The sequence below is a fragment of the Periplaneta americana genome, chromosome 4 (genome assembly GCF_040183065.1).
Source record: "Periplaneta americana isolate PAMFEO1 chromosome 4, P.americana_PAMFEO1_priV1, whole genome shotgun sequence".
In the NCBI taxonomy this organism is placed as follows: domain Eukaryota; kingdom Metazoa; phylum Arthropoda; class Insecta; order Blattodea; family Blattidae; genus Periplaneta; species Periplaneta americana.
The window spans coordinates 72221006-72473677 of NC_091120.1; the positions used below are offsets into that span (position 1 = coordinate 72221006).

Below are 252672 nucleotides of genomic sequence, written 5' to 3' on the forward strand. Positions count from 1 at the left end.
TCCCACGAAAAGCAGAAACTTTCCGCAAATCCGCAAAATACGAGGCGCATTTACAAGCGTAACACCACAGTCTAGTAAGCTTATATACAGTCACGAAGCTTGAGTTGATGAGGTTGCTAGGAGCAATAAACTGTGCAGGTACTATTTCGCATTGTCTGTAATGAGGCGATAGTAGCGATCCTAGTGGTTAGCAACTATCTATGGATGCATAGGCCTATTTACTACATATTAAGCTTCGTGACTGTATATACTAGACTGTGGTAACACTTCAAATGACAAATGATAAACAGTCTCGTAACATTGCTGTGTTGTGATGAACAAAAACGCTACGACTTTATAAATCAAGCTAATAATGAAATTAGAAAAGGAAAAGAAAAATCATTACTCGGTATGCTTCTGAATCTTGGATGCAGGATTGTGTTTTCAAATATGAGTCTTTTCTTCTAATCTTGCCTTTTAAACAACAATATTAAAATTAAACATTAATAACAATTATTATTAGTATCATTTCGTTTAAAGCTGTTTTCAAATGCAGAGGTTATTCAGAATCAAAATTTAACATACGTGAGAAATGGCAACTTTGTCTGGAACCCTCTATACGGGACAGTGTTCTTTTACGAGCTGTGTATCTGTGACACTGAACTTCCAGCTTTTGTTTCTCTCTCGGAAGAAGCCATGTTAAGATTTCATCGCCCTAACCAGGTATTAAAATCGCGAACCATGAGTCCAACGGCCAGCATGGTAACCGCAAGACGACAGAAGACGACAATAACATTTTACGAAACACTATCTGTCCATCTCATATTACAAGGACATAAACACAATTACAAACATCCTATATAGAGATTAATTAAATTAATGACATCTGTGTGTATTTAACCTCAGTCATAGGATTACACATTAAACGAATTATTTAAATTATCACAGAAATAGGACGAATGTCTCATTTCTAAGGTTGTAGTCAAAGTATACAGTAGAAAACGACGTATATTCCCCTGCTTTTCCTCTTTATTTACTTTATGCACTCTATTTATTCTGCAAATGTTCGCTTTCTGAAAGAGAGTTTTACTCTTGTCCATTCTTACAGCAAATTTAAACCAACACAGAAAGACTGAAGTTACACGGCACAAAACTTTAATTAAATCGTGACTGTCGTGGTAGAGAAAGTAACTTCTTATATAGGACCTATCTCCATTTCAACTTTTATTTATACAGTTTTAGTCCGTTGTTTAACGATCCTGTATCAACTACTAGGTTATTTAGCGTTGTTCGAATGCTCGCCACATGATTATCCGACATTCATCTTACAATTGGGTAAAACCACGAGAAACAACAAAATCAGGGAAAAAACCCAAACTGGAAACGAACCCAGGTCCGAGTGCAGCTCCGGATCAGCAAGCATTACATTACAGTATCTCATTTAATTAAAATACAAGGCGAGCCATAAAAAGCAGACAAATTTCAAAAGACATCATTGTACATATTATTAAATTAACATTACTGCAATTAAATATACAGTACATACATAATCTGTAAACTAAAGTAATTGCTGAATGCTTATTGCTGTTCACTTCTTAAACATTCTATGCTTGACATGAACGCCATCATAAATTATGCACTCGTCCACTCTGTCTAGCACTGCATTTATCAATCTGCGTAGCATGACTTGAGGAATTGCTTCAATTTCAGCTTCAATTAGTTCCTTTAGTGCAACGATACTGTTGGGACTGGTTTTAAACACTTTACTTTTGAGGTAACCCCAAAGAAAAAAATCGCATGCAATTAGATCAGGTGACTTTGCTGGCCATGGAATATTGTCATGTCGGAAAATGACTAGGTTTGGAAACATCTATCGAAGGATCCCTATACATCCCCGAGCAGAGCCGTATCTCCGTTCTGTTGCCACCACAACCCTTCAAAGTTACGTCCAATGTTGTTAATCCAGGGAATCATAAAAATCTGCAGCATGTGAATGTAGCGATTTGAGTTATTATTCGACCAAGGCCAGTGGAGTCCTGCAGCCCGGAGCCGTGGCGCTACTGCTCCTGCGTTCGTAATACCGCATCGCGATAGTTCACATTTCGCCCGCGGTTCCACTCGCCTTAGTGAAGTAATAACAGTAACTGCAACACCGTCCTGGTTCCCAAAGAAATACGGCCCAATGATCCCAAATGAACTTATTGCACATCACACAGTAACCTTTGCACTGTGCACAGGACGGTGATGTATTAACTTAGGGTTCTCAGGAGTCCACCCCGATAAATGAAAGTTGGCTTCATCTGTCATGATAAGATTGTTTAGTAAGTTGTCATCTTCCAGCTTTTCCGTAAATTACTCACAAAAACGTAGACGATTCTCAATATCACGGCTGTTATTTCGTGAACAATCTGGTCTTTTACGGCTAAAAGCTAAGGTCCTTATGCGAAATGCGACGAACAGTGGTATTTGTCACTTACAGAGCCGTCGAATGACGTCGAGCAGATCGCTTAGGACTTCGAAGAACTGCTTCGCGAACTCTGTCTATATTTTCTGGAGTGCGAACATTGTACCATAATCCCCAACATAGTCCAAGAAGGTCCATAAGGTGGCGGGATGCTAAGGCTCTCACCTGTACAGACAATTGGCATTAATGGCAGTAGGGATGTCAGTCCTACGTGCCTGCTACCTTAACCTGCAAGGAAATACCACTAATACTATTCCTTTCAGTTCAGGCTGAGTAAACTCCAGGGCTGCAACGTCTGTGGTTCAAAAACTAGAGCGCAGGTCTTCCATCCAGATGGCCCTGATTCGATTCGAGGCCAGATCGTAATGGAATTTTAGTGAACAAAGCAGAAGTTGCAGGGGGTTTTCTGGGGTACTCCTCATTCCTCTATCGTTCCACTAACACCCTCAGCCTCATTTTCTCTATCATCTGGAATTGCAAAAATAAGCCAGGGCGAATTAAGTCTTGCGGGTAGTAGATGTACAGGTTTCCGATGCTTATATACTCGTAGAACGACTTGGTACTCCCGGTCCCTGAGACTTATTAGACTACTCGTGTGCGAATGGCATCTGGCTTAGGATGAACCACCTTCCAGCTGACGATGACAGGAAAGACTTGGAGCTTCTGGACCCTGGGCTTATCAGGCTACTCGCCGGTGGAACGGGACCTGGGTCTATCAGGAATTTTGGCAGGATCGAATGGCAGGAACATAGGACTCACGAATGCCACCCAGACCACCTATCGAACGTGGACAATCACCGCATATATAGGGTGCACAAGGAGTCACAAAGTTTCTAAGTGTATCATTCGTCCCTGGGCCAGTCCTCGTAATGTCAAGCCAAGCGAAATCCCAGGTCTATAGCGCGGCCAGAAGGATTAGATCAGCGGTCATCAGCACACTGCACCCTCGGCCTAGCGTTTCTTACCCGCAGAGAAGAGACTGCACTATGATGCATCCGTGGCTACTGGCGGGTATGCTTTCTCCCTCTTCCTGCTGCACGACGGGTCATATCACGTTGCTCCGCTTACCCTTTATCCATTTCAGCAAGTGCTGACGACCACTGTATTATTTCATTTGTGCCCCATTTGTGCACATTGTCTTTTAAAATATCATTAATGTCAGCTTAAGATCGTCGAAATCTTACTAAATCCCGTAGGCCTACTTCAGCATGATACATTGGTTAAGGGTGATTTACACTGTACTGGTTTTATTCGCTGTGAACAAGTGTCTTTAGTCTCTAGCAAATTCACTGCCAAAAACTTCGAAAAGACGCTGCTTATTTTGTTAGCTAGCGACTAATTTTCAATTCGCAGTGTATAAAAGACGCAGCTGAAAAGTGAACATGTCCAACTTTAATGCTCCCTCAAAGCGGTAAGAGAGCGACTGGAGATTAGATCTGCCTTCTGCGCATGCGCGAGACGACCTGATGACTACATAGAGTATGCTTCTTCTGTATGATTGATTGGATGTATCTTCTTCAAAAGCTGTTCAAATTTTTCACTCGTCAATCTTAACACTTTGCTATAGGCTACGTGACTGGGTCCTCCAATGCTAGTTAACCTCCGACCTATCCATTTTTTGTATCCACACTCTTCTTTTTGTTTTCTGCTTGTTTACACAATCGCGCATTTGGGCTTGAATAACTAGTGCACAAAGCGTAACAGTGACTCGAATAACATCTTCCTCTACACCATGACACTTAACGCTGGCAACTTACTACTTTTTACTAACACAGTGAAAACGTTAACAGCTAGCGAATTTTGTAGCCAGATATTCGCTCCGGGAAATCGTCAAAGTGGCGGCAGAAGAAGATAGCGATTAGCGTCAAAACCAGCATCGTGTAAATCAACCTTTGAAATATGAAAGCGACAGAAAATATACAAACAAAAACTACAAATTTAATAAATGCTGGTAATATTGTTTTGGTCCCGCGTCATAGTCACGTGATCTAAAGCATCATACCTTTGAAAATTCTAAATTATGGTTTATGTAACGACGCTCGCAACTGCCGAGGTTATATCTGAATCGCCGATGTGCCGGAATTTTGTCCTGCAGGAGTTCTTTTACATGCCAGTAAATCTACTGGCATGAGTCTGTCGCATTTAAGCACACTACCCAGGCCGACACCATACCTTGAACAAATGTTACCGCATGAGTACTGATTCGAGTCCTCATGAGAAACAACACATTTTCTCATTAAATTTCGCCCGGTGCCCACCCAGTATCGTGATGAATTTTAAAACTAAAATGAGGAGCGAAATCCGATTTCGAAAGTCAGCTCTAAGGGCTGAGGTTATCATCGTGCTCATCACGCGGTACTCTTGTACTCACTGGATGAAGCATGTGAACGTGAAGCCAGTAGCCGGCTGGTTTGCCTTGGCCATCTGTGGACTGCGGCGCCAAAGATTTTTTAAAAATGTTGTTTTTGATTTTCTTTAGTCACATATGGATCTCTATTTAGCCCGCATAAGAGAGTTATAGAACATACAATATAGAAATATTATTGTAATTATATCTGCATATGACTGGTAGAGCATACCCTCTGAAAGTTTTACGTATACTGCACAGTCCAAGACTTTTTACGAATATTAAGTCGTCTTATAGTAGGGTGACCAGATTCACATCGATAAAAAAAGAGAACATTGTTCGAAAAAAGAGTGCAGAAAATATGTACTTAGATTTAGGCTTAGGCCCATATTAAACTTTAAATTACGTCAATATCTATTTATTACAAAATATTTACGGTACAGATTTAGGCTTGTATCATATTAAAAGTATGTTAATATCTATTTTATAACAAAATAACTATGAAAAAACTTAATAATAATGATTTTACAGTTAGCTATATATGAAAGTCTTGGGAACTATAATAAAATTATTAAAGAGATCAGAAAATATCTGTTTATATCCTAAAAAGGACATGTCCGGATAAAAGAGGGTGTCTGGTCACCCTACTCATAGATAATGTTTGTTTTTAAGTTTGGTATTTTGTAAAACTTTAAGGATTTTCTTTAGTTAGCAAACGCAATTTACAGGACGCTATGGTTATTATTGCGTACTGAGAGCGTGTAACAGTCGTCAATTTTATTAATACAAATAATATAAGATGGAGGTGATAAAATTTGAGATCACAGTCCTTCCAAAACACAACCGAAACAAGATTATAAAGCTGCTATCGTAGCTCGAAAAATATATGAAATCGAAGGTCAAGGTGTTGTTATTGAACGTGTAGCACAACGATGGTTCTGGCGTTTCAATAATGGAGGAGAAGACATTAAAGAGTAACAACGTCCTAGAAAACCTAAGGTATGGAATACTGAGAATACACGCAGAGTAATGGAAGACAATCCAGAAAACTATACTTGTAGATTGGCAGAAGAACTTGGTGCTCTAAAAGATTCGATACATCTCCAAATTAAGACGCTTAGCAAATCATACGGAAGTTGCAGTTCTCTACTCCATGAATTGATTCCTGAATAAGCTTAAAGCAGAATGGATAACAACTATCGTCAGCTCATAGATAATCCCATGGATGATAGATTTATCACATGTGATGAGAAATGGGCTTATTACCACAGCCTTCACACTTCAAAACAGTAGATCGAGCACCTACCAAAGTTGTCGTTCAAATCATTTCGGCACCAAAGTTGTCGTTCAAATCATTTCGGCCCCAAAGTAATGTTACTTTCCTAGTGAATTTTTGAAGGCGTTAGTCACTGTGGGTGCTATTCATAGACATTTCGCAGCACGCGCTACGAGCGTACTAAGCTAGCCCCGGCTATCCACTGGTTACTTGTACAGAATTCAAATCATATCCTATCGCTAACACTGGTTTATGAATACGAAAAACGCTGATCATCCACCGGAAGCCCGCGCTAAAAATGTTTATGAATACGGCCCTGTAAGTTTGTTCCAAATGGACGTACAGTCGCTAAGAACTTTATTCTCAACAGCCAGAACGAGTTCATGAAGGTTTCAGAAAAAGTTCCCGGCATTAGATAAGCGAAATGGAATGCTGTTGCAACAGGACAGTGCGAGACTCAGAACCGCTCTAACTACCATGGCAAAGATCGTGGAATTGGGAGGAATAGAACTGTTACCACACCCAGCATACAACCCTGATCTTGCGCCTTCACATCATAATTTGTTTTGATCCATGGCCCATTTCCTGCTTGCAAAACTTTCCAAAAGTTGGAAGCCGTTGTAATGCATATCACCGAATTCTTCTCATTAAAAACCATAAAATGGTACTAACGTAGAAAAACACATCTCGGTGAAAGGTGGCTCACGACAATAGAATGTAATGGCATTTTGGGTACTATTAATATTATATTAATTCCTTTTCACAACATACCCCAACTAAAATTTTGCTCTAAGAATGATATTACTTCCGAGCAGACAGGGTATTTTCGGTCCCGATACTGAACATTAGGTGTTTTTCAGTTGCAGAGAGGTGACTGAAATCATTGCTACGCTGCTTCCGTACGCTAAGTCTTGTCGCTTTGTAAGACCGAAAATCCGCTGTCTGCTTATGAGACAGTAGGCCTTTCTGTATGAAGTGATATAGGTCAACTTACTTACAACTTACAAATGGCTTTTAAGGAACCGGGAGATTCATTGTCGCTCTCACATAAGCCCGCCACTGGTCCCTACCCTGTGCAAGATTAATCCACTCTCTACCACCATATCCCACCTCCCTCAAATCCATTTTAATATTATCCTCCCATCTACGTCTCGGCCTCCTCAAAAGTCTTTTTCCCTCCGGACTCCGAACTAACACTCTATATGCATTTCTGGATTCGCCCATACGTGCTACATGCCCTGCCCATCTCAAACGTCTAGATTTAATGTTCCTAATTATATCAGATGAAGAATACAATGCATGCAGTACTGCGTTGTCTAACTTTCTCTAGTAACTTCATCCCTTTTAGCCCCAAATATTTTCCTAAGAACCTTATTCTCAAACACCCTTAATCTCTGTTCCTCTCTCAAAGTGAGAGTCCAAGTTTAACAACCAGTATGTGTGGAGAACAACCGGTAATATAACTGTTTTATAAATTATAATTTTCAGATTTTTTGACACCAGACTAGATGACAAAAGCTTCTCAACCGAATAATAACAGGCATTTCCCATATTTATCCTACGCTTAATTTCCTCCCGAGTGTCAATTATATTTGTTACTGTTGCTCCAAGATATTTGAATTGTTCCACCTCTTCGAAAGATAAATCTCCAATTTTTATATTTCCATTTCGTGGAATATTCTGGTCACGAGACATAATCATATACCTCGTCTTTTCGGGGTTTACTTTCAAACCTATCACTTTACTTGCTTCAAGTAAAATTTTCGTGTTTTCCCTAATCGTTTGTGGATTTTCTCCTAACATATTCACGTCATCTGCATAGACAAGAAGCTGATGTAACCCGTTCAATTCTAAACCCTCTGTGTTATCCTGAACTTTCCTAATGGCATATTCTAGAGCGAAGTTAAAAAGTAAAGGTGATAGAACATCTCCTTGCTTCAACCCGCAGTGAATTGGAAAAGAATCAGACAGAACCTGGCCTATAGGTCAACATCAAGAAGAAATATAGATAAATAGACGGTAGCAAGAATACTAGGGTCCATACCTGTGGAGTAATGGTTAGCGCGTCTGATTGCAAACCAGGTGGCCCGGGTTCGAATCCCGGTCGGGGCAAGTTACCTGGTTGAGGTTTTTTCGGGGTTGTTCGTCAATCCAAAACGAGCAAATGCTGTGTAACCTTCGGTGCTGGACCCCGACATTACATTATTACCTATTAATTGACCCTATTGGGCCTGCTGTGTAGTGCTGTATATTGAATTTATTAACATGGTGTTGTATTTGCTCTGCAATTTGCCAATTATAGCTATGCCTACATTTTGCATTTTTGGGTGTGATGTCTGTACTTGGCTCTTTTTAATTTGTTTTTATTTGGTGTTTTTCATTTATATCTGTATCTGTCTTTTTTATTTAGTTGGTATTTATTTGTTTTTTTTCCTTCCCTTTTCCCTTTTCCATTTTTAATTTGTAATTACACTTGTATCTGTTTTACCTCTTTTTTCGTGTTGTATGCAATATTTTTTTTATCTGTACTGTGTATTGTAATTGGGGCTTTGCCCTGTTGTGGACATAAATAGATAAATAAATAAATATTTCTTTCATTTCATTCAGACGGTAAATAACCTGAGATGTTAATACAGCGTCGTAAAATAACCCACTATAAAAAAGAATACCAGGAACATGAAGTCACACTGCCTAGGTAATAATAAAAAAAATTAATATAGGCCTATTTAATTAAAAAATAATCAAACGAAAAAAAATTCACGAATCTAAACTTAAACGTAATGTAGGAAACTGAAATAGTGAAAGAAATAATTTTATTGCCGCTATGGATTTTATTATAAACACGAAGTGTTACAACTAATAAACATGTTCGGTTGCTGTGCGCCTGGCGAGCACGTTGAGTAACCCGGGTCCAGCCTGGCGTCGCGGCGCGGCGGGCGAACTGGAGCGCAGTTTGCTTGCGTCTCTGGGGGAGATGGGACCCGCTCCATTGACAGGTAGGCCACCATTCTGGCGTTCTGTTGCTATTTATGAGACTTACAACACTACTGTTTTGTTATTTGTTCAGAATTAAAGTCAGTCTGACTATTACAAAAATATTGGGAGGAAAGATAGTAAATAAGTGTATTAATTTAATGAATGTTAAAATTAAATGTTACTTACTACAAGGGGGACAAGGAAACAGAGGAGGTGAGTGAGTAGCTGAGTGCTCTGACCGCTTTATACTGCGGTTTTGATTTTATAGGAAGCTAAATAAGTGTCAGAGACGATACAAAAAATCTCCACCTACATATCTGCCAGAATTTCTTCTTTGACGCTTTCGCTTCAGAAATTTAACTTTTCTGTCAACGAGGAAAGAGAACTCTTACAAAATTTTGCTATAGTCATTTAAGTGATAATAAGGTTTTTGTTAACACAGTGACGTATGTGATGATATAATCAAAGTCACATTTTTTCCTTTCAATTACAATACTAGTGTCGTTACTATTATTATCACCAAATAAGTCTACATTGTTTCTGTTACATATTGAAACCACACCAGTTTTCATCGTACTTCCTCAGTCACAGTTTCAGAAATAGTGAGTTTCTCCTGTAAAACTTATTGTTAGTATTATTATTATCCCCAAGTACAGAAATTGTGAATATTCAGTGCAAGTTATGCCGTGTAGCGGACAGTTTCTTCAGTAGTAACTCCAGAGTAAACTTTAGACTCACAATGATTCGTTGTCATTAATATATTATTACTATCATTATCGCGTATAAGTATGTTTAAATACAATGTCTCTCTTTTCATTTGCAAGATTAATTGGCCTTTGTGTAAGGAGTATGACACAGGTTACATAAGGAACTTCCTTGACAATCAGATCCGGAGTACACGATTATTTTCCGAAACACTTTATTACTATTATATTACTTTAGTGTTGTGTTTATTATTATTATTATTATTATTATTATTGTTTTTGTTGTTGATCTCCTTTAAGGTTATGTGTTCCTAGTTTTATGTTATCCTGCACTGTCTTAAGCCACGCCGACCACGTGACCACGTAATTCCGCCTGTCATTATTTAAGGGTGTTTAAATAATTCCAAAACAGAAAAGAACAGAACACGACAACGTATTATTATTATTATTTTTATCATCATCATCACCATCATAATCATTACTATCATTATTATTATTTGTTGAATTTTGCTCTCTTTTGAGATATATTGCTCAGCTGATGATGATGATGATAATAATAATAATAATAATAATAATAATAATAGTAATAATAATAATAATCCAAATATTGTAAAATTTCCTTGATGCATGAAGTTTTCATAGCATTAATTCCACCTCAACGTCAGTCTATTGCGAATACTTCTATTAATCTTTGTATGAAACCTGGATATGATGATATTGTTGTCACTTGGATATTAAAGATGCATGGCATTGTGACAGATAACAACGACTGCTATTAAGTTGTTGAGCGAGATAGATGTCCCTATGATCTTGATTAAGACATAAAATCCCCGCTGCATGGAAGTCGCTGTAGTAGGTTCGAATGTCGTTGGTGTGTATTCTACCACCTCAGAAACTTCTTGTCAGTAGTGCCGCATATTTAAACTCCGATCTGAAGGCACGCTGAACCCTCACTACTCTCCGTGTGCTATGGTATTCCAATATGCACCAACTACGTTCCTGTGGGTTCGCTATAACTCACTAAATGCTGCAGAATTCACACTGGGTTGAAATGTAAACATTCACATCATTTAACATATTTTTGTTCTATGCAACAATGGCACAATGACGAGCGAAATAGCAGGAATATTGGTTTTTTTCTTATGGTGCCATCTAGCCTATTGTTTTCTGCCAACAGATACAATTACACATCTCTTGAAATTCTCTGAGCCGTTCTTTCTAATGGCACTGGTATAAATTTCATAAAACGCATTGTTACAAAATTATAGGAATGTTTCTGTGGACATATTGTAACTTATACCTAAATAAAATCGTTTAATATGATCCGAAATAATAAGATTGTTCTTATTCTTTATTACAAAGCAAAACATTTCCTATGATCCCTAATTAAGACATTTGACTCCATTTACAAATTCTACAGTTTATACTAATATAGTTGATGTAATTTTTGACAACTTTATATGAAATAGTTATAGACATACACAGAGTGGATGTGAATAATGGCCTTGCAGATTTTCAGAGCGAATAGCTCATGTTATATGTAACAAAAAACTGTATTATATTGGTGGAAAGTTCACAGCTTCTTCAGAAAAAAAGAATTTTCCCAAATGTTTAACAGCCTCTTTTTCGGTAACTAGTGCGAGTTAGAATCGTGATTTTTGTCTATATCAATAGGAAATCTAGCAGAGAATAATTTATCGTTCTGGCGGTTTTTGTGTAAATTTAATTTTAAAAACCTCTAATTTCAAGCTACTGCACGATGGGAGCTACGGGCTGTCGGTCCCAGAATTGTTATTATTATTATTATTATTATTATTATTATTATTATTATTATTATTATTTATGAAAAGCGGCACTTAAAGTGACAAATGTTAAATGCATTAGTAATACGTGAGACTCATTTTAACATCATTTTCCTTATTTCACCGTTAACAAATGTATCTGTAAGGGATGGTAAATCCTGTAAATCTTCGGATAGGGAGTCGGTTCTCACCTTTTCTCTGCTGCAACCTCCCCCCCCCCATTGCTGTGTTGTTGTAGCCTCGGGCTATGGAAACTTAGACTGATTCTGCAAGGAAAAGCAGAAATTATTCTGCATGTAATTATTAAGTTATCTTAGCCAAAGGCTTTTCTGTAGACGCTAAGTGACTATTTGAATTTCACCGCCGCCACCACCGCCACCACCACAGCTTATAGTCAAAAGATCTCTTACGGTCTACAAAAGTTTTCTTGACATCTCTTCATCCAGAATTGCTTTCGTATTGATATAATACGGTGAAGTCGTAATTCTTCATTGACCTTGTTATCTTTCGTGACTGTATTTAATTACTGAGTTTCAGCTATTCCTGTCACTATGGAAACAACTGAAATTCATTTGTTTTCCTTTCATTTCACAACATAATTCCTGCCTAATATGTTTATAAATTTACAATCATTAAAGATCCAACGATTGATATTGCATTATCAGCTGTAGGGCAGCTTACGGCAATGCAAATGGCAGCCGTAATTTGAACAGTTTTTATAATGTGTCAATACTATTTTCATAATATCTGAATAATTTGCTGCATAACCATCCAAATTAAATAAGCAAGTTACTTTTCATCTTGAGATTCTTTGAAATCGTAATTTCTTTTATATCGTTGTAGGGCCTATCTCGATACGAAAACACTCCGGACATTGCCTTATTACGGAATAGTAATATACGTTACAAGAGCGGTATGTTGACGTTTTCATGGTCGAGGAAAAGAATGAAAAAGCGAAACATAGTTGAGCTTTTTTAATTTCCGAGAATATGAAAACAAACATACCACTCGTGTAACGTACATTATTTTGTGCGAAGATCGTTTATTACATACCTGAAAGACGAATTTCTAATTAATTGCAATGAAATCTCCATCATGGTTTCTGTTTAATGACGCCAACTTCGGAACACCAAAATATCTTTCTTCAACATTGTTGCTGTAAAATGTTTTCTGTGTTTACTATACTCCAGCAGGCCGTGATATACGTCTGTCTTTTTTTTCCCCCCAGTCTATAAATGCGAACTTAAAACAAACGGTAAAGTTATGTAATGATTTATTTTTCATTTTAATATTTAACAATATTATCTATATAACATATTGCAGTAATAACATCGGCATCTGGAATCTCGTTGATTTTTTCACGGCTTCCTTAATGTTACTTGTATCAGGAATGCAATAAGTTTCGTGGAGTATTAGATATTACTTAATTTTTGCAAATATTTAAAAACAATAATTAACATTGCAATTTAGGTGAAATTGCAGTGGTAAGTTTCCAATTTATAATTATTACTATGTTAAACGTCTCTAAAAATAATATGTTAAAAGCCTAAAGCAATAAAATGAATGTCGCGCTTAAGCGGTAAGAAGAGGGAAATTGTTGTGTGTGTTACGTTGGGAATACTGAATGTGGTATTTCACACTTACCGCGTATTGGTTCTGTGCGGAAAACAAGCAAATACGCACGATCTCGCACAAAAATGTTTTATTATGTGCCCTGAATCTCATCTGAAAATTATGAATAGTTATTCTGACAAACTTCTGTTTACATAGAGATCCATTTGGTTTGTAGCCTATATTTGATTTTGTTCCAAGCCGACGAATTACTTAACCAACTGAATTCGTGCTTTGAACATGCCGTCTTTGAATCCTGCTTATTATTTTTAAGGGTTTTTTCAAATTGTGAAACGAGTGTCAGGAAGGTAATCCTATGGCGAATCCTCGAACTTATCTCGAGGAACACCAAATCACTATCTCAAATTCCTCAAGGACAGAAACCTACGAGTTGATACAGCATTTTTAAATAACCAATTAAAAATATTGCGGTTCTGAAATACATATCTTTTTTCTGTAAATTTTCCACCAAATTTGTATCGACATATATTTTATGCATTTTAGCTTTCAGTTGTACTAAATTTGTTTTAGTCATGCTTTGAAACTATATAAAATATCTAAATTAATTAATTAATTAATTAATTTATTTATTTATTTATTTATTTATTTATTTATTTATTTATTTATTTATATTTTATTGCTAGTAAGTTTGAAATGAATACAAGTTAATAAATACAATGAAAGATAAATTAGCCCTCTCCTGAATGAGTAAGACTCGTGCTGAGGAGGGGATTCCAATACAGACAAAAATAAAATTAAAATTGAGAGTGGATACAGATTAAATAGTGTTTAATATGTTTAAAACCAAACTATAACTCCAATACAATTTTTTTTATTAATTTGGAGAGGATTCGTGGTTAAAATAATATTGGAATAAAATTTGTTTAATAATCTGGGACCTTGACTCATGCTATGATAAAAAGCTGCATTGGTTTTACATTTTGGTTCACACAAACGCAGAGAATTCATATTTTTGGTTCTATATGTATCTATATACCTTTCAAAGCTATTAAAATTTCTATAAAAGTATTTGAATAAAATAAAATAATACATTTGTTTAATATTGAAAACTTTGAAGTGTTTAAACAACAATTCAGTTGGGTAATCTTTCTGCTTTTTTTATTTTTAATACTTTTTTTTGTAGTAAAATTAACGGATAAAAGTTCAATTTATAAGTTCCACCCCTACCTATGATATCATACAAAAATATAGACTGAAATAATGCTAAATACATTATACGTAAACATTAATTGACAAAATATTTCTTAGAACAACAAAGTAACAATGTTTTACGTAATTTATTACAAATATAATGAATATGATTATTCCATTTTAAATGATTATCAATAATTATACCTAAGTATTTAACCTCATTAACTTCATTAATAACTGAACAATAATTGCAATTATTGCAATTTATATCGGAACAATCAGAATTATGCATTTTAATTTGTAGTATAGATGAAATTGGTTTATTACCTTTATTATTTAAAGAAAATGGGATAGCTATTGTTTTATCTTTATTAATATTAATATTAATATGAATTTAGTTACTACTGTTCATTTACTTTGTGAATATATGCCCAAAATTTTACAATACAGGTTGCGGCATTCGAATGTGACAGTTTTCATAACCTTCTGGTATACCACTGAGCCGAATTGAAAGAACACACTTATTCTGGAAGAAATATCAGTGCAATGCAATTTAACAATCTGTACTTATATTTTTATAAATTACATTTTTAACTAACCTTCGTGACAAAAAACACATTCTTGTAATCCACTTTCAAAATTCTGCATAACTCTCCTCAAGAAAGCGGGATCAATTGCTCTAATTTAATTGGTTATGCTTTCTTGTAACTCCATGATGGCATGTAGTCTATTACGATATGATCACCATAGGGATTAGTCAGGTGCCGTCATCAGGAAATAAGGTTTGCAGACAGACAAGAAATTAATATGTTGAAATCAGATATTTGTCAATTTATTCCACTTCATTAAAAATCTCGAGAAAAACCATTTGACGATTATTTCATTGGAGCATTAATGCTTGTGTTTGATTTAAAAGGAAAACTCATTAATTTTATATAAAAAGTAGTAATGTTCATGTTTATCATTATCGCATAAATTGGTTCACAGATAAATAATATGAATAAAATCAGATCAAATAGGAGAAGTTGCTGTAAATGAAGGCCACTTTTTCGGCACAAGAGATGCTGAAAACGTATATTTCTGCGAAAACTTTTGTTTTTGCAGCATCACAATCGTTACTTTAATTAAAATGTAAAAATACAAGTCCCTGCGGGGAAGGCGTTAATTCCCCACGTTCCTGGCGTTAACTGAACTCTGATCGTCTGGATTTGTGGCTACAAACACTACGACTAAAAACCCTTGACAGACAGAACTAATTAAATCTTGAAGTAAACAAACAAACCGCTTAAAAAGCTAAACAGAATCCAAAACATTCAAATAATAATTTACTGTAATTTCAATAGTCGAGCTGTTTGGACTTTTTCCATTGCTAATTTTTTAAATTGTAATATAACGTTTCGAAGAATGAAAATCTTCTACTATGAGAATCGTTACAAACAGCTAGCCTGTCTGACTGAACGACGACTGCCAGGTCGGTGCGAAATATAAAGACGGAACACACGATGTCATAAGTTGTTGTACCGTGAAATATATAGAATGAAAACAAGAATAAAAAGAATAATTCCGTGATTGTAACTAAACTAATTATATGGAACAGTAACATTAACAACAAGGAATAATAGACACTAATAGTCATCAGTGGAAATAGTGAAATTATGAAACAATAGGAAATAAATAAATGAGCGGGGAAACAAACTACTACTGCCATCTAGTGGTGGAAGATAATAATACATAAGTGGAACCAATTAAACTGCTATTGCCATCTAGTGGTGTAGGGAAACAAACTACTACTGCTTCTAGTGATGTTATTTCGTGCATTTTTTCTTGAATTTTCTATGTCCTGTTCGACTGTAGGCAGCCGTATGTCCGGAAGAATGAGACTGGGTTGGCTAATAGCGTTATCCGTAAAACTCATATGTGCGGCTTTCTTGTACTTCCTTTGAACCAGAGAACGCTCGGTTTGTAAGATAGAGATGTTTTCCCACTTTATTCTGTGCCCAGATTCAAAGCTATGTTGGACTATTCTGGATTTGTCTATGAGACACTGTTTAAAAGTTATACTTATGTTCTTTGATTCTAGTGGACAGGGGTCTGCTAGTCTCTCCTACGCACACACGACCGCATTCACAAGGAATGTTGTAAATGCAGTCTCTGGTGTCCGCAGGATCTGACTTGGGTTTGTTGTTGAACAGGACTTGGAAGAGTATATTTTTTTTATTTAAAGACCGTTCTGATATTATATTTCTTAGAAATTTTCTTGAATTTTTTTCGGAAGTGCCCTTGACATACAGTATGTTATTACAATGTACTCAGGGGTTCAGAGGAAGAAATAATGTCCTTGTTTTTTCGGTTATTATTGATGGTCCTATTGATGAATTTGTAGGGGTAACCATTGGATACAAAGGTATTGGTGAGAGACTGTAATGAATGTCGGATTAGTTCTGATCAACACACACTGTTAAACAATTTCGTTTCTTGTCTATTTTTAGATGTATGACGTCCTACACAGCATCAAATGAACATGGCTGCAAGGAATGGATGCCGGCCGTGATTCGGTGTCCCTTCGAATCCCCGTGATTATTGTGGCAATTATAGGATTGGTGAGTAACGTGATATTTCATCAATTTGCTACTTAGATAAATTATCAAATAATAAGTTTGGCAGAAACTATATTGTTGGCATCTCAGTTCTTGAACCATACGAGGGGAAATGAGAGGTATAGGAAAATTCACGACGCAAGTAGGAATAGAAGTACAGATTATGAGGTTAAGTACAGAGGTAATAGACCGGAAATTAGTGCACACAAGCCTGTATTGAATTAGATAGAAGTGCTGACCACACGTCACAATATTTTCTTCGCGTGTCAGTCTATTTGATATTCTATAAATATGCAGATGGGCTAAATGTAAAGTCTATGCCATTTAGGAAGACGTCGCGAGGGGGAAAACGCGCGAGTGAGAGTGCTGACTATTTCTGCTCGAAAAAGCTTCGGAACACGTACAATCTTAAAAAAAAATTTTGACGCACAGACACTTTGAAAGTCCCGGAAAGGAGGCAGTGTGCATGATCAGACATACAATGAAATAAAACTAATCTTATTTCAACTTCTCCTTCTCTTGTGAACCAGGTCGCTCGTTCTCTGATCATGTGCACTGCCTCATTTCTGGGACTTATAAAATATCTTTGAGACGAAACTGTTTTCTAAGACTGTACAGGTCACCTCAAATATTATTTCCATTGAGTTTGATGTGCAAGAGTCTGAATAATTCTGTGATTTGTTAGAGTGCCACATTGATATTTAAGACTTTGCGATGAAGGTAACATTTACTACCGTGTGACACAGAAATCACTTATCAATGGGAAAACAACGTTATTTTGAAATGAAAAATATAGGACCACGATAAGAACCACAAGAACGAGAAAGGCCGTGATAAGGACCACGACAAGGATCACGTTAAGGACTACGAGATCATAACAAAAGCAACAAGAACCACAATAACGATCACGACAGTCACAAGGACTACGATAAGGAATATGATACAGACAACGAGGACCATGCAAAGACAACAAGAGTTACGACACAGCCCATAAAGACCACGACAAAGACAAGGACCACGACAAGGACAAGGATCACGGCAAAGCAAGCATCACGACAAAAACAACAAGGATCACGACACAGACAACAAGGACCACGACACAGACAACAAGGACTACGACACAGACAACAAGGACCACGACACAGACAACAACGACTACGACACAGACAACAAGGACTACGACACAGACAAGAACCACGGTGAATACAAATGAATACAACAAATACTACAACGAAGGCAACAAGGACCACAACAAAGGCAACAAGGACCACGACAAAGCAAGCATCACGACAAAGACAACAAGGACCACGACACAGACAACAAGGGTCACGACACAGACAAGAACCACGGTGAATACAAGTGAATACAACAAATACCACAACGAAGGCAACAAGGACCACAACAAAGGCAACAAGGACCACGACAAAAACAACAGAACTAAGAGAATTTGCAAGAACCATGATAGGAAACACAAGATAGACAAGAACTACAAGGATTATTACAATGACAACTTCAGCGACCACGATAAGAGACGTGGCAAAGACATGGACCACAATAACAATAAAATTACGACAAAGACAACAAGAATGATGATAAGAATCAAGGCAAAACAAGCACAATGATAAGGACCATGACAAAGACAATAAGTATTACAATAAAGACTGCAACAAAGATAACAATAAACCACGATAAAGACCATGACAAGGGCGAAAAGTACCATACTTATGATCACGATAAAGATCACGGTGCTTATAGTGATCCTTGTAGTGATACTTTCCAATACCCTTGTCTTTGTCTTTGTCGTGTTTCTACATTTATAATTTGAAAATAATATTTTCTTCATTTTGCAAGCGAAATTTGTATCACGTACCTTTCCACAATTTCATGAAGGATAAAAGAGCATGCATGTAAAATCGAGAACTATACTAGTAATACACAGGCAAACTAAAAACATTTTGCACTGGGGTGTACTTGTGATTAGAGTTGTGATAAGGGTAGGGGTTGGTTGGAAATATGCATGAGCGGCCAGACATTTTCCTGCACGGATACATCTATAATACCTGAACAGGGATGAGATAAATGCTCAAGTAGTAGAATTGCTGACTACACATCCAATGGACACATGTTCGATTCCCGACATTGAAGTGCAATTTATCTGACTCCTTCAGGACTGAATGTGTGTCGCTTGTGTTATAACTTATATGCCCCACGTTTTCTGAATCGGCTGTTCCCATTAATTAATTTATTCATTTAGTGTTCTGCTCAAGAGAAGGCCTTTCGCTGCAAACCCAGCTTCCTCCGGTCTTTCCTCTTTTCTGCCTTCCTCTTTGTTTCCTCATATGATCCATTTGTCTTAATGTCGTCTATCATCTGATATATTCTTCTACCCCGAACTCTTCTCCCGTTCACCATTCCTTCCAGTGTATCCTTCAGTAGGCTGTTTCTACTTAGGTAGTGACCCAACTAATTCTTTTTCCTCTTCCTGATCAGTTTCAGCATCATTCCTTCTTCACCCACTCTTTCCAACACAGCTTCATTTCTTATTCTGTCTGTCCACTTCACACGTTCCATTCTTCTCCATATTTACATTTCAAATGCTTCTATTCGCTTATCTTCACTTCGTCGTAATGTTTCCATTAATTCTGCATGTTCATTTACATTCCCCAATAAAGACAAAATGGTTAGAAGATCTAAAAAAAAATTAAAAGTAAGCTAATGTTTGACTGTTTATTTTGTTGCTTCAGGTGTGCAGCGCACTGCTGGTGGCAGCCTTTACCACGCTGCTCTCTCTTCACGAGGATAGCTGTAAGGATCTTGTATGTTAGAAATTCGGACAACTACATGGTGCGCAAGATGTTCCAAAATATGAAGTCAGAAACGTGTGATATATCCTACATCAAATACGACCATTTTCACAGTTTTGAAATTATTAAATAAATATACAACAATAAGCTAAACATTCAGTCATGCATGTAACAAATCAGAGAAATCTAAACCTCAGAAATGGCCTCCTTGATCACAGTTGTAGACACAAAAAGAGCTGACCTTATATAAGCATTCCTCATAATTAGAATAAATTAAAATGGTAGGTGTTAACACATGATTTAGATGACAAAGATATTGTACAACCATACGCATAAAAATATCCCCAGCTGCGGACATAAATCTTCCAAGGGGAAGAACACGAGCTGCATTCCTTGCAAAGAAATGGAGTGTGTGATCATCTTCTTGTGAGAATTTTGCTTTCTTTAAGAAATGGTTCTGCATTATGCTGGTCTCATGATAAGGAAGTCCCGCAAATTGTGAATGGCTAATGTTGGTTCATAATTCCCACAGGAATGGGGACAAAACTAATCTATCTTTATGGTGATGGACGATGCTGATGATCATCATGATGTTTAATTTTGTAATGTACATTTGTAAAAGTCGCAGTGTAGGCTAACAGTTTGTAAGAAGAAGAAATATTTACTTGAAAAAATTGTGACTTAAAAGTGCACTGCATACTTAGTTCAGATTTTAAAATTCTATTAAAAATACATCAAAATAAAATTGTGCCAAGGACGAGTTCAATTTATGGCCTTGAGATCTAGCACATGTGTAAAGGGTCAGAAGTACTTGACACCTGACATCTTAAGTTCCAAGACCCGGTGGAATAACCAAAAGATTAATTCTGATACAGTCACCGTGAAAGTCTGAAAACTCATATATATATAAAAGATTATATTTTCACATCAGAAAAGTTGGCTGAATACTGTTAAATAAAAAGAAATAAGGACAAGTTAAAAGAAATTAATAAAATACTTATTTTAACTCCAATATAGGCTATGTTCACCTCCGAAATTTAATTATTATCGCCATTAGTAACTTTAATTCATCTTAGTTACAAGTCATAACAGATGGAAAAAAAATGCAATATTCCTTTTATTAATTCAGTAAGTTCAAAATATGAATTGTTTATGAAATCTTTTCATTTTCTCGTGCTATTGAAAAAAATTGCAAAGTCTTGGAACTGAAGACTGACACAACTATATTTGTTGAAAATATCTGCCAAATAATATGACTGACAAATCCAGACTTGATATTGAAAATGAGAAACCAGATCAGATTTAAATTTTGAAAGAAAACACTCAACCTATTCATTTTTCAATTAAAAATGCGAGTCTACACTTTTTCTAGTGCTACGTATGTTGCCAATTCGATGTATTTGTATATCATCTCTTTACATGCCTTTTCTTAATACGAGTGTCAATGCTTAAGAATTGATTAAATTTTCCACTTTTACAGCAATGTTTGGTGTTTTGTATAAATTGGAAACTATTGCTTTTGCGACCAAATTTTGTTTGTTTATGATGCAGTGTTTGTAGATAATTATAGGATTAATTTCGCTGATATTATAAAAAAACATAGCATTTTTACGATCTTAATTATAATAATAATAATAATAATAATAATAATAATAATAATAATAATAACAACAACAATAATAAATCGACGTTTCTCTGTCTATCTCGTTTTGTCAATTCACACAATTACCTCATAATTGTTTTTGTGCTGCTTCTACTATGTTCTTATCCGTACTGAATTATTAAGAATTACTCCTAACCAGGAGCGATTCATTGACCTATAATGCTCATCATGAAATAGTATGTATATTCGTTATAATATTTAACTCACCACTTCTCGTACTCCTGGTTGAAATCACTGAAAAGATATTATCTTGAGACTGAAGATCAAACGTAATTTTCACGCAGTAATGCTAATGCTAAAATTTCAACGCGTTACATAATGTATAGGCCCTATCTATGTACCGACCCAGCTATAGATACGAATTGTTTTGATTATTGTTCCGTACTGCACTGTTTGTCCCCTATTCGATGGTCTTTATTCCATTTCAGGGACCACGTGGAGGCTAGTGGCCATTGTTTCATCAGAAGTGTCCCTCATCTTCCATTCAACCCTTCTATATGGAGCCTGCCTGGTAAGGATAAATCCATGAAAACGAATATGAGAGTAACTTTACTAGATTTTATGATATCTTTTCAGTATACTGTAGTTCATTTCTAAATACACTATCTACCAAAAAGTAACTGGGCACTGTTTTTGCCCCTTTACAATCTTGTGGTACCACCTCTTGTTGCTATAACAGCAGCCCCCCCTGTCAGGCATGCTCTCCACTAGCTTCTGTAGGATATCCACTGGAATGCGTCGCCATCTCTCTTGCAACATGGTACTCAGTTGGACAATGGAAGTTGGCTGCATCTCCAGAGACCTCAATCGCCGGTCCAATTCCACCCAAAGTGCTCAATGGGATTGAGATCAGGACTCTGTGCAGGCCAGTCCAACCGGTGAACATTATTGTCTGCATATCACTGCATAGTAGCCGCCGAAACATGGGGCCAACTTCCATTGTCCAACTGAGTGCAATGTTGCAAGAGGAATGGCAACGCATTACAGTGGATATCCTACACAAACTAGTGGAGAGCATGCCTGACAGGGTGTCTGCTGTTATAGCAACAAGAGGTGGTACCACGAAGTCCTAAAAGGGAAAAAAACAGTGCCCAATTACTTTTTGGTAGATAGTGTACCTGTTAGGTTGTATTTGTTTGTATATATATATATATATATATATATATATATATATATATATATAAACTCATATGCAATAGCTGCAACAGCTTCTACATCGGACATACAGGCAAATCACTTCAAACACGTTACAAAGAACATAACACAGCCATAACTAAACCACACAACACATCTACATACGCATAACACATCACAAGCGCCAAACACACCTGCAGCAACATAGATACAGACATGGAAATTCTACATATCCAACCGAAAAACCAGAAACTAAACACACTAGAACAATACGAAATATACAGACACGCAAAAACATATCCACAACAAATCCTCAACACATTATTGAATTTCAGAACACACACACACACTGTTTTAATCCACGCTACACAACACAAACGCACCCCCAGCAAAACAAATGGTGAAACCGGAAACGCAAGGACCTCACCAGTTCTGAATTTGGCTCCTAAGCTAAAACTAGTCAACTAGGTATTTATAAACTTAGTTCAATATTAACACGTGAAAGTGATCACCATAAATTATATTCCTCGGTGATACAGTGTTAAAAGTTGTGTAATCAAGATGTATAATTATATTTTACTGTGTATATTTTTTGTTCCCATAAAATAGTAAGCATCCTACATAATTATATGATCTGGTTTGTTCAATAACGTTATTGTTTGTTACTATTTTACCCCTTATTGCTTCATGCCATGCTAAATATATACTTTCCAACAAATTATTCAGATCCGATCATAGCGGAGCGAATTATTTTTCACAGAATACTCTTATAAGTCTCTATACATAACAAAATGTACTGTCTGCCTCTAAGGAATTTGTCTCCGCTGGATCAAATATCCTTATCCGTGCGGAGGACTTGTGTTTTGTTATAGTCTTATTGCTCGACTTCAGGTGGATGCTTGAATTAAAATCGGTTACTAATGACGTAGTCCATACGGAGAAGATTTAGCAATCGTTTCACTAATACGCAATCATTAGTACAATACACAACGTATATATAGGGTATAACAAAATACTGGGACAAATTTGGGAGCGAATTCTCTACACCTGAACTAGAACAAATGTAATATAAATGTATTAGCCTGTTTTATGAGTTATTATTGAGAGATGACATTTAACGAGTTTGAATGGTACAACCCAACTACTTAGGTGTGTTACAAATAATATAGGCTAATTAACTCTTGTAGATAATCTATTGGTGTTATCGATACACGTTTACTACTGAAGTAGGCCTACATCATACACTATACCTTGCATTGCGAAGGAAACTTGCTTACACTCGTGGTTATTCCGTTTCGTACATTTGACTTTTATTCCTAACCATGGCATGATATCCATTTCGTGAGTCGTTCTAATCGTAATGAACGCAGCGTTGCGCAGCTGTACCAGATGGCGTTCCCAACCCGAAGGCAACCAAATCATAAAACCAGCATATGTCAACAACATTGTTCGAGATGCAGTTGCTAATATCTACTATGACAGATGGATAGGTAAGGGAGGATCACTTCCATGGCCTGCACGTTCCCCCAATCTTAATCCTTTACTTTTTGTCTGTGGGGGCACCTAAAAGCCCTATTTTATTCAACAAACATTCCAAATGAAGAGACACTTCATCAACGTATTGTAGGAGCCTGTGAAACTATTTGACACTGCCCTCGGGTTTTCGAAAAGGTGGACAGTCCATAATCCGGCGTGTTCATGCGTACGTTGAAGCAGACGGAGTGAATTCTGAATACTTACTGTGAATTGAGAGTTTAAACATTGTAAATGTGATATTTTAAATATATCCCACCAGTTTGAATTAAAATATCACTATTTGTCTTAGTTTTTTAACAACTCATGAAACAGTCATTTCTGAACATAACTTAAGTTTATATGACATTTCTTCCTGAGTTGGTGTGGAGAATTCGATCCCAAAGTTTTTCCCAATATTTTTGTTACACCTTATATACATGCCGAAATAATATTAGTTTTAGGCAGACGTATCCTTTATATATGGTTTTACAGAATTGTGATTGTCACGATCGTATTACATAATGTATACATTACTCCATTCCTTCCGAGTTAAACTCCTCAGAGTATGACAGTACGAGTATAAGCATATTCTGAGAAGCTATCCTTCTCATCTTAAAATTATTGCGACTATTTCGTTTATATGATGTCATTCCATTTTCGACCAATGAAGTGTAATCTAAATTTGAATTTCACCCAATCACAGTCATGCATCGCGATAATTTATGCAGCTCCATTTATCACTGTCAATTTACCGCATGGTCGTTCTTTTGTTTAGTTAGTATCGCCAACTGTTTCCACGTAAATCGATGAGCATGAATCCTTTGTACTTCCACATCTACATCTTCATCTTCATCTTCTAATTCTATGTCCACTGTATCTGAAGAAAATGACACTCCTTCATACCAATTGTTAATTTAATTAATGTATTAATCAGGTTATTGTAATTATACTACAAAATGTTTAAATTAAATTATGATTTCAGCAGATAATGAAAACGCATTTCTGTTACAATAACAATAGAAAAGCGCAGTACATGTTAATTAACATTTCTAAACCCCTATTTCGCTTTTCTCAATTGGCATTACTGAATAACATTCAATTTCTTTATTGCAGTAATCGTTATTCATCTATTTCGACTTCACAATATCTGAATAGGTTAAGTATTCATAAAATGCTTCGTTTCGCTCGTGGATTTATCGGTAATTCTCAGACCTCTTGTGATATTACTATAGATAAAATGTACCATTGTTTATAATAGGTCTACAAAAACTAAATGTTTATTTACACGATAAAACTAAATAGAAAAGTTTAGTTTTGTTTACAGATTTGCAGTAAAATTCAATAATTTTAGTAATGGATTTTGCAGGATGATTTTTGGCAAAAAAAAACTAAAAACTCCCAAAATAGATTATTCTGAGCATGATAAGGTCCCTGTTCTCCAGTTACTCGTTCTATTATAGTCGAGGCTTACCTTTCTTGCTCTGGTGGTCGATATGACGTCTTGGTCGAACTACGTAGAAAAAAATTACATTTACGTGTAAAAACAACAAAAAGTATTAGCAGTGGAGATGGAAGTCTTGTCTCTATCAGACCAAAAGGGAACAATGCTACTAGTGGTTAGCTGGGTCTCTTTCAACCGCACTGAAGAAGAGAGGAAATAGTACCGGAACAATGATTCTGATGCTTCATTGGACCTCTTTCAACTGCAATAAAGCAGAGAGAAAATAGGCAGGATTAGACAGACAGGCAGGCAGGCAAACTGAAAATAGATACACGCCAGATCACTTTCTCGACCTAAAAATTGGTCATTTTTTCCATCACAATACCGTCTCTATGCTTTGTAAAAATGAACACGAGATTGCGATATACTACTACTAGCAGTACAACAAGTGGGAGATATTAATAAAAGGAAGTTACTCAAGAATCTGAGCATTGTCGCTGTTTGATATTAATAATAAGATCTTGCTCATGTTACTCGCCGAGGTCGTGCTCAATTACCTCGGCCGCAGAGCAAGTGCTCATGTTTTGATATTAATAAAGCAGAGGTCATGCTCATTTTTTCGAGCAAATGCTTACGATATCCTGAGGTAGCTTATTAGCAGACTCAACGTACTCGAGAGACGTTTATAAACGTGATGGCAACATTCATGAATGTGATTCCTGATCGAAGAAGAAAGATTTATAAAAGACGAGGGGCTCTGATGTGCATAGTTACTAAGATTTGTACAGATTTGAACGGGAAAATGATGTGTAGTGGCTTACGGAACATTTCTTACCCGAATCGAACGAAACAAGGGGTGGAACACTAAGGAATGCAGAAAAAAAGATAATATTTCTAAGGTGCGTAGGAGACCCTGGTTTTCAGGTTGGTGTAGTAGAAGATATTGGTATTTCACAAGGGACTGTGTCCTTAGAATTCTGGGAAATTATCTGTGCAATTAAGGAAAAAGTAGACAATTGGATACAATTACCAATGCTGCTCTTGAGGCAGCTAAAATCCAATGGTCAAACAAGTGTACATTCCCTGATAAATTTTTAAATTATGGTTTATTTAACGACGCTCGCAACTGCAGAGATTGTATCAGCGTCGTCGGTGTGCCGGAATTTTGTCCCGCAGGAGTTCTTTTACGTGCCAGTAAATCTACGGGCACTGACATGAACCTGTCACATTTATGCACACTTAAATGCCATCGACCTGAGCCGGGATCGAACCCGCAACCTCGAGCGCAGAAGGTCAGCACTATATCCACTGCGCTACCGAGGTCGACACATTCCCGATGTTATAGGGGCAGTGGACTGTACCCACGTGTTAATAAAAAAAACTATACATGGGGATATATATATAAATAGTAAAGGAGTCCCCAGTATTAACGTGCAGGCTACGTGCAATGGAAATGAGAGATTCACCAGCGTTAACGTCAGGTGGCCTGGTTCCGTGCATGATTCCCGTATATGGAGAAATTCTTTAAAAAGGTTTTTCTTGTTTACAGTCCTTTTTAGGTCTGTTTTCGATTTCAATCGGCTTCTCATATTATTAATATTTTTCATAATCTGGTTTTCTATCATTTCCATGCCAAATTCCTGCTTTATTACTTCCCTGATGGATTCGAAAGCTAGGGGAAGTCGATGTAATTTGGACCGGCGTGTAATTTGAATTGATTTGGATTTTGGTATTTGCAAGTTTGGTCAACTCCTGTCTCAGGTAGGAATAGCAAGACCGTTGAGAGTAACTTTCTGCCTGCAAGTTATTTTGCTGTTACATTCAAAGGTGAGGAGTGAGAAGAAAATAAGTTCATTACTCACAATCCTTAAAACCTTACACTCTGTCGCGATTGAGTGCTGTGTAGTTACTATATAGATGTTTTGCTTGTTCAAGTATTGCAAAAATATAAAGATAACTTATACCATAGCTGCATTCGTCTATTTACAATATTTTTGTAATATTTGTTTATAAATGGAATATTTGCACGGTGTGTAATTTGAACCGACCACGAGTGTGTAATTTAGACCATTGAAGCAATATTTTAATTTTTGCGCTAGTGGATGGTTTTACCTGTGATTCTGAGGACGATATTGAATAAAAGCTTTTAATATTTGACAGAGAGATAAATATTATATAAAGACATATACAATAACCCCATAATTCTGCTTTATATTCACAAACTTAGATACAGTAAGTTTCTTATATTGAAATAGTCTCTAATAAACACGAACGTAAAAAACTTTCGCCCATTTTTAATTTGTTCTGGAAGTCTGGCTGTGGCCCTCGCAGTGCAATAGTTGTAAAAAGCGAGCCCAAGAAGACTGTGCCGAAATTCGGGATGAACTATATTATTATTATTATTATTATTATTATTATTATTATTATTATTATTATTAAAATATTTTAATATGATTTATTTAACGACGCTCGCAACTGCAGAGGTTATACCAACGTCGACGGTGTGCCGGAATTTTATCCCGCAGGAGTTATTTTACATGTCAGTAAATCTACTGACATAAGCCTGTCACATTTATGCACACTTAAATGCCACCGACCTGGGCCGGGATCGAACCCGCAATCTCGAGCACAGAAGCCCAGCACTGTACCGACTACGTTACCGAAGCCGACTATAATAATAATAATAATAATAATAATAATAATAATTATTATTATTATTATTATTATTATTATTATTATTATTATTATTATTATGCCACGTGTGCAAAGGTACGTACAATGTATCATAATATTCCATTTTATTGTTTAGAATTATTAAATAAATTAAATTTCATTACGGCAGTTTATATATACCAGTCCAAATTACACGATTTCCCGGTCCAAATTACATGGAAACACATTCTATTATAAACATTGTTTTTAAACAATTTATGACAATTATACCGGTATTAAGGCGGCCGGGTAGCTCAGTTGTAGAGAAGCTGGCTACGGACTGGAAGGTCCGGGTTCGATCCCAGGTGGTGACAGGATTTTTTCTCGTTGCCAAACTTTCAGAACGGCCCCGAGGTTCACTCAGCCTCCTACAAAATTGAGTACTGGGTCTTTCCCGGGGGTAAAAGGCGGTCAGAGCGTGGTGCCGACCACACCACGTCATTCTAGTGCCGAGGTCATGGAAAGCATGGGGCTCTACCTCCATGCCCCCCCAAGTGCCTTCATGGCATGTTACGGGGATACCTTTACCTATACCGGTATTAATATTTAGTTTCACCAAAGCATTCACTGCACTATACTAAATTTTGTTTATAAAATTTATAGAGATTTCATTGAAGTGGATGAAGTAATAAACGATTTAAGTCAAGTGATCTAAATTGCATGGACGTTTCCTACATGTTTTTTTTTTTGCTGTCAGGGAGTTGTGATTTCTGAAGCACTTTTTTATGGACTTCAATAATTTGTACAAAACGTTTTTGTGCTTTCCTCCATTGTGGAACGTAAACGAAATTTTTAAGCCACTCCTCAGACCGAACACGTTTTGTTTGTTAAGATAGCCTATCTACTATTGGCAACCCTCTGATATGAAATAGAGTCGGAAGTGCGGAAGGATGTAAATAAAGAAAAAACAAAAGTTGAACGAATACAGAGCAAATGCTCATGTCGCTGATCTTTTGCTCCGCCATTTGAAGATATTTTTATTAATACAAACTAGCGACGCTGTGCTCGTGTTCATCAGGTCTTACTCACTAGGAGTTTCTCAGTTTTATTAATATGTCCCAGGTCACTAGTGTGTGTCACTAGAGACAATGTAAATGAATCTCAAGATTTTATTAGTAATTCAACAAAAGACGTTTTTCTTTGTCCCAACCAGTGTTCCCAAGTCAGCGGTTTTGTAGATAAATCTGCTGTTTTCAGAACTATAGTGAGCTACAGAATTTTACTTTCAGCGGCTAGCTATTTATTTGGCGTTTTTTTATGATTCCTGCAGAGGGAGATGATATTTTTAAGCTTTTTTTCTGTGAAGATGTTATAATTGTTTTTGTATGTACTTGCGGACAACAATATTAGTTAATCATAAACCATAGATTAATATGGTATTATCACAGTCTAGTATATAGTCACGAAGCTCAATACTTAATAAATACGCATTCATAGATAGTTGCTGACCACCAGGATCGCTACTATCGCCTCATCATAGACTCCTTTCCCTAGCAGACGATAACGTATGTTCGGGTTTTCTATTTCAATGTATGGAGCTCAGTGAAAAATTATATTATAACTTTATTGCGTATACTCCTAAGTTTTATGTTATGTAATGTGTCCATAAGTTCCGTTTACTTTTTGTTGCATAATATGTTGCAGAAATAATGACAAAACTGTGTTATTTTAATGTGAAGGGAATTTTACATGTTAACAATCTGTTCGCATGAACATTTTAAGTTTGGAATGGAAGCTATTTTGAGGTTTAATAAAAAAAAATTTATATTGTGATTTTAATTTAGCATATCTACCTTCCTTAATTGTAGACAGAAAATTTACCATACCACTCATATGAAATTAGTGTAAGTACGAATGTCTTACTTCGTCTCTTAGGCAGTAGATAAATACAATAATTCAGTACTCAATTGTAGCATTAAAATACAGACAAATTGAATATACGGGGTATCATACATGACATTATGTTTAATTATAATGTATAATTGCGGATATAGGAATATAAGTTAAATATAATAAACATAACCTATAATTTCCATATGACGTAACATACATATATAATGGCACGGCATTGGAGACTTTGTAAATCTTGTTGCTCTAGTAATAGCGCTGTGAGGTTACAGTATTTCAATATAGTGCAGTACAGCTGTTCTTTAGTCGAGTGTCCGAAGGCCAATAAGGCAGCACTCGTAAAGCGGTGGAACTAGCGCTGAGGTAGTTCCTGTGATTTCGGAAGTGAAAATCGTTGAATTTACAAGAGATTTTTTGTGGAGGTCCAGTTGATCGTAAAAGCAAGACATAATAAAAGCTTAAACTAACCAAACCTAACCTGTCATAAATCCGTACATTATGCAAGGAGTATGAGTACAAAGGAACTACCTCAGCGCTAGTTTAGCCTTCTAACATATTACATTAATCGGACTTCAGATTGGAGTACCGTAAGAAACTAATAAATACAACTGAAATATAGACAAATTGCATTTACTGTACAAGTTACCATACATAAGTTTATGCTTAATTATAATGTATAAATGCGAATATTAAAGTACTGGTACTGTAAATATATTATGTTATAACCTATAATTTCATGTATGCTTTGTTTTTGTAAATGAATGTTTAATCATAAAGAGTAAATAATGAACTGAATTATTATTTTCATTTATTATAACTTATATTATGATTCATTCATTCATAGTGTTATGCCCATGGGCAGGTCTTTCACTGCAAATCCAGCATTCTCCAGTCTTTCCTACTTTCTGCCTTCCTCTTTGTCTCCTCATATGATCCATATATCTTAATCTTAATATTATATATTATTTAATTTATCGTTCTTCACTGTAGTGTATCACAGACATATTTAAAACTTAAAACCAGACTCATTGTTGGCAGGTACGTCTCCAGCTCAGTATGAAATCAGATTTCGTACGGGCTGGTGTGATTGTGAATGTGGTTTCGAAGTGTCCAGTATATTCTTGATCTATATCATTCAGTTTCGAAGAAATATGCCGCGTAAAACTTCTTACTTATAAAAGTTTAGTGATGTGTGAATAAAACATTGTGTTGAAAGACTGCATGGAAGAAATTGCCGGTGATAGATGGAAAGCTCGATGTAGGTAGATAGATAGATGGATTTATTGAGTAATATTGTACATACAAATTTTATATTATCATAATTTTCTATAAATTCCAATGCACGGGTCTTCTGACCGTACGTGCTTTGTACCTAAAACAAGTCCTACTTTGTAGGTTTCACCCCCCCCCCTTCACTTATGATTATATCCAACTACTCTCTAAAAGAACACACATATTAAAATGAAAATGGCACAAAAACACATTATATAATATATCCTGGCATACCTATATCCTAACCAAAAACAGACACAAAAGTGCACAGTTGGGTAGATACTATTATCCCTTCCTCAGTTCGTGTCACAAACTTCAATAGCTGAAATTCTAATCTTTCTCGCCTTCAAGAGGAACAAGCCAATCTTTTGTTCGCATTCTCTATTCCCCATGAGGTCGAGAAATGCAAGAGAACTCCTATTTTGACTTAGCGTCGAGGGTGGTAGATATTTTCTCCGTACATGTTCCAATTCGACACACTGTAATAAAATATGTTTATAGGAGTCCTTTTCTCTGCAAAGCGGACAAAGGCGCTCTCCTTCTTCTTGACAATTTTATTACCCGCCCATGCCCCCATCTTAGCCACGCTAAACCTGCTCTGCTGTCTTTGTTACAAGAGTTTATGTAGTCACATCTCCCCAGTTAAGCATGAGATCTTATTGTAAATGTAGTGAGGACTTTTACGAACATTGGAGCTCAATCTCTTGCCTCTCGATATCAATTAAACGCATTTTCTCATTACGCCATACATTCCTTCTGTTATTCTCTCCTTTCTCCCACACCCATCCCATTCCTATATGATAGAGCCCTCTCTGCAGTTTAGGCTCGATGTAAATGGTGTAAAGTGATATTGAATGTAAGATATTCAGATTTAATTGTCTACACAATTTTTGCATAGAACATAGAGCCTACGAAGTGATACACACTTTCCATAATTTAGCCTACATTTTTATAAAATTCTCCAGTTCCTACAACTGTATAGTTTGTATTTCATATTTGGAAGTGATGTGTTAAGAAAAGTCTGGAATTTTTCAACTACAATTTAGCGTTTTTTTTAACTTGTGCAGCGGTAAATGAAATTCTGAGTTGGCAACACTGGCCCCAATTGTTGAAAAACAATTTTTAATTAAGATCGTATGAAAACGCAGCTATTTCTCTTTTCAGAGAAAGCCTGCACAGATCCTGCCCTACATTGTGGTATCTTTGGTCATCCTGGTGGCTATAGCTCTGACGGTCATCACTGCAGTTCTTTCCGGCGTATACACAATCACGGAGTTTGGGAACTTCCTCCTGCCTGTTTCTGTGATGTTATTCGGTAAATTTGTCTTTAAGCCCCGGATTTGTAGAATCTTAGATTCCATAACACTAGAACATGTTCTACTGGAGAATTTCACAGGCTTATAATACTTGTGATATTATTTCACCCGTTTCTTAGAATGAAAGTGTAGTTTGTTTCTCGTTTAAAGATCTATGTTGTTGTTTTTTCGTTATTTTACGACGCTGTATCAACATCTCAGGTTATTTAGCGTCTGAATGAAATGAAGGTGATAATGCCGGTGAAATGAATCCGGGGTCCAGCACCGAAAGTTACCCAGCATTTGCTCATATTGGGTTGAGGGAAAACCCCGGAAAAAAACCTCAACCAGGTAACTTGCCTCAACCGGGATTCGAACCCGGGCCACCTTGTTTCGCGGCCAGACGCGCTGACCGTTACTCCACAGGTGTGGACTAAAGATCTATGTTAGTGTAATTTCATTCTCAAACATGTAATTCCACATTATTTATAACTCAATCAAAATACTTTCTGTTCATCGACATTATTTGAATATTACATATTTGGAAAGTATATAATATTTTGTCAGTTTTACAATGTTCCTACCTGTAATTATATAAGCCTACGTTTTTTATGACACCTCATAGTTTTTAATTCTCAGAACAAGTTCTTCAGTACAAAGTCGTCTGGCCAATGTTTGCGCAATAATAAAAAAGAACAAGAAAAACAATTCTCTATAAATTCAAACACATTACCTCAAAAATCAAATAGCGAAATAAATAATATACATTGAAAAGTGTACAGGTCATAGCTCTCTTCCGGAAATAAAATAATTAATAAATATATTATTTATGCATTTATGCAATGTATAAAAGTCATAAGGTCCTGTAATATTTAATATTTAATTTTTGAAAATCCAAATTGCTTTAGATCCTATTAAATTCATATATATATATATATATATATATATATATATATATATATACCGGGTGGACAAAATAAAACTGGCCCGGAAAATGTGTAATATTTACATATATACAGTATTCATTCATTCATCCATTTATTTATTTATTTGTTTATTTATTTATTTGTTTATTTGTTTATTTATTTATTTATTTACTTATTTACTTATTTATTTACTTATTTATTTACTTATTTATTTACTTATTTATTTACTTACTTATTTACTTATTTATTTATTTATTTATTTATTTATTTATTTATTTATTTATTTATTTATTTATTTATTTATTTATTTATTTATTTATTTATTTATAAGACTGTTTAAGGCTGACCTTTGTTAATGAACATCACAGAAGATGTGGAAATGGCCACAGTTGACGTCGATGCAGAACTGTGCTCGCTTCATCAAATTGTGAGACACGCGTACCAGCTCTGCCTGAGGGATAGCAGCAATAGCGTTTTTAATGTTCTGCTGTAGCTCTTCCAGTGTGTGAGGATTATTTGAATACATCTGACATTTGACAGCAAACTATTGTTCCATCGAAATCACGGTTTCCTGCATTGTCAGGGTCATTTCCGCGTCAGTCTTACACATACAAATTCAAATATTTCATATATATTTTCCGCGGGCCAGTTTTATTTTGCCCACCCTGTATATACATACCTATATATACACATATACATAAATACACATCTATATACACATATACATACATTATATATACATACACATATGCACATACATACACATATATACACATATACACATACATATAGGCCTATTGTCGACGAAATTTTGAATCGTAAAATAGTACGTTATGAAATAGCCTGAAACCTTACTAACCAAGACTATTATCGCTGTTAGAAGTATGATCAGGAATAACACAACAGTTCTGGTAGGTTAACATTTATAATTCACTTTCATTGGCTGATGACGACGTTATGCTGGTAGCAATTAATGTTTCCGCGTTGTCAAATGTGGATATGGAGAAGAATGGAGGATGCGAAATGGAGAAATAGAATAAGAAACGAAGCTGAGTAGGAAACAGCGAGTGAAGAGGGAATAATTTTGAAATTGATCAAGAAGAGAAAAAATAATTGGTCGGGTCACTGAGAAGATATTGCCTACTGCCTACTGAAGGATTCACTGAAGGAGTGGTTAACGGGAGAAGAGTTCGGAGAAGAAGAAGATGTCAAAAATAGACATCATAGACTATATAGATCATATGCGGAGACTAAGTGAAAGGCAGAAAATAGGAATGTCTGGAGAATGCTTGGTTTAGAAGTGAAAGACCTGTACTTGGACAGAACACTATGAATAAATTATTAGTAATAATTTACACGACAAAATATAGGTCGATTTTTATTTTAAAGCGTTTATTTGTAATAACTTCCGTTACAAACTATATGTAGATTTATCTGACACTCGTTCATTGCAGTTATCGGCTTGACTCGCCCAAGATCCGCAAGCAGTGGTAACAGACGCGCGAGAGATTTTTTTTTAATTTGCTGTTTTACGGCGCTTGATCAACTGCTATGGTTATTTAGTGTCTAAATAAGATGTAAGTGATAATGCCAGCGAAATAAGTCCAGATTAAACGCCGAAAGTTGCACAGCATTTGCTTTTAATGGATTGAGATAAGAGAATAGAATAGAATGTTTTATTTTCGCTGACTGAGTTAAGGCCATAAGACCTCTTCCACTCAAGCAGCCTTAATCAATACAATAGTGACATACATATGTAAATTACGAATATTTACAATACACTTAAAGGATTCTCCAGTAATATTCTTCAGTTAAGTTTTGACTAGTACATGTTTATTTAAATTGAGATAAAACCTATAAGAAAAAGTAATAATTTATAAGCTAATGTAATTCAATCCAGTCTATATGCAATATGTAAAGAATTATCATTAAGTTGAGATAGCTACTTGGTTAAAATGATGAGAATTAATTTAATATAAGTTTACTAGAATTATGTTATAGAGAACAAAATATAAATCTAAAATATATTGATATAATGAGAACATTAATGTAAATGAGATTTTGCCTTTAGAGGTTTTGTATTCGATTTAGAGAAATTAATAATAAGAATGGCAGATGTTAGGTTCATTATAGGTAACAAATATTAATTAGTAATTAATCTATTAAGCAAATATTTATGTAATTTTGACCCAAATGAAGTTATTGTCCAACAACCCCTTACATCACTCGGAAGCGAGTTCAAATTTCTAGCAACTGAAACTGTATAGGATGAAGAATATAAAGATGTCTTGTGATAAGGTATAATGAGTAAATTGTTGTGATGAGACCTGGTACTTAGCTGATGATATGCGGATAAATTTTGAAAACGAGAATCCAAGTAGATTGGGGTAGCGGTGCGCAGAATTTGGAATAAGAGAATAAGAGAATGCAGGGCTCGTCGATCGCTTAGTCTTAAGCAAGAAAGAGTTTGGAAAGACGGAGAAACATGATCATACTTACGAATATTGCAAACATAACGGACGCACGCATTATGCACACGTTGTAGCCTGCTGCTCAAATTTACATTTAGGTTACTTAATATGAATGAATGTATATATTGTCTTTCAGCAATATACCTTTCCGTGAGGCGGCACTTTACATTATTAATATATAGTGTCGTCTCACCGTTTTACACGCCTCTCGAACAAGTCAATTGGGACATTACTTATTTTTAATTTATTATTGCAATTCTTCCACTAGTCTTTTCTTGTCTGTCATAAATTCTTCCTCTACTTTACTCCTAACCCATCATTATATAAAAAATACTGTAACCCCCCCCTCACTCTACAACTCTAATTATTTGCACTTTTCACTACTCCCTTTTCCACATTTCTACTTTTTAGGTCTTAGTTTTCTTCTCTCACGATTTATTTCCCCTTCACACCATTTCCTTAAGTCATACTGTTTTTTCACCTTGTTTTCTCCTCTTCCTTCATCACTGCTCTCTGAACTATCTCCTACTTGCATTACTCTACTTCTAGTCAGCCTCTATATAGATCTTAGTTCCTTCACCCGTTTCGGAATTGCTCCCATCTGTTGTCCACTATTTCCATTCGCTTGCATTGAGGTCTTGTTCTGCTGAGCTTGCTAAACTTGCTGAATACCAGTTCGCGTCACTCCTGTTTCTTTTTCAGTTGACGTCACTGCCTGCTTTCCGGAAATTTTCACCGAGTTTGATACGTTTGCATTTGACTTGCGTACACTCACCACACTTGTGTCACTAACCTCGCCTTTAGATACAATATTCTTGATTTTTTCTTTCAAAATTTTTCTGTTCCTTTCCTTTTCTTCTGAGTCTACGATCGGTTCCTTTAACGTTACTAAGCACTCCTCTGCACTAAAAACCAAATTGTTTATCTTAATTTTGTCCTTGATGAGTTTCGCGAATTGTCCATCTTTTCGTGCTACATTTACTTAATATAATATCGCAATAGACGAAGTGTGGCATCACGAGTGTTTATACAAGAATTAATTTTAGTTTATCAGGAAGAAAAGACCGGAAAAACCTTAACCAGGTAACTTGTCCCACCCAGAATTTGGTCCCGGGCCCGCTCGTTCCACGGTCAGGCATGCCAACTGTTACTCCACAGAGGTGGACCGGAGGATTGTTCATCCAATATTGGGATGGGAATAATTAACATTTAAAACTACGGAAGCTGATGTTGAAGTGACGGGGGAAACCGAAATATCAAGGAAAGCCTCATATCTCTCTGTTTCAGTTCTTGCCGTGTACCTGTGGTTGGCCGTGTTCAACTTCTACCGCCAGCTCGTGGCACGTCCTGCAGCCGCCACGGGTTCGCGGGCACAGAGTTGCAGCTTCTCGGATCTCTGTGAGATCGTGAGTTGGCGGCCGAGATCCGAACCCGAGACCCCTAACGCCGAGCTCCAGAACTCTCGCAACCTGTACATCGAGTGCACTAGAGGCGCTTCTGCGAACGCTATGCTGTAGGTACTGTCCGTTGAGTCTTTTTCAGTTACGTGAAGTGTAAGTAGCCTACATGATTGATGCCTGCAATTTGCTTCTGACCTGGTTTAGCAAGCTTGCTCTGACGCGTGTCTTGTCTTGTGTAGCAGGTCTCGTAAAAGAAAAAGTCTACATCCTTGCTGTCTCTTCCTTTCAACATGTCCCAACTGCCTTTAAGGTCACGATCTTACTTGTCTATAACATGGCTAAGCCCCAATTACAAGAAAGAGTACAGAATTATAGTTAAGGTATTTATGCCATAAAATGGAAAATAAATACAAGTTTTAAAATGTAAAAATGGGAATTAAGCAGTAACGAATAGGTAGCAAAATTATTCTAATCGACTATTTTCAGTATATTAGTAAGAAAAAAATTATATTTAATATAAGAAATGATGAAATCCAGATCTCAAATTTTACATATAATTCACTGTAATGAGAACACATTCTTAATAGCGATAAATTTATGTATAATAATAACAATAATAACAATAATAATAATAATAATAATAATAATAATAATAATAATAATAATAATAATAATTGGCTTACAGTAGTTATTACATTAATATATAGACCGTAAAACAACATGAAAGCGAATAATGAAAGTAAAAGTAAATAATGAAAGTTAAGATAAATAATGTTAGTGAGACAATAATAAACAATGGTAATAAATAGTATAAATAATAATAATAATAATAATAATAATAATAATAATAATAATAATAATAATGAAATAATTTAAATATTTATATAAAACCATTAAACATTGAGAAAGTTGAAACAACTAATATTGTCAACGAGAATTGTTTAAAAATATTTCCATAATCTATTCTTAAATTGGTTTGATGTCTGACAATATCTGATATTACTCGGTAGGGAATTCCGAAGTTGAGGAACAGCCACAGTGAAAGAAGAGGAGTATGGGAGGGAAGGGATAATATTGAGGAGTGTTGTGATCGTGTGTCTAGATTATGGTGGGTGGATAAAGTTTGAAAACGAGACGCGAGATAAACAGATCAGGTGTTTGTTTTTTTCTTTTTTTTTTTTCTTTTTGTAATGCAACAATTGGCGATTTCTTAAATTGATATTCGAGCGTTAAGCTGGATTTGTGACAACATTTCGCTTACCCAGTAGATCGCTGAATATTTAATGCAATAAAAGTTGCTCACGACTGGTAAGAGGCATTAAATTAAATTCAGTAAGTAGGTAGACTGCCGTCCATCACTGTAGAGTAAAGGTCAGTGCATCTGACTGTGAAACGAGCGGGCCCGGATTCAAATCCTGGTTGGGACAAGTTACCTGACTGGGATTTTTCCGGGGTTTTCCCTCAATCAATTGAATCAGAAATGCTGGATAACTTTCAGCGTTGGACCTCGGACTGCCATTAATTCACATATCATCCATACCATAGCTTGGGTTAAGTTCGCGGTGCGACGTGCTGTCCTTGTATAAGAGCACTTCCGTTCGGCTACCCAATCATTCAAGAGAAAGAAAAAGTAGACTGCTGTACGAAATTTGGTTTGGAATGAAGAATAATGATATTTTTGAAAAAAAAATAAATAAATAAAGATGTCTTGAAAATCGTTTTTGAATTTTTTTCCGTTTGATAAGTATGTGCTTTACAAGCGGGAGACCAAATTACTGAGGCATAATAAAACACGCTGTCAAATTGAGAATTGCATGTTCGTGTTATGACTGCAAAAACTAGAGACTGCGAACCACTGTGAAGAGCTTACGAGAAAGTCTCTGCAAGATGTATTTTAATGCGGTGCGGGGAGGTATTGACGAATGGAGCACTGCTCTTTCAAGAATTGACAGGAGAAAAGATAAGTTGCTATGAGTTATGAACCTTATGACCAAAGCCCGGATTTCTAAGCAAAATGCATATTCTTTTTCACACTTTTAAAGGTAAGCAGAAAGGTTATACTTCGTAGGACACACCTGGATAAGCAGTTATAACTATGTTTGTTAGTATTATAGATTTATCAATTTGTCATACAGAATAATATCTGTAATATTGACAATTAATATTTGAGGAGAAAAATTCGCTCTGGCGCCGGGGATCGAACCCGGGTCCTTGGTTCTACGTATCAAGAGCTCTGACCACTGAGTTACGCCGAATTCAATCCACAGCACCGGATCGAATTCTCCTCCATCAATGTTTCCCTTTGTGACCTGACTCCAAGTTAGGCATATAATATGTTGACGTATATGTCCAATGTCAACTGCCATTATACTAGGAGCGCACCCAGCTGAGCTGCAGTGCATATGTCTGTACAGATTATTGTGCACTTAGCTGCGGAATCCCGGCCAAACAAGTCACTCAGCTGAGTGCGCTCCTAGTATAATGGCAGTTGACATTGGACATATACGTCAACGTAATATAAGCCTAACTTGGGATAAGGCCACAAAGGGAAACATTGAAGGAGGAGAATTCGATCCGGTGCTGTGGATTGAATTCGGCGTAACTCAGTGGTCAGAGCGCTTGGTACGAAGAACCAAGGACCCGGGTTCGATCCCCGGCGCCGGAGCGAATTTTTCTCCTCAAATATTAATGTTTGTTAGTGCTTATAAATGCTTATTTCGCAGGAAAACGATTTTGCTTACTTATTTTATGATTTTTAACTAAAACAGCATATTTTACTCAAAACTATAATTTTAAAAGTGCATATTTCTCTCCTAGCAGTCATTTATCACTGACTCCCCTGTTTTTTTACTGGCTAATAAAAAATTAACTTCAATCGAATGCGCAAGAAAGCAATGCTAGGATATGACCCAGGATGTTGTGAAATAATACTGCGTAGTTCTAATTAGGAGAGAACCTTGGGATTCCCCGCCAAGCTTCTGCGACTAGGCAGGTCAATCGATTATCGCATTTATCGGAATGTCATCATGTGCATGGATGGTGAATCCCGAGTTCCAAGCTGCAGTGTGCAAGTTGTGCAACACGCGTTGGTTCAATTAGGTGTGTGTGTGATTGCTCGCTGTTGTAGTTAAGGAATGCCACCCACAAAAACCTCTCAATCAGCATTCTACGAAACAAATAATTTATCATCATATTTCCGTGCATTCGTTTATGCTTATTTTCACCATCTTTCGAGCTTATTTTACTCCTTCCGTGTATTCGTTTTTGCTTATTTTGGTGCTTATTTTGACCATTTTTCGTGCCTATTTGCTTAATTATTTTACTGTTTGATTGTGCTTAGATATCCAGGCTTTACTTATGACATTGAACAGATGACATCACTGTCATCACTTACTTACTTACTGGCTTTTAAGGAACCCGGAGGTTCATTGCCGCCCTCACATAAGCCCACCATTGGTCCCTATCCTAAGCAAGATTAATCCAGTCTCTATCATCATATCCCACCTCCCTCAAATCCATTTTAATATTATCTTCCCATCTACGTCTCGGCCTCCTCAAACGTATTTTTCCCTCCGGCCTCCCAACTAACACTCTATATGCATTTCTGGATTCGCCCATACGTGCTACATGCCAAATGCCAATCTCAAACGTCTGGATTTAATGTTCCTAATTATGTCAGGAGAAGAATACAATGCAATTCCGCATTCTGTAACTTTCTCCATTCTCCTGTAACTTCATCCCTCTTAGCTCCAAATATTTTCCTAAGCAACTTATTCTCAAACGCGCTTAACCTATGTTCCTCTCTCAAAGTGAGAGTCCAAGTTTCACAACCATAAAGAACAACCGGTAATATAACTGTTTTATAAATTCAAACTTTCAATTTTTTTTTTACAGCAGACTGGATGATAAAAGCTTCTCAACCGAATAATACAGGCATTTCCCATATTTATTCTGTGTTTAATTTCCTCCCGAGCATCATTTATATTTGTTACTGTTGCTCCCAGGTATTTGAATTTTTCTACCTCTTCAAAAGATAAATTTCAAATTTTTATATTTCCATTTCGTACAATATTCTCGTCACGAGACGTAATCATATACTTTGTCTTTTCGGGATTTACTTCCAAACCCATCTCTCTACTTGCTTCAAGTAAAATTCCCGTACTTTCCCTAATCGTTTGTGGATTTTCTCCTAACATATTCACGTCATCTGCATAGGCAAGCAGCTGATGTAGCCCATTCAATTCCAAATCCTCTCTATTTTCCTGGACTTTCCTAACGGCATACTCTAGAGCAAAGTTAAAAGGTAAAGGTGATAGTGCATCTCCTTGCTTTAGCCCACAGTGAATTGGAAACGCATCTGACAGAAACTGACCTTCAGCACATGGTGTTTAATTATATTGTGGCTGAAAATATCAAATAGTTTGAGACTAGCTCTGTGTGGGTGTGTTGTATAAATTGAAACTGTTAGTTTATATTTTAAAAATTGATCGAATGTTTTCATATTGGTAGTTACTGTAATGTAGTTACTCTACATTCCTACCAGGGCTGATCTCGTGAGCCCCCCCACAGTGATTAGTGATTACTAATAGCTAACAATGGTCATAATACTCAACAATGGATGTTAGGGGTACCAATATAAATTTTCTCAGAGTCTCTGAGACCATTGAACTCAATTTCAAGTTTATGCTAACTTCCAGATTGAAATTACAACTCATTAAAATTGTAAAGGTGTATATGGATCGCTCTGTACTTTCACTTGCTTACTTCAGCTAAGATATTCAATAATTTTGAAATTCTGATGTTTGATTTGAATGATAGTAACCTGTTCTGGTTTTTTTAGCGCTCTGGAAGTTATAGCAACGACTCCCATTCAAGCTTCCAGAGCGCTTAGAATATATGAGGCAATTTCGATGTCTTTTATGCATTATCTGCAGTCTCATCTTCTATTACATTAACTCACATTGTGTTATTTCATTATAACATTACGTGCGAAAATTCTTTTTAAGTGTTCAAGGCATTTTTTTTATTTTTACGCTGTTCTTTCAACAACAGGTTTCTAGGAATTGATTTCCTGTATTTTATTTTTATTTATTGGTCCATTTTCAATTTTCCCTTTTACAGAATTTTCAGATATTCCAAGAGTGCAGTCTGAATCAATGCGAGGGATTGCTTTTGGATGGTTTATAGTATTTCTTTCCATACATAATCCGACATTAAAACCAAAGCCTGTAATTAATATTTCAAAATGTGAATTTTTCTTATCTTTAATATTCTACTTGCGTGTAATGACAGTTGTGTTATAAATGCAACACGAAGGAAAGAGAGGACATGCAATATTTCAAGCTTGTAATTATTATGCTTTCATAGCTGTGTGTTGCCATGGTTACAGAAAATAAAATAAAGCTTGGACGTGCTCTGTGTTAGTTCGGAGTGGACTGACAAACTCGTATTCGCGTTTGAAGTGCATGTTAAACTTCAGATGTCTCGGATATATCCCTCTTATTCTCGACACGTAGGTGCTATTTATCGGTTGTGTACGAAGAACCCAAGTCAAGTCGCACCAAACTTTCTTAGGAACAGATACAAGGAATTTTATTTACTTGCACAAAACTTTCCGAAAAATATGTGGCAATGTCAGAATATACAATATTTCATATTTGCGAAATACGGAGTGTAGAGGAGAAAATTTTAAGATTTAAAAATTGAATTAAAGCACAAACTGAATGATTTCTTCATGGAAATGATTACCAAAAACAGTACATCTTAAATCATATAATTGAAAATAACCGTTTTTAATAGTAAGGTCTTGCAGTGACGTTAATTATTGTCACCTGATTCCTGGAAACATTTCTAAAAGAAAAAAAAAGAAAATTCACATTGCTGGATTTTACATTTCTGAAGAAATTTCCATCTCTTTCGAATCCAAGCAGTCGTTCTAGATCTTGCGTCAGAAGACAAAAGGAAGTAGACCTAAACGCCAAACATGGATTTTTATGTTATAGTTGATTCATATACCGGTTGTTGACTTGGAACACGCATCATAGGGACTTCAATGCTAAAATTTATATTTTGTTATATTATCTCCCTTATTATTATAGGGAAAATGTCATTGAATTTTTTGTAGAGAAAAAAATTCTGCATCCATTTCTTTTTTTAATTAAAATTTTGATTGTGAGTATGTTTGGAATTAATTAAAATTAAAAAGTAATTATACGAGAGACTGTTGTACCTTTAGCATAGTGTACCTTTGAACATTTTTTGGCTTTTAATTTTTGCTGCTACCTAGAGGACTCAAACTTAAGTAGATTCTAGAGAATGCCGCTAAGTAGCTCTGGTCGTAGTTTCGGTTTGATTTACTGCAAAGTGTGAGTTCTGTAGACAAAATAATTTTTTTTTAGTATCAAAAGTAAATATTTCGTTCATAGATATATGTTTTCTAACACAAAACCAGGTTGTATTTGTTAATATCTTTCAAGTACGGTATGTTCCCTATCATGTGGTGAGTAATAACATATTTTAATTTTTATGATTTATTCGAATCTCTAGTTTAAAAGTGCACCCTCTTGTACATTTGAACATAAAACATGTACCATGGAACATGTTCCAAGGTACAAAATACTATCAGTTTTTGTTTTCTTTTATTTTAAGATCATTTCACTAAGTAAGTCTGGAGTTAAGAGGTCTCAAATTGATACGGATGCCATGAAGAAAGCTGTTGAAGCAGTTACTCAAGGAAATAAAATCTAAATCAGACAAGCCTGCTCTGGTTTATGATGACAATGCATTTTAAATATGATTGTCAGTTTTTACAGCTTATATTCCCACCTATATTCCACTTAAAACTTAAAAGAGAGTATGTTCCAAGGTACATGAACCTGTTGTTCCTTTGAACACATTACATATCCCTTCATTTTATTTTTTCCATCCTTAATAGATCTGTAACACAGGAAAATACATACAGGAAATTGTAAAGAAATCTTCAATAATTATGTCAAGCATTTTTTTTATTTTAAAATTTTCATTTCCCAAAATTAAAAAAACAAATTAAATTTGAAACTTAAAAGAGAGTATGTTCCAAGGTACATGAACCTGTTGTATCTTTGAACACATTATATATATCCCTTCATTTTATTTTTTCCATCCTTAATAGAAGTACATACAGGAAAGAAATCTTCAATAATCATTTCAAGCATTTTTTATTAAAAAAATTTCACTTCCCAAAATTAAAATTAAAATAAAATTTGAAAAGTGTTTAGAGGTCAACAGTCTCCTTTAACCATCTTTAATGAAAACTTAACTACAGTAGATCATGGGCAACTGATATCTGTGTTTAAAATAAAATATGTGTCGGGAATATTTTGTATTATTTTTTTAGATATTTTATCCCCATCCAGAAATTGTTTTTAAGTTATGATTGGATGCAGAATTTTTTCTCTACAAAAAACTTTAATGATATTTTCTTCTATAATAATTACGGGAGCTAATACAACAAAATATACATTTTAGCATTGAAATCTACAATATGGTGCGTGATTCAAGTCACCATTCTGTAGGCCTATAGGGTTTTATGTTTGATTTCATGTTGGCACTCCCTGAGATGGATAGTTGCATATATTTTTCGATATTCAAAGGAACAAAGTCATAATGCTGTGTGCAAATGGAAACATTCATCTCACCTTCACTCGTCAGAAGATCGCTAACCGCCTGCACAGGAATCATTTCGTTGGAAAGGCGTTTTAAATCCCTATGGATCCTATACAATATTCGGTTCACGATGCATTAAGACATTCATACATCTCTAGCTTGTTTACTCGCCGATCGACAGAGATTGATGAGAACTGCGGGACACACTCCATAGAAAATGTTTTCTGGAGTTCTGGAACTACACTGTTTACCTGCAGATTTCTTCTCTATAAGAACAGTCTTTTCCATTGAAGTTGTAGTAACCACGAAAGACAAACAGTTTCAAACACAGATTCGTAGTTTTAAAAAGTCTAGACAAAAACAGTACGATTAGTTACCGACTGACACCCCATGGTGACTAAATTGCTTTGAGTTTACGAACTCGTAGCCTGTGCTTAATATCACTTACCTCACTTCGAACATGTGTCCGGAACAAATTATTGTTTAAAGCAGTCAGATTTATCTCCCGGATCCTGTATTTACTGTACTTAATTGGCAAATCCCACTTTTTACACACTACATTCGGTTACTCCCATCTGAAAGGAATTATATTTCAGTTATCCTACATCAGGCTGAGCTCAATTGCAAGATTATTATATTTGAGACACCATACGTTCGGCTCACCCCAGTGTAGTAGGCTTAAATTTAAATATCAGTAACCGTTCAAGTGACTAACTTCATTAACTTATTAATAGGGAGCGGATTTTTATGTGCTAAATAATTTAAATATATTTATTTTTTATGTGCTAAGAAGTACGAGAATATTTGCTAAAAATAAAAAAAAAATACTTTTTGTTTTTAAATATGACAAAATTACCTTACTTAGCTTGGAAAAAAAAAGTTACTAGGTACTCACCAACCACACTTGAGTGCTAGTAGTTGGCCGAGAATTGCAGTGAACAACAAACGTCATCTCCAAATTCTCCATAACAAATGCATGCCGATTATCTCTGAACAACGACTTATACTGTGAAAACGATCTTTCCACATCACAGGACGACAGACGTGCATATTTAAAGAGAGGAATGTCACAAACACATACACCGTCAATTTCACCTACAGGCACACCCTCCAATACTTGAGCAACTTTACACATTTTTTTATATCCACTGTTTTTCCAAACACATTCTGGAAATTGTCCCTTAGTACTTGTACTTCTGAACCTGGTAGCGAGTCTAGTTTAATTTTTACGGCACGCACCCCTCTGTTTCAGACAACAGGTTTTTGGATGTTCCGAGTTTTTTTATGGTGTCACACAAAAAGCTAAAAGGAAAGACAATTTTTTTTAAAACAACCATCTTTCAGTATATCTTGAAGGATATCGATTGATGAAGCCCGATAACAGGGAATCACAACAAGACGTATTGCCTTACTTGATGGACATGAGCGAGAGGCGAGAGATTTCTTTAAATTAAATAATGTTCATACCCGAGCTCTTATCTGTTGTGTTTCACAAACAAAGCGTTGAATAAAATCTTCAGCAACAATAAACATTCCTAATTATGTGTTGCAAGATCTCTCCTCCTTGTCCATGTTAATTTATTCTCTAATAATAACACTGATATCTTGCCTAGCAGTTCTCAGAACATGAGGCGATACTATTACAAAAATGGATCACGGATACACCACACAGCGCTTAGAAATACGAAGCAACCAAGAATACTTAAAAAGATAACGTACTTCTGAGTTACATAATTGGTTTAGTTTTAAAATGTTTAAAAGTTCTTGTAAAAAAATTATTTAAGTAAAAACTCCAAGATATATGTGTTTATAAAAAATTTCCTGAAAATATGTATTTACATAATTTTTTTTGTGAAAATATGTTTTTATATGAAATAAAATTCGGGTTTTAAACTTGAAACTTCATGTTCGGAATTATTAACTTTGTTAATTGTGTTTTATCACACGCAAAAATAATATTTAAGTACATAGGAATCCGCTCCTTACTTATTAAATTTCAGTTATCTTACATTGGGCTCACTTTAACAGCAATATTATTAAGTTTCAAACGCTGTACACTGGACGCGCATAAATTACGAGATTATTAAATTTCAATTATTCTACATTCGGCTCATTTCAACTCCGAGATTATTGAAATAATTACAATCATCATCATAGGTAGGCAGTTTCCACTCAGCCAATGACCCAGCTTTCCTCTTTCTGATCAGTTTCAGCATCATTCCTTCTTACCCACTCTTTCCAACATAGCTTCATTTCTTATTCTGTCTGTCCATTTCACACGCTCTACTTTTCTCCATATCTAAATTTCAAATGCTTGCAGTCGCCACTCTTCACTTCGTCGTAATGTCCATGTTTCTGCCCCATACAATGCTACACTCCACACAAAGCACTTCACTAGTCTCTTCCTTAGTTTTTTTCCAGAGGTCCGCAGAAGATGCTCCTTTTACTCTCATACAGTAACTTATATACCTTCAGAGCAATTAATGCTACAGGAATGATATTTAAAACACATTCTTTAGAAAATTACAAAACTTTTCTCTGCAATAAAAATGTCATATTTTGTTTCATTCATTCAAATTCATTTCTTAAATGTAATCGTTTATCTTAATATTATTTTGCAGTCATTTTAAAGAATGTGCTTTCAAGAGTAAAAGTTATAGAGATTTTGAGTTTATCTTCAAACTGAGTGAAATACAGTAAAACCGCGTTAATCCGGACTAATTAGGGTATAAGTTGACTTGTTTTAACGAAAGTCCGGATTAACTGAAATAACGTAAAAGATCAGTGGAAAGTGCATTAAAATTCCGTTTATACAAACAAAAGACGTTTTTATGGTGTATTTAAAGGGCATAGGCTTAAATACACTATACAGTACAGTCAAATGTAAATCAACATACAATGCAGTGCATATGTGATATGATGTGCTCAACTATACTTTAATGCAAACTTGATGAATTTTCTTTCTTTTTAATACTAAAGGTGTAATATTGTAATTATTGTAATTGCATAGTTATAATGTATAAAAGTATGTCTTAAAACAAGATTCCTTAATTTAAAACAACAAGGTTCTTTAATTTTTCCAAACTTATTGTTATTTTTTTGCTTGTCCGGATTAAGCGAAGTCCGGCTTATTGGGATCCGTATTAACGAAGTTTTACTGCATAGTCATTCTAGTGATGTACTGTATCCTGGTAGTTTTTAACTCGGTTCCCATTTTATTTTATTTTAATCTCGAAAGTAAGTTGTGTCAGCAATGACATCTACATACAAAAAATAGAAAAAGAAAATCTTCTTAAACCTACACAAAACTGCCAGTACGATTATAAATTTCCTTATCGCGTGGTTTTCTATGTTATCATTAGTTTGGTTCATGCATCACTCCAAATTTATTTTTATGCTTTATGCTCAAAGGTGTTAATTTTATTTCTATTCCTATTTGGTGCTGGTCCGTTCATGTGACTTGAGATGTGTTTAGACATGATTAGTAGGGAGCGGATTTTTATGTGCTAAAAATTTAAATATATTTATTTTTTATGTGCTAACAAGTACGAAAATATTTGCTAAAAATAAAAAAAGATTTTTTTAAATAAGACAAAAATACCTTACTTAGTTTGGAAAAAAGTATGTTACTTGATACTCACTAACCACCCGTGAGTGCTAGTAGTTGGCCAAGAATTGCAGTGAACAACAAAGGTCATCTCCAAATTCTCCATAACAAATGCATGCCCATTATCTCTGAACAACGACTTATGCTGTGAAAACGATCTTTCCACATCACAGGACGTCAGACGTGCATATTTAAAGAGAGGAATGTCACAAATACATACACCATCAATTTCACCTACAGGCACACTCTCCAATACTTGAGCAACTTTACACATTATTTTATATCCACTGTTTTTCCCAAACACATTCTGCAATTTGTCCCTTAGTACTTGCACTTCTGAACCTGGTAGCGAGTCTAGTGTAATTTCCACGGCACGCACCTCCCTGTTTCAGACAACAGGTTTTTGGATGTTTCGAGTTTTTTTATGGTGTCACACAAAAAGCTTAGATTTGCTAATAGGAAAGCCAAATCGTTTTTAAACAATCATCTTTCAGTATATCTTGAAGGATATCGATTGACGAAGCCCGATAACAGGGAATCACAACAAGACGTATTGCCTTACTTGATAGACATGAGCGAGAGGCAAGAGATTTGTTTAAATTAAATAATATTTATACCGAGAGCTCTTATTTGTTGTGTTTCACAAAAAAAGCTTGGAATGAAATCATCTTCAGCAACAATAAACATTCCTAATTATGTGTTACAAGATCTCTCCTTCTTGTCCATGTTAATGTATTCTCTAATAACAACATTGATATGCTGCCTAGCAGTTCTCAGAACTTGAGGCGATACTATTACGAAAATGGATCACGGATACACCACACAGCGCTTAGAAACACGAAGCAACCAAGAATTCTTAAAAAAGATAATGTACTTCTGAGTGATATAATTGGTTTAGTTTTAAAATATTTAAAATTTCTTGTAAAAAAATTGTTTAAGTAAAAAAACTCCAAGATTTATGTGTTTATAATAGATTTCCTAAAAATATGTATTTACATAATTTTTTTGTGAAAATATGTGTTTTTATGTGAAATAAAATTCGGGTTTTAAATTTGAAACTTCATGTTCGGAATTTTTAACTTTGTTAATTGTGTTTCATCACAAGCAAAAAGAATATTTAATTACATAGAAATCCGCTCCTTAATGATTAGCATGTTGAAGATCGAAACATTTGATCGTTATCAGAATAATATTATCCTACTTCATTTCACGTTGAAGGACAGTGAAATTGCAATTACATTTATTTTAACTGAAAACAGAGAACTGAAATCTTTATGAATGAATCAGAATATGTATTTTCAAAGAACTGAAGAAAGGGACGCTGATACATGCTAAAATCGTAAACATATATGGCCGCTTTATCAGACATGCTATCTTTCATTATTCTCTGGCTCTGACGATTTGCAAGACATCAGCCCTGCTGTGAAGTCGCGGTTCACTGGGCCGTGATGCAGCTTTACGCACACGGTATATTGATTCCTGTGTACCACAATTTGCTCAGTTCGTGTAGCAACTGGCAAGTGACCGGAAAGTGACATGTCCATCACCAAGCTGATGCTATCAAAGTGGAATATCGAACTTCCTGTATGTTCAGGAAGAGTGGTTAAAAATAAAAAAAAAAACTATAAATCGGTAAAAATATTTCACGTTTTAACTACCTGGCTTTAAACAAAATATATTTCAACATTATATGAATGTAAATTACGTAAATGCAAGTTCGAAGTGTGATATGAAAACAACACTGGAGAATAGAATATAAAGGGGGAGATCAGATTCGAATTAAAATTTATGACAGTCCTACATGTCCTAATAAGTAGAGAGCAAAATTTAGTCCTAAAACCATGACATTAGGTAAACATACAATGTAATCCACAGAAAAAAATTTTTTGAAGGTGCAACAACCAATACACAAAGATGCTGACAGTACAGTAGGCTTAACGAGCAGTTGTAACTGATTCAAAAACTACTTAAAAAGGTATTAAATTACGCATTGTTTATGCTTAAAATATAACTAAGGACATGTAAGGTACAATTATTATTTACAATACAATAGGCACTATAATTAAATTATTATACTGTTACAATATAATTTACAATATACACTCATTATTTACCTGCATAATCAGGTGCAATTGTCCGTAAAACATTTGCAACGAATCTCATACCTGAATCTTTACTTTGGTTCATTGACATCCAATTTATTTTTATCTTACTTACTAATGAGCGGCTTTCAAGGAACACGGAGGTTTATTGCCGCCCTCAAATAAGCCCGCCATTGGTACCTATCCTAAGTAAGATTAATCCAGTCCGTAGCATCAAATCCCACTTCCCTCAAATTTATTTTAATATTAGGATCTATCCTTCCATTTACGTTTCGGTCTTCCCAAAGGTCTTTTTCCCTTTGGTCTTCCAACTAACATTCTATAGGCACCGTGCAAGCTCCTCTGGTGGCGACTATTGTTACGAACTACGGGACAGCAGCGATAGAGTTGTGCATGAAGCGTATGAATATACTTAACATCTCAGGTTAAATGATTAGAAATATGGATGATCCTAAAAAGCGGAAAGGTAATGCAAATTGCTGTGTTCTTGACTGTAGTAATGCTTATAGGAACACACCAACCGATATTGTTTTTATTCATTCCCAAAACAGAAAACTGAAGCGCAACGACGCTAATTATGGATCCAAGCAATACGCAGACGAAAGTAAATAAGGCTACACTGCTTGTAATCATAGTATTATTATATACTAGGCCTGATATAAAAAATAGAATGTATGTAGTATTATGTTTATAAATAACCATTAAATTAACGACAGGAATTTATCATTTAAATTTCAAAAAGTACATAATTACTGAGTTCTTTACATATATATTATATATAATATTAGCAACAATAAATAATAATATACTGTCTTATTTTTAAATGTATTCATATAGATATTTAATTCTTGATTTCAAGTGCTGATGGTTCACCTTGGAAACCAACACCCGCAGCAAGAATTTGCGGTATTCATTTTATTGGGAACGAGATCAAAACACCCCCAAAACTAGCATACCGTTCCCAGTATTTTTTATAAAAGATTACAAGAAAAAGACTGCCTCATCTTAACTAGCTCCGGAAAGGTGCGAAAGAGACGCATAAAGAAGAAGAAAAGATGAAAATTTAAGTTTTAAGGAAGGCGAATGCTCAACAAGTGTTATTTCGAAAAATGAAGTAGCCATACAGGCAGAAGTAAATGAAACCATTCTTAGTGAGTTTTTTTTTTTTCCCCCCACAATTGAATTGTGTGAATTGTCTACTCAAGTGTTTATTCCATTACTTCCCGAACTGAAGTCACATAAGACATGTTATGACAAGCGTTCAGGAACAGATGATAGGCTGTGTTTAATGAAATGCAAGGTTTCCGAAATTATTCTACGATAAAATATGAGACAAAACTACCAGACTTAATGGGAGTGACATTTGTGGTTTCGAATATATTGTTAAAATTGCTGCCAATTGAAACACAATCATACCCGTAGAATCAAAATAAGAAATATTTCCAATTCTATCATTTAACCCAAAAATAGCTACCATAGATAGTCTAAACGCCCCAAGATGTAGACCCTACATATTATTTTTGCCATTTTTATTAGTGAATTTCACATCGAAAGCTTTCGAAAAATTCTGTCCAAGAGTAAGATTAGTAAAGAAAATCGTCTACTCATATTTTCCAATTAAAATGAAAACTGGATTATCGTATTCTGCTATGAGGGTGATGTTCGGAGTTAATCGTACAATTATAATTATAATGTATTTTTACCGCCACTTTAATGTTGTTGACATCCACAACGGTTACTGTAATTTTTGGGTTTTGGCCTAGCAGAGACAGTATTCAGGAAACAATGCCTACAATATTGAAAAATGTAGAGTGACAATTAATTGTTCAGAAATGGAACAGCCATCTAATGTGGATCAGATGGTGACCTTCAAATCTAAATGCTACCGAGGCAGATCGAGTGACACATTCATAACAACTGATTGCGGATTATTGACTTTATTAGAAGGTGGTGATGAAGTCAGGTTTTCCCGGAATAATAACAAACCTCTCCGATAAAGGGATCATTGTTGTTACTCCACCGTATCTGCACGATGGTAAATTAACAGCTGAAGAAGTCGAAACTACTTACAGCGTTGCCAGTGTTCGAATTCATGTTGAAAGGTGCATTCAGCGAATTAAAATATACAGTATAACATTTTACACAAACTATCAATTGAAATGCTTCCGCATATTGATCTTGTTGTTTATTCAACGGCCCAAAGAGAAGTCTGAACCTCATAAGTGATACCAACAAGGCACCACTTATGAGGCAACTAGGCCAGAGTATCATGAGGTAGAGTGGCCAGTTCCTTTTCCCTTCCATTGCATATATCACCGACTAGCTATAAATTACACTAGTCAGACTTCATATGCATACAAAACAACATTGTTCTTCCTCTGACACACATCGTCAAGTGAGATGTACAACCTGATAACAGATGTACATATCAGCCAGAACCTCAATCAGAGGTAGTATGTTCATTATGTGTTGTGTTTTAGAGAATTTGCAGTCGCCCATTATTCAGGAAGTGTAATTAAGACTACTTGGTCTGAAATCTGATTTAAATGCCAAACAACTTCACTGAAATTTCAGGAACTTTGTAGTTACATTTTTACACTCCTCTAGCAGTACTGAACTTTCCACTGGGTCTATAAAATAATTAAAGAGTGGAGATTGCTGGGTTTGCAGTGAAAGACTTGCCCTTGGGCAGATCACTATGAATGAATGAACCCATTCTTACTAATATTACAACTTTTTATCGGCAGAAAGCCGCATGTAATTTCTATATCACATATGACTAGTGAATGACTGCGAGCCTGTAGTTAATTAGGAATTGAGACACTGCGCGGCGCCACCAGTACGATTTTGGGACCCATGCACGGTGCCTATATGCATTTTTGAATTAACCCATACGTGCTACATGCCCTGCCCATTTCAAACGGCTGGATTTGATGTTCCTAATTATGTCAGGTGAAGAATACGTTGTGCAACTTTTTCCATTCTCCTGTAACTTCATCCTTCTTACAAGCAAACATTCTCAAGGGGGCAGATAAAGAATTAGGCCTAATTTTTTTCTTCCATCATGATAATAATGTCAAAACATTTGCTTATACATATTTTGGCCACTCGAGCACAATTACGAGGGTCGTACAGAAAGTAAGATTCCCTGCGGCCATTTATTGAAAGAGAACACAATTTCATGAAAAGATGTTTTGGAACAGATACAGCAATTGTTGAGCTACTTTTCATCATATTTTCCACCGAAATTGAGACATTTGACATACTACGGGATCAACAGGGAGGTGCAGTTGACTGTCACACATCGGTTCCGATTCCAGGCGGCAGACTTCGACACAGAGATAAAAAATGTTGATCCCATATTATGACAAATGTCTCAATTTCGGTAGGGAATATGTTGAAAAATAACTCAACAATTGCTGTATCTGTTCCAATAAATCTTTCCACCAAATTATATTTCCTTTCTGTAAACAGCCTCACGGAAACGTACTTTCTGGACGGCCTTCGTAATTGCGCTCGAGAGTCCAAAATTTGTATAAGCACTTGTTTTGACATTATTAACATTCTGATTTTTTTAAAGTAGATTGGATGACAAAAGTTGCTCAGTCAAATAGTGCCAGACATATCCCATGTTAATTCTGCGGTTAATTTCCTTTAGAGTGTAGGCTAATTTATTTTTTATCTAATACTATTAAGTATTATTTCCGCAAAATTGCTTCTCGAGTTCTTTTCTATTGACAAAAATTGTCATAAAACCTAATAAGAATAATTTTACAGTTTTCAAATGGAGTGCCAGCAAGCACTAACATGTAATATGTTGATAAAATTTACTATTTATTGCTTGCAACTGATAACGATAAAGGTATAATTATACAGTATCTTTCTCTTCTTCTATCTTAACAACTTAACCTATTCATAATATGAGATTAGTAATCTCTAATAACCTAAGCACCTTACATAACACTTTTTTATTATTAGTTTAAGAGTACTAGGTTCCGAACTCCTTCACAAACAGTACTATTATAGAACTGTGAGTTTCTTGTCTTCGGTTTAGACCAATCCTGGGCACAACGGGGAAGTGAAACGGAACTCAAAAATCCCCGTCCATGTCTTTTTCGCTTACACTGTTTATAAACAAACGCATAGTAGGCACTGTGCATCAGTAGTGGAATTCAGGCGATCAGCGAGAGCCGAAAGTTAGTAAAAGCTATGATGCCTGTCTTATACAAATCGTCACTGAGCAATTCGAATCTTCCTGTGTACTCGTCTCAGCCAGGGAAAGATGGTGTGGGGAGTTAATCGAAGATTACTTACTTACAAATGGCTTTTAAGGAGCCCGCAGGTTCATTGCCGCTCTCACATAAGCCCCCCCATCGGTCCCTATCCTATGCAAGATTAATCCATTCTATCATCATATTCCATCTCCCCTAAATTCATTTTATTATTATCCTCCCACCTACGTCTCGACCTACCCAAAGGTCTTTTTCCCTTCGGTCTCCCAACTAACACTCTATATGCATTTCTGGATTCGCCCATGCGTGCTACATGCCCTGCTCATCTCAAACGTCTGGATTTAATGTTCCTAATTATGTCATGTGAAGAATAAAATGCGTGCAGTTCTGCGTTGTGTAACTTTCTCCATTTTCCTGTAACTTCATCCCTCTTAGCCCCAAATATTTTCCTAAGAACCTTACTGTCAAACACCCTTAATCTCTGTTCCTCTCTCAAAGTGAGAGTCCAAGTTTCATAACCATACAGAACAACCGGTAATATAACCGTTTTATAAATTCCAATTGAAGATTAGAGTAGAAAATATAATTTTGCATGCTATAATTTTCTGTGAACAATAGTATACGGTTTAATTCATGAAGGCACGTTGCGCGTCCTGAGGGCACCGCTTCAGCTTTATCAAGAATGATTTGAGCTGCTTCGAATTTCTTTACATTCAACGTTTGTTGCTGGTGCTCAAAGATATTTTGGAATTTATTTTCTGAACAATGGCTACTAACCAAATAATTAAAGCTGTATGTTATTAATTTAAGGTGTGAGATAGAGGAAAATTGTTATTTAGCTTTTTATGTAGTTAAATGTGCTTTACGCTCTTCATAAGCTTGACAGCTGAAATAGTTGCACTCCGTAATTCAGCCTAAAAGAAAAGAAAATTGACTAAATTGACTAATAGCATAGGCCTACATAGAAACAAGAAAACACACGTCAAACCCCAAGTTTAGTTTATGGATTTACTTTGAAGACGGACATGGAAAGGTCCACAAAAAAAAACGGGCTAACAACTAAACATACACACACACACACACACACACACATGCATATATATTTTTTGAGAAGAAAGAATTTGCATCAATCTTATCGGTCATTATAGTGATAAAATGATTAAATTTATAGTGAATATCATTCTACTCAATTTTTCCAGCAGGATTTACGCCATGGATGTTACAAAAATAAGAATCGCTATTTTCATTTAAAAAATATCGAAATACAAGTATACACTGTTTTCTGAATCCTGATTTACATACAAATAATACCTATTTAGTTGTCCACTTTTATTATAAATGTCTCCCAAATTTTCGTCAACAAGAATATTCAATTCTCATTTCCAGTACTACTCTTATTACATCCAAGGTTTCGAAGAGAAAAACAAGAACATTGTAGAAGGTTTCCACCACCTTCAATATACTAAAACTATTTTGTTTATAGCCTTCGTAATGGCAGAGATGTCCCTGGCGATAGACTGGGTACCAGTTATGAAGAGGGCCTGCGTATCCCACTCCTTGAGGAGCGGCACTATACGTATCGGCTGGCTCGGAGAGGTGAGATATGAGAGTTTTACTCACCACAGAAATCAGACCTGAAAAGATTAAAACAAAAGCTATAAATAACCAGTATAATATAAGGCAGAATAAGTAGTAGTAGTAGTAGTAGTAGTAGTAGTAGTAGTAGTAGTAGTAGTAGTAGCAGCAGTAGTAGCAGTAGTAGTAGTAGTAGTAGTAGTAGCAGCAGCAGCAGCAGCAGCAGCACTGAGTAATATTAGTACTAGTAGTGGTAGTAGTAGTGAATATTAGTTACTTATAGACCTCTGCATTTTCATGGAAACGGCCGACTGGAGCTCACCGATCAGTATTCGGTTGTGAAGAAGGCAGCCGAGAAATGATTCGCTCGAGCGCATGCAATAGAGAATTTATAACCGATCGGTTGAAAGTTTTCTCGATCGGCCACGAGCGCTCGAGGTTGTTGTACTACAATTACATCACCCTTTAATGCCTGATACCCAAAACAGCCTACCTAAGAACGTTACCATTTGCTCTTGTTTCAGAAAGTACCAAATGCAGGAGGTATTTTGAACATTTAAATAAGGAAACATAATTTTTAAATAACACAATTCTTTAAATTAAATAATGCTTTGTACTATCAGTAATGTTATTCAGCATCCTCCTTTTCAAACTCATTATATCAATAATGAAAATGTTTAATGTAGCTTAGTAAATATATGATTGCATAAAAAGAAAAGAGATTTTGTAATGCGTCTCAAATCTCTTCAAAAGCAGACATAATCTAATTTTGTCACAGTATTTAATAAAAATAAAGCAAATGTTCATATTCACTTTGTTAAAAATTTTTACAATAGTGTAGATATATATTAAGAGATGCTTAATCATAGACAATGATTGACATTGGATCTACTTATGGTAAGTGGATGCAGATTCTATTATTTCACATTCAACGACTACAACCGGAAATACCAAGGATGGGTCATAAAAAATCATGCTGAAGTTATTTCAAAATTACAAGAATCAATGTAAAAATCGCCATTTCGTTTTTAAATTAATAATTTTTGTTCAATCTTATCTAGAATTTCCGCATTGGTTTCTTCAACGATTTACCTTTGTCCTCTGACATTACGAATACAGCTGTTACAAAATATTATAACTGTTCGGTTGAACTAGAGGATAAACACGAACATACTTTTTTATATTTTTCAGTGCTACTTATATTTCATATTTATATTCTTATAGACAACGTAGTTTGCTAAATTTTATTTTGTTTCAACGATTTACTAATTTATTATTATTTAAATATTTTATTGTAATTTTTTATTCAATCTGATATTCTGTATACCTTCTAGATTCACTAATCAGGTGATAGAGCATCAGACAGTTTAATAATGATTTCCGTAGCGCATATTGTAAACACATCGATCGAAGACAGTTTTCAGTCTATGATACCCTTCAAACGAATGAGATCGACCGGTCGACCGTGAGCTTCATCGGGTGTTTCTCTTTCTGCAGAGTCAGGACACGCGGCAGTCAGCCTGCTCAGCGATAGACCGACCGCACACACATCATGACTCTCGATCGTCGTTTGTATTGGAATGCAGAGCTCTAGTTACTTATCACTTACTAAGCTCGCCATCGGTCCCTATCCTGAGCAAGATTAACCATTTTTTTATTCATTTTGTAAGTGTTCCACCTAAGTCTCTGGATAATATCAATGAATGTTTTTTGGTTTCAATTAATGACTTATACAATATTCAAGGAATAAGAGCTCCATTTTCAATTGAGTATGCTGCAATTTGTTTAATTCCTTATTTTACGAGACTATATTAACTGCTAAGTTTACTTAGCTTCTGGAATGAGATAAAGATGGTAATGGCAGCAAAATGAGCCCAGAGTCCAGCGCCGAAATTTTTTTTGTAGGTTATTTTACAACGCTTTGTCAACATCTTAGATTATTTAGCGTCTGAATGAGATGAAGGTGGTAATGCCGGTGAAATGAATCCGGGGTCCAGCACCGAAAGTTACCCAGCACGCTGAAAATTATCCAGTATTTGTTCTTAATGAGTTGAGGGTAAACCCCGAAAAAGACTCAACCAGGTAACTTGTTCCAACCACATTTGAAACCGTGCCCGCTCATTTCGCAGTTAAACATGTTAACCGTTACTCCACAGCGGTGGATCGTAAGTCGCTATCAAACACTGTATTTTCTACGTAGAAAAATTGTGTTAGAGACAATTAGAGCCCCTTCAGACGAAGCCAATTTTAGAAGCGCTGCTGTTTGTGAATAATGGAAGTAAATGGGGGCCGTCACACACACAACCATTAAAAGTAGCCACGCCAATATTTTGGTGGCTCGTCTGTGGAGCTGCTAACGGACGACTGTTGGGCCACTGCTTCAGCAGTATAGGCCCACAGTCTATTGTGCCAAGACTTTTTTTCCGAATTTCATTGATAATTCCAGCTCGAAGCTCTTGAAATGATTTCTTAAACATGCAAAAATACGAAACAAAAAGAAAAACAAAACAAAAAAATACCTTTTTTATTCCTGATGTAAAATCATGAAATAAAGTGGATGTAGTCCTCGATTCAGTCTTTCTAAAATCAATTAATGGACTCGGATGCTTCTTACATTTCTTTCTTTATTCTTTCTCCGTATGAGAAGCGTCACCATAAGTATATCTCCGTCTCTGTCCATGTTACTAGAAGATTGATAAATGCTCTACAATATTTAGTGTATCAAACGCGCGTTTGCAGCGCCATTAACGAGCCACTAATGGCACTGTTAAGTGGCCTTGTCTGAAGGTGCCCTTAATGTACACGTACGACTATTTTTTTTCTAAATTTGTACAAATTAATAATTATTACAATTGCCTAGGATTTAAACCGGAAAGTGTATATTAAAGCCCAATTTCTTATTTTATGGATTACAAATATTTTTTTCATCATATTATTTGGCTGCATATTAAGTAACACGACTGTCTACCGTATAAGAACGAAATTTTCTAATAAGGCCCAGTCCAAATCACGAAATAAAAGTAATGTATGAAAATCAACAAAGATGAAAATGTTTAATTATTAATTAACCAACAGAACCTGCTGGAGATTTTAATTATTATTTTCGTTACATTATGAAAATCTAAAATTAATTTAAAATAATGCGATCAAATTAAAACCTTAATAGGATTGAATTATTAAAATGTCGCTCGAGCAAGCAAATCAATATTGCTGACATACAATATCTAACAGATGCGAAAACAAGTAAAACAAGGTTGTCAGTTAAATGACCGTTGTAGAAAGATGAATAATTTTGTAAAGCTTTTTTTTTTTACTTCGCGTTGTATTTTTAGTGTGGAACATACATTAACGCTCTTATACATTTTATTTCACTGATATATTTACTGTACATATAAATATTAATTAAATCTGTCTTAGCCTACAAAAATACATATTTTAAACCTCCTCTTACCAAGTATAGGTACATTTTTACAGTTTATAGGTCTATTGATGTTAAAATATGAATGAACCTATAGTAATTCTTAAAAATGCTCCAATACATGAGATAAAATAAAAAAAATATAGGCCTAATTCATTGCTCTTTCATAGGTATGTGGTAACTCGTATAAAAATTGAGAAATGCATATTATTAAGAAATTTCCAGACGTTACTGCAGATTAAGGAAATTACACAGAATTGTTTTTACAGGTGTTATTCCAAAGCATTAATTATAGCCTCTTGGCGTACCACAAACTTCCGATATAATATACTGAAAGCGCCAATTTGGACATTAAAAACACCGTAGACTGTTCAACATTCCCTTCCAAACTTTTTCCAGACTTAGAACTGATTTTGCATGGTTTACATTTGGCTTAAAATATTGTACATTAAATTCCATGTACCGATATAGACAAATATCTTCAATAAATAAAACACGCCTTTTCACAGGTTGCCAGGTAATGTTGAACTGCCACACATTAAAAAAATCAAGAAAAGCTGTCTTTGGAAAACTATTCATTATTAGTGCATGATAGGCCTATATTTATATTTTTATCCAAGTTTATGGGATTTTAGTCTTCTGAAAATTCCATTTAATTTCGAATAGGCTTCTTACTGGACCTGTTTTAGAATGCAAATAATTATGTGAACTCATGGATGAGATGAATAAAAATATTTGATTTGGTTTTGCGAGAGGTTAATAATATACAACAGACGTCAGCAGGTCAAATGTAGCACTAAACAAGAGAGATACTTCGCGCACAGAGGTCGCATATGCTACATTACGTCGTTCATTACGTCAGGAAGAGGTAGAATATCTATTGGATTCTTACCGGGTGTTTCATAATTATACATATAAAATATAGGGGTGACTAGAGGAAAATAAAACAAGGCAAAAAGTCATAAACATACTTCTGGAAACCAGCTATTTCTGAGATATGATGCCATCGCTGTGGCTGAATACACCTCGTACATTTGCAACCTTCACAACGTTCTGATCTCATTTCTTACCTGGCACACTTAATGGTCATGCGTACCTATATTTTTACATGACCTACGCGACCTTTTGGATGACGTACCTCTTTGGGAATTGTAGCTGTTGTAGGACGGAAGACCGTCTCACTTTCATTCGAACATTCGAGAATTTTTCTGCACAAGCTTCCATAATAGGCGTATCGACCGTAACTTGCCAAATCCATGACCTCCCAGTTCCCCCAACCTCAATCTTCTGGATTTTATTGTTTGAGAATATTTTTAATATTTTGTGAATTTCAGCCCTGTTTATAATGTTAAACTCCAGGAACACACTATCAATAGTTACTAACGCATTGGAGACACCCTAGGGATATTCGGAAGTGTATCATTACTAATGAGGAAACGTGCTGATGCTTGCCTTATCATGAACTGTGGTCTTAATAATAATAATAATAATAATAATAATAATAATAATAATAATAATAATAATAATAATAATTTATTTTAGTTAGTAGAGTTAAGGCCGTAAGGCCTTCTCTTTCACTCAACTAGCAAAAGTATACACACATATGAATGAACTTACAAGCCACGAAGAACACAATTTTGTTTCGATAAAATTACGTGCATACAAGAGTTACCTGTGAATTAAACAGTAAAATACTATTAACTATTAATTAAACAGTGAAGTACAAACGTGTAGCAGAATTAAACTAATATACCGTACACAAAATGTTAATATATTTCAAATAGTGTGTCATAGTAAGAAGAGATTGTCCCGCGCCGTGGCGTCATGGTATAAGGCATCCTGCCTATGACTCGCGTTACGGAATGTGCACTGATTCGTGTCCTCATGGGGGAAGAAATTTTCTCATTAAATTTCGGCCAGTGTGTGGGACCGGTACCCACCCAGCATTGTGATGAACTTGGGGAGTTACAATAGGTAGCGAAATTCGGTTGCGAAAGTCAGCCATAATGCATGGGGTGATCATCGTGCTAACCACACGGTACATCTATTCTGGTTGGATGATCGTCCATTTCTGCTTCGACATGTGAACGTGAGGCCAGCAACCGACTGGTCGGTCTGGGCCCTTCAAGGGCTGTGGCGCCACGGATTATTAGAAGGAGGAGATTATTATGGGACAATTGTAAAAATACAGCGCTATCAGAATGCATGTCTAAAGGAAGATGTTATGTAGTCAGTAACCGTTAAAGTGAGTAGGTATGGTTAGAGTGAATTGCTACGAAGGTTATCCTTTAAGCTGTTTTTTTTAGTGTTTATTGTCTTGCACATATGTTTGTCTCATTAGAACTTCTTGCCTTATTTCCTTGTTCTCTATTCATCCCTGCAATTTGTACCTATAATTGTGAAATAACCTATAAGTTAACACAGGCCGCTTTTAAAAATGTTAGAGAACAAGTGTACTCCTTTTTACAGGGGAACTATGAGCTCATTTCGATACCTACACTCAAATTGCGTAAATTGTTACATCTTCACAGCAGAGATATAGGCCACAAGTTAGATGCCCATACTCTACAATTCATTCATCCTTAGTTTCCTGCCCAAGGGCAAGTCTTTCACTTGCAAACCCAGTATTCTCCAATCTTCCCTATGTTCAGACTTCCCCTTAGTCTCCGCTCACCATCCATATATCTTAATATTGTCTATTATCCGTTATCTTATTCTGCTCCGAAATTTTCTCCCGTTTACCTTCACTAACATTTAGTATTAATTCGAACTATTTTGTTTGGGGTATGTATCGCTGAAAAGATCTGTATGCGTAGATTGAGGAGGGATTTCGACTTAAGTTCATTAACAGTTCCCTTATATTGAAATTATAACCTAGATGTTGACAAAGAGAGAAGCGGATATGACTTATTACTAAATACTAAGTCACAAATCACAGCTTTCTCAGTGGCAAGAACATTGAATTATATCAATACTGAAATAGCATTAAGCGAAAGTACTTACAATTAAGCTTACAATAGTTAAGTACATGCTGTTCTCAAGAATTACCAAACATGTGTGCGGTAACGAAAACAGCGGTAAACGGGGAGATGTTAGAAAGTATTAGCACAGTCTAGTATATACAGTCACAAAGCTCAATACGTAGTAAATATGCATCCATAGATAGTTGCTAACCACTAGGATCGCTACTATCGCCTCATTACAGACAATGCGAAATATTACCTGCACAGTCTATTGTTCCTAGTACCCTCAAAACTCAAGCTTCGTGACTGTATATACTAGACTGTGGTATTAGCGCACAGAGAACGTTCACAAAACCTCTAACTTTTCTCTTTGCCTGTTCACAGGCTGCAACTGTGCTCACCATGATGGCGGCCGTGCTTGAGCTGGCGAGTCTTGGACTGGATTGTGGTGTGCGACATGGTGAGCAGTTCGATCATCGCCATTATTTCATTCATTCATGGTTTTCTGTCCAAGGGCAAGTCTTCCAGTGAAAACCCAGCATTCTCCTATCTTTCCGCAAATAATTCATATATCTGAATGTTGTCTATCATCTGATATCTTCTTCTGCTCCGAAATTTTCTTCCCTTCACCATTCCTTCCAGTGAATCCTTCAGTAGGCAGTTTCTTCTTAGCCAGTAGCTCAATCTATTTCTTTTTCTCTTCTTCATCAGTTCCAGCATTGTTCTTTCTTTACTCACTCTTTTTAGCACAACTTTATTTCTTATCAGAGACGGCTTTTCAGGTAAACCAAGTGAAGCACAACTTCACCACAGAATTTAAAAAAAAATTGAAAAATTCACTTTACTTTTACTATATATCACAATGCGACTGATTTTATGTTATTTATGTTTATATAAGTTCAAAAATCGCGCAGCGCAGAAGAATAAATTAACGAACACAACGCCGGTGAATCCACTTTTTGCATTGTGACATTCTATTTCGCTTGCTATGGTTACCGTAGCGATACGTTTAAGTTCTGCGTTTGTGAAATGAGCTCGATTTTTCTCCTGTTCGTGTTTTACTCAACTATGCTTACCATGGCAACAAGCCTACACTCCTCGCCCCGCAACAAAAGTTAATATAGTGGCTTTGGTCAGAAGTGAAATAGTCGTGGGTAACGTGAAATAGTAGATGAGACGAACTGACAACGTACCACCAATCAACGACAAAAGGACTAATCAGGGTAGCCAGCTCTAACAATGAAAATTACAGAAATTTAAAAGCATAAAATTAGTTTCGCCCATAGAAAAGATATAATAAATTAATATATTTGTCATTTTTAACCGTTTTGTTAAAGAAGCAAGCATGAGTCTTGAGAAAAGTGAAAATACATATAATGTAAGAGGAATTAAAAAAAAAAAACTTTGTTATGGTTTTAGCGTTGTAAATACTACTGCAACTTACTCGTATATAAATTTTGCCGCGGTTTTGTGAGTGTGCATAAAGATCGCATTGTGTGCCCTATAATTATTTTCTCTATTGTTCTTGTTACATTAGTTATTAGGCCTGTTTTAAATTAAGAGTAGTATTTGTTCATAAAATCAGTGTTTTTTTTAGAGATTTAGGGTTGTTTATTAAAAAGTTCGTCTGTGGAAAGTTTTTCTTCCATGAATCGCATTAAAAATTATTTGCGTAGTTCCGTGTCATAACAAAGGCTCACGTCACTCGCAAATATTTCCATGTAGAAGCAAATTGTGCACAGAATTATGAAAAAATCAGCCTTTCCACGATGATGTTACTAATAAACCCGCTGCCATGAACAGAAGGATTCAACTTGTCTTCAAAAAATTGGTATGATTATTTATTACCATTAATTTATGGCTACTTTATTATTATTATTATTGTTATTATTATTATTGTTATTGTTATTATTATTATTATTATTATTACTGTCGTAATCATCATCAATGTCACGTATTTTAAATATATAGGTATTTAATATACATAGGCACATAGCACTTCACTAATATCTTCCATAGTTCCTTTTCCAGAGGTGCGCAGAAGATCCTCTTTTTCTATTAAAAGCTTCCTGCTATTCTCCTTTGGACTTCCTGGCAGCAGCTCATGTTACTACTTACAGTACGCCCAAGTATTTGAAACTGTTCATTTGTTCCACTGCCTCAATTCGAATCGGCAAGCATATGATTTTAGTTTTCTTCCAATAACCATGGTCTTCGTCTTATTAGCACTTATCTTCATCCCATACTGCTCACAACAGTCATTTAGCTCCAGTAGCATCCCCCTTAGTATCGTCTCCTCTTCTGCTAACAACGCCGTATCATTTCAAATCGTATGCATTTTATTCTTGTTTCTCCTCCTAATACCCCTCCCATGTTTTGAAAACAATTATTCACTAAATCCTCCAAGTTGATGTTGAACAGGGTAGGTGGTAAAGGGCATTCTTGTCGTATTCCTCTACCTATTCTACATCCCTTCGACATTTTTTCTCCTATCCTGACTTTGACACGTTTCGTATAAAGGTTACAGAATAACCTCCCATATTTACAATTCACAACAACTTTCTGCAGGATCCTCATGTTTATTCCAATCCACTCTGTCATAGCCTTTTTCAGGTCCACAAATACTACATACACTTCTTTATTTTTCTCTAGAAAGTTTCGCCGATTCTTCGCAGCAATCCAATTGCATCTCTCGCAATTTTTTCCTTCATGAAGCTAAACTACCCTTCTTCCAACTTTCCTTCCATCTTATAACATAAACGTCCTTGTTCTTATTATGTTATTTTTCTTTTGTTTATATAGATATTAATTTAGTGCAGAATATTATTTTTTAAATTTCATTGTGTATTTTTTAACATTAATTTACATTTTCTTTTTTGTTCATTTAAATTGGTTAGGATGCCGATATTTAAAATCCAAGATTTGGACGGCTATCATTTCGATATATATATTTATATCCTTTGTATTTCTATTTATGTATCTTCTGTCTTTTTGTACCTTGCTGAACTTTAGGCTAATTGGCCTCCGGCTGTTGTCCAGCACACAAATATTAATAATAAATAAATAAAACTAAATTATTTTTCTTCAGTACTGGCAACAAAACTCTCTCCGTAAAATCTTCAGGCCAGTCGCCTTTTTCATATATTTCATTGCATAATATTAGAATGCGTATATGCAAAAATTGGCCTTGGTTTTAATATCGTACGTACATTTTACTGACCACACATTTTTAAATTTTCATATTTATTATTTTCTTCTAATTTCATCATTACTGCAATATAACCTGTTATATGTATACTATAATCCGATGGATATAAAACCCAGAGTAAATTTTAATCCTCGTACTTATTACAACTTTCTCAGAAATTTTGAATTGATTCGGATAAGACATTTTATACAGGGAGAATTTTGTACACACAAAATGCAAATAAATAAATGACTGAGAAACTGGTACTGTGAATGAAAATCTACACGACCTTGAAATACAATGCGCATGCCTTTTAAAAATATCTGCTAGAGATTTATCAAGAGCGGAAAAGGTAAGTCTATGTCATTTTATGATTAAGGAAGAATGATTTGACTTTTGTAAATAAAATTAGGCCCAAATATAAACATTGTTATATTTGCCCATAGACCATTTCTTAAATTTCATTAATAATTTCCCTTAATACATTGATTACATGTAGCATAGCAAGTACACGAAAAAACAGAATACCATACATTAATAGAAAGAAATGCATGACTTTTCCTGAGGTAGACCTAGGTACAAGATTTTAGCCGAGGAATTTATGCCGAGGGCTATAAATGTACTGAGGAAAAAATTTTGTGTTAATGCCGCGGTGTCTATATTAATTTTTCCACAACCGAGACGATATTGTCGTGTTATATTTCTGAAATTCTAGTTACAGAAGTTCGCTGGAGCTATTTTATCGAGCACATATGCACAAATGCAAAGGAAATGTCATAGCAATTACGATTGATATGTCTCATTGTTAAGTTATATTTCTCTCCCTTAGGGGAAATGTTATAATTCTCCCCCGATTTTGGTAACCTAGAAAGTGACATTTACTGCCGGTAGTGGAAAAATTAAATTATTCTGCAATAATAATGATTTTATTAACTATTTTAAAATGTCAACTCCACTTATTAAGATGCAATCTTGAAATGAGTCTAAGGTGCAACAAATATTTCTGTATAATTTAACATTTATTATTGTTGCCCTATCTTACCCGCAGACAAGTGGCCCTGCTTCCTTACGTTCGTGACGGGCGAGGTGTCGCTCCTACTACACTCTCTGCTCCTCTACGGCGCCTATCGTGTGAGTATTCCAGTTAACTGGTCAGATGTGATGTCAGTATGTTACAGCTGGAACTTGGAAAATTCAGGTGGCCCAAATTTTGTTTTTGGGTCTATACAGGAAAATATAGCTCGTGCGGAACCTGGTGAAGCTTGGAGGGAGAGAACAGTAGTGTGGTGAGGGGTCGGCTATCGGCCGATGTTATAGTGACGAGATGCAAGCGAGACTGAACAAGCGTTACCCCTTCCACTCCTAGCCGCCCGTAGAACTGATTTCGCCATCAAGGACAAGCTTCACCAGGTTCCGTTCGAGCTGTACACTATCCTACTCGCCGTTAAAGTCGAGTACATTTCCGGTGAAGAACGAACAGTAAAACAAAAGAGACTTGGTATATTGATGAGAAGAGAATGAATGAAACAAGTGTGAATATGATTTTTTTTTTAACTTATGATACGTTCCATGCATTTCGCTACAGTTAAGTTCTTTAATATGTACAGTAATATTCCTATTAAGAGTCATTTTTTAAAACTATTATTTGTAGATCCAAAAATTAGCCTTTATTATTTTTTTTCAATATAAGCATTATGTCTGTTCCTCTTCAATTCTCTGCTTTGCCATCATCCTGTCTTCTTTTTGGCCGACCTATACTTCTTTTACCAAATGGAATCTTATTCCTAGCTACTCTTGCTGTTTTTTCTACTTTTTTCATACGAATTGCATGATCATCCTACTCTCATTTTATTTTCAACCTAATGTGATATTTGGTTTCCTTTCAAATGCTGCCTTATTTTTTTCATTTCTAATTTTAATATTTTAATGCTTCATTTGCTATTGCTCTTAAAACATTCACCTCTAATATTCCTAAAAATGTCTTGTTTCGCTTGTGCCTGATTTCTCCTGTATATGAAATACAGTGAAACCTCTCTTTACGGACACACCAAGATACGGACACTTCTCATATACGGACAGATTTTTATGTCCCAACTGAAATAATATAGAAATAATGATAAATTTAACTCTAGTTTACGGACACTCTCAGACACGGACAGCTGTTTCACAGTCCTTAAGCTTGCTTTACCTCCTGACTGCGGACAGAACTTGGATTTCAAGACCTAATGTGTTACAAAAATGGAAAATTGAGTTTTGAGAACTGTATAGAAATTCCTTAATATGAAAGAAGAAAATAAGAGTCTCGTAGGCTACCACTAGCCCAGCAGGCTACCCCTTGTTAGCTGGAAGTGGGTAGATAAAGAAAGTCATAAAATTTAACCTGTCTGATGGGTCCAAGGTTTCCGCGATCGTGAAATTGTATTCGACACATGATAGGGTTAGTAGGATTATTCTCTTCACTTCAAACAGTTCTGTTTCGAGAGACATGGCACCTGAACATAAAGGTTAAGTTGAAAACTGTAAATTACAATACTGCATAACTGTAGCCCTAGAATAAAATAGCATGGCAAGTGCTGTATTTTCCTTTTTCGGTCTTATCTACTATAGTTCAAAGTTGCAAAGAATTTACTGTAATACAGTGGACTGTATTTAGAATTAAACTACAGTAATACATTTCATTTAAAGCGTGAAGGGATACATAATGCATATTATAAATTTACTGTTAGATTGGGGAGCCTCCCTCCCAATAAAGGACACCTCCCATATGCGGACAGATTGTTACATCCCTTCGATATCCGTAAATGAAATGTTTCACTGTAGTAAAATTGTCCGTTTTCAAATAGTAAGATGAACTTGGTTTTCTGTATTACAAAAAAAAATAAATAAATTTACATCTGACGTCAGCCATAAATTATATAATTACAATACAGTCCCAAAAACCAAAAAATGAAACGACTTTGGAAGCTCCTAACAGAGCACGATTCACACCACAAGGACTTAACAATGGTTTTCAATCCAGTATTATTTGAATGGCATTACAGGAAGGTATTTCACAATTAATGCAAAACGCAAGAAAATAATCTGAAAATAAGATCCTATCAACGCGTAATACTCATTATTAAACACAATACAGAACGATAACCCCGATTATGATAATTCATCGCAAGCATTCCTATAGGTTTGTGCTAAATCGCAGACTACAAAGTTCAAAGTTCGGATAATCTTGGGGAAAAATATGTTTTTAATTACATTATTATGCAGGTTAATTTCTTTTGCCATCAATCAATTTACTGCACCATTTATAAATACCCATCTACTATTAAGAATAGATAAATTTTCACCGTATTATTTCAGATGTCTTTCGGGTTACGACAACAATCGACGTAAAATGAATTTCAATAACTGCCAAAGCGATCTCGTGTGTACCATTGCTTTGGAGTACTGAGCATGCGCAATGTGTTGAATCTGAAAATGAAAATTCAGGCCGGCTATTTTTTTTTCTGGAGCAGTACTCAGTCGTAATAAAAATTTTGCATAATGATAAAGCTATTCTTTATTCCACATCCTGAGCTACCTTCCTAGTACCACTTTCTTTATCCTTTTACCACATTAAATTTTATATTCATCACTATACTATAAAATTCCTGATTTCGCCTAATGTTTTATTCTTCATAAGTTGGGAAGACATAAATTTCAAAATTCCTTCTATATTAGAGCGATTAATAAAATGTATTTTAAAGATTATAGGGTGCATTTACATGGTGCCAGTTACTGGCTTGCCAATATGATAGTAGCTGGACAGCTTACACAGGAACAGTTGCTGGAATCCAGTGTTACTGGACACCTCAACTAAAACACCAACTGGAACTGTGTAAACGGGCCTTTAGAAGTCATACAGTAATGTCAGAACAAGCACATAACTGTCAAGAAATTACCTGCAAAACACATGAAAGGTATACTAAGAAAGTGTGTATTACCATCGTGACATTAATTTTCCTATCTCCGAACATTTCTCCTGACAATAAAGCTTCACTTTCGTACACCAGACGAGAACACAGTAAAAATGAAAATTTATTTTATTTCTAGTATATTTTGACTAATTATTCTTTCAAGTTCTACATGTATGGTTTAATTTCTAAAATTTATCTTTTAAAATTAATTGTTTGTATACAAATGATAGCCCAAAATTATGAAAAAAAAAAAACGATTTATCATTTGTAACCAATTTATGATGTAGTAGGATTTTCTACATGTCATTATTTTTAAGATAATAAAGTTAGGTTTCTAAATGTGTGTAGGAAATTCATATCGTCGAACTTGGGGAAGTATTACAGGTTCCATGATCGGGGTCTTATTGCCCAAAATCTGAAGAATCACTCTGTTGGCTACATTATGACTGGCTAACTCAAACATATATACCCAACAAAGTTGCTTTTCAGGTCTTCAATAGTACCACCATGCTAACGGAAGCTGCGAGTGTTGACAATTTCTCAACGCTGGATCGGAAACCTAAAATTCTGTTTCTGAATACAATCACGAAGAAATACTAAAATATTAAGTTGTTTTTTAAATATTTTCAGTAAAATATTTTGAAATTAAACGTTCAAATTAGTATATTTCATTCTTGGAGATGTTTTTGGGTATACGTTCATTGTCTCACGCAAAAACATGATCGTCTGTAAGCAGAAATGTTTCTATGCCAAATTTAATTGGTTGAAATTATCAACAATATCTAGATTTTCAAAATATTATTTTCACTTATAAACCGACTGGCAAATTTCTTCTGTGCAGGTATTGATGCCTTGGTCTACCATTGGAACAAGCATGGTGACTATGTACCCTAATACTGTATAAAAGTATATATACCTGTGAAATAAAGTTTGTTCATAAGAGCTCTTGTTATTACCTTACTTTTTTAAGAGTCCTCGTACAAAGTCAGACTCGCCAGAATTTCAGTCCGATCTTTGGTGATTTTCTCTTCAACAGCAGGCATAGGCACGTTGCACCTTTGTGACAAGGCAGCTTTGTCGAAGTGATTTAGTACCGGTACCACTGAGTTCCTCCTGGGAAAATAGTATCGCTGAAACAATTTAAATTCCTTATCTACTCGTATCTTGTGAACTATCAGCCTAGCGGACACAGAAATATGTTAGGTCTCAAGAAATCGCTTAATCACATTCGCCTAACTAACCAGTTCAAATCACAAGCTAAATATTAAATGAGATGACAACAACATTAATCGAATTATATAACCATATTAATGAGAATGGTATTTCGTAATTCCACTTCCCAGTGGGAATTAGAAGAAATACTCTATAAAATATGTTTTATCATTTATTCATGACTCTCTTTATTTAGTCTTTTATTTGTTTTCAAACGAGAGTAACTTAAGTCTTACCGATATTACCTAAGGCAACTGTCGATAAATTACTCCTACTGTAATAATTTTGCATTCAATTCTGTAAAGATGTTAACACCATCTAAAAATGAAGTAGAAAAGGAGGCTGGGTGAGAATCGAACTCCTATAGTAGCTCATGCGTTTATGAATTTTCCTCCTTGGCTAAATTTACTGGCTCAAGACAGGATGCATTCCTTAAGTTCATAACTGCTGTTTCAAATACAATTTAGCAAAGATTAGGTCAGTCACAAAGAGAAAAATAAAATAAAAATCTTCAAATCCGAAATTACTAAACAAGTAAATCACGCCTAATAATATTTCCAACATATTTCCATCAACTATAATTAGAATTTTTTATTTTTCAACTTGTTGAAGCAAATTGAAGAAATGCAGTAGCAATAAAATTCTTCGACTTGATATTTTCGCAAACCCGAATCGGACTCACTTAAGACCAACTCATTAACTTTTTTAATAAATGTATGTATCTCTTGCAGGGACAACCACTTCTGATGCTACCTTACGTCACCATCGGCCTGGCGCTTCTGCTCGCAGTGACTCTGGCATTCTTTACGGTCGTCATCGCAGGAGAAACAGCTCGTTTCTTCAATCCCCGAGGACTGATCGTTGGCACAGTCGTATATAGTCAGTAAACCTTTCTTGTGTTTTCCTTTTTGTTTCTCCTTGAACACATTCGTTCACCGTTCAAAAAGATTCTCATATTAATACACGACTAAAACACTCTCTACATAGTCAGGCTATAACTGATGCTTAGTCAAGAACACTAACGTTAGCGCTATTTTGAAGTACCATAATAAGTAACTTATAAATATTACTTCAAAAATAGCGCTAACGTTACAGTTTGGCTTTAATGTATACAACCTACGTTTGTTGTAAAATATTCTTATGGTTTGGGTTCACTAAAACATCGAGTCTGCCTTAGTGAGAATTTAAAATATAAAATTTTGTTACCTCTTATTATTTGTTGTATTTTGTTTAGGGAACTCTATGATGAACTTCAGCATCAAATAAAATTGATCATTGTTACCTATTGGCAGTAATAACTAATTCTATTTTCCTGACTAATTGGCCAACTTTAAAAATCTTTTTGTAATAGAAAATTTTTTTATCTCTTAACCGTTAACTGATAACTGATTACTTTCCAATCCCTATATTGGAGTTTTGGACCTCCTTACAGTACTCATGTAAATTTTACATTATTCGCCCTCAGATTTTATCGTTATACATAGAACAAACCACAATGTTCTAGTTTTAACAGTGTCCAGTCACTAATGTGACCATTACTCGTAATGTCAAAAAATTAATCTTTTAAGTATATTCTTTTATTCGAAAATTATTTAGCTGAAGTTCAAGTTCCAAGTTTTTGCCACAACTTCTAAATTACTTACTCTTATTTGTTTTAAAGAAATAATAAAATAAAAATATGAATTCTCTGCGTTTGTCTGAATCAAAATGTAAAACCAATGCAGTTTTTTTATTATAGCATGAGTCAAGAACCCAGATTATATTAAACAAATTTTATTCCAATATAATTTTAACCAAGAATCCTCTCCAAATTAATAAAAAAAATTGTATTGGACTTATAGTTTGGTTTTAAACATATCAAACACCTTTTAATCTGTATTTACTCTCAATTTTATTTTATTTTTGTCTGTATTGGAATCCCCTCCTGAGCACGAGTCTTACTCATTCAGGAGTGGGCTAGTTTATCTTCATTGTATTAACTTTTATTCATTTCAAACTTACTAGCAATAAAAAATATCCGCCTATTGGTATCATTTCTTGCAGTGGTGGCCATGTACTTCTGGGTAACAGTGTACAACTATTACCGGGAGTTAACAGAGAGGCTTCACGCTGAAGCTGTGTAGTCCTGATGCTGCCCTACATCATCATTAGTTTGTTCGTGCTGCTGCTGGTCACGTGGGCCTTCTCCACCGTCATATTCGCCGACGAAAGTAGAGAGGTCTACAACTGGAGGGGGCTCGTTGCGGGTGCTTTTGTGTACGGTACGTCAAACTTTTGGACACGTCATCAAAGAGATCGGATTTCAATTTCCGGAATGTTTTATGAGATTTCCAAAGAAAAAAACATCAATATAAAAGGCTACCTTTAAGTAATTCAGATTTTAAAAAATAAAAAGTCTAAAATAAAAAAACTGAGAAATCAAAGTTTAAACATCCACAATAAAATAAAAAAAATATGGAACCTGAACTATAAATCTGAATATAAATTTAATGTGAACTTGAACCTAAACAAACTGAAGTGGTGATCTCATTAATATAGCTTAAACACTGCAGTATTTTAGGAACTATTGTCTTCCATTTATTGGACTTTGTTTCCTGCTTTCTCCGTCAGTGGTCTCTGCTGTAAAACGGTCTTGCTTCATCAAGCAGTATAATCACGAAAGGACTTAAGTACAAGGTAATTTATAAGCAAGCAAAACATTATTTTTTGTCAAAAAAAACTATACATAATTTCCGATTAAAATTTACACGTTTCTTAAGAGTTCAGTTCATTGTTTTACTAAATATGCTCTTATTCTCATTTTTTCGACTATAATTAAAATTTAGACATAAATAAAATAATTTACTGGTAACCAAGATAAAAAAAGATACTAATATACACAGTGTATCAAAACGATGGACCCAATTTCGAAACCCTACAGCTATATCATAATGGCAGTAAGTTATAATAACACAACAAAGTAAAAATAGTTTTGTGAGTCGCCAAGTTTTACTCACCATCTTATAAATGCCCTGTGTCCTCCAAGGAAACATGGAGGCGATAGCTGAATCTGTCCCAAACTCTTCTCAGGACCTCAAAACCAATTTCTTGATCAATTTTAATATTAGGGTTCTCTTAAGCTACAACACTTCTTACGTGAAAAATATGTTGTAACGATGTAGGATAGTTTCGAAGAACGTGTTGAACTAGAAAAATCGTTCTTAACCCTCAACTGATATTGCTTTTTAAATATACGTAAGGATATCTAGCCATATGGGTCTATATTGACCCATAGATACCAGTTAAGGTTAATGTGAATAACAAATATATTGAATTTCTAAATTAAGTAACGTGGTGGTGTGATTTCTCTGTTTCAGTTGTATCCACGTACTTCTGGCTCAAAGTCTACAATTACTATAGGCAGCTTTTGAGGCGAGTATATCCCGAAACGGGGTTTGAGCTTGAGGCCATAGAAGTTCAGAGCCAGTGGGTATGAAGATGATGGATACATCCGTCGGAAGATTCCTTAAAATTTAATCTGTTATCATTCTCAATAATACTGCTCAGGAGCAATGGGTCTGACTGCATTTTAAGTATCGCTTCCTTCCATTTCAGTAATTTGAGATTTTTGTAAGTTATACTCATATGATTCTTTTAAATGAATTCATAATACTAACGTAAACATAAATATGACGTAAAGGGTGACATAAGTAAGAAATCTGAACATTCAAAGTAAGAAAAAATGAATTTATAAGCGAGATAACTAATACTACCAGTTCCCAAGTGATGTAAAATCGATAATGATGAGTACATTATTTGCTATGTCCGAGCCATGCTTTTTTTTTAAATTCTGTCATCGAATTTGGGTGTTAATTATTTTATTGAAGTAATGCTCAGTTCTATTTACTTTGAAGGACAGAGAACAAGCTGGAAAATAAGACCGTATGGATTCATTTTACAGTTTTATTCGATTCTCAATCTTATATTATCACGTCACTTCTTTTCTATCTTCTGATTGGCTCTGATATACACTTGAACGAAAAAGCCTAGATCTACCAAGCTTCTAATTTTATATCATTACGGTTTCGTCTATGTGGTAGTGTTATGAATGATCACACTTAATACTGGTCCCATGTCACATGACCGCTGAGCGCTGATATCGTCTCTGTCGTATTCAAGACATCGTATACGATTACGGAACAATTGGTATTGGGAGGGTCAAAGTATTCGTGGAGGGGTATAATGCAGTTTGCTAGTTCGTGGAATCAACACCGGTCAATTTACACGGGACGGGTAGCAATGGTATGATTCATAACTACATACAACGTCAATATTATGTTTACGTTTGAGTATACTTTGTGAACGAGGCCTTACTCTAATCTTTAAATAAAATTAACCATTAACTCATTTCCAAATGAAAAATGAGATCGAAAAGGAGTATCTGCAACTGGGAAAGTGCTCCGAAATTTGTTCAACGTCACGTTCAAAACACATGGTGAGGTGAGGGGCAGCACATGGATAAATAATAATAAACATAATAAAATTGACGAGCTGTAGAGAAGAAACCTTCGAAGAAAAAGTTTGTAGTTTTGTGTTGTTGAGGTGTGTATGGACATTTTGTACTATATGAAATAGAAACAAGCTGACGATAGGCAATGAAGTGATACAGCTATTGAGTGAAAGACTACATCACATGGCAGGAGTGAACTTTTACACAATGACTTCTACGAGTTATTAATCTCTTACTATACTGCCTTCCATGCCTCGTTTTGATGGTTATTACTTTAAGCTTTTGACATTTGCATGTAAATGATTTGTACCAGTTCTTTCACAATAGAAATATACAATGTTGCATTTCAGTTACTCATGTCACTTGACTTTCATATTTCGCTGGTTGACAATTAGTACGTTTTCTAAATGCATGTGACAGGTTTTAGTACTACAGGTCAAATACAAATGATTCATCAGGTTGCAATATGTTTGTGCTAATCATGAACCGAAAGAAAAACTCTGAAAGTTTACTTTTCTATTGTTGTACCTCTGGCGCGTGTAGACAGACGGCAGCATAAGCATAGTTTTCAAAAAGATGTCTATGCAGCAAAAAACATTCCCAGTTTTGGAATATGAAAAGCGTGCATTCCGGAGACAATAACCTGGAACTTCACCGCCAGGTCACTAAAGCATTCTGCGATGGCATCGTCAATTTAAGGCAACTGGTACTGTGAGTAAAGGTAAAATCAGTGGACGCCCAAGCGTTTCTAATAAACAATGGAGCGAGTAAGGGCGAGTTTCATTCGCAGCTCTCAGAAATCCACATACCGCGCAATGGTTGTTTCCTCAAGTGACTGAGCTGCAGCATATCGAAGAATAACATAGCTGAACACAGAAATCCCTCGCCGTTGGATTTGGCGATGCGCTGAAGATGGCTTAGCATTGTTATAGTGGCCTCCTAGATCCCCCGACTTAACGGTCTGTGATTTTTTCTTTGAGATGTGTAAAAGACATAGTGGGTACATACCACCACTACCAGTAACTTTGGTTGAGATCAAGGATCATATTACAGATGCATTTACGACCATTACCTGGGATATACTACTGTGCGTATTGAACGAACTTCAATATCGCATCGATGTGTGTCGTGTAACGACAGCAAGCCACATCATCGAACACTTATAAAGGTGTGTCCGAAACTTGGACAGTTTGTTTATTTTTATGTACCATACATTATTGTAAGTGTTATATTTTTCTTCATGCAGCCGCTTAAAACCTGATAAATAATTTGTAATTGTCCTATATACACTGTCCGTGGAATCTATACAGTGCCAGTTACAAAACAAGACTTCTGCGCAACTGGCGTCATAGATGACTGGTCCAACGAGTAGTCAGGGCGGGAAAGGAATGATGTAGGAGAGGAACACTATATGAACTCTCGCCCGCTCGCTAGCTATCTTGGCAAAGGGAAGGGAGCAGGCTCCGCCCTCTCCCCTGTGACAGCATACACAGCTTTACTCTACAGAATCCACGGATGATCTAGATAATAGAAATAAAAATAATAATGTGACTCCTGGTGTGCACCTCAGCAATGCTTGATCGTACCTCTTCCCTTGCGGTACACTCGAGTGCATTAATGGTCGGACAGTATAAACAACAAATTCTCTTTCTTTCCCGAGCACAAGAACAACCAGTAAGCTATTTGGTAGCGACTTTTGTGTTTAGTGTGCGAAGGAGGGCAGTCACTGTTAGAATTACTGACTAAATGTTTCCGAATAATGAATATTTTATATGGGGTAACAAAAATACAACAAATTATATTTTAGCGTCGATTCCAAATAAAGGAATGTATTTCAATTTAATACTTTTTAATTGGCTTATTTTACGACGCTTCATCAACTGCTATGGCTATCCTGGCGTCTGAATGAAATGAAGGTGATAACGCCATAGAAATGAGTCCAGGTTCCAGCGCCGAAAGTTACTTAGCATTTTCTCTTAATGGGATGAAAGAAAACCCCGGAAACCCCTCAACCAGGTAAAAGCTGGTCTACAATAAACCGGGAACGGAAACAACAACGAGAATGAGAACGAAAGTATTGTTAAAATAAATATATTTAAATGTGAGCATTCACAATGAGCTTGCCGGAGCCCGGGAACGGGAATGTGAAAGTTAAATGTGATTGCTCACATTTAAATATATTTATTATAACAATATTTCCGTTCTCGTTCTAGTTTCCGTTCCCGGTTTATTGTGAACTATCCTTAACTTGTTCCAATCTGGGATTTGAACCTGGGCCCGCTCGTTTCACCGTCAGGCATTCTGAATGTTACACCACAGCAATGGACAATTTAATACTAAGTGGCTCGTAAATTATAAAATACCTGGCACTGGTATATTGGGGTGGGGATGTGGTAGGTAGCATTTGTGAATATGGATATTTTATATAGAGTAATAAAAAGTACAACATAAGTTGTATTTCAGCGTCGATTTAAAAATAAAAGAGTACATTTTAATTTAACACTAAGTGGCTCTTAAAATAGAAACATAATATCTGCCACCCGTGCAATGGGAAAGGTGTGTGGTAGGTAGCATTTGTTTAATGAACAATTAATATTTTATAAGTAGTAACAAAACACATAACATAAATTACATTTCAGCGGCGATTCCAAAATAAAAGAGTAAATTTTAAATCAATACTTACCGGAAATATATCTGCCACTCGTACATTGGGGAGGGGTGTGGTAGGTAGCATTTGTTTTTAGCTCCCGACCACCAATAGACTCGAGTGTACTGGCTTCGAGGTGTTCACAGAAGCGTACGTCACACTTGTATACAAGGTGGTACAAGTGTTAAAATCGTCCCACTTGAGTATACGTAGTTTGGTACAAGGTAATATTCCTCCAATATGAGTACATGTAAAATGTTACATGTTTGTAGCCAGCTGGAAACGGTAGGATGGAATAATGATCTAGTGGAGCTACATTTTGATGCAGATTCCATCAATGCTCTGAAGAAGTTCTTCCCAACAACAGCAATTAGTATATGTCATTCTCATTTTTGTCAAAGTCTGTGGAGAATCGTTCAAAAAAATAGGTTTTGCCTCTCATGATGAAAATGTAAGACACCATGTAAGAATGTGTGATGCAGTAGCCTATTTATCAATTAAAGATGTGGGAGATGGTTGGTTGGGAATTCGAAGCGAATCACCAAACAAAATTCACAAAACATTATAAACGTACACAATTTTTTGACTCTTTTGTTGACCATTGGCTTCAGTCGTTTAGACTTGAAATGCGGAACTGTCATACGCTGCTACATCGAACGAACAATATTGTTGAAAGGTGCAATTCAAAACTGAACGAAATAGTGAGCCATCAGCATCCAAATACATGTGAATTAATAACGAAATTAATCAGAGGCAGAAATCAGTGACATCTCTACTCACATCTAATTTACTTTTGGGAAGGGAAAAACGAAGGACGAAATATATTAAGTTGGACAAAAGAATTATCCTATCCTGTATGAATATAAATTCAAAAGGAATTTGAAGTAATGATTAACAAAATAGCCTTCGTTAATAAATTAGACTAAATTCAATTATTGTTTTAATCTATAAATTTAGAATATTGAAAGACAATTTTTATTACTAAAAAACTGGAGTTCACAATTTTAAACACGCCAGAATTCTAAACTCTGCAAATCCTAAGACTGGATGAGGTATGAAGGAAAATTGAGAACTGAAGAGGTGAGAATGATTTAGTCCTAAGCCACAAAGACAAAACTTTACAGAAGAACGTATTGAAAGTCAAGAATCCAATACTATTGGGTGCGGTATCATAATTTATTCAGCGTGTATGTCTGTTATTTGTTGAGTAAATGTTACAATATTTTACTAGTAGCTTCCCCATATGAACTTTCATAAAAAAATCCTTTCTGGTAAAAATGTGGCTTTTGACGATCTCATTCTCACCCCTTCAATTGTATTTCTTTCCTTTTGTACGCAAGTAGAATATCATTACCTACACTTAACTGTACGCAATAACAACTAAATTTTGCCTGTACGAAACTGGAACGTAAACATCTGCCCCTGAATCACTAGCTTCATTCACAACAGAACATCAGCGCTCCCATGGTAGAAGCCGTCTTAAATGCTTTGACTTATTTCACTGAAAGCAAAGCTGGATCTTGCTCCCCACGTGACGTCATCTGTGCAAGTGAGAGGGAACAATAGGCTATCTGCGGACTGCCACACCATTATACTTTCACCATCTATCCATTAGTCCCCCTTCAGGGGAGGGTAGGCATCACCGTAGTTCCTCAACTCAGTCCCACAAGTTACAATTAACTCAATAGAGAACCCACGGTGCATAGCGCTACCACCAACAATGAATAACCACATCCACGGGGTCCAAGTTCGGCGGCGGACCACAGCCGAATCTACATCGGAGCAAGCCCGAAAACTAGGAAAGAAACGGAGTTGTTGATGAAAGAGGGAAGCGTAATAATTATGATGGCGCAGTGAATCCGAGGTCCAACACCGAAAGTTACCCAGCAGAATTGGTTCAGGGAAAAACCTCTGAAAGAACTTCAACCAGATAACTTGCCCCTACCAGGATTTGAACCCGGGCTCCCTCTTCTCACAGTCAGACGTTCTAACCGCTACACCACAGCGGTGGACTACTTCCACCATGCAGCACTTCAAGCTCATCTGAACTTAAAAAACGAACGAGTTCTCAGTATTTACATGTATTACAGATTAAGGCAATGGTTCCCAAATTTTTTGAAGGCGTGACCCAATTTTGGGCGAGACATTTATTTGTAACAGCCAGAGATAAAATAGACGGATTTATTAGGAAACTTGATTTCTGGTCGACATCACTTGACAGAAAGAAACTGATTCGTTCCAATGTATTAAAGAACTCATGTAAAATTTAGCTACGTACTGTATATCATCACAAATACTGAGTTTGTTTTTGTGGCCATGAAATTAAGTTTGCACAATTTTAAACTACAGATTTCTGAGTATTTTCTGGAAGAAATTCAAAACAATTATGGCAGTCACAGTTAGGTACTTAATCCGGTTGTAGACAGTTGCATTCAATTGGCTTCAATTTCAAATAAAAAATACTAAGGAAGGACATATTGAAATATGAACTGATGGAATGTTGTAACTATTTTTTTCGCGGAGTAGTATAGACCAGTTTTGAATCAAACGAAGATAATAATACTTCGAGCTTGCAAAAGAAGATACTAAATTTTTTATAGTATTTGCAAGTTTATATTTATGGAAATAAGTTTTTAGTATAGGCCTATGATTGCCATCAAAACAAAAGGAAGAAATTGAAAATGCTAATAGTTTGTGAGTATATAGTTCAGATTTAAGAAGCTACTTTCTCAATAACAGGCGCATTTATCGCATTAATTATTTCTTACTTTACTTATAACAACTGAAACATTTTCTATTTTTAAGTTCCATGTTTCAATGTTGTTTGTGTTTCTGTTTCTAAATGCAACATACATTTATAAGACCTTTTTTATTTATTCTGTCAATTACCTCGCGTCTCCACCCAACTCTTTATACGACCTCCTAGAAGGTCGTGACCCCAATTTGGAACCACTGGATTAAGTCATCAGTATATTCTGTTAGCTTAGCAGCTTGTATTTCTGCACTTGTGGTACCTACAAAGCGGAATCTTTACTCACGATGACAAGATTGACAGGTCACGATACTGAGAACAAACTTTAAATTTGACGTTGGCGAGAAATTACCAGTAAATTTTTCTAGTAATCTTTCGCTCACGCACAGGCTTATTTTACGAGATTCATACTTTCATTTTCCTCCTAAAATATATTATTTTATGGAATTTTATCACACTTATAACTCATTGCCTTCCATGAGCACAAATTCATTAACTTCGTCAGTAATGACCGACTTCAATGAAAAACTAATTTCTGTTTAAAATTTTCTCCTAAACTCCTATCATTCTTGCCAGCTGCTAATAAGTAGTAGTTGAATTTCTAGCATGATATTGATAATAACTCAAGAAACCCGAGGTAATAATAGTTTAATATTCGATTATGCAGAAAATGGATGTATTCCATAAACTTTATCACTCCAAACAGTCTTTCGAAGACAAGATGACAAAGTAAGAGTTTATTTTTTTTTCATTTTGGATGCTTAAAGTAGACAAGAACTTTCTTATAGTGTCCGAATGACGTAAAAATTGAAGGTAAATTAATTTTTAAAAAGGTGTTCTCCTTCTAGTTTTAAATACATTATAAAATATTAAGTTTTAAGGATATCCCAAGAAACTATCTACTGGCAATTCTGGCATTGCTATCTGTATATTCTGAATTAAAAACTTGAACATCAAGAAACAAGACAGAGATCTGGATGATGTACATCCTATCCTCGAAACAGACACAGAAGTCAATCCATATGCGTGATGTGTTCTCGCGGCTTCTGCGCGGATCACTGCTATGACATCTGCAACGAAATGACATGATATAGATTTTTAGGATTGCCACAAATACTTTATTTTTCACGGAAATAAATCATTCTGAAAGTATGTTCTGTACGACACAGACTAAATTTGACACTAATTTCTAAGTATCATTTCTAATTTTATTAGAATAGAAAATTTTGTTTTAACATGTTAGAAATGTTTGTTTGTTTGTTCGCCTTTGTAATTCTAAAATGATCAAAATTAATAAATTCTTCAAAATAGACGTATCTATAGGAGTTCAATAGTAGATTCCTCATGTGCTAATATTTACGATATATCCCGAATATCTTGACATCCAGTATTTGTTAATATTAATATACAATGTATTTGCTCAATGTCGTTACAAGCTTGAATATGAAGTTGGTTACCAATTTGGTTGATTTAATTATAATGACATTAGTAAATTTCATTTAAGTCATCTCATGAACTATTCATGATTATGCCCATGCAACGGTTTAGTTGGACCGGTACATACCGGGACGACATTCCGGGAAATAATAGTGTTTGCACGTTGAAAACATGAAGATGCTAAACTGACACCCAGTACAAGAAGCTCATTTGGCAATTGCTAAATTGATAAGGTGAGTTTGTGTAAATATTTTTTCCCACTAAAACACTGAGTCCATAGGTCTTGTTTCGCTACTCCTCAAGAAAGTGATATTCCTTCCTAAGCACTCGAAAATAAGTACGTTTTCAGGATTAGTTACCAGCCATTCGCTGTTAAACTTTCACCCATCTAGACCTAAGTCTAGTAGAGCATTTACTTTGTACGTGTGTACCAGTTCCAGAACTGTGGCTCGGTCTCCAGAGCCTCATTTATTAGAGGAGGATAGACTGTACACCACATGCAGGGGAGTGTGGCTACTGTTTAGAAGAGACAATTGGTTACGCTTCACTATCCCCTCTCCTGCCTTCTTAATATATAGCATTTTCAAAGTTACAATTAATTTGCTTAACGACATTACAAGCTTGAAGATATTATCTACTAAGTTTCCTTAATATGATCTCGAAGTAGGTTCACTGTTTTGAAATACGATCCTAATATAGATTTACTCCATTATGTAATACATTTTTATTAAATTGTTTCTATTTTGATAAAAATTGTAATGCAATTTTTCTAATGAAAAAGTATCGATATAGATCACATTTAAAATTAAAATCGATTTGTGACACGAATTTTAAGTGCAAACACAAAGTGGTAACGCTGCCAGGATGAAATCAATGGCATACGCTATCAACATAAGCATGAGAATGAAGTAAAAACATTAAAGATTGTCATTAACTAGGCCTATCGCCTTATTAGTCTGTTACGGATTTAAGGAAAATTCAACAATGAAGAAGACTTGAAGTCTTACACAGATTTCATAAAAGTTTAATTAGTAAATGGAGCGTTGCAAAATTCATAGAATGTATTACTTTATCCCCTTATTGTAAATAATATTTTAGTTGGTTATTTTACGACGCTGTATCAAAAACTGGGTTATTTAGCGTCGATGGAATTGGTGATACCGAGATGGTATTTGGCGAGATGAGACAAAGGATTCGCTATACATTACCTGACATTTGCTTTACGGTTGGAGAAAACCTCGGAAAAGTCAGGTAATCAGCCCAAGCGGGAATGGAACCGACGTCAGAGCGCAACTTAAATTCGGCAGACGAGCGCCTCAGCTACGCCGGTGGCTGTAACTAATCTCAGCAGCATACCGTTATCAAAGAAGGTACTCTTTTCTTTTCTTCTTTTTCTCTTCTTCTATATTTAATTAGGGTTTCCCTGTTTATCAGGCCTCATTTTGTGGAAGTATTGGACCAGCTATTGTCCCATCTCATGGGTGAATCTTCTCCCTCACGGTCGTCCTTGTTTACAAATTCGTACTAATCTTCCTGGGTCCATTCGTTCCACATGTGCTTTCTATTCTCATTTCCTTATCTTCATCCACTTATGATGAAGTACCTACAAAGAGTTTTGGTTACCAATTTGCTGGATTTAACGATAATGTCAATAGTAACCTTCACATGCCCATGCAACGGGTTAGTTGGACCGGTACACACCGGGACGCCATTCCGGGAAGTAATAGTGTTTACACGTTGGAAACATGAGGATGCCAAACTGACACCCAGTACAAGAAGCCCATTTGGCAATGGAATTATAATATGCACTTTGGCACATCGCTATATTATTATCAGACATCTGATTCTAGGGCAAATGCCTATTTTGTTTCTTTAGGAGAAAAGTAAAAATAATTATTAATATTTGTGTTTCATGGAAATTGAAAGGTATTCAAAGAGTTTTATAGTGCCCTAAAATGCCCTAAAACGGTTATTAGAGCCTAATTTGTTAATATTAGCCTAAAAATGCCTAACTCACTGTAAAGTTTCGCATTTTACTCTTACTTTTTATAATTTATACATGCATTCACTGCGAAATTTAAGGCATTTAAAAAGTGGAAAGTTTGCTTCACACCGGCCATGAAACCATTGATAAAGGAAACAAAATGTTTTGAATCTCACGACACTCGCAATAGATTTCACCGAATTTAACATGTTTGGAGGCATAAATGCCGACAAAGAACCAACCTTAGTTTTGAAGCAGGCAACAATCACAACATGTGCTGCTACCGATTCAGAGATATACTATACTATAAAAATGACTGTTTTCGGTCTGAAACCGATTAGCTGTACTGCCCTTCAGAGTGTCATAAAATCACAATTTTTGGAGAAAGAGTGTTTTTGAAATATTTATGAAAAGTCGTAAAACTGCGAATTAGTAGGGTAAACCGTTACAAAATATTTAAAAGAATGGCCCTCCTAGTGTTAACACTACCAGGAAATGCAACAATAAGTGGAACTTTGTATGTTTGTCCAATTGAATCTCAATAACAACGGTTCATTTTAATGCTCGTTAACAGTTGCTCTTTCCCTCACCTTATTTGTGTTGAGAAGTTTTGAGCGGTAGGACGTTTTCCTGTGAAGTTTAACGCGATAATGCCGAAAAATATAAGTGCAAAATCTACATTGATCCGGCAATGGCTAACAGAATATTCAGAATTCACTTATGATGGAAAAATAATATTCTGAAAGATTTGTAGCAAACAGGTATGTAACAATAGTTGAAATATATAAATTCTATTAATTTTAATGAGTAGGCCTATAATAATTATACATTGACTGAGCTATCCTGAGGTATAATTCTTTTTAAGACCACTACACTTTAACCTTTTAAAGTCCGATAGTTAAAGTATTTGCAGGTCATTAAAATTTTGATTGTTCGAACCCACTAACTTTGTGATAGAAATACGGCAATACAACAATTAGGATTTTATTTTAATTCAGTTTACTTTACATTTTTAGATTTCGCAAGAAAAGAAGTGCCACCTAAAGCAGCATGTGCAAGGAGCGGCTCATAAGGCTAAAGCTCAGCAGAAAAATCAACTGCAACAAACTTTACTAACACACCCTACTTCAATCTCAGCAGCAATTTCTATGCTGATTTAACCAGAGCGTTTGTTGCTGCTAACATTCCCTGGAATGCAATTGAAAATCCGGTTTTAAGACAGTTTTTACAAAAATACTGCAAACAAAATATCCCATCTGAGTCGACCCTAAGAAAAAATTACTTAGACAGAATATACAATGAAACTTTAGCTTCCATTCGGGAGGATATAGGTGAATCTTACATATGGGTCTCTGTGGATGGAACCTCAGATCCTATGAATAGGTATATAGCAAATATGGTAGTAGGAAAACTTAGTCCTGATGGACCTTCGATTCCACACCTCGTATGTGTTAAGGAACTTTCGAAAGTGAATAGCCAAGCCATTGCTTATTTTGTAAATAAAGGCCTACAGTCTATATACTCAGGTAATATAGACGATTCTAAAGTTCTGTTGTTTTGTACTGATGCTGCCTCATACATGGTTGCTGCAGCTCCACTTCTTAAAACATTTTATCCTAACTTCACGCATGTAACCTGTCTAGCACATGGCCTTCACAGGGTTTCTGAAACAATCTGGAATGAATTTCCTCTTGTCAATTCGTTTATTTCTAACACAAAAAAATGTTTTTGTAAAGCCCCATCCAGGATTTCAATATTCAGAGAGAACTTTCCAGATATCCCACTCCCACCTCAGCCGGTTGTTACACGATGGGGAACCTGGATTCAGTCAGTGGTGTATTATTCTAAGTATTTTAAAGAAGTGGTCACAGTTATTGATAAATTACCTGAAACTGATAGTGCAACGTGTGTGAAAGCAGTGAAAGATTGTCTGAATGACTCACGAGTGAAAAACGATATTGCCTACATAACATCAAACTTTTCTTTCATACCTGCAAGCATTGAACAATTAGAACGTGAAAAAAAATCTCTTTGTAGCCAAATAGCAATAGTAAAGGAAGCTCAAGTGAACATACATTCTGCTTTGGGCGAAACTGGGAAAAAAAGTTAAAAATATGTGGGACAACGTATTAAATAAAAATGTAGGATTTTCATTGTTCGAAAAAGTATCAAGAGTAATATCGGGGGAAAGTGTAAATGTTCCAGTAAGTATTGATGTTTCTATTGTACCTAATTTAAAATTTGCGCCTCTCACATCAGTTTCGGCTGAAAGAAGTCTTTCTGCTTTCAAAATGATTCTCAGTGATAAAAGGCAAAGGTTAACTGTGGAGAATTTAGAAAAAATTCTGGTGGTGTACTGTGCAGATAATTATAATAAAGTCTGAGCATGGAACTGAATTTCAATAACTTAAAATGAGTAATCTTGATATCAATAATCATTATTTCATTAGTTTCAATATATTAAATTTGTGCAGCTCTGTTTATAAATATAATATAGTATTCTTTTTTAATGTTTAAACATACTTTTTTGTGCGTATTTTAGTGTATAACTAAAAATTTCAGTGAAAGAAATAAGTATGATACCTTGATGTGCCTAAAATGCCTATTTTCATTAAAATAGAGCCTAATTTTACAAATTTTGAGCTTTTTTTAGGCGCCTAAAACTGCAATTTTTAGTGCCTAAAAATCCAATGTCTAATTATTATCCACTTAGTCAAGTCATGTATATCACATTGCTCTCTTATTGACTGATTTTTCTTCTGTCCCACATGGTATTTCCCTGAATCATTCCTAAAACTATTGTATTTATTTTTTGCTTTCTTCTTTTTGTTTCTGCTCTGGTTTCGGCTGCATATGTCATCACTGAACGTAGTGTCATTGTCTTATATATTTTTTTATTTTTCCCCTCAGTTGTTATATATTTATCCTCCATGCAATATCTTGTAGGCATCCTGCTACCTTGTCGCCTTCATCAGCTTTCTTCTTTGTGTGGTTTCGAAATATGACCACACTTAACATATTACAATAGAATTCAGTGGCTGCCAAATTGTGTCATTATTCGACAGTTTTTAAGCTCATATCAGTGAAGTTAGTCGTGGTGTTTAAAAGTAGGCTATATCCTTACAATTTTCGGTTTTCTCTTTTAATAATAGCCTATTATTGTCATTTGGCCACCTTACGCGGACTGTGCAGACAGTTTAGTTGTGGAATCTCTTGTCATTCGACCATGAGGGAGATGAGTTAAACTTCTTTGCCCTCGTTGGCTGGCCGGCTTTACGAAGGCTGGACCAGTGACGAGTCCGTACACTTAGAAACGCTTTGGCCCATTGTTAGCCCTATAGGCCTATCTGAGATGATTGTCTAAGTCCGACAGGTAGCCTGAGTGGTATCCAAAACTGACAGGTGAGTCATCATGTCTCAGCCTCTGAGAGAGAGAGACAGATCCCGCTTCTCGGACGAGTAGCGTGATAAGCTCCATGAGCCCGGAGCCTCAAGTCCTTTCTATATCAAGATGGTAAACCCGTACCACCCCCAAGATTTCATCCCAGCCTATTTTTACTATTGTAGATGATAAATAAAATAAAAGAGAGACGGACATTGTTCGTGTAATGATAGAGGGAAATGGTAGTACCCCGAGATAACGTCGCTTCTGTCCATCACAAATTCTATCGCGATCTAGCCGGGAATCGAACCCAAGTAGCTAGGATAGAAGAACAGCGCGATAACACTCAGCCACAGACACGGTTTGCTTGCCCTTGTCTTATATCACCCACTAAAACAATGAACTGGCTCTGATTCAGTGATATTCAGCCCTCTCCATCACAAGAAGCTACAGATCCTGGCAAGTTTAGCTAAACTTTTGTCATTGATATAGAGAATTTTTCTCACACCCCTTCTGGATTTATAACCGAAAAGCCGAAAAAAAAAAATGGAACCCGGTATCCTGTTCAGATTTTATCATTATGCAAGGAGGAAGTGGTCAATGACCGTGATGTTACTACACAGTGTGGACAATACTGCAGCAGTTTGTTTTCCTGTTTGTGAATTCACATAATATTCTATTGATTTTAGCCATGGTCACGAGATGATTGTGTATAAGTTGATTAAATTCCCGGCACTAGGATCCGCAGCTCATTTCTCTTTTGCAGAAAATAATGACAGAAACAAGTTATTAAGTACAGCAACTGAAACAGATTTAAATTTAAAACGTGTACGCTATAAAGCATCTTTACACTATACAATATTAGGTTTCAGTGTTATTTCGTTCAAAATTAAGTGTAAACAAATTAACTTCAACCGAACAGGAATGGGGTTAATGCAGTTAAGGACATTTTCCCGTTTTTGAAGATGTCAGTGATGTTATCAGACGGGACTATGACATGGTTATTTAAAATGTATTAGTTCCCAGAGCATTATTCGGATCCTGATTACAGCCGTTGTCTCATAATGATATATTTTTATAATAATATTAATAAAATTATAATTATTACAATAAATATTATTATATTTTATTTTATAATTGGGATATGGTGGATGAGGGCAATTTGAGTATAAGTTACAATTTACTGAATAACACTTAATTTAATCTTCAAACACATGTCAATTTAATATATATTATCAATTTCACAACTGCCTGTCATGAAGTGTTAGAAATTTGTGTTAATCACAATGATACAGTCTGCTGAAAAAAACACTGTTTCTTGTTTACCAGTCCATGAAATGACCCACCATATTCAAAGCAATATTGTTGAGAAACCATCTATAATAGGTCTACAGTATAACCAAATTCATGCATGTATACATTACACATGTACAGAACATGTTTTAATAGGCCTAATTGTAATGATTAATAGTTTGTTAGTAAATGACAATTTACAAACGTATGTTAACTAGGGTATTATTATAGGTTAATTGAGTACCTAACCTAGTTTTCGTTCCAGATCATGCCACGTACACAAATTATGAATTGGTGAAAGATAAATGTTTTTTGACCCTGGTTTTAATTGGAGATATTTTAAGTTTACAAGATAACCCTTATCAGCAACTTTAGTTTGACTGAAATTATTTTTATCTTTTTAGGTCTAATTAAAATTTTTAATGCCAACCTAACTTTTACAGTCTGTTCCTAGATACATACACTAACCAGTGGTTGGGATATTATTCGATTTAACAAGGTCTTTAAAGTATGCTTTACTTCAATACTACACATTATACCCAAATTTCAGTAGAGAATCTGTTCGCAGAATATTGAAATCTGCAGGTTTTCACTCCTACAAATTACAGCATTTACACACAATGCAAGAAAAGGATCCACTCAAGAGGCGAACATATTGCAACTGGATCACACAGCGTTTGCGTACTGATCGATCCTTCCTTCAGGATGTTCTGTTCAGTGACGAATGCTTATTCTTTCTGGATGGGCACCCTCATGCACAAAATGCACGATACTTATCCATAGAAAACCCAAGATGGATGCATGAAGCTAACAAGCCTGGTGTGATGTGAATTACTAGGTAATATGGTTGTGGAACCATATTCCTTTGATGGAAATGTAAATCAACACATATAGCCTATGGTGAGTTACTGCACAGCACTGTAATGGAATTTCTATATGATTTAACACTGAACAAACGGATAAGAATGTGGTTTCAACAAGATGGGGCTACCGGTGTGCACTGGATTGGACGAGGTGGACCTCAGTTATGGCCTCCACGGTCACCAGACCTCACACACCTGGATTTCTTTCTATGAGGATTTGTAAAACAGCACGTTTTTCGGACAGAGCCTACACATTTATAGATGACTTGAAACACTTGAAGATGTGTTATCCAGCACATCCCACCTGTAACACTTTTAAGCGCGACAGAAGGACGTCAATATCTAGTGAGGCACTGTCTTCAAGTAAATGGAACACATTTTGAACATCTGCGATAGTGAACATTACTGTATACAATTGTATTCCAATTAGAGTAATGTTTCCCATTTGTCAACAGACTTCTATGTCCCACGGTATTTAGGAATGATAAGACTAATTTTTATTTTGCGTTTTAAGCTATTGCTGCTCATTTTAAGAGAAAATGCTTATTTTCGCCTTTATTGCTCATTAAAAGTAAACTGAAAGTATATTTATTTCCTATGTTGAGTGTTGTTAACCAGAATTTAGTTAGCTTAAATTTATTGTGCTTATGTGCGAGTTCATGTTGACTATTCCACAATTGTACCCCTCTATAGTGCTTATTTTATTATATAAACGAATTACTAGTATCTTAAAATCTCCCCTCGCCTACCCAAATGTGTCGGTCACTAGTGAAAAGTTTGAATGTGTATTGACTGTAAATACATTATAGAAAATGAAACAAATCTGTCAAATAATAAAAGGTGATACAACAGTTGTAGTAAAAGTCCGTTTACAGAGCCTATTTGCTTCAAACATGCTCCAGTTACGCTAGTTGAAGTAGAACGACGATCTTTTTCTGTCATAAAAGCTGTTCTATCCGACCACAGAATCTAAAATTGTACAGTACTTTGTGGTATGCGCAAACAATAGTGACGCGTGTTGCCATCAAACATGTTATGTTTCATTTAACGACGCTCGCAACTGCAGAGGTTATATCAGCGTCGCCGGATGTGCCGAAATTTTGTCCTGCAGTTCTTTTACAGGTCAGTAAATCTACTGACGTGAGCCTGTCGCATTTAAGCACTCTTAAATGCCATCGGCCTGGCCCATGATCGAACACGCAACCTTGGGCGCTATACCAACTAGCCAACCAGGCCGACCTTACCATCAATATCATGTAAATTAGCTGATTAAATATTATATTAGGCTTATGCCCTTTTTTAAACTTTTCCATTTTTTTCTGTTCTGTTTTAATTGCCTTTTTTTGCCTGCCAATTGTGTATTTTAAAATTTACATTGCCATTTTCATGTTTTAATTGCCTTTTCTCGCCTGTTAATTGTGTCTTTTTGAAATAACAGTACCATTTTCATGTTTTAATTGCCTTTTTTGTCTGACAATTGTGCCTTTTTAAAATTCGTAGTGCCATTTTCATGTTTTAATTGCATTTTTCCTGCCAATTGTGCCTTTTTAAAACGTACAGTATCATTTTAATATTTTAATTACCTTTTTTTCCTACCTATTTTAAGTATTACGAATGCCTAAACATCCGGACGTTAGCTGAAGGCGATCGTGATGATATTGACGTTGATAGTAATAATTTATAACTGATTTAATTAGAGGTTTGTGAAAATTTATTGATCGAAGAAAATATGAAATTAAATTTTATGGTATAGATTTTGAATATAAGCATATCATAATGCGTACTTTAGCAACAGTTCATCAGGCCACACAACTACGCGCCGAGATGCCTGGCGCACGCGCAGACAATTCTGGAGCCGGAGCCTGGGTCCAGAGACGGTCGATCAGTATCCCAGTTATTCGCGACGCCATTGCGAGCCCAGGGAAGGCGTGTCACCATGGAGTCCGCGATGACCAACCCGCATAATCACGAGGACAAATGAACCACCACCGTCGCGCCTACATCCAAAACGTGAGTATTCACTTTCACCTTCAGACATTGACTGACAAGGGCTGTTGGGAACAATTATATGGGAGATCGTTCTGTCTCCACGCATGACATACAGAATAGAGGACTGTTTCAATTCTTAAGAGGAACATAATATGCTGAAGACAGTCATCTCATTTGACTGCATAACTAAGCATTATAATTACGATGATTATTATTATTATGATGACGATTTTATTCTTCGAGTTCCTAATAATGATGCTAGTAATGGTGATAATGTTAGCGATTTTAATCCTCATAGTATCGATATTGATTTTGACAATGGAAATATCGAGGTCAACATTATCGATAACCGGAATGTTGCCATTCCTCATAAAGATGATTATATTATGTCGATAATGTCCTTGTTTGCCATGATAAAGGGATTGACAGATGGTAATATTGTTTTTTATGATTTCCAGATTTATTATTGGTTATGATGTATATCATTACAATGATTATGTTGCATGCAAACTTTATATGTGATGAAAATGGTGGTAATTCATATGAGGAGGAAGATAGTATGTAGTAATGTGTACAAAGCTAAAATTTATTATTATTATTATTATTATTATTATTATTATTATTATTATTATTATTATTATTGGCGGCCGGGTAGCTCAGTTGGTAGAGCAGCTGGCTACGGACTGGAAGGTTCGGGGTTCGATCCCAGGTGGTAACAGGATTTTTTCTCGTTGCCAAACTTTCAGAACGGCACCGAGGTTCACTCAGCCTCCTATAAAATTGAGTACCGGGTCTTTCCCGGGGATAAAAGGCGGTCAGAGCGTGGTGCCGACCACACCACCTCATTCTAGTGCCGAGGTCATGGAAAGCATGGGGCTCTTACCTCCATGCCCCACCAAGTGCCTTCATGGCATGTTACGGGGATACCTTTACCTTTTATTATTATTATTATTATTATTATATTATTATTATTATTATTATTATTATTATTATTATTATTATTATTATTATTATTATTATACCGATTTTATGTGTTGATGTTCTTCATGATAAAGACGTCAATAATAATATTGATAATTTCTTCAACACATTTGAAAAATATGTTGACTATTTCGAAGCCGTGGTTTCCTTCAATACTTTTAATATATTGATAATAGAACTTACTATAATACCGTGTGACACTAAAGTGACTTGTCAAATGGGGAAAACAATGTTAATTGAAAATGACAAATATAGACATTACAAATTATTTCTTTGGAACAAATATCTTAGTAATCACATTCCACATCAAATATCATACAGCACAATATTATACAGTGCATTACCATCAGATAAACACGACTAGGTTTTCAAGTAAAGATTACTATTCTCAGTGCAACTGTACACTGCACTACTGAATATGTTCAAAGTGTGTTCCATTTACTTGGAGACATTCCTCTGACATAATTATTAAAAGTGTTTATTGTGAAATGTTTTCGATAATGTGGGTGATCCTTTGTTTTAATTCACCTATAGCCACAGGCTGTCTCTGATAACATACTGTTTCACATATCCCACACAGAAAAAATATACAGGTGTAAGGTCTGGTGACCGTGGAGGCCACAACTGATTTCAACCCTATTCAATTCGATGCACACACGTTATTTAATTTATCACAAACTGTCTTAGCATAATGTGAAGTGGCAACATCTAACAGTCCACATTTTCATCAGCTCATTCACTGGTAAATCATATAGGAATTCCGTTAGAATGCTATCTAGCAATTCGTTAAATGTGTACTGGTTCACACTGCCTTCGAAAATATATGGTCCCACAATTATATCGCCTAGTATTCCACACCGTACCTTTTTCTTTTTAAGCACTAGGGTTATTGGATTCACTCATCCATTTTTAGTTTCATTTGGGCCGATATCGTGAATTTTGTGTATCAATATAACCCATCTAGAAAAAATAGGCATTTGTCACTGAATAAAATATACTGACGGGACAATTGGTCACTACGCAAACACAGGATGATCCAGTTGCACTAAACTGGCTTCTTCCATGAATCTCTTCTTGCGCCGAGTGCACATGCTGCAAATAGTATGGGTGGAAACGTGCCGATTTCAACGTTCTGCGAATAGATTTCCCACTTCATAACACCACTTTCTCGAGCCTAATTTTGCACTGACCATTTAAAGACCGAACGACATCTTTGCAGTGGCATCCATTGTTGTTCATCAATAGTCGATTTATGACTACTTCTCATCATGTCGAGCAAATTAAACGTTGTTTTAAATTGATGTAATAAAATGCATACAGTACATTGTTGTTATGATTTTGGAATGTCTGGATGACGACGATGAAACTCGACTGCAGCTTCCCTCGTTGTTCTGTGATTTTTCCCCACAGAGCAGTATTAGGTCCTCTCGCTCAGCAGGAGTCAACATGATCTGTTCTCCAGCTCTCAATCAATATCAATTACAACTCAAAACAATAATAATTATCTCTCCCCTTCTGCTCTCAATAACTCCGGAAAAAAAAAATAGAAACTAACTGTAGCATTGTTAGTTACTATAGCCTACTTCGCGATTAAATCACGAAACAAATACAAACGAAAGATAGCAGTCATTTCCGAATAGAATAATGTATTCCATTTGGCAAGTGATTTATGTGTTATACAGTATTTGTGACAATATACAGTCTTAGAAACAATTGATGGACCGACTCTTGGTGGTGAAGAAGTATTGAAGAGCGATTCACATCAGTAAATTTGTATGTGTGCTGTCTCCTTTGAGTTCAAGTCGGGCAGCTGTAAGCCTCTCTTCGTGCCGTCTTTGTACCGTTCACCCCGGTGAAGCAGTCAGTAACATTCTGGCTTGTAACGTGGATGGATTGTGACGTGGGGGCCCGGATTCAATTCACGGTCAGATAAAGTTTTTAATTGTTTTAAATAACGTCGCTAAGTTTTATACATGTTACCTGTCTTCATTAAATAAAACAAAGTGGAACAACTTACTGTGGGTTAATACTTGGCTCGACTTGGAGAATATTTATTTTTATTTTTATTTTAGTAGGTTATTTTACGACGCTTTATGAACATCTTCGGTTATTTAGTGTCTGAATGATATGAAGGTGATAATGCCGGTGAAATGAGTGCGGGGCCCAAGACTGAAAATTACCCAGCTCATATTGGGTTGAAGGAAAACCCCGGGAAAACCTCAACCAAGTAACTTGCCCCGACCGGGAATCGAACCCGGGCCACCTGGTTTCGCGGCTAGATGCGTTAACCGTTACTTCACAGGTGTGGACGACTTGGAGAATAAAAACCAAATATATATACAGAGTGTAACAGGATCTCACCGACAAACTTTGAGGAAAGATGGATCACACAGAGAGGGTCCTTTTTTTGTTAAAGAACATATGCTCGATAACACTTCTTTCATGAACTATGGATCCTTTTTAGAAGCGCATTCCGTATAAAGTATGTTGCATAAGTGTGTGTCTTAAGTCCTTATCATCTCTGTTACAATGCTGTAGTATACTATTGGTCTGTCTGGTACATCTTCAATCCATCTTACCATTAAGCAATCCAACACTGCCATGCTTAACAGAGTTGCATGATGAATGCTGCTAAGGTGTCAAAAATATAATGAGGTACTGCTGCAGAGTATGTAATTTTAACACCTGTTGTACAGTTGTCAAAAAGAAAAGTGGCCGCACTCGTGAACAGCAAATATTTTCAAAGTCCACTTCGGGTCGCGGCGATGTTACACGATGCATGTGCTTGTACTAGTAGTTCCGGAACTATGAAAGTGTTCCATATCTGCGCCTCGTAGACCAGCGGTAGAGTGCTTGTTTAATGATTCAAAGGTTGTGGGTTCGGGCCTTCTTCAAGTTTTCATTTTATTTTTTATTCGTTCTTTAGCGATGTAAATGATATACAAATTGTCATTTATATTCAGTTATCGTTCTTTATGGATATCACGTTATTTATATTTTGTTATCGTTCTTTAGAGATATGAATAAAATTCAAGTCATCATTTGTATTCTCTTATCGTTTTATAACGATATGAATAATAATAATTATTATTATTGTATCTCCAATGGGGGTTAGCCCTATTTTATATATGTATGTTAGGGCTATAGTTTTATACACAAAAAAGATAAGCATAAAGAGAAATGGAAAAGAAAATTAAATTAGCTTACGCGATGTAAACAAAACATAAACAATCCGTAAATTAGGCATTCCGATTGCAAAACAAACAACACACATACGTAACTCTTCTATAACACAAATATGCAGCTTTCCGTACCATACATCATAAATTAATACACAATAGTCACACAAACACAATCAAACTATAATTACGACATTGCGACGACATCAAGCATCCCATAACTGACTCACATACATAACAAATCCGTTACAACACATACACTTCAACATAGTAACCACACTTTTAAAAGTTACAAATTTGGCTCCAAGAAGAATAAATAGGACACTGTTATTAATTACTATTCTTCTACAATTTCTTAAATACATCTGTAATAAATCTGTGAAATTCCGATATGAATAATATTCACGTTTTTTATATTCTGTTGTCGTTCTTTAGCGATATAAATAATATTCAAGTTACCATTTATATTCTGTTTCCTTCATTAGCATTATAAAATAATATTCAAGTTATTTATATTGTTATTGTTCTTTTGCAATATAAATAATCTGTATTTTATGTAAGTAATTATTATAACACAACCATTTTTATTTACAAAATAGGTTTTTTTATTTAGATAATTAAATACGTATTATATAATATCTTATATTAGGGTAGACGTAGCATTTGTGGCCCGTGCACCATTAGTGGCCATTTTCGAATTTAAAATGTTATATTAAGTGCCTAATTTAGTTCTGGCAATGGGAATCATGCTAATATGTTCCAATGTGTTGCTGTGCAACCATGATTCTGATTGGTTGCCATTCAGCTCCAATCTTTTGTTCTACAAAATGGTTAATTCATAAATGTACTGAAGTTGTGATTCTTGCTTACGTATTTTCTTTAGAGTTGCAGGTAAGAATTACAATATAAAATCTGTACTAGTTTCTATAAAGTTACATGATATTGTTGTTGTGATCCATCTCAAAGCATACAGGTATCTACTGATATTCATTATTTTATGAAAACATAATCGCAATCCTTGATACCAGGGATGGCCACAAATGGAACATGAATGTAGTATCAAGCACCATTTGTAGTCACAATAATGACCACAAATAGGGGTTACTTAAGCACCTTTTCTGACCACTTTTGTAATTTATTATTCCAGTTAGGAAATTCTAATATTTTGTGTTTTCTTTATTTTATTTTTCTTTTATAGCACTTTTACTTAACATGAGTTCTAAGAAAAATCGTGAATATAAAAGAAAATTATTTCAATATTCGCCATCAAAAGTATTACGTGCTCTGCATGCAGTGAGAGATGGAATGAAAGTTGCAACAGCTGCCACAACCTTTAATGTTCCCAGATCTACGTTAAGGAACAAACTATCAGGACGTGCACCTGAATCATCTGGAAAAGTTGGACAGTGTGCGGTTCTCGGAGATGTTGCTGGCAAAATGGTTGAAAAGTTGTGCAAGGTCTGGATTTCCAATAAACAAAGAAAGCTTGCTGGATTCTGTTGAAAAAATGGTACGAAACTGTAAACTAAACACACCATTCATCAATTGCAGACCTGGACGTAAGTGGTTTGATGCATTTATGAGAAGACATCCTGATCTAAGTATAAAAGAAGCAGAGCAGATCAACAAGATTCAGGCATTAAACACAGAGGAAAAAATTCCGGAATTGGTTTACGGAAATTACTGATCTGCTTACTCCTGAAGAACAGGAAGTATTAAATGATCCCCAGAGAGTGTGGAATTGTGATGAAACTTCGTTCTACCTTTCACCCTCAGGAGGCTTAGTTCTTGCACCCAAAGGTGAACATGTTTGTGACACGTCAAAGACTAGTGATAAGGAGAACATTACAACACTTATCACAGTGAATGCATCTGGAGTATTGGCACCTCCTCTCACTTTGTATAAATATGAAAGAATGAATATGACAGTTGTGAAGCAAGCAAATTGAAAACAAAAAAAAAACAAAAAACAAAAAGACAATGAAACTAAGAAGAGGCGTGAAAATAAACAGAAAGTGTCCTAAAGATCAAAAACTAAAAATCAAAGGAAGATGGAAGATGAAATAACCACATCCGAAAGTGACATAGCTATTTCATCTGAATCTGAACTTTGTGACGAATCCAGTGATGAAAATGTTCGTGCCAAAGAGGCTGAAGTAAATGATTGGGTACTTGTTGCATTTAGACACAAGGAAAGTGTCCGAAGATTTGTGGGTTTAATACAAGAAAAACATATTGATGGATGGCTTGTGAAATTTGCTAGACGAGTTGGGGCGAATAAATTTACATGGCTTGTAAATGATGACATATCAGTAGTTGACAATGAGTAAATAGAGTGTTATCTCTTCCCAAATTCCATAGAAAAGATGACCGTGTAATATGCTTCATTTTCTCTGAAGGCTTTAAACGTTTGAATGTGGAGTGATTTTTCTGTTTATTTAGTAAGTTTAATATAGTATGTTATTTGTATTTAAGATTTGTCTGCTGCAAAACATATGCTCATTTGTAAACTCAAATTACAGTAATTTATCCCTTATCTTGTTAAATTTATCGAAATGAAAGATTGTGACAATGTTATGGCAAAAACAAAAATGGCCACATATGGTACACGCGGGTGGCCAAAAATGGGGTTTACGTGGCCACAAATGGTGAAAATTTTAAACATGTATAAAAGTTTTTGTGTAAGTGTATGTATTTGTTTTTGAGCTATGCTAATAAAACAGTTCATAGTAAACATATTAGTTAACACATACCTCAAGAAAGTTGGGGATTATAGTGTCCCAATTATTGATTTTTGAAAATAAACTTAAAAATAATCCTAAAAGTGGCCACAAATGGTGCATCTACCCTAATTAAACAAACCGTTATTTATCATTTATATTCTGTTATCGTTCTTTAGTGATACTGTATAAATAATATTCACGTTATTTATATTGTAATCGTTCTTTAGCGATATAAATAACATAAATTAATATTAGGTTTGGAAAAATCCAGTTGCATAATACTGGTATTAGTTTTTCTTTTTGTATTATTACATTATACTATCTTCAACCACAATAAAATGAAAAGGAGTAACGAGGAATTGAACCTGAAACGTTGACATCTAAATTCCGACGTTCGTCCGATGAGCTACGAGGGCAAAAGTGTGGAAACATTTTCGGAAAAATTGGCCCAATCACACTCTAAGATTTTCTGATGATTCGTAGAAGCTAGTCCAGGATGCGGGGGGCAAAGGCTAATTGGGATTTCCCGGTCTCTGATCGGGTCAAACATCCTGATAGAACTAATATTTAACCCTTGCCGTGACTTTCGGTGAAGTCCGGAGGGCCCAATTAGTCAAATCCACTCTCCTCATCTCCACGCTTGGGCCCCCTGGAATCTAATAAGATGCGAAAGAGATAGTGGTGTGCGGAAAGCAACGGGATGTTACCGCATTTAGGCCTATCCTTCCCAAGAAAAACTGAAAACATGTACGAAGGAAGCTTTTAATAGAAGAAGAAGGATCTTCTGCGGACCTCTGGAAAAAGAACTAAGGAAGAGACTAGTGAAGTGCTTTGTGTAGAGTGTGGCATTGTATGGGGAAGGAACATGGACATTACGACGAAATGAAGAGAAACGAATTGAAGCATTTGAAATGTGGATGTGGAGAAGAACGGTGCGTGTGAAGTGGACAGACAGAATAAGAAATAAAATTGTGTTTGAAAAAGTGAGTGAAGAAAGAATGATGCTGAAACTGATTAGAAAGAGAAAAAGGAATTGGTTGGGTCTCTGGATGAAAAGAATAATAGACGACATTAGGATATGTGGATCATATGCGGAGACTAAGAGGAAGGCAGAAAATAGGAAAGATTGGAGATTCCTGGGTTTGCAATGAAAGATCTGCCCATGGACTGAACACTTATGTATGTATGTTCAGAATGCCTGGAATATCGTGTCTAATAACAGTCGCTATTTGCAAAGACTAGTCAATTCCATGCCTACTCGACTGCAAGATGATCGAGATAAGAGGATGATAGACTAAATATTGAATTGTGGCTTTTTGTTTTGTTTTTTGAACGCTTTATTGTTTGAATGTTTTAAGGCCGACGCCAGTAGCCTAAATTTGTTTTGTTTATGCCACGAAATATATTTTTATTGAGAATAAAATCTTTTTTCTTTCCATTTGCAGCCACAATATCATAATGATCAAGTTATGGCATAATATATTAATAAACCTGATGTTAATTACTAAAATAATCGTAAAAGAGAAAGGAGCCATTATGTATAGTTTGTTTCTCTCAAAAAACAGAACAAAAAAGAACATAAAAAGCACGAGATTGTAGTCGAACGCAGGACCTCACGAATAAGAGGCCGGAACGCTACCATTACGCTATCGAATAACACACAGAATACTTCAATTATAACTGTAGATATCAGGCAACGTGGTCCAACAACATGTAACATCGCCTGTCTCCGAATTGTAGCGAAGATACCCGAAGGGAACTTTGTTTCAGGAGAGCGGCCACTTTTTCTTTTGACAACTGTACATTTTCAGAGCATGCATGGAAAATTAAATTAAATTTTGCAACAACAAAAAATAAGTACAGGACATCTGACTTTTGGATGCATAGTTCCTAAAGGACGTGTTATCGAACATTCGTTCCTTAACAAAAATGATCCTCTCTGTGACCTGTCACTCCTCAAAATTTGTCGGTGAGGTCCTATTACACCCTGTGTATAGGGTTGTATATATACATACACCAACACACACACACACATACATACACACTGCTTGGGAGATAAATTTTCTTCCCGAAATAAAATAAAGATAAACAAATTAATGAAAACATATAGGCCCTAAAAAAGACATAGGCCTACCTTGTCCACATGCCAACGGAATTTACCACAGCCTGGCATCTTCGGGGCATAGAGTCGATCAAGTTGCGGAAATAGTTTTCGTCCTGAGGGAGATCTTACCATGTAGCCAGAACTTGATTCCACAACTGATCTGGATTCTGAGTTGGGTCATTTAGATATTTTTCGATCGTCTTCCGTTTCAGTTCAGCTCATACGTCTTCTCGTGAGCCATATTTGAACGTTTATAGCATAGAGCACGGGGTGGTTAACCTAATGGAAAATTTAACTTTCTTCGGGATATCAAACTCTCGAGCTGAAAGAAACAACATGTTTTCCAGAAAATGCAAATATTGCGGCTCCCAAAATCGGCCATCGGTGAGCTCTGGCGCGTCAGCGCCATCGCAAGACATCCAGCCCCAGCATGACACGATAACAATCACGACCTTTGACGTCGTTTAACGTAGTGTGGGTCATATCTGTTGCCTGGCTCACGATAAATGTTGCCGCGTGATTCGCAATCGGATGAAATAGTTGTTTCTTCGGAGAAAATTACTCTACCCTAATAGAAATCAATCCAGCCGGTTGCGAAAGCTAAGTGATCGACTGCTTGTTACTCTTGTAAGCCCTCTTTGGTCGTAGTTCTCCAGCAATGGAGATTGCATCTCTCAAACGGTTGACATCATTCTGTTCGAGAAGTGCCAGGGAAGTTGGCGCAGTTCTTAACTCGGCGGTCATCAAAATACTGCACGCTTGGGCTAGCGTCTTTTACCCGCAGAAAAGACACTGCCCTAGCGTGCATTCGTAGCTGCTGGGGGGTGTGCTGTCTCTCTATCCCTTGTACAAGACGGAGCAGAGTTCCTTACCCTCCATGTACTCTACCCATTTCAGCGAGTGCTGACGACCACTGTCTTAACTGATTCGCAGAACGGAACGAGTTCTCTGCATGAACTCCGCGAACGGCCGCGTCCTCTTCTCTTGTTGAACAATGTGGGCGACCGGTAGAATAGCGCCTTCGAAACTCCTCATAATTTTGAAATCTATGAGCTCAAATCTGTGCTGTCCTCATTGGGACGTGACACCTTCGACTTGCCTCCGAAGCTGAGAAGCCATTTTCTATTACCTCTATAACAAGCTCTCAGGTCTCTTCTCTCTGTCATGCTGCTACAGAATGAATTACCTACTCTATCCTACATTCCTAGTCAACAGTGTGACGATTATACATATTATATTAATAAAAGTAGGTCATATATAGAAAATAAATAGCGATTCCAGACTCCATTACTTCATTTATAAATCACAGGGCATAACACGATGGTTTATTTCCACAATTATTACAAAACGTGTCTCATTAATTTAAACTAAATCAAGTTAATGTCAAATTTCATGATTTAAGTAAGTCGTGGAATATTGCATCGCTACATACAGAGCATTTCTATCACTGACGTGTTAGTCTAGTTGAAAGAGCACCTGCTTCTGATGCAGTCGATCGCATATCATGCATTCCTTGAAATTGTTTTTCTGTCTTTCTTCTTTACTACATCTCATGTCACCACTTTATGGTCGTAGAAAATGGCCGACAAACAGAAAATTACAGTAAAATGTACCGTAATATTCACAAAATAGACGCCACTATCACCAACATATGAATAAATCATGACAAACGTAATCAATAACTTCAAAAGTAAACAAGTGAAGGTATTCCATAGAAATTATACAAAGTCTCCTTATTTACTTATTTTATCACATTTCAAAATTTGGTACAATTCGGACCAAACCATTCTCAGCAGATTTTAGATGTGTCAAATTATTCAATGACCGGTCCCGCAATGGACATCATGCCAATAATTTAACATTATTATTAACTAACAACTGCAACATATTGAATTAAAACAAAAACAAGGTAATAGCAAAGAAGACATAAATTTCTTACACTGTAACAAAATACATAACAATAACCTCTGCTCCCTCTTACTTATTTGTCCGATTCCACAATCTTTCTCGTTATCATAACTTAAATACTCGGTCACAATATAACACGCTAGAAATACCACATCACACATCATCTCTTTATTCTTCATCTTTCACTGTTGCTACTTCTCGTCACTGGAATTCTCTGCCGCCTGAAGTCAAGGGCTGCCGAACTTTAATTTCTTTTAAACGTAAATTAGAAAAATATCTTATGATAAGTTGAGAGACTTAACGCATTGCAAATATTTAATGCAATGTATTCCACTGTACTTATTTTTATTTTTTGTTTCTTATTTTTATTGTGTAACAATGTAAATCGTGTTTATTTATTACTTAACACCAATATGTATCCTACTGTGTTGTTTTTTTTATTATTACTATTAGTCTATTTTTTATTGTGTACATTTTATTCAATTTTCGGTTTCCGGTTTAATTATGTGAATCCTACTTACTTGTAATCTAATATTAATATGTATTGCAATGTGATTATTTTGTATTTTTACTGTGTACATTTGTTATTGAATTATCGACTCCTATTTTTGTGTGATTCGTATTTGATTCTAACAACATTAATATGTATTCCACTATGCTTATTTTTATTTTATGAGGTAAATTTTTATGTAACTAGGCTACCTATTTTGATCTCATTATGTACCTAAATCGTATCAGTATGTAATTACTTAATTTCGATCCAGTTGTATGTTCAACTATGTAAGCAATTTTTAATCCTGGTTGAGTGTAAGAGAAGGCCTTACGGCCTTAACTCTGCCAGGTTAAATAAAGCCATTAATATTATTATTATTATTATATTATTATTATTATCATTATCATTATCATTATCATTATCATCATTATCATTATCATTATCATTATCATTATCATTATTATTATTATTATTATTATTATTATTATTATTATTATAAGTAGTCTATCACTACGTAATACGCCATATACTGTGCAATAAAATTCAAACTACAAAACTATGGCTTAAAACGCTTACGAAATCTAACACATGCTAACAAAACATTCTCGTTAACTTCTTTCACATCATACAGAATAATTCCTGTTATTCTTTTCCATATTTTTCCTGTGATTTATTTGATATTAATTCTGCCATCGCTTCGTTAAATTTTATCAGATACTTCTTTTCGAACTTCAATATAGGCTATACATCCAAATTTCCCTCCACGATTTTCCGTCTATCAACTGTTCCTGCATGGATAGCCCCGTAATGAGCGTAGTTCGTTCACCAACTTCAACAATAGATACGGGACAGTTCATTCTGAGCATATTTTAGGGGTGTCCTTTTCTACTGGTTTTCAATACGTACATGTCAATATTTATTTATTAAAAATAATGAAATTCGACATAATATGAAATAAAATATTGTACGTTACAAGAATTGAAAGTGTTTTACGAATTTATTTCGAAATTCCTCTCAACTCATCCGTGAAACCTCACTTTCAATCCTTGTAACGTAAATACTATTTCTTCTTCCTTTTGTTTTGTCTCATTTACAGCCTTTATTGCACTACTTATTTACGCTAAATTCTTTTCCCTGGCACTTCTTCTAGTTACCTAAAGCCGACATACAACGAAACAGAACGAATGTTATTACCTAAACTTGTGGTTCGCTTGTGAACCTGGTCGCTCGTCCTCTGATCATATGCAGTGCCTTCTTCCTGAGACTTCAAAAATATATGTGTACCATCAATTGTTTCTAAGACTGTACAGACCCAGAAACAAAATTTGGGCCAACTGAAGCACTGAGCATGCACAGTATGTTGTAACTGAAACTTGGAAAATTCAGGAGGTCCAAATTTTGTTTCTGGGTCTGTACATAGTGACAGTGCCTTTATGATGTATTACGACAATGATTTTGACTAACTGACTGGCTTTTTGAGGGCGGGATCCGTAACAGATCCTTCACTTAGACTTACATTGATCTACTGTGCGCCCTATATGTGATTATTTTTCCAGTCTGGATGGTATTCGTGATCCGATACCGAAGGACGGGCCATACTGTCTCTGTCCTGCAACAGCCAGGTCCCATTTCCAGACAAGATCTGACCAACCCCGAAGCCCGAAATTCCTGTAGCAGCATTGTAGTCCCGTACTATTCCCAAGACTTCACCCTACCTATTTTTAACTATTGCAGGTGACAGATGAAATGAGAGGGAAGTGGAGTGTGTGGGTGGAATGAAAGAGTGAAATGGGGAGTTCCCCGAGAAAAACCCGCTGCTACTTCCGCTTTGTCCACCACAAATTCTATCACGACCAGGCCGGCGATTGAATCTGGACCACATGGATGGAAGTCCAATGTGTTAGTGCTAAGCCATAGGTGCGGCACGATAATGATGTTAGTAGTGGTAATATTTTATATAATATAGTTTTCAACTGCAAAGCTAATTCAGCGTTGAAATTTCAACGTGGGTGACAAATTACCGACAAAATTTGAGTTGACACCTCTAAGAAGGCCAGGATTCATTTACCTGCCGTAAATTTACGACACGGAACCCACAGCTTTACTTCCCTCCCAGAGAATCATGCCTTCAAACGAGTCTGAATATGCAAACCTTGGATCTAATTGCTACCATGGTAGCCTCTAGACTTCGAAGGACAGAAATAATAATGTTAATGATATTTTTATGATGATATTGAATATATTAATACATGATTGTTTCCGATCTCTGATAACGAATTTGAATGACATCATATGCATCAGGAATCACATGACAGCTCTGAACTGTGGCGCGAGGTGACAGACCGGTAGTGAGTGATCTCATAGAGTGCACGGCGACTCGAGGGGTACATAACAATCCTTTCCGATACCAAGTACAGTTAAGTGAAAATAAAAGAAGCCTGCAATAAACGAGGTTTCGTTATTTGCAAGAAAGGCATCTTCTGTGTACTTAATAAGATTGGTAAAGCTGGAATGGAATTAATTTGTATCATCTCGTGGGGTGCGACGACTTGTGACGGGGGATGGATTTGTTTGCTTTTTTCACTCTGGAATTAATCCCATTCGAGATTTGCCAGTCTTATTAGGTACAGTAGTGGCAAAGAAAACGGGCCGACACTTGTAGCTGATTTCAGCGCCTTGTTCTCTCAAGAGCACCATAGACTGGTAACTAAGACATTCGTGGTTCGAATCCTGCCTGGGAAGGAAACTTTTTTTTTTTGTTCCTTATTCAAATTTATTCCCAATACTTTTCGATTGCAGCGATATTTTACCGTACTACTTAATTAACTTATTATCCCCAGAACATGAATTTTACCAGCAATCGAAAAGTATTGGGAATTAATTTGAATAAGGAACAAAAAAAAAATCCTTCCCAGGCAGGATTCGAACCACGAAAGTCTTAGTTACCAGTCTATTGTGATCTGGAGTGAACAAGGCTCTGAAATCAGCTACAAGGGTCGGCCTGGTTTTTTTGCCACTACTGTACACACAAGATGCCTTTCTTGGAAATAACGAAACCACTTTTTTTTTTCAGGTTCCTATGACTTTCACGTAACTGTACTTGGCATCGGAAAGAGTTGTTATATACACTTCCCAAAAAGGCTCGATTTTCTTGGGCATTGCTACTGTGATAAACCGTGCACTCTGATTATGAAAGATATCACCTCTCGCCGCAATTCAGCTGTCGGTGTGATTCCTGATGCACATGACGTCATTCAAATTCGTTATCAGAGATCGGAAAGAACCCTGTAGTAACATGATATATTAACGAGCGTTTAATAATAATACCTATTTATACACATTGGTAATGACACTGAATGCCAAAGTGAGTGCAGTAATCAACTCACGACTACACTTTGTAGTAATCAAGTTTCTCACGTTTTCTACAAACACCAGCTAATCCAATAATTAATGCCATCTTCACAAGTAAAAATCCATCATCAGCTTCTTTTAGAAATGTATAAAATCCATTTTTACTAAAAATATTAGATTTCTTTCCTTTATATCCGTCACCTATTTTGTTTAAAACTGCATCTGAATTAGTATATTTATTGATATTGACGTTTGTTTTGTGTAGAAACACTTCTCATTTCTAATGTTACCCATCTTACGTTCATATCAATTCACGAAGCGTTCATACACCATATATATTTCTTCATTTTTCGGGTGAAGGGAAATAACAATTTCAGCTGCTCCTTAAATATATGAAGAAAAGCTTTCTTTCCTCAGAATCGCTCATTTCAGCGAAAGAATATATATTTTTTTTTTATTTGTAACTTAGCTTACATCATTCATGAACAGCATTACGTTGTCATGGAAATAAAAAAAAACTTCTATGATCTAAGAATTACTAGGTCTAACCTACATTGAATGATTATATTTTTGTTTAGAAACTAATTATTATAAATTATAATTTAAAAACATAAATATTAAACGTTCGTGAATTAAATATTGTTTGCAACTGGAGGGATAAGTTAGTTATTATCGCTCTCTTTACCAGTTAATGCTTCGTTCTTCAAACACACACGAGCGATAATAATGCACATATCGCACAAGTTGCATAAACTTGTATGTTTTTCAATACGCTGATTATATAGTTAACCTTAGGTTATAATATTGTTGATATTTGATGTGGATTTAATTTATGGTATTGTAGATACGTAGGCTACGTCATCTACTGATGATGATAATTATAATGTTGTGCTAACGAAAGTGAAGATGGTGATAATGAAAAACAATCATATCCATTATAACATTTATGATTATAATTCATTTATGATAATTATGTTCAAATTTCAGTGCAATATAGGCCTATTTTTGTAGGTTTTTGATCTATCAAGAGTCCACTAAGCAATTATTAATGTCTAGTATATACCGCCGACCAAATTCTTGCCAATGAAGACTGTTGGAGTGGAAAGAAGTTGAAAAATAAAGAAGACAGATATATTCTGCGTCTGTGAATGACTGACATCTGATTGTTCAGACGTCAGTTTCCAGTGATATATATGACGTGGTGTATAAGGTTTCAAATGAATAGTATAATGCATTTAGAATAGGGGAATCACTCCGCACTACAAATTCAAGCAGTGACGTAACTCTTGGTGCATATATTCATTAGATGTGTTTCCAATTAAACAGTACCGTCAACCGGAACAAATAAATCCAGGGTTCAGAATGACAAGGTTCTATCTAGTGTTTAGTAAATTTTACAGGAGAGCATTTTAAAAGTTTGGTTGTTAATAAAATCAATGCAGATAAGAACCTTTTCAAACTAACTTTATCACGAAAAATAACTGAGATATCAATATATCATTTATATGGTAGAGAGCTGTGAAGTAGCAGAATTCAATGCAATAAAAATCTCAATTTTGCTAAAAAAAATGTCAGATAGAACCTTGGCATTCTGAGCCCGCGAAATAACAAAGTGAATATCTCTACACCCATTCTAGTCTTCTTATCTGATGCAGATCTTACCACTGAAATATGTTCATCAACAGTAATCTCACTAGATTTATCTAGAGAAAATCAAAACTCGAGTGGGATTTAATTGACTATTACACAATTAGAAGAAAGTATATAAAGATTAGAAGTAACAAAGTACTCCAATACAATAAAATATTAATTGACTTACGAAAATAAACTGTCTTCAAATGTATTATTGTACCATCTCAACATTATGCTATATGGCAGTAGTGTGTTATGATTAGCTGTTTTCTTGTTATGAGTTGTGTCAACTATGGAATCTTCATTGAACTCTGTGGACGGTTACTAGTCAAGAAGGCTTTGTTGATTCAGTTTCATTTTTATTAAAACATATGCATTCCACTTCAATCATCCGGATCCCAGTAATCAACGTCACTTGACAGATGATTTTCAATAAATCTTAGTATTAAACAATCTCTGATACGTGACTATCCATAATATCATATAGCAAAAGCTATAACAAACATAACCTAAATAATATAAACGAGTGTTAGAAAAGTTTTAATTAGGGATGATGAAATAAACAAGAAACGTTTTAATTAACGATGATGAAATAAAAAAAATAAACACGAATAATTTTAAAAGAAACAATTATTGAAAGTACAATTTTCAAATTTGAATATTTTAGTGGTTGGTGGTTCAGTTGATGTTATATTGGACGTGTGCGTAATAGAAGTGAACTCGTTGATGTACATCGTGTATCCCTCAACTTCTTCAGGATTTCCAAATGGTGCTCTTCATTTATTTGTAAATAGGGTTTCAGGGAAGATGCATAGCTACGATCAGTGATCTTTATTAATTCTTGTTCTTGAATGACAATGCAAGTCATATTTGAAACTGCTGTGCTTCTACTGGAGTGGTTTGTAATTTTCTATTTTTTGACGTCCAGACCAGTGCAGTTTGAAATGTTGGCAAACAAAGAACAAATGCTAGGGTAGTGATAAAAATAAACAAATGCTAGGGACGCGATAAAATTGTGTGATAAGCAGCCATGATTGGTTGAAAGATGTCCTTTCGTACCGTTTTATTGGTCAAAAGTAGTATGACGTAGTAAAAGTGTAATAGTCAAGCTAATTAGTATTCATTAATTTCGTTCATAGTTTTTGCCCACGGGCAGGTTCTTCACTGCAAACCCAACATTCTCCAACTTTCTCTCTTTTCCGCCTTCCTCTTGGTCTCCGCATACAATCCACATATCTTAATGTTGTCTATCATCTGATACCTTCTTCCGCCCCAAAGTTTTCTGCTATTCACCATTCCTTCCACTACATCCTTCAATAGGAAGTTTCTTTTTATCCAGTGCACCAGCCCATTTTTTTCTCTTCTTGATCACTTTCAGCATAATTCTTTCTTCACACATTCTTTCTAGCTTCGTTCCTTACTCTATCTCTCCTTTTCACACGCTGAATTCTTCACCATACCCACATTTATAATGCTTCTAGTCGTTTCCCTTTACTTCGTCGTAATGTCCGTCTTCTGCCCCATACAATACCACATTCCACATATAGCACTTCACTAGTCTATTCCATAGTTATTTTTTCAGAGGTTCGCAGATGATGTTCCTTTTTATATTAAAAGCTTCCTTTTGCCATTGTTATCCCCTTTTTGACTTCCTGACAGCAGTTCATATTACTACTTATAATATGCCGAAGTATTTGAAGCTGTCCACTTGTTTCACTGCCTCATTTCGAAATCCCAAGTTTACTTTATTTTTCTTCCGATAGCTATGGTCTTTGTCTTATGTGCATTTACCTTCATTCCATACTGGTCACAGCTGTCATTCAGCTCCAGTAGCATATCCCTTAGCGATATGTCCTCTTCTGCTCACGAAGCCATATCATCAGCAGCGCTTTGCTCTTTTCCTTTCTACTATCACCCCTCCCATGTTCTAAAAACAGTTATTCACTAAATCCTCCAAGTATATGTTGAATACAGTAGGTGATAAAGGGTATCCTTGTCGTAATTCTCTCCCTATTCCACTTTCCTCAGGCATTTCTTCTTCTATCCTCACTGTGACATTTTATTGGATATAAACGTTACTTAATAGCCTCCTCTATTTCTAATCCACACCAATTTCCTTTAGGATCCCCATAAGCATTATGCCCATATAATTCCGACTCATTAAATCTGTGATATGCTTAATCAAATACTTGCAGCTAATTAATATGTTTATGCAAATACATTTTGTATTTCCATGATTTCAGTACAGCGATATTTCACACCAAGTAACTTCAAATCCCTGAGAACTAACAAATGCTTACACATTCAGAATTTCTACTTAATAGTATACGACTGCAATTCAAACTTTGGATCCTCAGGCCCATTCCTCCAAATTGAGAATTGTGAACTAACACCAGACACCAAAAGGAGCGAATGTAAATGCACTGAAAAAGTAAATTTCACTGTAAATAGAAGACTTAATAACATCACGTAAACTGCACTGGGAAAGCGAGTTGAACATGTACATCCCCAAACTGCACTAAAGTAAAGATCTTGAAATGTTCTCTCAGACTGTATTTAAGCTTAAAACTACAGTATTTACAACAGTTTATTCTGTGTTTGTTAAACTTTTAAACTAAGGTATTAATGTTTGGTAAAGGTAAAATACTTATCTTAAACGAATTTAGAGCAATGAATTTTTCCTTATTAATAAATAATAATAAATTTGTCTTAGAACGTAGTTCCATCTCTTTTTCTGTATGCGAATTTTTTCCCCCTTGTGTGGATTTCGCTGCAATTGATTTATATGTAAATCTCTGTCTGAGTCTGGCCCACAAAGTATCACATGCAATGCTGGACAAAAAATTGCCCGTCTAGAATAATTCTAACAAGGTAAGTCCACGGTCTTACAGATATTGATTTTGTTTAAATTTTATGAGGCCTCTCTATAGTGAAGGAAAAATAATAGTAATAATTATGTCGATAACAACGACCATGGCTACAATTTTCTTATCGGTGCTTGCATTTTCGATCCTGCCTCCGTCGCCGCCCTCCATATTTATCACTCGCACAAACAGTAAAAGCAATTTTACGTAAATAATACTGCATATTAATGACTTTTACGAAGCATAGATTTATTTCAAAAGGTTTTGTACTTTCGTGACTGCTTAGCAATGAAAGTCCAGGAGACGTACTTTCATTGTGGGCGATATTTTTCCAGATTGAGTTGAAGCACCCAACTGTCCCTCAGCTGTGTCGTAATAATATCTTCTAGCAAAGTATTCCCTATCACGCAACTCAACTTTCCTTTGTAAATAATCCCACAAATAACTTACTTCTTTTTGACAAATATACTGTCGCATCTTCAGTGCTATTGGTAACAAGTACTTATCTGGGAAAATATTGTTTTAGTTGGTATATTTTACGATGCTTTATCAAGTGCTGTGGTCATCTAGCATCCGAGTGGGATGGTGATAATGCGAGCGAAATGAGTTCAGGGTCCAGCGTCAGAAGTTACCCAGCATTTGCTCTAAATGGGCTGAAGGAAAACCTCCGGAAAAACATCAACCACGTAATTTGTCCAAACCTGGAGTTGAATCAGGGCCAACTCGTTTCACGGTATAGTGGTTAACACATTAATTTTAGGATTCATATTTATTACATGTTTTTGCTTTGTTTTCATGAATATTACTACCTCTCAGCATATTGAACGCTCTTTTTGTTTAATGAAAATTACATTTAAAACGTATTTCTAAGATATTAATTTTTGGACCTATGTTTATTGTCTTATTTTGACAAAAAAAACTACCACCTCTCAAAATAATGAATGCCCTTTTTTTCATACTGTGTATGTTTCAGTGGTGGTGAAATATTTCAGTTTGAAACTAAACAAATGTTAAATTATCGACATCTGACACGCAATTTGCCGTACGTCATGTGAACCGCGAGTTAAGTCTTGATAATTTCAACGAGGGCAATGTTTTTGTCTAGCATGGTACATAGTAAAACTGAAAGATGGCTGGCTATGTTCGGATCGCCCCTTCTAGTTCTTCTCTCTTTCTTCTCCAGTTGCTGTTCTGTCCCGTGTAGACATACTAATGATTTCACATTTAGAACACTGGAATGTACGAGTATCTGGACTACGTCACAGCTTGAACGAGTGGCGGAAGCTGTACTGTTGTACACACTATAATGAAAACATTAGCCTTATCTATTTAAAATAAGTAATTAAAAAAGTGTCGGTAGGTTAAGGCATAAATACAGTCCACAACGCATAGTGACTAATAAAAATACATCTGGCATCTGACCTCTATGTATAAACATTGAAAATAGCAAATCTCGTGTTTCTCACATGTTCTTCGCAAGTAGGGTCAATGTATTTATATGAGTGATGCCACAGTGTAAAGTCTTACTGTACAAGTATAATAATAATATTCTTGATTGTTTATTATATTCCCTTTCTCTCTCGTTAGTAACCTTCGCTGGGGGCTCAGAAATCTTGCGCCCACTCTATGAGAGAACAATGAAACACAAACCAAGGTAAGTACAAAAACACAGTCATTGTGGAAGGGAGTTAAAATAAATGTCAACTTTCCTGTTGGAAAAGAAATCCCGGTTCTCTGCTTGGCTCGTACAGTAATTAAATTGATAATGAAACTTTTTTATTAGACGGATGCTGTGATAAAAGAAAATAAGGCAATGTAGATTTATATCAGCTTTTACGAGTACCTAGCTTCACTGCTATTATAAACTGAACCGTCTGAGGTACGGTTGCAGTAGGGAGAGAATTTTGTTGTATTACTTTTAGCGAGGTTTCACAGGGCAGAGATTTGTAGGAATCATAATATATTTTAAATTTTACATGATTTAAATGCTATGGTATATACATAATAAAAATTTTCGCCACTTTTTATTTTCCTTCTTCTCTTTATATACTTTACAACCTGTCTGCACCAAGACAAAAATCGCTCCACATTTTCTTCGGCCTTCCTGGACTTCTCTTCCCTATATGCATCCCATCTCTTGCAGTCTATTATGCTATCCGAAATTTATTAACTTTCAAAAGTATGTGGTGATTTTATTGCTCATGACGTTATTTTATATACCATCTTAAAGTGTCGAGCATTACCTGATTTAACAAGGAATTGGATTTTTAATGCAACATTCACTTCCGTAACTTCATCGTAAATGTATATATCCACCAGTTTCCTCTTGTACAAGTAGCAGACTCTTCAATATTGTAAACATCAGATCTGAGCTGATTTTATGGAATATCTGTTATAGTCTATGAAGTATAATGAATTCCTCCAAATTATATGTTGTCGTATATCCAGTCAGAAGTACTTTTCCTTCAGATAGCTCTATAACCAGTATTCTGCAGCGTTAGATCCTGAAGGTAAACGCAAACGCGACATGAACGCCATTTCGGGTGTGCGGCTTGTGGCGGGGGTGATTTTGCTTTGCTTTTTCCCCTCTGGAATTAAACCCATCCAAGTTTTGCCAGTCTTATTAAGTACACAGAAGACGCCTTTCTTGGAAATAACAAAGCCACGTTTTTTTGCAGGCTTCTATGATTTTCACATAACTGTAGGCCTACTTTTCATCGGAGAGGGTCGTAATATACTCCTCTCAAAGAGGTTCGATTTTCTTGGGCATTGCTCCTGTGAAACACCGTGCACTCTGACTATGAAATCACTCACTACTGGTCTGTCACCTCTCACCACAGTTCAGTTGTAGTGTGACTCCTGACGCACATGACGTCATTCAAAAGTCGTTTCCAGAGATCGGAAACAAGAAAACTCGTTGCTATGAGATCCCATTTCCTGTGTAATAACTAGTACCAGAGTATTTAAGATCGAATAGAAGGTAACGATGATATGAGCAATTGAAATTATCTCTTACTTTAGAAAAACCTTGTGCACGTGCGTTCAATTCTGTTCTAGTTCCCCAATCTCCTTTTGGTTGTACTTCACACAACTCTGTTACATGTTGATTTCTCGCGTAGCCTTGTTTTGTATCGTTAACTAACTGCAAGCTACTCATTTCAACAACTTCAATGTTTTGTTTTGATGTTGCAGAAACAGCCCTTATTTCAATTAACTGCACATGCTAATGTTTGCGTTACACCATTACATTTGTTCACTTTACTCTCCCTTCATAATCATTCGATTTACTAGGTACTCGTATAATGGAGTAAGCATCGTATTATTCTTGTTGCATTAATAACTTGTTGGCTACTCTCTTCATTCAAAAGTCCACCATTTGTAATAAAGTAATAATTAGCCTGCATGATATTAATTAAAACTCGTAACTTGCTCTAAAATATTGTTTTGTAGTTCCAGTTTACACCTCATAGGTTCCTTACTAAGGAATCCTTAGTAATGATATGAGTTTGATTTTAAAAAATATTAATACTCATTTAAAACATGTTACAAATCTGGTTAAGTTTACACAATATTCACAATAATTAATTGGTCTTCTGAGTCTGTAATGAAGACTATAATTATCATCTGCATACCAGAACAAGCTCATAGTTTTGTTTGTCATTATTAGTGTTGAGAAATATATGCACTAAGAAACCTAAAATATGCATGTAAATATGCACTAAAATGCCGAAATATGCAGTTATATATGCACTAAAAGTTCCTAAATCTGCACATTTAAGCACTAAAAACTGAAAAGCTGGCAAACTTACCATAGTATAAAAGCTGATGAAAAACAAAACACTCATAACTCATAACCTTGTTAGCTTTCTCATGTTCTCTCTCTTTTATTTTATTGCTGAAACTCATGTTTACAATATCATGCTCTTTCAACTACATTCCTTAATAAATATTTGTTTTAGTGTTAGAAGAAAATACTGATATTTGACAATTTTTGTAACGAATTTATTTTCTTTCAGGCAATCTATCAAAGTCAGAGAAGTAATCTTGCATCATATTGTAGATATGACATGCATAAATATGCACAAAAAATTTCATCGCGGAATATTGGATAGTTTTTTAGTTATGTCGGAAACACTTCATCACTGCACAGTGAACTGAATTTAAAAAAAAAAAAGTAAATAAGTAAAAAGTAAAGTAAATCGTAAAAATATATTTTTTTCATATAGCAGAAGGACAGTGTTTTGCACATATTAATTTTAATGTACAAGATACAGTAATGAAGGAAAAAAAATGTTGAATATTTCCAAAAATTTTACTGCTGTAAGCTGTACCTAACCCCTTAAAGAAAAACAGTCCCTGTAATTACAGCCTTAATGGCTATTGATAATTTAATTGAAACCAATTTTACATAAACAATTAATTTCTCTTTATAAAACATAATTGTGTAAAACTTTGTGATACAATATTCCTTTTCATATTATCAGGATCCAACTTGTTTCTCCTGTCAGTAAATATAACTTGTACATAGAAAGAGTTCTTTCCATATCACATGATGGGAGGGGACAAAACTTATAACCCGGCAATATGGTAGGGTCAACGTCCACATCACTATCGTACCTTTGAAGCACTTTGCTAATTTCCCTCATCTTCTTTAGCCAATTTTTCTTTGATGACCCCCCACCTTGTTTACCACCAGCTGCATCCACACATTTGATTGCAGCATCAAACACCTTCAAAGCTTCACTAAACTACACGCCCTACGTTTCCAATATCTTGATGCTGCTGGAAAGAATGTAAACATTTGATTTCATACATGGAAGATTATTATGCATACTGGGTGAAGCCATGGCTTTCTTCGCAATTGCAACACATGCAGCCTCATCGTCAATTGAGTTTAGTACCTGAACGGGTAAGAGTTAATGGCAGAAATAAATTTGAGAGCAGTAAATAAATTAAGTATTTCAAAATTAAAATGTCATACCTCTCTTATTTTACAATAATGGTAACTATAAAAAAACAGCAGACTCAAGCGAAGTCCCCTATCTTGTAATGACAGGCTCTGGAGGTAGAGGAACATTTGGCAGCATCTGTCTGTATGCGCTTATTCTGGAAGGTGCTTTTAAAAACACTTTTCACAGAGTATATTAAACTGCTTACATCCGGAAATGAATTCCGAGCCTCCTCTGTAACCCTTTCTTATACTAAGGTTCCGCATTGGATGCTTCTGCTGCATAAAAACTGTCCAGCAAGGCTAACGTGTCCTTTAACGAGTTACGGTACATGTTTGATCAAAGTCCATAAAACTAAAAAACTGTTTTCGCTACAAAAAGGAAAAAAATAATAAAAACATGCACAAAATATGCACTAACGTCCAAAATATGTACATATATGCACTAACAATTATGCGTCAATCACCTTAATTTAACAAGAAACATGTAATGATAATATTTCATTAAGATATGCCATTCTGATACAAATATGCATTTGCATATATTTCTCATCACTAGTCATTGTGCATACTGGAATTCCTTTAATTTCTCTTAAAATATCAATTAAAATACTCGAAATTAATGGACTTAAATAATCTCTTTTCTTATCGGTATTTTGTCAAAAAGAAAAAAAAAAACAAAACAATACTGCCACTTAATAACAATATTTATTATGAACATGAAATAATGCTACAGTCCGTGTGGTAAGAGAGAGTGCCTGATATTTAACACGTTCCCTTAAAACAGTGTTGCTAATCTAAGTCTATGTCACTGTCTTGTCACATAGAGTTCCCATGTATTTCTTGCAAAAGAGCCAGCGATAATTTCTATGACTACCTAAAAAGGTGCAGTGCAAATATTTATTCTAATAATAAGCTGTAGGTCTTTGTATTTTTGCTATTGTTGACATTGAAGTATGGAGCAATGAGTGGGGTTGGTTGAAAGCACGCCTTAAAATACAGTCAGGCTCTTTCTCTTCTCGCACGAACTGTAGTATTGTAATAATACAGCCTTCATATGCTAAGCAATGTGTTTAGTTGAAATAAATATTGCCAACAGCAAAAAATAAGAATTATACAATAATATGTAAGTTATGACAGACAAGATGAAGTGATATGTTTGATACAGGACTGGCATGCCGCTCATGCTTCGGTGTGTGCCCGAGACGAACCATTTCCACCTGTGCTGCTTCTGCTCCCTTCCACTACGTGGCAGCACAATCGTCATCGGCTATTTGGCCATGGTCATCAGCGCGTACAGGTGCTACAGCGATTGGAAACGACTTGTCTCCAACCAACGGGACGCTGCCGCCAGCCCATCTGTCCGGGAGATCGCCAAGGGTGAGACATTTACACAAGGAATGACAGGTCCTGATACAATTTTAGAATGATACCTCTGACTATTTTCATTTTCCCTTCTATCGTCGTCTTAGAATACTTCCCATGTTCTAAGATAAAATGAATGTTGAATAATAAATATAGACTGCAGTAGAAACTATTTATTACTGTTAATCTTCTATTTCTCCTCCTTTTACCTTTTTATTTACTTCCCATTTTCTTCTCCTTTTCATTCTCACACACTCCTTGCCCTTCCTTTACCTCCGACCATTTCGTTCTTCACTTCCTCACTCTCTTCTCCCTTCTCGCTCTTCTCTTCACAATTTTATCACTTTTCGTTCTCCTCCATACAATCTTGCCCCTTCTCGTTATCCCACTCGTCTCCCTTCTCGTTATTCTCTTCACACTTCTCTCAGTTCTCGTTCTCCTCTTCACTTTCCTTTTAATTTTCGTTCTTCTCATTAACTCCTTTCCCTTCCTTCTTCTCCTCATCATATTTCCTTCTCGTTCTGTTCCTTCCTACACTGTTCTCTCTTCTAGTTATTTTTCTCTTCATACTCTTCTTCCTTCTCATTCAACTCCTCACTCTCTTCTCCCTTCTCTTTCTTAGCTTTCTCATACTCTTCTCTCTTCTCATTCTTCTGCTCCTTTTCTTTTTCCTTCTCATCCTTCTTCTCCTGACTCTCTTTTTGTATCTCATTCTTCTGTTCCTCATTCTCTTTTTCCTTCCCAATCTTCTGCTCCTCAATCTCTTTTTTCTTCAATCTCATTCTTCTCCACACACTTCTCTTCACACGTTTTCCCTTTTCATCTCATTCAAACCACTTTTCGTTCTGTTCCTAATCACATTCTTCTCCCCTCTTCACATCCACTCATCTGCCTTATAGTTCTTCAGACTTCTCTTTCCCTCCTCATACTCTTCCCACTTCTCATTATTTTCCTCTTCCTCGTTCTTAACCTCACTCAACTCATCTCCTTTCTCGTTCTTCACCTCCCCCCTTCTCGGTCTTCTCCCCATCCCACTTCTCGTTCTTATCCTCTTCACACTCTTGCCCCTTCTCGTTCTTCTATTACACTTCTTGTTGTCGTTATTTTTCTCCTCCCATCCTCTCCCATCTTTTCTCTGTGCTCCTTTCCCTTTCCTTTCTGGTCACCTCTTTTTTCCTATTTCTTCTTATGTATTTCATTCTTCAATTCTCTTTCCATTATTTGTTTCCTCTCCTCCTCCTCCTTCTATCCATTATTTGTTTCCTCTCCTCCTCCTCCTATCCATTTTTGTTCTCTTTTTTCCCCTCTCCTTTTCCTTTTCCTCACCCGTCTCCTCCTCCATTACATTCTCTTCCCTCTCCTCCACATATTTGTCTTCCCTATCCTTCAATCCACTACTCTTCTATTAACTTCCCTTCCCTTTTCTTAACCGCTTTCTTTCCCTTCTATTTCTCCTCCTTCACATCCTTCTCTTCCTTCTCGTTCTATTTATTTTCCCTTCCACCAAATCTTCCTTTTCCTATTTCTCTTATCCTTTTACTGTTCCTCTTTTCCTTTCCTATTTTCTATCCTCCACATCCTTCTTCTCTTTCCTCTCATTCTATTCCTTTTCCCTTCCATTCCATTCCCTTTCCAGCAAATCTTCTATTTCATGTTCCTCTTATTCTCTATTCCTTCTATTTCATCTTTTCCATTTCCTTCTTCTCTTTCCTGTCATCCTATTCTTTTTCCCTTCCATTCCCTTTCCAGCAAATTTTTCATTTCCTGTTCCTCTTATTCTCTTCCTTTTATTTCATCTTTTTCATATCCTTCTTCTCTTACCTCTCATCTTATTCCTTTTCCCTTCCATTCCCTTTCCAGCAAATCTTCCATTTCCTGTTCGTCTTATTCCTTTTCTCTTCTATTTTCTCTCCTCCACATCCTTCTCTTCCCTCTTTCCTTTTCATTTATATTCTCTTTTCTCCAAATCTTCCTTTTCGTGTTTCCCTTATTCTCATTTCCTTCTATGTAGTCTTCTCCACATCCTTCTTCTTTTCTCTCTCCTCCTATTTATTTTCTCTATTATTCCCTCCACATCTTTCCCTTGCCTTCCTTCCCTTTCCTTGCCTCTCATCCTATTTCTTTTCCTTGCTATTCGCCAACTTCGATATTCTTATTTTATTCTCTTTCCTCCTATTCCCTTTTCCTTCTATTCCTTGTTCCCCAAATTTTCTTCTCTTCCTTTTCCTATCTTTTTCCTGCCTCCCTCCCCTTTTCGTTATTTCCCAACCCCTATCTCTTACTATTCTCTTTGCTCTCCTTCATCTCATTTCCTCTGTCGGCCTCTCTCTCTCTTTTCGGTCAATTTTCTACCTTCTTTTTTCCTTCTCCTTCTTCTCTTTTCCTTTGTCTTATTTTTCCTTTACTTGCCCCTTTTCTTATCTTCATTTCCTCTACTCCTTTGTCTCTTTTCCGTTCCGTTCTATAACGTCTCTTCTTTTCGTATACTTCTGTTCAATTTTCTTCCTCCTCCTCGTACTCTTTTTTTTTTTCTTATATTTCCTTTTCATCTCCTCTTCCCCTTTTTTCCACTTCCCCTAAGGCGCCCTTAGCCTTACCACTTGATATTTAAGTCGGTCCGTTTACAGCTCCATTTTACGTTTATGCATGTGAATTACAATGAACCCAGGGAAAATTATAAACGTGCATATCGCTACTCGATTAATTTACTTTAAGTTCTTAGGAGCCAATGGACTGTTCCCTACACTTTTGGAACTAACTCCATTCAATCCAGTACATTGCCACGATAATAATTTTTCTATGGTACCGGTACCTTGAATGGCACTATCTTGACTAACAGCTGTCTTTTCTGGTGAAAATGGACTATTAGTATTCTTATCATACTTACAGCCCCCTTACTAATAAAATAGTAGCCGGAAGGCTCGGTTGGAAGAGCACCTGGCTACGGACTGGAAAGTTCAGGGTTCAATCCTGGATGATGATGGAACCTTTGTCGTTGCCAAAATTTCTAGAATGGCTGCAGGGTCAATTCAGAAGCCTGTAAAATTGAGTATCGAAACCTTCAACATGGTAAAGGCGATCGGAGTATCAACTAAATCAGATCTTGCTAGCACCTCCAAACCTACACGCGTCTTCATGGCGTGTAAAGTGGACACCTTTACTCTAATTTTAAAACAGTAGACCACAGTGAGGAAGTTAAGACTATTTCTACCCGTTTACTCTTTCTAGTCATTCCAAATTTACTAGAAATGCTTTCTGCGTGTTCAAAGCGTAGCAATGTACAGCACTTCTGCACACCTCGTAAGACATGTATTGTACATGAACACTTGTCATACAAAGAATTCATCCATTCATAGTTTTCGCCCAAGGCCAGGTCTTTTATTGCAAACCCAGCATTCTCCAATTTTTCCTATTTTCTGCCTTCCTCTTAGTCTCCGCATATGATCCATTATCATATTATATCGTCTATCGTCTGATATCTTCTTCTGCCAGCATTCTTCTGCCGTTCACCATTCCTTCCAGTATATCTTGCAGTAGGCATATGAAATTAAATTTCAATATATAAAAGTATTTTCTCCTGTTCCTTCTTTTGAGATTAAAAATTAATTATAACAATAATTATTCTTGTGTTTATTTCAGTTACAGACAGTAACGGATGGCTGATGTTTGATATGGCTGCCACGGCAACCAACGCTGTGCTCTATTTCTTCCTCCTCGTCGGAATACACTGTGTGAGTTCCAAGACTGATACAGAGTAGGCCTTAATACTTGGTCTGAGGGCTAAAAAGTTTAGCGATGGAGATCAGAATTCTTAAGGTAGATTCACAGTCTTAATTCAAGTGGGATACTAACCAGGACAAGCAACAAAATATTAGCCCTCAGTGATCTTGCGGCTACCATAGTTCCCGTTCTGAGATCGCGAGTTCAAATCCGGCCAAGATAAATGAACTTTATTTTTTTTTATTTTATTGGGTTATTTTACGACGCTGTATCAACATCTCAGGTTATTTAGCGTCTGAATGAAATGAAGGTGATAATGCCGGTGAAATGAGTCCGGGGTCCAGCACCGAAAGTTACTCAGCATTTGCTCATATTGGGTTGAGGGAAAACCCCGGAAAAAACCTCAACCAGGTAACTTGCCCCAACCGGGATTCGAACCCGGGCCACCTGCTTTCGCAGCCAGACGCGCTGACCGTTACTCCACAGGTGTGGACAATGAACTTTAAAGAGCGATAGTATTCTTAACATGGCTCCCTTTGGGAAGGATATTGTGACTGTTCGGTTCGACTAGAGGATAAACACAAACATAATATGTTTTTTTTATCTCAGCAGTTTCTTTATATTTAGGCCTATATTCTTACAGGCAACATAATTTGATCTTATTAGTGATACTTATATTTTATATTTAGGCCTATATTTTTATAGACAACATAGATTGTTAAAATTTATTTCATTTTGTCTACTTTTTAATTTATTATTATTTAAATATTTTATTGTATTAATTGTTAACTCAATCTGATAGCTTTTATACCTTTCAGGTTCACTGATCACGTGATAGGGGATCAGGCAGTTTAATAATTCCCATAGTGCATACTGTAAACACATCGATCGAAGACAGTTTGCAGTCTATGATACTCTTCAAACGATCGAGACGACCGGTCGTCAGTGATCCTTCATTGGGTGTTTTGCTTTCTGCGGAGTGTGGACACACGACAGCCTGCCCGCTGTGTATAGTATAGAATGAATAATATCATGACTCTCCGTTGGTCGTTTATATTGAAATGCAGAGCTCTAGTATACTTACATGCCGTAAATCTGCAATACTGCACCCAAAACTTTACTTCCTCCAAGAGGATCCAAGAATTTTATCGCGTTTTCAAATGTATCACGCACGGCCGTGTTTGAACCTTAGATCCAACAGTCAGCATGGTAACTACTAGACCAGCGAAGATGCATCATTATCAGACAAGACAAGGAACCGTTGCATTTATTAAGTACCAAGAGCGGATTTAACTGATAGGTTCCTGGTTTCCTTGCCGATAATTAGCTTCGATACGTTGAATATGTCTTTATAACTATTATCTTAGATACAAAAAATGACCAGCTGCCATATGTTAAGTCCCTTTCGGAAGAATTCGGTTGATTTAGTGAGAGCTTAGGTACACACGTGAACGCATTTCTTATGTAAGACACCGCTCTCTTTATCTTTCTTTGTTACTTTTCTGTCTATTTATAGATAAAGTTTTATAAATAATTTATAACAAAGATATACAGGGTGTTAAAAAAGTATGCAATATTTTAGGAGGTGCTAGTAAGTATCAAAACAAGAAAATAATGTCTAATAAGCATGGGTCCTACAACACGTACTTTCTGAGATCTGAACACTTGTTCATAGGAGGTACTCAATCTGACGTCCATTCATGGCAATGCATTCCTCTGCCCTTCGGCGTAAGGAATCACATATTCTTTGAAATTGACCTGGTTCCTTCATGTGTCCCCATAATCAAAAGCCTAGGGGATTTAGGTTTGAGGAACGAACAGGCCAAGGTGTGAGGCTTCCCCGACCAATCCAGGAGTCCTGAAACGTCATTGTCAGGTGTTCACGCACATTGCGGATAAAATGTGCTGGTGCGCCATCGTGCATGAACCACATCTTTAGTCTCTGCTGAAATGGCACATTCACCAGCAAGGCAGGCAATACGTCAATAAGAAAGTCCTGAAAGTCTCTGTGGTAGCACGTATGGCCCTATTAATCTATCACCAAGAACGCCTGCTCATATGTTGATTGAGAATCGGTGCTGATGGCTTGTTTCTCCAACTGCATGGGGATTTTCATCAGCCCACACATGCCGATTACGAAAATTCAGATCATCTCTGCTGAACCTCGCTCATATCCGCAACCAGATTTTTGTTTTCAGTATTCCTTACCACGTATCATTGTTCCATGCCGTGTCAACTACGGTATGATTATGTGGTAGTCTACTGTATTGTAGAGCAGAGAAATGCATTGCCATAAGTGGACGTCACATTGAGCACCTCCTATGAACAAGTGTTCACATCTCAAAGTATGTGTCGTAGGACTCATGTTTATTAGACATTATTTTCTTGTTTTGATGCATGCTATCACCTTTTGGATACTTTTTTAACACCCTGTATTCAAAGCATAAATTAGATGTAAAATAAACATATTTTCCCTAGTCGCGTGAAACAGACGCTGCTCGAAGGTGGGCTTAGACAAATTAACCAGAAGATCAGTCATTTTTTTGTGTCTGAGGATGTACATGGAGAGAAACAGAAGTTGCAATATTAATCTTTTATTGTAAATGAAAAAGATATTTCATTGACATGTTAAAAGATCATTTTGATGCTCGATACTTTGCAGAACGTGCCGGTGTTAATGCTGCCACATCTGCTGCTGTATTTCGCCCTGGTGCCCACGCTCACGATTCTGGACGCCGTGTTCACCATCTCGTACTCGCCCGCCAACCCACTGCCCAAAACAGTGGCCTGCGTATTGCTCATAGGTAAGTACATGCAGAATTGGTTCTCTTCTATCCTACCATTGTACCAATCAGACAGACATTATGTACCGCATTATGTAAAAAAAATCTGAATCCTCAAAAGTTTTATTTCACAGATAATAATGCCATTATTTTAGGTCTGCCAACACTTCCAGAACGAAGATATTCATCCCGAATCTGGCACACAGCATTAGACTATTTTCAATATTCTTTTACGATAGAGGTTTCCTTATGTCTGTAGATTCTCCTGCTATTCCGTAAATTAAACATAAAATCAATATCGGCTACTTCAGTATTAGTAAAACCTTCCACTACGTTAAATATTATTTACGGGTGACTCCTGAAATGTTAATAACCCGAGACAATGCTGGTCGTACATATATGATCTAATGGCGTGCGTATAGTCTAAACTAGCGGTCGTTAGCACTCGCTGAAATGGTTTACGGGTAAGCAGTGCATTGCAATATGCACCGTCGTGCGGGAGGAAGCGGGTAAGATACGCTAGCCCGAGAGTGCACTGTGCTGATGACCGTTCGTCTAAATTGTCAGGCGTTTTATAGTACGATCTCATAAAACATTAGACCTTAAAACAGCGGTCTTAAAATATGCATGACACATTTTTCTGGAAAAATTATTAGCGTAGAAAAATGTAAGTACAACGTTGTTTGACATGCATTTTCTTAAATATAAAAATATTTACACTGTACCCTTTACACTCTGTACATTATTACAATACTGTACTCCATTTCCATCGCGAAAATTCGACGGATATCATATTTTACGACCTACAAGGGAAATTTTGAGCTCATTGTTAGATCTCCACAGCAGACAGACAGATACAAAACAAATTGCTGCTCATACTAATTGTAAAATTGATAAACCAAAGTTTGAATAAAATATTATGAAAAATTCAGAAACCCCGTTCCAGAGTACACAACGCTCACTCAGCTGGCAAAGCGCAAAGAGTGCATGAGCTGAAGCCTGGTTTTTCTGAACCGACGCATTCGAGTTGCGAGGCCCGTCTCGCACAAATCCGGACTATACGAGAGATAGTGAGTGGTTTCTATAACTGCGAGGTACGCAGACCTCGCGTCTCGCAGTTATAGAAACCACTCACTATCTTTCGTGTAGTCCGGATTTGTGAGAGGCGCCTCGCACGTCGCAACTCGCATGCGTCAGTTCAGAAAAACCAAGGCTTAACTGATACCTCGCAAGCTATGTGATCCGAGTGGCCTTCAATGAGGATGCACCTCTACTGCTGTCACCAATTCCCCAAGTACGCATCATTGCTTCTTAACGTAAAATACAATTCAAATGTTAACACATTTACAGTTAGTAAGACTAGGCGCTCTACTGTGGAGATCTAGATTCGTAGTTTTCTGGACAACAACCAATTAATAGTTCCCTTCGTAGTCGTGTTCAGTTATTCAGTCTGCCAGATAATCAACTAGCCAGCTAATTTGTTAGTACTAAATTTAAGAGGCATATTGGTCCGACAAGTTAGCATATAAGTTAAATGGAATAAGTATAATAAATCCTTCAATAACTGTCTTTTTTAACCTAATGAGTAATACAAGAAATTACATTAAGTCCTTACACAATAAAAATATGACTAGCGCTTTCGCCAATTAAATGGCATCTTCAGGTCTAATTAGCATATGGTAATGCTCAAATGTAAATGGGGCCGACACGTGAGTAGGATGGACTGCAGCAGGTGGACGTATGCCTCGACCATGTGGGACCCACGCATTGGGAAAAGAAGCAGAAGACGTCCAAGAAGAAGGTGGTCGGACGTGTTTCGGAGAGAGACTGGAGCGCAGTGGACGAGAACAGCGAGAGACAGGCAGGCATGGAAAAGACTGGAAGAAATTACGAACACTATGTAAACTGTGTACAGTTGTGTATTGTTTATATAGTTATTTTTGTGTGTGTCAGTTTGGATAGTTTGATTCCGTGAATAGTTGGTATAGTTCATGTATTTAGTTAGTATAATTTTTGTGTTCAATTGTATGGTTTTGTGTGTTTTAGTTTGGATAGTTTGATTCCGTGTATAGTTGGTATAGTTCATATATTTAGTTAGTAAAATTTGTGTTCAATTGTATCGTTTTTCTGCGTTTAGTTGAGATAGTTTGTATGTTTAGGCTGTACAATTTATGTGTGCAATTTGTATAGGTTTTTGTGTATTTAGTTTGTGTGTGAGTTAAGACTATGTATGGGTTCAGTTCGTGTAATTTTTTTCTTTTTTATCGTGTGTTTAGTGTGGATAGTTGTGTGTTCAGATTATAATTTATGTGTTTAGTTTGCATATTTTTTTTGTGGATGTTTAGTTTGCATAATTTATGTGTTTAATCTGTATAGTTTTTCGTTTTTAGTTGGTATAATGTGTTTAGTTTGTAAGTGTATAGTGTAAGCTCTCTTGGGCTGGCTCCCCAAGTGTAGTAGACCTTCAGCTCACCCTACACTCCTGTAGGAGGCCGTTGCCCTTATGGGATTTCAGGCTTTTCGTATTTTCGTATAATGCTTTAAGCATAAAGACGTAGGTAAAACACAACATAATAAAATATGATAAAAACATAATGTGAGATAATTACAACATTATATGAGTGACTGTATAAACAGAAAGCAATGTAATAATAATAACTTGAAAAGGGCGTAGTGGTTGTAGTAATTAAACCTCATATAGTCTAGATCAGCGATGGGCGTTTGAATGCATCTGCTCTCCGTGCGCACGGAGAATTCCAAGTGCGAGCGCTGCAGCGCGCTGTAGTGTGCCAGCAGCTATAACAGATCTTACAGCTTTTTAATGAGCTAAATTTAGGACTTCAGGGAAAAGAAATTCTTAATACACAATTTGCAGATAGAATTGCAGCTTTTAAGGAGAAATTGCTGTTATGGATACCTCAAATGCAAAAGGGCGAAATATATCATTTCCTATCCTTATCTAAGCGCATAGAATTTTGAACAATGAAAATTTCGAAATGTACGCATGTATTCTATCCGGTCTATTAGAGGAATTTACATCAAGGTTCCACGATTTAGATTGCCTGGAAATGGATTTGCGTATTTTTGCTACATGTTCTGATTCCAACTAATTATTGATAACGTCCCCCTTTCATTATAGTGTGAATTGATTGACCTGCGATGTGGTCGAGAGATGCGAGCGAAATATGATTCAAGGTCGAGTCTTATGCAGTTTTATGACGGATTCCCAAGAGGACGCTTTCCCAATCTGCATAAGCTGTGTGAGAAAGTTTTGTGTTTATTTGGTTCCACTTATAGATGTGAACAGTTATTTTCTATTACGAAAATAAACAAATCTCAAACAAGAAATGATGGGCTTTTAACGGCAGTTCTTCGCATAGCTTGTGCTAATACAGTTTCTCCAAATCTTGGGAAATTGAGTAATATGAATTAATGTGCAACAGACATGTTTTGTTTTGTGTTTAAGAAAGTGTTTCATTATTTTGTGTTCTTATTTAGTTTGGTAGAATAACATTTTCTTTTGAAACATGCAATACGTACCGCAACTTGAATAAACCGGTTTTCGTTCACTCTATAAGCACATTTCTCTCGTAGTACACCGTACAAGCACAGAGTGCATAATTCTGTCCAACCCTGGTCTAGATGTTAAAATACAGAATTTGTGCCTTAAATTTTAACATCTAGACTCTATATGAGGTTTAATTACTACAACCACTACGCCTTTTTCAAGTTATTATTATCACATTGCTTTCTGTTTGTGCAGTCACTCATATAATGTAATTATCTCACATCATGTTTTTTATCATACTTTATTATGTTGCTTTTTATTGTCGGACCATCGGATCTATACCCCTTCAGCGCTGTCGTCGTTCTTGGAAAAGTTAACGCCTCTACTCACCCCATTCTACCCGTTTCTCTCCCACTACGTCAAACAGCAGGCCATGAACTTTGCCGAATAGGGATGTTGCCAAACTTCCGTCAAACAGTGTCATGTTTCTTGAATATTGCTTATTAATAATATGAGGTTAATTAATTATTTATTCATAATTTAATTTAAGTAGGTCTAATGACACTGACTGACTTATGCAAAATGCTATTACTTGCTTAATAATATTTCTTTCACCAATCCGTGCTACAGTATTCATGTTGAGTTGACAACACCGGACTGCAAGTGCAAATAAACTGTCCCGCAAGAAGGCTCAAAATTGTGAGTAGTGGTGGAGAGTAAGAGAGAGGGATAGAAAAGAGAGAAATAGGAATACAGGGAGAGAAATGAATTGCCGAGGCTGAAAAGGAATTAAGGTTCAGTTCGCATATCTTACGGGGGCACAGATTCGATGGTCGGACTACACCTACGTCTTTATGCTTAAAGCATTACCATATGCTAATTAGACCTGAAGATGTCATTTAATTGGCGAAAGCGCTAGTCGTATTTTTATTGTGTAATGACAATGTAATTTCTTGTATTACGCATTAGGTTAAAAAAGACAGTTATTGAAGGATTTATTATACTTATTTCATTGTTAGTACTAAGTTAATCCACACGGACCAGTCTAATTTGTCAGCCAACCAGCCAATCAGTCGGTCGGGTCGGGTCATCAGTCAGTCCAGTCAGCCTGCTAGCCAATCAATCAGTTGTTGCAGTCCGCAACAAATCAGTCTGCCAGTCGGTTCAAGCAGTCTATCAGGCAGCCAGCCAACCAGTCATTCAGTCGGTACAGTTCAAGAAATAGAACAATTAAACAGTACGAGTAGTGTCGTTCGCAAAAATAAAAAGGAAACTGAACTCTGAAATACGTAAAATGTATAGTAAGAAAATGCGTGTCATATTCGCCACACTCATTCTTGTTTCAGCGCTACAGATATATCTGTGGATAACACAGTACAACTGCTACCGTATGATGGTAGAGAAAAAATATTGCACCTGCGATCATCCCCAGCACATCCCCGTGATGGCCGCAGCACCGGTAGCAACACCAGTAGCACCAGTACCTCCAATACCACCAGGACCACCAGGGCCACTAGGACCACCAGGGCCACTAGGGCCACCAGGACTTCCAGGCCTACCAGGCGCACCACCCGGAGGACCCCGTTCGTTACAGGAGGAGGACAGGGACGTGGAAGCGAACCTCACTGCTTTTCTCACCTTCTATACACTCTCCATGATGGAAAACAACCACAACCAATGCGTGGAAGGATGAGACTACAGGGATTTGTTAGAGCAGTATCGGTGAATCCGGAAAGTCCCGACAAACCCAGTATGTGCTAATATATCCACCATCTCAAAACACGTCTGAAATTGGTATTTGCTTTTCAGGAAGTCGTTATGGCGATGAAGATTTCGCGTGGGAGGAATCAAATTTGAGGGGAAAATGTGAAATCTTGTACTAGTTCGCATTTTGTTATAGTAGGATTATTCAGAAATGATGGATGGAAGGAGAGGTACCTTCACTATCTTTTCTCTACTGTAGCCTTCTTTCACTAGCATAGTACCCAATAAATGCTAGATACGTTCGCCTGTAATGAAGGCCTACTCTCTAAGAAGGCAAGAGTTTTGACACTAGCAAGAGGAATGTTAATGAGCTGATTTCGAAATTTGTGCACATAGTTAGATTTCCATAATACATACATATTATGCAAATAAAAATAGCTACTATATGAACCGTGAGGCTGTGAAAACTTACTTGGAGTACTGCATTAATAAACAACGGTGTGTACTTGGAGACAGTAGTCGAGTATCCATTTCAGGAGCTCCACGTGAAGCGTGAGATGTATTCATACACTCAAAGCGTTTCGCTATCCAGCGCAACTTAGCGAGCATTATCAATGAAGCCCGAGGGTTACTCAATTTTTCGATAACATTTTATTTAATCTTTAATCTCGCAGTGTTACAGTTAGTATGCCCAGCTACAGTCTATTCCCTCTGGAAATCTATATGCGTAGTTTAAGGAGAACTTTCGACATGATCTCATTAATAGTTTTCTTCTAAGTTAAAGGAAGACAAATTTTAAAGTATTTCTGTTTTTTTAACACATCTACTAGGAATCGAATAATTTATTTACAATTTAGCTTGGAGTATAAGAATGAAATCAAAATTTTCAGGAATGGGCATTTCGCTGTAGCCTAGAGCCTATTCCACCACTAAACTTTGCAACATTTCACTTTTCACTTTTTAGCTTTTGAAAAGCGAAAAGTCTTCCTGTTCTTCCATAAATTTGAGACTGCTTTGCACTTTTCATTCCATTCTGCAAAGTCTCTGCATATTAGTAGTCATTGCAACTCCATTTTCTAGCCAATAAGACATATGAGTAATTGAAAACCTCCCCGGAAAAGTATACAACATCAAATTACTGAAATATGTGACTTTTATTTGAAAAGTAATTTTGAAGCATTCATTTATAGCATAAATTTTTGCATTTAAAAGCGGAATAAACTTGTATCCTTGATTAATCAAATGGTTCTGCTAGTAAATATAGGCCTAATAAAATATGCCCATGAAATTATTTTCCTCTCTCCTGAAGTAGGAATTACTGTTTTGTTGGTTACATCCTTAATCCGTGGAGGTCAATTTTTCCTCAGACGAACGAGATAAACTTCTTGGTTTTTGTTCTAGAACAGACCCAATTCTTTCAATAAAATAATCTGCTTGAGTTGGCCTAATTGGAAAACATTCGCAAAATTTATATAAAGTTGTGTTAGGAAATTCATCCTTTTTTATATATACTATTTGTTTGTTCGTCACTTCAATCTCTTAATAGTAAATATTCTTTTTTTACCATATTTCTTCTCTAAATTACTTTGAATCAAAAGCAAAAATTTAGTCAATATAATGAATTTAATCTTAATGAAAAAGAAACTTGATTCTTTGCAAAAAAAATCCCATTCACTTTTCAGCATAAGACTTTGCACTTTTCAATGTTATTTTCATGGTGGAAAAAAAGTTATTATATATCTGATAAGTTTTCTCTACTTTTGCTTTTCACTTTGCGAATCAGTTTTGAAAAGTGATATTGGATCAGAAACTGCAATGAAAAGAGAAAACTACAAAGTGAACAATTAAAAATTTTAATGGTGGAATAAGCTCCTGGAACTTATACGTTTTCAACGTTTCGGAGCTACAGTACGATTATTTAGTCGCCTGAGATGTGCGCCTGGGTCAGGCGAGTCCATTTAGTTACGCCAAGGGGTGTTTGGGTTAATCACTCGCTTGCCTTCGGAGCAATCGGATGTCACGAGTGCGGTAAAGCGGTATGTTTCCAGTACAGTTAAGCTGTACTTCATTCCTTTACCGAACGCTCGTTCTTATCTCTACTCCTGAGCTCTCCACACTACTCCTATTACTTCCCCTCTTTCGCGTCGCTGAGCTGTCAGAACTAAATAATCGGTCTGTACAAACAGATTCCATCATCGGAGCAGATAAGTGTGACCAGAAGGATCGCCTACTCACAGAGTAGTTGCCAGACATAACGAACCCAACAAAGTAGGCTACCCTTCTGGTCACACCTACGTTCCCTAATGATGGAACTTGTATGGAGTTCCTAAACATCGAAAATGTGAAGCTGCAGGACACGTGAAATACCCAAAAGCCTATATCCGATCATATTCACCGTGAAATACTAAAACGCATGATATCAAAATCTATGTCAAAAATATGCACCAGTCTCGTTTAGGAGGCCATAGCAGAAGAGAGCAATATCATTAGAATTAGTATTTTACAAAATATATTACCTACATGTACATACAGTTCTTAAAATGGTATTTTTCGAACCCACTCCGTACAAGTCATACATTGGACTCTGTCCCGCATTTCATAGTTCGCATAATTTACAAAGGCAACCAACTAAATAAGAAGAAAAGAAAGCTTTTGTATATTAGAAATCAGTTTTGCTATACTAGGATCGGTACATTAAGATCCGCAGGTGTCGTTCCTCGGTGCTCTGTGGGTCAGCAAACCGTGTATTGTAGCTTTATTCTGCAGCTGCGTCTTGTTGGGGCGGTCAGAAATGAAGCATCCTTCCTGTCTTCTCTTCCCACCATTTCAATAGTCTACTCATAGGAAGGTGACATTTTCTGTATTCCTGTTTAATGTGTTATTGGCTTGGTGTTGTAGTTTGTGTTCTTGATTGAGAGTGGAAGAGACTATTGAATTCCATTTTACGTAAAAAGCCAAACACGTATTCTTCCGGACTTAATTACCAACTATCAACATCTATACATTACGATTCAGTTTAGTCAGTGGTCCAATATAGATGCTCCCAATTCCCTTTTTTCCGCTTTCCATACAGAGTGATGTGATTAGTGGCACAAAGGCGTTGATTACATTGCAGTCAATGTCCCACATATGGGATGTGGAGCGAACCTCCACTTCGAAAATTTATTTATTTTTCTTACTGACATAATTAATTAGAAGAGGAAAAGAAATAAGCTGAAAATGTGGGCTGTCTATATGAATGCCTCAATTATTTGGTTGGGATTAAGTTTTGACAAGGACATTCTTTAAATGGTAAGAGTATCTCGCCTGAAGAAGACTACGTCAAGCAGTCCTGGTCAGTCTCCCGGCAAAGTTCAGCCTATAATCATTGGCTGCATTCTTAAGGGGGGGGGGGCGGATGAGAAATAACATTGTTACTGAATTGCCTATAACTTTCATATTTTTTTTTACCTAGGACCTTCAAATTTGAAATATAATTTTTTAAAACAGGGTTTTCTTTGCCTCAATTTTTTTTCGTAATTTTATGAACAATAGTTTCTATTTTTCAAATTGTTCATTAAAAACTAAAAAATTATGTATTTTTTTCTAAACATTTGCAAAACCAATAAATCTAAAACTTTGCACATGTGTTGCCAATCCCTAAGTAACATTTCCCTGCAGCCAAATATTTTATTTAGGCTTTATATTATTTAAAAAAATTAGGTATGAAACATTTTTTTTCTAAGTTTCGTAATGTATAGGCCTAAAACTGACAAATGTTAAGCAATCACAATTTTGTTATAGGGAATTATAGGTAATACAGTTTTAAGCTTGTGTGCAAAATTTCGTATTTTTACTCCTAATGGTTGCAGAGAAAAAGGTACATAAACTTTGAAAAATGTAAATTACGGAAAATGACGTTTAAAGTTATAGTGCTATTTATCTACTATTTAACCTCATAGAGTGCACTCAATGTTCTCCATATCCATAAGGAAGGAGTAAGCCACAGCCTTCCTAGCATTGCTCAGATAGTTTGCCTGTCTAAATTCCAAGAAAATTTCTATAACACAGAAATTTCAAAATGGCTACTGAAAGGGGGAGTGGCACATTGCGCCGCGCTGTGATATTTTGACTTTTAAGACCACTTAGGTCCTTCAAACAAGCAAAATATTTAGTATTAAATACAGAAAAGTATGTACTATTTATTAAAACAGTAAAAAAAATTTCCATTTTTGTCACAATTTCGCGCCTGTTTACCCTTAACCGTTCTCCTTCATTGTACTCTCACTTTCGCCTTCCTTGAACACCGCCTATAACAAATCTCTCTTAATTCATCTGATTTTTACTCTTCTATGGACAATGTCTAAGTCCCAATCCGTCAGTTGTAGGTTCATCTGTTGACTTCACATCATCTCGAACATCATGCGTACCTTCAATTTACACATTCTGGCATCGGCTACCACGGTTTGCATTCCTATCGTTCTTCCGTAATAAATTCTTCAAACTAATACCTAGAATTTTCCTTCGCGTTTTTATTGGACTATCTTTAATACTTCTGTATCTCTTCCTGTTAAACTCTAATGTCTTTAAGCCGTAAAAAATAACACAAATTCGTGTCTTCTAACTCTAGGTGTCCAAACGCCTATAGTACCAGGAGATATTGCACGTCAAGCATTCCCTGCTAAGGTCATTAACTTTCCATATAAAATAGGAAAAACGACCTTAAAGAATATGCGCTGCGGGTTGCTTACGCCAGGGGTTACCTCGTACGAGTTGACATCTATGTTCCAACTTCATCATCACCAACATCATTTTGTCACGTTGTAGTCGTGTAAGACGTGATGAGATCTACAAGAGATTTTCCACCCTTCTGTTCATGAGTGTTCCAATGATCTTATCGCATTTGGTCAATAGTTCTGATTTTCCTTAGGGATTTTGATAATGTATTCACAAGGCTATAATTTGCATCTAACCACGATCCATAGTGAACTACGAGGACAGTCCTAAGTATAAGGAAACACTTCTCCAAACATCTGAGTGGAGTATTTGACGAGAAATTGGTGGGAAAAGTATATGTGTTGAAGTAAAAATTACGAGCTAACGAAATAAAACAGCATACTAGATATTACCACGTATGAGAAATTACTAATTCTTTCATGTATAGAAATATAATGTCGACGAGCTTACAGGGAAAGATACTGAAACTTTGAATACAAATCTAAACCTCAACTTTTGAAGGCATAACAAGCCCATCGTCGACAAAAAGAAACTGTTGTCTCAATGTGACCCTCGCATGAGAAAATATATACTGTACATCTTTATTACACAACTTTTAACACCATATCACACGGAATATGTATTATATATCTTTCTCGTGTTAAATTTTCCCGTACCTGGTTAACAAGTTTCAGCCTGTTATGGGCCATCTTCAGAACTGGATGGTGCTGGTCTTGACGTCATTTGTTTGTGTTTTCTCTGGGGGCGCAATCTCATTCAAGAAATTAAATTACAACATCGCATACAGAACAAATAATATCCTACAAAAGCATCTCAACACACAAGAAAAACAAACAAATACAACCACACCGACGTATACAAATTCAAATGCAATATCTCCAACAACTTCTACATAGGACAGAGAGACAGATCATTTCAAACATGTTACAAAGAACACATCACAGCCATAACAAAACTGCAAAACACTTCCACATATGCAGAACGCAACACAAATGCTAATCACACCTACAGAGACATAAACACAGACATGGAAATTTTACATACTCAACCAAAAAGCCAGAAACTAAACACACTGGAACAATACGAAATATATAGATACACAAAAACACATCCAAATAAAATTCTCAACACACAACTCAATTTCAGAACACACGCACTCTTAAGAAATTCGTAACGAATGCATAGACATACAGTGAGAACTATTCTTCGATGTGAATTCATAATACAAGTCATTGGATATAAGTACCCAACACTTTCCTGACTGACAAATTCATTAAATTGCTCGTGATAATCGTATTCGCTTTTTTTTAGACTATCTAAGATTTCAATAATGTACTATGTGAAACCCAAGTTCCCGCAAAAATGGCAAGAAACTACATAGGTCTAATTACTGAAATGCATTTTTTTTTAAGTTAAGACTCGTAATATATGGTTATTATAAAAATTCTATATGATATAATATTTAAAGACTCTTTTATAAGACACTTCAAATTTCTTTGTAAACATTTTTTGCATAGCACGATGCCCTGCTAAATTAATGTTCCTCAATTTCAAGAGGGAATGATAACCTGCAGCACAGAGTTTTATGTTTAGAAAAAAAATGCCCTTCAATCAGCAACCAAAAAGATTCATGCTATTAATCTTGGAAGATAATTTGACAAAAACGGTATTCACGATTCTAAAAAGAAATAGCAGCTGTCAACAGAATAGGATAAATCTTTATTAACAACATCAATGCAGACTAGTTACAAAAATAAATTAAATGATGTACAGATGATTATGTAAACGTATAGTGAGTCACGCAAAATTTGAAACCCAATTTATTTGAAGTTACTAAGATTTAAACCAAACCTTTAAAAACAGACACATTGGAGATAATAATTGTGCCACGAGTACTATTTTTATGACCTATGACTTCCCCTTCTCAGTTATCAATACCATTATTATCCTTCATTGTAGCTACAATATCGAGTGCTAGGAAAATCTCGATATGTATATATATAAAAGTTAAAGAATTGAGTCCGTCCCAATTATATTCTCTGCGGGCAGTGTCCCAAGCAGCAAGCCTAATAGCAATTATAACTTCGTTTTATTTAATCTGTGGAAAAAGTTTTTTTTAATGGCTTCAACAGCAATTTCTGATTATAAAAAAACTCGTATAGTTTAACACCTATTTCAATATAACGGACTTCAATAACATTTCAGTTTAGATAAGTTTTGTGTAACAATATTTTATTCCCTTTTTAGGAATCGCGAGACGAGCACTCTATTGCTACACGTGCACTCGTCACAGTTTATCTGTACAGATGACCTATGTCACTGCTTCAATTACTAGTTAAGGGCAATACTTTATTCCAAATACATCGTATCCCGCTTAGAGGGACAGAGAAATAAAAGCTCACCACTTAAAACCAGATAAAGATATCGTTGAGATTTACATCTGACAAGATAGAGAAACTGCCCAAGTTTACGTAACAAAGTTTGAAAACAGCTGCATGCGTAACTGTAGTTTCTTTGTTGCTAAAAACAAGCGTGGTGCCATTTTGTAGAACACGCCATGGCCAACATGTGGACACCACAACAGAAAGTTCAGTGTGTGCTTTGGCTAGCAGAAAAAAAAATCTGTTACGCGAGTACAACGCCGTGTTTGTCGTACATGGATAGTTGGATCGGAAGACGAGGCCCATTGCCTCGCCAACCAGATCACCCGATCTGACCCCCTTAGACTTTTTTTTTCTGAGGCTTTGTGAAGGATGCTGTGTACCAAAGAGGCAGAGCTAACACTTTGGAGGAACTGAGGTAACGCATCACAAATGCAGCTGCGCTATAAGTGACTCCACAACACTTGGCGGGAGGTTGAATACCGTTTAGATGTCTACAGAGCAACTCAAGGCGCACACATCGAGTTGTACTGAGCATTCTTCGAAACTCGGAGAGTTTTTACATCAAGTTATTAAAAAGGTATTTTAATAAACCATTATTTACATTGAAATTATCATTTATTTCTCGATCCCTCTAAGCGGGACACGGTGTACATTTTACCGTCCACTTTAATCCTTATGCACCATATGTATAACACAAGGAAAAGGGGGCGATATTTTTACGATGTTTAACGATATGTTTCAGTACCTCGCAGGCATATATTGTGCATTCCTCTTCCCTTTACTCTCAATCTTCTTCTCACTTTAACAGTCTTTATTGGCACAGTTTTAGTGCACGGGACATAAAAGCCAAATGATTTCTGTGCATTTCATCTGGATAAATTCTAATAAGTTATTATATACTTGTACCTACAAGATTATAGACCTAACGCATATATATAAAATGTGAATATTTGTAATGCTGGAAAAATCCTGTTTTGAGACTTTCATATAAATGCGATAATTCATTTCTACTAAAGAAGTGGTTTCTGGCATGCTGTCTTCCATCTAGTTTGTGTCCGTCATATGAAGTAACCTTTTGCTAATAAGCTACACCAAATACTTCATTTTGCGAAATCTGATTTAAATATGTCCGTATTTTATTTTTTTACGTCGGACGAAATATAAAATGAGAGAACTCGCATCTATATCGCCAAAATATATATATATTTTTTTCATAGAAAGAAATAATTATATATGGAATTATGCATCCAATACTAAAAAACATTTGACATTTAAATACGTCCATAATATTAAGGACCTACTTTGAAAAATTATGTAATCCTGAAAGTTTAAGACCTAGGGCCAGGAGTGTCATATTATACCAAGTTAACAGTTTGCTTCGAATTGGACTTGGACAATAGTTTCCATTTTTATCTGCGAGCTATTTTATATCTTCTTATTTTTTTCGTAGCATTTCCGTCCTCGTGGCTAACAAAAGTTCGGCTATTTGTATTCATTTTTATATTTAAGTAGGATTTTCACCAAATTTCTCTTATTAAACCTTTGTTATTTGATAACTTAACGCCAAAGCAGTGAAAATAATTTGAAGATCGTTGATAACGTCGCATATTTGTAATTAGTGCAGGAAGTTTCCTCAGAATTGGGTTTTTAATTTTTACTGATGTTGCTGTTGAAATCGTATTATTTTTCTTTTCTCATTAAGAAGTGGCTTTGATATTAGATTTTCATTCTTATAATTGTCACCCACACAGACATATTATGAGATCTATGGCACTTGGACTTCATTATGTACAAAAGGGGCTGGAGCCAACAGTCCCATGTTGCAGTGTACGGCATGTATAATTTCCAGTCCTATGAGAATAAAACAATGGCTAATATCATATTTTGATTTCGCTAGACATCATAACCTTCACACAATCACTGGAAATAATACATTCATTTCAAAAAACGAAATGTTTGTACTTTCAGGCTAACAGAGACAGTTGCAGACACTAACGACAAAAGCGCGAATATAGAAACAAGAAGATGGCTTCTAGTGATACACGCAGAGCAAAGTGGACTAATATAATAGTATTTACAAGTAAGTTTCCTACTACCAGTCCAAAATACAGTATATGGACCTGTATTTCCTAATGATGTTAGTAATAAATGACCAGCATTATATTTACTGAATACGTAACACAAAAGTTTGTTTATATTTTTCTTAGTGTATTGAGAGTATATACGATGTTAATTTCAATGTATTTAGTATCGAGGAGGAAGCACTAACTATAAATACTAAATAACAATAAGAATATCTAATTGATGTGAAATTTCTAGAAACTTACATAGACTAGAATATGCACTAATACTATGGAAGTTAATAAAATAAATTCAGTTCTTGTTACATATTTTGTGACTGTATAATTTGAAACACCTGCTGTATAGTTTTCTTGTCTCTTCCTTAATCTCTTTACCTCCTCCTCTTATACTGATTTGCAACCCAATGCCATCGCACCCACATTGAAGACAGGCGAGCATCTCTGGTGGTTTCGTCAACAGAGCACAGAAAACAGTATTTATGCTGAGGTAACACATAAGGGGAAACACCCAGTCCAGAGTACGGAAGATAAATGTCTTCCATTACCCATGTCAATAATACTGAACAACAATTTTTTTTTATTTTTGTCTTGCTCGGAAATAAAATAAGTGAATATTACTAACATCTGTGTCCTAAAATGAATTTAAAATCCAAATTGCCCCATCACGTACCGTTTTCGGGGGAAAATGAATTGAATTATTAAAAAAAAAAAAAAATTTTTTTTTTGACTACTACTGATAAAATTACAACACACTAGGGATTCAAAATGCCTCATAATACTTGAAAAATGTGTACTGGATACAAAAATTATGTTGTAGGCCTATAGTTTAAAACACAACAATAATAAATTATTAATGCATTTAATGAGAAAATCTCGGAATTTGAACTTAGATTTAAAAGAATTTTCTGGATAACTTTTGTTTATAACTAAAACCGGGATTGTCTTTTACAAGGAACCAACAGTAGTCTGCAATCATGCTGGATGATGATCTTCCTTTATATCGCCTTTCCATTTCAGATATTTATTGATGAAATATTTCCCCATGCTCGTCGCTTACCACTCCAAGGTTAGGGGGAAAGAAATCGAAATGAGACTGTAAAAAGTGTATTTTGAGAGACATATTAGACCCTGTTTTGTCATGCACTTGACATTGATTCCACAACAAGTTCTAAGTAGTTGTCTAACCTAGAATTTTCAAGGAAATTTGAGCAAACTTCTTTGAAGGCGTACAATGCCATTTTTTCTGTAACGGAAAGTTTTTCCTCAAACAAAGAGTCAGCCATAACTTTGTGAATTTGTGAACCGATGAAAATGCCCTCTTTTAATTTGTCTTCATTCAAACTGGTAAACTTTTCTTTCAAATACTGAAAACCACACCCTTGTTTGTTCATTGCGTAGACCTCACTTTGAACTGTTATGAAATTTATTGAATAGAAGGGAACAATATCTATTTATTAGAAGTACAAAAGAACATGTCAACGATCATAAGAAACCGGAAATAAGTCATACACTCATGAAATGCATTAGCTTTTGTTTTGATTTACAACCCCCAACCCGCGCCAGATGTTTCCTGGGGGTGCGCTTATCGAAAAATGAAATCATAATATGTGTATCTTAAAAAAACCTTAGGTGATATGAAGAAAAGAGATGCAATTTCGGATTCAGCGCACATCAAACCATATAGGACACAATGTTTTAAGTCGGAGCAAAATTCTTGTTGTTCAGTGAATCGAACCACAGATCTACTGAATGAGAAGGGCGTATGCTATCCAAAGAGCCTAGGCGATGGGCGGCATTGCTGCAAATTATTTTATATGCAAGATAAAACTGTGGAAATAATCGAATATTTTAATGAAAAAAATAGTATTCAAAAATATAAACATTATTTAATAAAAATGATTTCCATGTAAGAAAAGTCCATCATATCTACATCTTTAACATGATAAAATCGGAATTGTTTCATTTATTGTATTCCGTAGATCTTACATCAGCATTGTAAGTACCGATATGTAAAAATATAGCCTACAAAACATGTACAGGTAGTTCATAGTAAGCATATTAATTCAATTTACAAGCATAACAGTTCATCTGTTGAGTAGAAGGCATAAATATGGTAACATTTTATTAATATTCTCTTCTATAGTTTTCCTCTTGACTCTTCAAAGCCTCAAGCTAATTGGGCAGTGCACTGAAGACTGTAATACATGAACAATCAACTCCTTAACTGAGCCTGACAAGTGTATAAACGGAGAGCTCTTGTATCAAAATTATAAATGTTCGGATTAGTACGAAACGTAACGAATGATCGGGGAAAGAATGTACTCACAAGGAAAGATCAACACATCTAAATTTTGGAAAATATGTTTATAGGTGTCCTTTTATGCAAATCTGTCATTATTCTTATAGCTTTCTCTTGTAAATAAAATCATGTTTATCTTCAGATGAGCTAGCCCAGAATATTAATCCACATTTCATTATACCAATAGAATAAAAGTTGGTCATTTTGAGGGTGTTTATACACCCAATAGAAGGTAAGGATTTTAATGCATGATAGAACTCAATTAGGAGTAATATTTCCTATGTGTGTTTTCAAGTTCAAATGATTATTCAATCCCAAATCAAGAAATATTATGCTTATAGATTCTTTGAGATCAGTTTAATTTAATTTAGTATTGCAGGACAACTGGTCATTATTATGTGTACTAAATTTATTTACACTGGTTTTATCAACATTAAGTGCTAATTTATTTGTATTAAACCAATCATTCATTAGACTTAACACAGTATTAGAAATGTAGCCTATACACAGTGATAATATTGGTTATTTAGCATAATCAGTATAGGCCTATACAAATATGTGCAAATAGGAACACATAGGACAAATTATTTATGGTTGAGGCTAAATCATTAATATAAAGTAGAAGCAATAATTGATCCCTAAGAAACTATGTGTAATATTTCTCAGACCTGAGCGACTTTCTGATTGTTTTATATATTTATTGCGGCGGCAAGTAATCTGTTATTATTAATCAACTTAGGGTAAAAATACACTGTAGATTAGGGATCGATTATGATGCAGTCTACGCCGCCCATGCAAGCATGTCTAATGTGCGTGTTCTCGTCCAGGAGTCTACTGAATGTTAAGTAATATATTCTTTTACGATGCTGTCAGCGACAGAGATTATTACAGTAAATGTCGAAATACAATGTTGGCGATAAATGGCGGAAATTTTTTTAAATACAATTTTATCAGCAACAGTATTCCTTTAATCCATCAATATATGGTAAAGTTGCCTATTTCCGTGATACCCCTAATCCCGTGATACTTTTTTAAAATTTAATGTCAGTCAAAGCTTTGCCGTTCGACCATAGCACCAGACATCTTTCTCGAAAGAGTGCATCTTTCGCCTACTTTTGAGACACCTGTGAACGTCCTAGCAAGATACCCAATCCCGTGACATTCAGTGAAAAAACCTATCACGGAATTAGGCAACTTTACCCTATTATGACTAGAGCCACAAGTGTCATTTCCCTCCCCGTTGAAGCTAAGATAAAGATTTTATACGCCTTTAAAAGGCATCACTCTCGGTGGGGTTTCAAGCTGAGAAATTTGGACCCAAAGGCTGGCATGGCAACCAGTTGATTGGTTGTCTGGATTTTCGAAGACAGACCCCAGGACGGATCCATGCACCTGGGCTCACACTGGTCCATTTGCACCCGATATGCGATAAGTCTTCCAGTCCGACACGTGACCTCGTTAGCAATCGTGAATATCGGTGAAAGGATTGCCAAGCCTGTCTCAACCCTCATGGAACCATATCCCATCCCCAGGCAAGTATCTGATAAACCCAGGGCCCGAAGTCTCACGCGTTCCTCTGTCATTAGGGTGCATTATTTTTGGTAATAGAGATAAGCGCGAAAATTTCCACAATTACTTTAATTGTTATATTGACCATTTTAGATACCTAAAATACCATATTTAAACAAGACAAACTCGCGAAATGACGCGAAATTTGGATCATTGTGCGAAATATATTAATATTCACGAAATATATCCCTTTTATCGCAAAAAATATGCACCAAAATGTTATTCAATAATGTTTAAAAACGTGTTTAATCATTTGATAACGTTAATATTTCTATATTTCCTCTATGGACTTTGTGTACACTCACTTTTATTATTTTTATGTTGTTTAGTCAACTGTCCGAAGGCAGGTCTGAACCTCACTAGTCATACCAAGAAGACACCGCTTATGAGGCAACTAGGCTAAAAGATAATGGGATAGGGTGGCCAGTTTCTTTCCCCCTCCATTGCATACATTCCCGATTAGCTACACATTACACTAATATGACTTCAGATGCACACACACAATTATTCTTCCTCTGATACATATTGTAAAGTGAGATGTACTTCTTAGCCAGAACCTCAATCTCTATGGCCATCGAAAAAAACAAAATGGGGGTACGCTGTATCGGCGAGACAGCCGCACGTTTTATTCGTGAATACATCACTGATAGAATTACTGTTAGGGTAAGTCAACAATGACAACGCCTTTTAATGTAGATATCAGGTACAACACGCAGAATCACTGCACTCGCTCGCGCCGTGCTTGTCTTCTCCGTTCTGACCCTCTGCTTTCAGACGTGCCCTATACTATCTGCAACGTTCAGCATTGCTTTCAGACACACCAATCGATTCGTCTCGAGGTCCTTTATCACTTTGATGTCCTTTTATGAATTTGGTCTTGGCAACTTACACATTTTGAAATTCTGTCACCAAATTTCACTTTACACGCACACCATTCTCCTATTTTAAATGAAACTATACAGCAATCTATTATGCCTTAAAGAACTCTCTATTTCCTTTCAAACGACACCTCGACCATTGAAATATGTACACTGAATCTGAAGGTAAACAAATCGGCGCTGAAATATACGCCATTTTGTATTCACTCCGCTTCTCTGTGATGATGTCATCAGCGGATGTTATTGTTATGTTATCTCGTGCATAATTATGTCCTCTACACGATGGCATATGTCACTTAGCTCTAGGTCACACTTGCAGAACTGGGCACCAATTGTAACGTTACGTCACTCATCGGAATACGTCACTCGCCCCTTCCTTCCATCCCCGCGTCATTGACTTGTAGGGGATGGGATTTGTATTCAGTATCTGTCTTATGTAATTGCGTACGGGCCACAGATAAGTCATTCACCGCCGGTGGACTGTGGACGGGGAACTAACGCTTTCCCCACGCTTTCCACTCCTCTCTCGTATCCCTGCTCTAGGTTGTATAGTTTCTGAGATATAAACGTTGACGTGTCGAAAAGTGTCGCGTGTTGTTTTCATACTGTCATTCATACCTCAGACCGAAAGAATAGACTTTTCACATTGAAAGATCGATTTCTGTAGTCGACTGCATTAAATATTACAGAATGTGCAGTATATTATGCACCGGAGCTATATTTTGATGCGAAGTGGTTTTGGAGGGACTAGTAGAGGACCACAGTGAGTTTGGTGTTAATTTCTTACAGACAGTAAGGTTACTTGCATCTAATGTGGACAGTGACACTCTTTTCTGCGCACACGAAAATACTCACTGACTGCCGCACAAATCTCTCTATGTGGACAATGTAGAAATCATAGTCTAGGTATTTTGATAATGCTGATGTGTGATATGTGTAAGCGAAAAAAAAAAACAAAACAAAAACCATTCAGTTGACAATTTATTTCACAAAATAGACACCGAAATAGTGGCAAATTTAACACCAAAATCCACCATTTTATTTCACCAAAAAATACGGTTCCTTATATATCAGCCTCGGAAGCCAATACCATCAACAAAACCTTACACTCGCATTTTTCGCATGGTCACCCCGCGAAAAACTCTTTCCACTTACGGCCTCGATGTGGATCGAAGCCGGACTGCCAGGATTGAATAACAGCTCGCTATTGCTAAGCCATAGACGCCATAGCCAACAACTAGATTTCCGAGGGTTACCTGCCCTTATGAGGTAACCTATAAATTCACTTAAGTGAAAGTTCATAATATTTATGCCTATTAGTTGTCGCTTATCAAAAATCAGTTCCAACCCACGTCCTTCAAAACTTTGGCATACTCAAAGCGTAAATTAAATATTGTAAAAGTAAAAGATTCATTTCGCTACCTACTTCAAAATTTGCATACGTCTGTCATGCTACGTAAATTACTGAAAAGCATTACTAAAATATTGACAATTTTGAAGTTAACTTATTTGTATTAATGAATTTCCACAGTTTAGTTATTCTAAGCACATCACCACTTTCCCGGCCGAAAAGGCTGTATGACGATAAGTAATTCGATATCACAAATGCACCTTCTATCTGCAAATGCGGCTCAATTATTGATCACATACACCAAGTCGCTTTTTATTTCAACTCGTCTGACATCTTCCCACGGCGCCCGACTGGCGCCGAGCCCAAATCTACAGCAGGCGCAAACATCCAACAACAAGCGAAGCATCGCCAGATACAGAAGCTGAACGAGTATTAAAATTATAATACCTACAACTTCTTCGCCACGGCCTTTTCTTGCCACAGAGTTATCTTCGTTTCTATCACCATTATTTTCATAATCAATAATCCATCACTAATCTTGTCCGTATCTAATAATGCTCTACATTATAATAATAATTCTGTTATTGTATGTACTTCACTTCATCAATAGAATCTGAAATATTCTTCTACAAACATATACCAATTCCTGAATATGTAACTTGTTATTTGAAATGTTTATTTATACACAGTTCTAATTAACTAATGGAATCACAATAAAGCGAAGGGGTAGTGTATCTAGCTGATACAGATCCGATTTTATATCACGATGATGACTCTATATATCCATATGTTACTGTACAGGGACATCATTTTATTTTTATTAACATTTCTAATATTAACCTGGCTACACCTTTGGCTCAACGATTAAGAACCGGAAACACCGTTTGCTACCCCCTTCCACGACTGGAGTTCGATGATACTGGCGTAATATACAAAGAAATAACTTTACTAGGTATAGGAGGGAAGAAAAGTAGTTCATCCATTTACGTAAACTAGGAAATATCGCGATTTTGAGTTTGATAATTTTCATTAGGTTTTTGTTTAATCAAAATACAGTACAGTATTAACAATGTGTGTTTTTACTCACGAACTGAGCTTTCCATGCGGACGTATTCATTATGCAGTGTATATTATACTATCTATTGCTAATTAGCGTACACTATAGAGAATGAAGTTAAATTGAAAAATAATCATAATATGGATATTTAAACACGTTTTTGAAAATGCTGGCTGTTCATTTCGATACAGGCTTCAGTTCTAATGTGCATATTATCGCACTATAGACTATTGTATGTAATTCCAATTACCAGGTTCGTATTTCGTATCAGTAACTCATGTTGAAATAATTCTGTACCTACTCTATAAAAGAGACCTTACGTACTGTAAATTCAATCTTCACTTCTGCCCGATCCGAAAAGATAAAATTATTCAGACATGCTATCTACTGTCCGTTCAAGTGGTTATGTCGTAGCGTCGTGGAAAGGGAGGAAATCACGTGACAGTTAATTACTTAACGAGGCCCTTTTATTTAAGTTATTTTAAACAATTGTATAGATATAATGTTACGTAGACGTCCAATTCCTAACAGAAATTATTGTTCTCAGAAAAGAGCTAAGACAGCCCATCCACTAGAATTTACAGAGAGGCGAATAGAAGCAGGTGGGGGAAACCGAGATGCGGCGTAGGCAAATGGAAAATGATGCAATATTGAAAGCTCTTTCGTCACTGGAAAACGCGAACATATTTTTGGAACGTACTGTTTACTATGACCGTAAGGCTACTGTGACTATATATGCGGTCTTGGATCTGTGTGGAGGACGGTTGTACTTCATTAGTAGAAGGGGTGGGAGTGAAGTACAAAAAAACTCAGGTACAATAAAAATTGAAGTAAAAATAAAATGATGTTCCTGTACTATGATGTTATATATGTCAAACAACTCTTTACATGTAATGATGGATCTCACATTTTTGTGTACGGTACCACCATTACCATTTGTTCCATTTGCATGGACTTATGGTATTGTCCTAATAATTACTTCTTCAGTTATCTTTTGTTATGTTCATTGATTTAAATCAGTGGTCGTCAGCACCCGCTGAAATGGGTAGAGTGCAAGGAGTGCCACAAAATATGCTCCGTCGGCGTCGTGCAGAAGGAATAGGGAGACAGCATACCCGCCAGCAGCCATGGTGCACGCTGATGCTGTAAGAGACTTGCGTCTAAGAGACTCTATCCCGAGAGTGCACTGTGCTGATGACCGCTGATTTAAACTACAGGGTGATCCGTTTAGGTATGGATAAAATAAAACATTTACTACTGAACTTTATTTGTTGAAACGTTGTGTATACAACACTGAAAGATGGGAGATTCCTCAGAGCTCAACATGAACCCCATTGCGCACTCTGCACAACTCATAACGGCGATGCAATTCAGCCATGTCCGTTGCAACATAAGAAGGGTGATTTGTTGAAAAACTTGAGTAATTTTTACTCTCAGATCATCAATGTTCCTAGGTTTCTGTCAATAGACAATATCTTTAACAAAACCCCACACGAAGAAGTCAGTAGGGTTTAGATCTGGGGAGTTTGAGGGCCAAGCCAAGAGATAGCTGCTTCTCTTACTGGGTTTCGCCTGCGACCTCCTGTATGTTCTTTTAACACAGAACCTGTTTCTACAAATGTTCGATACCACAGCATTATGAAATCGTAATACGCACACCATAAACACGTCGAAATTCCCTTTCAACCCTTTTAACACTCTCAAATTTAGCATACTAAAGAACACATTGTGCCCGCTGTTGATTTGTAGTAGCCATTTTAATCATATACGATTTTCATTTGTCCTTTCTGATTATGCATTGTTGATTGTCATATATGGAAACTCCCATCTTTTAATCATAATATAACCAGCAAGAAATTTTTCCTACTATCATAATAGCTTTATAATAATAAATTAATATTATCCATACCCAAACGAATCAGACTGTATACTTATTCTATCTTTTTTCTTACTCACTATTTAGGAAATAAACATAAATTACTCCTTTTCTTAATGACATCCATGTTACTGTCTACCTCTTCCCGCTTCCATTAAATATATTCTATTCTACTCTTCATTTATAATCCAATAAATTAAATCTACCCCGTATTTATTACCCAGTAGATCATTTTTCCTACATCCCAATTTCAATTCTCTTTTCGCTGATTTCTATAGTCACTTATTTCGCACCCCACTAACTTTTTTTATTTAGTTGGTTATTTTACGACGCTTTATTAACTGCTCTGATTATCTAGCGTCTGAGTGAAATGGTGGTCATGCTAGCGAGATGAGTCCAGGGTCCTGCGCCGAAAGTTTCCCAGCATTTGCTGTTAATGGGTTGAGGAAATTACCCGAAAAAAAAACTCAACTAGGTAACTTGTCCCAACCAGGATTTAAACCCGGACCCGCTCAGGCAGGCTAACCGTTACTCCACAGCGGTGTACCACTCACTTCTTCTATCCTCGCCTTACTTAATAAAAATCTATACCTTAACCCAGTGATGTCAAAGCAAGCGCATTTTTCTGACCTTAACGTCGTGCGCGGGCAGCAAGCGCTAAGTATGGAAAGAGGAAGGGTTGTGTATATGAATAAGCAACCTGTTGGATTAAGAAAACAGTGGTGCACAAACTTCAAACGGAATGTAAAGTTATGTCGTTATTTTATATGGCTTCTTTCTGTTTAATATTATCTATATTTTCTGCAAAACAAAAGTACTAATACTGATTTCTTAATATTGCACTTATGTTTTAAATCTTAATAACATAATAGAGAGTTAAGAAGGAATATACACTTAAATTCCATAGTAGTATAATATTACACTGTATTAAGTGGATGGAACACATCATTCATAAAGAAAGTGACATTCCAAAGAAAGAGATTGAGTATGACATGATAACTTGGAATTTATATTGATGGTGGTATCTTTAGCCTTACAAAAGTAATCAATAAACTAATCAAAACAATATTACAGTACAAAGCAAAGTTACCTAGGTACTGTATCTGTTTTAAGTGTAACTAATATTACGTAACAAAACTCTTATCGCATTATGCTTTTAAGGTGATATTTGTGAGCAACTTCCTATCATCAGAATATTAAATTATTTTCTCGAAATCTGCTGAAGCTATAGAGCTGACATTTTTACAACACATGGGCACGCATCTTTTGCTTATGATGTAACAGTAGTTGCTTTGTTAAGTTAATTCATTTCCTTACAAACAATTTCAAAGCGAATATTTTCAAAATGTTCAATACACTATCTTCAGTAATACATATATACGGTATATTAGATTTACGAAAACATTCTGTAAGGCTTCTAAATAAATAGGCCTATACCTGAAAATTTCACTTTTCTATACGAAAAGTTGAGAAAATATTTCTTTTGAATAAAAAAATCAGACTTGTGAAAATGAGCATTAAAATTAAAACTTACATTCTTATAATGCACTTATACTTCTCAGGCAAATCTAAAAATTAACATGGCTACAGTTTTAATAAGTTCTCTTCCCTTTATCTATTGAATCAGTGCTGGCCATCCCTGAATACAGCTCGACCAAGCGGCATATACCACCTCTTTCGTTTGTCTCTTTCCTTTCCGCTGTAAAGCGCTCAGGCTCTCCTGGGTTCTAAAGCGCGCGCTTGCTCCTGTGGTCATCAATTGACATGCCTGCCTTAACCTATTCATAAATGCTACTTAGAGACTCCTTACTTGAATCATTTTAATTAGTTCTATTTATCGATCACTCCTTAATTACTAGCAAAACTTTCCGCTAATCGCTTCTTCACCATAGGAAAATAGTAACGTTGTTAGATCCGATTTTTCCGCTATTACACTGCCATTAAATTCACACGTCATCCATATATGTGAAAATGTTAAATGATTTCGTATCTTTACTTGAGAGTAGACTACTAATTGCACAGTATAAATTTGTATTTGCTCTCTTTCTTACAGAATGGTATTAATCACGTCAACTGAGGGCTTCATGTAATAATACATTGCTTTCATACAAAAACAAATTTGTTATAAATTGGCTTGTGTCAATTACTGTGGATTCGTGAAAAATTAGAATGTTTTAAATGCAATAGTTCAGTGCTAAAATGTAATACTCAGAACAACAAATTAAAGAGATAGACCTATTTTTAGTCTGAGAACTTTTCACACTTGGTTAATTTATTAATTCATTTACAAATTTTTCGCTTCTTTACATCTATTACTATTATAATTATTATTATTACACACTCAGATGACACAATATATGTGCAGGAAACTTCATAAAATATACATACACATACACAAACAAGGCGATTTTTTTTATTCGTGAGTTTCTTTTACAGTGACATAGGTGTGGACTCTTGGTGAATTTGTATCACTTTTGTAATAGAGGATGGTTTGAAAAATCAACAGACAGCTGATTGCAAAAATTTAAGGATGCAACACTGAACAAAAGATGTTTATTTTAAAACAGCATTATACCAGTGGCAAGTTTATTGTTGCTATCCAAATGCTATATCAGTGGTCGTCAGCACTCGCTGAAATGGGTAGAGTGCATGGAGGGTAAGGAACTCTGCTTCGTCGTGCCCAAGGGATAGAGCAGGGCTGGGCACATTACACGATTCTGAGAAATGAGGCTGTTTACTTTGAAGAGCAATTCTCCCGAGCAGTGTGACGCTTGCATACTGTACGTCACACACTGTCAGTTCAGTGGTTGACTCTGTAGTAGGATGGCGAACTTTGAAGATGCATCCGCCTGAGAAGTTGTATGTCAGACGAAAACCTAAATTACATTTAGAGATTGAATGTGGCTAATTCAAATGTTCCAAAGATTGAACGGCTTTTACAAATAAAACGATCTCATAAGTCTCGGAAAACAAACGAATAGTTACTTTGGTTATTGAGTTTCCAGAAGTTTTGTTTCAATAGAAAATATTTATTGATTTCAGATCGATAGAAGTAAGATTTTGTTACAATAGTTTATTCATGCAAAAGAAAAATGTAAGATAATGTTTATTAAAAATTTTCTTCTTGTTTTTCTGATTGAAATCCTTTATTACATATGTTTGTATTATTAATACCATTGTGTAATTGTTAAAGCATTGTGCACATAGATTGTGTAAATAAGCCTAATAATTTGTGTGTGCGTGCGTGTGTGTATGTGTGTGTAGAGCGAAGTTTATTTCATTAAATTAATAAAAGTGTTACAAAGTCTGTACTGTACAATGGATTGATGTAATATCCTTATAAACTATTATGTACTGACAGACTGAATGACTAGAACAACCGTGGCTCTTGTTATATTAATACAGGGAAGGTAGCTGTAATGTGAGTCCGCCACTGTGTGATTGTTCTGCTCCGGCTTAGAATTGAAGTGCCTTGCGGAGCGAAAGCAGCTCTGGCCAGCTACACGGAGCCGCTCTCATGCCCGGCGCTGGGATAGAGAGACAGCATACCCGCCAGCAGCGACGAATGCACGCTAGGGCTGTGTCTTGTCCGCGGGTAAAAGACGCTAGAGCCCGAGCTTGCAGTTTTTTTTATGACCGCTGGGCTATACCGTCAACGTTTCAATGTGCCTAGTGGACCCAATATGAAAACTCTACTCATCTTTCATTTATATTTTGGTTTTGGTTTGTGCTATTCGAGTGCCCTCTCTTTGAAGAGAAAATAAACATACTCTCTCTATTTCAACCGCCAGACATTCATTACAACACCCAATCACCACTGCATTTTCTTTCTAATATTACCACAACCTAATACATATTTAGTCAATTTTTAAGCTACATTAATATTCATTATATGATTGTCCACTACATGTATATATGTATATTTCATTGTTGTACGTAATAGCATATATTTCTATGCAACAGTATGTAATTATGTCCATATGTCTAAGTATTTTTATGTATAATGTGTATTTTGTGTAATGTCTCTATTTTATATGCAATACGTAGTCTATGCATTTGTATCTAATATTGATGTACCTTAACGGCTGTTCCTATTATCACCGCCATGACACAACCATTTATCAATTCGCTATCATTAATATAATATTATACCGGGACATCATTTTATTTCTACTAACATTTCTAATATTAATCTGGCTATATCTTTTGATTAACGATTGAGAACAGAAAACACTGTCTGCTATCCCTTTCACGGCCGGAGGTTGATGGTACTAGCGTAAAATACAAACAAATCACTTTACTAGGAATAGGAGGGAAGAAAAGTAGTGCATCCATTTATGTAAACTAGGAAATAACACGATTATGAGTTTGATAATTTTCGTTAGGTTTTTAATTAATGAAAATACAGTATAGTATTAATAAGTGTTTTTACTCACTAACTGAACTATCCATGCGGACGTATTCATTGTGCAGTGTATATTATACTGTCTACAGCAAATTAGCATACAATATAGAAAATACATTTAAATTGAAAAATAATCAAGATCTGAATATTTATACAAATTGTTGAAAATGGTTGCCGTTCATTTCGATACAGCTTCAGTTCTTTTTTGCATATTATCGCACTATATTGTACCTAATTCGTATTTCCAGTTTCGTCCTTCGTACCTGAAAACAGTAACTTACGTTGAAATCATTCTGTACCTACTCTATAACAGAGTATCTTACGTACTGTAAATTCAATTCTGCCCGATCCGCACAGATAAATTTACTCAGACATGCTATCTCTCTCCGTCCAAGTGGTTATGTAGTAGGATTGTAGAAAGGAAGAAAATCACGTGACAGTTAATTATTTAACGAGACCCTTTTATTTATGTTATTTTAAACAGTTGTATAATATTACGTAGATGTAATGGTTTCAGAAAAGAGCTAAGACAGCCCAGCAACTAGCCTTTACAGAGGGGCCAGCAGAAGCGAATTGGGGAAACCGGGACTTAACCAAACGGACACACAGTAGATACCTGTGTGAAAATATGATTCAATAATGAATGCTTTTTCATCACTGGAAAACGCGACCATATTTCTGGAACGTATTATATTCACTCACTCAGAATTATGAGCGTAAGACGACTTTAACTTATATGCGGCGTTGGTTCTGTGTGGACGGGTGACGTTTACTAGTATAAGGGGTGGGATATGAAGTACATTCAAAAACTCAGGTACAATAAAAATTGAAGTAAAAATAAAATGATGTCCCTGTACAAGCAGATGAGAGAAGAGTTATAATGTCACTGCCATAATTCTAAAACTTTTCTTATGAATCTCGCGACTGACGAATGTGTAAAAAATGTTTCGAAGAGCATTGTAACCAATTACATTATTATTATTATTATTATTATTATTATTATTATTATCATTATTATTCCTGCTCCTGCATTTATTTGCATGATTGTCTTGCCTCCTTCCCTAAAATCAATTTCAAGCTGCGGCATCTTTCTCACATCTTAAGTATGATTATATCGATGTTCTATTGTTCTCAAGGACGTAAAAAGGCAATTTTTAATGGAAACGATTATATAGAGGAAAAACTGGTTATTAATAAAATTGAGACAAGAAGATTAAAATGGATCAGACGAAAAAGTGTAAAGGAGGAGTTAAGAGTAGCGATAAATAAATCAGAACAGTCGAGGCAATCAGCAGGGAAGAGAGAAATGGAATTCGAGCTGTAGGAAGCTCACAATACTAATGAAGATTCAGACCAAACAAAAAAGAAGTGAAGTGAAGGACTAGAGATCAAGAGGGGTTGGAAAACCAATCACGTCCATTCAGAGCACTGCTGCGTTACTGTATTTTCAGAGTGAAGAATTAAAATATACAGTTACGTAATCGAAAATGATGACCTAAGCAATCGAGATACGCCTATTAATTTAATGACAATTTTAGTGCCGCATTTACTCGAAGAGAAATCCCTGCGAATATAAGACAATCCTTAATTTCCGTTGCATTGGTTGAACGCTGCCATTCTCAGATAGAGGACGGACAAATATTAGCTAAGTTGGTGTTTAACCAAAACACTTTCGAACCAATTAACGGTCAATTTCACAAAAAGAAACTAACTTTTCATCATTTTTTTAATAAACTAGAGGTTAGGTGAGATATGGTCCACTGTGTAATAGGTCCTCTATACGAAAATGTCCAACGTTTAGAAATATCCACATAGAAAATTCGTCCTTGCCATAAAAATGTCCTTACCTGTAAAGGTCCACTGTTAGCAAGTCCTCGTCTTAAAAATGGCCTAGTTCGAAAATGTTCACATATAAATTCGTCTATTTCCCTATAATGTCCGACAAGGAAAACTATAAGGAAAGTGCCGAGGAAATTATTGTCATTTCAATTATGTTATACATATTACATATGTAATAGAAAAATACATATGTTGTTCATCTTGAGGGTCACTATATAATTTCAAATCGCATGATATCGCTCTAGGAATCGAAACATTTCATTCCTATCTTTATAATCTTGGTAATTACCCACAATGTTGAAAATTCTGGTTTGATTATTGATAGGTCTATACCATTTACTAGTTGTTTATTATTTGTATGCCCACCAAGGACCTGGCTTACTAAATGTTCTGTTTCCGATTGCTGTTGCAAATGGCTAATGAATCGCCAAATATTCACGTGATGTGCCTCCAGAAGTCGTTGGAATTGAGACTGGAATCCTTGAACCACATTATTCGTACGCTGTCTGCATTAATTACTAATTCATAGACTTTCCATGTCTCTCGAGAAAATTAGGGGGAATTGCTCGCCTTCGCCCTCTTGTCGGATGATCAGTAATATATTTAGGCCCTAATTATTAATACAGTTAGTAACTCATTTCTGTTTTTTCTGCTTTGTATGTTGGACCTTTTTGTATGGACCTTTCGTATGATGGACTTTTTCGTATGATGTGCTTTATAATATGTTAGACCACATAGACGTTAGGCTTTTCCCCTCCATGGACGAATTGTATGTAGGACTTTAAATGTTGAACTACTTAGTTTGTGGACTTTTTTTTGTGGACCTTTTGTACTTGTGGACATTTTGTTATGGACCTTATAACCTGGAAGCAAACTAGACACCAAATCGCTTTTCAGTTTACATTTTTATCGCAGTCAGTACGATGTATTGCCGTCATTTTTGTCAGAGATTTCGAAAACCATAGCACCGTATTACTTAGTGGCTATTTGGTAGATGTGTAAAATGAAACACATTCCTATTTTTCTTCAAAATATTTTAGTTGTTTGTGCTATTGTTAATTAGGTATAGGCCTATTATTTAGTTTGTATTCATTACGTATAAGAGCATTGTTACCTTCTGAGCAATAAAAATTCGTACGTTTCCTAACGTAACATAATATTAAATTATGTTATTAATCGTTCCAGTTCTCGTATGTTTCATAATATTTTCATTTACGGTTACGAAATATGATCACTATTTTCTTTAAGGAGCGAGCTCTTTGGAGCATTTCGTCCCAACGAACACTAGTCTGTCACTTGAATGGTTGGTCCCGGAGTCGGCGCCTGCGAAGCCCTCAGTCTGCGTCCCGACAGCCACGAGTGAGGAGTGCTACAGTGTGTACGGTGCGTGCGATTCAAGTGTCACATCTTCTCATGTCCTCGAGCATGATACTCAACAGCAGTGTGAAAGATATCACATACTTCTTGTTGTCTCCAATTAGTGTCGTATTTCAACTTCAGTTTAAATCATTGCTTTTATCGGTTTAGTTTATTTTATATAAATCATCACAGTTCGGTATATAGGTAGGAGCATTAGTTTTCACGTTCTTGATAAATGAATCATTGACAACTACCTTATTTTATTGGTTCAAGAGAGTTGAAATGCGAAATATTGTGTATTCACTATGATTCGATATCCAAACAACTGGATGACAATGTTTACAAAGTAGGCTAAATAGGATAATGAAGTTAGGACTAAAATATTTATCATTATCATCATTTTCGTAATTAGTACAGAAAAAGGTCGAACTGTTAACGTATCAGTTTTCCACATCTAAAATTCTGGTTCAAATCCAAAGCAACTCAAATGACAATAATTGTACTAGAGAAAATAGTGTTGGGACAGGCTATATCAGGGTACTCCCATTCCCATGCCATTATTCTACAATTTTCCAAACATCATTTTAAAAATGAATAGATTGTTAAATCGTATTGATATAGTGATGTGCCCGTAGGACTGATTATTATTTATCACAGGTAATATCATTAATATCACAGGATTTTGTGAGAATTCGTGTGATATTTCGATAAGATTATTGCACGAATATGTTAATAAATAATTTATAACGAGCAAAGCGTGTTTTTCAATTTCCGAGATTTTGTAATGCACTTCACAAACGTGTGTTGTACAACATTTTTTGCACGATCATATTTTTAAAATTGCAAATACAATATATTTTGCATTGAAAATTTAGAGCCATATTATTCCAAAGCCCTCGCAAAACTGCATTGTAATGGTAACTAAGTAACAATAAATGCACTGTAATGAGTCTAATTCAGTATAGTTTTATGTTATGATGAATGGTTTCCCTAGCAACAAGTTTCTGTGTGGGAATTATAACTTTCAAGGCCTAACAATAACAGCTTGTAAATACAACAAAAATCACGATCGTGCAAAAAAAAATTATTTCTTTCAGCTTCCTTTAATTAACAGATTACCAGCATATTATAAGCTAACGTATTTAATACTGCAATATCACGGCCCATTGCATTGTTAAGGAAACAATGAAAATATTTAACATCTGAACATCACGTGCAACAAGATAGGGCCGACAAGATTTAATTCATAGTTGGCTTTGATTGGCTAATACTCAACGGATTCTTGTATTCCATTGGTGTATTAATTAGTGAGCGAAACGGTCGATGATAGAAGCAGTTACCAATTTATGAGAGATACTCATGGACTTGGGAAAATAGTGCCCATATCTAGAAATGTGACGCGAGGTTAAATATATATATATATATATATATATATATATATATATATATATATATATATAATCTGTCAACATCATCATCATCATCATCATCATCATCATCATCGAAGCCGTGTTCTATAGTGCTGCACATACGGTATTTAATTTCTCGTAAAATGTCCAAAGAAATTAATTTTGTGTGCTGAATAATTCAAATCACCGCAAAGATTTTCTTTTTTACAATTTCCATGCTTTAAAACATACATATAAGGGTAATGTAGCCTACATTTTAATGTACAGGAAATTGTAAAGAAAGAATGATAGCGATAATTTGAATCTCAGGGGAATATAACATTTTGTAACTTATATAAAAAATGTAGGCCTACTATATAAAGAATTTTCGGTATAATTTGAATCATAATGAAATATAAATTTTAATGTTTAGAAATTGAAAGAATGTTTGCGATAAATTTGAATCTTCATTCAGTATACAAAAATAATTTCTTTGTATATTTTACGCGAAAGCAAATATAGGCAGCACTATAGAACACGGCTTCGATGATGATGATGATGATGATGGTTGGTGGTTGTTGTGGTGATGATCTTGACAACGTTGATATAAATGTAACAATGTGTGACACTTCTAGATACACTGCTCCGTCGATTTAGTAGACAGCCAATGTTCACCTACTTAGATATAACACGCGGAGCAAGTCCCCTGCAATCGGCAAGCACCATTTTTTTGGTAGGGCAATGGTATTCAATCTATGATATGCGTATCCCCAAGGGGTACGCAGGGTTGTCTCAAGGGATACGCATTCTACAAATTACGCATGTAAAAATACTGACATATTTATTTTATTATACTAGTTGGTAATTATTGCAATTATATTATAGTTTCTTTTGCAATATTAACTCTTGTTTTTCCTTGTCTCAATAACATTTTACGAAAAGTATTACTATTATTATTGATCAATAACTACTCTATAATAATAATAATAATAATAATAATAATAATAATATTATTATTATTACATCAATCATAAACTTTTCTTTATTCTTATATTCTTTGATGATGTACGAATTTCAACTTCCCTTATCTCTTCCGTTGTTTCCAAACAATGCAACTTTTTCATTTCATATTGAGTCCATTGTTAACAAATAGTGTATTTCTACTTTTAAGTTTATTCTGTGGAACCAAGGAACCCAATTATAATTTATATATTTTATTTTAATTAATAAAAACAGTTATATGCCTAATTATGCTTAACTTTTTTTGACCAGTGTAATTTCAATGCAGTTTAGGGGTACAAATATATTTTGGGGATACACTAGCAAAAAAGATTGAAAAACGCTGAGATAGAACAAAAAAGTCAAGTAATATTATGGACTGTAAACAAAATCGATCATACGGGAATGGGTATTTAAGAGTTGTTAATTCATTATAAAAACCGAATCTGATCTTACGTAAATACAAATTAATTTCATTTCCTAGCATATAATATAGTAATAAATAAATGAATGGATAATTAAATATATATATATAAATAAACTAATAAATAAATAACTAAAGGAAGAGTGAGTGAGTGAGTGAAGTTATGGAGGAAAGAAAGAAGAATTAATGAATGAACGAACAAATGAGTTAATTAATTAAAGAATTGATGAAGAAATAAATAAATAAATAAATAAATAAATAAATAAATATCCTTAACATTCGTGAGGTTTTCAAGGCGTTTCAAGGTTTCAGAAATACGCAGACTTGAAAGTGTTTGTGACATGATGCCTTACCAGTATGAGGGGGCTGGGATTCTCGTCACAACAGCAAACCACGTTGTACTGTTTTCTGCTTTCTTTAGACCAGGTTTGCGATGCTTATTTGTAATTGTGAGCGCGAGCTTTTTTTATCTCCCTTTACGGGCGCGGCGCTTTTCTGCCTGAGCCACATTGCTACTACAGCAGTAAGAAAGGGTGTACAGTACAAACAACGTTGGAGACCATGACAGATCGCAAGCGAGATTACAATAAAGCTTTGAATAATGAATAGAACATTTATTTTTATGTATTGAACACAGCGGTGAAGCAGATGTTTCATATGCGAAAAAAAAATATTATTTGTAAGAAAAACAATGTCAAACGTGATTATGAGACAACACGAAGACGAATACAGACATTATTTGGGAGAAGAGAGAAAAATTGATTTCAGACTAGACATTATAGGTACAAATATAATTTAAATTATTGTTAATATTTTTTTTTCTTTTTATTCACTTATAAATTAAACTTATCTTTAAGATGGTCGATACAGTTCAATATTTGACATCTGTTGTCATCCCTTGAAACTGAACGTCTAAATGTATCATTGACATTTGAAATTTCAACTAATAAAAATATGACCGGTGACAGGGGACTAAAACAAGCCTATAATGAAGTAGATGCATTTTATTTATTTTATTTTTACTCATTTATTTAATCTGGCGGAGTTAGGCCACCAGGCCTTCTCTATTACATCACCAGAATACAAATAGGCGTATACAAAAATAAATGCAGAGAGAATAAGTAAATAAGAAATAGAATAATTCTGTAAGTTGTTAAAACCATCGAAATATCAACATTTAATGAAGTTTATTAAAGATATAGTTTCAAAAAATTGTTATATTTTATTTAACGACGCTCGCAACTGCCGAGGTTATATCAGCGTCGCCGGTGTGCCGGAATTTTGTCCCGCAGAAGTTCTTATACTTGCCAGTAAATCTACTGACATAAGCCTACCGCATTTAAGCACACTTCAATGTCATTGACCTGGCCAGGGATCGAACCCGCAACCTCGGGCATAGAAGGCCAGCGCTATACGACGTGCGGCAACCAGACCAACATAGTTTCAATGTTTGGCAGCGAAAATGCAGATGCAAAAATGTTTTTTGTTGATACAATTAAACAAGAACAATGTGAGAAACAGACTGTCAGATGATAATTTTACTTAAATTTTGAGAATTGTAACTGTAGATGTAATAATTCCGAATACTGAAAAATATAGTTTAGAAGAAAATCAAAAAAATTCTGGCGATTGTTCTTCAATAGTATAATTTAACGATTTTCTTTTCTTCAATAGGTAACTCTGAGTTATCTTAGAGTGATTTGTGAGAAGTAACAAGTTATGGAGTAATACATATTAATTTTAAACCTAGTGCATATAAAATAAAGTTTATTTTCAATGTAAAAACAAGTTTTTTACACGACAACTAACTTTTCTTTTCCTTTCTTTTTTCTTTCTTTCTTTCTTTCTTTACTTTATTGGTTCTTAAAAACCTCTTCCTTTGCAATCTGTTTGCTTGCACTTGTATATTAAATAATTATTAATACATATTCAGAAATTTAGTAACGAAAATTATTGTAATATAATTACTGCCATGTACAAATACGGAAATAATATTTGGAGCTCCCTTATCCTACTGTTTCGCTTACAACACACTGCGCATGTGCAACAAACAAGAGCCCCTGTGTATATATGCTACTTGTGGACAGACGTGTGAAATTGTTGCCTACATACAGGTCTACTCCCATAAAGACTCGCTCCAAATTTTAATTCCGTATCTGTACATCCCTGGAGGTTACGTTGGGAAACCTGTGTAGTGCATCGCTATGCGCTCGTCATCAAGGTCAAGCTCTTCTACTGTGATTGCGAGCTAATATCATGTCATCTCTGCTCTCGTTTAAAACTCATTCTACTAAATCGAGAGGTAGAGGGGCAGAGAAGGCCTGACGGCCTTATCTGTACCAGGTTAAATAAATAAATACTAAATACTAAATCGACGGAGCAGTGTCTGTATAAGTCTCTGTTAATAAACATTGCTGTTGAGTCCATTAAAAATTAATTCTTTATTTTCAGTGTTAAATTTATTTTTCCTCTTCAATTTTTTTTTAATTTCCAACTGTTTCTTTGATATCGTCTATATTGTCTTTTGAACACATCTCTGGCTAACTTTCATGTTTAATTTTTTTCACAAATATCACAGTTTCCATTAAAGATACAAGAAAAATTTACACCCAAGAATATTATTTCTAAGTAAACAAAATCCATCAGTACCGCATTCTGCAGCAAATGAACGAAATCAGCAAACACAGATTACATTCAGCAAATGTATGTCAAACCGAATCGATGAAAAGAATTAAATTATTTCACAAGTTAGGTCCTTAATAAATAAAAATCTCTACCTACTAGAAGCAAGGCAGTACTGAAAAATGGACCGTGATTAGGAAAGAAATTACAAAGTAGTTCTTTCTTCAGCTTTATCGCATAAACATTAATAAGGCGCTGCATTTCAAATTCCCCTGAAAATCCGCTCTAAACCAATGACCAATAATCACGTGCAAATCACAAAGAGTAAAGCAATTCCTGCTCCATCATCGAGTTACAAAGCGTTTATCGCTAATAATAAAAAAGAACAGACTCTTATCGCCAACTAGCAGCAGTCATTCAGGGATTACACTAAATTGCTCAGTTTCCAGATGAAGTTGGTCATTCCACGTCTTTGACATGCTCTGGTCTCCCTATTCGAGATTCTTAGACTATAGTCGGTAGTCGAATTTATAATTGGTTTCCTATGTTTTACATTTTACCGATCGAGCTATAAAAATTCCATTTTTAATGTAATATCTTATCTTTTATTTTTTATTCTATCCTGAAGTCTATAACCTGCTACTGCTCAGGGGAACTATACTTTTAATACTTAACCTAGAATGCATACTGGAATGATGCGTCACCCACAAAAACTTATATTTTGTTGCCATATCTTTGGATGGTTTTCAACCGCTCACAATTCAAACACTCTTGTAAGGATAAGAAGAAAATTCAGAAACTATAGTCTTGAAAATTAACGACAATTCGACCGAGTTTCGGGTACATATTGATTTTCCCATCCATTATAACTAAAAGGCAATGTTAAGTTATTTTAAGATAATCCCTTAAATATGATGGAAGAATAGATTTATTATTATTATTATTATTATTATTATTATTATTATTATTATTATTATTATTATTATTCAATGTTATCGAGATAATTATTTTATGTAATTACTGACACAATCCAACATAAATGAATCGTGAACTGCATATAGTCCACATGCTAAATTTCCCACGAGGCAAAAAAATATCATCATCATCATCATCAAAAGCGTTTGGTATTTTGAAGTGACTATTTTTTTATCGAAGCATAATAACAACTTCTAGTGTCCAACATAGATGAACTTCAATTTTTTTTACCATTTTCAGGAAAAAAGATCTGAATTGCCTGCACTTGTGGAGTTTCTGCAATGCACAACTAGTAATAATCATTTCATTTCTTTATAACAGTTTTTAGGCGAAGAAGACGGAGAATGTATGTATTTATTTACATTGCAAATGGGCACCCGGTGCCAGTGGTAACTTAATTAATTTATTATAATTAATACATAATAAAACAATTAATACACAATATATAACTATAATACACAGTAATTACAAAATACACAATAACTACAACTAATATCTTATAAACAACTTTAGATGCATATTCTATTTAACTCAAGAAATTGAAAAAAGTATACAAACAACAAAAATGTAAAATTATGTGAACTCAATTATACAAACGTAAAAAAAAAACGAATTTTTGCTTTAGTTCCTGAAAAGTTCCACATGCCACGTATTTGTGGTGTTCCTGCAATTTCCAGAAATTCACTGTAACTCATTGCTGCTGTGACATGCACGCTGAGCACTGGACGTGTGGGATTTCTGCATCACTTGACAGACCTTTGTATGAAAACTACAACCGTATGAAAAACGCAATTTGAGAAAAAGTGCGACTTGTGGGCTTTCTGCAGTTCACGATTCAAATGTGAATAAAATAATTCTACTCCTCAACTGAATTGTCTCCGCATTAATTATAACCCTTCGATCTGTATTCTCTTGGGCAGCCATCAATTTGTGTAACATTTTCTGGCTCGGATATCAGGTGTTCATTCTGTCGCCATACTCAACATTTATGGAATACATAGCTACGAAGTTATCTGGTCATCTAACTTCAGATAAGTTATATACGAAGGTTTATTTATAATCGATAACTCCTATTCGACGTTTCAGAAAGACTTATCGAGCAAATACTGCTATCGAATAGATGTCTGATGTTCCAGAAGCCTGTTCAAGTAAGGCAGCGGTGGCGAAAATGCGACTCACGAGCACATTGTGGCTCGCAGTGATAGCTGTGCTTTCTACCTTCCATAACCCCCACCCTCTCACTCACTGCAGTCAAACTCCGTTCCATTTGTATTTGTCTCTGCCCTGCGAGTGGTGTATCGTCGCAATGTCTCTCTCGAATACATGTACATCTACAAAAACGAAAGTTCCAAGAAGGATGGGAGGACTCATTTTTTTTGCTGCCAATATGAATGAGAATATTAAATGTATGATTTGTTCACAAGTATTACGAGAAAACTGTGGTATAACATAAAACGGCATTGTACTACATGTTACTGATGAAACATTAAAAGGCTGTGTTGTTATTATTATTATTATTATTATTATTATTATTATTATTACTACTACTATTACTATTATTATTATTATTATTATTATTATTATTATTTCTGTACATCGATCCTTTTTCAGCAGATGTACGAATAATGTGGTTAGATTTTCAATTTAAAGTCACATATTTACAATGTGATGTTAAATGAACGCTAGATGTAAGGACTTGACAAATGTTGAACTTCTCAAATCTTTGCCAAAAATAAATATCCGAAGCTTCGTTCTTTCGCTTTCTCTTTTGAAGCCATGTTCGCTACAACTTACGTTTTTGAAAAATTATTTTCAACAATGAAAATAATAAAAAGAAAATTTAGATCACCACTGACAGACAAATACCTTCGTGATCAACTACGATTGGCAGTAAGTGACATCATTCCTGATTTTGAAACTCTGTCGCAGAGACATTCTGAAGACAGTTAATTTTAGGTTGTGGTAATGTGTCCTATGTTTCATTGTTCATTTCTTTCTTCGTTACACGTACTAAACATTAGTTTGTAGCCTTGTACTGTATAAAATTGTATTTAAGTGCTTGACGTAAGGAAAATGAAAATCCGTTAATAAGTCAGACAGTTGCTTCACTTCCCCTTCGGGTGTCCGCCTCCCTCCATAGGTGCTATGCACGTTGCAGGTTACACAGTGGCTCGGCGCACGACGTTTTCGCCACGGCTGAAGTAAGGTATTGCAAATGCCCTCAGGTTCCTGTACTATCGTATTCCGATACGTTTCATTGGCTCCAACATGAACAGATACTGTACCACCCTTTCCCACCGGCTAAAATATCAGCGAACAGTAACACCACATGCATTTAGTAGTTTCAGGTGCTTCGCCATGTTCGTCGTCAGGTGGGTGCCATTAGTGAACCAGTACAATGTCTGCTGCTGTTCCTGCTCTCTGCGCACGGGCACGCTGCTCGTCGCATGGCTAGGTCTGGTGAGTACTTTCTCTTCACCTCAGTCGTCCTCAGTAGGTAGTCTACTTTATCTAGTACATATGAAAATAACACTTCTTTCTTTCTTTATTTATTTCTTTCTTCTTTCTTTCTTCATTTATTTCTTTCTTTCTTTATTTATTTAATTCTTTCTTTCTTTATTTGTTTGTTTTTTTTATTTTTTTCCCCTATTTCTTTATTTCTTTCCTCATTTCTTTATATCTTTCTTTACTTCTTTCTTTATTTCTTCCTTTCTTTCCTTATTTCTTTCTTTCTTTATTTATTTCCTTATTTCTTTCTTTCTTTCTTTCTTTCCTTATTTCTTTCTATATTTCTTTCCTTATTTATTTCTTTATATATTTATTTCTTTATTATTTTTTTCTTCATTTTTCTTTTTTCTTTCTTCTTTCTCTCTTTCTCTCTTTCTCTCTTTATTCCTTTCTTTTATTCTTTTCTTTCTTTATCTCTTTCTTCCTTTCTTTATTCCCTTCTTCCTTTCTTTATTCCCTTCTTCCTTTCTTTATTCCCTTCTTCCTTTCTTTATTACTTTCTTTCCTTCTTTCTTTGTTCCTTTCTTTCTTTATTCCTTTCCTTCTTGATTTATTTATTTATTTATTTATTTATTTATTTATTTATTTATTTATTTATTTATTTATTTATTTATTTATTTATTTATTTATTTATTTATTTATTTCAACAATAATGACGCTAACCACAATTTGTTATACTTCAAATTTAGAGTATCTTCTGGGAGATTACTAGCCTCTATAGAAAATTCTGAAAATGTCTTCCCTCCTGATCAAGACTGAACCCTTAACCCAACTTTACATCATCCAGTTGTGCAACAGACTTCTTTAAAATACGACGATACTCTGCAGTATTTACCGTGTTAGAAAAAACCGGTCCCACTATTCTCTGTACGGAGATTTCCCACGAAATCTTGAGGGCATAGATGTTTCGTGAATGACATGTGGATTTCGGATATTTTTAACAAGACGGCGCCAAATGCCGTACATCAAATGAATCCATGGCGCTAATTGAAAGTTTACTTGACTATCGAATAAATTCCAGGAACATGTGGCCATTGAGATCTCCGGACTTAACACCAGACTTCTTCCTATGGGTTACTTAAATACGCTACACGCACTTCGACTTTGGACGATTTAAGGCAGAACATTTCACACAGGTTCAATGGTTGACAATAGTGTCCTCCAACGAGAGGCCAGTTAAGTTGTGCTTTGAGCAGGAGGGAGGATACTTTCACCTTTTTCTATAGAGGTTAATAATCTCCCAAAAATTCTCTACATTTATGGTACAACAAATTGTGGTGAGCATCATTCTTGTTGAAATAAATTAAAGAAGGAAATATGTTAGTTCTATACGTACCACTCTGTACTTACCATGCTTTATATTAAACTCTGATGTTGGCAACCGAGATTACAATAAAATTTATCATGGCTTTCTTCGGAAGAGAGGTGAAGGCGAGAATTCAGTAAAAATCACCAGTCATTTATTTGCCCAAATATCCTATGACACAGGTACGTGTCTACAGATTCTGTTTCGCTGTAGCAATGTTTAATGCTCAAATTATGAAAATAATAGAAGTTCCACAAATCGTTAAAATTTTCGGAAAGTAACTAAACTGGCTTAATGTGCTCGGTACGTGATGTTGAAACAAATATACGCGTAGACAATGAACTGATTTGGAATGAAGTGTTCAGAGCTATTTTAATCCTCCGTTAGGTACAACTTGCTTGAAAGATGGCAGCCAGGGTCTGGAGAGTTGCCTACTCAATAATTCTTAATTCTTTCAATTACCACCTTAAGCTATTTAATTGACCCATACACAGTAAATACAATAAAATGAATACAAGACAGTTGCGATATTACATTCATCCATAGCTTTCTCCCATGGGCATGTCGTTCACTGCAAACCAATCATTCTCCAATCTTCGCTAGAATAAATAATAATAATAATAATAATAATAACAATAATAATAATAATAATATTGTTCAGGATAACAGACAGGGTTTGGAATTGAACGGGTTACATCAGCTTCTTGTCTATGCGGATGACGTGAATGTTAGGAGAATATCCACAAACGATCAGGGGAAAACACAGAAATTTTACTTGAAGCAAGTAAAGCGATAGGTTTGGAAGTAAATCCCGAAAAGACAAAGTATATGATTATGTCTCGTGACCAGAATACTGTACGAAATGGAAACATTAAAATTGGAGACTTATCCTTCGAAGAGGTGGAAAAATTCAAATATCTTGGAACAACAATAATAAATATCAATGACACTCGGGAGGAAATTAAACGCAGAATAAATATGGGAAATGCCTGTTATTATTAGGTTGAGAAGCTTTTGTCATCTAGTCTGCTGTCAAAAAATCTGAAAGGTAGAACTTATAATACAGATATATGACCGATTGTTCTATATGGTTGTGAAACTTGGACTCTCACTTTGAGAGAGGAACAGAGATCAAGGGTGTTTGAGAATAAAGTTCTTAGGAAAGTATTTGGGGCTAAGATGGATGAAGTTACAGGAGAATGGAGAAAGTTACACAACGAAGAACTGCACACATTGTATTCTTCACCTGACATATTTAGGAACATTAAATCCAGACAGGGCATGTAGCACGTATGGGCGAATCTAAAAATGCATATAGAGTGTTAGTTGGGAGGCCGGAGGGGAAAAAGACCTTTGGAGAGGCAGAGACGTAGATGGCAGGATATTAAAATGGATTTGAGGGAGGTGGGATATGATGATAGAGACTTGCACAGAATAGGGACCGATGGCGGGCTTATGTGAGGGCGGTAGTGAACATGCGGGTTCCTTAAAAACCATTTGTAAGTAAGTAATATTATTATTACTATTACTATTATTATTATTATTATTATTAGTATTGTTATTATTATTATTATTGTTATTCCCTATTTACCGCCATCGTCTTTAATGTCGCCTCTCATCTGATATATTTTTCTGCTAAGAAGATTTTCCCCATTCGCTATTCCTTCCATTGTATCTTTCAGTAGGCAGTTTCTTCTCACCCAGTGACCCAGCCAATTTATTTTTCTATTCGTGACCAATTTTAGCATTATTCTTTCCTTACCCACTCTTTCCAACACAGCTTCATTTATTTTTATGCCCATTTTACACGTTACAAAGGCCTACATCTCCATATCAATATTTCAAACATTTCCATTCGTTTCCCGTCACTTCGTCATAATGTACATGCTTTTGCATCCATAAAATGCCTCACTCCACACAAATCACTTCAATAGCCTCTTCTTTAGTTCTTTTTCTATAGATCCGCAAAAAATGCTACTTTTCCTATTAAAAGCTTTCTTTGTCACTGCTACCCTCATTTTCACTTTTGTGATATTACCTTGGTCCAAGAATCAAACAGAATATGCACAATTATTTTCGGAAAACAAAACTAACTGAACTGAAAAAAAAAAAAGAAAGTATGACTAGGAAAACAGTGGACTCTTCTAAGTTCGACTGAACAGAACTGAAAGTTCAGTCCAATAAGGGTAGTGGGTGTGGCAGGTGAAATGAATACAAAATCTTATTGGTTATCCTTCAACGAATACAGTACTATACTTGCATTTCCTGCCCGCCCCAAGACTTGTGTATGCGCTTCTAGTACCACAGTGGGTTTCGACAGTTCCGTCTCACAAACGGCAAAATTCTCAAAAAGAAAAAGAATAGTTCATTAATTTAAAATCAGTAAATAAATATGGATGTCCTAATCAATAAAATATGCTCTTTTCCTTTAACAAAAGTATCACTACCAGACACAGAACTAATTTCCATTCAAATGACATACCCATTTCTTAGTGCCCGTATAGGAGTGTGTCTAATTCTCCTACGTAAGCAGTCGAACTATAGGCTTCCACTGTATAATTAAAATATTCCAAGCGAGATCTGAATACAACGCCGGGCAAGTAGTCAAGGAAACTTACGATTTTGAGTTTGAAATGAATAATGAAAACGTAACCGAAAGCAAGGATTACATTTCAGTTAACCATTTCCTGGCGTGAAAGATCAGAGATCCACTCCGTAAAAGCTCGGGAATAGAAACCCTTATTCACTTAAGCTTGACATGGGTCTGATCGATGTGGAGGGAGCAGGACAATAAAAGGAGATTGGACGTATGGACGAAAGAAGCCTGTTTGATTCTAGGGAATGAACACGTAGAGAGATCTGGAAGAAAAACAGCAAAAAGCGTCGGATAACAGAGGAACCCATATACTACCGATACCAATTGTTTCACCAAGTCATTTTACAATATATTTACAGCATGAAATAGACGAACTGTTCTATCATTAAGATATTCTATAGAACAAGTAACGGAGTTCATGCGAAGCAATAATTATCCAACTGTTAACGTAATCGTCGAGAGTGGCATCATCATAGTCATGAACGACATAATCTTCATATCATCATCATTATAATCATCATCATCATCATGAATGTATATCGAGTTAGGTTTATTTTTGCACGAAATTAACAGCAATTATTATTTCATTAAATTCCATTAAGTAGCTTTAGAAATAAAAACACTAATTCTAGAAAATGTATCCTTCCACTACAAAACATTTCCTAGTGAAAGAGAAGATATCTCTGGGCGTTTATGTTTATTTCAGAAACGGATAAATGTAAATCATTTTCTTTTCACTTCTAATTGTTTGCTGTTTAGTCAGTTGTCCGAAGATAGGTCTGAACCTCACAAGTTATACCAAGAAGACACTACTTATTAGGCAATTAGGCCAGGAGATAACGGGGTAAGGTGACCAGTTCCTTTCCCCCTCCATTGCACACATCGTCGACGACTAGCTACCATATTACACTAGTGAGACTTCAGATGCATACAAACAATAAATTGTTCTTCCTCTGACACATATCGTCAAGTGAGATGTAGTGCCTGATAGTAGCACTGCTAATTGCTTTTTCTATTTCCATTCAACATTTGTGGTATGTACTAATGCTATATCATATACGTCAAGAAATGATTATTTTATACCACCCTCGCAGATTCGTATATTATGTTAAGTTTTGTTTATATTTTTGCACGAGTTATATAAGGTGTAATCAATTTCCGCCTGATTTGGGTACACAACAATTTCATGTTTTAATGTTTTTCGAAGAGTAATTCAATAATAACATATTATGTATCAAGTACGAAAAGCGAAATTTTAGCGGACGTATCTGCGCCTTATTCGAATCCGTTAAAGTTCTTTAGGTACAGTACGTGGTGTACAATAAAAGCTCTCTGCATTTTGTTATTATATAAGTAATTTAAAATGGAATAATTACATTATTTAAAAGCAAAAGAAAATGTCATATTGAACCAATTCTTTTCTTCAAAAGTTCACTAAAAGCTCAAGTTTTCAGACTGTTTTGGAGAGCATGTTCTAAAAAAATAAGTTATTAAAAGTGAAATTGTTCGTAACATGGCAAAGAAAGCATATTGTTATAAGTAAGTCCTATATGTCAAGTGCGTGAGAGTCATTAACAAATTATTCTTCACAGTTTGGAGGGATCCTCCAAGTGATGGATTCTGCGGCTCGCCTGTACTACTACAAAGATAACCTGCAAGACGCTGTACAACTGTACAACTCTCGCCGAATGGCGCAAGAAGAATATTCAAAGAAACTCAACGAGGAACTCCAGAAAATGAAATTGGATATTGATGAGGGGGGAAATGCAGATTATGTGCCAACAGACATGGATGAAAACAAGCCACTGGGTGGAACTCGTTCAACTGAGGATGTTTTCGGAACATTAGAAGAAGGCGACACCAATAAGGAAAATGATGCAGTAAGTGATGATAACGGTGGGAGTGACTCTGGAGCAAATAGTGACGGCACCGAAGGAGGAAGCGGGGAAGAAGCAGGAGAAAGTGACAGTGAAAACATCGGCAGAGAATATCAAAAGGGCGACTACTTCGAACCGGACTTCGAGAACGACCAGTACCTGCACCTAGCAGGTGAATATAGCTCACAGATTTAGTAATAACTTCATGCCATTAAGACCATGCTTCCATTTCTGTTACATTTCGTGGGTTTCGTGGTGGAAAAGAAACGACTTTGGAGCAGGAGTCTGTCTGTGTGTTTCTTTGTTTGTTTCTTTATTTATTTGTTTGCTTACCTATTTACTTATTTATTATTGTTTTATTTATTTATTTATATTCTATATATATTTATTTTTTATTTTATTTTATTTATTTATTTCTTATTTTATTTATTTATTTTTTATTTATTTATTTATTACTTTATTTTATTTATTTATTTATTCATTTATTTCTTATTTTATTTATTTATTTTTTTATTTTATTTATTTTTTTATTTTATTGATTTATTCGTTCATTTATTTATTTACTTTATTTATTTATTTATTTATTCTGAGGTAGTTAAGATCATCAGGCCTTCTCTTCCACACCACCAGAAATACAAGTAGTCTACAATAATAGAAATAAAAATAAAAATCACATTATAAACAAAGTAAAAGCACACAAATGGAGTATAGCAGAACGTAGTTCATCCTTGTTTCTGCTAACAGGTCATCAAATATTTTTACTACCTACAAATTCGTTTAGCGTCGATATTCTACCAACAGTACTAATGTCAGATAATAAATAGATGCATTCGTTCTGAATGGCTAACAACAGCATGGGCTTGAGCATCCCTAGACAGACGTCTAAAATGGGATATCACAATGTGCAACCATGACACTGTAACCAAAACCATACCAAAATGTACAGTTTTATATTAAACACAACTAAATTATACGAGTTGAAAATCAGCCAAAAAGGAAACATTTTAAAATGGCGTTGTCATATTTCGTAAGTTCCATGAGCACACATCGGTTTGCAATATGTTGTCGTGGCCTAGCAAGTGACGATACTAGTCCTCTGTGGTCTTGCTGTCATTACTCTGACCGCTAAAGGCTAATAGGTTCAAACACGGAAGAAGGCGATGGATATCAATGGGCGATAAAATCATTAGCATGTTTTCCTTCGGAAACGAAATAAAGCTGTGGGTCCCTGTCTTGATGCTTCTTTATTTCGGTGATTTAAATATTTATACAAGAAGGATCTTGTTAAAACAGTCCATGTAGATCTGTGATTAGTAGAGTCTGCAAGCAACTCGCAACGGTGTATTATGTATGGAGTATTGCTCGGCAGCACCATCCTACTTACTACGCGACCAAGGCAGGAACAGTTTTGTTTGGTGGCGCTGCGATTCGCTTCCCAACACAGGCCGTCTTGTAAAGTCCGCATCAGATGCAAAATGAAGCACATGCTGAACTGCGCTCTTGTTTCATTATTATTAACACGCTGTATGTTATATGTTCGTATACATAGATAGCTTTATTGTTTAGTTTTATTTTATCATATGCTTACACACATAGGAATCTATTCAGAAAACACACCACAACATCGGTGTTCGTAAAGGAGGGAACATGAATCGAAAGTAAGGTAAACTAAAGTAGGTGCTGTATTTTATACAATATTGCATTTGATATACATTTCTTACCTTAGCATTTTAAAGTGGCCGGACTCCGGACATCATATATGGGGAAAGCACCCAGTATAAAACCATCAGTACCACCACCATGGGCTACTATAAGTCGTTGACCTGCACTGCTATTTGTGTAAACTCCTGATACGTTTACGTCTTACCAACGTTTGTGGACATTGTAATGGATATGGAACGATGTTTCGTCCAGGTAAATAACGGGCTACTATATCAGAGCGTTCTATTAGATATTTCCTTTTATCTTTACATTTTTCGAATCCAAACCCCATGGACAGTATGAGTTTTAGTAAAGTTTCCTTGCACCTTTGAAACCTATCTCTCTTTTACAAAATTTATGCGACTTTCCTATTGTTGGAAGCTCTTTGTAGAGACTATAATATTTATGAACTTCTCTTCTTACGACACATTTTTCCCATGTCGTCTAATTAAACCTTATTTGCAGGAGGTCGTCTAGCTTTGTTTGGTGTCGATATTTCTACACCCCTGTCCTCACATTCTTTACCTTCCTTTCTAATCCTACTGTTTCCTTATTTACCTTCACAATAGTTGCAGCACGCTCTGTTGTCTTCGATAGAGGTAAGAATAAACCAGTTTTCTTTTCTTCATCACAAAACTTCATGGCCTTATAAATAATGCTTCGCGCTTGGCTACGAAATACACGTCTTCCTACAAAGCGGCATTGTGACCAGATTGAAACGCTAGGCATTGGATGTGACGGCTCTACAGCAGTAAACATACGCAGCGAGCACGGAGTTCCTCATTCTGCCACGACGGGCCCCGCCTTGGTCGCGTAGTACATAGTTCAGGTTTGCTGTTCAGTGAAGATGCGAAAACAAAACAGAGCTAGGCGTTTACAAATGAGTGCTTCAATAGAAGAATTTGGTACCGAGCACTTCAATAGGAAAGAATAAAACGTATTTTGTCAGAGGCAAGGAGAAATTTTTCATTTGAAACATTTAAAATGTTTATAGTCATTGTAATGTGTAAAGAATCGAAAAGCATGCACTCATAATTTGTTTTATTTTAGACGTGTGCTGACATTTATGTTTTTATTTTCTAATGCCAACCTTTAAATCTGAAGTATCTACATACGTTTCACTTATTATAAAAATCAGAGGGTCGACAAATTTCGGGTTCCAGGTAGCCAGGGCGACTAAAAATTTTATATGGCGCCTAATTTGTTTATTGAGTTCAAAGTTCTTATTAAGACATTTCTTTTATGTCACTACGACTAATAAGTTGCATAATGTTAACAACAGCGGTTGTAGGAAGAAAATCGAATGTGCTTTTTAAAGTAATATTGTTAGACCTCTACAATTTGTTGTGCATCTCAAGACATTGTGACTACATAGCTTTAATGGAGAGCACAAAGCGTCTCTGAGAGCCTATGTTTGCATTGCATTGATATTTAATATTGTTTAATATGTTTCAGTAAGAGTATCTTTATCTTAGCTGGAATAGTTTTCTCATTGCATGTGTGGACAAAATGTGGTGGCTCCTGAAAATAAAGGCCTGGCTCCTGAAATTTTTTTAATTTTGTATATATCCCTGGTAAAAATTATCTTTTATTGCATATAAGCTGCCTTCAAATAAATAATTTGTTATTGTTAGTATTAAATCTAAGTTTTAATTATTTCACAAAATTTTGACTGATGTGTACAAAATTTTGACTGATGTGTACTTCGGAATAGGATTAAAATATTGGAATGATTGACTTTGGTGACATTATACGAGGATTTTCCACAGATGGACGTATACTATTTTGTTTGTATTTTATTATTAAATTCATGGTCATTTTTTTTAAATTTTAATATCAGATTTTCAGAAATGTAAGGTCATTTTATACCGCCTACCGTATTCTCTACAAGCAACAACAGTACTTTGATTGTAAAAAGTATAAACGAATCCATATCAGCATGCTCGGCATGTGTGAATAAGTGTGAAATTCTTAGCAACAGTTCTAACAGATAATAATTACTTGAAATTATAACTGCTCGGTCACATCTGTCTCAATGTTCTACATTCCTGACAACTTATTTACAGTGTGTTGCGTCCCATCAGATCTGTGCGCGAGCTATATTATGCGTATCGCCATATTCAAACAGCTGCATCTCAGCATTCATTGATAAGTAGGCCTAAGTACTCAAAGCCAATGTCAATGGGGAAATGGGAGGGGAAAAATTTAAAAGGTACGCGAATAAGCGTCCTTGCAAGGAGTCTGGGGCTGACAAAAACAAGTTACGTGAACACCAAGCCTGTTGGCCACTTGTCTCACACAGAGTTGATAAGAAAGTAGTTCATTGATAATAGAAAATTCAGAATTATATATTTTACAACGTACCAAATATTTACCATTCCTCCTATAACACCATGTACACTATACATGTATTTCGGTTACAGACAGCAGAGAGACACTCATTACTCGGGTGTTGCTGGGTTTGATTCATGTTGCAGTCAATGCCAGCCTCCTATACGGCGCTTGGACGGTGAGTACAAAATATACATACTAGTAAGTTAGTGGATATTGGCGCCAAAGTTTCGATGTTTAGTAAACATTGATGTTAAAGTTTGTCTTCGAAGAGTATGTACAAGATGTTTTATCTTCTCATCAATTTCACTTCCGATTTAAATTTTCTGCTCAAAATGCAAAGCCCATATTTATATCTATGATCGTAACTAGGGGGCGGATGTTGATGACCTAAAAATCTACTTAAAACGATCATTAAAATGCCCTTAAACTAATGGATAAAATGACATAAAATTAAAAGACAATGACATTTAAATATTTTTCACCGTACTCCCACCACAATTTCTTAAAAATTAGTCATCTTGTTTCAATGACTGCCTCGGAGAGAGGAGGCAACTTCCTGGAATTTGGCTAAGATAAAGGAAAAGAACATGCAACAAAATGAAGGTTTTAAGGGAAAACTATAGATTTTAATGGAGGTTTACAATGTGTTTCAATCAGGGGTGGTCCATATCAGTGCCTTCATTCTCTGTCTCCTCCTCCTTCCGTGCTTCACCTTTCTTACCAGATCTTTCAGATGAGGGAGTATGAATGACGAAACAAATTGTGGGCGCAGCGTGCATTCTTGCAATCTTTGTGTTAAAAATACTGTCTACTACAGTAGATATCCCTTCCGAACCATGTTGAGGACACAACGTCCTGTCCAGAGCATAGTGAAAGTTTCCCCTCTTCCAAACACAAATTCTGAAGACACCCTCGTACCGACAAAAGAACAGTAGCGGTCGAAGTCGTCACTTAAACTAAGCTGCTGTAAAGCATTTTATATTACTTCCGTTGTGTGAAGTGAAGCCTTCAGTGGAATGAGGATGGACTTTAGAGTCTGTTCCAAATTATAAAACTCAAACTTCACTGTTATTCACTTATTCAATAGCCAATTACTACTGACCTATTTGGTTAGAAAATGATTTAACAGATCTATCGGTAAAGAAGAAAGTAAAATGCATTCCAAATGATCTAAAAGTTCTTCAAAGTATTAAAAATGACCAAAAAATGCTGAAAAAAATATAAAAAATGACCTATTAGTTCAAAACTGTCAAAAATGCAAAAAATGGAATATAAGAAATTACTTTTTTACGTTGATATTAACATAGAAAGGATTTCTATATTAATAGGCATCGTCCTAATGTGAAAAATAAGATGATTTTTCATCAACATCCGCTCCCTAATTATAACTTTTCACATACGCAGTTCCTAACTTCGCAACATTTCGTCCTTATTAAATAAATGGTTTCTGATTAAACAAAAGCTCATCATAAAATGGTTTGTCTATTATCACTTTAATATTGCATAACTAACGAATAAAAATGAAAGTAGAAGTCGCACAGATCTGTAGCTGGTATCGATGCCGAGATATTACTGACAGAGGACTCGCGGCATGGCTAATTTTATACGCAACTTCGACGCTTCCATGCCCGTAGCAAGGTCAACTGGCGTCATTCGACATGGTCACATAAGTTACATTGCTTCATGGTTTAACTAGTAACAATATTAGAATTCGGCTGTGGCTCGGAGTGTTGTTACACTGAACATGTTAAATTCTAACATTTTTATCCCACCACGGATCCCGGAACGGGTATCAATACTTGGTGAGAAAGAAAGTATTCGACCTCAGGAACTAAGAGAAATTTTTTTATCGCTATTACTGCAACAATGTTTAAGTTCGTTCAGAATTATCAAACAAGATCTAGAATACCATTCGCATCTAGTCATAAAAGCCAAAGATACATACGGCTGAACCCTGCTTCCAATACTCTCTAAGACGAAATGATAACTATTTACCCAAGCATCTGACCTGGGGATCCGTTGGCATATCATTAAATAGGCATCATCCGAGTGTATTTACTTTCTTACCATTTTTTCCGTTCATTCATAGTTTTCTTCTCAAGGTCACTGTAACTCAGTATTTTCCAATCTTCCCAATTTTCCTCTTTCCGTTTATTACCCGCATACGATCCACATATTTTTAATGTTGTTTATCATCTCATATCTTCTTCTGCCCCGAACTTTTTTCCCGTTCACCATTCCTTCCAGTGCATCTTCAGTACCCAGATACTTCTTAATCAGTGGCCCAGCCAATGTTTCTTTCCCTCTTTAATATTAATCATAACATAATTAATATCCGAAAAAATTGGAGGTTGGCAATTTATTTATTTTTTTTTTTTCAAAGAATCACATTTCAAGATCATGTTCGTTAATTCTTCGCTCTACATAATATGCAAAAAATACTGTATATTCTGAATACTGCCACCAAAGTTTTGCCCCACAACTGCAAGACATAAGACGCATGATTTTCTTTTGGTTCAGCAAGCTGTATAAAAAAGTCGAGTTCTGAAACATATCCAATGCCACAGAGTAGCAGCCCCGTCGTTTAATCCCTCGACATTGCTTTGCAGGAGAAACCAACATTCATGCTGCCCTACATCTTGATCCAGTTCGTGTTTGTTGTGATTGTGCTTCTTCTGGTCATCATCGGCTTCATCGCTCTCCTCTTCATATCCATGTTCACAGCGTTCGTCTTGCTGATCATAGGCGGACCATTTGCGGGTGAGTAAGAAACATTTCACCAAACTTAGACCTGTAGAACTAGTTCCTAATATAGAATTCGTCCTCGATGGTCAAGCACATCCCATGCTAGCCATTGAATCCACGTTACCTACGAAGATTGTGATATTGTTTTGCAAGCTAGCGCAACCAAACGTCGACACGGCAGGTAGTTATGTGTTTCGAAAACCAAAGCACCTTACAAAAACGTTCCCCAACAGACATTTCTTCTTCGAAATCTCGTGGAGCTTTAAATAGGTATTTCCGACCACTGACTACCCCACTCAAAATATTCAGTTTAGATTGCTTTATGATCTATATTATCTTGATTCAAGATGTTTCAGACATTCTGTATGGTGAACTTAACACTGTGTGATAAAAAGAGATAATGTGGTCATGGGAGAAAAATTTAGAATATTTAGTATCATTGAAATAATTAATGTTAATGGTAAAAATTAATTGCATATAAGTTATTTGAACAGAATAGATGACCATATTATCAAGGACGTTAAGTTATAAATCACAAAAATAAATTTAGGCGCCCGTCTTACATGAAGAATAAATTGGTAATTACAGAAAAGGATGAGAGCTTAACACACTAGACACCTGTAAGTTCATGACAATCGTCACGATGAAGGTGGTGATGAAGATGACAACGATGGTGATGAAGATGATTATGGTGACTATTACACTCTTACTACGTCATACTACTTTTGACCAATAAAACGGTACGAAAGGACGTATTTCAACCAATCATGGCTGCTTATCGCACAATTTTATCGCGTCCCTAGCATTTGTTTAATTTCATCGCGTCCCTAGCATTTGTTTCTTTGTTTGCCAACATTTGAAACTGCGTTGGTCTGGACGTCAAAATAAATATATATATATATATATATATATATATATATATATATATATAAAATTACAAACCACTCCAGTCGATGCACAGCAGTTTCAAATATGACTCGCATTGGCATTCAAGAACAAGCATTAATAAAAATCACTGATCATACCTATGCATCTTCTGAAATCCGATTTACAAATAAATGAAGAGCACCATTCGGAAATCCTAAATAAGTTGAATACACCATGTAGGCCTAAATCAACGAGTTCCACTTCTATTACGCACACGTCCAATATAACATCAATTGAACCACCAACCACATTCAAATTTTAAAATTGTACATTCAATAATTACTCTTTTTAAAATTATTCATGTTTATTGTTTATGTCATCGTCGTTAATTAAAACTTTTCTAACACTTGTGTATATTAGTTAGATTATGTTATAGCTTCTGCTATATGATATTATGGATAGTCACGTATCAGAGATTGTTTAATATTAAGATTTATTGAAAATCATCTGTCAAGTGACGTTGATTACTGGGATTCGGATAATTGAAGTGGAATTCAACTGTGTTAATAATAAAAATGAAACTGAATCAACAAAGCCTTCTTGACTAGTAACATTGCCATCGTGTATAACTATAGATCGAGAACTTCTCGACCAGAAGGCATTGCTCACTACTGCCATCTAGCATGCATCTAGCGTAATATTTGTAATGTTGAGATGGTACAATAATACATTTGAAGACAGTTGTATTTTCGTAAGTCAATTAATATTTTATTGTATTGGAGTACTTCGTTACTTCTAATCTTTATATACTCGTACTTTCTTCTAATCGTGTAATAGTCAATTAAATCCCACTCGAGTTTCGATTTTCTCTAGATAAATCAAAACGTCTAGTGAGATTACTGTTGATAATTATGAAGACAATGGTAACCACGACAGAAATGTTTACGACAAAGAAAAACGTTTTATGTCTAAAAACAGTTAAGTGTCCAAGTAACCCCAAAACCGGGGCTATTTGGACACTTAATAATTTTTTCTGTTTAAGTTTGTGAAAGGTATTTTCCAATTTTTATACCAGCTATGTAATTTTGTATGCCAAGTAGGTGCAGTTTATATTTTTTAATCCCTCTAATATAAAAGTTCCATATTTTAGAACAAAGTGTGCTAAAATGATGTCCAAGTAGCCCCACTTTAAGGTAAATGTTATAAATTTATTCTTCTGTACGTGCACGAATATTTTTAAGGTCTCTTCCCTTGAAGGATAAAACGTAAATATTGCCGGCAGAGGAGGAGAGAAATATAAAATTGCTACTGAACCAATGGCAGTGGTCTCATTCCACGTTTATCTAGACGTTTGGCGGTCTGAAGCGTTTTACTCCCGCCCAACTTCAAGACAAGCGTATAATGAGACCCCTGCCATTGGTTCAATAGCAATTATAGTTTCCTCCTCCTCTAGCGGCAATGTTTACATCTTCTGTCAGACATTACGGAACGAAGTATAGGCTACATATCAATTTTAAGCTTTTCAATCTTTAGATGAGGTAACTGTTATCAGTTATTTCCTAGTTATTCATTTAATAATAGCCTAATATATTCTAGAACAACTGATTGGTCCACACCTGTGGAGTAACGGTCAGCGCGTATGGCCGCGAAACCAGGTATCCCGGGTTCGAATCCCGGTCGGGGCAAATTATCTGGTTGAGGTTTTTTCCGGGGTTTTCCCTCAACCCAATACGAGCAAATGCTGGGTAACTTTCGGTGCTGGACCCCGGATTCATTTCACCGGTATTATCACCTTCATTTCATTCAGACGCTAAATAACCTAGATGTTGATACAGCGTCGTAAAATAACCCAATAAAATAAAAATAAAATAAACAACTGATTCAATATTATATGCATTGTAAGAATGGAACGAGCTATTAAATTCTATTATCCTATGCTTAAAACGTTTATCTGCTAAGATATTAACGTTTTTTCTTCTACTTATGTCAACAGTTGTTTTCACAAGTTATACTTATTAAACACAAAAACAGGTCCCGCCTTACGAACGAAACATAGCACAGTTGAGAATTGCTGTGTGTAACATTCAGCCGGATTTTGTTTCCTTTCCAGAAAGATGCACAAAAAATAATTGAAGGTTTTGTTTCAGTCATTAAGTTAATATATTTGTGTGTTTGAAAAAGTGGTTTTCTTATATTTTTAAGTAATCTTACAAATGAGGTTCGTTTTTTTCCTTATTAAATTATTCATGAATTAATATAGAACGATTTGCTTCCTTGCAATAAAAATATTGAGATTAATGAATATATTGCTTGATTATAAATATAGCACATTCTACCTAGAGACAGACAGGAAATGAGCTATGGAATGTTCAGTTCAGCATGTGCACGAACCACCACTGGTTGTAGTTACCTCTCCCTCGTCTCCGTACTTCTTAGGCTGTCTCTCGTGTGTAATCTAATCACAGCCGTTCGCATTTTGATCACCGCTGCAGTCTAGTCGAATGATGAGGTTCTCTCGTGTTCCAGTGTTGTTTGCCTACCTCTGGGCTGCGGTATATACATACTATCGCACGCTCACGGAAGACATGCTGCCACCCAAAGACACTCAGCTGCAGCAACTACAGTATACTAAGTCCGAAGAAGAGGAGGCCATACTCAACCCAGAAGAGATACAGAAGGCTTACTCGCAGATAGAGTACAACATCCAGCAGAACCAGCCGCACGCCGTGTAGTCTGAGTTCAATTATTATTTATATTATGATATTTGTTTGTGATTTACCTCAATGGTAGCGTTTGTGGCTACCAAGCCTGTGGACAGGAATTTAATTCCGGTAAGAATGTGTTCTGTGTTGCCTTAAGCAGTATCGTCGATCCGCCGCCATTCGTGGTAAGTAGAGTCAGCGGATAAGTTGTAGAAATAGACATTATTGCTATTAATACTTTAATTTATTCTCATGCAATGTATGAAAGTGGAATTTGAGTTACGAAAGGAGTAATGTTAACTAATGATTCAAGAGTTGTTGGGATTAAACACTTTCTATTACCGATTAAATACAGCATGAAGTTCCGAAGGATAGTCCACGTGTCATTTTAAACTAAGCAACAGATTGCAAGTAGACTGTATACTCAACATGATCATCGCTCCGTATGCGAACAATACGGCATAATACTAGCTATCAAAGCAGGTAAAGAGGACTTAAAAAGACTAAAAACTGGAACGACCAAAAAATTAGTTCCATTAAATATGCATTTACTCCTTTTTCTGAATCAAAAATGTAAAGTTGTCATATATGCCCTTTAAATGGCATGCATATTTTGAGGCATGGCAGACTAAAAGCACCAAAAATAAAATTTATGTTCATCGCTGTTTTTCTCAAAAAGACATTTTGCAATCTTCAATGTACCCTTCCTCAGAAAACACAAATCCAATTTGATTCAAACTTTGCACTGATGCACCAAGTAACGAACAATCGTACTGATATGCAGTCTTAGGAAGTTCGTACCAAAATATTACTTTCAAGTTGAATACATCCAGGCATATACGTCTACTGAACTACAGACGTGTGCAAATTATTAGACTCAGCACCACATTTTTTACATTTTCATAATTATCATGAATTACTATCCACAAAATAATTCTGTAGGATTCTATGCGACTGAATCAGTGTAAAAAAGTCCTAGAAACCCAAATTTTTCCACAAATGAGGGATTGGTTCCCTGATGGTGAATGTGTCTTCATGCAGGATGGAGACCCTGTCACAAAGCCAGATCAGTAACTAATTTTCCGGCTGAAAATAATGACGACGTCCTTCCGTGGCCAGGTAACAGGCCAGACGCAAATCCAATTGAAAATCTTTGTTCTATCATAAAGAGAAAACTAAAAAAGAACGACGATTACCACCAAGGTGGACCTCATAGAAAACACTTATCCAAATATGGCACAGGGATAAAAACATCAAAAAACAATGTGAAAATCTCATGAACAGCATGCCAAACAGCATCAAATTGATGATAAAGAACAAAGGGTTTCATATTAAATATGAATTGTTGCAAACAGTGTGTAATAAATGAGTTTTGTAGAATAAATGTTACTTGAATCATACATAATCATAGTTTCAGTCTATTAATTTGCACACGTCTGTAGCATTCACAGTATACCTCAAAATCTTTATGAATTAAATGAATGACTTAAGTCACTACGTTACAATAACACACATAAATAAAAAAGCAATTACGTACTACCGTTCGTATGAAGTTGTGCAGTTTAATGAGCGGATTTCAAAGTGTCAGACGATAAATCCTCCAATCGCAAGAAGTTGAAAGCTATACAAAAAATTGCTGGTAACCACATTAACAAATGCAGAAACATTTCAGCGTAAATTGTGTAATGTAGAAATTTAATCTATAAAGCGAATGGTAGTTCAGGAACACTGTGCTATGAAAAAACACGCGGAATACCTCTCTTTGCATGAGGAATGCAGCAATGAAGAGAAATCGTCTTCTTCAAAACCTATAGTAGCGACGCTGTTATTTCCGGCGTGACTCCGCCTCTTTGCTTACGTCTTAGAAAGTGAAGGCTCTATAAAGTCTAGGTAGATAGTATCGTTCGCCATTTTTGTTCTTTCGTTGCCGAGCTACCGGACGAGGGATCTACTTGCCACACCGTTAAACATTATCATATCATAGCTCCTATGATATTAAATCAAACGCACTGTAATTCAGCAAACAATTGAGCGGCAAATAACGTCCTCGTGTGCTTTCTGCGAACGCCAACGAAGGAGCCAAAATGGCGGACGATTATATTAAGTATTTATCGAGCCTTCTTTATCTTCATCAGCGAATCTCAAGACGCACACGTTTAAATGTAGCCGACGTACAATGTGATTGGCTGCCGGAAATAAGAGCGACGGGACTATAAGTCAAGTATATGTACACTTAGCGGCAAAAAGAATGGGCCGACTCTTGGTCGATAGAAATGCTAAGTTCTATCGCGCGGTTCACTCGTGTAAACGTAACCCAGTGCAAGGCATTGCTATGGTGTCTCTTCATTGAAAGTCATCCGTCTAAAATGTAATAAACCTTACGAGCAGTGTGTGGCCCAGTGGTAAGAAGTCTGACGTCCGTGCCAGAGGTTGTGAGTTCACCTCCTGGTACGGTAAAATTATTTTTTTTTAATTTTAACTTTTACTTAATTTACAGTATTAGTTTAAATGTGAAATGGCATTTGTTAACAAACTTCGTTATACCTGCCTTGTAAAATTATTATTGCCCATCATCTGTGGGCTATTAATAGGTGAGACCTGGCCTGTATAAACAAAAATACTTGTTTCACATCATAAAAAAACGGACGCATATCAAACACAAATAGATAATTAAATTAACAAAAACAAACAATTTGTTAATATATTAACAAAAAAAAGACTGTGGTGGGGACTAGCATCTCGTCCACAAACCACCTGCGTCAACATCTGCCCTCATTATGCGCGGCATGGAGTTCACAAGATTATGAAACAGGTCAAATTCTTGGCCATCTTCTCCCTTGCATCTAGAACTCTGTCCACAATTCCTCAGGTGTCCGAACGGGTGGTTGTTCTGGCCAATTAGAGCGTAGGATCCTTTTGACTGCAGCCCACAAATTTTGAAACGGATTCATATCTGGTGAATTTGGAGGCCAGTCGACTGGGTCGACATCATGCCTCCTCGTAAACCATCTTTGAATCCGGTTGGCGGTGTGTATCGGATGATTATCCTGCTGGAAGAAAAGTGTTCCTACTGGATATCGTTTTCGGGCGGAAAGGATCATTACATTTGCCAAAATGTGCTCGTAGACTTCTGCCGTAAACAGACCGTGGATGCGTTCCAGAAGTCCTGCCCCATCGTATGACATCCACTCCCAACACGCGACCATCACGCGAAGCGTATCGGTGGTCATTCATACAATAAACTAGGGCAGTACTATCATTGCTATTGGAGACAATTACCTCGTCGGAGAAGATGACATTCCCCCAATCAAAGTCCTGTCGGAGAGTAGCATACACAGAATCTTCCTGGAGACAATTACCTGGTCGGAGAAAATGACATTTCTCCAATCGAAGTTCTGTCGGAACCAGGGCAATGAGTTATTGTTTCTGTGCCATCTTCAAGCGTAATGACGAGACAGAACGTTATATTAACATAAAGTAGTATTGCTTGAAAGAGAGAGGGAGGTTTATTATTTATTAGAGTTTTGGAATATTCTAAGATACTGTATATCGCCACATAATTATAGCTTTGCGAGACACATATGATGGCAAATTTGTAATAATAAAAAAAAAAGAAGATTGGGAGAGATTCGAACCTTGAGCTACTAGTACTAACGTGTTCAATATACCAATGCCGTAACAACTTACGCTACTGTAACTGTTTACAGTATATTAGTTCGGCATAATACATGGTTTTCCTGTTCATATTCGCTCCGGTCGATTTTGTATTTATCAATTTTATTATTATTTCACTCTTCAAGGGCCCTGATGTGTCTAGAATCAACCAACCATTCGATTTTATTACATATTTTAGCCTCTTAAACAAAATACAGCAAATTTAAATGGTTTAATTATGTGTTACCTAGTGAACTATGGTGTTGACGAGACGAGCATGCGCAATGTATGTCTCTGGAACTTAGAAATTGTCGGCCGGCCCATTCTTTTTGCCGCTAAGTGTACATAAGCTTAATTCTTATTCGATATAATGTATAATGTTGGTATGATGCAATATCCCTTAAAACTTGGGTTTCCAATAACAATTATTCTCCTGCAGTACATAAATCTGGAAATGACTGAAGCCATGAGATATGTGGAAGAATAATATTGTTCAAGTATATTTATACCAGTGGTACTCAATAGAAATTAGGGGAAAGTCAAAAATTAGAAATAGTAATTTTCCGAGAGCCGCAATATGTTTCACAATATATGCTGCACGGATTAAAAAAGTTATTTGGCCTATTATTATTATTATTATTATTATATTATTATTTCAATATAAAGTAATATAACTAACACTAGTCTACACATTACTGGCATTTTGAAGTCGGAGAGCGAACTCTGCTACTCTTCTACAAAATCATAACAATACTAGCACGTTGATTTGTCGTTTTATTTCACTTGTACTTCGTTTTGAATTTGGAAATTTAGAAACTAAAGTGTCATATAAAGCTAGAAGGCATCCCTTAACAATATCCGCATTTCTAAATGTATTAATTTCTGCTACATGGAATGATACTTTTGTTGTCAATACGTTTTTAGGTACAGTGGAATACATTACTTTCTGTTTAGATATTACGGATATTTTTAACATTTCCAGTCTTTCTATCTTTGATTGAAAATATTTTGGATACTCGCTATCAAGGTTTGAATGCACGCTATTGTAATGTAGGCTATATTAAGATAGAACCGTTTATAACCCATCATTACATCGAGACATAATAAGTCCATGAGACAGGACAATACCTTTTTTTTTTTTAGAAAAAATATGTGTTGTTTTTGTTGAACATCTTTACTGGCAATAATGATGCAGGGTAACCAAAGTTTTCTCCAATGGCATATTATTACAGGAATTTAAAAAAATGTTCCTCAGGATGTTCAAGAGCCGCAAAAAATGTCTTTGAGAGCCCGTACGCCGCGTAATGAGTACCACTGATATATCAATCCGCAGAAGTCCCAATAGGCATTAAAGCAAAATATATGAAGCGTCCTTGAAAAGAATGTTATGGGTTAAATATAATATGTCACATTCGAGATGCGCTATTAGATTCACAAAGCTTTTGTTCATTTTATCATATAGTAAGAAATACTGTACCATATTTCAGATTTGCTCGTCACATCTTGTGACTTCAGGCAAGCGTTTTCCGCATACACATAATTTTTCTGAACATAGGAGTATTTATTTTGACTATTACACTTTTACTACGTCATACTACTTTTGACCAACAAAACGGTACGAAAGGATGTCTTTCAACCAATCATTGCTGCTTATCGCACAATTTTATCACTTCTCTAGCATTTGTTTGTTTTTATCACTTCCCTAGCATTTGTTTGTTTTTAATCACTTCCCTAGCATTTGTTTCTTTGTTCGCCAACATTTCAAACTGCAAATTCTTTGCTGTAACATAAAACATCCCTTGCGATCGTCATTTGTTTCCCGCATATATAGTCGACTGAAAATGGTGGCTTCGTTCAAACGTTTTGGTGAAGGGAACATTAATGAAATAGAATTTTAGTAAGTCAATTAATATCTATTTTATTGTATTAGAGTACTTTATTTCTTCTAATCGTTATATACTTTCTTCTAATCGTGTAATAGTCAATTAAATCCCACTCGAGTTTTGATTTTCCCTAGATAAATCAAAACCTCTGGTGAGATTACTGTTGATAAAATGACAATTTACGTAATTAAGTATTGTAACAAGTCTAGAAAGAACCGGAATATCCGGAGAAAACCGCTGTTGTCTGGACCACGGTCTTGCTCAACACAAGTTACAAATTCAGGGCGGATTGATCGGGATTTCAACTCACACCCCCTGGCTCATACATACAGTACGCTAGCACTGAGCCACCGTGGTGGTAAGAACATGTTTTTAGAGGTGAGATCGAGAGAGAAATTTTCAGCTCAATCTACTAAACATCTTCTGTTAACGTCTGATGCCATACTTTTTTTTACTGTTTTCTAATCTAAAACAAACCCAATACTTTCTGTAGTATGTATAGTAGTGACAAAAAAAAAACGGACCGACCCTTATAGCTGATTTCAGAGCCTTGTTCACAGTGACAGCAAGATGGACTAGTAACTAAGACTTTCGTTGTTCGAATCCTGCCTGGGAAGGAAACATTTTTTGTTCCTTATTTAAATTTATTCCCAATACTTCTCGAGTGCAGCGATATTTTACTACTTAATTAACTTATTATTCCCAGAACATGAATTTTACCAGCTTATTTTCTAATGGTTTTCGAAATGGGCTACGTCAGCAGTCGAAATTACAACAATTTTAATAGATTACTCGCTATCTTGTGAATGCGGGCGTGGCATGCGCAGTGGCTCATTTCGGGGACTTTGATTATTCCGTCGGTCTAGTTTTTTTTGCCATTACTGTACAATCCTGTATCTACATCTTAGTCTTTCCAAAACAGTAGAATCAAGACTTTTTCATAAAATTTTCTTCCTTGCTCTGAACAACTCATTTTTTTCACAAAAATATCGTAATTCATATGAATTATTCCTGATCTTTATCCGGCATAACACACCACAGCTCACTATCAGCAAGACAGTGAATTAACTTGTTTTTCACAAGCACGTAAAGCACTGTCTGAACTCAGAGCGCACCCGGCTTAACAATACATCTATTTTTCTTATAAGAATAATAGAGCTAGTTTACAGAGATGCTTGCCGAAATAGACACCTACAGTAACATCCCAATGCTTTTTGTGCAACCGCCAGCCTTTAAATTCGTATACCATACTTTTGGATGAAGTCTGCTGACTTCGTAGAACCGCCAATGTCGTCATGTCTCTGTCAGAAGTGATATTTTGGAAGACTTCATTGCCTCTGATGCAGATGCGAGTCATCTAGAATTACCACTATTGGCATTTACCAGTTTTTGGAGAAACTGCAATCGATTCGGCGTCACGCAAACATAGAAGATACTCTATTTTTCGGAGTGATAATTAAAGAAAAATTGTGGAGAGATGACACGAAGAAAACGGGCGAACTCCAAGAAAAACCCTCGCGACCTTGGCTTCGTCAATCGCAAATACATAAAAAAAAATTATAATATCAAATATTTTGTTTTTATTTTCAGTCTATCACTTATCAAGTTATGGCAGCAGAAGTAGATTCTGTTACATCAATTACAATATATTAATATGCATCTTCAGGTGATGTAATTTACTAACAAACAAGTAAAATTGAACTAGGTGAAAAGATATAAAGATAAAAACACATATAAAACACAAGTAAAAATTTTAACCTTGCTTGCTCATTTTAAAAAGGGTAAATGGCGTCAAACATAGTATTAAATTAACATTCAGATAAAAACATTCCAGTAAATATGGTTGTAATTAGAAACAGTATATTTAAATAGCAAACAATGTGCCGAAGTTGTAGAATTAAAATGGTTTAAAATTATTTTAAACTGAAGGCTTGTTCATTTGTAATATAATGTTCAACATGTTGGAATTCTGAAGGAAGTAGATGTAAAATTATTCTCAGTCTTTCGCCGCAGTGAGAGGCATTAATATGGAAAGTGTGCAGTAGAGCTTTCAGAAGTTGTAGCCTTCTCATCTTGGCTTTACATGGTAGACCAGTCTTTGGAGAAACTGCAATCGATTCGGCGTCACGCAAAAACAGAAGATACCCTATTTTTCTGAGAGTTAATTAAATGGAAATTGTGGAGAGTGTTGGTGGAATGACAAGAAGAAAACGGGAGAACTCCAAGAAAAACCCTCACGACCTTGGCTTCGTCTATCGCAAAAAAAAAAAAAAAAAAAAAAAAAAAAAAAAAAAAAAAAAAAAAAGTTGATATTTGTACTAGAGTTCGCGTTCGCCACAAGCCAGTGTTGTGTCAACTGAGCTACCAAGGCGGCTTATTATAATTATGCAAATGGTTCTATTACTTAACTTTAATACGCATGTTACACTGGCAGTATTACAACACCGGAAGGTTTTCTGCGTGTTTTGTGGGCGTATCACTGACTACTGTTGCAGGCACACGGCATGCTTGCAAGCTGTTCGTAGTTTAAAAATAACACTGTACTTACGTTTACAGGTAAAAAACGAGAGAAAAGAAAATGTGTTCTAAGCGTTGACAATAAGAGAATGTCTTAATCAGTCAGTAAAACTGACTTAGAAATAAAGATAATTATATTCAGGAATTTGTAACGACCCAAAAGAATAAAATAACTTACACTTTCACTTAAAAATGAGCGTAATTCAAAGGGAAGTCCTCTCTACATTTCATCACCAACAGAGAAGATACAATTGGAATTTCTCTTTCATTTCATTTAGTGTTCAGCTCAAGGGCAGGCCTTTCGCTGCAAAGCCAGCTTTCTCCAGTCTTTTCTATTTTCTGCCTACCTCTTTGTTTCCTCATATGATCCATATATCTTAATGTCGTCTATCATCTGATATCTTCTTCTAACCTGAACTCTCCTCCCGTTCACCATTCCTTCCAGTGCATCCTTCAATAGGCAGTTTCTTTTCAGCCAATGATCCAACTAATTCCTTTTCCTCTTCCTGATCAGTTTCAGCATCATTCCTTCTTCACCCACTCTTTCCAACACAGCTTCATTTCTTATTCTGTCAGTCCACTTCGCACGTTCCATTCTTCTCCATATCCACATTTCAAATGCTTCTATTCGCTTCTCTTCACTTCGTCGTAATGTCCATGTTTCTACCCCATACAATGCCACACCCCATACAAAGCACTTCACTAGTCTCTTCCTTAGTTATTTTTCCGGAGGTCCGCAGAAGATGCTCCTTCTTCTATTAAAAACTTTCTTTGCCATTACTATCCTCCTTTTGACTTCCTGACAGCAGCTCATGTTGCTCCTTATAGTACAACCCAAGTACTTGAAGCAGTCCACTTGCTCTACTGCCTCATTTAGAATAAGATACATAATTTGCGTATCGCATTCCCAGTAAAATACTGTTGTATGTCGAAAATCACATATTACTTTCGTAAATTATATCAAACGCTGGTTTACTAGTTAGAGGTATGGAATTCTGCTAATAAAATAGTAAATTATCAAAGATTTAAGTACCTAATTATTAAAATATTTATACAGCAGTATTTTACAAGGAAACAGCTTATCTTTACAAATCACAATTTTCGATTTACGCCATTATTTTACTGGGAGTGCCATACGGAACTTCAAGTTTACGCAGACATGTTTGAATTTACACTTATTGAAGTCATACATTTCTCCAAACATTGTGCCACATGGCTAACATTGCACTTTTCTTGAAAGATGAAAGAGTATGTTAGGCACTTCCGATTTCTAGGACTACAGCTTCATATCAGAAGTTTAGGTAGTGTATGAGGAGAATCGCTTGTAAAAAGTACGATGGAACTGATGTTTATTTGCTTCAGTTTCGCAGGCTCATAAACGTCGAACGACACCTAAAACCTGCGAATGGTTGCAAAACGTTTCAGAAATTCAATTTTCAAACGTGGTTTCACTACCTAAAATCGTCAACATTGATACTTAATCTCCATAAGTATTTTTAATTGACTAATTATCTCATATGTCCATCATATTTACTTATAAGAATCAAGATATTTCTACGGAAAAGAGTAGAGAAGTAAAAATTAATATGTCAATTAAGATAGCTTGACTTTTACAATATAAGAGTATTATAATCTTTCTTATGCCATTTTATGATCTCGCTTTCTTCTTTAAATATGTTCGTATGCTTGAATATCACTGAGATAAAAATTGGTATGTAAATATATAGGCAATATAATATATTATATACAGGATACTTCCGGGTTAGTGTTACTAGCTTTCAGTGATGATGGGGAAGGGTACATGTATAAATTTGAGATAAGGAACACTGGTCCGGAAATGACGGAGTCGAAAGTTACAGGCAAAAATAGTTGTGTGGAAATAGAATAATTTTATTCCTCTGTACACCTTATTTATGTGTATCTGTACACCTTACACATACTGTATTCATCTGACGTTGTTTACGTTGTCTGCTTACAGTATTCCATTCAGTGCGGTGTCTGAGGGATGGGGACAGGAAACTACACTAAAGCAATGCAGATAGCGTAATGTGTAACGGACATGGTCAAACAGCAGTGTATGTGTGCAAGTTGCAGTGTCCAATCAATCAGTCCTAGTGAAACGGAGGAATACACGAGAGCGGAATAAGCAGACCTGATTTTCGAATACGGATGAGCCAATGGGAACAGTAGACAAGCTCACAGATTGTATCGGGTCAACTACCCACGTAGGAGACAACCGGCCCTTACCATCTTTCCACGACTGTTCCAAAGGTTAAGGGAAGGAGGGCACGTGGTACCAAATTACAATTCCGTTTCCACACAAGTATTTTTGCTTATAACTTTCGACTCAGTCATTTCCGGACCATGGTTCCTTATCTCAAATTGATACATGTGCCCTTCCCCATCATCCCTGAAAGTTTGTAACACCAGCCCGGAAACGCCCTGTATATGCACGTAAACGTATTTTGATAGCCATGGTGATACCGAATGCAGAAATGTGAAGGGTCACCATTATTTATAGTAGCAATGATGACAATAAATATAGAGACCTGTATCATATATAACTCATTTTACACTTCCAAAAGAGAATGATCGTTTTTCGAAACATCACTTTGTAACTATCAACAAATTCTCATACTCTATAGAATTTACCGTAAATCTACTGTATATTTAAGCTCTTTCGAGGTAACATAAGATGAATACGTGGTGGAACTCTATTGACGTCCTGTTGCCATGACGCCTGACCTCATTCCAAGGTAACTCGGGAAATTACATTGACAATAGACAAACACACATTCCCAAAGTGGGTCGAACTCACGACTGTAGCTTTCACGTAGCGTTCCGTAATAGATTAAAAGGCAAAAAATGTAGTTGCATTAAAGAATTATGTAAGTTGGATAATTGTAATTAATAAATAAAAGCTTGTCAAGTTTTAACAATCTCATCATTCTTGGTGGTTTAATAGTTGCTACCTTCGTCATTATTTCCGAAGTTCGCGGATTAAAATACGATCCGAGGCGAGGAATTAATAGGCAACACAAAGATCAATCAATAGATTTCCGGACTGCCCTGAATGTAGGCAACACACTGGACATAGGAAACGGAGAAGTTATCTAGAACCTGAGAAACGCCTGGAATCTATACTAATGCATCACTTGAAAAGCAGAGAAAAAGACTAGCCATAAGTGGTATAGGAGAGAGTCCAGGAAAAATCGCAATAGGTTCTTGACATGTTTGCACAAAATCATATGTAGAAGCTCAGTTCTCAAAGACAATCTGACGCTGATGACGCTGTTTGATAGACAGATTTAACAGGCAGAGAAGCAATGATCTTCAGTAACACGTGCATGGTTAACAGTAAAATAAACACAAGTGCAGTTCGGAAATATATTGTTAGCACTGCCTTCGGAAGGGAAGTACAGCCTCAATTCTCTGTCGAACACTTCCGATTTGTACTTTAAAACATCTAGGAGCTTCTGCCTGTTGTTTGTCCCCTCCCCAAAGTTAGGCACATATCTCCGGGAACGATGTCTCCATTGAGATTATAAAAATGCTCACAGACCGTCTTCTGAGACCACTGAGGTCTCAAGTAGACAAAGCAGACACTAAATGCAACATAAATGAAGTGGACACAACAAGCCAATAGGTTGCAGGGCATCCCGAGTTAATAAGCGAACGGATATTAGATAGAATACAAATGCATCACACTAATATGATCTGTATTGTTATCAGAAAACCGTTCTCCTCCTGGGGATGATTCAACATTGTGAATATGGAATCCAAATACGATTGAAGATCTCCCTGCAAAAACGAGGTTGTGAAAAACTACAAGAAACATTCTAAAAAATTCGAATTTTAACTGAGCTTCATTTCATTTTTCAGACTATGTCCTAGATACCTAGGAGTTTAATTATAATCAGAAATTTGAGGGGGATAAAATAAAAACAAATAATACAGCTACCCCCTTTTTGCAATAAAATTGGATATAATTAATCCACGTTTCGCACTGAACACACAATTACTCTGTCAATATCAACACAAGACATAGCTTATATGCACACACACACACACACACACACACACACACACACACACACACACACACACACACACACATACATACATGTTGAACTGTAAGTTATATCATTAATTACTGGAGGTTATTCTTTGACATATTTCAAACAAAAAAAGTTTAATACAATTTTCTTCGTTTCTTTTTTCCTTTTCCGAGATAAATATTATTTTCTATGAAATATTTCGCAGCATGTTTTGCGAAAGCCATTAATTTAATCCCAAATATGCTCGGTAGTTTTAAGAGAGCAGTGTATTATGATAATAAATTATTAAACAAATTTTAGTTTTGTCTTTAAAAGTGTAGAAATCTGATCTGAACAAAAATAACATTGTAAAATTGTTTTGCAGAACGGAAATTTACATTTGTTCGAATAAAATATATACTCATTTAAAGGACAAGATTAAAATTCTTTGAATAATTTATTATCATAATACACTGCTGTCTTAAAATGATTGGGTATATTGGGAATTAAATGAATGGCTTTCCTAAAATACGTTAATTTGAAAACCTACCGGTATGTTTACTTTAACTTTTTTGCTTCTCTTCGTTTTTACTTTTCATCCCTAAATTTTTTATCATCACTTCTGAAACACCCTTTATAGATGAACATTAATTCCAAAATTTCAAGTTAGCAGAAAAATAAAACAAATTAGGTGTTTCTACTTTGACTAATTTGAACGCCGGCTCTTATTTGACTTTTACGAGAATGATTGAAGACCTGTAACCTTGAACCACATTTTCCCGATCTTTGTATTTTGTAATAGTTTGAACTCTTAATGCACTGTTGGACAACCTAACAATAATTTGTGTCCTGTCCATGATTTTCATCCCTCTTTGGTCTATCTATCGTCACTTTTTTTTAGGTAAGGGATGTAAGATAATCACCGAACAAAAAAGTTAAATTTACTATCCTTTATGAACTACACAACTATTACTGATATCTCAGAAACACAGGCAATATTAATGCAATAAACTTAAATATCCTCACATAGCATGAGTATCATGAGAAAAATAGATAATAAATTTCATCCCATATACTGAAATGGGCTGTGCAAATAAAAAAAGAAGGCATAATACTTAATTCTATTTCAAATTATAAAGTATTGCCATAAAGAAAGTATGACTTTGAAGAAAACAGAAGCATGATTTTAGTGACTAACAGACGGAAAGAAAAAAATTTATTTTATGTGTTTACTTTTAATTACGAATGTTTGAATGGAACTATTTTGTATTTTGTTCGTATTTATTTAATTTATATATAAATTACTAAATATATGTGTAAAACAAAAATGATGAAAATACTGAATATAATAAATACTGTGTAATGGAAGTATTTTGTAAAGAGAACTTACTGTAAAATAAAACTATGCTCGTTATATGTAATAGGATACTGTATCACGTAATCATTGCTTGTGTAGGTCTACATGCATTGAGGTCTAGGTTAACAATATAAGAGTAAATAATAAATGTACTGTTACTTCATTTTATGATAATATTGTACATTGACTTTAAGAGTTGGAGCTATTATTGTTGCCTTATGTGATGTTTACAATAAAATATTTTATGCTACTGTTACCTTTGCCTTTTCAAGCAATCCTGTCTATAGTGACGCACAATTCAAGTACTTAAAAATTCTGAGAGTGAATTATTTTTACAGGAAAGGAAATAATTTTGTCCGGATGGAATTTCTTAATCTAAAAGTCACAAGTGGTGGAAGTCTATGCGTACACAGAGTATACTTAACCGCAGATGACTGCTACAAAGCAGAATACTAAAAAAAATTTCAGTTCCTTTATTTTACCAATCATTCTCCTTCATTTTTTGTCTCATCATTTTTATTCTTACTCTTCTATTTTGTTACTGTTTAAGGGCACTGTTATCTGTGCGAAGAGTTATTGTTCACATGATGTAAGTCTTCCTTTTCAGTAACATCCGATCAATATTCCCGTAGAGTTTCAGCAGCAATTTGGCATGGATAATACATACAAGATTAATTCAAAATCCTGATTCAGAGAAACACAGAGGCTTCTGCCAGTCATCACTGCTTCAGTCATCAATGAAGGAAATAGGAATTTTAAACCATAATAATTTTTCTGAAAGTAAAATATTTTGGATTCAAGTATCATTAAACTAGGTAATTCGTTATGTCCTGAAACCAAATGCAAGTGTGCGCCGTAGTTTACAGTAAGAACCTTATGGTGGGGGTATACTATTCTAGATAGTTGGAAAATTCTGTTATTTTATCATTATTCGAAATACTACTAAACATTTCACAGAAAGCATCTTCATCTTCATCTTTATCTGAGGACAAGGAAAATATTTTTAACCAAAGTGAAATGTCATTGTTCCCATCGTCGTAAAGCTTTTTTTCTATTTTTCAACATAATTTAACAAATATGTCTATGTATATATTATTATTATTATTATTATTATTATGTACCGAAGAACATATGATATTTCCGTGCAGAAATTCTGCGTCATCATATGATGAAAGATGAATGGAACAGAGAAAAATTCTCTCCGGCACCGGGATTTGAACCCGGGTTTTCAGCTCTACGTGCTGACGCTCTATCCACTAAGCCACAACGGATTCCCATCCCGATGTCGGATTGTATCCTCTCAGTTTAAGTTCCACGTCTTGGGTTCCACCTCTGTGATATGCGAAAAATAATCACTTTGTGATTTAAGACGGCACTTACTCAGTCGGATCCCTGCCACTTAGTCACTCATAACAAGTGCACCTCTGTATGGACATTGTGCCATTGCCATACATATATAACGCAGTGCTTGAGGGTAGGCCACTAGAGGGAACCCAAGAGGGGGAACTTAAACTGAGAGGATTCAATCCGGCATCGGGATAGGAATCCGGTGTGGCTTAGTGGATAGAGCGTCAGCACGTAGAGCTGAAAACACGGGTTCAAATCCCGATGGCGGAAAGACTTTTTCTCTGTTTCAATCACCTTTCATCAAATACGTCTATGCCATGTCTGGCCTAAATGAAAATATCAGTCTTTTACTACTGCCTGAGTTAATATTTTTTTAATACAATGTCAGCTGCTAATTCGAAGTCGAAGAGAATCTGTTTTGGAGCAAAGTCCAGTCTGGAAGGAGCACACAGTTATTTTATAAAGTGTCACAACAACCACAATACGATTCAGAGTTTGAAGGTAAAATACAATATGCAACCTGTACGTAACGCCCCATATTGAACACGTGAATAGTTTATAACCAATAAAACATCTTTGGACATAGCCAAAAAATGTCATCCGCCAAAACTACTTCTGAGTTTTTACATAAAAACTTCAGGTTTATTTTACAAGCATAAACTAGGTACAATTTTATTTCATTTATCGTTGTTAAAATATTACATTTCCTAAGCTGCGTTAAAGCTTCGTCAATACGTGTGGGAATAGAGGATATCATTTTCTAGTCACATTCCTTAACCGAAATTTTTGCAGCCTGAGACCCAAAGCGCCAATTTTTTTTGGCGCTTATTGGTTGTCACTATTTTATGTAGTTTGGCGCTGTGTCCGATACCGGTGGATTGTTGCTATATGCTTAGAAGTGACAGATTTTTTTAAGGTCGCAAAAAGACGAAATATATCAAATCACGACGAGCAATATTTACAATTCACACCAATTACTTCACGTGACGTTGAGAGAAGTTTTTCTCTACATACGAGTAAACATTGTTCCGCGGAAAGAAGAAGATTCACTTTCGACACATTTTAAGAACATCTCATTATACATTGCTATACATGAGATGACAAAGATGAAGACACCAACTACCATTAAAGTGAATGCTCTTAACAAAACTGAATATTACATCATTTTAATCTCTGGAGGGTTCTTTTTTCAACTTTTCTGTAGGTTGTCTCCAGAAGTGCCAATAGTACAATTACAATTTTATTATAAGTACAATACTTACATCAGATATATTTCAGTTTAGATGTTCCGCAGTGTGCAAATTTTATGATTAATGTAACTATACTTCGTCTTCATACCTGAAACCTACGTTTGTTTACTACTTACAGTAATGCTAAGCAGGTTTCACAGTCAGTTAAATTGCATGGTTGATACTCAGGCAACTTCGCGTCCATGGTAGCAAATGTGATAATTTCTGGAGGTCCATCCACATCGCGTAATGTTTGAACACATTGCATGCGATAGAGGTAAAGTTTCATGTAACGTTGACAAGTTGTGTATGACATAGCTATCTCTGTGAACAGTGCTCCAAGACTGTTCTCGAGACTTTCTGTCATACCAGCGATACGACTTCAAAATTCCTGCGATAAATTTAAATGTATCTTAACTGTACACTTATGGTGCTATGACTGAATCTTATTGAAAGTACACATACTGGCGATCAGTGTTAACTAAGCTCTTCGAAAAACGGAATGGATGCCTCTGATCTGCATTTGCTTCCATCTATTGTTGTTTAGACAATTGATCAAAGACAAGTCTGAACATCACAAATGACAGCATTGTTGCTTAATAAAAACACAGACCTTATTCTTTGTGTAGTTATCCTATATCACATCCCTATATTTTCATTGTGTAGCGGAATTTCATATATAAAATGTACAATCTCAGAGCTCAAATCGTCGCTTATCTGACAAAGTGACGTAAGCGCCAAAACCAAAAATTTGGAGATACTTCGCCAGCACACTTCGTTGGACCATATCTATATTCTGACGAACTGGCGTACATCCATCTCTAATGGTTACTTGGCAGTGAACATCGTGTTATCGTCGTAAACGCCATTGCTCTTTCATTCTTTTTCAGACGAACTGGCGTATCAGACTCGCAAGTCGCTTACGTCTCTTCGTTAGGTATTACCATTTTTAAAATTGGTCGTTACGTCTATGTGTGCAGTGTATTGCTAGGCTCCCTATAATCCATGGATTGCCACGTGATGCCAAAAATGAACATTTATTTATAAATTCGAGCAAACTAACTATTTCAACATTATTAAGCTGTCTAGAGTATGAAATTGGCACAAAAAGAAACAGATTGAATGGACTACAGTCAGAGAAGTCAGAGTGACCAAAGACGACCCTAACTGCGTTTTTGTAAAAACCAGTCATTTGGACGAACATTATGAGTAGCTATCTCTGAAATCACGGAATATTTCTGAAATTTTGAAGCTTCCTCTGCCTCTTCTTAATGTCACCTCTCCGAAGATTTCGGTTGAGAAGTACAACGATTTGCAGCAGCTATGCAAAGGGTCAACACCAGTAATAAGGGATGTTTATAAAACGTTCTACAAGGAACTCCCACATTAATTCTAGGGTACAATAATTATTATTAACCCATGAACATTTTCAATACTTGTTTGTGTTTCTTAAAATTGTTTGTAAACAAATAAATACATTGAATAATTTCAAGGGAAAAATTGTTCCGGGGCCGGGTATCAATCCCGGGACCTCTGTTGAACGTACCAGCGCTCTGCCAACTGAGCTACCCGGGAACTCCACCCGACACCGTCTCAACTTTTCCCTTTATATCCACATAACTCGCGTGGGCTGACGAAACGCCAGAGACCCACATCGAGTGCAAACAATCTCTGTGTGAATTGGAATTGTGGTTTTCTGTTAACGTACACAGTAACGTATACATTATGCAAATCTAATCTTTAAGGTAAAGCTCCCTGAAGCCGATTTGAATAATTTCAAGGGAAAAATTGTTCCGGGGCTGGGTATCGATCCCGGGACCTCTGTTGAACGTACCAGCGCTCTGCCAACTGAGCTACCCGGGAACCCCACCCGACACCGTCTCAACTTTTCCCTTTATATCCACATCGCGTGCACACAATCTCTGTGATTGTGTGCACTCGATGTGGGTCTCTGGCGTTTCGTCAGCCCACGCGAGTTATGTGGATATAAAGGGAAAAGTTGAGACGGTGTCGGATGGAGTTCCCGGGTAGCTCAGTTGGCAGAGCGCTGGTACGTTCAACAGAGGTCCCGGGATTGATACCCGGCCCCGGAACATTTTTTCCCTTGAAATTATCCAAATCGGCTTTACAGGGAGCTTTACCTGAAAGATTAGTTTTGCAAATAAATACATTATTCATTAATTTTATGTAATTTAAAAAAATTCTTGATTTTGCTTTATTAAAATAAGTTTATAATCATCTTTATTTCCTAGACTTTCAAATAATTATAATGTATAATAAAAATAAAAAATAAATAAAATTAGTCAAAAAATAAATAAAGAATAATACAACTCAAAGAATAGCATAAATTAGTATTATACGATCAGTCATGTGTATGGCGTAAGTGCCTTCCTATTATGAGTGAAATCTTTCGAACAGACGTATCTCCAATTAAGGCCTTCTTGGCCTATAAGGTATCAAAATTTTAGAGTTTGCCATTAGTCCTTATTAAGAGAAACAATAAACGAACTGAATCAATGTATTATCTTTGACGTGTCAATTTATTACTTTGAGTTGTAGGTCCGCATATAAACAAACTTTTCTTTCAACTTCTCTCCTGTAAAATTACACATTTGTCGCTTACGCCACTTCGTCTTTTTAGCGACGAAATGTCTATTGTTCTGTGTAACAATATGTCAGTAAAATTAAAATAACACAAGTCGGGAATATTAAGGATAATAAAAACTTTTCTCAAAATTTAAGGTACATTTACAGTTGCTTAGGGTGCTGAATCCAAAACTGAACTCAGATTTTTTCTATCGCGTACCATTTTTCTTCAACATGCATTGACGTTTTTAGCAATGTGAATGTAGTGCTATTGAATTTAATATAGAAAAGTTATGAAGCTAAATATGTCCTGTGTCACATATTAGGAGGTATATTTTACAAAAACTATCACATTGTTTTATTTAACAACTGATATTTAGTCAAAGGCTTCACACTGTCTCTTTATCTTCATGGTTAAGCAGTGCATGTTGTCTTTCCTCTTGTGTAAGGTTTTTTGAATATCATAGTGCATGCTCCAGCATTAATCTCCCATCATATTAATGTCCACAGGCCTTGTTATCTTCTTTCTATATCCTTAATATCTTGATGGAAACATTCTCCATGACCCTCGCTCACTGCACCAAGATTTTCAGGGAAAAAAATCCAAGTGAGCTTTCAGAAAGTTATGTTTTAAACTCATTGTGTATCCCATGGGTTTGGATCGCTCCAGCATAATTTCAAGGATCATTACATAGTCGGAGCCTTCGTTGTTCCCTAGGAGTCTAGTAACCACACTTTTGTAGGCAGTCTACATCTGAAGCGTAAGAGCTCAACTTTTTCCTTGGGTAATCCTAAATCCCGTATTAAATCATTGAGTTCAAACAGGGTAAACTATTAAGTACATTCACTTTCTACATCACACAGACTTCTAGATTATGTTCCTGATGCTCATCAGTTGTTTAGTACAAAATTTTGACATTACAGCACTGGGTTACGGATGCAGCAATATCACTAATACTGGGTGTTCATTTCAAAGTGTGTCTTGACGTCACTGTTGTTGGGTCACCGATTTGAAGCGAGTTTCAGCTTAAATGTAAGAGAAGTTGCCTATTATTTAAGGCGTTCTTCAATCTGAACTTGAGAACGTGTACGGTATAACTTGAACGTCGTAGCAACAGATGGCGGTCTGTACGGTCTGTGTGCTACCATAACCTCTTTCGAACTGTGTTTTGCGCCGGCAAGTCGTACGCAGGGTATCTGTTATCATCGGTTGCGTACGGTAACATTCCACAACACAAATCAAATGCTCCGTGTCCATGTTGACCGTCGAAGTTAATGTAAACAAATACGTAAGTAATCGTCTTAACCCTCTCCCCATATCCCGACAGTACGTATTTCCAAACAGTTCACATTCCTGCCACTACTGGCGTTACCGTACGTATCGGCACGTACTCTTCAGAATGAACGCCGTACTTGCTAGCCAACTTCTCTGCCTCTTAGATTATACACCTGAGCTGCGGAAGTGTAGGAAGATTGAATTCTCTAGGCTCATCAGCTAGCCACATGAAGGCATACAGCGAGCCAAGACACATTTTGAACTGAACACCCAGTATATTAATCCTATAAAACATAAAATATAAATTGTGTAAAAATGGTGCGTGATGTGGTATTGTTGATGTCATTTCTGGCTTCAGCATACAAAAATACATAAAGGAAAGATAATTTTTTAAGTTTTTTCATTGCAGGCCTGTGTAATTATTAATTTTGGATCAACTGTACCGTCAACAATAGACCTACTGTTGATCTAAATGAGGGGTTGGAAAGCAATGGTGGATTGTTAATGTTTAGGTGAGGGGTTTGGACTTTTTTCATTACTGGTTGTCACAATAAAAAATTAAGACAACGTTTCGAAGGGTGGTTCTCCCTTCGTCTTCAGGTGGAAGGAAGGAGAGAAGAGAAGAAACCTACTGTTGGGATCGTTACGTACAGCTATTCTGTATGACTGATCGTTGATTCCTGGCTTCGGTGGAGATTATAATTAAGAAAGACCCGAAGTCATTAGCAGTATGTTTGCACTAAACCAAATAAAAGAAAGACAGTTTTTCCTTTTTCATCTTTCTTTTATGTTCCATCGCGGTATCATAACACTTGTTCATTTTTTAGTTCCCCACTCCCTCCTTTTGTGTCTCTTTCATCAATTTTTAGCCACTTCACGCCCATCTTCTTTATTCCGTTTGGTTTAGTGCTAATGACTTCGGGTCTTTCTTAATTATAATCTCCACTGAAGCCAGGAATCAACGATCAGTCATACTGAATAGCTGTACGTAACGATCCCAACAGTAGGTTTCTTCTCTTCTCTCCTTCCTTCCACCTGAAGACGAAGGGAGAACCACCCTTCGAAACGTTGTGTCTTAATTTTTTATTGTGACAACCAGTAATGAAAAAAGTCCAAACCCCTCACCTAAACATTAACAGACCTACTGCTGAAAATCCAATTACAAGAATTGATCCTACTTACATTGTCACAGAGAAGATGAAATCGGTGATTCTAAAACTACAGAATAACTCATGTGGAGCATGTAAGCAACCATCACACAGGTATCAGTAGGCCTACTCTAGAAAATATTCCATCATACCGAAAATGCTGCTCTTTACCATCTACCGGCAACCTTGTTTAACTTCTTACTCACTTATTTACAAATGGCTTTTAAGAAATCCGCAGGTTCATTGCCGTCCTCACATTAGCCCGCCATCGGTCCCTATCCTGTGCAAGATTAATCCAGTCTCTATCAACATATTCCACCTCCCTCAAATCCATTTTAATATTATCCTCCCATCTACGTCTCGGCCTCCCCAAAGGTCTTTTTCCCTTCGACTTCCCAACTAATGTTTAACATCTACTTGGAGGATTTAGTGAAGAACCCTTTTCAGAACATGGGAAGGGTGATAGAAGTAGGAAGAATAATAAAGTGCATAAGATTAACTGATAAGGCGTTGTTAACAGAAGAGGAGATGATACTAAGGGACATGCTTCTGGAACTAATGACAGCTGTAAGCAGTATGAGATGAAGATGAATGCAAAACAAGACGAAGACCATGATTATTAGAAGAAAAATAAAGAAGGTAAACTTGCTAACTCGAAATGAGGCAGTAGAACATGTGGAAAGCTTAAAATAATTGGGGCGTACTATAAGTTGTAACATGAACAGCTGCCAGGAAGTCAAAAGAAGGAAGCGATGGAAAAGGAAGCTCTTAATAGAAAAAAAAATCTTCTGCAGATCTCTGGAAAAAGAACTAAAGAATACACTAGTAAAGTGCTATGTGTGGAGTGTGGCTCTGTATGGGAGCAGAAACATGGACAATATGACGAAGAGAAGCAAATAGAAGCATTTGAAATGTAGATATGGAGAAGAATGGAGCTTGTCAAATATACAGATGATGAGCTAGGAGTGGGTGAAGAAAGAATAATGCTGAATCTGATCAGAAAGAGAAAAATGAACTGGCAAATCTATATTCAAAGATTCTAAATCCAATGCACTTATCTGTCAAAATAGTTAACAAACTAATAACAATCATAGAGTAAAAATTATTCCGGATAGCTGGTCCTCTAGTACTAAGATATATAATTAATTATAGATAGAAACCAATCTGGCTCTCGCCGATCTGAACTTTGGGTCACTGGGTAAGAAGAAACTGCTTACTGATGGATACACTGGAAGGAATGGTGAACGGGAGAAAAGCTCGGAGCAGAAAAAGGTGCCAGATGAGAGACAACATTAAAATAGATGGATGGTATGCGGTGACTAAGAGGAAAGCGGAAAATAGGAAAGATTGGAGAATGCTGGGTTTGCAGTGAAGGATCTGCTACTATATTTACGGAAAGCTTTATCTCCTTTCAATATAATTTTAACTTTATTGGCTGGTTAGATATGAGTGAACACAAACTATAATAATTTAGGTGATTAAGGTTTGGCAGAATAAGTGAAGAAAAGAGGGTGCCCCGAGAAAATATAATGGCCACATGTTTTACTTGACATCTCCTGGACATGAATCCATACAGGCCTATCCGGTAATGGAAAATGTACTTTCTAGGCATTGGTCTTGCGGTGTGTCTAGTTACAAAATGTTAAGATTCCACTCGATAAATCTGGATGCTGGAAATCATGCTTGCAAGTGTTCCTCTGAATTTCCGCCCCTCGGCCCCAACACAGACACCAATCAATGTGCAGAGGCGCCAGACGTCGTGGCTCCGGCGCCGCGCGAAGTCCCAGTTTGAGCGAAACAGAGTGAGATGGCCATTCTCCAAAGAATGCCTGCAGAATAACATCAAAGACATTGACAAATATTACAAGACTTTCACCTTATCGTGCTCACTAAGTTCAGGTCTTACTAATGGTCATTCTTACATCGAAACTCTGTTGAAAAAGTCTGAATAACGTTATTTTATATCTCTAGCCTTATTTTACCATTTCGGTGCACTATTGTAGTTCCGTAAGGTTCAACTAGAGTATACGGAATACAAAGCCAGAGAATCCAGATTAAATTCCAATTAGCAGAGCAATAATAATATCTTTCTCCTCCAGCGACTGGATTTGTGTCATTTATCTTGTGCCATGCTGACCCTCTTATTTGTGAATATTTAGTATCTGTTCGATATCCTTACAAATAAAATAATGCAAAGAGCCCAAAATCCAAACTATTGTACAAGTTCATAGTTATGATGATGATGATGACGATGATGATGATGGTTATGATGATGAAGATAGTGGTGGTAAGTACGTACGTAATTTTGATTATGGGTTGTGACAGCTGTGACAAATGGTGGTGATGCGGGATGATAATTGCCGATTATTATACAGTTAGATTAAGAATGATGGTGGTTAGGGATGATGGTAGAAGGTAGTTAGAGACGATGATGACGTTGAGGAATGTTAATGAGAGAGATGATGGTGGTTGTAGTTAAGAATGATAATGGTAGTTGGGGATGGTCATGGTGGTGGTGGTGGTGGTGGTGGCGGTTACGGATGACGGTGGTGGTTATGAGGATGATGTTGGTTGTAAGTGAATGTGATGTGAGGAGTAGTGATGATTTTGACAAGACATGGTGATGGTAGGGTAGTGAGTGGGGAGATGTGGTGATAAGATGAGAGATAATGTTTTGATGGCGTGGTGGTGAGGGATTCTGATGGTGGTGGTGTGGTGTTGGTGGTGGTGGTGGTGGTGAGTGGTGATGTGATGATTATGGTGTTGGTGAGGGATGATGATTATCGTAGAATAGTGAAAGATGATGGTAGTAAGGTGAAGGATGATGATAGTGGAATGTTGAGGAAAGATGGTGCTGCTACAGTGAGGGATGAGATCATGGTGGTAAGATACATCCACCGCTGTGGAATAACAGCACGTCTGACCGTGAACCGAGCGGGCCAGATTTCAAATCCTGATTGGGACAAGTTATCTGGATGAGGATTTTCCGAAGTTCTCGCTAAGCCAATTGAAGCAGAATTTTGCGATTTTTAAATCAATAGCTCTGACTTCGAAGGAGGGGCAAGGAATGAAATGACTGAACTTCCACTGATTTATAACTCTGGAGTTGCCACAAAAATGGATCAGGCAGTTCTCTAGCAGCCACCAGATTGAATGAGTCTCCGACATAGTTCACCGGTCCATGTCGTTAGCATTAAGGAGAAAGAGGCAGTTAAGTTATATCGGGTTACAATCTCAATCCGTTATTTGTGTACTAGTGTCCTGCAATGTTCGAACATGAGAGATGCACTTGTCCCATACACTGGCAGAAATTTCATGAGAAAATTTCTTCCCCCATGAGGACTCAAACCAGCATACAATCCATAATGCGAGTATTAGGCAGGATGCATTACAAAATTCGTCTTATTTCATATGAAAAACGATTCGCAAGATCTGTCCTAAAATCCTTAAGCGGTTAAAACATGAAGAGATAGGAGTGGCGAACAGCGAATATTAACGCAACCCTATTGAACACTTGAGGGATCTTCTGGATAGGAAAGTAAGGAACCGACATCAAGCTCCACAAAACCTGCAGGAACTTTGAGATGCTCTAAAGGAGGAATGGGAGAATTTTTTTTAGTAGGTTCTTTTACGACGCTTTATCAACATCTTAGGGAATGGGCGAATTTTTATAACAAGTTGGAATAAACACGATAGGCCTCCTTCTGCAGAGTGAACATTGACGAATATCGAACTTCGCCATACTCGACAAACTTGAGCCGAACATAGCGCCTAGTGTGTACCGTAATTTTATGAAGTGAAACAAAATGAAAAGTGAGAACATAGTTTACAATGGAGACTGTTGATGAAATTAAATTTGCAAGTTCAAGGAAAAAGGGACCTCTCGTAGAAAGACCCTCATTTTTCTATCTTACAACCCGCAAGTATCACTTCTATCAACAGTTGGAATCGAACTTGGCTTCATGGAACGATAATCTGCGCTCTAGTAACCGAAGAGATAATTTATATATTCAACAGAGTCTATTGACACATGTTTTATATACCTGTACAGTGTGAGCTAAATGTGATGTGTGAAAAGATATATTGTATGTTTCGAAGATGCTTCCACTTTCTCATTTTACGAAGTATAAAGAGGAACAATTGCTGTGCTTAAAAAAATCGATTTCGAAATATATTTTTCATTCATCCCTGGTATCAAGAAACTTTTCTTCCGCTTTCCGTGTAAAGCGATTTCTCATAAACCTTCTTTTTTTGTAATAGTATGGCTCTTAACTTGCCTTTATTCGGCCCGGCAATACGAGAGTGGCTCGTAGATGTCGCTAGTGCCGAAAATCATAAACCACTTTGCTCGTCAGGCACTATCAAGAGTGCACCACAAGCTGGGTCAACAATACACTCGTAATGAATGATGATGAACCATAGTGACGAAGATGATGATGATGATGATGATGATGATGATGATTATGAATGTTGGGATGTCACAGCGGAACCGGATCACCCGGACAAATCCCAGTGTTGCCTGAACCATTGACTTGTCCAAAATAAGTTCTAAATTATTTAGATTGTGATTTGAAACTGTGGCCCTTGGTTTATAATCCAGCACGCTAGTACTGAGCCATAACAGCTATTAAGTGGATTTTTTCATTTAGTACCGACGAGCCAATTCAACTGGTATTCATTTACTTAAAATAGATAGATATTGGCCTAATCATTTTAGCAAAATTAAATTAATTGGCAAAAACGTATGAGACGCAAGCTCTTCACTATAAAGAATATTCCAATGCAGAGTTTGAAAGATTTTCTTCAAGTTCTGCATTTACATCTTTATTTAAATAATAATATTTCATATTTTATTCCTTTAATTAATTGTATATTAGGATTCTAAATTTTTGTGTTAAATTAACTTTTATTTATCTGTGTATAATCTTCTGGATCCTAGGGGTCTTCTTCATTGAAGGGCAGATGATTATATGACTAAACCAATATATAAGTAAATTAGCTGTAACGATTTTATTTTTTTTTTTTTCAGAATATCAAACGATAAATGGAAATATATAGTTGGTGTGTTCCGTAAAATGTTCATTTCAAAAAAATCTAAAAATTCTCTCAGTAAAAATTTGGAGCTAGAAAATAACTCCTCAAAATTATGTAGCCCTATTAATTAATGTCAATATAATTACAAAAAAATACCGAAATAGTCAAGACTGTAGCTTCATTTGCCTACTTATTCGTAGCTTCGCTCAGGCGTAGATTGTAACCCGCTTGGGCTGATTACCTTGTTTGGCTTTCTCAGAGGTTTTCCACAACTAAGGCGAACGTCGATTAATACCATGGTGGAACCTCGGCCTCATATCCTCAAACAACATGTAGCTATTACAATTACATGACCTCTAAATAACAAAGTAGTTGATACAGCGTCATTAAGTAAACTAAAAATGCTTTCACAATCTCAAAATCGCAAATATAACCGTTTTATGTCTAACGAAATATCATATGAAACACCAAGAAATGTAGGGTAAAGTTGCCTAATTGCGTGATACTCCTAATTTCGTGATACGTTTTTTCCACTGAATGCCATGGGGTTGAGTATCTTGCTAGGAAGTTCACCGATGTCTCAAAAGTAGGCGAAAGATCTAATCTTTCGAGAAAGATATCTGACGCTTTGAATGGCAAAGCTTTGATTGACATTCAATTTTAAAATAGTATCACGGGATTAGGGGTATCACGTAAACAGCAACTTTACACAGAAAGACATATTAGATTCTATTTTATGACTTAGATCTTCCTCTGTAGTAAACAAGATATTGTAAGCTGTGGAATTGAAAGTGGTGGTCAGTTATAAAATTGTATTAAATTGTGAGTGGCAATTTTAAATAAGAGATGATTAATTCGTGTAGGTTTATTATTAATTTGTTAGCCGTAAAGGTCCCTTTCAAATATTTTATACACGCCAGCAAAAGATTTTCAAAATGTACACATGGGATTTTTAAAATTCGCCTTGCAGTCTGAAAATATTTCTGAAATATCCTACTATGTATAATCAGCCCAAATTCGATGCGAACAAACGCTCAAGCGCAGTTTCGAAGCACAAGATACACATGTTACCCCTAGACCAATAGTGGTTTCCAATAGTTTTTTTAGTGATTATGTAACGGCGCTGTATCAACTACTAGGTTGCTTAATGTCGATGGGATTGGTGATAGCGAGATGATATTTGGCGAGATAAGTCAAGGATTCGCCACAGATTACCTGACATTCGCCTTACAGTTGGGGAAAACCTCAGAAAAATAAAAAATCAGGTCATCAGCCCAAGCGGGAATCGAATCCGCACCCGAGCGTCCAATAAAATTAATACGATAGTATAATAATTGTAATAATAATTATAATAATCATGATCATTAGGCCTACCATTATTATTATTATTATTATTATTATTATTATTATTATTATTATTATTATTATTATTGTCATGAGAAATATATAACTCTAAGAAATGTGTTAGTGGCGGTCCTGTTACAGTCCTGTATCTCAGGTACTCGCCCTAAATCATATAATAAAAATATTCATTTAAAAATTGCCAATGCATAGTACTCCTCATATCAGTCGACCATTGTAACCTGTATTAAATCTAAAACATTTGGCGTTAACCTAATTAATTATTATTACAGCCGTAAACGAAACTTCTAACATTTTACAATCCACAGCAATCCAAAGTTTGTAACTTGACTTTCCCTTCCCATTTCTCCTGAACGTTAAGTGGAATTTTACCTAAATGTTTACAAATTATTTTCGGTTGTATATCCTCATAATTTCCTACACGTTATTCTATTGTTTTGTCTCGCAATTTTCTCTTCTACAAATAATTTCATGAAGTTTTGACTTTCTGAATATAAGTGCATCCCGTCTTCCTTATGACTGCAGAAGAAGCAAACACCTTTCCTAATGTTTTCCCCTTTTAGCTTCCACATTCCGCACCTTGCTAAACCTATCCATTCTTCCTTGGAGTTAGGTTAGGTCTTGCATACTCCATTTATTCCCATAAAATTTGTATCTGTCTATAATTAATTAACGACCGTAATTTAATTAGTTTACTGTAAATTTCTTGTTTAGCTATCTCATTGCTCCTCTACTAACGTTATATTCATTTCTTAAATTTTTTGCCATACCCAATTTAGACCTAATATGTTAACATTAAGTTATACCGTTAAGGCTGGTTCACAATAAACCGAGAATGAAAACGACAACGAGAACGAGAACGGAAATAATGTTAAAATAAGTGTATTTAAATTTGAGCGTTCACAATAGTTAATTGTGAATGTTCACATTTAAATACATTTATTTTAACAATATTTCCGTTCCCGTTCTCGCTGTCGTTTTCATTCCCGGTTTATTGTGAACCAGCCTTTATTCTAATTCCTTTAGACCAGTAGTGCAGTGATTGGCATTTCATGACCCGCGAGTCAACCACTTAATACACAAGCAGGGCGGAGGGGTAAGGCATGATCTCCCACCTTTTAGTCATCACTTGTTCATTCAACGTTAAGCAGTTTGGGTGTCCTGCCCCTCCTACCTTCCCCTTTACTGTGTATTGCGGGATGCATTTTATATGACGTAATCTTTGCCGACAACTGCTCTAGACAAATTTAGATTTAATTTTTGTAGAGAACAAAAATTTACCTCTCTCTCTCCCTCTCTGTGTGTGTGTGTATGTGTGTGTGTGTGTGTGTGTGTAATATGCTCAAATATTAAATTTTTCTCATTTAAATAATTTCTATGCTACTATTCATACCAATTTCAAACTAGCCGCTATATTTCAGGAATTCCAATGAACTCCTAATTGTTAAAAATGTTGGCTCCTACTCTATCAATATATAATTGGAATAAATCATTTTCTCATATTTTGGTGGTGGTGGTGGTGGTGGTGGTAGTGGTAGTACACTAGTAATAGTAGTAGATAATATATTGTGGTGGTAATGATGGTGGTGATAGTGGTAATAGTAGTAGTAGTAGTAGTAGTAGTAGTAGTAGTAGTAGTAGTAGTAGTAGTAGTAGTAGTAGTAGCAGTAGCAGCAGCAGCAGCAGTAGCAGCAGCAGTGAGGATTAAGTAGTAATACTAGTAGTAAAGTAGTAGTAGTATTCAGCTGTGAATATTATTTAGCGTCGAAATTCTTGGTGGGTGATAATTAGCCTACAATTTGGTTTTAACCCTTTATCAGGTCAAGGTACTTTTATAAGGCTTAATGAACGAACGAACGAAGTGCATTTATTGATACAAAATTAAACAAACTCATATAAAGATACTTCGCACGAGTATTTAAGCCCATTCGTGCTATAATTGCCTTAATGTAACTCTAAGGCACGGGATCCTGAAGTTTCTTTCCCTCTCGAATGAAGCTTAACTAAGAATATTATCGCATTTACAATCCTCGTGTTCGAACCGCCAACCTCAGAATGAAGGATTAGCATGACAACCACTACATTACCGAGCACGATAACTTTACTAAAGCAATGTTCTAATAAATGTAACGATGTCTTTTGGGTTAGGCATAGTGAGCTGTTCCTATAAATACTAACGGAGGAGCTCTTGGTTATTTCAGAGAATTTTGTCTGCTGAAGTTTATAATTTGAAGAATAATTTTATTATTATTATTATTATTATTATTATTATTGTTATTATTATTAACTCTTGTAACTTATAAGCTAATACCACTGGTCTAATACCACTGAATCCTGTCCTGACAAACAATTTCCTAGTCATAATTTTTTTTTTTTTTTAACTTTTAGATCTTCTTTTCAAAGTATCTTCATCTCGAATATTGCTCCCAATATTTTTCTTAACATCTTTCTTTAAAAAATGTTCAATATCTTCTCGTCTCTTTTTGCGAGTGTCCATGTACCAAAAGCATAGACTAGAACATAGCATGCGTATCCCTACGCGGAGTTATCTCAATGAGTAAGCATCCTGCTGACTAATATGTAATGATGCTGACATTTTATTATACATGTTGATAAATAATTATTCCTGTTTATATATTTTCTTTTACAATATCAATTCTCGTCTTCCCCCCCCCCCGACTTCAATAACATTTTACATATTTCATTAATATTATTATTACATCAGTAACTACTATATGAATAATAATAATAATAATAATAATAATAATAATAATAATAATAATAATACATAATCACTTATTTTTCATACAACATCAATCAGAGTTTTTGTTATTTCTTATATAAATAATTCCAATGCAGTTTGGGGTACGAAGGTAAAAAAAATATTTTGAAGTATGCTAGCAATAAATATTGAATACCACTGGACTAGAACATGAATTAATATTTTGAAAATTTATGTAATTCTGTTTTTTGTAATCAATTTACTCTTTGAGATATCGGATAACGCATAAAGTTTATTCGATTTCTTATTACGGGCATTAGTAATTTCTTCCTTTACATTATTGTCATAAGTAATTAATGTTCCTAAATAATTAAATTCACTTACTTTTTCCAAATATATCAGTATTAACTGTGATCCTGTTATTCACATCTAAATTACATGTAAGAACAAAATGTTTTTTGTCATCATTTACTCTGGAATAATTTTATAGGAAAAAATATTATTCCGATCCTAAAATTTCCAAAGCTAAGCAGTCTCTGCTCTACAGTTTCATACTATTTCTTATAACAACAAAAATTAAAGAAAAATATACACTCCAAGTTTGATTAAATTTAGTCAGTTTTTAATTGCACTGTAATGACTAAATATTTAAACATACTTTTTCATATCAGAGATGCTGTAAATGTAGAAATCTTGAATTTTTCTTTGCAGTATCGAGATACTTTCTCCATATATCATATAATGAGGAACTGACATTTTAAAATCACGAAAAATGAAGCTTTTTGGTATATCTGTTCATAAAATTGATGTCCTCAATAGTTTTATACGTACGAACTATGCACAGATAAAAATATAACTGTCTAAATGTGGACTATTACTATATCCGTGCGTAGACGTAACCATGGCAACAGAATCGTCTGTCTGCCAGCGCTACCGCGGTCCAGTCACTGAAGTGCCGTCAACAGGATAAGAGCATCGGCTGCCTAATACAGTATGTTAAACTTGAAATTATTGTTTTTTTACTTTCTACTATAGCTATACATTTATATTATGCATGATTGATTCTCGAATCAATAATATTCTCATTTTTAGATTTAATGCACAATTTCTTTGTTTAAGCTCTGATTTCGTGAAACATGCTTTTGAACCGTCATAATCAAGCTGAAAGGTGTAAGAAAATTATTATATTTTAGGATAAAAGCTTTTTTATTTATTTCTAGACTTGGTATTTAATTTTAAAATACTGTATATACTTTTCATTGACAGGCTGATGGAATGATAGACATACTTCGTGGATCAGGTATCGGTGCCATGGTTCAATTTTATTTTAAAATTTCACTCATTCAAGTACACCATTAATCAATGACGGCCATACTGTCTCTTCTGAACGAAACATTTCACAGGGTTTGATGATTATAGATGTTTATGTTTAATGTTCACGTGTATTGTTAACTAATTTCATAGATTACGACTCAGTAAGCATTTTCTGGTGATTACTTGTCCTATGGAGTGCCTCACCATAAAAAAATCTGTACATTGGGCGTTTTGGCAAAAGTAGCGGTGCATACTGTAGTTTAGCACTGATTTCTGCACGATGACTGTGAATTGTGATAGTAGACGCGAAAATACTTCGACAATACTTGCACCAACGCTGTTCTCGCAAACAAATTCCATTTGAACACGTAAAGATTCAAATCTGCCCTTTAGTATGGAAATCCGACACATCAGATATACTATGCCGGGCATATCATTGTTAAAATAAATATTCAGAAATGCAAATTCGCATCTACTATAAAAGTGAGTGTATTTGTATATGAATTCTTTAAAAGTATTTCCCGAAAGAAAAATAAACCACTCAAAATAAATGGTATTAACATTTGAGTTAATAATAATAATAATAATAATAATAATAATAATAATAATAATAATAGGGTCTAATAATAATAATAATGTAATTCTAACATATTTTACATTGAGAAACAATAAAATTTAGATTTACGATATGTAAAAAGAATATTACTCTACATTCGCATAATTAAATAACATTTTTCATTTCATAGAATATATTTTACAAAAACAGTGAGAAAGTTTAAAATATGTTATTTAAGTGATAGTAATAATAATAATAATAATAATAATAATAATAATAATAATAATAATAATAATAATAATGGTATCTCTCCAGGAAAGTATAATTTTGAATATATATTAGAATTTTGTCTCGTCAAGAATTTTTAATGTCTTCCAGTACGCTCGATTAATTTTCATGTAAAAACTAATCTTTAGAACATTATTAACCTATGTGACTACTGTTTCTAATTGTAATATTTATATCTACATTAATTTAACATTTTTGCTACTTATTCATTGTACTTAATGTTCCTCTTTCATAAATTCTTTCTGTTATTTTTTCATTTGTTAATGCCCTTTTAGTGTAAAAAATTACTTACTTCCAAATAAATATAAATAACATTCATTAATAATAATAATAATAATAATAACAATATTATTATTATTATTATCATTATTATTATTGAATTTTAAAAATAAAGGAGTCATCAGATGACTGAAAGCAAGAAATGGTCTCTTAAACCAAATTATAGTAATTTAGCAATTACTTCTGATGAGAAAAAAAAAACAATAATTATATGCATAATAAGAGGATTATCACAAAATTTTGATTCTCCTACATTCTATTCTCAATTTTCTTATTTACTATTATTATAATCTTCATCTTCATATGTCCTTCACACGTTAGATTCTAGTGGATCCATTACGGTATGATGATGATGATGATGATGATGATGATGATAATAATAATAATAATAATAATAATAATAATAATAATAATAATAATATGTACGTTACATAAACTTATAGGGCCTATACTTTTTCCACATTCATTACATTTTGTTGCTTATTTTCCCTCACTGATAACTAATTTTATCATCTTGTTTTGATCATGAAGTTCCTAATCTCTTACGTTATGTAATAACATTTTCTTTTACAAAATTAATATCAAAGTATAATTTGTAAATATGTTGTACCTAGTTTTGTTTTTGTTTTTTTTTTTAATTGTATCACGTACGGATTGTTTGTTCAATTTTGTTCTTACATGCTTATTTCGAATTTTATACAATTTCGAATAGTATAATTTTAATAATACAAATTATTTTCATTATGGTTCAGTGCAAAAGTTAATATTTTTTACCCAGTATCAAATTTCAATGACATGAAGTATAATCGAGTTATTCTCAACAGCCTTACGACTATCATCCTAGCACAAAGGTTATGGATTCAAACTGGTCCGAAGTAGTGGTGGGATGTGATTTGAAGACCTGTGATTTTGTCACTGGTTCTGACAGTGACTACAGTTCCAAAATCACACGTCCGAGAAATCGTCATCTCCTCCCAATATGTGGCTCACAGCAATGGCGAATGACACACGTATATATGACAGGTTCACAATTCTCACAATTTAAAATCAGAGTATTAACTTCAAGGACAATATAACTGGGATCTAATTAATTTTCATTCCACTCAAAATGTTAACTTCGGCAACTATTTGATATTGAAGCTATACACTCGCTATATTCTTCCACAAATGACTCAATCATTCGTAAACATTCTTGGGCGAATATACGCGTCCACACATAGCGATAACACAGCACAGAGGTCAGAGAGTGTTTTGTTTTCAGTATAATTGCCGCGCTAATCACCACTGCTGATATAAGACATGGCATCGGTATATCAACTCAATTTGCAGAATGAGATAAACATAAACATCTGTAGGCTCATACAGACAGGAAATGGAGCCCCACAATCACCAAGAATCATCCGAACACATAAATCACACTGTGACAAAATCTCTATTATCTATCACAGTGACTTTTCCGGAGCTGTCACAGTTCGGAGCTGAGACGGTAAAACGTTGTCACACCCCACCTTTGGCTCGAAGGCGATAGATTTTAAATTACAATAAAATTCTAAGCAAGGCTTCCTCCGTGAGGAATGTAGATCTAGGAGATTCATGTCGCATGTAAAGAACTATGTCCCTGAAAGAGAGCCCCATACAATATTCCTCAGTACTTTTTGGCGCACGTATAAGTTTACAGGTAATATCGTGGGCCCAAGCCACTGGCCTAAGAGCAAGTAGGCTTGTTACACTCTTCATAGAATTTTATAGAACTGGTCTAAAATTTTCATCTGAAAGCGCTAATATTCTTAACATTATTATACGCGCACAAATTGTTGGTCAAAATCTGTTCGTGTTGCAAGTTACTAGCACATGATAAACACGAATGAAAACGATCTCCTAGTAGAAGTTTTTCATACTTAGGCCTAGTATCCAATCCAAATCACAAAACAAATTGTTACGAGTATTTTTATGCAATTCCAAGGTCTTTAACTTGCCGTCATTCGTCCGGACTCTACTAGCGTGGCTCATATATGACGCTATTGCCGGGAAGTGTAGACCACTTAGTCTGTCAGAGACTTTCCAAAGTGCACCACAGGCTATGGGTATACATTACACTCGCAATGATTGATAGCGATTATAGAGAATTGTTAGGATAGGTCCTATCACAGGGTAACCAGAGGAAATTCCTGTGTCGTCTGGACCATGGCCTTTACTAGCACAAGTTATAAGTTCAGGGTGGACCGGGATTTGAATTCGAACCCCCTGGCTTATAAGCCCAGCGCGCTAGCACTGAGCCATCGTGGCGGTAGTTGTTAAATTTGTATATGTGGAGATTTGTACATTTAAGTTCGAATTCTTACAGGAATTTTGACGCAATTGATTCCAACACAGTAAAAAGATTAATGATGTTAATACCGTTCAAAATAAAAAAAATTCCTGTGGAAGACCAAAGAAGAAATGGAAAAAGTAGAAATATTTTATTTCTAAGAATCAGGTACAAATAGTCTTAAATTAACTTCTGTTCGTGATGGTGCTTATAGTGCTTATTATTACAAAGTTTAAATTTGTTCCAAGGGTTTGATCAAAATTCAAAATTCGCGTTCTCCAAGTTAACAGTGAATGTGTTTCACAACATGAATGAAATTGTTAGATTCGAAATTCACGTGTATCAAATTCTCGACTAGAGCAATTCTCGTATTTTCTATGGTTTCAGTGTAACTGATGATCTGAAATGACGTTGGTTCTTACAATTTGCCTACATCAATTCTCGATAAAAAAAAAACCTCCAGTATTATTGATTATTAACCTGTCAGCATGGATAATTTCATATCTGAATTGGGATATTTATTAACCGGAATTTATTGCCTCCGAAGGTAGGTGATATAGGAGAAAAAGCAGAATAATAATTTACAGAGTAGAATTTTGGCATTACCAGTAGACTTCTTACTGAATGACAGGGATCTTTTATATATAGGATATAAGTATAGGATAGTCAAAAAATCCTTACATTTGGCAATGGCTCTTACACAAGGTAGGGTGGCTCCTTTGATCTCCCTTGGTAAGCCAATACATGAAAGATATCCAGTGTCTTATCCTATTTTTTAGTCATTTAGTGACGCTTTATTAACTACTAGATTATTTAGCGGTGATATTGGTGATAGGAGATGATATTTGGCAAGATGAGGCCGAGGATTCGCCATAGATTACCTGACAATCGCCTTACGGGTGAAGAAAACCTCGAAAAAAGACCCAATTAGGTAATCAGCCCAAGCGGGAATCGAAGCCACGCCCGAGCACAATTCCGGATTGGCAGACAAGCGCCTCAGCCGATTGAGCCACACCGGTGGTTTTTACAGTACTTACACTAAAAATATTAATAATATGGTTTTTGATATCACTTTCTATACAGTGTTTAGTACAAAAATTCTCAATTTTCACATAGTTTTCTCTTCTATAGCACCTTGTACGGTGTATTATTAATTCATTCCCATGCATGGCCTCTGGCTACTCTTGTCCACCTTTTCCCCACTGCGTTCACAACTTAATTAATCTGAACTACGATGCGGACGCCCTCTTCCCTTCTTCCCCAGTCAGTTATTCCACATATTGACTCGATATACCCATCGACTTTGGTCCATCCTTGCAATGTTACCTCACCACTTTCACTACATCTGACTTGCACGTGCCGCTACGTCCTTCATGCCCGTTTTTTTCTGATGTCTTAATTATTCATTTTATCCTTTAATCTGATGCTCAAGATCGTTTTCCATTTTTCTCTGGAATGTTTGTACGAGATTTTCATCAGTCTTGCTGAGGGACTCGCATGCCTTGTCTCGCATCCATGTAGTTTTACGTATATAAACAAAAGTGTTATACTTATCAGGGATACATCGGTTTTTAGGATAGAGTATGTGTCTATGGTAAGAGAAATAATTCACGAACGGCATGCAATATATTTTCTCTTTTATGAAGAGACATTAGTTTCAACTCACAACAAATTTTTACTATGGTTCACTCAAAGTGTACAGAAGGCCTACGTATATATTATCTGTAATAATGTCACGAGAGGTCTGAGATTTATCTGGGAAATCTCAGACCTCGAGTGGCATTTATTAGGACTATTTCGTCAATAAAATAAAAATGTAAATAATATATCCCTAAAATTCGATCACAAAATGTTAATAATTGTGTATTAACCAATACTTAACCTATTCAGACAATGTGAAGTTGAAATACTCGTGGATTAATATCGATTACTGTAATAAAGAAATTCCATGTTATTATTCAGTAATGCCAATTGCGAAAAGCGAAATACAGGTTTAACAATGTTAATTACATATACTGCACTTTTCTCTTATTATTATAACATAAATACATTTTCATTATCTGCTAAAATCATGATTTAATTTAAAATTTTATAATATAATTGCAGTAACCTGATTAATACATTAATTAAATAAAGACTTGTTGAAAACGCAGTTATCTAATCTGAATGAAGGAATGTAATTTTTTTCAGATACCCTACAATGGACATGGAATTAGAAGATGACGATGTATTTTGTAGGCTACAATATAGGTTAGGTTACCTGTGTGTGAGCAGGACCAATGTCAGCTGTGCCTTATTTCGACCGTTACTACGTGCTATAGGAAAACATTTTTATAGCTCGACAAACGCATTCTCGCTGTAGTGTGTAACGGAACTAAAGCTGCATCTACACAATGCAATATTCAAATCGCTTATGCATGCAATCTGGGAAGAAAATTGAAACAATCAAGTTTGAAACGTACGTTAAATTAAGATGCATGAAGATTTTGTGTCTACATGTTGCGCCGTTTTGAGCGTCGTCTTCACTGCGTAAATATATTAATTAATATAAATATTAATCTTGCATTCATTGCTTTAAAGTTGAAAGAAACGTTTAACCGTTTAGTTGCATCTTAATGTATTCATGATCATCGATTTACGGGGGAACAGTTGGCGACAATGACTAAACAAAAGAACGACCATGTGATAAATTGATAGCGATAAATCTAGCTGCAAAAATTATCGCAAAGTCTGACTGTGATTGGTTGGAATTCAAAATTTCATTACACTTCAGTGGTCAAAAATGGAATGACGTCATATAAACGAAATAGTCACTCTAATATTGCAGAATACGCGATTATAAATCAAGTAAATGGTAGCACAAATCTATAACTCCTCTAAATATCGATACGTTACTTGCTAATTTTACACGCAACTTCGACGTCCTCACACCCATAACGATGGAAAGCGGCGTCATCGGGCGTCGTCACACAAGTTACACTGGTCCGTGGCCTAACTACTAACAACATTAGCATTCGTCTGTGGCTCGTAACCTTGTTACAGTATGCATTTGAACTTCTGAGATTGTTTGTTCCACCACGGATCACGGAACGGGTGCCCACATTCGATGCGGGTAAAAACGTATTCCATGTGCCACCCTTTGTCAGTTTCGAACTCGGCAGAAAGCAAGCTAACCATTCAGCCACCGCCATTGATTGCTCTGAAACATTCATTCAGAAAAAGTAAATTATCTACAAAATGAAAACTTAAGAAGGGAATTGAACACGAAATTAAGACGGAAATGTCTTACATACCAACGTAAGGGTGTTCATATTGCCTTCTACTGAAGTATCTGATGTAAGAATTTATAAAAAAAAAAAGTCTCGTAACTTTCTTCGATATTAGGAAAATGCATTGCGATATGTTTTATATCAGCATCAAGCAACCTTTCCAATTTTATCACCATCCATTAAATTTTTGTAATATAAGTGCACTTAAGCTATAGAACAGCTTGTAAGCTGGCAGTACGACAATCACTTTAGTTTTACCCGAAGCTCTATCGCAACCACTCTTCGGAAGGCAAAGTGGGAGGTTTACGAAGAAGTACACTGCTTGACTGAGAATGGACCAACGAGAAGAGCAGACATTATAGCCATCGATCGCCGGAATCAAAGAAGCCTCATTCTTGACCCCACTGTCCGTTTTGAGAAGGAAGATCAACAAGCCAATAACGTTAACGATGAAAAGAAGTCTATTTACAATCCATGTATTCCTCACTTCAATGAGAGATACAAAATGAATATTAATACATGGGAAGTGAAAGAACTTCTTTTTGGCGCTAGGGGAACTTCATTTAAGTTAACCAAAACCATTCTCCTTTCTCTTAAATTTTCTAACGAGGACATTAACAAAATTTGTCCAATAGTATTGAGAGATTCATTATCCATTTTACGCAATCACTTGTAGGCCTATAACACTATGTAATATTTTTTTTACTTCATTTCATTACTCTTGATTGTACTTTCATCTCATGTTTTTCCGAAATCAAATTCTACTTTATTTTTAAATTTATCATTGTTCTGTATTCTCTCCGCAAATCATATTGTATTTTATTTTTAATTAAATCTCTGCTTTGTATTCTGGATCTTAGTGGCCAGCCGTAGATATCGGCCAGATGTCTCAAATTGTGGAATTAGTAATAGCCTATTTCCAGTGCTTCAGTAACAACAAATTCAATCTTTCCATAGGAACAGCTGAAAAAGTTATCTACTTGTACCTAAACATTACTGATACTTTCGAATTTACACGATGGAGTTCCAGGAGATTTTAGGGCAAAAATTTCTTCCTTTCAGTTCTCATGAAGCTCAGAAATTTTAATTATGAGAGTTAGTCTTAAATTTTGCTTGGAGAGGAGATCGCGAGAGACCGCATGGAAGAAACGAGGAAGTGAATGGGAATTCTCAATCCTCTTCAAGGAATAAAATTGATTGATGATATAACAAATACATATTTATGTAAATAAAATAATTACATAAAAAACAGTATTTTCCAACTATTTTGAGTTCCTCCTCTATCTCATTCCAAATATCCAGCTTGAAACTATTGTCCATATCTATATTTTGGAAAGGATAAATAGTAAAGAATAGGATAATTTCGAATCGATTCAATCACTTGTTCGTCATTCATGCCTGTACGCACACTAGCACAGAATATAGGCAATGCACGCTAGAACGCATCTATTGAATAGCAAAATAATATCGTTGGCGACGACATGCCTACAATATCACGGTATGGACGCTGAACTGGCACTAAGGGCTACAATATAGCACTGCGCAGAACATGTGTAGATACGTCCGTCAAATTATGAAAAACAATATTATTCAACACTGACACTCACAAAGTTGCACGAATTGATTTGACACGATATTGACATGTCAATTCCTTTGCAGCCTAGGTATGATATATACGTATTCTGTTACTAATCCATAATAAACATATTTTGCGGACGATCTGTTATTAATTAAGCAAAGTACGCGGGCTGTATCTTTCTGAAACTTTTGGAATCATTAGGAACGAGTGGAAATTATCAAGTACCACTTACTTATAGCTAACATCGTTAACTACCTGTGTTCCTTCCTAAGCCAGTTTTCTGTACATCTGGGATAAGCAACGACGGAAATGGTATTATAAAAGTGATCTTCCAACTTTACTACAAAAAGGATCAAATTAAAAATGAGTAAGCGGACCGCTTAATTATTGTGGAACATATTTTGAACATACATGAAACTAGCGCTCGAAAAGTCCTTCCGCAGCTCCATTAGTTCTATTAATTCTGTAGAGAGTTGGCACTTCCCCATTAATTCCGGTTTTACATCACATGCCCAGTCCATCACATGCTAAAGGTACGTTTTCCTCGGTGCGACTATTGCGATGATCGTTCAACGATTATTGTTGAACGATGAAACGTTGAACGATAATCGTTGGTTACCATTTTGCTCGGAGCGTCTACGATTTGTTGATTTTTCACTAGTCGCGTGTTTTCATTCGGAATCGCATCGTTCTAGAGCAGCCGCGGCGAAAATGTGATCGTGCGCCTAGCTACTGTGTAACCTGCAACGTGCATAACACCTATGGAGGGAGGCAGACACCCGAAGGTGAAGTGAAGCAACTGTCTGACTTATTAACGGATTTTCATTTTCCTTAGTCAAGCACTCAAATGTAATTTTATACAGTACAAGGCTACAAACTGATGTTTAGTACGTGTAACGAAGAAAGAAATGAATAAGAAAACATAGGACACATTATCACAACCAAAAATTAACTGCCTTCAGAATGTCTCTGCGACAGAGTTTCAAAATCAGGAATTATGTCATTTACTGCCAGTCGTAGTTGATCATGAAGGTATTTGTCTGTCAGTCGTGATCTAAATTTGGTTTTTACTATTTTCATTGTTGAAAATAATTTTTCACAAACGTAAATTATAGCGAACATGGCTTCAACAGAGCAAACGAATGAACGAAGCTTCGGATATTTATTTTTTTGGCAAAGATTTTAAACGTTTAACATTTTCAAGTCCTTACATATAACTTTTATTTAACATTACGTTGTAAATCTGTGAGTTTAAATTGGAGATATAACCGTATTATTCGTACATCTGCTGATCGACGTACAGAGGAAATAATAATAATAATAATAATAATAATAATAATAATAATAATAATATTAATAATAATAATAATAATAATAATAATAATAATAATAATAACGCTTAACCTTTTAATGTTTCATGAGTAACATGTGGTATAATGCCGTTTTATGTTACATAACCGTTTTCCTCGTAATACTTATGAACAAATCATACATTTAATATTCTCATCATACTGGCAGCAAAAAAATGCGTCCTCCCATCCCACTTTGAAACTTTCGTTTTTGTAGAGGTACCTGGTTTCGAAAGAGACATTGCTACGATACGCCACACGCAGGTCAGAGACAAATACAAATGGAACGGAGTTTCACTCCAGTGAGTGAGAGGGTGGGGGTTGGAGAAGGTAGGAAGCAAGAGAAACGCATAGCTATCATTGCGAGCCACAATGTGCTCGTGAGTTACATTTTCGCCACGGCTGTTCTAAAGGAAGATTGTGTTTAACAGAATGAGTTTAATAAGTAGACATAAAAGATTACTTAAATGCCTTTTGATTGAGGAGATGGAAGACGACGAAATATTTCTCCTTACGTATGGGATGAAAAGAGCCAAAAAAACACAGTCTGCTTGAGCTCAAAAATGAAGAGAGACTGTATCAAAAATTTAAATAACTTAATAACTTAATTTTCCAACTTTATTAACAAACTCAGCCCATAAATTGTCCTTGACCCTTTGTAGAACGCATGTGACAGCTGCCACAGTGACGGATGATTCGCCACTTCCTCGAGAAAAATTTCATCATCAGCGTCAGAAAACGAAGGAGCCATGATACACGTCTTTCTCACAATAAACGTTAGCGACTGACGATTATATTCAACCTTTTCCTGAACGACTATTCAAGACGTAGGATCGTCGTTAACGACTCTAGCGGCAGTCGCTCGGAGGAAAACAGCTCCATAGGAAATACAAAGAAATAGTGCTCGACGATTATCGTTGCACGATCATCGTTGAACGATCATTGCAATAGTCGCACAGAGGAAAACGCACCTTTAGCGGACAGTGCTACCACTCGAATTCTCTGCCTAGTGCAGGCTTGCAGAACTGGGCGACAATTGTGGCGTTACGTCACTCACCCCTTCCTTCCACCCCTGCGTCATTGACTTGGTAGGGGAGGGGATTTATTTTTAGTGTCTGTGTTATGTGATTGCATATGGGCCACAGATACGTCATTCAACACCGGTGGATTTTGGACGGGAAACCAACTCTTTCCCCATGCTTTACACCCCTCTCTCGCCAGTTCTGTATCCCTGGCTTAGTGGATTCTCTTCCCGCCACGGGCTATACAAGTAATGCGGAGAGACTTCTCGATCGCACTGTGCATTAGTCACGAAAATGACACATTATCTTTTTTAAGTTTTAAGCGTTTCGAAATAATTTATTGCTTTTATCATGCTGCGATTGACATTTTCTTGAACTAACTTACTAGTATTATTACAAATAAATACATTATTTACTTTGTACTATTCAATCGCATAAAGCAGTGGTCGTTTGCATACGCTGAAATGGATAAAGGGTAAGCAGAGCAACGCGGAAGAGGTAGAGAGCATAGCCACCAGCAGCCACGGATGCACTAAAGTGCAGTCTCTTCTCCGAGGGTAAGAGACGCTAGCCCGAGGGGGTGCAGTGTGCTGATGACCGCTGGCATAAATCCATAGTATAGCGGTACGTGTCTTTGTACCCGCCCGTCTGTTACTCCTTCCGTTACCTGGCACACATCTCCGTGTCTACATTCAGAGTCTTCTTTTTGTAACAGACTGAGGAATAAATCTACTCTCTGTCACTATCTGAACACACGCTTCATTTCAAAGAATTGAAAGCACTATGTCTAGATAGATAGAACAGTTTTCCATCACAGATAAATATCGTTCTGCAAAAACTGACATAACTTCACAGTACACAAATCACCCACTTGAAAACCAAATTAAAAACAACACTCCTCTTATTACATTACTTTTAATTGATCGGCTGCTACGGAGGTATAGTGGTTTCAGCGCTGAACTTGTAATCCTGTGGACCCGTGTTCGATTCCCGGCTTTCCACCGATTTATAACTTGTATTGGACAAGCCCGTGGTCCAGGTAACAGAGGATTTCTGTGAGAGCTCCGGCATCCCAACAAGTCTCCATCATCATCCTAGCTCATCGCGGTTGTAGCGTTGACCAACATCTTATGGCGACGACTCTGTTGGTAAATTAGTCTACACATCTGGCTTCATATGGGTGAATTACATAGAATCAAGTACCCGCCAATAGTAAAAAAAAGTATTGATGTAATCGATATAATAAATTGTAAGAGTTCTATATGGGAATGGTGTATTATTTAGAATCCCCTACTAAATATAATCTGATTTACTCTACGAAATCCTGGGATCCAAACTATGAATTAGAGAAGCACCACATTTTTCTCGAGACCCAACTTGTGTCGCCCCAAATTAACTACAAACATAACTATTTGGAGAATTTTTACACAAATCTTCCACAACTAATACTAACTGTTACAATAGTATATCATTTCCTTTCCTTTCTCACTATCGGTAATCGCCAGATATAATGCTACTCCTGTGTGCAAGAGCATAATAAGGGTAATCAAATAATAAACTTCTTCGACGATGGCACTCAATTAATCCACAAAAGTGAAAGTATATTTTAAATGGCATTTTAAATGAACGAAAATATTACGTAATTAAAGGAAAGAACCGGGTTCAATGTAGATCAGTTTTTATACCGTTCATTGATTAAAAATATATCTGAAAAAATGTTACGTGAAGAAACTTTCAATGTCATATTCGTGAATAGTATACACGAATTCTAAAAAATTACTTACCCTTATCAATTTTACAAAAAAAAAATTTATTGATTATTTTTACACGCCATTAATTTAGTGTTTATTCTTCCAATTGACTGGAAATATATTAAAATTCGCATTTTACACGTACTATTTTATTGGCAATAACCATTTTTTAAATTTAACTTTTGCATACAAAATTTCTAAGTTTAAGTAATCTAAAATTGTGCAGTATGAAGCAAACAAATTTATAATTTATATACAGAGGGGGAGAAAGATATATAGAGAGAGTGACACTGATAACTAACTCTACTACTGTTCACAGCTCCGCACAATGGTGCTGACTATGAAATGTGTGCCTCTGGTGCCAAAATACAATCTGATTTGCTGTTCCTGCAACCTCAAGACCGGGACCGCAGTCATAGCTACGTTGGCTCTGGTAAGTGCTGTTTAATGTGTATATTTACTAGTTGCTCATCACTGCTTAGATATGTTCATATGTTCAGTTATAAAATGCACGAACTAATATTTAAGACACTTAGAAATAATACACCGTGTCCATAAATTATCTTTACAACTTCAGATGTAAATAACTAAATAATGAAACGAGATATCTTAGTTCTGTTTTTTTCACGTGAAAGATAATCTCTCAAAGTTTTGTTTTTACCACCTCAATGCACTTCTATTTTTTGTGGAAATATCAATAGCCTTCCAAAAAAAACTCAATCTTCAGGACTAGAACTAGGAGATTTGAATTTTGAGCAATGAGAAGTTCAGATAGTGACACTGTTTCAAACAAAACAAAATAAGGCACAGAAAAAGGAAGAGAATTTAATTCGAAACGTATCTAGCCCTCACACCAGCGATGTCATTCAGCTGGTTCGCCCGAACCGTTTGTTGAATTTTTTCGCATTTCATAAAATCAGTTGTTAAATGTTTTTTTTTTATTCAATGCAGTGGCACTTGACTAGAGTCATTGGCCGTACAATGGCGATAAAAACTAAAAGGAAATAAAACGAAATAAAGTGAACACTGTGCAAGTGAAACTATGAAGGAGAGGATGTCAGCATTGCTGCATTCTTTCTCTGGCCTCCCAGTACCTATCCACAAAGCTGACAGATGAAAGTGCTGGACAAGTCTTAATGTGGGGTTGTTAAATGTTTTAAGTTTAAAAAGTAGCTTTACAGAAAGTAAGAGCATTAATTTAACACGAAATTCTCTAGCTTTTTAAACATAATTTTAAAAAAATCAATACAGATCGAAGTAATTATTATTACATTCATGTTTCCCGCCCAACGTGTGGAGGCAGTCAGAACACGAATATGATAGGCCTGCAATCTTGAAACCCAACTGCGATTATTTCGGCAGTCGTCTACCCCTCCCTTTCCATTGCTAATACCGCATACACAAAAATGAAACGTAGTATTCAAAAACATGATTGAAAAATGGACTTTCAACTACAAAATACACCATTAAGCTCAGCAATATCAGATTTCTTCGTTTTCCTTTTTAAATGTTTCTTCTACATTTGAATGAAATAAATTATTTTCACATTAAGAGTATTGACATATTTTAAGCTTGTTTTCTTCCAAAACAACGCCAATAATTGTCTGTGTTATTGTCATGTCAGTTGAAAACTCGCTTAGTTCATAGACTTGTAGATAAAAAAAACTTGCCCATTCTTTCATAAAAATGCACTCCACGCATTTAAGGACCACACTTTTCAATTGCTTGTATACATCTGAAGTCTGATTAGTGTAATATGTTACTAGTAAGCGATGTATGCAATGCAGAGGGAAAGGAACTGGCAACCCTACCTCTATTACCTCCTGGCTTAGTTGTCCCATGAGTCATGTCATATTGGTGTCAGGTTCAAACCCGTCTTCAGACAGTTGACTAAACAACAACAATCAGACAGTAAAGAATAATAACCTTAAGTAAGAATATGAATTAATAAAGTCATGTTAGAAAAAATGCCGAAATGCAGTAGTAGCGCAGTAAAGATTAATAGCGCATGCCAAGGAAAGAATATTGAAGATTAATTTCGATACTGTATAAATGATTTTTAAGAATAGTCAATGAACCTTTAAGGGCAGACATAGCTAATGAATAATAAACTCACTTGTCAGTCCGAATTTTCTGTAGGGTGTTACAAAGGTTCTAGGTATTGTTCCTTTCTAGATCAATTAATTCTAGGACGATAGATGGTATTTGTCTAAGAAGTATGAAATTGCAAGTTCGTAAATTACGCTTTTTCATTATGGGTGTCATTGGGCTAGTTTTCGGACATATCAGATCTTATTGTGGTGTCAATTATGTATCCAGCAGCTGTATTTGCTGAAATTTAAATCATACTTATTCTATTAATCTACATAATCAGTCTTAGGAGGTACCAGGCAATTGTGCCTAAATTTAAGACTCTATAAACTTTTATTTTTGTGCATTTTATTCAATGACAAATAACCAAATAAGTTAAGATATTTTCATCTATTAATGTAAAATTTTTATTAGATTTAGAACGTCCTCTTTTCCATCGCAGATAACCGAGCTTATCCAGAGCCTTGAAGCATTCACCAGTCTGTGCTACTACAAACAGGAGAAGTACGAAATGCGTTACATGGAAATCAATCTAGGTAAATGACTGACACTCATTCGCGCCTAATGTATTATTAAAATGTCTTACACCTTTTTATTGCAGCACTAGATCTTTTACATCAACATCATAAATAGTAAGTTACATCTTTTTTCCATTAACCATTTATCCTGCAACTAAGAATTATATTTTCCAACTTTATATGTATACAGATTGATTCAGACCACCCGTAACAGTCATTTATTTCTGAAACTAGTGCATTAAAAGTTTCGAGAAAAAAATATTTATACAAAACCACATGTGAACTTTCACTTGAGCTTAATTTAATCAATAAGCTCTAACAGGAAGTAGGGTCAGTGGAGTATCACTTCAAAATTTCAAATGGGGGTCTGAGTCAAATAGGGTACCATTTAATAGAGACCTTCAAAACAAACAACTTTCATAGGAAACGTTTTTATTAATTCCTATTCTTTCAATGGGAAAACGTACGAAAAGGCAATGGGTGATTCGGATCACACGTAAGCCATTTATTTCGGGAACTAGTACAATAAAATTTTCGAGAAGAAACATTTATGACTAAACCACATGTAAACTTTCACTTGAGCTCAGCTCTAACAGGAAGTAGGGTCAGTGGCGTATCACTTTAAAATTTCAAATGGGAGTCTGGGTCAAATAAGGTACCATTTGATAGAGCTCTTCAAAAGAAACAACTTTCATAGGAAATGTTTTACCAATTCCTACTCTTTCAATGAGAAAACGTACAAAAAGATAATGTCATCAATATTAAGAAATGTTAAAAGACGAAAATGTAAACAAGACAATTAATGTTGACATTTTACTGAAAGACTGGACAATTCCATTAATTTTTATAAATGTACAAACTGTCTGCCGTTCTGAGCAGCACACACCCGTACTCTCCTTCTAACATTGTCAGTGACTCGTAACACTTCGGCGTGGTCAAGTGACTGGCAAGTCTCCCGGATTCGCTGTTTTATGTCATCTCTTATTGTGGAACAGTCTTGATAAACGATCAATAAATATCTTTTATGAAAATTCACAAACTAAAAAGTATCCGAAATCTCCTTCCGTTAGCACACATATTACTTTTGTCCGATTTATTTACAACCTCCGCAGATCTGACCGTTTCTCACTTCCACTTAATATGCTGTCCTGGGTCAGTCTCAAAGAAGGAAGAATCATTCATTATCTTATCTTACTCTTTAATATTCCACAGAACTCTAACCTCAGCTATTTAGCTTCTCGTTTTCAAAATTTGTTCACAACACCGTAACACACCATCCATTCCTAAACATGGAACATACTTCACTCTTCATCTTTCACTGTCTGTGCAGCTCACCTTTGGAACTCTCTATCGGACATTATCAAGTTGTAAAAATAAACTAAAATTGCACTTCTTCAATTCAGATTCCCTCCAATTCTAAGCCCTTTTCTCTGCCACTGTTTTATAAACAATATAATACATAGACTTTTTTCGCCATCACTACTCTTGATCAGCAGATTAAATTTATTATCATAGTTTTTTCTATTGTGGCTCTTATTTAAATTTCGTTTTTTTTATCACATTCCATTTGCTATATTCTCCCTTACGTCTTCCCTTTGTATTATTAGAAATGTCAAGTTCCAGAACACAGTGGATTACCCAAAAGTCTAATTTCAATCACAATCAACGTGAAAGACTAAAAACTCATATAATCGGCCTATATAAGTTGTGAAGACGCCCTCGACCGTCGAGGTAACTACTGAAATGAGAAATATTGACACGATATTTATTGAAAATTAAATCGCTTGCAGAATAAATCATCGTTCATTTGGATGACCGCTGAATAGAGATTACCGTTTCAGATTGCTTACTGTATAGTGAAGTGTTATTAAACCATTTCATAACATTTGGTGCGTAAAAATATTGTGAGATGTTGGAGAGTGATTTGACTACTTGGGTGCTTGATTATACATCTTGATTACACAACGTTTACCACTGTATCACGTCGGAATATGTATGATAAGACTTTCTTGACTCCACTTTACACCACACGAACACACCCTCACAGGAAACAAAACAAGACTCGCCAAGTCTAGCAACGACCAGTTCTGAAGATGACCCATAAAAGGTCGAAACATGTAAACAAGGTACGTTAGAATTTACCACAAGAAAGTCTTATCATACATATTCCGCTTGATTATAATTTCCTTCTGATAAATGTTCGCTGAAAGTCGATGTATTTCGCTTGTTCTTAACAGTCATTTGCTATCCTGAAAAAATTCGAACAATATGGTACATTTCTGTTCAAATTATCCTTCCCAAAACCCCAGTCCTTAACTAGAATAAGAAGTCTTTGGGTTCTAGTTCTCAGCATTTCATGTATTAAATGTAAACTTTTTTTTATTAAAATATTGAAGAATATAGATACAAAATAAATTTCCTACCTATTTCTTACTGTCAAATTTTCATTTATATTTTTTTGTTACATCTTGTAGGCCTATATTTCTGCATTTATTTCCTTATCCATAATTTTAGAATCCATCAGTAATAAGTAGTTATATACGGTAACTAACTTATGTTCATCGAGCTTCAACGATTACCAATAAAATGTATCTAATTATTTTGACTTGTTTACTCCTGTAAATGGATGAAGGATTTGTAAAATCTATCCCTTAATTATGCACATTGTTACAGAAAGCAGAGAGTTCTATGTCGGAAGATTCACTTCGGGCATATTGCATTCTTTGACGGCTGGACTATTGCTTTATGGTGTTTGGAAGGTAAGTGCTCTAGCCATGGAGATTAAATTAGCCTCACTGTAAGTAACGATTTGCAAAATTCTCGTGCATCAATAAAATAATGTGATATTTATATAACTACTTACACGTAACTATTAGATCATACAATAATTATAACACTCCATTTGAATTCGTCTGCTATTGAAATCAACATAGTAGTTGTTTAGTCAACTGTTCAAAAACAGGCCTGAACCTCATAAATAACACCAATAAGACATCACTCATGAAGCAACTAAGTCAGATGTAATTGGGTATGGTGTCCAGTTCCTTTCTCCCTCCATTGCATACATCGCTGACTAGAAACATATTACACTAATCAGACTTTGATATGAACACAGTAATGGTAAAGAATCTGCCACAACCAAAACCTTGCCTTTCTAGAGGTTAATGATTAACAAACCCCAGAATTATCATCATTTTACAATTCAAACCTTTATTTATTTTTTCGTTACAACTTGTTTCGTGATCATTTTCATACTTTCAAAAGAAAAGCATACAGTACATTAAAATTTAACATACAAGAACGTTTCATATGTAGCACGAAAGCCAATTAAATAGTGATGCGTTGCGAACCGAAAACGCAGATTAACTATCCAATGAATGGCACACTATTAGAAGTACAAAAATATATACAAAGAATAAACTTTAGCTGTGAAATATAGAGGGAATATAATATGAACCGTTCAGAGCAGAAGTGGTGTATGAGGGTTAAAGTAAACATTCTGTAAAATACAGCCCAAAGTAGCAATTAATATTCAATTTATTTAAACTATTATTAGTCAGTAGATAGCAAGAAAGACATATTAATTCCTACTTTGCGATGTATTTTACAGAATTTTTACTTTAAACCTCATTACCAAATTTTGACTTACACCACTTTTGCTCTGAACTGCTCATATATACAAATAATTAGTTTCCCATGTTACATCGCTATGTGCAGTACTTCGATTTCAATAGAGTGTATGAATATGAAATAAAATACACTACAGTGTTAAATTAAAATTATGTTTTATTTAACGACGACCAGTAAATCTACTGACATGAGCCTGCAGCACTTAAGCACACTAAATACCATCGACCTGGGCTGGATTTCTTCCTGTACGAGAACTTGAAATCGTTGGTTATTCGACTGCTATGGATGATGCAGAAAATCTTCATGGCCGAATTGTGGCAGTCTGTCAAACAATACGCACCATACAAAGAATTGCGGAGCGTATTTGAAACTGAATGAGACTCCTTGTATTCAGACAGGATGTGGACATTTCGAACAATTTACATAAGGGAATAACAAGAAAGAGTATCATACTTAAAACAAATTTATCGATAATTCAGAAATTAAGCCTTTCAAGATCCATATGCTTATAACCTGTTTTTCTGCTCTACATATGAGTAGTCCAATCCTGAAGTTTTGCCCCATATTTTGTTATTCTGTATATGCAAAATATAATATTCATAATGTTAAGTGAACCATTCTGGACCTGCAGAAAACAGTTTCAGTGTCATGTTTGTGATTTTTTGTTATGTTTCACAGGACAAACCCATTTTCATGGTACCCTTCGTGCTGACGCAGTATTTGATCCTGCTGTTCTTAGCGCTGGTAATCATCATAGTTACAATCGTCCTTGTCATCCTTGGTGCAGTGGGCTGGGCAGTCTTGGTGGTGATAGTAGGAGGTTTTGTTCTATGTAAGTTAAATAAACATGAAATTTAAAATTATTAGCACACCTTTAAAACGACAATTTTTTAATTACAGATTTTTTAGGGTTTGGTACTTGCCAATTCTTTGTCTTCTCTCGAAAGACAAAATTTTCACTAGGACACAGAGTTTTCACTGCTGGAAATATGCCGTCCCTCACGATACTATTAGAACTTAATTTTTCTCTATCTCTTATTTATAAAGAGAATTATGAATTACCAATTTCAAAATAGATATTCACAAACTAAAAATTAGGTTTAAAAGTGTCATTACATTGTATTCAATTATATGATCCTTGCTGTGAACTAACTAACCACTATCTTACTAGACTGTAGAGGAAATTTAAAAAAAAAGACTTTATTCACTTTTCATTTAAGACGGTAATCTATTTTTCAAATTAATGTATGCAGCGTATAGTGCACAACTCTCTCTGTGGTTCCAAACCAGTGATGCCCAAGTTGGATGCGCGACCTTGAGATTATGACGTGAACGTTGATCCTCTCTACCCGTTCAAGCTGGTTTCCTAAACCGGATTACCCTGTTTATTCCAGCTCCACACTTTCCTCACGATGACGCTTGAGCATCGGTCCGATACTTTGGCAGAATTTTTATGACAAAATAATCTCTTCCCTTGAAGACCTAAATCATAACGCATTCCGTACCAGAAACTCAAAGTATGACGCATGATCATGCAGTCATGGCACAGTACAAAGTGGATCTATTGCTCTTAACCTAATTATACGCAACATTGAATAACTGACTTTTATACACGATAGTACCATTTGTTACATGTGTTAGGGATTTTGAAAGCCAATAAAATTCTTATATATATTCTTCATCAGAATGAGGCTTCAAAGTATTATTGACAAAGACGGAATTGGTATTAATTACGAGCATGAATTTGCCATAATATTCAGAAAACAGTTTATGATCTCTTTTCTGACTACATTTTATGACTTTCCATTCATGTGTAAAATCTAGTTTTCTCATCTATTTATACCCGCATTAAAGGCGAAGGTACTAAAAGTATGCCTTATACAGAGTGGCCCACTTAACTCTTTCACCTCTGATAGCTTGTGAAATATTTTAGATATACTCAAACTGACAATTACAAGTTAAATTACATCGAAGGGGACATCTGATACACGTAATGTATTTTTTGTACATGAAATAATTTTGAAGATATTAGAGTCAACTTTATTTTTCTTTTTATGGGAACCAACTATGTTTTGTATTTCAAATATCTTTCATTAGCTCTGTCTAATAACAAATGACTACTTTACAGACGATTTGAATGTCACTGGTAAGAGTAAACATGAACAAGTATGACGCACCCTTCTTTACGTCTAGTTCATAATGTTGACGTAAATGAACATCGAACACACCTATAGTACTGTACACTACCCAAGACAACCCAGTTCTGTACTGGACAATTGAACGATAAGACATCGGCGAGAAATCTGATTGCACACCGGAGATTTTGTTTTTTGTTTTTCTTGACAATAATATTGTTTATTTTTATTGTACATTACTTTTATGTCTCAACATTTTCATAGTATTAAAATGTACACTACATTGTGATTTAATTGACGCACATGCCTACCAGAATTATCCTCCTTCTGTTCGATCCTTGGTCAGACATTGCTTGTGTTTATGCTTACCGGTGACATTTAAACAGTCGTAAAGTAGCTAGTTGTTATTAGACAGAGCTAACGCAACATTTGCAACACAAAATATAGCTGATTCCCATTTAAAACAAGAAAGTTGACTCTAATATATTGAAAATTATTTTATGTACAAAAATACATTACGTGTATCAGATGTCCCCTCCAATGTAATTTAACTTGTAATTGTCGGTTTTTGTATATCTGAAATATTTCACACACTATCGAAGGTGAAAGAGTTAATTGGGCCACTTTGTATATTCCACATGAAGGCATTTGGAGAGCATGGAGGTAGAGATCGATGCTTTCTTGACCATCAGATGGTGTGGTTAGCACCACGTTTCTACTATATTTAAACCGCGAAAAAAGCTCGGTACTCATTGAGTAAACCTCGGAGCTGTTGCGAAAGTTTTGGAAAGAGAAAAATTCCGTCACCACTCGAGTTTGAACCCAGGACCTTCCAATCTCTAGCCAGTTTCTCTATCAACTCACGTCAGCTATCAGACCACTTTTGTACTAAAATATCAATATTTGTAATATTTTCAAATATTTGTTGGTCGACTACAGCCATGAATTTGTTTTAAACCAGACGCAAATCTTTCTCATTATATTAGATTTCCACATGTATTATTATTATTATTATTATTATTATTATTATTATTATTATTATTGTTATTATTATTATTATTGTACAGTGATCTCGACCTACCTGTGGGCCGGCGTCTACACATACTACCGACAACTAGAGGATCTGGACACATTGGTGCCTGACAACTTGTTACCCTCCATTCCTCATGAGGAGGAGACTGCAATCAACACAGAGGATCTGCAAAAGACGTACACGCAATTGGAACGCAACATCCAACAGAACTATCCTCAAGCGGTTTAGAAACACTAAGTAATGTTAAGATTATGAGGAAAACGGCGGTTACCAATAAAACTAGTTTTTCCCCACTGTTTACACGAGCAGTAACGAAGACAACTCTGCGAGGAAAATATTTATTTACATTTTATAAGGACTTAGTATTATTTAGTTGAAAGAGTAACGCAATAAATTGTTCATAGGTTCCACAGAACTACCAATAAGCTAAGGCATGACCCAGTGTAGGTATGATGATGAAAACAGTGCAGAGAAACATACTCGCCATTAGAGAAACATTCGATTTTTCTCTATGAAATCGTGATTCCAATCGACTTTTTTTTTTTCCAATTTTCCAGAATTCAGTTTAGTTTTGCGGTATAACTCCTTTTAAATATCTCACAGGTAACAACAAACAGAGCCACCGGCGTAGCTCAGTCGGCTAAGGCGCTTGCCCATTTGTCAGGAGTTGCGCTCGGGCGCGGGTTCGATTCCCACTTGGACTGATTACCTGGTTGGGTTTTTTCCGAGGTTTTCCCCAACCATAAGGCAAATGTCATGTAATCTATGGCGAATCCTCGGTCTCATCTCGCCAAATATCATCTAACACCAATCCCATCAACGCTAAATAAACTCGTACTTGATAAAGCATCGTTAAATAACCAATTAAAAAAACGAACAGCTCTGTTAATAGCTTCAGTGATATACTGGGTGATTCAAGAGGTTGTTGTAAAAGTGAAGGAGTTTGGTCTTCGAAGTAACCCTCGAGTATAGCCCATAATGCCAGGATGTAATCATGCTATGCAGCTTACCTCCTGTCACCACGTAAAATTGGGGAGATCTACAACGAATTTTTACAAGTTGTTCCAGAACTGTTACAAAACGTGCCATTTATCGTGCGTCAGCAGACGTGGATGGAACAGGACGGAGCATCAGCACACTGGACACTTGCTCTAAGTCTGGCATAACACGGGCGTTGAATCTGAAGAGAGAATCCAATTCTATGGCCAGTTCACTTCTCTGATTCGATGCATCTTGATTACTTCTTTCGGGGCATATCAAAAGCATCGTTTACGAGACACTGGTGTAAGACTCAGAAACACTTTTAGCCAAGACACTTGCATCATCTGATTGCAGATCTTTTACGTAAAGTAGATTCATAATACATTTGTTGGGTGTTGTATAGAAGAAAGAGTACAGTCGAGCCAGGACATGAGGAATCTGGAAGAATTATATTTAAATTTTGAATTTTTATGTAGTGTTTCAAGTATAGATACATCTCTATAAATTCCAACTTACATGTGTTATCCTGTGAGAAATGGTGATGGATGGAGCGTTGTTCATTTATTACTTTATGTAAAAGATCTGCAACTCATCGAATTTTCTGGAACATACATACTTTTAATGCATAATTTCTAAACAAAGTAATTAAATAGCAAATTAAAATGTACACAAGCCTTTTTAAGCATGTCAAGCAAATTTTAATTACAAACGTCACATTGAGTGACCAAAAATGACAGGTGATCTCAATTAATAGGCCTATAATATTTGTTATTTAATTAAGTCAATACGGTAATGTAATGTCAAGATGTTTTAACATTTAAACTCACCTAATATCAATCTCTATAGACTTTCAAAATGACATAATTATATTAGGTACTATTCGTAAAAAAAATGTCAAGGAAACATATATTCATTATAATACAATGTCTCCATAGATGTAATGTTAGGCCTATCATAATGACCTGAAGACGAATTTGTAAAGTTGAAAACGTGTGTTAAGTGAAACCAAAATATGTCTAATATTTAGGATGTATTTGAATGATAAGATATACACGGATCAATAGAAAGTTTACTCACTCAATAAATTAAGTTCATGTAATCTTTGTATACTTCACTTTTTGCACAAATTACTATTACCTCATTGGTATGCTGTCCAGCACGTAATTCCTGACATTATGAGGCTTGTACTGAATCTGGATTACTTCCTAGACCATGAGTTCCTATTTTAGAATTCTCATACTGGCATTCCAGCTCCTTCAGTTTTAGCACAAAGTTTCAAATCACTCTGTAGATCTTACTGTCTTATTCATACAAATATGCTACTTTGACGCTGCAAAAAGTCTGTCTTTCTTCATTTGTTTGTATCTAGTCAATTCTTCTAACTTACTGAACATATTACTTTCATATTCATCTTCTACTAATCGATTAATATGGCAACGAGTCACATAAAATATCATAAAAGCCATTGGTTATTATTTATTTGATAACACAATATGGAGACTTATTGAAAATGGTTTGTAACAATACCATACGACTTTTTCACACACAATAACGTGTGATAAACGAAAAATTGTGGTTATAATGTATCCTAAAATGTTGGACAGAAAATTAATACTTACATTATTATGTCGCCAATCCAAAATTTCAGATTAATATCTAGAGTTTACAGCAAAAAGTATGTTAATACGAATGGTATTTTAAAATTAGATTTGGAAAATTTGCTATACACGAACACATGGACAGACAGAATTTTTCCAATGACAATACTTTCTCTATTATCACCTACATTGCCACCCACAATGCAATGTTTTGTAAGAAATGTATAGACGCAGAAAAAAAATTATGTGGTGTTTGTTTAAAACATGTAACTCCAAAAAAAAACCTGTTTTGAGATACAATCATTTCTATTTTCCTATACAAATCATAATTCTAGTTTACATACAAATGAATCAGGAATTTGCAAAAGGGACTAAGTCCGAAAAAGTAAATTTTAAGAAAACACAAAAAGCCTTTGTATGGATCTGGATGTATAACAGTCCAAACATGTTGATACACATTTTAAATGTGTACATTCTATAGGAACTGGTTCATTTTTAATGCTGAAATCCAAGAAGATTGTGAGTGTATGGAGAGCCAGAAACTGGTATAAACTCAATTTGCAAAAAATATAGACTTGGTCACTTTTGCAAATTTCTGATTCAAATGTGAATGAAAGTAACATAAGATTAGATGGAGATATCACGGATATACTAAACGAAAGAGAACATTTTTCTTTTTTGGCTGCCCTTTCATTTTTGGAGTTATCATGTTATGGACAAACACCACTGAATTTGGGTCACCTCAATTTTCCAAGTTTCAGTTATAACATACTGCGCATGCTCAGTAAGCACTAGAACTTGGAAATTTCAGGTGGCCCAAATTTTTTTCTGGGTCTGTAACCTACATTATTGAACGTTTCTATGTAAAGTAATACTAATGAGCAGAGCTCGGATGTTTAAGTATTTATAACAGTTAAAATAGGCAGGCAAAAGCGGCAATAAAAACTAAAAAAAAAGCGCAATAAATTTTGAAAGAGGCATTATCAATTTTAAAAAGGCATAATATATTTTATCAACAAATTTAAATTATATCAACATAACTCACATTTTTATTTCGTAGTTGACATAATTACGCTGACTTATGTAATGCTTTTTTTCGTTATTTACTATCTTTACACAAACCTTACATAACAGAACTGTTCCATCGGTTGAAAATACATAGGCACAAAATTCACTAACGTAAGCATGGAGTTTACTTTTCAATGGTGTACTGAATTTAGGCATTCTAGCTAACTGGTCTTATATCTTCTCTCACCCGACAATAACTGACTATTCCTCACTCAAATTTATTTCTCCTACAATAATAAATTTGAGTAGCATAAAATTGTAATAGTAAGATTTGAAAATATAAAAACAAAGAATTTAAAATGCTACGTGACAATTTCTATGAAAACGGGCTTAATATTTAAAATTATGAAGTTGATTTTTGATATCGTGAAGACATGTCATATTTTGTAACTGTGGATTGTCCATCATCAATCATATTACACCAATAGTATTAAAGAACGCTTATTAGCAGATTAAATTATTTTTAATTACTATTGTTAGTAAAGTGAGTCATTGTTTAATATACAGGATGATTCACGAGGATTTACCACCCTTTACGGAACTTATTTCTGAAGACATTTTCAGCAATATGAATATATATATATATATATATATATATATATATATATATATATAAACATAGTTCCTATTCTCAATATTTTCAAAGTTACACTAATTTAAGGTTGTTTGCAAAATACGTTTTTTTTTAGTTTGACGGTAAAAGAATAATATAAATAGAGAATGAACCACTCAGAAGTACTTCCATTTTAATTGGCAAGTATTATGAAGCTAAAAATCATTGATTCTACTTCGCGTTAACACTTTGTTTAAAAACTTAAAATTGTTTAGTCGACACGTTAAAATTTATTTAAAAAGGTTATATACCTTGGACAGACGGCCCGTTTCGACGCTGGTGTTGCGTCTTTATCAGTGTCCCACGAGATACTGTAGATCTTGAATTCTGCCATTTGCATTCGTCAGTTGTAGTGGTGGTGGTATGTTGTGGAGCAAACGAAGTCGACTAAACCAAGCTAAAAATGTGCTGTGAACTCCTTAGTTGCTTCGTACACACATTTTTTTTTATTTTTAACTATAAAATTACATTATTCTTACGCACTTATCACAACAATTATTACAAATCACACCGCTTCCACCGACTTAATTATTTGCAGTTCAATTTTGCATCCTAATTTACAGTCTTGGAGAGTTTACAACACATTTTAAAAAATGTCGCCGTCCACTTGAGTACACTTGGCCGCACGCTTGTGAACGGCACTCGTCGCGCTACGTAACTGCATACGGCTATCTTTGAATTCCGTAGCGCTCGCGCTGGCTGCTGACTGCACGCTGACCAAGATCACGCGTTCACAGCAATGCGTTCCAATAACGAAACGTAACTCTGTATATATTGAGAATAGGACCCATGTTTATATGACATTTTTTCTCAGAATCTCTTCGGAAATAAGCTCCGTAAATGACGGTAAATCCTCGTGAATCATCCTGTACTTAAATCTCATACACATTACATTATAATTAATTGGATATTTGCAAATAAACAAGAAATATTGCTTTAAAATGACAAAAAAGTATTGCATTATTGCATTAGTAAGAAACACTTTAAAAAGGCAAAATAGGGCCAATTTTTATTTTGCCTATCACTTTTATTTATCCCACATCACATTTATAACTATGAAAATAATGATTTACTTCCCCTATCCAGTAAAAAAAGCATTTTTCCAAACATCCAGGCTCTATTAATAAGTATAGGCCCTACCGAATGATCAAATTTCTCCTACACTACAATCTTTTCTCTTTGTATCCGCCGTTTTCCTCCGCACGTTGTATATGCTTAAAATCTTTATGTATAAAGTAGGTTAAGACAATAATATCTTTCACATCTTTATTCAGAAGGAAACAAATTAATGGGATGGCTATAGCTAAAGCCCGGCAATATATGCCATACAGGCGCTGAAATCATGTACAGAATTTAATGAAATTCAAGAGACTAATGTTCAATTACAATATTAATATAATTAAAAACAATTTGTTTTAGTTTCTGTTGTTGCAGTATAGTAATGAAGAGTCATCCTATGGAAACTATCTTCCTCGCTGAAGAACGTTTTCTACAATGAAGCCTGAAAGTTCGCCCTACATTGAAAGATGCTATCGCTATCCACACATTCATTCATTCATTCATTCATTCATTCATTCATTCAATTATTCAATCATTCATCCATTCATTCATCCACTCATTCATTCATAGTTTTTTGTCCAAGGGCAGACCTTTTAGTGCAAACCCAGCATTCTCCAATCTTCTCTCTTTTCCGCCTTCCTCTTAGTCTCTGCATATAATCCTTAATGTTGCCTATTATCTTATATTTTCTTCTGCCTTAACTTTTCTCCCTTTCACCACATCTTCCAGTGCATCTTTCAGTAAACAGTTTCTTGTTCGCCAGTGACCAGTCAATTTCTTTTTCTTTCCCTGATCAGTTTCAACATTATTCCTTCTTCACCCACTCCATCTAAAACAGCTTCATTTCTTCTTCTGGCTATCCATTTCACAGGTTCCACTTTTCTCCATATCCACATATTATAGAAATTAAATATGTGATTGGCAAATTTTAGTAAGCATGAAGTAGAACAAAAAACTTCACTTTAAAATGTGAACTTTAAAGAGCAATATAAATGTAAATATGTTTTATATTTTAGACAAAAACACACGCAAAACATATTTACATAAAAATGTAGTCTATATAAAATCGTGGACTATGTGATAATTTCCAAAGAATGTAACTTTGGATGCAAATGTAAACAATTTACACTTTTGCATATAGAACCGGGCTAGCAATAGCTGCAAATTCACGTTTATATGGACTTTAATGTTATTTTGTTCCCCTCTATAAAATGAATTCGTAGAATTCGGGTGTTATTTGTAAAGAAAAGAAGACCAAGTTCGAAGTAAGAAAAGTTACACATCTTACCAAACTTCCAGTCTATTCTACTATTTGAAAATATGTATTCCTCATTTTTCTATATACACTTTTAACACTTATATGTATATCACTGATTAAATTTCCAATTTCTTTACCGTGTTAATATGTGCTTCATTCTCCAAAGCCTAGTGAAGAGCCGCGCTATCCTCTGTTTTCCTGTTGTGGTGGGGTGTGTTCATAATTGTGTCGAAAAGGGTGTGTATTTTGATCCTGAACACTCAACTCAATTTCAAAACACACACTCTTTTTAACATAATCATGAACATATCCCACCACAACAGGAAACCAGATAGCGATGGCTCTCCACTAAGCTTTGGACAATGAAGCAAAAGACTTCGAAACTAGTCAAGAAAGGTAATTTTTAAGTAGGTTATTTTACGACGCTTTATCAGCATATTAGGTTATTTAGCGTCTGAATGAGATGAAGGTGATAAAGCCGGTGAAATGATTTCGGGGTCCAGCACCGAAAGTTCCCCAGCATTTGCTCATATTGGGTTGAAGGAAAACCCCGAAAAAATCTCAACCAGGTAACCCGGGCGCAAGGTAAATCTTAAATATTAAAACGGCAAAGAAATTTGAAATTTGATCAGTGAAATGTATTCCATTCAATTTCTTTCAAATTTCGCATTTATATTTCTATTCTGCGTGTAAAATTAAACAACACTTATTCGTCATATCTTCTTACACTTCTTTCTTTTCTGTCGTAAAACACTATTTTAACCAAATCCCGTGAAAGTGAATTTTTCGCTTTATAAATTCAATAAAAACAAAAACAATTATATTGCTCAATTTACTCTAATAAGTTAGTCACTGAATTAATGAACCACATGTTGCATAATAAAATTTCTCCGCCCTTCAATAATGAACACGGAATGTAGATAAAAATGCATATTAAACCCATCCGTAAGAAAATAACGATTTGTAAGAACCATATTAGACAGTAATTGCAATATTGAGAAATGCATGGTATAAAACAAAGGAAATGTGTTCTCATTTTCGCTGTAGTTCTACGAGTCTGAGATTAATATACTCAGTAACAGAAATACTTTAGCATAAACTCGATATGAAAATTCCCATCGCCAGTTTGCAACTGTAGTTTCGATATGGTTCTATGATTGTCAGTTTATGACACAATTCCACATTAATTAATTTAGTCACCGCTTGAACAACATTTCAAAATTAAACATCTTACTATCTGTCATTCTGTTATTTGTTCCCTGATACAATTTTTGAAATTAGTCTTTTATTTATATATTCTATATAACATTACATAAGAAAACACGTCAAAAATCTCAGTGTTAGTTAGTCATTTTGAGATGATGAAGAATATGAACATACAGTTATGACAATTTTTTTTTTATTTCCAGCAATCACTTGAATAAAAATCACAAAATAGGGTGTATTTAATTATGAATATATTAACATTTAACTAATTTACTTAAGAAGGTTTTGCCAATGAGGTGCTGTAACAATGATAATCAATTTCGCAAAGGTTCCCGTGTAGGAGCGAAGTAGCTTCATTTATTCCAATTTGAAAACATAGCTATAAATTGTACGTAACACAATTCGATAGTTCAGTATACATGTATGAGAATGTTACCAAATCGAGAGTAGTTTTTATTGGATTGCTGAACGTTCACAAACAGTAAAATCACAGCCTAGTATATACAGTCGCGAAGCTCAATACGTAGTAAATATGCAAACATTAGATAGTTGCTCACCACTAGGATCGCTAATATCGCCTCATTACAGCAATGCAAAATAGAACCGTCACAGTCTATTGTTTCTAGCACCCTCAAAACTCAAGCTTCGTGACTGTATATAGTAGACTGTGGTAAAATGTTATTGTACATCATACATTTGGATGGGACTGTTTCAGAAAACAGCCTAATAGCAACACTGTTTTACACAATTTACATACATAAAAAGTTATTGATTTAACAACAGGGCACAGACTGAAATTGCAAAAAAAAAAAAAAAAACTGCAGAATTAAAATGTTTGTAGGTACTGTGAAGAATAATTTGGGATCTTCAATCGTAACTTCATATTTAGTGATGATGGATGAGTGGAACGGAGAAAAATTCTCTCCGGCACCGGAATTTGAACCCGGGTTTTCAGCTCTACGTGCTGACGCTCTATCCACTAAGCCACTCAGGATTCCCATCCCGATGTCGGATCGAATCCTCTCAGTTTAAGTTTCACCTCTTGGGTTCCCTCTAGTGGCCTACCCTCATGCACTGCGTCATAGATGTATGACAGTGGCACAATGTCCACTCATGTGCAGAGCTGCACTCTTTATGAGTAATTAAGTGGCCGGGATCCGACCAAGAGGTGGAACTTAAACTGAGAGGATTCGATCCGACATCGGGATGGGAATCCGGTGTGGCTTAGTAGATAGAGCGTCAGCACGTAGAGCTGAAAACCCGGGTTCAAATCCCGGTGCCGGAGAGAATTTTTCTCCGTTCCACTCATCCATCATCATATGATGACGCAGAATTTCTGCACGGAAATATCATATGTACTTCAGTACATCGTCATAATATATGATATGCAAAAAATAATCACTTAGTGATTAAAGACGGCGCTTACTCCGTCGGATCCCGGCCACTTAGTCACTCATAACGAGTGCACCTCTGCACATGTATGGACATTGTACCACTGTCATACATCTATGACGCAGTGCATGAGGGTAGGCCACTAGAGGGAACCCAAGAGGTGAAACTTAAACTGAGTGGATTCGATCCGACATCGGGATGGGAATCCGGTGTGGCTTAGTTGATAGAGCGTGAGCATGTAGAGCTGAAAACACGGGTTCAAATCCCTGTGCCGGAGAGAATTTTTCTCTGTTCCACTTATCCATCATCATAATATGATTACACAGAATTTCTGCACGGAAATATCATACGTACTTCAATACATCGTAATAATACATTTCATATTTAGTGTCTATGGCGTTCCCCAACTGCTCAATCATCGGTGTTGCAGTAGTCAACACAAAGAGGGTCGCATGAGAGAGATAACAAAACGTTATAGCTGTCTTTTATAAGGGTTACTACGAAGATACAGCCTACAGATCAATCCAAACATGATAATATTTTAATTCATGTATGCTAATAATTTTAATGCATTAGTATAATAACTGTTTTTATTTTGTTTATGTAACTCTGAGTGAGCAGATATCACTTTCAAGAAGTTGTTCCATTTTAAATTTTTAAGAATATAAATGATTATGTACTATAACTAAGGAGTCTCTTAAGATTTGCAGCCCGATGTCCTCTAGATGGTAACTGTGTAGGCTGAAACGGTTGAAAAGGTCAACTGAAATTCTTGTAATTGTTCCTCTTGCATCAACAAGCAACCCAATCGTTTTCCAGTTCTCGATGTTATATTTGTGTGAAAAGTATGCGCAACAAGAATTTTAATCATGTTTTTTTCTCAAGATTTACATCTTGTACTTGAGTGCCTCATTTTTCAAAGCGTACCGTTAGGTCAATTATGTATCCCTTATTCCTCTGGCTGTCGATTACAACTATATCTGCTGTCTTAATGAAGCCTTCATTTGAAATACAATGAATCTCTTCATACACTCTCTGAAGCAATTGGCAACTGAGCTTCTTAAGCTGCGGTTTTTTATGGCGATCATCGCCGGGCGCACTTCGCTGGCGATTATCGCCTAGAGTTGCTAGCAGTTAAAATGAATGCGAAGGTTTCTTTACAGCGATGATCGCCAACAGATCTCTAGAGGTTGCTTCTGAAGCAAATTCAGAACGCACATCGCCGCATACGTGTTCAATAATCGACATTTAGAGAAGAACATGTAGAAATATTGAATTGAGTTATGGCAGCAAAACAAATGAGAATCGACAGCGATATACGCTGATAAAGAAACCACTCTCTGACGATCATCGCCAGCGTTTATAATCGCCGGCGATGTGAGTCCGGCCATGATCGCCGTAAACAAACCGTAGCTTTACTCTATTGCGGCAATTTATCCTAAGAAGTTCTCCCTTTCTATAGAAGCCAAGCACATGCAGCAATGGTTTACTTGACTTTGCACATGCGGCAATGGTTTACTTGACTTTGCACATGCAGCAATGGTTTACTTGACTTTGCACATGCAGCAATGGTTTACTTGACTTTGCACATGCGGCAATGGTTTACTTGACTTCTGCCCGGATACTTCTCACAGCCATGAAGTTATCATTCATTTTTATTGCACTTGTCCACTGCAAGCGAAACAGATCTTTTTTGGTAGAAATTCATGGTTGCATTTAGTCTATTCAGGAAAAAGAGACACTTTCTGACCCTTGTGGGGAAGTTGCTTCCACTTCTCGTACTGTTGTTCTCGTAAAGTTTTCCTTAGCTTTCCGACATTAGTGCGATTATCAGTGTTCAGTTCCAGGTGTTGTAAACTTTCACTAATTTCATTGGAGAAACTTCTTGTTGATTGAATGTGATCGTTATTAATTTTTTCTTAGATAATTGCAAATGTTGAACTTCTGTAAATATGCTTCCCATGTAGCTTTCATCAACTATTTCCTTGACTGCACTTTTGATTATTTTGTCGATGTCATTAAAAATGTCCTTTTAAGTTTTCTTAAAGTTGCACATTATAATGGCAATATTGAAGCTGGTCAAATGTATTGACTGAGAATATTAAACTTCTGATCTGGTTTCAGAAGACGTGAATTAATTAATTTACTTATGTTTAAATTTATATTTCGTAAGACTTCATTATATCTAGTATAATTTCTTTTTTAAAGTAAACACCAAGATATTTCAATTTCTTCTACGAATTTAATATTCATGTCATCAATAGTTGTGATAGAAGTATCATGTAATTTCCCACTTTCAATGATAATTGCTTTCGATTTATATACGTTCAATACTAAACCAATCCGTCACAAATAATTCTTACTGATTTAAACCAATGCTACGCCAGAATCTTTATTTCGGGATAACAATGCAATATCATCTACAAATCAATAATAGATAATGTTTCTAAATCGTCTTGTAAATTATATCCAAATGTAGAAGCTAGTTCAGAGCCAGTAAGATTTTTGAAAAACAAGTCAAGTGCCAGATAAAAAAGAATTGGAGATAGAGATGAGGCTACGGATATTCCTTTAAGATTTTAATTTCTTTAGTTCGTGTCACAAGATCCAATTCAACTGTGATAGAATTATCTTCAATGAGGCTTAGTATTAAACATATTAGATCTCGAGGAATAGGCAATGAATTTAGAATTTTCTCAATGTGTTGATGATCTATATTGTTAAAAGCTTTTGAAACGTCCAAAAAAATAATGCAGCAATCTTTTTTCTTAATTTTTACATCATGAAAGCAGCTATTAATCAGTGAGGAATTTATTAATGTTCTCGGTGTACTCACAAAACCTCTCTAATTCACTGATAATTCAACAGAAGATCTTAATTTCCCTTCAATTGCTCTTTCAACGATTCTGCGTAGTATTGAAAAGATTATTGAACGCCAATTTTTAATCAATTTGGGATCACCAGATTTATAGATAACAGTAAAGCTCTTTCCTTTTTAAAAAGTTTGGTACATATACCCAAAGCAACAAAATATTTGCAATTTTACTTAAAATGTTAGCACATTTTAATTTCCTAACAACTTTCAGATAAACTTTATTGCTATCAGGTGCTGTGTTATTTTCATTGACTTCATAACGTCTTCAATTTCTTTTATAGTGATAACTGAATGTAATCGAAATGTGAATTAGTTATATTTTCTGGTTTAGAATAATCATGTAAAGTACATGAGTTTTCTACTCCAAGAGAATTGTGGAAATCAAACGCAATAACAAATAAAACTGTTATTAGAACTATATCTGGTTTCCATATAGCATCCATGAATGAAAAAACACATTAAATATCTGAGCGTTACTTTTAATTATGAATTGATTTTAGATGAACACTTCATCATAAGTAAATTAAATAATAGCGCATCAAAACTCGTACACTCAATATTTCTTAAATTAATATATTAAATCAGTACATCTGGCCCATTCTAATTTATATCCACTTTAATGTGCCCCTTTATCCAAACATAGGTGTTGATAAGCTCATTAAAAGTGTCGTTAAAGAAATAATTGGCTTACCATCAGGCCGACTATACTGCTCTAGAAAAGTTCGTGGTTTGGGAATAATTAGAGCTTTGTGGGAAGCTTTCCTTCAGCATATCAACATTTGTAAGCGGTTAGACTCCGTGTTTACTCATTATTGAAACAAGAAATTTCAAACAGGAAATCAATGGCAGTTTAAGAAGTCTTGGCCTTCTTCTGATGAGGAGGCTAACATACAGATTCTTCGGAAAAAGTTGCGGAATCAACAGTTTGAGATGTGGAAAAACTTGCCACATCGTGGTAGAGGGGTGTCACAATTTCCGAATGATCAAAACCGAACTCCTGGATTTCCACCAAAAAAGGCCTTTCATCTTTCCAAAGGACGAATGCCCATAAAAATGAATTGTAATGTTAATCCTGTCTGCAGCTCCCAGGTAGGAGCCAAGATCCTTTTTGCCGTCGTCACTGCAACAAGAATGAAACTCTCCCTCATGTTCTTGGTTTCTGTCTCAAAGGGGACCTATTAAGACATAACAGACACCACAAGAGTAACTTTGTCAGATGCCTTAGAAAATTTGAAGTCGTTGAAATCTATGAAATAGTAATGTGTATCTCAACCGAAGGTTCCAACAAACGCGCTAACATCATTGCAATCAACAAGAAGATGAGCACTGGCTTTGTTATTGACCCAACAGTACATTTTGAAAAAAAAAAAGTGATGCACAGAGCAAAGAAGTAGATCGTGAAAAAAGAGACACTATGAACCTTACTTCAAATATCTGGAAGGTAAAATACAACATACCTGAAAATCACTGGGAGATGATTGGATTATTGTTCAGAGCACGTGGAACTATTTCAAAATTTAGTTTAAATTTTTTCCATAGATTTAATATCAATATATATATATATATATATATATATATATATCGGTTAAATAGATGGCTGCTAAAAAGCAAAGGAAAAAAAAAGAAACTATATAGAAATACTGTTTTTATACACGAACAAAGAAATAAATTGCGTGGCTGTAAGCAAACGAAATCCTTTGTTATTGGACAGCTATCCCTTTCTGGAATTTCTCTCTCGCATACCTCATGAACTGACCCAGTAAAATGTGTGATTTCTGAAAGGGACATGATGTTCTGAACTTATACATGGCTAACTCAAACAAACCGACACAGACACAATTGTTATTATAGTCAGGCTGGCTACAACAACTGATATCAGAATAACACCTGAATACTTGCATTAAAAACATGTAAAAAAATAAGAGCATCAAGGAGGTGATACAAACTTTCTCATTAAACAACGTGAACATTCCGAAAGAGTTTAGTTTATTATGTTATCAGTTATCATTATTACTTACATGCTTATCTCTTAAATCATACGAGTATTTGATATACGACGAAACAATCTCCTCTGTAGATGTCACGAATTCTCAGCATCATTATTAGATTATTATTGTGATGTACCGAAGTGCATATGATATTTCCGTGCAGGAATTCTGCGTTATATGATGAAGAATGGGTGGAGAGGAGAAAAATTCTCTCGGGCACAGAGATTCGAACCCGGGTTTTCAGCTCTATGTGCTGTAGAGCTGAAAACCCAGGTTCGAGTCCCGATGCCGGAGAGAATTTTTCTCCTCTCCACCCATCCTTCATCATTATTACGGTTAGGAAGTTCATGCTCTAAAATCTCTTGTAATATGCATGCAACTTTGCTCTTAAAATGTGCAAAATATGCACAAAGCATGCACTAAAATTGTCTAAATATACCAGTGTACCCATGAAAATTTATATATATTGTTGAGAAATAGATGCGCTTGCCTCCACATCCAAAATAATGGACAAAATACAATTTACCGCCAATGTGTGACAAATACTTTATGGAAAATATTCGCCTGTTTTATTTAAAGATACATTTATACTAATAGCCGCTGGACAGTGGACACCTTCACTTCTGTCACACTACTTGCGAGCAGTTTCTTATGTTTCATACTGTTAATATGTTGAACCAACTGGCATATATTTTCTTTTCCAATATTTTTTTTTCGTATGCCTTACAATATAAACTCTGTCATCTGTACTAATATGATCATTAGAAAATTTACTTTGTAAACTTCAAGCTTGCTCGCATTACTTGGTTTCACTTTAGTCATTTTTAACACTATCTGTTCCCGTCACTATTCACAAAGACACTGCTCTGTTTTCTAGATCCTTCCTTGATGTGTAAACTATTCCAGTAAGGCGGGGATTTCCCCACTTCTCGAGACAAAAACAATCACGTGTGTCTTAAGCAGCCAGCCAGGATATTCTCTCACTCTTCAAATAATCAGAGTAATACTGATGTCATTATGCTGCATCTTAGTTTTATTATTAATTCAATCGAAAGGAAAAAAAAATAATAATGACTAAAATAACTCGCTTTAAAGCCGTTTTGAAGATTTTTTTTTTACATTTGAATGTTAAAATATGCCAAATAAGCATATATTATGAATATACGACGCAATCATTCAATAGTACATTATGCAACGAGCCTATAATGATAGTAATTAAGACGAAAGTATGGATGTTTATGAAACGAGCGCAAGCGAGTTTCATAATATTCATACGAGCGTCTTAATTACCATTATAGGCAAGTTTCATACGACTTTATGCTCGACCATATTTCTAACTTGAAATTATTCAGATGTATACATTTTATTTGTATCTGACAAGATCGGAAGTGACCTTGTTCTAGGTCGTGAATTGTGAGATGTGCGCAGACGCGAAAATATTGATTTTTTCCGAGGAAAAATAATGTCATTGACCTTGATGTAATCTCGTTAAACTTGATATAACCTTGATTATTGAATTCGACATTGAAAAACGAGATGACAAATTGAATTTATTTGAATATTATTTACAATTAACGCTAATTATTATAGTAACAGAACATAACCTTCTGCGACAGTATTGGAGTTCCAGCCTCCGTGACTTTTCGCTAATTCTCTTTCGATTGCATATCCGAGAATAATCGATACTTGCGGTTTTATAACGGTACAAAGCTGACTTGTCATTGGCTGAACACCTGTAAGCTGAGTTGTCATTGGCTGAACACCTGTACTTTAATGAGTAGGTGTACTTTAATGACATGCATTAAAGGACTGCTACCAGGTGTATAATTACTACATTTCGGCATGGTCGAGCATAAAAGAATATAAGTAAGATGCATTTACATAAAAGTAAACTTCATTCAGGACAATAGAACATTCGTAATTCGTAAAAAAATTATCAGCATATCAAAAACAACGTTTAAAAAATATCCAAATGCATGAACTTCCTAATCTGATCATTACGCAGCATTTAGTCGATATAAGAGGTTTTGCTTAAACGGTGGTACAGGGTACAGCAAGAGAAGAAGTTCAAGAGAACTTTTCTTTACATTGCACTTTGATTTTAATGCAATTAAATATATTTCAGTAGGATAAATAGCAATTACTGTTTAGATAATCAATTTCTTTTCAATATTTGAACAGCAACACAATGTTGGACAGTCAGGAAGTCGACGTTGTGGAAAACGTTTTCTATAAAGTGGAATGGCTATTCTCGCAACACACTTAGTCTCTTAATAAATTAAGTGAAAGTGGAAAAGCTTGTAAACGGAAATCCACTAAATCTTTCCAGTCCATCACATAATTTCCAGGTGATTCCCCTTACCCACTAATATCAACTGTTTTAATAGTCTAATGTATATCCAATTGGCTATCGCTTTCATACCCAGTTACATCGTTCAAATGAGTTTCGCATCCATGCATACATATATACATGCATACATACATACATACATACATACATACATACATACATACACACACATACACACACACATACACACACACATACACACACATACACACATACACACATACACACATACACACATACATACATACATACATACATACATACATACATACATACATACATACATACATACATACATACATACATTACAATGGCACGACAGCCCTTCATGGGCCCTAGCCTTCTTCAGAAGTTTTCGCCATTCTTCCCTATCCAATGCCAAACTTCTCCAATTTCTAACATCCAAAGTCTTGATGTCATCCATCACACAGTCTTCCCATCTCAATCTCGGTCTCCCAACCTTCCTTCTTTCCATCGGAATAAATTTAAAAACTATCTTCGCAACTCTATCATCTTGCATTCTCACAACATGCCCGGCCCAATCCAATCTTCTTATTTTTATGAATTTAACAATGTCCGGCTCATTATATAATCTGTACAGTTCGAAATTATATCTTCTTCTCCATGTTCCGTTTTCTCTAACTGGTCCAAAGATTTGCCTAAGAATAAATACATACGCCTGGTTGGCGCAGTTGGTATAGCGTTGGCCTTCTATGCCCGACGTTGCGGGTTCGATCCCGGGCCAGGTTGATGACACTTAAGTGTGCTTAAATGCGACAGGTCCATGTCAGTAGATTTACTGGCATGTAAAGGAACTCCTGTGGGATAAAATTACGACACACCGGCGACGCTGATATAACCTCGGCAGTTACGTGCGTCGTTAAATAAAAGATAACATTTTTTTTTACATAGGCCTACATACACCCTGTTCGAGAAAGAACATACAAATTAGACAAAGCTACTTCTACTACCGAAAACCGTTACAATTGAAAGAAAACGTTTTTAATCTCTCTATTCAGTGAACTGAGATGTGCCACCTCTTTAAGTTTAGCAGCTTATACATGTGGTATAAATTCATTATAATGATTGGTGCTCCATGTAAATGGAGTATAATGGCCTACAAAAAATGAGATAAAATGAAGGATCAAATAATTGTGTTCGAATAATTATCACATTACAGCTTTTAAATATGTTGTAACAATTTAAATAGTTAAGATTAAGTTATTTTTCTAAAATTCATTACTGAACATAAAAAGTCAATTTTGTTATTTAGAATAATTTATAAATTTACTTTTCTGTACTACGCAATAGAAGGATAGCAATCTTTTACAGCCTTTGCGATCCACTGTACCCTACCACAAAAGTATAACGCTGCAAGTACGCAAGTTATAAGAGAACACTATTCCTCCATGGGTCTCCGAACAGAGTTACACTTTCAAGGGAACATATTGAATATGCGAAAAAGAGAAACATTTTGCACAAAATATTGAATTGATAATACCGTCCTATTACTAGTAAAACCAGTTAAGTCCAGTAATGAGTGTTTGTAAAAACAGCAATTAAAACTTTATTAATGCACGAAAAATCATAATAAATTCTTTAAATAAAGTTATTGGGTTGTTGCCTACAACATCGCGAACTTATTCGATTTTGCTAGAATGCAGAGCACGGAAAGACAAGTCGGGAACTGTACTTAACTTATTTTACACAAAAAGTGAACTTAATCGGTTTTACTAGTAGTTGAACGTACAAAAATATTAAAACCAGGGCTACTGGATTATCCAATATAATTTCTGTAGAGTAATCTATATAAATTAATATTTTTCAACTCCAACTTTGTAAGTTGCTTTCACTGTTTACCCTTTACTGCAAGGGAACCACAAACAATAAATCATCTCGCGAGTCACAAAAATAATTATCTCGCTGACCGAATTTCACCCATCTCAGATACAAACACATAAAATGAGGGAAAAGTTTCTAATTGTTTAGTAATATGAAAATCAACATATTTTGTTAAGTAACTATGGCTCGGAAATATTTTCTTACTAAGATAACTGTCGTCAAGGTAGACATTTGTGTGGCTTTCAGGATCACCAGATCCGATAGTTATGTTTTTGCCTATGGAGATACGTTAGACACATAATTATTTATGGTAAACCAGCAGGGAACAAAATGGATACTTTGGTCATTTTGCACAAGAAAAAAACAGCGGATTATACGTCATTTTTGTTCGCATAAATTAATTCCTGTTCCATCGTTTAAATCTTTCTATCGAAATTATTGACGATTTTGTACGAACACATTAACGGTCTGCAAAGTATTAAACAAATAATTTCCAACCTATAGTTAAACAACAAATGATGCTTTCTTTGACCTGCATCTGCAATGTTTAAGAACTGTAGATTTCTCTACGAATTTGGAGCAACCAATAATTGAGGCATGATTTTGTAAAACATACTATACATAGTTATGGAGAATCTATTGAATATTACTGTACATTTGTTATTACCGAACTTGTGTAAGTGCTGTTCAAATACATTGTGTGCTGGGATCATCCCATCGAAATATGGCAATAAATAAGCTCTTTGGGTAATACTGCGTTAAAAAACTGAGTAAAAATGAAAATATATTTTCTGTGGAAGAATAAACCACAGTTATCAAATATGTACTGTTTTCTTTAATAAATATTTCCTTTCCTTCCAATATTTTACCACATATCATGCCACAAACAAAATACGAGTATTTTTCAATTTACTTTTCAACATATAATGCGG

At 35.5% G+C, this 252672-nt stretch overlaps 4 protein-coding genes across 10 annotated transcripts; all 4 read left to right on the top strand.

Annotated features, from left to right (window-relative positions):
- Positions 1–8990: 8990 nt before the first annotated feature.
- On the top strand, positions 8991–76117 carry LOC138697911 (uncharacterized). Of its 4 annotated transcripts, XM_069823500.1 has the most exons (12): positions 8991–9062; positions 16801–16911; positions 19653–19713; positions 21804–21886; positions 32462–32612; positions 37277–37502; positions 56458–56570; positions 63315–63390; positions 67166–67248; positions 72011–72158; positions 73323–73540; positions 74636–76117. In XM_069823500.1, exons 2-8 carry the CDS (start codon positions 16846–16848, stop codon positions 63350–63352), a joined length of 738 nt encoding a protein of 245 aa, XP_069679601.1. In that variant the 5' UTR covers positions 8991–9062; positions 16801–16845; the 3' UTR covers positions 63353–63390; positions 67166–67248; positions 72011–72158; positions 73323–73540; positions 74636–76117. The 4 variants fall into 4 exon arrangements, with proteins under 4 accessions (XP_069679601.1, XP_069679602.1, XP_069679605.1 ...); XM_069823501.1 differs by lacking the exon at positions 56458–56570; XM_069823504.1 differs by lacking the exons at positions 56458–56570; positions 72011–72158; positions 73323–73540; positions 74636–76117 and having other exon boundaries at positions 37277–37506; positions 67166–67221.
- Positions 76118–91989: 15872 nt separating this feature from the next.
- Positions 91990–138864, top strand: LOC138697912 (uncharacterized). The gene is made up of 7 exons (XM_069823505.1): positions 91990–92136; positions 112938–113004; positions 117467–117678; positions 121303–121394; positions 124046–124187; positions 129021–129424; positions 138447–138864. The coding sequence occupies exons 2-6, from the start codon at positions 112988–112990 to the stop codon at positions 129365–129367; spliced, it is 810 nt and encodes a 269-aa protein (XP_069679606.1). The 5' UTR covers positions 91990–92136; positions 112938–112987; the 3' UTR covers positions 129368–129424; positions 138447–138864.
- A 16312-nt stretch (positions 138865–155176) lies between these two features.
- On the top strand, positions 155177–192380 carry LOC138697913 (uncharacterized). Of its 4 annotated transcripts, none has more exons than XM_069823507.1 (6): positions 155177–155216; positions 163940–164060; positions 169603–170059; positions 174012–174097; positions 176532–176682; positions 180061–192380. In XM_069823507.1, the coding sequence occupies exons 2-6, from the start codon at positions 163959–163961 to the stop codon at positions 180264–180266; spliced, it is 1002 nt and encodes a 333-aa protein (XP_069679608.1). In that variant the 5' UTR covers positions 155177–155216; positions 163940–163958; the 3' UTR covers positions 180267–192380. The 4 variants fall into 4 exon arrangements, with proteins under 4 accessions (XP_069679608.1, XP_069679607.1, XP_069679609.1 ...); XM_069823506.1 differs by lacking the exon at positions 155177–155216 and adding an exon at positions 155228–155396; XM_069823508.1 differs by lacking the exon at positions 155177–155216 and adding an exon at positions 155228–155396 and having other exon boundaries at positions 163943–164060.
- A 32048-nt stretch (positions 192381–224428) lies between these two features.
- On the top strand, positions 224429–237571 carry LOC138698836 (uncharacterized). The gene is made up of 5 exons (XM_069825053.1): positions 224429–224536; positions 226637–226730; positions 229386–229471; positions 231021–231174; positions 233545–237571. The coding sequence occupies exons 1-5, from the start codon at positions 224432–224434 to the stop codon at positions 233736–233738; spliced, it is 633 nt and encodes a 210-aa protein (XP_069681154.1). The 5' UTR covers positions 224429–224431; the 3' UTR covers positions 233739–237571.
- The last annotated feature ends 15101 nt before the right edge of the window (positions 237572–252672 follow it).

What these genes read in the sequence shown, in the direction of transcription:
- LOC138697911 (XM_069823500.1), top strand. Translation starts at nt 16,846, where the DNA reads ATGGATGCCGGCCGTGATTCGGTGTCCCTTCGAATCCCCGTGATTATT. An exon ending in TTGTGGCAATTATAGGATTG is followed by an intron (nt 16,912 to 19,652) that starts GTGAGTAACGTG and finishes TTGTTGCTTCAG; the next exon opens with GTGTGCAGCGCACTGCTGGT. An exon ending in CTCTCTTCACGAGGATAGCT is followed by an intron (nt 19,714 to 21,803) that starts GTAAGGATCTTG and finishes ATTCCATTTCAG; the next exon opens with GGACCACGTGGAGGCTAGTG.
- LOC138697912 (XM_069823505.1), top strand. An exon ending in TCCTCGTCGGAATACACTGT is followed by an intron (nt 121,395 to 124,045) that starts GTGAGTTCCAAG and finishes GATACTTTGCAG; the next exon opens with AACGTGCCGGTGTTAATGCT. An exon ending in GGCCTGCGTATTGCTCATAG is followed by an intron (nt 124,188 to 129,020) that starts GTAAGTACATGC and finishes TTCTTGTTTCAG; the next exon opens with CGCTACAGATATATCTGTGG.
- LOC138697913 (XM_069823507.1), top strand. Translation starts at nt 163,959, where the DNA reads ATGTTCGTCGTCAGGTGGGTGCCATTAGTGAACCAGTACAATGTCTGC. An exon ending in TCCTATACGGCGCTTGGACG is followed by an intron (nt 174,098 to 176,531) that starts GTGAGTACAAAA and finishes ATTGCTTTGCAG; the next exon opens with GAGAAACCAACATTCATGCT. An exon ending in CATAGGCGGACCATTTGCGG is followed by an intron (nt 176,683 to 180,060) that starts GTGAGTAAGAAA and finishes CTCGTGTTCCAG; the next exon opens with TGTTGTTTGCCTACCTCTGG.
- LOC138698836 (XM_069825053.1), top strand. Translation starts at nt 224,432, where the DNA reads ATGGTGCTGACTATGAAATGTGTGCCTCTGGTGCCAAAATACAATCTG. An exon ending in TCATAGCTACGTTGGCTCTG is followed by an intron (nt 224,537 to 226,636) that starts GTAAGTGCTGTT and finishes TTTCCATCGCAG; the next exon opens with ATAACCGAGCTTATCCAGAG. An exon ending in TTACATGGAAATCAATCTAG is followed by an intron (nt 226,731 to 229,385) that starts GTAAATGACTGA and finishes ACATTGTTACAG; the next exon opens with AAAGCAGAGAGTTCTATGTC.